The sequence below is a fragment of the Euleptes europaea genome, chromosome 11 (assembly GCF_029931775.1).
Source record: "Euleptes europaea isolate rEulEur1 chromosome 11, rEulEur1.hap1, whole genome shotgun sequence".
Classification (NCBI taxonomy): Eukaryota; Metazoa; Chordata; class Lepidosauria; order Squamata; family Sphaerodactylidae; genus Euleptes; species Euleptes europaea.
Window position 1 is genome coordinate 51,231,372 of NC_079322.1, and position 204,670 is coordinate 51,436,041.

A 204,670-nucleotide genomic window follows, 5' to 3' on the forward strand; every position below is an offset into this window, starting at 1 on the left:
AGAGCAAGGAGAGCATTTATCACAACACTCAAATGCCTTCTAAAAAATTTCCTGTGTGAGCAAAAGCCTTCTTTTGTCACATGTCTCTGCGTTAACTATAACAAATTCGAGCTCCCATGCAAAGCATATTTACTTGGAAATAAATCCTGTTGAAAACAATAGGATGCCTCTGAGTAAGTATGGTTAGGCTATCCTGAAGTATTGAAATATTTTTCTTCTTTTTATCAAAACATGCCGATAATAAGCATAATAATAAGTTATCTATATTCATTTGTATCAGTTATGTTTTTACAATATACAAAATAGACATTTCTTCTTCGTTTGTATCATTTTTGAAATACTAAAGATAAGGTTGCAGATATAAAAAGGAGAAACTAATCCCTGTTGGCCATCTGTGTGGCCTAATACTAAGGGGCAATCTAATTTTCTGTTTCCTCTTTCCTGGATATGACATCCCTAGTGCAGTATTTCTGGTATTATTTCAAATGTGTCTTCCTTTTTTTAAAATTTTCTTTCTCTCCTTCTGCTTTTTAGTGTACACAATTCTTTCTAAGGCGCACTCTGATCGGAATGTGTATCCTTCTGCCGGGGTCCTTTTTGTACACGTTCTGGAGAGAGAACACTTTAAAGGGGAGTTTCCCCCTTATCCAAAGCCTGGTAAGGGGTGCTGATCAGTTTTAAAGGGTGTCATTTGTGTTCAGATGTAGTAACCCAAATATATTTGCGTCAGAATATGCATATATGAAAGTTAAGCTGGTATAGCTGTGGGATTTGCAAAGAAATCTTAAGCAGAGTTGCATCCTTTTGAGCCCACCGACTTCAGTGCACTTAGAGAGGTACAAGTTTGTTTAGCAGCGCACTGTAAAAGACGGAGCTATGAATTAAGATGTTCCTGGTTGAGAACTGTGAGATCCATACAGTGTTGTTTCTATATAGGCCTCAGTGAAATGAATGGGAATTGCTTGTGGGTGATGACTGGTGAATTTTGCCTATAAAGTATTCAGTGTTATGAATTATAGTGCGGAACATGAAACACAGGCCTCTCAAATTGCCCCCTGAAAATAGTAGGGCAACAGACATAACTGCATTGAGCAAGGTGGCCAGCTCTCCTGCTAGAAGTGAAAAATCACTAGGATTAATTTGTTTATTTTATTCTGAAAAGTTTTGTGCCAGCCCTCCTGAGAACCTGCTTGAGGCAGCTGACAAAGTAAAGCATAACGATAACATAAAACGACATAAAATTGTTAGCAGTTAAAAACCCAGCAAAAGCATAAGAACAGCATAAATAAAACATTGGGCTGCTTAAAATGAGCCTCAAAACAGTTGTCAGGGTAGAAGCAGAGTATACAAATGGTAAAAGATTAGCCCTTAATTAAAAGCTTAGGAAAAAAGAAACGTTTTGGCCTGGTGCCTAAAGGAGAGTAAGCTAGGTGCCAGGTGAGCCTTGAGATAGGGTTACCAGGTCCCTCTTCGCAACCGGCAGGAGATTTTGGACTGAGGTTTTTAATGCTGGATTTTACTTAGTGTCTTTTAATATTTTGTTTTTTATAAGCCGCCTCAGGTTGTTTCATGGAGAGGCGGCATAAAGTTTTCCGAATTAAAAAAATAAAAAAGTCACCCCAACTAACTAACTGGAATAATTTTTAGGTATAACCAACTGTAATGTAACCTTTACATACACTGGAGTGTGGAAATGTTTTGCTGTCTTTCAAAATTGTGGCATGTATCTCATAGACCAAATGTCATGCCGAGGACCTGTTTCAGGAGAACACACGTGTTTCTTCATTCTGAACATTTGGATAGTTTCCATAAAGTAAAAATGCTGTCAGATGCATGCTTGAATCCTTTGCGGGTCTCGTAAAAGTCTCAATGTAAAATAAATTCTCATAATATCTTTATTACAGCAACTTTTTAAAAGCCTTCAGTATTGCTTGGGTATATTAACTACTTTATATATGTATATATATATATGTGTGTGTGTGCATACATACATATACATATACATGTGTGTGTGTATGTGTGTGTAAAAGAGCTGTCTCCACATTTGTAGAATAACCAGTTGTCTAGCTTGTAAAGCAACACAGCAAAGACTACCAATTATTGCACAATCCCTTTAATTTTACTGGAGTTTGTACAGGAAAGGTTTATAGTTCAGACCTTTGTAGCTGATGGCTGTGGGGTTTTACCTCTTTAAGGGGAAAGGGTCACATCACCCTTGCTGTTGGCTAAAATTGTCAGTGACTCCTGTCATTTTTACTTACTGAGCATATATTCAGAACGATGATTCTTTTATGAGTATACTGCTGTGCTGAGAATATGAACTGACAGCTTGCACTTCTCTTACTTTACTACTGGCAGTGCCTTAGCAGTAAAAAAAATACTGTCCTGTTGATATTGCAAAAAAGAACAAAAAACCACACAATATTCTAAACTGGATGTCCTGTTTATCCAGGTGAGATAAACAATGATCCTATCACGTTTAACACAAACCTAATGGGTTACCCTGACAGACCTGGTTGGCTACGATATATCCAGAGGACACCATACAGTGATGGAGTGCTGTATGGATCGCCGACTACAGAAAACACAGGCAAACCCACCATTATTGAGGTATGTTCTATGAAATACCAGTTGTTTATCTAGAAATGGCATAAAACATTTGAACACAAACTTGCCATCATGTCAGGATGTATTGTATGATAGCAGTCTTCAATTTTAGGTGTAAGTAGTTGGCGCGATGGTGTTCTGGTGTTTTTAGCAGCCAATTCGTGAAGTGTAGGCATATATTTCTAAGCGCCTGTGCATATACTGTCTTTAATTAATTTCAGTGGAGAAGCCAGTCTGCCAGTATATGCGTTTCTTTTCACATATTGATCAGCATGTAACATTCAAATAAATGGGAGACCCATGTGCATAAAAGTTTCCTACACATAGATTAGGTCATTACAGTGCAATCCTAACGAGAGTTACAACTTTCTGAATCCACTTAGGTAAACTGGTTTAGAAAGGTTTAATAGTGTTTAAGGTTGCGCTGTAAGAAACTTCCTTGTACTGAGTCTTTGGTTCATCTAGCTCAGTATCGTCTGTGCTAACTGGGAATCAAACCTGGTTCTCCAGATCAGAGTTCACTGCTCTGTTAGGTGGTTAGGAGTGATGGTTTGGAGCGGTGGACTCTGATTTGGAGAACCAGGTTTGATTCCCCACACCTCCACATGAACAGCGGACACTAACCTGTTGAACCAGGTTGGTTTCCCCACTCCTACAGATGAAGCCAGCTGGGTGACCTTGGGCTAGTCACACTCTCAGCCCCACCTACCTCACAGGGTGTGTTGTGGGGAGGGGAAGGGAAAGTGATTGTAAGCTGGTTTGATTCTTTCTTAAGTAGTAGAGAAAAACCAACTCTTCTTCTTCTTAAGTTGAACTCAAGAGACTGGATTTAGAGCCTTCTGGAGAGGCTTTTCCTAGCCCTGAGACATAGCTGATTATGAATGTGGGTGTTTATGCCTGCAAATGGTGTGCTCTACCCATTCATAGCTCATCCTGATTGTTCGTTAATACAACCAGTCCTGTTGTTTCATGTCTTGCTCAAGTGTTTTGCATGCATTCGATGAGGATAAACAGCCACTTGTGAAATCTGTTGTCACAATAAGCCAAGTGGGCTCAAAGTGTACTCCGTCTTTTGCCAAGCTGAAGATTGATACCAGAGTCTCCTGACCTGGCTAAGATCTTGTACCATTTCTTAACTGCCTTAGAAACCATTATGGCTCGAAAGATGATTCGTAAATACAATACACAAATAAATACATTATTTTATCCCCTACATTGTTTCCCTTCCCACCTCGTTGGCAGGTAGACTGGGGGACTTACAGGCTGCTTTCTCCATTATGTTTAAACCATAAACATTTTAAAATCCCAGAGGAGCAACCTATTACAATGAAGAAGTCAACAACTAATTTATTACAGCACGAGCTTTCATAAGCAGTAGTTTATTTCAATGGATTACTGAACTGGAGACATATATAACTGAAGGTATATATCCATGTCACTGAAAAATGAGTCCACATGGACCTGAGTTAGTTACTGAGTTAGCAAGGCCTACTACAATAATCTGATAGCATTAGCTTCCAGTGCAGAAACTTTAGATCTACCTGTGCCGACAGTCATCCAGAATTCACATTCTCTCTGGTTCATGGATTTTACTTTCCAGCAGGAAAAAAAAAATGTTGGCTGGAGGTTGCCCAAATTCTTAAAAAATCTACCTAGAGGTTGAAGAATGGGGATGTTAATCCCATTGAAAGCAATGGACATCAGCTGTACTCATATGTGCATTCAGATAAGCAATTGATTTATACATGAGGTTCTTGAAAGTATGGATATCCAAGATGCTCCATAGAGTTGCTGCAGACATCCAAAACCATGGGTTGAAAAAGTGGACATATTTCCAAAAAAATAAAGGAACAGATTTCACATATCCCTAAAGATATCCATCCACTTTCAAAGATATTCTTTGTATGTTTGTGCTAACTGTGACATATAAGGAAAGCTTTCCTGATAGGACCAAAGCTTTATCTAGTTCTATGTTTTCTTCCCTACAATGGGATGCTTAGAAGTAGGGCAAGAAGGCTACAACTCATATGTACCCATTCTTTTTAGAAATGGACGTGTATCTTAAGATGTATGGTAGCAAATGTAATATGGAAGTGATTCTATTCTCAGTTTATTTACAATACTTGTTTAACTTGCTCATTGGGCTTCTGAACTTCTTTATATGTGTTTGCCGACTTTGTACTTAAGGCATTGTTTAATTGGCTCATTGTTGGTTCTTGGTTTCATCCTTTTTCCCCTTCCTCTCCATTGTTCCTCAAAAGGCAAGAGCCTGCCCAAAACCACTGTTACATAGGTCGTCAACACACAAGTGCTGCCCATTGTCAGCATTTTGAAATCATTATGCAGCTAGATTTAGTGCTCACCTGATTTAGTTTTCAAAAATTTAGTAACACGTTACTATTGCATCCTTTTTCTTTAGATCACTGCTTATAACAGGCGTACTTTTGAAACGGCAAGACATAATTTGATTATTAATATAATGTCAGCAGAAGGTATGTCTACAGGAATTTTTGTTAACAGATTATGTGAGTACAAGTGGGGGACCCTCAAGGACTTACGTAGGGCGTCTCAGTTTCCCCTGGATCACCCTCCTCACTATTTCCTCTTTCCCTTCCCTGGCAGCCCCCATAGCCTCTCCCCTTTACTTGATTGCTTCTCTCCTTCCCACTCACCAGTCAATCTACCTTTATCTGACCCCCATTCTTCAGCTTTCCCTCCTTCCCTCCACTGGCAGCCTCTCCCTGGGAAAATCTGGCCAAGTTGAATGGTGGCCACCACCTCCGGGACAGGTTGAGTTGTGTGGGTAGTGAGTCTCTGTGGTTGCTGCTGGGCCGGTCCCCTGGTGTTTGGGCCTCCAAGTTCACCCCTGTTCCCCCCCCCCCAGTTTTGCTTTACAGAAACCAAGGCTTAGAGGGCTGAACAATATTGTTGTGGTTACCAGCAACCTTCAAGACGGGCCTGAGATCTCAGACTGTAGTCTCAGTGGGCATTCTTTTCTTAAAGCTACAGTTGTTGCTTCTATTATTTTCAGTTTTACTCCTCCAGTGTATTTTTTTAGATTCCAGATTTTTTTTGGCAAACCTGGGGGTTCCTTCAGGTTTGTAAAGAAATCTTCCCTGTCCGTCCGTGGTTCCATTTTGCAGATTTTTTGATCCACACTCTGTGTTCTGGTTCAGTATTACATATACAAGAAATAATTTCATCAGATTAAATGCTTATACAGTATTTAAACTATAAAAAGCATTTTGTGTTGGGGAAGAGCTATGCACAACTTTCTTCAGTCTGGTTACTCTCCTTTTATTGGTCAGTTTCTGGCATGATTTTGTTATTTGTTGAAGATAGTTTTTTCCCCCCTTCCTCTTAAATATACTTCTGAAATCCCCATAGTTTGTAAGAACAGCTTGTATTTGAAAAGTGCATCTGGCTCACTGCAGTGGTGGCCAAATGCTGGGTTGGATCCAAAAGTATCCTTCTGTTCACCAAATGAGTCTTCCATTCATAGAAGGGCTTCTGCTATGAGAAGAAGGAAACTTCTGCTCAGAGAAAACTCTTTCAGTGAGTGGAAGATGTCTTCTTGACTGGAAGGGCACCTTTGGTCCCAGTCCAATAGTTAAATTGCTCCTGAGCAATTGAAGTGAGTAGAAATAGAATGAAAAGAAAACCCCTGGCATACTTTCATGTTAAACGGACTTCAGATGTTGGAATAACACAGTTTCTTAGTGCATGTTTAAGAGATCACGAGCTGAGTTTAGCTTTCTCTAGAAACCAATAGTGGTTTCTTAGTAAATCTTATTAAAGGATTGGGGACAGTTTTCACACTCATTCATTTTTGTACATGGACAGTTACTGCATTGGTAAGCCATTATTTGGCTAGAGTGTTAATTAAAAAGAAAATAAGACACAATTCACGTTCTTTTGCCATCAGATTTTCCTTTACCATACCAAGCAGAGTTCTTTATTAAAAACATGAATGTAGAGGAAATGTTGGCAAGTGAGGTTCTTGGAGACTTCCTTGGAGCAGTGAAAAACGTATGGCAACCAGAGCGCCTAAACGCCATAAACATCACCTCAGCTCTTGATAGGGGAGGCCGAGTTCCGCTTCCTATTAATGATATGAAAGAAGGGTAAGTAAAACTTTGTTGCGTTTCTTTTAGCATTCAAATGGCTTATCCCTGAAACATTTTGTGTCCATTAAAATTACACATTGAAAAGATCCCCCCCCCAAAAAAAAACTATGACATGGATTCTTAACAACTTATTTACATATTTCAAAATTTCTTTGCAGTGTCTATGTTATGGTTGGGGCAGATGTAACATTCTCCTCCTGCTTACGGGAAGTTGAAATCCCACAAAATCAACTGAGATGCAGTCAAGAGATGGAACCTATGATAACTTGTGATAAAAAGTTTCGTACTCAGTTTCACATAGACTGGTGTAAAATCTCTTTGGTGAGTTACTTGTTGGGTGATGTCGGACATTCTGATGATAAAGTGCAAGGTAGTATGTGGTGTTTCCAAAACACCAATGGAGGAATCTTCCTCTTATGGAAGGAGGCCTTCCATGAGTGGAAGATATCTCCTTGTGTTGAAGGGCAGCCTTGGATCGAACCATCTGTAAGCTTCCACATACAATTCTCATTGTCTCTTGGTAGGCTCTTTAAAAGCTTTAAACTAGTACAGAGATTCTTTGGGGGTCCACTAGATTTTTGAGATCTGCCAGTGAGTGTGTGTGACTACTATCTCAGGTGGAGAGAAGATCGGACTAGCAGAGGCTGTTTAGTCATTGCCTCAACACTGGCTTCCCCTGGAAATTTGCCTTTTCTCCTCATCTGTCTCTTTTCAGAAGACTTTCCTGTTTCACTAATTGTTCACGTTTAGAGTTGTTTTATGACATTTTAGATGTTTGTAACTGTAGTTATGGTTTTATTGTTTTGTTTGATTTTAATCTGTAGCTCAGACTTTTGACTGAAAGGTGGTATAAAATTTTCTAAATAAATCAGTCTTCAGTTCTGCAATTTTTATTCTTAAATAACAGCTAGATTCGAGTCCAGTAGGACCTTAGAGGCCAACAAGATTTTCAGAGTATATGCTTTTGAGAGTCAGTGTTCCATTTGTCTGGTATCTGATGAAGGGAGCATTAACTCTCAAAAGTTTATACCCTGAAAACCTTGTTGGTCTCTAAGGGTCTAGTGGACTCGGATCTAACTGTTCTATTGTAGACCAACATGGCTACCCTCTGAAACTATACTTAAATAATTATCTTACCACCTGGCTCTGTGTTTTATTATTCGGAGGAGTTTTTAAAGCATTTTAAATGCAACAGTTTAAAATTTAAATCCTGAGCAATTTTCTGAAGTTGGTTAATAACTATTTATTTAAATGAAATGGATCGGTGATGGTCTGCTTCATGATGTTAAAAAAACCCTGTCCTTTTGGGGCACTGAATTAGAGACCCTACATTATATTACATAGTTGTTGTTGTTTTTTTAAAAAAAGAAGTACATAAATTTTTAACTTTGTGAACTGATTTCTGGAAAGAAAGTATGCAGTACAAGAGGTATATTTTTAAAAATAAATTGTGGTTTTGAAAAACTGCCGTCTAGGTTTTGCTGGAATAAATAGATATTGTAAAACTATATTATTTGATTGACTGTGATCAACTTTTTTTTTTAGTATTGTTGTTAAGGTGTTTTTTTTCCTCATTTGTTATCAGGTTGATAAAACACAGCACGTTTCTACCTATCAGGAAGTGATCCGTGGAGAAGGCATCTTGCCTGACGGTGGCGAGTACAAGCCACCTTCTGAATCATTGAAAAGCAGAGATTATTACTCCGATTTCCTCATTACACTGGCAGTCCCCTCTGCAGTAGCACTAGTGCTTTTTCTAATACTTGCTTATATTATGTGCTGCCGAAGGGAAGGAGTGTGAGTACTTTGAAACGTTCATAAGTAATTGTATAATTTTTTCAAAGTCTGCAAGGCACATGAAAAATTCAGCAGATGAGCTTAATTCAGTTCATAAACATACAGTTAACTTAATACTTCCTAAGACACGTAATAAAAATCAAATGACTGCAACCAGTCAACTTTGGAACTAGACATTTACTAAGAAATTGCATAACGGGGGAATCCATTCACAAAATTATTTTTACGTGACAATAATTTGAAGCTAATCACAGATAGCAGAGTCGTTAACGATAAAAGTAAACCTTATTGAGACTGTGAACTGAATTTAGGGTTATAAAAGCCAGCATAAAAGAAAAAGCAGCAAGTAACATAATTTCTTCCATTTTACATTCACATGTTCTAGGAATCTTTTGGTCCAGCATCTGTCCTCCTTAACCTGCATATTCACTTTTCTGTGTTGTGTCTTTCATCTTTTCACTTCTTTACATGTCTTCATCCATGTCTTTTCATCAATCTTGTGGCAAATGCTTCCAGGTTGCATTTAATAGCCATGACCCAAAGAGGTTGTATGTGCAAAGGCAAGAACCTTATGCAAAGCTGAAACTTCCTTTCAGGTTTCACTGTAGGTATTTCTGCTGCTGAAAAGGCAAGCCTTGGTTAAAATGCTGCTTGCCTCTTTGGCTATCAGCGCTGCTGTGGCAAACCTTAAAAGGGAGCTCCAATTGCATATGCTGTTCTCACTTGGACACACATAGAGCTTCTGTGGATCGTGGCTGGTTGTAACGGGCTCAGCATTTCCACCTCATGTACTATTTCCATCATCAGTTATTAATGTTCCAAGTATCAATGCTATTATTTAATTCATAAATTTTGTTTTATTTTTAGGGAAAAGAGAAACATGCAAACACCAGAGTAAGTGTCTTCTTTCCTGTTATTTTCTTTCATCATTTAATTTTCATTTCCCAGTAGCTTGTCACACTTCATACATGTATCCCATTTTCATTCTCCTTAACTTGTTCTTCATCTCTGTGATAGCTGCTTTGAAAAAGGTAGAGTCTTAGGGAAGTGAGCAGGACCAGCATAAAAAGGGTTTAAAAGTCCACAATAAAACAGATTAGAAACCAAATATTAATATTCAGTTTAGGTTTGCGGCTTGTGGTTTTACAGTTTGTCTTTCTGCAACGACGTTAGCAAACAAAAGTCTCCTGAAAAGAGTTCTCAGAGTGCCGTTTCCATGAATAATTGACCAGCTAGCCTGAAGGCAAACTATAAAGCTTACCAAATTAAAAGCAGTGAAATACGATATCCACACTTGGTTGTATAGAGTCTCATCTGTTTTACAGAGTGCTGACATGCGCACCCTCTTGATCATGGGTAGGGTAGTCAAGGCTCGGGGGTTCCATCCAGACTGGCAAGGCTTTAACTGAGCCCACAGGAAGGGCCGTAAGTGGGGGGGGGGGAGGAGGGCCCCTGTGGCATGCAGAGAGGGTGTCAGAACTGCCTCTCCTACCCGGCACAGAGGCCCCTACAGGAGAGGCAGCTCTGCTGCCCTCTCTTTGCCACAGGGGCGGCGGTTACCCTCCTCGCCCCCCCCCCATTTGCGGTCCTGCCCACAGGCTAGCAGAATTCCAGTGAAACTATGAGGTGGAGGGAAGCTTTGCTGAACTGGATGGAGCTCATTAGTATGCCTTATTTCCTCTCTAAAAGGAGTCCCCCCCCTCGTGAGTAATTTAAATGCAGTTTTTGCAGTTCTTGTAGTTTGAAACTATATCGTGGTAATCTGTCAAATGAAATAAAATTGTTTTGTTTTAAACGATCCTTTCCCCCCACCTCACAAGACAAAACACTCTAATAAATACAGGAACAAATCTGTTGTTTCCTTCTGATACAGCATCCAGCTGGTCCACCACAGTGCAATTCAGAAATCCACAAAAGAACTTCGGGAAATGTCCAAAAACAGAGAGATAGCGTGGCCTCTCTCAACCCTTCCCGTGTTTCACCCAGTCACCGGTGAGATTGTACCACCCGTTCACCCGGACAGCTATGACAATACAAGTATGCCGCTGATGCAAACACAGCAGTAAGTATTAATACGCGTAAATAAAGATAAGGTAGATTTTAGCTGCGGACCCACCACCTGCTTTCATTGTAAAGGTGGTATTACCAAATCTGTAATGAAGGACAGTCTAGTTCTTGCATTTAACATAATAAATATCTTGTTATAACTCTACTGATTTATCTTTTAACGTGTTTCTAGTAATAATTTTTGTACATATCACATGTAACTGATAGTTAATGCAAAGGACAAAATATATATATTGTGTGTGTAAAGTACCGTCAAGTCACAGCCAACTTATGGCAACCCCTTTTTGGGGTTTTCATGGCAAGAGACTAACAGAGATGGTTTGCCAGTGCCTTCCTCTGCACAGCAACCCTGGTATTCCTTGGTGGTCTCCCATCCAAATACTAACCAGGGCTGACTCTGCCTAGCTTCTGAGATCTGACAAGATCAGGCTAGCCTGGGCCATCCAGGTCAGGACAAAAAATATTAGATACTACAAAATGCAGACTTCAGGTCTGTTTCCTGAAAGTAACTGCAGCTGGAAGCTCTCCAAGCAGGGAACCCAGTCTCTAGCCTGCAGGTGTTGAGTTATTTGAGATTGATGTGTGAGGACTGGAGGAAAAACCTAGGCCAGAGAACTGTCTGCATGAAAGACACTATTATCCCTGTGTGCTTGGCCAAGAATATTAATGCTATCCTAAGAACACTTTCTTCTGAAGTCTGGATAGACTTCAGTAGGATTCTGATGCAACTTGCTTAGGATTGCAACACACATGTGCAGACTGGTGAGTTTAGATCCTCATTGCCATTGTGATTATTGCGTTGCTGGCTCTGCGTTGCTGGTTCACATGGCAGCCCCCACATGACTGCCTCGGGAGTGCGTAGGCACTGCCAGCGAGCTAGTGACCAGGTAGTCTTCATCACAGGCCACTCTGGATCAGGTCCATCACAGGACGCCTCAAGGAAATCTTGTTCTTAACCCTGCGTGTTGTTTTATTGGTCCACCAATGTCTGTTTTTCCAAAGGGTGAGACCAGTAGATCTCACTATCTCCTGCCTCATACTCTGAATTGCTGAGGTAGCATAAGGACATAAGAAAAGCCACGCTGGATCAGACCAAGGCCCATCAAGTTCAGCAATCTGTTCACACAGTGGCCAACCAGGTACCTCTGGAAAGCTCACAAAGAAGATAACTGCTGCAGCACCATCCTGCCTGTGTTCCATAGCACCTAATATAATAGGCATGGTCCTCTGATCCTGGAGAGAATAGGTATGCATTATGACAAGTATCCATTTTAACTAGTAGCCATGAATACCTCTCTCTTCCATGAACATGTCCACTCCCTTCTTAAAGCCTTCCAAGTTGGCAGCCATCATCACATCCTGGGGCAGGGGGTTCCACAATTTAACTGGGCATTGTGTGAAGAAATACTTCCTTTTGTCTGTTTTGAATCTCTTACCCTCCAGCTTCAGCAAATGACCCCACGTTCTAGTACTGAGAGGGAGAAAAGTTTCTCACTGTCCATTCTTTCCATACCATGCATAATTTTATAGACCTCTATCATGTCTCCCCTTCTTTCCAAGCTAAACAGCTCTAAGTGTTTCAACTACTCTTCATAGGGCATACCACCTCCTCAAACGTTGGCTTAGTTTCCATGGGCTGGAAACTCAGAGAATTGGTTTGAGTAAGGTGTTTATTACCAGAGCCAATCACATGGTCTAGCTGAGGGAACTGCTTTGCTGCCAAACTCTCCAGGAAGTCATGGCTCTTGGTCCAGGTGATCTTGGTTCTTGGAATTGCCCATATGTGAGACACAGCAAGTCGGCTGCTGGCAGTAGCAATGGAGCCTTTGAGCCAGGTTAATTGCCATGAAATTTTGCATACTGGAAGTTGAGATCAATAGGAAGTGTTATGTGATAGATTCAGTAGAAATGTGGGCGATCAGGCAAGTGGGCTCTTCTCACCAAATATTTTAATAGTTCTAACAGTATAACCCCTACTTGGTCCTTAAAGTTTCATTAGTACTGTTACTGACTGATGGGCCATAGATTGAGATAACACTTGGGCCAGATTATAAGAACTATACCACCATTTGAGTAGGTGCTACTTGATTTGTTGAAGAAATGTTGAATTAAAAATTGTTCCATAAGCAACTAAAACCACAACTTCTACCATTTTATGCTCCTATGCTCCCTCTGCTGGCTTTTGAGACACATTTAATCGCCAGTGTGCCAGATACAGTATATTGTTAATGAAAATTATAAATTGATGGCCGCAGATACTTTTTGTCATAAAATGTGCTACTGTCTAAAACTGGAAGTGTGGTAAGGAACATTGGATGTAATTCAAAATCTTTAATAAGCAGGTGTTTTGCCACTCAATATTATGTCACCTGACTTTGTTGGTGTATGCAATGACTTCTTGTTGGCAGAAACAACTTAAAGTCCTGGAGTACTGTCAGGACCCAGATTTTTATTGTGGCAGGAGCTTTCATGAACTAGGTATTACTTTGTCAGATGCGTGAAGTGAAAGCCAGTATGATTTAGTGATTAGAGAGCTGAACTAGAATCTGGGAGGCCTGGGTCCAAATCCCTATGCCAGAATTAGGAAGAATTTTCTAACAGAGTGGTTCCTCAGTGGAACAGGCTTCCTCGGGAGGGGGTAAGCTCTCCTTCCCTGGAGGTTTTTAAGAAGATGTTAGATGGCCATCTGTCAGCAATGCTGATTCTATAACCTTCAGCAGATGATGAGAGGGAACACATCTTGGTCATCTTCTGGGCATGTGGTGGTGGTCACTGGGGGTGTGGTGGGTAGTTGTAAATTTCCTGCATTGTGCAGGAGGTTGGACTAGATGACCCTGGTGGTCCCTTCCAACTCTATGATTCTATGAATGCAGCTCATCAGTTGACTGTCTCAGTGTAACCTACCTCACAGGGTTGTGGGGAGAACCATGTACCCATCTTTGAACTCCTTAGAGAAAGGATTGGATTTAAATGTACTAGTTAGATAGATTAAGCCTCAGATAGCAGATTGCAAAAAGGTGGATACAAAGATGTTTATTATAGGGGGTTACCGCATTATGTATTCCCACCGACGTATTAAGAGTTTGAAAATGTTATAAAAAACATCTCTTTAAAAGGGTTTTTGGATACTATGGCTAAAAAATGGTTGGAAGACGTCTTCACAGCTAAAGGGGCCAAACGGGGTTACCGCACTTGTATTCACACTGATGTATTAAGAGTTTGAAAACGTTATAAAAAATACTGTTCGCACTTTGTTTGGCCTCTTTAGCTGTGAAGACGTTTTCCAACTATTTATAAGCCGTAGTATCCAAAAACCCTTTTAAAGCGATCTTTTTTATATCATTTTCAAACTCTTAATACATCGCTGGGAATACATAATGCAGTAACCCCCTAACTCTGTTTTGCTATAAATACAGGTGAGGAAAACCTGCAACAGTATAATGTCTGGTCTTTTACTGATTATATATTGTTTGGTTTTTATTGGATACATTGGATCCTTGTTTTGAAACTCACGCCTTCCTTTGAGTTCTTTTTCATGCATAGAGCATTTTCTGCCTGTCACCAAACATAGCAAGATGCATCTGAAGACTTAAGATACGATTTAAGATAAATTATACTCTGCACCACAAGAGTATAAACTGGAACACCCTTCTGCTGCACTGGAAATAGAAAATTTAGCTGTTCTTACAGATACGTTTCTTCATGGCTTATCTAGTTATGTTTGCACTTCTATCACTCCATTAGCAATTATAAAAGGTTTGGGAATAATCTTGTTTGTTATCTTTAAGATTTTCCTTTTAAGCGTTTGCTGTTTGGCAGTGATTACATGCATACCTCACAGGACTACATTACATCAAATTAAAATCAAGGAAATGAAAAATTGGATTTAGTGTGAGGGCTCCTTTCAACAGATGGGAGCATATCCAGGTGATGGCTATTCCTCCAATGTGTTCCACAGGCAGAGCTGTGTAAATTAGGCAGGAGTTTAATCTAATCTAAACAGGTCCGTTGATCTTACTTGATCTCCATGGGGGGATATTGAGATGTTTTTACTCATGATGGATGGATCAAATGCAACAAACAGAGCATTGGATTTATGAAATTCTGCTACATGTTTGAGATTTTCTTAGCATTTTCCCAATGTCAAACTTGCTCCATTCCCTTACCTTTGAGGCTCAAGGGAAAAGAAAGGCTTCATTAGGGACTGGGCACTATGGAAAGCGGATTCATGCCAAAAAGACCACCCTATTTTTTTTTTTAACGACGCATAGACTCATATTTCCCTTCCACATACTGACCCTGCTTAGCTTCCGAGATCTGACCAGATTGGGCTATACCATGCACCTTCCCTCCCCCTATATAGAATCTCCTTTTTCTCACGAATCTGTGAGGAAATATATCTCAACAGTTTTGAAAGAGCTACACTGGCTGCCAGTTTGCTTCTGTGCCCAATTCAAGGTGTTGGTCATTACCTTTAAATAACCTAATGACAGACCATTAGGGCTTTAATAAACTACGTATTCCTGTACGAGCCAGCTTACTGTTGTTGTAGAGATCCGAGAAAGGTTGAATCCAGTCAAATTTTTCACTCAATCTCACCCAATTCCACTCCAGGCTATAGCTCCTGTCCCATATGGCTTTTGTACACACAGGTCCCATGATTCTCAGCATAATCTTTTTGGGTAGTCAAAGAGGACCTTTCTTTCCTTTTTCACTAGCAGAAAAGGTGGTTGGATCCAACCCGCAGCCCAATTTAAATGGCCTGCCTATGAAGCAAGTGGGAAGAATAGCCCTTACCACCATACCCTCCTCCACAAATGGAGAAATATGTAGCTTTCCTTTTTAATTGTGTGAGGAATATCAGATTTCTTTGGGGAAATCATTGTAGTACATTGAATAATACGTTGAAATATTTTGCCTTCTGTGTCCGTCATTCTTTTGAGTATTCTACAAATTAGAATTGATGGGGCTTTTAATGTTTAAACTTAACAATAACATATATACATTTTATAGGAACCTGCCACATCAGACTCAAATTCCACAGCAGCAAACAGAAGGTGAGTTTTGTTTTGTTTTTGGAGTCAGAATGTAACCTACTCAGAGTGCTCACGGACTCATTTTTTTTCCATGTAAATATTTCTGGGACCAGAGGAAAAACATTGGGAGGACATTGAGAGGATTATCTACAATAGAGAGAACAGAAGAGACTGTTACAAAATTGAGAAGGCAGTTGTAGGATTCCTTGAAAGTCAAATAGACTTTCAAGAAGAAAGTAGAAGTCAAATAGAACCAAGAGTCCAGTTCACATATATCTCTTAGAAATCAACAGGAAAGCTCTAATCGGCATTGCTCCTGATTTCCTTTCAAGGTTCAGGCAGGTTTTCTCAACATCCTAATTTATACTGGTTGTCCCCCCTTGGTAAGGTATGCTTCTTGCTTCTTTATATGTTATAGATGGTTTATGGCCATGATATAATATGCCAGTGTAGAATAAGGCCTTCCTCAGCTATTTGATATCCACTGGTTTATGCAGCCTAACCCTGTGTGAGATTGCTCCTATCCCTTGTTATGCACACGATAAGGTAATAGGTGGTTTTGATTAAAAAATTTTTTAGCTCAGATTTACAATGGCCTTTGTTATCACAGTGTGCCATGCTTTATAATGGCTAACGGCAGGTTTGTTTCTATGAGCCTGTCCAAAAAATATTTACATGTGAGAAATGTAACAAAAATAGAAGGGGCAAAAAACTCGGTTATTCACAGGTTAAATCAAATGCAAGAAACAAAGAACTTTTACGATCAAGGACAGATCTGATCAGCAATCTCAAGCTGATGTTAATAACATACATGAAATTGCTTTGGAGGGCACTGTATTCAAAACTCTTGTTTTTGCATTACTGCTTTCGGGGATTAAAGGAGAATTTCGTATGACAACATTTCAAAGATTTGAGGCAAGTATTTCAAGTGCCATGTTGCTTTTTCACCACTCATGAAAATGCTAATGTGACTGTGCGTATTAACTCTAGATTCCATCTGTAGGGTCACTCAGGAGGATTAAGTTGTAAATGAGCTCTGAAGGATTCTTATGGAAGGTTGAACCGGTCCCAACCTGCCTATCTAATTGACTTGATTCTTTTGTGAATTGTCATTTACAGATAAATGGTATCCCTGAGGAAAGAAAACTTACAGAAGCAATTAATTTGTAACTACACAATACAGCCAAGATCATCTTTTATTTACTTATTTGATGCATGCCTTTTTCTGATGGAGTGTGCATGCCCACAGTATTAAATATCCAAGTGTCAGACTGTATCATTTCCATATTACTAATGTACGGTATCTTTTTGTACTTTGGACATTTTCAGCAATTTGTAAAAACACTAACTTTTATATTTGTTACATTAAAATATTTAAAATAAAACAAACATCCAAACCATTGGTTATTTCTGATATAGATGCTTTAAGTTGCACTTTTGTATGTGAAGAGGCACAGTTCATAGGAAATAACTGTTAGACCCTCAGTGATTTCCTGAACAATCTTTACCATAAAACAAAACCCTGCTGGCCTACTAATTGTTGCTCTCGCTTTCTTCTTTCGTTGTGCGCAATGCAAGCCTTAGTACATGCGGTGCTGAAATCCCTCGATTTACTATTAACAAATATGCTGGGTAGAAAAAGCACTATCTGATATGCTGCAATTTAATTTGGTAAAGGTGCTTTGGGGAATATCTTGGATATTTGCTAATCTTTTCATGTCTCCTTGGTTATGCAGAAAACTGGACATAACACAGAACATAGGCTTGTTCAGAGTTTGCATGCATTTGTGTCATGGTAATAGCAGTCATGACTGAAGTATAACTATCTAATAGTGGCCAAAATTAGCTAGTCATCCCGTCGTTCAGCCGAAAGCTCAGTTCACCCACTGTGCCAAATCATGCTCAAGGAAGCTTAACTGTGTTTAATGTGATGCTTGAATGGATGTACCATTATCCAAGAGGCTAGCAAACCAGAATCAGAAATCATGGTTTGAACGGGGATTCCAAACCAACTACAGTTTGTCGATGAAGATATTTTCAAACTGTAATTAAAACAATTACTGCATCTCCTGAGGCTGGCACTCTTATGAAGACAGAAAATTAAATCAGACAAGCATCTCTAAGGATCTACAGCTGTGTGTGTAAAGTGCCGTCAAGTCGCAGCCGACTTATGGCGACCCCTTTTGGGGTTTTCATGGCAAGAGACTAACAGAGGTGGTTTGCCAGTGCCTTCCTCTGCACAGCAACCCTGGTATTCCTTGGTGGTCTCCTATCCAAATACTAACCAGGGCTGACCCTGCTTAGCTTCTGAGATCTGACGAGATCAGGCTAGCCTGGGCCATCCCGATCAGGGCGATCTACAACTAAGCCCTGTAAAAAGAACAACATTTTAAAATGGTCAAATATGCAAATGTTTTGCTGTGTAACTCTTAGAACAGTTAAGATAGCATGCCAAACTAGTTTTGTGCAAACTGTAACTTGCGATGATGACTAAACTAAGTTTAAGAACTGCACTGCAAAACTCTTGCAGATGTAGCCATTTAAAAGTGCTTATCTTTGTATAGGCATAGATCAGGGGTCCCCAACCTTTTTTAACCAGCCGGCACCTTTGGAATTCTGATACAGCTTGGGGAGCGCAGCCACAAAATGGCTGCCCATGGGAGGCAGAGCCAGCACAAAATGGCTGCTGCACCTTATTTTCAGTCACACAGTGAAATTCTTGTGATGTGATGGCTGCTGCTGCCAAAGCAACGTTTATAAAAAAAACTGCACAGCCAATCAGAAGCCTTGCTAGGCAAAATCCCCACATGGCTCTACTCCTTTCTAAAAACATTTAGCAAGCACTAGAAAAGGTGCTGGTGGGCATCATGGCACCCATTGGGGACCCCTGTCTTAGATGTAGGTGCATAATCTATTTAGACCTCAGTATTGGAATCCTTACAAAATTTGAATGAATGTAGGAGCAAGTGTTTAGGAAAAACGTGAACAAAGAATGCATAAACTGACTAGTGTTCTGTAGATGACATTATGTGTGTTGAAACCATTGCATGGAAGAGGGAGCAAGAACAAGGATACTAGCTCTGCTTACATGAGATGGTTGACTTAAAATAGCAGACTCTGAGCATGCAGTAGTGTATGTGCATAGGCTTCATTCATGTGATCAGAAGGCTGCTTTTTCAAATGCACCCCATCACAGGAATTGAGCCTATGCATGTAGACTCCACACTCACAAACTGGGGGTTGTGTATAGGCTGAGCTAGCACTCTTGCACCCCTTCTGCCTCCACCTGCGTTGATTTCAACACATGTAAAGTCATCTGTATAGGAACAGTGTGTGAAATATACCCATCTCCATAAGCACTCCGAGGCCTTCATAAAACACATTTTGGTATACATGTCTTTAGAAGATGGTGCACCTATATTCAGGTGGATAGCCATGTTAGTCTGTAGTAGCAGAATAAAATTCGAGTCCAGTAGTACCTTAATGTCATTTAAACGCTAAAATGACTAAACTGAGGCTATCGTATTTTGGTCATGTCATAAGATGACAAAAGTCACTGGAAAAGATGGTCATGCTAGGAAAGGTTGAGGGCAGCAGGAAAAGAGGAAGACCCAACAAGAGATGGATTGACTCAATAAAGGAATTTGCAAGATCTGAGCAAGGCTGTCAAAGATAGGACATTTTGGAGGACTTTCATTCATAGGGTCACCATGAGTCGGAAGCGACCTGACGGCACTTAACACACACACACAGTACCTTAATGACGGACAAACCTTTCTATGACATAAGCTTTCATGAATCAAAAGCTCACTTTGACAGACACCAATCTGACAAGAGTGAGCTTTGGCTCACAAGTTTATACCCTTGAAAATTCTGTTGGTCTTTAAGGTGCTACTGGACTCTACTTTTGTTCATTTAAATAATTTTTCTCTATTCACAACACAGCTTTTTTCCCTTTTATAATGAAATGGCAAATATGCAATGTCAAACTTGACATAAGATTTCAGATTCTGTTCTGCCTAGCGCATTACTGCTAGATTTAACAGTCTGTAACAAACAGGTAATATGACTCCCCTCCATCAAACTAATACTATTGCAAGTTTTTGGACTGGTAATTTTTCTCGTTTGAGCAAAGGGTAATAACTAAAACTAATAAGCACCCAAGTTATTGGAATTTGTTCTTTGTTTTTGCTAAATTAAATTAAACAATATCAGAATTTGTACGGGGGGGAATTTCACTGCTATTCTACAGGGAAGAATCACTCACCACCTATTCATTTGTAACTTTCCACATAGTTCTTGTGCTGGTGGTATCTCAGAATAACCTTACAAATAAAAAAACAGATGTACCTTTAGACAAGGTTTCAAGAAACAGAGCAGTACCTTAGGTTTTAGAACTAAACATACATACTCCTCTGCTTAATTAACGCTCCTTTCAGTACAAAAATAAGCACCCACAGCACATTTATTCAATGTTTAAATTACTTCATATTTTTCACATAACTTTAAAAGAAAATATATTTTATCCCACATACAGTAATAGCAAACAAGTGCAACGTTTCCAACAAAAATAATCTTTAACCAAATCTGTACAACAGATAAATAAAATATCTACAATACTTGGTTTATAAACATAAAAAACCTCTGACACCCAACAATAGTTCTCACCTCTTAAAAAATGTTATGCATGGTATCTATAAATGTAGCCCATGACTTATCAATCATCCATACAGTGGTTAACTAAACTGAACGGAATCAATCAAATGTCCTGATTAGTGGCAAAGTATAATCCATTGGAAAAAGAAAACTGAGAAAACACAGAACTTCTACACTGTGGGTTCCCACCCCCCTTCAACATACCCAGCAAGGCAGATCAGCTCAAGCATTAAATGAAAGAAATCTGGGATTTATTGTGCTTTAGTGGAATTGTCTCCTAGTAATTATAACTCAGTATGCCCATTTATGATGGGATTCCAAAATTCCTACTATTAGAAGGCATATACTTTCTATAAATTGCACATGTGCATAGAAAACACAGCATTGTTCAAAGAACAGTCTAAAGGTTAAACTATATGAAGTACGGGGAGATCCATCATCAACAGGTCTTTCCTGCATTTTTTAAAAGCAATATTGGGGCAGCATAGATAGCATTGGGACTGTCCTAGATAAGCAACAATAGATATTCCCCATTCTTTATACTTGTAAGACGACTGTCCTGGAAGTCTGGATTATCAAGACAGCCTCCCTGCATTATGTGCCCTGGATAGGCTTTCCCCCACATCCAGGACTAAAAGAAGTACTGGGAGGATAGTTTGGGTTAGTAAAACTGTACAGGGTAAACAGATTACTCCCCCATCACACACTATACAGCTCCAATATGAACTGAAGCTGCACACAGCTATAGTTTAACTTTAAAACACTGCCCAGGAAGATCCAATCATGGATCTCACAGGGCCTCATCTAGTTGCCTTACAGTGCTAAAAGCGCAGCTCTTGAAAAGGATTTTTTTAATTGTAACCCATGTATGATTTATCCCAAACACTTCAGGATTCTATGTACGATTATTATTTGTATAAATGTCCTACTGCTCCCAAACCAAAAAAAATTGGAATTATTTCAGCAGAACAAGGAATCCACATTGAATTTTATCTGCAGAATTTAAATTGCCACCTGCCTCCTCCAGTCTGAATTATTATTTTCCCAATCTATAATATCATGCTTAAAACGGTAAAGAGAAAAAGATAATTCTATAGACTCCTTCGATCTACCATAAACAACGTTTCTGCACCACTTACTTGCAGCTGTTTAATGCATCCATTCAGAACAGAAAATCAGTTTCTAATTTTTAAAAACTATATAGGGAATTTTACCATATGGGGGATTTTTACAGCCCTTTTAAAGCAGTGAGGAGTAAAACATATTCAGGTCTCATATTTTAGATATGCATATGTATCCCTCTTTTCAAACAGTCAAATCTGGGTTGCTCTTCATAATTCTGAAAGGACTTGGATTCTAGGCACTGAGATAAATAAATCTTCCTAAATGAAAAGAACAATGGATTGTACTCTAGCAATGTGCTTGCACACAAAAGACTGCAGATCTTCCTTGCTTCCCCCTTACAGTCCTTTCTGACTTAAGGACAGTTGATTCCCAAGGCATCAGGAGGTGAAGGAGAAAAAATCACTCCCTTGTCCCACTGATGGAAGAGGCAGTTTCACCCACCCCTCCTCACTGCACAACACTGACCCATGTGGCTATTACTCCATGTGGGCCCTGCAACCCAGGAGGCAACTTTCCCAGGATCAGAAGGGACTGTTGTAGGAGGAGAAAGCAGGGTAAGCCCTGTGACCATCACTGGTGGATGTTGGAGCCAACCCAGTGTTTACACAAGCGGCATGATAGTCATAGGTAGCAGCTGTCTGATATATTCACTGAAGAGCTTATAATAGATTAATTTACAGTTCCTATGAAGAGACCTACTGGAAATTATTTTCAGCAGCCAAAGAGGAGAAGAGCTGAATTGTACTCATTTTTACCAATACAAGGGAATATACTATGCTGGGAGATAAGAATCCGAAACAAGATGAGAATAGCAAGGGACATTTCATTTTCCCTCAACTTCCGACACTAGTATTTAAGCTGCTTAGAATCAATTACAGAAGCAGGAAACCATGGATGAAAAAGTAAACAATTTTAGAAATATCAGAATAAGATGGTGCAGACATTACAAATGAAAACAGCAAATTATTGAAAGCTACCTTCACTGAAATGCTGACATATAATTTGTAAACATGAATATTAAGATTATATTAATGTGAGCACACACACCCTGCAGCATTAAAAGGGTTTCCTTGATATGTAGTAGCTATACTTCAAATAACTGTCATTATAAATTTTCTTAAGTCAGAACATCCCCTATTACTGTAAGAAAAATCTAATCATGGGTCAATGCTGAATTCTTAAGGATCGGCTGCAGTGTTTAAGCATAGTGCCGTCTTTACATAAGATATGCAATGATTGGAACGTGCAGTATCATCCTAGGCAGAGTGACAACCCTCCTAAGCCCTTTGGCTTCGTCTCAGAAGAATTCAGCTTAGGATGGCACCGTTACTTTCATTTGCAGGTTACTTAACCCCTTTGCAGCAGCTTCTTGAAAACATACAAATACATTAACTACAGTATGCTACTAATTATTTAACAACTTGATAATGCCTCCAGGTAAAATGAACGCAACAGTCACCAAACGGTTTGATTAACCAAACCATCCTCCATCTTTAAGCCATTGTAAACAGAAGTAATGCTCCAGCAGCAATGATGTCTTTTTCACATGCAGTTGTACACCGTGCCTTTCTGTTTCTCCGTATTCCTTAGCAGATGGAGATGACCACGCAAAATAGTGACATTTCCACTCCATACAAGTTCAGTAGACTTCATTTTGACTTTTTTTTTGGGATGCTGTTTAATTCCAGCTAATTTTTCTTTTGGCTTAGGCAGACACGTGGAAAGGCTGAAGTTAAGCTTCAATAATTTCATGGAAGTCAATGCCTTGATTTTTCTTCAACTGCTGATAAAAAGAGAAGTCCTGAAAAAAATCCACCTATGCACAGCAATCTTTTCAGCAGAATTGCATTATCTTTTGGAACTACAATTTGTGCAAGATCATTGGTGATCTGGGAAATTTCATGTGCCACACATACAAATATAAAAGTGCTGATAATAATGTTGAGCATGGGATTTCCTGGGACAAGGACCAAGATCCCCTTGGTATCTGCTGCTAGCCAAATGTGGTATTGGCAGATGAAGAGCTGGAAACAAAATAAGAGATTTTTAAAAAGTGCATACATTATAGCATTCCGTTTTAAATCATAATAGTTATACTATGAAAGTCCCATACTAGTTTGGTAAGTGGCATCATTTGCCATGTTGATGTCACAATACCAATACAGCAGATAAGGACACATCTACTATTGCCCAATGGCTACATATGGGAATACACAAGTTCCTTATCACTTTTATACTTTCTCTAAGACAGCATAGAAAAACCCAATTTTGTTCCTCCAACCATCTGTTGTAATGCCCCAAATTAACAAAGGCTACAGATAAAGTGCAGCAGGAATACTTGAGAAAAATCCTACGTTTATGGCACTGATTTTATAGAACGTGTACATTTCATATGACCCTGGAAACATTATACTTGGGAGCACCATGCAACAGAGTTAGAAAGATAGAAGACTTTCAGCATACATACTTTAACACACAGTCAAAAGTTCTATTATTCGCTGAGGACCTGTTCTGATTATTAAAAGTACTGCTTGCCTGCACAACAATTACAACCTGCTCATTGTACAGTAATGAGGCTGCTTGCCTGCCTGCACAACAATTACAACTTGCTCATTGTACAGTAATGAGGATAACAACAATAATGCATACAGCATATCAGGAGTTCTAAGGGGATCACATGCACTGTCTCAGTAAGCCTTACAAGTAAGACAGGAGACAAGTTTTACATTACATAGCCATGTAAACCTTCAAAAAGTTTTTTCCCAGAATAAGCCATGCCACAGAAGTTGTTGATTTATTTCTTTCCTTACTTATACCTTAGGTACAGTCATAACTATAATAAAGTGACTGATAACACTACCCATTCTGCAATCACTTTCTTTGCCTTTCTTGATCCATAAATAACCATGACTTAAAGGGTAGCAATTTTCTCTCAAGGACAACAATATCAGGGAGAGAGCCTTCTGCGCTTTTGCGAAAGAGAACATCCACCACAATTCATTTCACAAAAAAGTACCAAAGAAAAAGCTGAATTTCAAGTTCTTCCTGTAACAGCCCCCCCCCCATTTTAAAGTGTTCAACTCTACACACACAGCATAATGAAACTAGGTTGCTTGTAGCATACATTTATGCTCCTTATATTGTAAGATTATGCTACCTACCTCAAGAGAAATTCTGCCAAACCAGGCAAAAAACGAACTGTACACAGAACGAGCATAGCCAGGTATATTCCTTATAAGGATAAAAGCTAAAATCTAAAAGACAAAACCAACTTATGTATAAGACCGCCTTCCATATTTTTTCCAGTTTATTTACTACATTTCCCTGAATGCATAACCCATTCGCTTTCACACCGTATTGTACTGAAACCAGAAATTAGGAGGCCTGTATTAGATGGGCTGTTGGTGAAATGTGAATGGATTTCCCATCTCTTTACATTTCTATTAATAGCTACAGTCTGTATGCATGTTTTATTGTACCAGGCGGGGAGGTTTTTTTTTTAACCCTATCTGTTTTCCCAGTGTATGGCTGTTACCGCGCTAGGTATTCCCAGTGATGTTTTTTATAACATTTCCAAACTCTTGATACATCGCTTTAAAATACATCGTTTTTGGATGCCATGGCTAAAAAATGGTTGGAAGACGTCTTCACAGCTAAAGGGGCCAAACAAAATGCGAACAGTATTTTTTATAACAGTTTCAAACTCTTAATACATCGGTGGGAATACATAGAAAGTGTGAACTGTTTTTTTATAACATTTTCAAACTCTTAATACATCGCTGGGAATACCTAGTGCGGTAACAGCCTATATTGCATTCCCTTGAAGCTGCTAATTATCAGTCAGGGGAACATATATATTGGAGGGGGGAGAGCTATTTACATAATGAAAATGGCAATTGGAGAGGATTAAAAAGCCCTATCATGGTCCCAAGCCAATCTGCCTTTCTTCCAACTGCTACATAGAGAAATGTAAAGTGATGGAAGATGTCTCTAACTTCTCATCTAGTTGTGGTTCAAAGGGCATTAGTAACATATCTAACAACAAGATCCCAGTACCACAACTTCACAGTGTAGCATGAGTATTTGACAAACACAGAAAGTAGGCATATAAAAGGGCATGGCTATATAGATAGAAATGAGCTAAACTGTTGAGGGCTGTTATGGTGAGCTCTATGGAACACAATGAACAGGTGCCATCAAGCCAAACCTCTGAGGAATGAGTAAATATCTGCTTCCCTTACAAGAAACCTGAAGTCTCCAGGGACTTTTAGCCATTATCCCCATAATTTACTTACGTATACCCCTTCACTTTCTGTCATCTACATCAGGGACCCCCAACCTTTTTGATCCTATGGGAACCTTTGCAATTATGACAGTGTGGTAGGCGCAACCATAAAAACGACTGCCACAAAATGGCTGCCACAGGAGGTGCAGCCAGCCACACTATCTCTGCTACAGCTCACCTTCTGTCACACTTTGAAGATCACTGTGCTGTGGTAACAGCTAGCGCTGAAGCAACGTTTTAAAAAATGCGCACAGCCAGTCAAATCTCCAGTGGCCAATTAGAAGCCTTGCTGGACAAAAACCCCACCTGGCCCTGCCCACTTTCGAAAAGCACCAGGAAAGGTGACAGTGGGCACCATGTTGCAGACCCCTTGTCCACATGAATGGCTTCTACCCAGTCCTTTGGCACTTGGGTTCTTTGTCAGAGTGCTCTTTAGAGCCACCGTGGTATAGTGGCTAAGAGTGGCGGAGTCAAATATGGAGACCCAGGTTTCGATTCCCCACTCCTCCATGTGCAGCCTGCTGGGTGACCTTGGGCCAGTCAGTTCTCTCAAAACTCTCTCAGCCCCACCTACGTTACAAAGTGCCAGTTGCCAGTTCTTCAACACTGTGGTTGTAACTTTCAACCAAACCTGTAACAGTTTGTGAAACGGACAAATTTGAAATGATATTGAGTACTGGATTGTCAGTAAACATTATGTTATGGTAAATTCTAAGCTTTTCTTTGCTGAGCATGAATGACTTGTTCCGTTACTGGGCACCCTTGTGAGAGAAGGAGTGGATCATGTGGGGCACCTCCCTGGGCAATTTAAACCCTGAGTAGATGGTGGGGGGGGAGCAGGGGTTCAGTCCTAAGCACACAGTTAGGGGCGAAGGAAGTGCAAGGTGGGTCTGCAGGAATAATCGAAGCTCAGCGTGGTGAGAGTCAGCGTGGTGTAATGGTGGAGAGCGGCAGACAGCAATCTGGAGAACCAGGTTTGATTACCTTCTCCTCCACTTGAGTGGCAGCCTCTAATCTGGAGAACCAGATTAGATTCCCCACTCCCCCACATGAAGCCTGCTGGGTGACCTTGGGCTAGTCACAGTTCTCTCAGAACTCTCTCAGCCCCACCTACCTCACAAGGTACCTGTTGTGGGAGAGGAAGGGAAGGAGATTGTAAGCCGCTTTGAGACTCGGCAGAGAAAAGCGGGGTATAAAAACCAACTCTTCTTCTTCAACACTGTGGCACAGGCCTCACCAGGAGGGAGTCAACTGAATGTTTCTACATATGAATGTTGCACTCCGCATGTCCAGTAAATGACTCTCCCCCTAAATCATAGCTGCAGGTCTTCTACTATTACAAAGATGCCACTATGTTCAAAAGTGTTCCATAAATGTGTTTAACTTGCTTTATGAGACTATGTCTATCCATCCCAAGGGGAAAACCCCACACCATAAAAACAATAATTTGGGCTGTTCTGGGCCAAGAAAAACTTTCTGTCACTGCATGTTACTTAACTCTGCTGTCATCTGTGGTCCAGATAGCCAGCTGTTTCATGAGCCTAGCACTTTATGGGCTGTGGGGAATAACCAAAAAATTCTGCCACAGAAGAAAGAGGACATAATTACCTGCACAACTGAAACAGAGGGATGCATTTCATTGCACTCCGTTTTGTTTTTACAGCTGCTTGCCCAGATAGAGTACGTCTAAAACATATAAACACACACATGAGCTAGCAATTATTTTTGAAGGTAATAAATGAAGCCGATCTACTGAATGGATGGTAGGAGAAGTGTTGGTTCCACAGTTTATGCTTAGAGATATTTATCTTCTGCAGAGAAATGTCTTTAACCATTTCTCTCAACATGCCATTTGCTCTATGAAGCTGGCAAAACCCGCTGAAATGGCCCAGGCTTCCTATAACATGTCCCGGGTTTATTTACCGAGCCCCTTCTCCTCATCTCATGAAGATTACCAGCCTCCTGAATGACTGCTAATTAATGTATGAAGACACTTGACAGAGCAAGGGGTTTGGGGAGCTTACCAAAAAAGAGACTACTGAAATAAATAACAACACATTTGAAACTTTGCTGGGAAAGAGTGGCTCTCCCTTTCCTTCTGATAGGGCCTGCCGCTTCTGAAACGTTAGATAAATAAAAGCAAACAACATCCCATGAAAAACGACCTGCAAGAGAAACGAAGAACAAACTCAATTACAGCTTTAGTAAACTTCAGGAGCTTTTAACATCATCCATTTAAGGCCCCCACTCTGCATGTCCACCTGTGCCTAGGGTTGCAAACTCTGGGTTGGGAAATTCCAGGCAATTTGGGGGTGGATCCTGGGGAGGGGTGAGGTTGGGGAGGGACCTTGGCAGGGTATAATATCATGCAGTCCACCTTCCAAAGCAGCTGTTTTCTCCAGGGAAACTGATCTCTGTATAAAATATTGTCAAAGGCTTTCACGGTCAGAGTTCATTGGTTCTTGTAGGTTATCCGGACTGTGTGACCGAAAATACCAAGACCACGGTCACACAGCCCGGATAACCTACAAGAACCAATGATCTCTGTATATCTGGAGATCAGTTGTGATTCTGGGAGATCTCCAGGCCCCAAGTGGAGGCCACCATAACCTACAGTGCCTGAATTTTAAAAACCATTTCTGGTTTTACGAGACATGACCAGGAAAAAACCTGAGCCTTCTTGGCTTGGACACATAGTAATGTGCCCGCCTAATAGCCTGTTCATATTTTAATGAGCACTTATCTATATTAGGCAAAACGACAGGCCAAGATTCTAGAGTCACAAATACGTTTTTCACTAAAGTGCTGTGGCAAATGGCAGCGAGTGAAATAACTTTTTGCAGCTGACTGGAGAAACTTATCATTTAGCTTTTCCTGTTTTCATTTACAAGATGGCAGGCACTGCAGTTTGTTCTCTCTTGCATAAGGCTAGGCTAAGCAAACTTATTTTTTTCAGACAGAAGAGCCAGAAATCTGTAACAGTAAATAAAGCATTACTCACATATCGATCTAGTTTCCACCTAAACCACCATTCATAGACACTCCCATTTAATTCAAAACCTTTGGACAATGGCCAAAGAGAAAAGATTTTCTCAAATGCACCCTGTAAGAAAAAACATGAAAATATAAACAGCTTGGTCATATCATTAAATATAAACATTTCTGAAAGCAAAGATGGGAATATGGAAGTGCCTAATATGGTAACAGAGTACTCCATTATTTTACCATCTAATTAAGTCTCACTAGTTTTAGGGTTAGACATAATCTAAAACATTGTTCTTAAAAGGGCAAAGGTACTTAAATCCAGAGATTGGAGCCATGGACAGACAAGACAGATCTTTCTACAAACCTAAGAAAAGCCCTAGGTTTGCAGAAAAACCTGAGATCTCAACCAAACAAACCAACAACCTTTCCGATGCTAGATAACCACAAAAGTATTGCCAGTCTTGAAGCCTTGGTTTCTGTCAGTAAAAGGAAGGGAAACAGGGCAAGGTCATTTCCAGGGGTATTTTGGCCTTTGAGGGAGGATTCATTGATGCCAGGCCCACCAGCAACCACTGGGCGACTTGGAACCAAACAATCTGCATGACTCACCCAGAACTGGCTGCTTGCTACTGTTCAGCAGCAGCCACCCCACAAAAAGGTAGTGTGGTGTAGTAGTTAGAGATTCGAGCTTCAGATAAGAACCTGGGAGACCCAGGTTTGAATCACCTCTGCCACGGAAGCTCACTTGGTCGCACACACTCAGCCTAACCTGCCTCACAGGGCTGTAGTGAGAATAAAATGGAGGAGAGATGAATGTTTTCAGTTGCTTTGGATCCCCATGGGTGAGGAAGGTGAGGCATAAATGAAGTACACAGATAATAAGCATAGTTAAAGATGGGGGGCAGAAAGGAGGTAGGATGGTGAGCGATTGGGAAGGAGAAAAGGAAGCATGGAAAGGTGAGGATATGGCGGCTGCCTGGAGAAGGGAAAGAGAAAATAGGGTGGGAAAGAGATACAGGGGAACACATAAATACATGAATCTGCCTTATACTGAATCAGACCCTTGGTCCATGAAATCAGGTCCATGAATACATGAAGCGGCCTTATACTGAATCAGACCCTTGGTCAGTATTGTCTACTCAGATCGGCAGCGGCTCTCCAGGGTCTCAGGCAGAGGTCTTTCGCATTACCTACTCGCCTAGTCTCTTTAACTGGAGATGCTGGGGATTGAACCTGGGACTTTCGGCAAGCCAAGCAGATGCTCTACCACTGAGCCACAGCCCCTCCCCATGGTTGTTGGCAACTAATGATCTTAAAATGATGGCCTTGCAGTTTTTTAAAATTTAGAATATGTTTATCCAGTTTCTCCATAATCCTGATCATGGTGTTTCTTTGGGTGATATAAGATTTTCCCCCCTATTGTGGGGCAAGAAACTGATCTAGGGCCTTCCAGTCCCCATGCTGTTTGGTGCTTCTTGGTTTCAACTGAATGTGAATGTGAAAAGAAAGCCATAGTAAGATATCAAGCAAAGTTGCAATTATTATTTAATAAGTAGTTTCTAATTTTCTTCGTCAGTTGAATATATGTAGATGTTAGCTAGACAGTACCTCCTGCAAATCCTTGCAAGTTCCCCATCACACAACTTGGCCTGGCCCAACCAGCACTGTACAACTTAGTTAGGGTTTTCCCAGGGAGAGACTGCCAGGGTGAGGAAAGGAGGGACAACAGAAGACCATGGGATGGATAAAAGTAAGTCACTGTAGAATTTATCTGTCAAGAACCTGGCCTTTTCATGCAGTTTCTTGCTTTATTCAGACAATGGTTCAGGCTGAAGCCTAGCAAAGATGGAAGCTTCTTTTACTGAAACTAAGCAACTTATTGATATTGCAGAGCCTTAGATAAGGGAGATGGGAACCCAGGTGCGTTCACACCACTGAGTGTAATCAGCTCCAAGGTCTATGGGGCTGGGAGGGAACATTCCACCTAATTAACGCCTGAGATCATTCAGAGGGAGAGAGGCCTTGCTGAGGGGGCTGGATACGATTGCAGAGTGCCCAGACACGTTGGAAATTTCCTCTGACCCCTAGGTCACATGGTCAGCAACAGCTTCATTGGTCAAGTGACATCATCGACTATATATCTGACTGGCTAACTAGGATCAAGCCAATGTTGGTCTTTGAGCATATTGCTTAGATCCTTCAATATAGATTGGTCCTTGCTCCACGGTTGGTCCTGAGCTTTGGCCCACATGCATGCCCTGTGCCTTGTGTCTTGTCTGGGCCCTGGAACCCGAAACCTTACTTTGATTCCTGAAAGAACTCAGACTTTTGGGTACCATCTTGATATCTGAATCTATGCTTATTAGTGTGTAGCTAATCTTTTAAAATTAGCTTTGTTATTTTATCCTCACTGTTCACTGCTCTTTTATTCTTATTCTTGCGCAATTTTAATAAATCAATATAATTTTATTTTGTGGTGTCTTTGAATTCAGGAGGCTTCAATCTCAATCTAGTACTTTGGCCTTCAATGGCTACAGCTACCAAATTAATTATTTTCTGAAACTTGCCGTGAAAGCGTCCTACCTCGCAAAGGTGACTTTCTTGGCCTTAGTCTCGAGAGGGTCTAAGGGAGGCTTGTCCCTTGGTCTCTGGCTGACTGGGTAGAGAAAGGGACTGGAGGCAGGCTTCCTACCGAAACGTGAGGAGGTACACCAGCTTTCTGTAATTTCTTTAGTTTAGCTGCCCCATCCCATGGGTGGTCTTGGATTAGACTAACTATTTAAATGCACTGAACAGTTTGAATCAAAGGAAGACAGTAAAAATTCCTTCATTGTACCATCATTTTTTAAAAAAATCAAAAGATTTTCTGTGCACATTTAGTTAAGATAAATGATTAAACTGATGCGGATAAAATTATCGAAAGTCCCATGAGCTTTCAAAGGGAGAAAGCTTTCAGGAAGCTAATTCATACAGTGTCAAAGTGTAAGCAATTATACCCAAAGGGGGAAAAAAATCAGAAACTTATAGTTGCAGGCACTTTGGGTAAAGACTATTCTGTTTAAGTGCCAAATAAACACTGAATAACTCTTGAATAGTTGGCAATACTTCTAACATTAAAACATTTTGTACCAAAATAAAACATTTTAAATATATAGTCCAATCTAGCGCAGGACTGTATCTATAAGTGATTATTATTTGGATATATGCAAATAGTTGCTCTGCAAGCAGTTCCCTAATCTGCACAGCTGGGTATACAAAGCCTGGATGCGGTGTCAGCTCTTTGAAAGGAGAATGTGAATCTAGCTTCTTCTATCAGCATGAACAGACACAGTCCAGCTACTCTGCATGTATTCATGTGGATCAGGAACAACTTTCCATTTCAGAGTGGCTTTCTACGAAGAGGCACAGGTGAGTTTTTCCTGACCCCAGACATTTCTGAGCCACATGTTTCCAATTATTTCCACAACTAAAAGCAGAAAGCAAATACAATTTGCCCTTGATTTATAAAATGCTCATATTTAAATTTCAGTAACAAAAAATGCAGAGGGAAAATCAGGTTGTTCTTAGAGCACCGTATGTTAGAAAGCACAACCATTTTTTTTCTTTTAGTTTTTTTTCTTTTTTTATACAACCATTTTCTGATGTATAGTATGTGTCTGTCCTTCATTTGTCACTGCATATTTTGATACCTGGATTTAACTGTGCAGGTGTACCTGGATAAGCAAGTGATAAACAAACTGAAGAAGCAATCCACTCTTCCAAAAAAAACCCCCAAAACAGCTAGTTTTGGTGCAAGCACAGGGCATTGTGCTTTCTGAAAGCAGATGCTTTGCATTCAGGCATTTGGACGATTCCCTGTATTTCAACGCCTATTTACATGGAACTGGATAACAAATTTGCCATAAAGTTAAATGCATGTCGGTTCTTGTCCAACAAGACAACACATCCTGAGCTTACAGCTACCGCTGACCCATGGATTCAGGTGCTTAAAAAAAAAAAGACCTTAAATATATGATTTCTAAACTGTCTTAGAATATTAATTTGGTTTCTATTAGAATGTAAAGTAAAAAATGTAAGAAAATTCATTACGAACCTGAGAAAACGATAGAAAATATATACAAATGAACAAGGAAGCCAGTTTCAGCAGCAAACCAAAATGCCAGAAGCAATTTCCTGGTGGACAAGAATAACAACAAAAAATGATTCACAGTGGGTAGCCGTGTTAGTCTGTCTGCAGTAGTAGAAAAGAGCAAGAGTCCAGTAGCACCTTAAAGACTAACAAAAATATTTTCTGGCAGGGTATGAGCTTTCGTGAGCCACAGCCCACTTCTTCAGATACAGCTAGAATGTGAATCCATCTGTCTTTAAGTAGAGGAGAGTGAATTCAGACAAGCATTAGTATGTAAATGTTAACAGTATGTAAATGTGAATAGCAGGCGTGATACCCTGCCAGAAAATATTTTTGTTAGTCTTTCAGGTGCTACTGGACTCTTGCTCTTCTCTACTACAACAAAAAATGAGCCTTTGGTTGTTTCTCCACTATGGTAACAGATGAATGAGCACTCTACATTTCCATCCAATACACACACACACACACACACATCATCATCATCATTTCTCCTTTATAACAAATTACCCTATTAAAATTAGTGCCAAGCTAAACATCTTTGAAGAAGAAGAGTTGGCTTTTATATGGCGATTTTCTATATCACTTAAGGAGAATAAATCATCTTACGATCTCTTTCCCTTCCTCTCCCCACAACAGGTAGGCGAGGCTGAGAGAATTCTAAGAGAACTATGACTGGCTCAAGGTCACCCAGAGGACTTCATGTGTAGGAGTGGAGAAACCAACCTGGATCACCAGATTGGAGTCCGCCACTCATGTGGAGGAGTGGGGAATCAAACCCGGTTCTGCAGAGTTCACTGCTCCTTAACCACTACACCATGCTTTGCTCCCTCACTAAACCTGTTGCCTTCATTTCAGTGTTTCTTATCCCATTTTGTGAAACCATGCAGAACTGTCATAAGAGGCAGGTGTTAGAGCAGGGGTGTCAGACAGGCAGCCTGTGGGCTGGATCCGGCCCCTGGGGGGCTGGTCTCCGGCCCACGAAGAGAGGCCCGTGCCCCCCTGCCCCCGCCGTTTCTCGGGCACACTCAGGCCCCCATGGGGGCCAGGCGCACCCTCCCCGCCTCTGGAGGCTACCAATGGGTAGACCTGGCCTCCATGGGGAAAAAGAAGTCTCCATCTGGAGGCCAGGTCTACTGCCATGCAAGCCAATGGGTAGACCTGGCCTCTTTGGGGGGAGACCTCTCTCCCTCCCCCTCTCTCTCCCCTCCCCCCCTCCCCCTCCCCTGTGTCTTCTATAAAGTTTGTATCTCCAGTACCTGGCATTACATTTTATTTTATTTTATTTATTTGTTACGCATCTTCGGCCCGACCAAAAGACATTTATGTTATATCCGGCCCTCCTCACAAATGAGTTTGACACCCCTGTGTTAGAGGGAACAGAGAACAAATTCACACTGCCAGGGCAAATAGGTTAATGATCCCTCACACTGATTCAGTTGCACATAGTTAACTAATTGGAACAGAATGTATTTGAGAGAGTGCATTCTGTCCCAGTGCTCATCCCATTGAAAGTAACAGTGCCAGTGGACCATATCAAGATATGTATCTGAATGTCGCCCATCTACACTGCGTACTATGCATCCTCATTTACATTCTGCCCCAGCCAGTCATGTGCCTTGAGAAATGGACCAGGGCAAAATTCTTGCCATGCAGCGCAGGACAAAAAAACTGCTAGTATGAAGACGCAAAACAGGAAACAACCCAGTTTCCTATGCAACTGAGATGCACTGCCACTCTGGCTGCCCAGATTTAGATTGCGGGGAATGGGAGGGCCTCTACTGCCTTCAGAGCCAAATTTGTTTGGCTAGATACACAGAGCCAAATTTGTTTGGCTAGATGACCCCAAGAATTCATCATGGTCATTAATTGATCTCTGAGTGGTACTGTGGAAGCTCTTCTAAGGTTTCAGGAACTGGCTCTGAAAAAGCAGCAGCAGATCAGGAAAACACTGGCCGCAGAGTTGAAAGAAACTTGAAATTAAATGTAGCTGCATGCCAAACAAAAGTGCTTATCTATTTCAGCATACCAACAGGCTTTTTAAATACAAAAAAAATTAATTACCATTGGCTTTCTTCTGGACTATTTGAGGCCACAGAGCTAATGTAACATATATAATCATAAACCAGACAGTGACGAGAGGAACAAAATAATAGAATTGGTAAGACCGATCCATCACGATGCACAACACCACAACTAGGAAGTTCAGTCGAAATAAGACCTGTTGGGGTAATGAAAGAGAAGAAAAATATTTCATTAAACATGTGCAGTGAACAGTGATTTTACAATATTTACATTTTAGCATAAGAGATTCTGTTGTTTCAGCAGGAAAGACAAGAGCCTGGAGAGAGAGTCTGAGTTATTTAATAATAGTGTGCCTTCTTAATGCTTTTATGGACCAGGTTGTTTGCCTTTGAGAACTTAAATGAAGACAGCTCAGAATGCCAGGCTGGCTGCTATGCATCTATTGGGAAAAAACTTTATATTGTAAAATAAATAAATGGCTTCTTGCATGCAAGACCTTCTGCTGCTATTACTAATGCCACTCCCTAAGAAGCTTTCTTGTTCAACCAAACCTAAGATTTTACCAAAGATCCCTGAGTCTAGGCTGGAGCCTAGAGCCCAGTCAGATTCATTTCAAATAAGTGAACCCTTAGGACAGTGATGGCGAACCTTTTAGAGACCGAGTGCCCAAACTGCAACCCCAAACCCACTTATTTATCGCCGAGTGCCAATGCAGAAATTAAACCTGAATACTACCCCCAGAGGGGGCTCAGAGGGAGAGGCTAGGGTTGCCAAGTTCCTCTTCGCCACGAGTGGGAGGTTTTTGGGGTGGCGCCTGAGGAGGGTGGGGTTTGGGGAAGGACTTCAGTGCCATAGAGTCCAATTGCCAAAGTGGCAATTTTTTCCAGGGGAACTGATCTCTATTGGTTGGAGATCACTTGTAATAGCAGGAGATCTCCAGCTAGTACCTGGATATTGGCAACTAGTTCCTTAGTGTTTTCTCTCAACATATCAAGACAAATGGAAAAGTGTTTGGAGGATGGCTTGTGGGCACTTCAAAGGTGGAATAGGACTGCACGCCCCTCTGCCCGCGCAGACCCAGAGGGTGCCGGAGAAGCCGCTGGAGGGAAAGAAGGAAGGAAGGAAGGGAAGAAGGGAAGGGAGGGGGAAGGGGAAGGGAGGGGGAAGGGGAAGGAAGGGAGGGAGAGAAAGAAAGAAAAAGAGTGCACGCAGAAAAGCCCGCAGCGCACAGGGCGCCGGAAGACCCTTCCCTTCCCGCGGAGGCTCGATGTCCTGCCCCGCTCCTACACACCCATGGAGGGCTGGGGCAGGTCCTGGGTGAGGGAGAAGGAGCTGGGAGAGGAAGGGTGAAGGGGCAGGAGAGGCAGAGCAGCCCAAGGAAGGCCAACAATGCAGCGGTGTGGCTCAGGCCCACCTTCGCGCCCACCGGCCAGCCACGCCCCTCCACCTGCACAGGCCCAGAGGGCGCCGGAGAAGCCGCTGGCCTTGCCGAGTGTGGGCGCTCGGCTTCTGTTCCCCACTCTCCCACCCACCTGGCCGGCCGTGCACGCTCCAGCAGCGGCAATGGTGGCGGCTTCTGTGGGAGAGTCTGGGGGCCACCGCCAATGATGTCGGAGGTTCCCCAGCCCTGGGCTACAGCCTCCCCCATCCGGGGCAGGGCAGATCTGGAAAGGACAGCTGCTTGGAGGAACTGCGCGTGCCGGCAGAGAGGGCTACGCGTGCCGGAAGTGGCACTCGTGCCATAGGTTCGCCAACACGGCCTTAGGACAAATGAGATTCAACAGAGGAGAGAACAGATATCTGGAGCTGCCTTAAACTGAATCAGACTCTTGGCCCATCAAGGCCAGCATTGTCTACTCAGACTGGCAGAGGCTCTCCAGGGTCTCAGGAAGGTCTCTCACATCACCTACAACCTGATCCTTTTAACTGGAGATGCTGGGGATCAACGCTGGGACCTTCTATATGTAATGCAGAGGCTGTTCCACTGAGCCTCAGCAGGGTTGTGTTCCGTTGCCTCAGAAGGTCGGATCAGAACCAACATACGGAAATTAAATCAAAAGAGTTTTCAGCTAAACATTAGGAAGAACTTCCTGACACTTAGAGCTCTTCCTAAGTGGAAAGGTTTCCTAAGGAGGAGGTGGGCTCTCCTTCCTTGGAGGTTTTTAAGCAGAGGCTAGATGGCCATCTGACAGCAAGTCTGACTCTGAATTTAGGCAGATGATGAGAGTGAGGGCAGGAAGGGATGAGTCAGTGTTTGGCTCTCATGGCCCTTTTTTGCATGCCCAAGGAAGTGCCAATTGCCACTTTGGGGTTAGGAAGCAAGTTTCCTCCAGACCAGATTTGCCAGGGACTCTGGAGGATTTGTTGTCTTCCTCTGGGTACAGAGTCCACCGGGGTTGGACTAGATGACTCCTGAGGTCCCTTCCAACTCTATTAGTCAAAGAGGCAAGCGTCTTACCCCACAACATGGGAAAGCTGTAACTCTACCACATATAGAATTTGGACAGAAGAACTACTGCATCCTGAAGTGAAGGAAATAACAGCATTTAATAGATGGGATGCAGGCATGAAATATAATGGTAGCTGAGTTGAAGTTATAGAGCTCTATGAAACTTGATATACAGCCTAGTCTATCTGTTTGGATAAGATTCACTTTTCGCCCTCCTTTTTTCACTTTGTTCTTCATTTTATTTTTTGATTCCCCTTCCCCTTTCTTTCTGAGAGAGACTGCACAACCAGGTGAGCCCAGGAAGAGGCAGCGACCGGGGGGGGGGGGGGAGGAGCAGCAGGAGAGAAGGAAGGAGGGGGAAGGCTCCAACCATTAAAAAACTGCAATATATTCACAATTATCTTGCTGATACGGATTGCCCTGACTGGACAATCACTGAAAAGGGACCCGGTGACGGCATGAATCCGTAAGTTTAGTTTTCATAATTACACGGCCCATCTGATCCAGGATGGCTCAGTGAAAAAGTAAGGAGGTAAATAAAAGAGATGCTGGGCCTTGAGTCATGCCCTCACAAACCCCAGGGCAACCCCTACATATACTTCTAAGATGCCCAGGCTGGTATCTTATTGGAATGCATCATCATATTCCCGCAAAGACATAACCTACTGGTCCACTACTTGGCTTCTCACCATCAGACAGTAAATCACAGGCACTCTGCTGTTCACATCAGTAATACTGCATCATGGAATGATGCAATGATCAGATCTAAAGTATAGTTATGCTGCTGTCTTAAGCATTACAGGATGATTTCTAAGAAGGAAGATCTGGGGCAACAAGTCACTTCTCTATTTCAAGGGACAGGAAGATCTATCGATTACTCCTTAGTGTTGGAGGACTGTGCCAGAGGAAGGTGCCTTTGACTAATTTACCATGAATCTGTCATTGATAGTCTTCCAGACTGTCACAATATCTTACTGGGCTTTTTATGGCAAGGGCATTCTGACAGAGGAAATCGAAGGAGGGATGTGAATTGATCCTAAAAACCAGCACCATATACAGGAAGCCGATGAGAGCCGCAAACGGCAAACACCTATATATTACGAAACTCACCTTGCAAAGAACAAGTGTGCAGCTGAAAAGACAGCTACATGCGAGGAGGCATCCTTGAGATTCTAAGCAAGACATCTCATAGCTCTATCTGTTGAAGCCAGGATCTCTACTTTGGATACCTGCCGGCAGACACAGCCACCGAGATGCTCAAGGACCCTTCCTTCTTTAGAAGGTTTCTCTGAGGTGACATTTCACAGAATTCTTGGATCCTCTCTTTCCCCCCACCCCCCGTTTTAGAACCATAGCAATAATTTCCAGCTATGGGCAAAGGTACCTGAGAGAGCAGTAAAAAGACAACTATGTCTTCCACATGGGGACAGGCATGTACAGTCTCCCTGTTGCTGCTGCGACTGCCAATGCAGCGCAGCAGCAATGGGGCTTCCACGTGGCACGCTGCCATGCAGTTTGGCTGCTCCAGTCCCTTGGCCACAGCCACTCCTCCCGCCCCCCCAGCAATTGAATTATTGTTATATTGATATAACAGAACAATGTGCATAATGAGCTCCCCGAATTCCCAGTTTCCATTTTTAAAAAGCATCTAGCCCCTTTTGTTGTGCAGATATGCTGTGGGGAAAGTGGCTGCCGTGTGGCCGCAACTGTGAAAATCTAAACTTTCTTGCCCACACAGCAGTCATCCAGGCTTTGCTGCAATCTTTCCCAAAGGTTCAGAGTAAAGCAGGTTTGGGAAAGATTGGAAAAAACCTGGGGACATCCTAGGAGGTGCACAAACGTACCCTGATGCTAGGAGGGAAAAGGGGAGGGGGCAAAACTCTGCTTCCCAACAGCACTGAACCTGGGGCAAATAACCTGCGTGGAAATGGCTAGCATCCAGTTTCTTCCAGATCAGTGAGAGGGTCAGGCTAAGCTAAGCCTCTTCGAGGGGAGTAACGAACAATAGGAAGTTTACTCTAGAGGCACACTTCAACCAGAAGCGTAACATCTTTGCTAATGCACAGAGGCAACTGGGTTCTAGAGGGAAACAGGCAATCCTTTGCCTCAACTACACCATGTGTTAAACACCCAGCATCAACAGGCAGAACAGGGTTATATTTTAATAATGTTCACCGATAAAGATTTTTTTTCTAAATAAAAATACATATACTTCTCACCTGACACACTCGATAAATGCCAAAATCTCCTTTAATCCAGAAGTATGAAAAATGTCCATAGCCTGTTTGGAACAGATATGCAGCAACCAACACCCGGACGTGCATGTAAACGGGCAAAAACTGTCGACAAAAATGTAAATTACTTTAGAAACCAAAACGACGAACTAGGTAATTTAACAGATTCAAATCAAACTTCACTCCCCTAGTCGCAGCCACACACCTAACGTGCGTCAACAAGAATTTCTACTCCGGGCATTCAACCCACCAATGTTTTCGGTGGTGGTGAGAGGAAAGCTCCACCTGCATTAGGATCCAATCCCTCCCTCCAATTTTAACCCTCCCTCTTCTTTCTAAAGATTCATTTTTAAAATGCAAATAAAACTTACAGTGCTTGCTCCAGAGATATGATAGATCAAAATGACAAGCTGCATCCAGCCTTTCCATTCGTCTGTCTGCTCCCTATTTAACACTTTAGTCTATGCAACATTAAAAAAAAAAGAGTTTTGCTATTCCGACAAGTACGAGCACATCTCTAGAAAATGAGGAAACATAACATTTGCTATTATGGGGTAAATGGGTATGGAAAATACTGCAGTCATGGAAGAAGTAGCCATTACCCCAGGAAGAGGTTATAGCTACACTGAATTACTAGAAACAGGTGACACTCCAGAGGGATGCCAGGTAAGCCGCATAGCAGCCTGTCATGCTGCTTGAAGAGCTGGTATTAAGAGGGGTGGGGAGACAAGAGAAGCCCTGGCACATGCACTTGGGGTGGCCCTCTGGCTAGGGGCCCTGGACTTTGAGCAACTGCCGTCAATTGAGACCATATCCTCCAAAACTCACCCATTCTCTACGCACTACATTTTTCGGGATGTGCAGATTTTTATTTTATTTTTAATTTGTTTTTAGACTTCTATTGGGTCAGTTCGTTCAGGCCCGGGGCAGGTTACAGCATTTAAAGACTAAAACAAACAGACAAACAAAACATAGACGACTGAAACGGTTTGGGTTTGCATTGTTAGCATTATTCAAAGGACAGTTCAGCAATGCTCTTTAGGTAAAACAACAAAAGCCAAGGAAAGACAGGCTTACCTCTTTAGTGTTTTCCGTATAAAACACCCCTAACACCAATATGTAAATGATTGGTATGAAGAAGGATGAGTGAGTGTAGGACTTGTTTTCTTTCATGAACAGATTTGCTCTGTCGCACAGGTAGAAGTAGGCCATAATCAACCCAAGCTTGCACAAGCACAGCAGAAGCGTCTCTAGAGTGGAAACCACTGAGGTATTCGTAGCAGGTTTCTTCTCTTCTCCACTTTCCATATCAGTGCACGGCTTGTTCTTCCGGTGATTGTTGCGACGAATAAGGACCAAAATTAAATATCCGATTACAGACGCACCAAAAAAGCAAAAAAACAGCTTCTGTATCAAAGTGAGGGGAGGTCGAGGCTGGCAACAGGAACCATCGATGGGCTTCATAACCTTGTTGCAGTAGACGTTCATGAGAATCATGGCACTCTGTCCAGGGGAAAAGATAATCTGGCCATTGGGATTTCAATACTTAAGCACTTCATACTATGATGATCCCAGATGGAATTAAAATAAACATATTAAATACAAGTACCTTTGTCGAAGGCTTTCACGGTCAGAGTTCATTGGTTCTTGTAGGTTATCCGGGCTGTGTAACCGTGGTCTTGGAATTTTCTTTCCTGATGTTTCGCCAGCAACTGTGGCAGGCATCTTCAGAGTAGTAACACTACTCTGTTAGTAACACTACTCTGGTTAGTAGTAACCAGAGACACTGTCCTTCAGTGTTACTACTCTGAAGATGCCTGCCACAGTTGCTGGCGAAACGTCAGGAAAGAAAATTCCAAGACCACGGTTACACAGCCCGGATAACCTACAAGAACCAACAAATACCTTTATTGGCATAATATGTTTAAAAATAAACATAATAACTTCACACACACACAAACCCTAGAAAGAAATGCCTGTGGTTTTTATCAAAAGGTTTAGTTTAAATATCTTACTGAAAGACCAAACTATGGACTGACAGTATAGTATAAATAACTGAACCTGGGAAAGAAGGGCAGCAAGAAACAAATTTTCTCTTCTTAGCTTTCAGGATAATAGCTAATGCGCAGTGTTGAGGAAAACATGTATTTCCTCCAAGAGCTTCATTTGGCCTTCTCTCACCCTCAAAATCCTTTCAGAAACGGAATATAGAGCAAAGCTAAGGAAGTCTAATTAGAAGAAAGCCCCATGGTAGTCAATGGGGCTTACTTAGAATTGCAGCCACAGCGCGCCAACTATGGAATTCTTCCTACTCATAGACAAACATAACATTTCCTCTAAATGATTAAATTTGGATCTATCATCTCAGCGATCCACATAACATTATAAGAATGATTTCCCCCCATATTACCAATGTGGGAGTGGAGACAAAGAGAAAGTCAGGGTCTTTCATTTCATGTTCCTGTCTACTGTGCTGCAGTAGTCCACTCTCACACACATGGAGAATGAGGAATGTTCAAGGAGACAACAGGGAGGATCTAAGACCCATTTCTCCAGAAAAAAAATAATTAAACTGAATAAGCCAAGAAACCCACGCTTTCCTGTATCTCATTAGTTTCTATGCAGCGCAAATTATTTATGTTGGATAAAAATGTTTTGCAGAACATAGCTTGTGAAGAATTTGATACAACACACGTATGATCTTTAAAATACTTTTTAATAGACATTAACATTTGTGTTATTGGTCATTTTGTGTTTTAGATGCTTAATGTCAAGGCTTAATGTCAATCCTCAAGGTTGCGTTTACAAAGTGATTACTCACCATTTCTCTGCTTGATTCAGGAAGATGCAAACCATCTGAGGACTGCATTATGGTTTCTTCTGCTATCAACCTAGAAGCACTGAATACTTTCACTTTGGCCTTTGCATTTTTTGAGCTGCTGTTCAGAATGTTGACTGCTGCTTCATTGTAGGCATCTATTTTCTCATTAGTAATCATTTTCCTGCTTTCACTCAACATATCTTCATAGACTGGATCTGAATTGAAAATAATATTAGGGTTTTTTAAAGCAAAGCAACAAATGAGTACTCAATCTGTAATGTTCTCATTCACAGTAATTCACTGGAATGAGCTCACGAGCCCATATCCTTTACAACCAAGTTCCTTGCTAGAAGTAGAGAAGCTGCCATGTCCAGATCTACTCATGGAGTAGTAGGCCCTCTAGCCTGTTTAGTAATGAGATCTGCTGAGAATAGAATGACTACAGCCTCCTTCTTGAAAATTCGGCATGAAGTCTTTCCCAACCAAAGGTTTGCTTCAGTCCAGCCACAAGTTTGTGGGCAATGTCCCGAGCAGCATCTGTTCACTGATGTCATGGCTAAGCAAATTCCTCTTTAACAAGTAACAAACTTTCCCTGAGATAAATTTCAGAGTGGAACACTGATCAGTTACTCCAGCTAGGATGACGTGCCAACTTCAGCAACTGTCCCCAGAGTAGATTCTAGGAAAAGGCTGACCTGAACATTCAAATCAGATGAAAGATACACGCGTTACAATACAAAATTATCCCCAATGCATAAGTTTTAATTTTCTAGAAAACTTAAAAGGTATGCCATGTTGTTTATTTTACCTTGTAACACCCAGTAGATATCACTGCTTTTTGCCAGTTTCTCCAGAAGAGGTGCAATTGATGTGATATTGATTTTATACTGTGTGAGGGCTTCACTGCTGCCATTATGAATTTTGATGGACCACTGAAAGGGTACAAAAATTAATATTCAGCACATTAATCTATGGAAAATACAATCAGGAGAGCCTAAATAGCTCAAGTTCGTTAGAGCTTGGAAACTAAACAGAGTTGGCCATGATCAGTACTTGGATAGGAAACCACCAAGGAAGGCTGGGACTGCTATGCAGAGGAAGGCAATGGCAAACTACCTCTACTCATCTCTTGCCTTGAGAACCCCGCAGAGGTGGAATTTCACAGGGTTACCATGAATTGGTTGCAGCTTGATGACACATTGTTGTTATTATCATTGGAACAGTATTTAAGAACTTCTCTAGCTTAATGGATGGAATATTTAGTAACTGCCTATAATAGACAAATATATTATCACAGGACCTAAGGATCACCGAATTCTAAAGCAGATTCCTTCAAACACTAGACGGTAACAGGCCATGTCAACGCTCCAACAGATCAGGCTATGTAACTTTCATTCCACAAGAAGGTGGTAGGAAGAAAGAAGATGCCTCAAGCTTGTTGTGCCTGCTCAGATGAATAAAGTCTTGTAGTAGGACCAGGAACAACAGCAGCAATTAAGAAATGAGTCGGGAGGCTCAGGCTGGCAGCATATGGGATATGGCAATCAACACAGAAGAACAGTTCATTAAGAAAGAGTAAGATTATTTATTTAGAAAAAAATTATACCACCTCTGCAGGAACCTGCCCAAGGTGGCTTATAAAGTATAAGCAATAAAACAAAACATTAGAAGATATTAATATTAAAAACCCCAGGCCAGCATAAAAACACTGACCATCAAAACAGCCCACCAACAATTTCCTGGCTACTACAGCGTTAAAAAAAATCACCTTAATTAAAACTACGAGTGAGCAGAAATGTTTTGGCCTGGCACCTAAAAGAAAGAAACACAGGCACCAGGCAAGCCTCAAGGGGAAAGGCATTCCATAAGCGAGGTGCCACTGCTGAAAAAGCCCTGTCTCTATTTGCTACCAGCCTCCCCACAGAAGACAGGGGCACAGAGAACAGACCTTGTGAGGCAGATCTTAACTTGTAGGGTGACCAATATTGGGAGGAGGTAGCTCTTCCAGCAGAAATGGAGGATCATACGTGATACTAACACGCTTGAAGTAGGAAACTGCAATCCTAATTTTCACTTGCAGTAATTTTCATTTTATAGTAAATTACTACTATATCAACAGCTTACCGTAGCAGCTCCTGCTACAATTATGTTAGGCTTTGGAGAGGATCCCTACAACACAGTAAAAAAGATGTTACTCTTCATCAATACTATAAGTTGTTGTAATTAACTATTCAGACAAAATTGTTTACATGCAAATATAATCTCAGATATAGTATAATGTTGCTTTGGAAGTAATCAGAAGTCAAAAAAGGTATGAGTCAACCTTAAAGAATAGCAAGAGCAGCCACTGAAGCACTATAATACTGTCAGAAAAATTTAGCTGGGCAGAAATTCCACTGAAATTAATGTGATTTACATTATTTGATGAGTAGTGAAGTTTTACAGATTTCAGTAGGGCTAATGAACAAATTTCCCTGGATTGTGCCCACTGTCAGAGAACAGAAAACATCTGTTACCTAGAATATTTAGCTTTATAAGATTATAACTTACTGTACAGAGGCTGCTATTGAACTGTTTCCCCACTTAGCAAAATCTAGCATATCAGTTAAGGCTGAATAAATGAACACCAGCTTAATTTCATTGTGCCACTGCTTAGTGTTTCATTTTATGTTTCGATTTTATGCCAGTAAAGGAGATTGTATTGTATTGTTGTGTTTCATTTCACCCACACTGCATCCCAAACATCTGTGACTCAGTTCAGGGCCTCATAAACAGTATACCCCTTTGCAAAGTGAGTCTTCCGCTGCTCTACTATGAAGGAGAGCACTGCATGCAAACACAGGGATTATCCACTGCGCAGATTCCCCATTTAAAACCCACTGCTCAGGAACAGGACAGTCTGCTCCTTATTTATGATACAATTTCTGAAATGCTAGAAGTACACATGAAGCTGCCTTATACTGAATCAGACCTTTGGTCCCTCAAAGTCAATATTGTCTACACAGACCAGCAGCAGCTCTCCAAGGTCTCAGGCAGAGGCCTTTCACATCACCTACTTGCCTAGTCCCTTTAACTGGAGATGCCGGGGATTGAACTTGGAACTTTCTGCCTGCCAAACAGATGCTCTACCATTGAGCCACATCCCTTCCTGGATAAGCTTATCTATGCTGCATAAACCTTGTTCCTGTTATCACTTCAGCTAACCTCGATCCATGACTTGATCCGTTGCTTCATGGAGCCATTGACTTCCGGATACCACAGAAAATCCTGGGGCAGGGGGTGGGAGAAAAGGGGAAGATTCATTAACAAGCATAAGGAATCTAGAAGCCACATCTCATAAGCTGTCAGCTTTCGTCTTATTCCAAATATGTTATGTTGGTCCATGAACCCTGGCTTGCGTTATTTCCTTACTACAGTGAAGAACTCTGACCATAAAGTATCTTCAGGCTGCTTTAGACACAACATTGCTTGGCAGAGATACTCCTGAAATACATTTGACCTTATGCAGCACTGTAACATGTGACTGTTCAGGGAAACAGCGGTGTTAGACTGGTGATCTGTACAACACACACATGAAGTGTGGAAGTAATACAAGCAAACATGCCTGGAGAATCAAGATTAATTAGGGTTCCCAGACACATACATACATGTTATTTCCAAATAAGCTTAGTACAGAAAACACTGGAGTAACGTCAATATTTCTAAGCATAATCATAAAACATACCTGTCCATACATAGAGGAAATGGTGGCAGGAAGTGTGTCTATTTTAAGTTTGTATTATCCACAAGGAATCTGAACTGAAAGATTTGCCCTGACCTGGATAGCCAGCCCAGATCTCATCAGGTCTCAGAAGCTAAGCAGGGCAGGGAGACCACCAAGGAAGTCCAGGGTTGCTACGCAGAGGCAGGCAATGGCAAACTACCTCTGATGGTCTCTCACACTGAAAATTCTATAGGTTGTCATAAATCAGCTGTGACTTGATGGCAAAAGAAAAAAAAATCCACAAGAAATCTGAACTGAACGATTTACTGGAATGTTACTGGTACCAGATATCTTCACTGTTAGAAAATATTATTTTTATTGACCAAAGACTTTTCAATGTTTCCACTGTTAGAAAATATCATTTTTATTGACCACAGCCTATTCATTTCTGAAGCAATTAGCTCTTTTACATTTCAAAGCATTTAGCCACATAATTTTTCTCATACCTAGGAAAATATAACTTGGGGAATATAGCCCAAAGAAATTAAAGACTATGCCTGGGTTTGTACCCATCAACTACTACTACAACTAATATAGCCTCCTTCCTTTTCATTATAGTTTAAAAGACAACCAGATAAGCTTACCACTTTGAGGGATGAAGATTTATCTTCAAAAGGAATGTTTCCATGCTGTAAAAAAAAAGTTATACTTTTCAGAAATCCATGACTGTATACAAATTGCAATTTTTAAAAATGTCACAAAAGCTTTGTATATCAGTGATCAGGATTCCTTTCATTTTTGTTATGTGCTTGATAAGCAGGTCTTGTGAATTATGGATTTTTTATGAGATTCTTATTGAGTTCTACTTGTATTTGCATTATATTATATTGAGCATCATTTCACAAATTTGTATTTTCATTTTTTTGCCTAGTTGATAGCAATTTGTCACTGCTGACATTTTGACACTGCATCTTTAGTGATTTCTTTTGGATGGCCATAGCTGCTGTGATTTCAGGTTGTTACAGTAACTATGCAGTAACTCAAAAGTAAGATCTGCTGTATTCAATGGGTTTTACTTTCTGGTAATCTTGCACAAGACTGCACTACCAGTGGTGGATTCAACCCTAAACTATTTGAGAGTAAATATCAAAGGGCTAACCATGTAACTTTGCTCAGGTGGAAGAACGCTCCCTTACAATTGCGTTGCTCCACCATTAGTGGAATGGATCCTTTGGATTCAACCCAAACAATTCTTGCATACATTTCTAGCCAACAGTTTAATGCACTGATAATACGAATGCAGCCCTAAGACACTTTTGAGTTCCTGTTAGAAAATAATAACTTCTGCCTCCAAAAAAAGAAATTGCGGTTTGTTACAGTTGCAAATGAAAGTCTGGAAGCAAGAAGGAAGTGTGCATATAGGCCTCAGCAACAGTAACATTATTTCTTCAAAGCCTCTCTCAGGTTTTCATTGATAGAGTTGTATATAAAGGGTTCTGATTAAGGTACTGAGGCAGGACATTTTTCTACCACTGGCTTTTTGTCCACCATCACTATGTAAATGATGTACAATTACTTTATAAATTAGGCATGAAATAACAAATTTATGGTCCAGTGAAAAACATGCCTAGTATTTCCAATAAGGTTCAATGGCATTACATTCAGGATTTTTTTTCTACCATAAAAACCCTCTGCTTTTATGTTGTACGTTCACCTGTGAATAGGACCTGTCTACCTTGCACCATAACCTGTTCCAAGATGAGCAACTCAAATTAATTTCATGCAATTCAAGACATTATATTCCAGTTATTCCCAGCTAAATGCACAGCCCTTTCAATTAAATAGCAGCTAGCCAATTCCTATGTTCAAGGTCTTGCTCATGACCAGACGATCCTGTCAGTTTCGCAGGGAGCACGTTCCGTCATTTCCCTGATGACAGAACTGGAACATGCTGTAGGGTTTTTCTCCATGCCCATCTGCAGTACAGGCCATAGTGTCTGCATGCTTCCCCTGATCTGGCTTCATCCTCCTCCATCATTTCAAAGTAGTCTTCCTGATTTATTGGCAGCTGCAGCACGGGGCTGGCAACAGCCTGCCTACCCCTAGGCCCAGAGCTTCTTGTTTCCTTCTCGGCTTCCAGGTTGGCTCAGAACTCAACTATGCCCAAAGATGACTTCACATTCGAGAACTGTAAGCTTTGACTGACAGTACCATCCTAAACGGGATTACAAATCCAATTAAGTCAACGGGCTTAGAAGGGTGTAACTCAATATACGATGACAGTATGAACCAAGTTTGCCACACATGACATCATGGCTGAGGAGCAGGGAGACAGGCTGCACTCAAACCACCAAATTTTAATTATGAGTTCCCAGCTGTTTCCTTTGGGTTTCCACTATCTACCTCTTCAGCTATTTGCTCTTTTCTCTACAACGCCATCTTCATTACTCCACTTTTTAAAATTACCCCACTCCTTACGTCTCCTATGTTATGTCTTTACATCATAGTCTTTAAAGTCAGCTTCCCCATATTGATTATATAAGCAACACTGAAGGTAAAATGTTTGAAATCATACCTTGTTTCCCTCCTCCTTAATTTGAGGATTTACCAGTTTTACAAAGGAGTAAAACAGCTGACGGATTCTGGAATCACCTATAAACGCTATGTGTTTGTCTGCAAGGCAGTCTTTTGCTTCACTGTGAAAGCAAACATCAATATTATTTTGCTTCAGATATGACAAAAGAGTAATTTAGGGAAAAAAACAGTTACGCAGTACAGAATATTCTTAAAACAAATAAAGAATTCAGCCAGAAGGAAGGGTGTAAAATTTTGCACATCCCACTAATATCAGTGTGGCTTACAGAACAGACTCTCCTCAAAGCGTGATCCTAAAATGGTTTACTCTTAAGTACTACTAAATGCCCTGACCTGGATAGCCCAAGCTAGCCTGATCTCAGAAGCTAAGCTAGGTCGAGTCTGGCAAGTATTTGGATGGGAGACCCCCCCCCCCCAAGGAATACCAGGCTTGTTATATGAAGGCAGGCAATGGCAAACCACCTCTGAATGTCTCTTGCCTAGAAAACCCCACCAGGGGTCATCATAAGTCAGATGTGACCTGACAGCAAAAACAAAACAAAACCCCTACTGAAAACAATGGGGTTCATCAGGATTGTACCAGTCACCAAGCAGCTGTGCTAACACAAGTCCCAGTCACATATAAGGGTTTAAGGTGTTTTATGCATGATCGCTTTAACCTCCTTTATTCCCCATTTCACCCAGGATCAAATTTTTCAGTATGCATAATATGTCATTCCTTGGAAGCTCAATGCTGTTTTGACACAAAATGAACCCGGCTTTTCCCATTCCTGTTCTGCTTGAATTAAACTGTTCACACTGGCTCATTCCGGAGTCACAGAGCGTGCATACTCCGTTCTTGGGTTGAGCTTTCCCGCGCCATCACACCCCACCCTTTTCCAACCCCCTCCTCAAAGCAACATGACAATGGTTAAACATGGGAAAACAGAAGATTGGCTTCTCTCACAGCCAATCACAAAGCAGTGTGTAAAGAGGCGGGGATTCAAGTGCTTCCTGCTACCTCGGAGCTCTTTCTGAGCAAAAGAAAGGCTTTTTAAAAATGAGGCTTGGATATCTCCCAGCCCCCCTTCTTTCAGGTAGCTCCGTTCTTTGTTTTTTGTTCTTAAAATGCTTTTTTATGCGGCAGTTGGGTTTGGGGGGAAGGAAATCTTCTCACAGGGAGCACTGAGAAGTAAGCCAATTACAGAGCAGCATTTAAAGGGGTGGGACTTGATTTGAGCTTGGGAGACTTTTTTCTGTATTCATGACTCGATTAGCACACTAGCAGACTTGGAAGTACCATACACAAGAAGCACAAACATGTTCTGCCATTCTGTGCCACTTGAATTTCACAGTAAAAGATTCTAAAGGTATAAATGTGTACATTTACAATGTTTACACCGTGAACACCTTACCCTGGTTTATATTTATGCATCATACAGCTGTGAGGCTGCCATAGCTTCTCCCCAAGAAATCTTCCACTGGAAAGAAGGTATTCACAAGAATCGTCTCCTTTTAAAAAAGGAAAAGAAAGAGGTTTGATACTTGAATTCCTCATTAAAACAAGAACTACAATTCTACTGCTTCTCAGTCAGCACCTGCGTTTGCAACCCAACTGTAACATCTCTCTCTCTCACCCTTTTTTTTTTTTGGCCGTCAAGTCAAAGCTGATTTATGGCAACCCCGTAGGGTTTTCAAGGCAAGAGACGTTCAGAGGTGGTTTGCCATGGCCTGCCTCTACGACATGCCCCTGGTATTCCTTGGAGGTCTCCCATCCAAATAGTTGCCAGGGTCGAGGCTGAGAGTGTGTGACTGGCAGAGGTCAGAAAGTATCCACGGCAGAGTTGGGATTCGAACCTGGGTTTCCCAGATCCTAGTCCAACACTTTAACCACTACACCACGCTGGCTTTCACTAAACAGATAAACATCTCTCACCAGGATTCAATGTGAAAATCCATGCATATTAATCCCAACTTCACTACGATAATTTCTCTAATTAACTCAGAAAGTACTGAAGTATTAATGGACTAAAATAATCATCTTTGTTAAATATACTGTTATAAAGCAGTTAGGGCAGCAAATGTTTTTGCTGAAATGCTTGTGAAAACAGATTCAGTCGAGCTTCTTTGAACTGGTAGGGCTCAATCTCGTTCTACTGCAGGTACAACAATGGAACCCTCACAAGGGGAGGGTTTTCTCTTCATGCTTTATGATTTTCATGCTTTATGATTTAGTACAGCCACTCTGGCATACATATCTAGAATTCTTGTCTTTATATAAACAGGTTGTGTAAGAACGTTTCAAACTCACGCTGATATGCTATACGTTTTATTTACTTATTTACGCCAGATTGGTCAAACACTGTAAATTATATCCCCAAATATTGCATTAAGGCAAGAGGCATCTTGCTTTTTAATTTCACTGTCGTGATATTTGTTAGCAAATATCTGTCGTGATATTTGTGTGGCATGACTGTATCTAAATAAGACAGACAGAATGACTCAATTAATATCACTTTGCAATATTAATACTAAGGTTGGGAATAACGGAAAAAACAATGCCTAAGTAGAAGCTACAACAAAATGAACCTTAAGTAATGTTTCAGCAGAAGTAGCTGTCTGGGAAAAACAAATCTATTAATCCCTTTTCAGATATTTACTTAAAGCAATGTCATAACCATGTAGAAACTTCAGTTAAATTATGTAAGGGACATAAAATTCAGTCCTATCAAGGTGGTTCCCGGTAACACACATCCTGTACCTAGGAGGAAGTGGTTTATTTGTTTAATCAAAACAAGACACACCTGAGACTCATTCTTTGAGACCTGCATATTTTGACGAGTGGTGTATAGAGCAGTGACTTTCTGCCAACGTCTGATTATGGAATGCTTGGAACTGTACCCTGCAGCTCAATTTCTGAGTATGTCCCTATAATCGATACCTTCTTCCTAAGGTGTCAATGCTTTAATAACCTTTCTGATCCTTAAGGACTAGGCACCTACACTTGCAGGTTCCTTGTAGCTGTTTTTGCATGTCTGCTTCTACGAAGGTGGCACCCGAAAGGGCCTGGGCTGGGAGTATCACCTTCCATGCACCTATAAATCTGTCAGGCAGGAGTTATGGCTTCTTCCCTGTTTGCTCAGTAGCAGTCAGGGACAAGCCCAGAAGTATAGCTATGGTTGTATTAGCAGATGCATGATATGGCTACAGGAATATTCACAAAGAAAAAGGGTACGTGTGTGATCACAGGAACTACTCATAACTCCATTTTGGTCACTGCAAGAACTGGTGAAAGCTCTCTCTGTAATAGTTTGTTTTATCAATGGCATTTTTTAAAAAATTTAACTGTAGGCTAGTTGTGTACCAGGATAAAAACCAAATCAGTTCCCTTTTTCATAGTTGTAGAAACCTCATCTAAAGTTAAGATTTTTTTAAAAATTAACTAATGAAATCCTTTTACTATGAAAGAATTTGTTAGCATAACAGTTAAACCTGTTGATGATTTAAGTATATTTCTGTTGTCTTAATAAAATTAATCCTTTAAAAAGAGATGACAATTTTTGATAATCTGTGACCAGCCTGCTGATCGAATCTATTTTTGATAGGTCAACTGCCCAACCCTATGGTCATCATACAGTTTCATCACTAGAATACACCAGCCTGACAAACTGCAAATACAAAATCGCAGTGACAGAGAAATATTTGCACTTTCGTTTGGGTGCAACAATGCCAAGAAGGTGACCTTGCAGGCAATACTAACTGTAACAGACAGCCACATCATCTCTGTTCTGCTGTGTGGTACAAGACCTGAGAAAAGCAAGCTGTACAAAATCAACAAAGGACATTTGCCTAGCAACTATGTGAAACACGAGCACTTCCAATAATTTCAGTATATTTGCCCTGTTCTCAGCTAGCTTGTAACCTAACCGAATAGTACAGGTAAGAGAAAACTTTGGTGTAGGATTCATTTAGGGAACAGCTGTGAGGCAGGAGAGACTTGATAATGATCCACCTCATACAGTCAGGACTGCAAAATGGACAGTTAGGTCTCGGTCCTGACCACAGTGAGGACCTATGTAAAGAGAATCAGCAGAACATACATGGAACTCTCCCATTTATTTATTTTAAACATCTAAATTCCACACTGTCCAGTAAAGTGCCCAAGACAGTTTACAATAACAAATTTAATATAACACAAAATAAAACACAAATATAACATAAATATATTTGTATATTTAACATAAATATATTTTGGATCAGAATACACATACACAGCCTATAGGTCAAAAGGGAGGGGTGGGGAGAATAAGAGAAACTCAGATAAAGACATATGGGGAAAAGCTACTTAAATGCTTGGGAGAATAAAGAAGTTTTGCCTAACTCCTAAAAAGACTGTCACTTCAGTAATAGACAAGTTTCAGTGGAGAGAAAATTCAAGAGTGTTTGTTGGTGGAGCGGTGCCACAACAGAAAAGGCCCACCCTCAGTACTCAACCAGTATTCAGAAAGCATATCAAGGAACACTTCTCACTTAAAACATGACACACTAAACTTTAATTTTAGAACATGCTCGAACCACAGATTGAAAAATGGTAAATGTATGACCCACAACCACTAAACAGTGTTGTCTTTTCAAGTAAAATAATGTTTGACAATACTAGAAAATGCGTAGTTTTGGATCAGAATAATATAGAGACCTACAAGTGGTGGGGGAGGTGGGGGAACATTCAAAGATCCCATGTGTGTGTGTGTGTGTGTGTTAAGTGCTGTCAAGTCGCTTCCGACTCATGGCGACCCTATGAATGAAAGTCCTCCAAAATGTCCTATCTTTGACATTTTGATCCCATCCCACTCCCAAAATCTTTGACATCTTTGATCCCATCCCACGCCCAAAATCTTCCTTGAGTGTGCTAAATCCCACTGCCCCAGCTGGCATGCTTTAACCTCCAATGGGAATAGGTATGTGTGTGTGGGATCTCCCCTCCCCAAAACCAAAGGTAAAGCCAGGTTTGCCTGTAGCAGCAACAGGACAAGCAGCTCCTTCTTGAGTCTGTGCATTAATAGGAAACAACTTCTTACAAGGAAAAGCTGGGCTCAGGGTACTGAGGCCGCACAGTACCTCTGGTGGGAAAATGGAGACTGTGCCAGGCCATCTGCACTGGCACACATTGCAGGAAATCTTCAGTTGCCCTCTTGGTGAAATTCAGTATTGACATGCTACCTTGCCAGGGCAATTCCTGAGAAATAAATAATCCACACTGCCCCTTAGCTTAATTCTTAGCAGGGCTTTCTCCCTGTATGCCCTATTTTACTTATTTAATTAGTTTATTTGTATCATGCCTTTCTTCCCAATGGAGGGCCATAGTAGCTTACATTGCTCTGCTCCCCTCTATTTTAAGCTCTCCTCTCCTCCATTTTTTTCCTCACAACAACCCTGTGAGAGAGGTTAAGCTGAGACAGTATGACTGGCCCAAGGTCACCCAGTGAGCTTCCATGGCACGAGTGGGGATGTGAACCCAGTTCTCCCAGATACTAGTCCAACACTCTTAGGCACCCACACTGGCTGCCTTGTATCAATAGGTCTAGCAGAAGGCCCATGATGGTTGCGAGTCTAGGTAAACTACCAATTTTGACCATTGGATGATGCCGTCCTGCTTCCCAATGTGAGCTTAGAATTGCTTTAGTACTGTTCAATTTACCAGCTTTCCTAGGTAAACATCAAGAGAGACAAACACATGATAAGAGACGTATTATAGACTGGTAAGCGTCAGAATTGCATCTGACTCAAAAGCCTGCTCACATAGATATCCTGAAATAATTAAGCACTGACAGGATGCTGGGATCCCTTAAAAGTTGTGGGCACTGTATTCCACTAAATACTGAAGCAGAGTTACAAAAATCTAAGAAAAAGTTTTTTAAAGTTCTTTAAAACAACATAGCCTTAGGCTGCTTCAGTTTTATCTCAATGCTGTAGTATGTGCCAGTCTCTGCTAACCACATAGCAGGTTCATGCAACTGGAGAATTATGAACTGCAAACAAAAGAAGGCAAAAGTATTTTTCTTGCATTTCCCACATTCCCTGTTTTGCGCCAAACCAAAAACACATGCAAGCTCCTATAAGATTATCATAGTCAAAGCCCCTGTGTCATACAATCCCTATGTTACCTATTTAAGTCAATGTGGCACCATGATTTGAGAGTTGTATATGGATACGGGAAACTAAAGTGCCAATCCCTCCACTCAAGTATAAGAATCCTACAGGGTAACCTGGTCCAAGCTACAAGTTATCCTGTGTCCCTGGAGGAATGGCATTATATAAATGTAGCAAATAAAGGGGAGGGATGAAACAGGCTCCATTTTCAGGGTACAGCCAGGGAGACTGGCTTCCCTGATTGCAGTAGAGTTCTGCTAACTCCTGGTTCTTATCTTTGCCTCCAACAAAGGTCCAAGTTCAGTGATGGGTCAAGTCCAATAATGGTAAAGATAAAAAACAAACAGAAGTAGGGAAAACACAAGGGAGGTGCAACGTTCCCAATTATTAGCCTGTTTTAACTGATCTCCAGCTGAGTGCTTTGAACATAGCTACATGATGTCACTTTTCTTTCCTACCTACCAGATCTACCTTATATCAAAGACTTCCCCTCATGCCTGCCAAACTACACAATGTACTCTACTGCCTCCCACTTAACTTTAAACTGTTTATGTTGCACAGCCTTAATTGGCCGGCACAGGCCTCAGGCAGGAGTCAATTTGAAGGACAACTCGGAATCACTACAAAAACGTTATCACCTCCTGTGATACCAACTCCAGGGCTCAAAGGCTATGGGGATTGTGGGAAAAAGAAAAGAAAAAGCAATCTTTTGTAGAGTAACTGCAGTGCGTCCGTTCCATAGGCTGCTGCTTTCTATCACAAACAGATTTGGACTCACCAAGGCCGTTTATGCATGGGAGGTTTTGCCTTGGATTTGGCGCTCTGTAGATGCACCTTTTCCCCATCCAAATCCTCCAAACTAAAAAATAAGTCTCCCCCGCCCCCCTGCCCCCCTGCAGAGTTTTGAGAATTCAGATGGGGAAAATGTGCATCCAGAGAGCTGCAAATCCAAGGCCAAACCTCCCATGCAAAAGTGGCCTTCTAAAACTGCTAGGAGACAAGCGGATAGGGACTGGGGAGGATGGCAAAGCGGAGCAGGTGTCAGCCTCCCGGGGCACAGCTCAGCCGCGACGGCACCATCCTCTGAGCCAGCCCAGGTTACCCAGGGCCATTTACGCACGGGGGAGGGTTTCGCCTTGGATTTGCCCCTCTCTAGAATCACAGTCATGCTAGGAAAAGTCGAGGGCAGCAGGAAAAGAGGGAGACCCAACGAGAGATGGATGGACTCAATAAAGGAAGCCGCAGCCTTCAGTTTGCAAGATCTGCTGTCAAAGACAGGACATTTTGGAGGACTTTCATTCATAGGGTCGCCATTATGAGTCTTGACGGCACTTAACACACACAGATGCACGTTTTCCCCATCCGAATTCTCAAAACTCTGCACGGGGGGGGGGGGGCTTTATTGTTGAGTTTGGGGGTTTCGGATGGGGAAAACGTGCAGCCAGAGAGGGGCAAATCCAAGGCGGAAACCCTCCCCCCGTGCGTAAACGGCCCTGGAGAGGGAGCGACGGGCGCGCTCCCCTTCCCCGCTCTGCAGAGCCCGGGAAGCCCCCCGCCCAGCACGCTTCTCGGTCCGGGGCGGCATCCGCGGCCCGGCTCCAGCTCGCCCCGGGGCCCGGGGGGGGGGTCCCTCGCGCTCCCTCCTCTCCCCTCCCCCCCCGTCCGGCCCGTCACCTTGGTAGCGGCGGGAGGCGGCGTGGCAGGCGGCGAGCAGCAGGACGGCGCCCAGCGCCAGCGCCTTGGCGCTCCTCACGCTGAAGTAGTGGTTGATCTCCCGCTTGCCCAGGGTGTAGGCCGAGGCCGCCATCTTGGCTCCTCCATGACAACAGTGCGCGAGGGAGCGGGCGGGCGCGCAGGGGCAGCGCCGGGTCCCCGGCGGCGAGGAGGGCCCGGCGGAGAGGAGCCGCCGCAGCGCTCGCCGCCACCCGCTCAGGGGCCAGAAACCCGGCGGCAGCTCCGCGGCTGAGGGGGACGAGACGTCGCCCGGCGCCGCCTCCGCCGCTTCCCCCAGCAGCGCGGCCCCCTCCGCGTCTTCCTCGCTCGGGAGCCGCCGCTTCACCTCCGCGGCTGGCCCAGCGCCCGCCTTTTCTGCTGCCTCCTCAGGCGGCGGCCGTTGCGGCCGTTGCCCGCGCGAGCCCCCCGCGTCCCCCTCCCCCCGCGGCCGTTGGTCCGCGAGCGCCCCCGGCGGCCCCCCGGAGCCCGGCCTCGCCTCGGCCGCAGACATGGGGGAGCGCGCGCGCTGGCTCGCCCTCAGCCCGGCGGCCGGCCGGCTTTATGGCCTGACTCTGGGCGAAGGAGGGAGAGGGAAAGGGCGCGGAGGGGGGCCGCGCCTCGCTCCCCTTCTCGGCCCAGCCCGGTTACATGTTAACCTCGGAGCGGCCTCGCCCCTCCCTCGCCTCACCGGGGCCCGTAGGGCAAGCAGAGCAGGGCGCCGCTGTAGGGCCTAGAAACGCTAGCCAGGCTGTTGTGTGTGTGTGTTAAGTGCCGTCAAGTCGCTTCCGACCCTATGAATTGATGTCCTCCAAAATGTCCTATCTTTGACAGCCTGGCTCAGATCTTGCAAATTGAAGGCTGTGGCTTCCTTTATTGAGTCCATCCATCTCTTGTTGGGTCTTCCTTTTTTCCTGCTGCCCTCGACTTTATTGAGTCCATCCATCTCTGGTTGGGTCTTCCTCTTTTCCTGCTGCCCTCAACTTTATTGAGTCCATCCATCTCTAGTTGGGTCTTCCTCTTTTCCTGCTGCCCTCAACTTTATTGAGTCCATCCATCTCTGGTTTGGTCTTCCTCTTTTCCTGCTGCTCTCGACTTTATTGAGTCCATCCATCTCTGGTTGGGTCTTCCTCTTTTCCTGCTGCCCTCGACTTTATTGAGTCCATCCATCTCTGGTTGGGTCTTCCTCTTTTCCTGCTGCCGTCGACTTTATTGAGTCCATCCATCTCTGGTTGGGTCTTCCTCCTTTCCTGCTGCCCTCGACTTTATTGAGTCCACCCATCTCTGGTTGGGTCTTCCTCTCTTCCTGCTTCCCTCGACTTTATTGAGTCCATCCATCTCTGGTTGGGTCTTCCTCTTTTCCTGCTGCCCTCGACTTTATTGAGTCCATCCATCTCTGGTTGGGTCTTCCTCCTTTCCTGCTGCCCTCGACTTTATTGAGTCCACCCATCTCTGGTTGGGTCTTCCTCTCTTCCTGCTGCCCTCGACTTTATTGAGTCCATCCATCTCTGGTTAGGTCTTCCTCTTTTCCTGCTGCCCTTGACTTTATTGAGTCCATCCATCTCTGGTTGGGTCTTCCTCTTTTCCTGCTGCCCTCAACTTTATTGAGTCCATCCATCTCTGGTTGGGTCTTCCTCTTTTCCTGCTGCCCTCAACTTTATTGAGTCCATCCATCTCTGGTTGGGTCTTCCTCTTTTCCTGCTGCCTTCGACTTTTCCTAGCATGACTGTCTTTTCCAGTGACTATTGCCTTTTCATAATGTGCCCAAAATACGACAGCCTCAGTTTAGTCATTTTAGCTTCTAGGGTCAATTCAGGCTCTATTTGATCTAGAACCCACTGATTTGTGTTTTTTTTTGGCAGTCCACGGAATCCGTAACATCTCCTCCAACATTTCAAAGGAATCTATTTTCTTCCTATCAGCTTTCTTCACTGTCCAGCTTTCACACCCATACATTGTAATAGGGACTACAATGGCATGAATTAATCTAGTCTTGGTGGCCAGTGACACATCCTTACACTTCAAAATCCAGGCTGTTACCACACTTGTATTCCCAGTGATGTATTAAGAGTTTGAAAATGTTATAAAAAAATACTGTTCACACTTTCGATGTATTCCCAGCGATGTGTTAAGAGTTTGAAAACGTTATAAAAAATACTGTTCGCACTTTGTTTGGCCCCTTTAGTTGTGAAGACGTCTTCCGACCATTTATAAGCTGTGGTATCCAAAAACCCTTTTAAAGCAATGTTTTTTTATAACATTTTCAAACTCTTGATACATCGCTGGGAATACAAAGTGCAGTACCAGATAGGTCCGATCGAGGATAACGCGCTGGAGATCAGGAATTATTTTAACAGCTTACTATTTAATGGGATCAAGTTTTAAACAGTGCAAAGCTGGGATCAAATCTCCCCAGCCCAAAAGCAAAAGAAAGAATCACATTTTCATTTAGCATTGATCAACCATTTATACACTTTCTCTTCAATTCCTTCGATAATAATACCTTTCTGCTGTTCTCATACTGTCATTCTTAACAAACAGTCTCTGTAAAGCAAGTGCAAAGCAGTTCTTTTGCGAAGGTCTTTGTAATGAGATAAGCTAGCAAGGCAGAGCAAATCTGGCAGAGGTTGGAATGTTGCAGACTATGGAATGTTTGTGCTTTTATGCAAACAGTGAAGAAGGAAAGCAAGAGAAGACGGGGGGGGGGTCTTGACACACATTTATCTACATGGGTGTCACGTCTAAAAAGGGGGATTCCTGCACCTGTTTATGTACACAGGGGTAGTTAATAGTGCCACAGGTAAAATACCTTTATTTGGGGCACTTCACCACCACTAGAGATGGATCTACTGTGAAACTAATGAAGCTGAAGCTTCAGGGCCCCTAATCCCGGAGGGGTCCCTGGAAGCAACTTTTTTCAATGAGTGAATTTCTCAACAAAATCGATGGAGTTTTTTAGTGATAGAATCATAAGCCAATGGGTTGAAGTACATAATATTGACTTTAGAATATGCTCTAATACCCATTTCATATGGCCTGAAAATGTCCCTGTCATTGGTCAAATTTCTGGGGAGTTGCAGTGCTCTAACCCCCCAGCTGTAAGGGCTCACTGAGCTCGCCGGAATGTATTCACAGCCTACATTTTGGCAGCTGGATCCTCAAATCCTTCGTTGGTGCATGGCTTAATAGTTCTGTGGTTTTATTTCATCACTGTATGGCCCATTTTCAAGGACTCCACCCCACCACCCTGTTCTCCACCATTTCTGCTTCAAGGTCCTTGCAAGGGCAGCAAGGCCCTTTGGACCTCTTTGGATGATGCCCTATTGTTGCTGGTTGCAAAGGGGCCCCATAACAGTTCAAGCTTCAGGCCTCCAAAAATGTTGGTCCGCCACTGGCCACCACTCCTCAGGGAGGGTGGTAAAGAAAGCTCTCCCAAGAGTTGCTCCTTCAGACTCCACCAACGGCGACAGGGTGTTGCTTCTCCCCCTTTCACCTTCATTTACCCTGTTGTGGCCCCTTTCACACAGCCCATATAGTGCACTTTCAATGCACTTTGAAGGTGGATTTTACTGTGTGCACTGGCAAAATCCACTTGCAAACCAGCTTTAAGGTGTACTGAAAGTGGATTGAAAGTGCATTGTTTGGGCTGTGTGAGGGGATTTATGCTCAGGAGGTTTTGCCTTGGATTCGCCACTCTCTAGGTGCACATTTACCCCATCTAAATTCTCAAAGCTCAACAATAAGCCCCCATGCAGAGTTTTGAGAATCCAGATGGGGAAAATGAGCATCTAGAGAGCAGCAGATCCAAGGCAAAGCCTTGCAAAGACTTTTTCATTAATGAAGACAAATAACTAGAATGAATAACAAAAATTGCCTCCTTATTTAGAACTGGCAACAAAATAGGAGTTTATGCTGTTTTCAAAAACAACTGTCAAAACATTGTGATTATTGGGATCTTTCTCTGCCGTTGTTAATGTTTCACCTACGTTGACAAAGCTACTGTAAATATTTTTACAAATTATGCAGCACAGCCTGAACGTATTACTTATTGACATGACTTTGTAGCTAGCTTTTTGTCACCCTGTGGAACAGTGATCTTAGGAAAATATTGTTTTCACTTATTAGATACTTTAACACAACTCAGACAAAGGACTTGCTGTTTTTCTCATTCTGTGTATGCCTGCTGGATAAATGTCAAGGCTTGTTGTCTCAATACAGCAATTGTTTTGTTGCATGGAACAACTGTTCTACACAGTGTCCTCTACCATTTTATAGCTTCTTGGGCTATAAGAAGGCACATCTAAACATTAGCCTTAAATGGGTTGCCAACTTTTAAACTGGTTCCTCTAGCTGTCCCCTTAATAATGGTTTGATTTGCAAGCTATTATTAGATTATATGCTACTTACACTGTTTAACTTATTAAATAACACTTTTTGTATTTGAATATAAAAGTATTTCCCAGATTTTTGGCTAATACTGATGATAATTGAAAGGGTCAGAAGACTGAGGATGATAGTCTTGAAGATGTGAAAGTCAGAGAAAGTGTTTTTATACTAGAAATGGAATGATAATCCACCACCCCCGCTTATATAAGGTATCTTGTATTCTGGCCAAGCATATTAAAACTGAATATGATTCCGCACTGCCAGATTACGATAATCCAAAATAGTTTCCTTTATTATAGATTTTTGTTGTTGCAGAAATTGCTATAACGAGATGTGATTGGTACGACCTGAAATCTATGAAATTGGTTGTGTGGTGTCTTCTTGGGATTGTATTAAAACATAAAACTAGAGCCTTCTGTCATCAGAAGCTTAGCAAAGATCTGCCGCTTGTTAATTTAGGGATGGTTAACTTGATGTGAAATTTGTAGAGACTTGCCTGAAAGGATGTTGATCGGAACCTGAAGATTTGCATTCCAACACTCTTTTTTGAATCACACATTTTCAAATAGTTGCTTCAAGAGACAGTAAGTGCTTTGCCAGAGTGCTTTGTACAGTTAATTGAAACATGTTCTGCGGAAAGCAATAAAGATAGTTGGGGGATTGGAAAACAAGTCCCAAGAGAAAAGACTGAATGAACTAAGCATAGTTTAGCCAGCAAAAGAGACAGGAGGGACACACTTGAAGCATTATCACACAAAGAAGGCACTGACTCGTTCTGTATTGTTCCAGAGGGCAAAACTATATTTAATGGGCTTGCTTTTCAGGAGGGTAGATTTCAATAGAATATTGGGAGAAACTTCCTGATAGCGATAGTTCTAGACAGGAAGCTTTCTGACTCTGCTGCAGAAAAATAAACAGGAGACGAGTGAGTGGTATAGTCCTTGATGGAGGTTTTCAAGCAGAGGCTAAACAGCCATCTGTCAAAGTTCTAGTTTAGATGTCCTGTACTGAGCAGGGTGTGGGCTAGATGTTTTGATCACATTGAATGCGGTTTAATCAGTGGCAACAAAAATACCTCATGATTATGGGTAGAGTCTTAGCCAACAAGATAAGGAGACAATATTGGGAGAACTGACCTCCCTTCCATGATTATTCTGAATAGTACTGTCTAATGACACAGGACAGCTCCCTTTAGTTTCTGTGGAAGTCCCCTGCATACTTTTGCTCTGATTGGGACACCTTTGTCCTTGCTTATACAGCTTTAACCCCAATGTAGCTTTAGTTCTTGTCTTATCCAAGTTGGATAAACTATATTGCAGTGCACTTCCGGGCCCTACGAAACGAGATGCATGTGAATGTGAATATTATCTCCAGCAGCAGTTTCTAGTTGCTACTAGAAGCAGGGACAGCGGTTGTTTGGTAGACATGTTTGGGCATGGAGTTCCACAGTGAAGGATATTCCACTGAAAAGCTCCTGCCGTGTTTTTTTTTCCACCTCAAAAATAACCAAATAGAAACTCTCTAAGCCAAAATTCATGTTAAAACTGCCCCCATGCTCTTGATAATAAGAATTTTTTGATTGGTAAATTTTAAATCACATCTGCAAGGCAGTCGAAGATGCTTCACAAAGATCAGACCAACCCTAATGAGATGCTAGAAGCTTCCTGTGTGGAACTCTCCAGGCTTTTTTGTTTTAAAAAGCATTATTTTCTGGAAACTGGGACTTCCGTCAAACATATAGAGAAATGTCCCTGGACATTTGGCTCCATAGTGTGGATTTTTTTTTTATCCGCACTCTCTCGCCTCATTCAGAATCAGATATTTGATTTGGTTTGAATGTCTATGTTTGTTTGGCTAGCATTCCCATCACAATTTGGAAAACGAGGTAAGGCGTCCTGAATTTATCTTTGTATATTTGTATACCTGAATATGAGAGACAGTGTGGTGTTGGACTAGGACCTGGGAAACCCAGGTTCAATTTCCAACTCACATCATGGAGGCTTGCTGGGTGTCCTTGGGCCAGTCACACTCAGCCCTGTCCCTGACTAGTATTTGGATGGGAGACCTCCAGGAATGTCAGGGTTGTGATGCAGAGGCAGGCAATGGCAAACCATCTCTGAATGTCTCTTGCCTTGAAAACCCTATGGGGTTGCCATAAGTCAGCTATGACTTGATGGCAAAGAAACCAACACAACAACCTGAATATATCTTTGAATGTATCTTTGTTTATCAAATGTGGATCTTCAAAGATATGTGAATCTCAGTGAGAGGAAAGTACATGAAATTTGCAATGTAATCCTAAAACAAAGTGGCAAACAGAAAGGGCAGCATGGTAGTCTTAAACACTCTTGGACCCAGGAACCACCCTTAACCCTAGCCTACAATACAGGACCCAAACTTTCAGGGTTTTTTTACAGTATAAGATGACCATCCAGAAAAGGAAGACCTTGTGCATTGGCAGACATAAAAAAAAAGGCATTCTGGCAGGTTCAGCATGACAGGTAGAGGTAGGTTGCAGTTGCTGAATTTCTGTATTTTTCTTGTTTGTTAACTGTACAAGAACTTTGTCCCCTGTCTGCAATTGTGGCAATAATGTTACTTGAATTCCCACCATTAGGAGTGGTGCCCTACTTTTGTTTGACTACCTGTCTGGTTAGGCAGGTAAAAGAAGAAGCTGCTGCCGGCTTGAGCTGTCTGCTATTCAGGGGTTCAGAAGTCATTCAGCCACTCTGGGTCTCTGCCAACGGACCCCAACAAAACTTTGTCGAAGGCTTTCACGGTCAGAGTTCATTGGTTCTTGTAGGTTATCCGGGCTGTGTGACTGTGGTCTTGGTATTTTCTTCCCTGACGTTTCTCCAGCAGCTGTGGCAGGCATCTTCAGAGGAGTAACACTGAAGGACAGTGTCTCTCAGTGTCAAGTGTGTAGGAAGAGTAATATATAGTCAGAAAGGGGTAGGGTTTGAGCTGAATCATTGTCCTGCAAAAAGTATCAAAGGTAATGTGCTAATCATTGTCCTGTAAGCATCAAGATAATGTGCTAATGAGGGTGTGGTATGTTAATATGGAACCATTGTATCCTGAAGTGATCTGTTAATGTGTTAATCCAAAGCTAATCTGTATGGCTATTGTGGACTGTAGTCTTTGTTAGTCTGGAGGTTTTCAGGACAGGAAGCCAAGCCTTATTCATTCTTAAACTCTCTTCTTTTCTGTTAAAGTTGTGCTGATGTTGATGAATTTCAATGGCTTCTCTGTGTAATCTGTCAGGATAAAGTTGGCTCATTTCATCATGTTTGGTGGCTTTGTGATAAAGCTAAAAACTTTTGGGATATGATATACAATGAGCTAAGGTTAATTCTACAACAAAACATCCCTAAAACTTCAGAGATGATGTTGTTAAGCATTATACCAGACCACATTATAACACAACAGACTTTTTTACTCTATGCCACCACAGCTGCGAGAATGGTATACGCAGCTAAATGGAAAATGTCTGAAATACCGGACAGAACTGATTGGATTCATAAAATGTTTGAACTAGCAGAAATGGCAAAATTGACTGAGTTAATAAATCAAAAAGATAATGATGAATTTGTTAAGGAGTGGGAGGCATGGATTGTTTATTGCAAAAATGAACTTAATGTGCAAAATGTTAAATGTTACAACTTAGACTAGGTTAATTTTCTTGTTTCTATTTTTCTTTTTTAATAACTGTAGAAAGTTTTACAAATTTTTTTTATAAAGAATTAGAAAATAATTGCTAAGAGGATTACGAAGATAAGTTAGAGATAGAAGAAGGAAGAGGGGAAGTCAAAGCAGGGGAAGATAATTGTTATATATATGTTAGTCTTAATTGAGAATTAGAAAAGATTGAAAGGTAATGTTAATTGATTGTATCGAATGTATGAAAAAACAATAACAAATTTTTATATATATAAAAAAAGAATGAATAAGGCTTGGCTTCCTGTCCTGAAAACCTCCAGACTAACAAAGACTACAGTCCATAATAGCCATGCAGATTAGCTTTGGATTCACACATTAACAGATCACTTCAGGATACAATGGTTCCATATTAACATACCTCACCCTCATTAGCACATTATCTTGATACTTACAGGACAATGATTAGCACATTACCTTTGATACTTTTTGCAGGACAATGATTCAGCTCAACCCTACCCCTTTGTGACTATATATTATTCTTCCTACACACCTGACACTGAGAGACACTGTCCTTCAGTGTTACTCCTCTGAAGATGCCTGCCACAGCTGCTGGAGAAACGTCAGGGAAGAAAATACCAAGACCATGGTCACACAGCCCGGATAACCTACAAGAACCCAACAAAACTCTTTTTCCTCCAATCCCTACACTGTCAGCGTTTGATTTAATAAAACCACATTAACAGGACAATCATAACCCATAATATCCCTTCCTATAATCCTATGTAAGACCTGTTGCTTGAGCATACCAACTTCTCTTAGGCTCCTCCACCCACACCATTCCACTGGCACTCTAGCCAATGCGATTGGAGGCCTCTTGTGGTCCTCACATTTGGAAGTTTTTACAGGCACTATATCTGTGAGACCCCTGACCTGGATGGCCCAGGCTAGCCTGACCTTGTCAGATCTCAGAAGCTAAGCAGGGTCGGTCCTGGCTACACTTGGATGGGAGACCACCAAGGAATACCAGGGCCTCTATGCAGAGGAAGGCAATGGCAAACCACCTCTGTTAGTCTCTTGCCTTGAAAACCCTACTGGGTCACCATACATTGGCTGTGACTTGACGGCACTTTACATACATATATCTGTGGGACATGAGATCGCACCTCTACCACCACACCTAGTGCAGAAACAGGCACTGACTGTGCCTGTCTCACCATATAGACTTTGTCCTTTCCTGAAGTGGACTGGGCCCATGAATTCACACAACAGAGGACCAAAGCTTTCCTAATCTGTTGTTAATGGTAAGGAGTAATGATAAGTACACACACCAGATTCTGGTTATGCTGTTACTTACAAGGTGGCCCAAGGCAGGAGGAAGAAACTGAAGCACAGGTTCATCACATAACGAGTCTGCTGATGCCACCTGGCAGCCTATTGGGACCTCAATCTGGTGTGGATTGGCCCTGCCACTCCTGTGAAATCTACAGTTCATGGTACAGTTAGTCCCATTCTTTAAGTAGGGATCCAGGGAGCCAGAAATCTGTGCTTAGCCACTGGGGTATTTGGTTCAGGCCCTGAGATGCTGTCGTCACTGGATATCCTCAGGTTAGAGAAGAAGAAGAGTTGGTTTTTATACGCCAACTTTCTCTACCTTTCAAGGAGCATTATACCGCCTTACAATCTCCTTCCCTTCCTCTCCCCACAACAGACACCTTGTGAAGCAGGTGAGGTTGAGAGAGTTTGGAGAGAACTGTGACTAGCCTAAGGTCACCCAGCAAGCTTCATGTGGAGGAGTAGGGAAACCAACCCGGTTCACCAGGTGAGAGTCCGCCGCTCATGCGGAGGAGTGGGGAATCAAAACCAGTTCTCTGGATTAGAGTCCACTGCTCTTAACCACTACACCTTGCTGGCTTTCTCACAGGACACTGCTGAAATAATTAGTATGGAATTTTAGAATTATATATCTAGAAGGTAGTTTCAGGTAGGTAGCCATGTTGGTCTGCAGTAGAAGAGGAAGATTTGAGTCCAATATCTGATGAAGGGAGCTTTGACTCTCAAAAGCTTCTACCCTGGAAATCTTGTTGATCTTTGAAGGTACTACTGGACTCGAATCTTGCACCTCTAGAAAGTTTTGAGTTATTTTGTAGAATTTGACTTGGAGAAAAGATTCTAGTGGGAGGTCAATATTGTTTCTCAATGTGTTGCCTAATTGTCATATTCGCATACCTAATATCTTTATCTGTATTCTCAGCTGAAAAGAGATTCCCTCCAAGGGGGTGTAACAGACATGATTAATAAAGGAATCCCACAAAATATCAGATAACTTTTACCATAGCAATCCCTCTTCAAAGCAGCAGGTGGCGGTATGTAGTAGCCACATATTTGTAACATTCCATTTCATTGTGCGGGAGTGTTTTTAAATAAACGGTTCATAATTAACACTTGCTTCATTTCGAAGAAAGGGCAAAGAAGAGGGAGAATTAAGCACAGTTAAAGAGAGGATTTGAAGAATGAATTAATATTTGTAGAGATTTGCATTAGAATAATACAATTACCATATTTTTTTTTAAACCGCGAATGCTATGGTGTCTAAAACAAAACAGTTGTGTTTTCTGGCAAATTTAGGAATTGGTAATATCTGTTTTGTGGGACTGTAATGTTCTTCAGTAAAAGATAATCTGTGACATAAACATCTGGCAATTTTAGGAAGTCAATGACCTTAGAAGGGTGTGACTATTGAGGATTGCACTGATAGTTTATTTCTCACTGTATTTGTTGTTGTTTTATCTTTTGAAAAATGGAGACATGACTTTTAGAAAAGTGCAGGAGAGGGACAAAGAGAAATTTAGCAGGCAAAACTTTTCCTACCCCTGCATTATAGTTAGAAGGAGTTTCATTTTATTGATTTCTTACTTGTTGCGAAGTTGTTAAATGTACAGGAGCTTGGCCAGAACAGAGCTTGCTTAGTTATTTAGTACCTTTTTAATGCCACCTTTCCTTCAAAGAGCTCAGGGCAGCATACATGGTTCTCTCCCATTGTATCCTCACAACAACCCTGTGGAGCAGGTTAGGCTGACAAAGACCGTGACTGTCCCACCTTTCTATGTCTCAACCTAACGTACCTCACAAGGCTCCTGTGAAGATAAAGGGCAGGAATGAGAACTTAGTATGCCACCCTGATCTCTTTGGAGGAAAGAAGGGATGAAAACATGAGACGGATTATTCACAATTCAAATAGAATTGTGTTCCTTTTTTGGCAGGCTGCCAGGGTGATAAGCAGCAAGTAGGGTTGCCAACCTCCAGGTAATAGCTGGAGATCTCCTGCTATTACAACAGCTCTCCAGCCGATAGAGATCAGTTCACCTGGAGAAAATGGCCGCTTTGGCAATTGGACTCTATGGCATTGAAGTCCCACCCCGCCCTCCTCAGGCTCCGCCCCAAAAATCTCCCGCCGGTGGTGCAGAGGGACCTGGCAACCCTAGCAGCAAGTCATCACATCAGTTAGTGATGCCCACTCCATCAAAACACAGAAACTCTTCTAAAAACTCTGAGCAGCTCTTATATTTTTTGTAATGGGAGATGTTAGGGCACTTGTCAAGTAGGATGAAAAGGTGTAGTAATCACAAACTCGACTGTGAACTTCCAGTTAAGGCCAATATTGTTTAGATTTCTATTTGAACAAATGCATGTTGTAGAGTTTCACCTATTTAGATGACAGGTCTTGCAGCAAATATGGGATGTGGCCAAGGCTTAAATTAATTTAATTTTCTTACTATGTGGTAAGTAAAAAATATGTTTTGTAATTTGTGAAAAAAGCCTCTCTTTATCTCTCAATCTTTTTTGTTGTTGCATGTAACAATAATGTGAAAAGCACAGAAGCTGATTCCTGTTGCAATTGGTCTCTGTTGTTTGGAACGAGAGACCCCAGATGGGCCACACGTGTCCATCTGCTTCAGATGTATCCATCATGTTAATGGAGAGCAGCAACACAGATGAGCATCAGCTGTACACAGAGTTGCCAGATCCCTCTTCACAACCAGCGGGAGGGTTTTGGGGCGGAACCTGAGGGGGATGGGGTTTGGGGAGGGGAGAGACTTCAATGCCATAGACTCCAATTGCCAAAGTGGCCATTTTCTCTGGGGGAACTGATCTCTATCAGCTGGAGATCAGTTGTAATAGCAGGAGATCTCCAGCTAGTATCTGTAGGTTGGCAACCCTAGCATCATCTGTACATGCAGTTTCAAATTCCCTTTCTGGGTCAGGTTGCTTGCTTTAACAATCAGTCCTTTTTTCCAGCCAGATACCATTTAGTGGATGGTGCATCACCTCATTGTGTTATGCGGATTCTGCAATCCTACACTTGTAAAGGATGAGGCAAAAAACTGTAGCTTGCTGCTGCACTACAGATGGTTTGATGAAAGGGATATTATTGATCTGTTAGTTCTTCAGTTCTGACCCTAATTAATTTCAGATCCCTAAAGTGTGCAAGCCCTGACCTGGATGACCCAGGCTACAGCGATCTTGTTAGATCTCAGAAGCTATGCACTGTTGGCCCTGGTTAGTACTTGGCTGGGAGACCACCAAGGAAGTCCATGGTTGCTACGCTGAGGCAGGCAATGAGGAGCCACCTCTGTTCATCTCTTGCCTTGGAAACCTTAAGCTGGCTGTGACTTGACAGCACTTTCCACCATCAGACTGTGCAAACATAACAAAATGGTTTAGGGAGCAACCCTAAGCAGGTTTATGTGGAATTAAGTTCCCTTTTAATCAGTGGGGCTTACTCCTGGGAAAGTGTTCTTAAGATTGTAGCCAGCCTTGGTTTTCCACAAAGAGAGTTAGTCATAGACCAACAAAGCCAAGCCAGACCAACAGTCGCCACAGTCCTTTTTGTGCATTGCTGTGGTTGCTGTTTCCCTATTCTAAGGTGATCCCAGCAACTATATTTTGCTGCAAGACTCCTGGAGGATGAACTTGGAAACCAGTTCAGCAGGCATATGGCTCTTTCATAACCAATAATAAAGTTTGGGCCTGTAGGATACATTAATGACATATGATGGAGAGTTTGTAGGGTCCCAAAACGAGGGGTTCAAGAAAAACAATTTTGGTAGACTTCAAATCTCCTTTATTTGACTAGAGTCAGAAAAAGTTCCCTGATAACCTACAGAAGGCGGGGAGAGACTTTTTCCAACTTTCTTCTGCATAGTTACACATAGTACCCCAAAAGGACCTAGTCACAAGACAGTCTTCCGGTTAAACCTTAATTGTGAGATGACATTGTTCTCAAGTGTATGAATCCATCCTTTGTTTTGAATCTCGTCTACTGATGCTAGGAAGAGGCAAGCTACATGTTCAGGAGAAGTACATGTTCCTTCTTCTATAAACTCCCTGGGTAAAAAATAATACACACATACACAAATAGCATGTCAGAGAAAAAGATTAGGACCATTTTCTTTGATATGCTGATCTTTAATGGGCAGGGGGCTTCTTCTGTAGCATTCAAAGATCGCATTCTCTAGCTGCATTCTGCAGTACTACTGTCCCAAGAGGACATTGTACCTTTCATTCGTAGGGCTGCAATACTAAACCAGGTGTTGGGGTCTAGTCCAACTTGCCACTTATTAGGGTTATCAACAGTCCTGGAGAAAAATGTTCTATCCCTTTGTGTGTGTGTGTTGTGTCACTAAGTTGCTTCTGACTTATGGCAACCCTATGAATTAATGTCCTCCAAAACATCCTATCGTTAACAGCCTGTCAGTTCTAGCAGACCGGGCAAGGACAGCTGTCGATTCAACACTGAAGTCACATTTTGGGAATGGGTGGGTGGGAGGTAGTTGTGAATTTCCTGCATTGTGCAGGGGATTGGACTAGATGACCCTGGTGGTCCATTCCAACTCTATGATTCTAGGTGTTGCAGACTGAGGGGTTGCAGACTGAGGGGTTGTATCCCTTTAACAAAGGTTAACGTGTGGAACTAGGCAAGCCAAGCTTTTCATGGCATGGTAACATCACCTGCTAAATAACATTCCATTAAGCCTCTATTAAAGGGTCAATACAACCCTATGAAGTCACCTTGCTTGGAAAATAAATTCCACAGAAGTCAATGGAATTAATTTCCTGTTAAACCCATTTTGTTCAGAAGGAAAACAAGAGCAACAAATTTACTCAAACAGAAAAATCAGTATGGGTGCAGAGATGTAATACAAACACTGATGCAGATACAATACGAGGTTTGATTGAGAAAAAGTACTTCCTTAAAAAAAAAAAAACGATTGATGGGTTTTGATTGGGAGATGAGAATTTATGAAAACAAGGCAGACAGACACTGGCTTTGTAGTTACAGTTGTTTGCAAAACTATTAGTTCCTGTTCCATAAATTGCAAATAAAGTATAACCAATTAACTACAAAGAATTAAGACCTTTGCAAATTCAGCCTTCAGATTACTCAGAAAAAGTAAAATACAGGCTTGGCTGTAGTAAGGTGCATTTGAAGCTGTGCTGCATCTTGCCACTTTTTTGTTTCAACGGGTAAGAATCAGAAAGTAAACATTAGGTGCAGAAACACCTTTTGAGGCACTTAAGCAAGGAACTTTACTCATTCAGTGGTTTCTTTTGGAACACTGGACATGCTTTATTTCAATTTTTCACAATTTATTTTAAACATCTCACATATACAAAATAGGTACAATTTTTTTTTGAGAAACGATTCTTTTTCTGCCCATTGTAGAGGATGAAAATGAAATTGAAAAGCACGAACACCTGATGTTGAAGAAGAGGAATGAAGATGGGGTGGGATAGGAATGATCCACGTGCTTAGTCTGGGGGGGGTGAGATGGGACATTCTGACTTTATTTCGAGACAGATTCCAAAGAAACAATACAACTTAATACAGAAAAGTCAGTGGTTTTCAAATGACACTAGCACCATTAAAGTTCAAGTATTGGCAATATACTCTGTAATATTGAAATCAGCACCTTTTGATTATGAATGGGATCAAAAGCACCTCAGTATGCATAAGGATGTGGATCATACTCAGCTTGAAGTGTATGAGGTAGTTCAAACCTTTTTGGAAGTTGTGGTTTTAAACTTCCTCTGTGGAAGATATTCAAAGGCCACAAGTGGTGCAAACTTTCAGGATTTTTTTATTTGGTTTTTGCTTTTTGTTTTTTTGTTTTTTACACAAAGGCTGACATTTTCCACAATATGATGTTAAAAATCTTGAAAAGACTTCCGATTCCTTTGGGGGGGCTGTATTAAATTGCATTGCACAACGTTCCTTAAATCCTGCTCCTTAAATCCTTTCTCTTTCGCCCAGAGTTTAAGCAAGTAGATGAACAGAAGAAATGGAAGGAGTCAGCTTTCAGTATAAAAAAAAGGAAATGGCAAAGAAAGAATATTTTTTTTTCATTTTAAGTTAGTTTGAGTTTGTTCATTTGAAACAGACGGGGCCAATGTCCAAACCGAATTCTTGGTCAGCGCCACCAATGTCCAAAGGTGCAATGTCCAGGATGGGCAAGCGAGAGGGCTTATTTGTTCTGTATTCAATGATTGTTTTGCCCCATTGGTTGGTCTTTGTCTGGAAGATAAGCGCAAGTGGTTAGCATAGCTGTGGAAGTGTACCGCGATGACTGTCGCTGGGACTCTAATAAGTGTCCCACTTCATTTACCGGTCTTGTCACCATCTTGCACCCCTCTCATCACCCAATCTCTGGAAGCTATCACCTTCTTGTATTTCTAATCCCCCTTATTAGCAGCCTCTTTCCACCTGCCCCCTGGCTCTTGCAGCTATCCTCGCATTGACTACACCCAGAGTATGACGCCGTTCCCATTTCAATCTATTTCCTGCATTTTTTCACCTAAGAACTACGGCTCGCTAGTGAGTTCCTACTGAGTGTCCCCAAACATCTGGAGACACAAGTCTCACTTTCACTTTACAAATAGATACAGATAGGAAGCAAACACAGCTGCCCTATAAACGGTGAAACTGATCCGGGTGAAAGGTACATCACCCTGAGTTAACCAATTATTCTGGAATTGCTACAGATTGACTAACAAATAGGAATGCGTATTTCCCAAGTGCTATGAGAATAAATCGGCGGTTGCTCCAAGTTAACTTTTTCTTGTGACTGAAGCTTCTGATGGTTGCAGGGAACGTGCCATTACTGCAGTGAGGGATGTTAATGCCATTCAAAGTGGTTCCTTAGACATTTCCCATACAGTAAAATCAACCTGTGACCCATAAACGTCAGTAATTTAGCTCTGGAGGTGGGCAAGCGATATTCAAAGATGTTTAAAGAGGCAAGGAGGTGGTACTTACAGAGCAGCCGTCTTCGAGAACACTGAAAGTGAATCTGCTGTTGCCTTCAGCTCGGAGTTCGACATCGTTGGATCCCTGCAATATCACTGCCTTCTTAAGGTTTCCTGTTTCTGCATCCATGTAGGCAATGCTGTTCTTGCAGTGGTAAGTGATGTTCTGAGAGGCATGATTAGCCAGCAGCCGCATGAAGGCAAGTTGGGTGGCCATGTCCTTGACAGTCACACCTTCCTCATTGTATTCAAACTGAAAAATAGAGAAAGGGAGAATCCTTCCATTAAATTTACTTGAATATTATCCTATGGATAATGTCTATGGATAAGCCAAATTAATGAGAACTGATATGTGAAAGTGGTGCAGTGGGGAAGAATTTGCGATCATCATTCCATAACAAGAAATAAGAATAGCAGGGTTATTATTTTTTGAATGACTTATATGTGCCAAAAAAAACTGGACTCCAATTAAGCCAACGTGAGTCCAGTTGAAAGATAGTTTCTTTGCATATGAATTGACTAAGTAATCAGGCTCCAAAAAATCTGGCAAAGGGAGCTTTGACTTTTGAAAGCTTATCTCAAAAATCTTTTTGGTTGCTAAGGTGCTATTGTACTTGAATCTAGCTGTTCTACTGCAGACAAAAACTATCTCCAAAAAATCTGTAAAAGGTGTTGATATGTAGGTGTTTTTAATTCATCTCTATGTGATTGGGACATGATAGAGGTTCAGAAATTTATGATTTCAAGACTATTTATAGAGCAAAAATTGTCCCCCACTCTTATAATACTTGATCTCAGAGTCACCTGATCAAGCTGACTGGCAGGAGGTTCAAATCTGACATGATGATTTATACATTGTATAATTCTTAATGGAACTCACTGCCACAAGATGTGGTAGGATTTGCCAGATCCAGTTTTGGAACCTCCTGGAGATTTGGGGATATAGCCTGGGGAGAACAGGGACCTCAGTGGAGTACAATGCCATAGGACGCACCCTCCAAATCATCCATTTTCTCCAGGGGAACTGATCTCTGTAGTCTGGAGATGAGCTGCAATTCTGGGGGATCCCCAGGTCCCATCTGGAGTCTGGCATCCCTAAGATGTGGTGAGGGCCAGTAGCTTAGGCAACTTTTTAAAAGGCCTTAAAACAAGGATTTCGAAGGCAAGCCAACAGAAGATAAGCCTATCAACATCTTATTAGTCATGATTCCAAATGGAACCTCTCTGTCCCCATTCAGTGTAACCCTTCAGTATAGAGTACACAGATCATTGATCAAAGACATCAGGGCAGTTCTGATAAGATGGTTAACAAGTATGTTCTTTGCTGTCTTGAAATGGGGATGTTTGCCCTTGAGGTACCAGGAGGACTGCATCTGTAGACCACACATGCACCAGAACCTATGATGATGTTTGGCCACTCACCTGTGTACCACCATTGATAATTTCTCCAAACCATATGTGCTTCTTTTCTGCTGGATTCCTGCTTGTGTACCAGTTCTTAGTTGGGATGTTTTCTGGATTAGCATGGATGCAGGTCTCACCAGTAGAGAAATCACAGAACACTCTGATGGCATCCATGGTGCAGCCTTGGTTAGGATCAATCCAGTAGAAGCCTACATTTTAAAAAAAGCAATAGGAAGAATGGCTTTAGCTTAATTTATTAATTAAAACATTTGCACCTGCCTTTCCCTTAGAGCTCAACATTGTTTACATTCCAAACATTAAATACATACAAAAATACCATAAAGCCCATTCATCCTTCCCCAAGAAAATGCAAGCTGCTTAAACCCCCGTTTAAAGCCCTTGCAAAGAGAATAGCCTTAGATCACCTGCTAAAAACCATTAAAGACAGTGCTCAGGGAGCCCTTTCCACAAGGTGGGAGCTGCTATAGAAAAGGAAGGGGGGGACACAGAAGGTGGCATATGCTCATATTTCTATACTTATAGGAATGTATGTATTTAATTTAATAAAAACTATGCCCCGCCTTTCTGTCCCCATAAGGGCCACCAAAACAGCTTAACAAATGAAAACATACATAATAAATGATACAGAGCCATTCGACACTCTGTGGCTATCCACAGAATTCATGAAGAAACTTTCACAAATCAACTCTGAACTAGTTTAACCAGCAATTTGAATGTTTGGAAATGGAAAAGAGTTTGTGTATTGGTGAGCAGGCAAAGCGGTGGGATCGTTTCATGTTAGCTTAATAAAACTCCTGGATTTGTTCTGAAGCCAGCACAACACACACATGGAAGAGATTTTGTGATGCAAATGAAGGAACCTGGTCTTCCATCTGTCCATCTCTGTCCGTGAGTGACAGAGGTGATTATGGGGCATCCTCGTGGTAGTCTTAGTAATTCTGGGGTCCAGGGCGGCGCCCCAGAACTACTGCCATCTGCTACGGCCTCCCACCACGTCGACCTTCTGCCACCAGAGTCAAGCAAGGAGTGGCCCTCACCCTCTGTGAGGTGGGTAGGCGCTCCCGAAGTTGGATGCCTGAGCCCCAGATGGGGCAGGTGCAAGGGGTGTGGCTGCTGACCCAGCTGCTCCCTTCGGTCAGGGGGGCAGGGCTGCAGGTGGTAAGAAGCCTCCCCCAGTGTGAGGCCCAGGTCAGCTGTCCCTATTGCCCGTTGGTTAAGACCATCTCTGACCAGCACCGACAGTGCGGTTTATCTTCTTGCTGCTGTGAAAGGGCTTGCCAAGCAAAAGGGACAAAAATAACCATGTGGGTGTGTCCTTATTCACCCCAGCTTGGACTGCCTTAAGTGGCATGTTCAGCTTTCACTGACCATCTGGACTGATGGAATGTTATGGCACTAACACGAATAAACTGCCAGAGCCTATCAGGACCCATACCAAACTGTGTATATAACCAGTGAGTCATCAGCGAAGCATTTAACGCTAACTTACCACTGGTCCATTCTGGATGGCTGAGTCTTAAGTCACGGCAGGTGCGTGCTGGATTTTTTTTAGAGCCTTCAGGGCTAAGGAGAGTCTCAATTTGGTTGTTCAATGTTTTCAGAGTGGCATCAACTTCATAGTCCTTAGGTCTGAGGGAAGGCTGATCAGCCCGGTAATATTCTGCATCGAAGCCAATGTCATATCCGCCACCACTGATACCAGGTGGGCCAGGAAGACCAGGAGAACCTGGTGGACCCTAAAAATACGAGTTGGAAAAAGTTGGAAGAAATGAGTAGGCATTTGTTTAAATCTAGTTCACATTGCTTATGTGGAAGGTCCATAATTCATATATCTGCCCTTAACCAAAGCCAGGGAAATAGCAAATCCCGACTGAAATGCCCAGTGTAGATGTGGTCCATGCTAGCTACGGTTAGGACAAGATGACAGGTGTGAAATATAGAGGTAAATTCAAAAGCACTCACCAGTGAGGCAAGTCTTTATTTTATTGAACATTAACATTAATGCAATTGAAACAAATCACTATATCCAATAGTAAAGCGTCTGTGTGGATGAAAACATCATAACAGCACAACCCACAGACAAAGTAGAGATCTCTGGTATGCAGGAAAATATTATTTTTTTAGCAATTAACCAAAAGAGAAAAAGAACACCCCACCCTAAAAACCATCCTTGTGAGGGCTGAAAATGTTCTAGAAGGGCAGAATGTTGAGGGCAGCTAAAAACAAGTTAAAAGTAAGTCAGTTACAGAAAAAAGGAGGGGAGGGGAAAATCAGAGGCTCAAGGCCCTGAGCGATCACAGAATCCTGGAGCAAGGGGGAAGAGATTTTGTGGGGGTAAAGTGGAATTTCCAAAATCTTGCCCCCTGCAATTCCTCATAGGCCCTCATCTTGTTTGATATGAATACCCAATATAGTCTTTGATTAGCTTGGTTTGCATTCCCCACTCCTTTATCTATTGAAATAGTAGCAAAGGACAGAATCTACAATTTAATGAAAAAATTGCTTTTATGCCATAAACCTAATGGTGCAATCTCACACCAGGGGCGAAAACGCATGGTTGCTTTAGCCTCCTTTATTTCGTTTCAGCCAGGATTCAGCCAGAATAGAATGTATGTGTTTCGTCGAACATGCGTTTGATCCTGGCTGAATCCTGGCTGAAACAGGGAATAAAGGAGGCTAAAGCGACCATGCATTTTCGCCCAAAGTGATACCCTTCCAAACTGGTTGACTTCAATGGACTTAGAAGGTTGTAACTTTTTAGGATTGTACTGGAAATAAGTCCCACTGAAATGAGTGGGACCTGATTTTGCTTAGGACAGTCTGTTGCCTGAAAATATGGACATAATGTATTTTTATTCTGTCTGGATGCCTCACTCTAATGATTCAATTATAGTGGAGAAAACTGGAATGATCTCTGTTTGCTGTGATCTTAAACACCCTTACACCACAAGTTCTGTTGATGTCCTATATGTTTTTAAATTGGGGGAAGGGTGTGACTGAAAATTATGCTCCACTGAAATAAATGGGGGTTACTTCTAATTAAGTTTGTTTTAAACTGGGGTTTGTATGTTATAAACCTGCTACAGATCACCCAACAAAGTGTCTCTGGGTTAATTTTGTGGCTTAGAGGAAAGCTTTGGCAGAATGGACCTTGGATAGTAGGTGAATAGGCAGATATATACAAGGAGTAACCCTTGATTATCCCTGACCTGGATGGCCCAGGCTAGCCTGATCTCGTCAGATCTCAGAAGCTAAGTAGGGTCAGCCCTGGTTAGTATTTGGATGGGAGACCACCAAGGAAGTCCAGGGTTGCTGTGCAGAGGAAGGCACTGGCTAAACCACCTCTGTTAGTCTCTTGCCATGAAAACCCCAAAAGGGGTTGCTATAAGTCAGCTGCGACTTGACGGCACTTTACACACACTCAACCCTTGATTTCCAACATATAATAAAATACACTTCCACCGAATTAAACATACTGAATATTAAAAGTGATAGTTCAGTTTGTAACTTTAGGATCCAAACTCATACTTACGGAAGGTCCTTGGCTGCCCTGAGAACCACGCATGCCGGCAGGCCCAACAGGTCCAGGAAGACCATTGCGGCCATCTTTTCCAGTAGGGCCAGAAGGTCCAGGAGGGCCCTAAAACAGGTGGAAGAAAAACTTAGTACACTAACTATGCTGTTAAAACACACGCACGCGTATCTCCTAGCAAAGTGGCCAATGAGGACTAAATAGGCTCCAGAAGGGATTGGATGTTGAAAGCAGCTGTGTATCAATCAAAGGGCAAAAAGGATGAGGGGAGGAATAAGCCTGCTGAAGCCCCCGAAAGATTGCAGAATCCTGGAAAGGAAATTCTGAGGTGGGGTGGGGGGGATTTCCAGATTGATTGTCCCTCTGATATTTCCTTGTGGGGCCTCAGCCTGTAATCAGCAGGAGAACTAGGTGTGTGTGTGTGGGGCAAACAATTCATTATTGCACCAAAGTGCAACATCATTTCTGGCACAAAACCGAAACTGACATAATTGTATTGGGTTGATGCTCCAGTATTTGCCCAAGCTCTAGAGTTTTGGGTGACTCCTAGAGCATCACCCTGACACAATGATGGCACTTCGTTGTTTGTTGTTGTGATTAATTACTAGCACATGGAATAGTAACAAGTTCCCGGTTGTTTATCCTTGTTTCGCAAAGAAGTTCAACCTGCTTCCTCAGACTGTGCAATTATTTCTGACTGCAATTTTGCAGATCATAAGAATGACCCATAGCTACGGATGCTAGCGTTCGTAACATCGGCTCAACCAGCAGTAACGGGATTTGGATCATTGGATTGGCCAATGTACGATCAGCTGACCGCGACTATGAACGTTGTCTATTAGTACTGCCTGATTCGTGGTGGTTCTCAGTACATCTTTATGAACTTTACGGACCTTACTGCCGGTCATATGAATTATTCCCTGGGGGCTTAATGTTCTGTAACATATGAAGTATTGAGAAGTGAATTGTGAAGCTGTATTGAGTTGTAAAGCCTATTATGGCCAATACATTTAGGCTACTTGTAGTTCAGAACTTTATTGAAAAGAGTGTTACGCATAATGATGTTCATATTGTAATATTACACAACTAAAAATTTCATATTTTGAAACGATTAGTGGCTGTGTGCTGAGATTATCTCCTTAGGGATTCACAACCTCCAGGTACTAGCTGGAGATCTCCCGCTATTACAACGGAACTCCAGCCGACAAAGATCAGTTCCCCTGGAGAAAATGGCAATTGGACTCTGTGGCATTGAAGTACCTCCCCTCTCCAAACCCCACCCTCCTCAGGCTCCGCCCCCAAAACCTCCTGCCGGTTGTGAAGAGGGACCTGGCAACCCTAGTTGAGAAGTGTTGGGGAGTGGCAGGCCTAGCCTCTCTAGTAATCACATACATCTTGATGTTTGGTATCTCACACAAATGGAAAACATTTTGTTCAACTGACATACCCTTGGGCCAGCAGGACCATTTATACCAGGTGAACCTTGTTCGCCATGATGACCCTATAAGATAAAAAAATATATAAGTAATAATAGAAACAGTATGCCCGTCCCCCTGCCCGCCGCTTTCAAAGTAGAATATTTCACCTAGGGCAACTGGTGAATTTTCTCTCTCTTTTTCTAGGGGAGGGGGGGGAGATAATCTTGGTTATAATTTGACCAAGAATTCAGCTTTATAACCTACTTGTACTGTGAAGTTTCGGGCACATGAAATATGAAGTAATAATTAAGAAATACCCCAGAGTATGTATAAAGCAACTTTCCCTTACTGCCATGCCTGTGGCCAGACTTTTTTTTTTTTTGTAAACGGGAGTTTAAGGGGATGAGGGTAGAATCCTTGCAGAAAATCCAGGGCATTGTTACAGGTCTCATATATACTTCTTTAGTTGTTTAAAATTGTAAGAATAAAATAATTTTTTAATAAAATTTAAAAATAAGGACTGGTGCTTGCCACTTATTGTAGTGCCTTTGCACTACTTAAACTAGAAGACAGGGGAGAGTTTAATGAGTGACTGGGTGGTTTATGCCTTCACGCTTTTCCTAATTTCCACAAGTAAATGGATTAGAAACTTTGCGATTTTTAAAAAAAAAGTTCAAAAGATATAAGAACATAAGAAAGGCCCTGCTGGATCAGACTAAGGCCCATCAAGTCCAGCAGTCTGTTCACACAGTGGACAACCAGGTTCCTCCAGGAAGCCAAAAACAAGAAGCCTTCACTCCCCCACACCCCCGCAGTATGTGTTTGGGATCAAATGGTAGAACTTCCAGGCCAAAAGATTCAATTTTCAGGTGGAAAGAATCCACAACACCTCTTTTTTTTTACAAATTAACTATTGGGCTCGACACACTGCTCTACCATCTGATGGGCCCCTGCTGTAAGGGAGGGGCTGTGGCTCAGGGGTAGAACCACTGCTTGGGCATGCAGAAGGTCCCAAGTTCAATCCCCGGCATCTCCAATTAAAGGGACCAGGCAAGTATGTGATGCGAAAGATCTCTGCCTGAGACCCTGGAGAGCTGCTGCCGGTCTGAGTAGGCAATACTGACTTTGATGGACTGAGGGTCTGATTCAGTGTAAGGCAGCTTCATGTGAGCTAATGCACATATTCTACTCAGTTATCATAGTACTAAAAGGCAATTTCATGAAAAAGGAACTTCATAGAGTTAGAATAGGGGCTAAGAGATCCAGATTCAAGTCTCCACTCTGCTATGAAGCTCACTGGATGACCTCAGGGGTGCCATTTTCTCTCAGCCTATTCTGCCTCACAGAGCTGTTGTGAGGCTGAGAAAGGAAAACTATGTATACTACCCTGAACCCTCTGGAGGAAGTTCAGAATAAAATTATGATCAGTATATTCATAAAGATAACCCTTTAGTAGCAATCAAACCAGAAAGACTCTTGGATCCTGTGACAGATTATATGGGAAATGGTTATCTTTTTCTTTATCTGTGAGACGTAATTTCTCAGGTGTATAGCCATGTTGTTCAGAGAACACACTTACAGCGATGCCAGGCAGCCCCTGAAGTCCATTATGTCCTTTAAATCCAGTCATGCCCCTGGGTCCTTTGTCACCAGGAACACCTTTCTCGCCACGTGCACCTTGTGGGCCCTGGGGAATGACAGAACACAGGAAACATTAAAATTAGAGGTTTCAAACATTCCTCAGCTCAGAGTTAATTTTGACCCTCTTTTTAGTGTTTACATGCCCAAAGAGGTCTGTCTTTGTTCAAAAACATGTTCTGTTTCATAAATTTTAGCTGGTACCATTTTCATGTTTAGCCGTTGGTGCCACCCACTTCTATTAATCTACTCAACTTCTACTGGAGCAGACCACATTTAGGTTTTTCTATTTAGTTTGCTTATATCCTTCCACAATCTCAAGTCACAGGGCAGATGACACAATTTTTTGACCTTGCATTTAAAAAATGAATAAGTTTGCCACATGCTCTCCCTTTACCTCTGCCTCTTAAAGGCTCTCAATGCACACAAGCAACTATATGAGCCAAGGGGGTTTAGCTAAGGGCCCCATGAGTCCCCATCCTGTGCCCTCACCACTTCCAAATCGTTCAAGTGAAGGGAAACTACCCTATTCTTCACACCCGACTCAGCCCAATGTTTCCTTAAGAGTCATGTACCCTTCTGACTAATTCTGATACCTCCGCTCCCATTCCTAGCCCCATAAAGTCTACAGTCACAAAATGAGACTCTCCTTCTAAGGCTGCCAACCTGCAGGTGGTGGCTGCAGATCTCCTGGGATTACGACTGATCTCCAGGTGACGTAGATCAGTTCACCTGGAGAAAATGGCCGCTTTGGAAGGTGGACTCTATGGCATTACACCCCATTGAAGTCCCTCCCCAAACCCCACACTCCTCAGGCTCCACCCCCAAAATCTCCAGGTATTTCCCAACCCAGAGCTGGCAACCCTATCTCCCCCCCACCCAGACTTACAGCAGGACCTCTTGCTCCAGCTGGGCCAACAGAACCAACTGGACCGACGGGACCCTGAAACAATAACACAAACACACTCAGACGTGGTTGATTTCTCATTATACTAACAAACCCTCTTTACTCGCTGGGGGGCGGGAATCAGTGAGCAGCTTCTGACTCTGACTAATACAAAGAGAATGGTAAGTACAAGAAAATCACCCTTCCTATTCTCCACATTTTTGTGCTGTCCGAAAGGAAACTTTGGCATGTCCTCCCGTAAAGAGAAGCATGCATATGGGCGAAGCTTGTGAACCTCACCACTGGGGCAGGGAAAGAGATGTGACAGTGTTATGGCAAAGGTACATATTATGTGGAAAGAAAAAGATCTGTTCTGTCACATTATGTAACATCCAAAGCGGTTAATAGCAAATGGTGTTTCCAGAAGGCACTGTTTTCTTGGGTGTGGTTGCAAGTGGACATCTGTTCCAAGGATGCCAAATAGTATAGTGGCTCCAAGCCTGTATCTTATCATATTGTGCACGTACTGTTTATTTTATTCCCATAGGGGACAAAGCAATGCTCATGCAAAGGGCTCTGGGAATTTCAACCTTCCACTTCAATGAGAAGTTACATGGAACAGAACTTTCTGCTCTTTTCAAGACAAAGGAGCAGAGATTAATGTGGACAGGCTGAAGAGGATATACGGGCATTAAGGATGTTTTTGTGCATATCTGCATTTGTCTACCTTTGAACACAAATGTAGAAAGATGAGAAAGCATGGAGAGCCCATGTAGTGTTACAGAGTTGGACTAGGATCTGGGAGACCTAGATTCATATCCTCCCTTTCCATGGAGGCTTGTTGGGTGACCTTGGGCCAGTCTCTCTCTCTCTCTCTCTCTCTCTCTCTCTGCTTTGGGTCCTCATTGGGAAGAAAAGTGGTGTATATATAAATAAATAAATGTGTGGGTCAGACATTGCATGTAGCCCCAGATGATTATAATTACCATGAACATCTCACCCTATCTCAGTGAGTTTTCTGGCCCCAACTCTAACAAAACAACAACCCAGCTCAATAAATAATTACAGTTAATAAATTCAATTAAAGCCCAATAAAAGTTTGTACAAGTTGCAGCCGACTTATGGCAACCCAGCAGTGTTTTCAAGGCAAGAGACTAACGGAGGTGGTTTGCCATTGCCTTCCTCTGATTCTGATATTCCTTGGTGGTCTTCCATCCAAGTACTAACCAGACCCAACCCAGCTTAGCTTCTGAGATCTCATGAGATCAGGCTAGCCTGGGCCATCCAGGTTAGGGCAGCCCAATAAATAATAACAGATAAATATAAATTTGCACCTGTTTCGTATAAGATACACAAAGTGCCAGTCTGGTGCACATATGGCCTTTAAGGCCTTTAGCCCTGATGGTTTATATGGATGCCTTAGGTAAAGATAATTTAATGTTACTTAATGGAAGAAGTTTAGATCACATACAGCTTCACCACGATTTCCAGGTCTGCCGGCAGGACCGACAGCACCATGGGGCCCAGGAGCGCCAAGAGTACCAGAAGGCCCAGGGCTGCCAGGACTACCACGTTCACCCTACAAAGAAGAATGGGGGAATAAAACAGACAGTATAGATAAGTACATAGGGAAATGGCTTTTGATAAACACAGACTGGTTTATGCTTCAAGGGCCTGATTACCTTATAACCAGGAGCACCATCACGACCTGGAGGACCATCGTTACCGGGATTTCCCTGTGAAGAAGAGAGAATTAATGTCACACAGCTATTTTAAACAGTGTTCTTCACTAAATGTGAAATACCACTACAGCCTCCCCTCCCTGCAGACCTTAGAACAGACCTAAATCTGGGCCAGAATAATAATTCCCCATTTCCCATAATTTCCCACTTCCATTGTGACAGCTTGGCCCTAAATTACAAGTATTAAACAACAGACAGCGGCTATGTGCAGAACAACAGTATGTTCATCATCTGACTTTTCAAATATACCAAGTCCTGTGACAGGTATAACTATGAACAAACTGTAAAAAGGTAAAGGTCCCCTGTGCAAGCACGGGGGCTTCCTGACCCATGGGGTGAAGTCACATCCCGACGTTTCCATGGCAGACTTTTGTTTGCGGGGTGGTTTGCCAGTGCCTTCTCCAGTCATCTTCCCTTTACCCCCAGCAAGCTGGGTACTCATTTCACCGACCTCAGAAGGATGGAACCTTGAGCCGGCTACCTGAACCTGACTTCCGTCGGGATCGAACTCAGGTTGTGAGCAGAGCTTTTGACTGCAGTACTGCAGCTTAACACTCTGCGCCACGGGGCTCCTATAGCTGTATAGTAAAATATGTAGCTGTATAGTAAAATATGAAGAAAGTGACAGGAGGGAGTAGCAGTCCATAAGTGAGCAGTGCACAGACCAGTGGACGTTTTGTTGCTCGGGCAATTTCCTTAGACCCTGGTTCTTATTTCAAAAGTAGTTTGCGACATCTTCAAGGGGTCTTTGAGCAAACATGGTTCTGTAAGGGTCATGGAACTGAGGAACTATAGAAACATACCAATGTTTTAAAATGTATTGTGTATAATGATTTTATAATATCAGCTTCTCATCGCAGAGCCGTTTCCAGTGTTCAGCTCTGAAGGGGAACAGGAAGCACAGGTAAGTCATGCTCCCCATTTTCAGGCTTCCAAAAGGAGATGCATGTGATATTTAGGCAGTTACACCTCAGGCATATCTCCACAGATACGATATACAGCACCTCAAGCCAGAAGAGGAGTCACCTTCATTTTAAATGTCTGAAGCCAGTTATACCAATTGCTTCATTAAAAAAAATTGTGATGAAAAAGTGTACAGTGTTTTGATGAATGAACGTACTAAGAGAGGCTTGCAACTGAAGACAAGAGATCTTGTCTTCTCTGCCTGTAATTTTAATGGTAAGTGCTAATGGTTGACAAAAATCTGCAGTAGGAGATAAAGGCAAGACCACTGTTTAATGCACTCTACCTTGTATTACAGCCAAATTTAATTAGCACAAATGTGCTAATCCAACCAAGGACTCTTAGATATACACAAACATTTTTCTCATTGCAAAGTGATTCATTTTAATACGTGTCATGGCAACTTCCATATGAAGAACCAGCAAACATTCATTTTTTGTCACTGACTATCATCAGAGGAAGACAGGGTGCTTAAGTCTGGACTGTGTCCTTTGCACACTAAATAAACCTGATTTTTTAGGCTTTCAGAATTGGTAAAGGTTGCTTGATATGAAATGATTCATGACCTCCCAATATTTCTCAGGATCCAACCAATAATGAAACCCTTCTTCAAGATTCCTCTGATTTCAATGGAAAAGTTAAGCATGTGGCTTAACTCTCATCCACTGAAAGCAACAAGTCCTAAAGTCAATAATTGTCAATAATTTCCTAGTCCTGTTTAAATACACAAAACACTTCACAGCTTTGATCTTATTTATTCATCCCAGTTCCATTGGACTAAATTCCAAATAAATCTCAAACACTATCTCAACATGAAAGAAAACCAGTTTGGTGAAGCAGCTTTTGTGTGTGTGTTTAGTGCTGCCAAGTGACTTCCAAACTATGGCGACCCTATGAATTAATGTCCTCCGAAACATACTATCGTTAATTGCCATGTTCAGGTCTTGCAGACTGAAGGCCATGCCTTCCTTTACAGAGTCAATCCATCTCCCGCTGCATTATACACTGTTGGATATTTTAGTTTTCACTCAAAATATATTCACATTATGTCTCTCCCCCCCCCCAATAATTACCATAACCAAAAAACTAAATGTTGTTTAAAAATATTCCAGTGAACATTTACTTACATCACGTCCAGCTTCACCATGAGCACCATTCAAACCAGGGGAACCGATGGGGCCAGAGGGGCCACGGGCACCTGGAGGACCAGCAATGCCAGCAGGCCCAGGTTCACCCTAGAAAACAACAGTTGGGATACATTTCACTGCTGTTCACATGCTAGGATGGAAAGACACTCTCTTACAGAAGTCCATTTTGCTATTTAAGTGACTGTCTAACTTTAATGACTGTCAATAGTTAGCCCTAGGTGTTGGTACAGAGCATAGAAACGACGGGGCTCCTGCTCAGAATGCTTCCAACTGAAACATGGAAGGTGTGCATCGTTTCCAGTATGCAATAAAGTGAAGGCACCAGGACATGCTATCAATTTGCTTTAGCAGTGATGGTGCAGGCAGAGGATAACACTGCCAGGACAACAGAGCAGCACGTGTCGCTGATCCATGTGTTTCTATTTCACCCAATATCTGACCCAATCACTGCCCTAACTTCAGGGACATGCCCTAGCACATGAACTGCCAAAATGATACAATCACTCTCGTCTGGCAAGGACTGGGGACAACCAACCTGAGAATCCCAGCGGAGCTTGTCCACCAGCACAGTGTTACTTCCTAAAAGGTACAGCCACAATGTACTGACTAGTAGAATCAAGCCCAAAATCAGAAGGTCAGGACTCTAAAATCCTGGACATCCTTTGTTTTCTCTGCACTGCCATTTCAGGCCAAAAGCAAAAACTGACTATGCAACGAAAGTGTCCTACATTTTAAGGTGGATTTATAGTGGGCATTCAGGTATGGACCCACCCACTGAACATACATAAACAACTGCTCTCTAAGCTGCACACAGCTTTGGCTTATGAAAGGGGGAGAGGGTTTTTCAATTGCCTTGCAAGCCTTGTGAATAAACTGACATTACGTCCACCTGTTACAACTGATCTCCAGCCGATAGATAGTTCACCTGGAGAAAATTGCCACTTTGGCAATTGGACTCTATGGCATTGAAGTCCCTCCCCTCCCTCCTCAGGCTCCGCCCCAAAAACCTCCCACCGGTGGCAAAGAGAGACCTGTCAACCCTACATATTTGTCACCTGTATGAAAACTGGGCAAATGTACTCACCAGTGCTCCAGCAACACCTGGGAGACCACGCTCTCCCCTAGAGCCAGGCAAACCAAGGTTACCAACAGATCCGAGAAGACCCTGAGGACCTGGGGAACCAGGAGGACCCTGCATAAGAAGACAACAAAGGACATTTTTCCCCAAATCCTATTTACAGAGTAGTGCATTTCTCAATTATACAGACTTGTGGCTGTGAATACATTCTCATGCCATAACAACTCCATTACTATTTTTTGTGATTATGTTTACTGAAAAAATATTCCCCATAATGATGCTCCTGCTTCCAAAAGAGGATAAAAAACCTTGGGTCGAGGCCTAAAAACTGCAAATGAAGTCGACTTGGTGAGCCACAAGTCTGCGGTATCAAACAGTAAAAGAAGTATGTGAAGAAACCCATATTTGGGACTAAGATTGGGTGGCTAACTAAGCAAACTAACTAAACCTAACAATAGCCACTTGAGCTTGGGAGTTTATACCTGCAGATTAAGTACAAAATACTATTTAAGGCAGGATAAGATCTTCTAAATATCCCTATTTAAATTTCCTCTTTAGCCTGAAGTTTGGTATGTCGGTTCCGTCAGTCACATCAAAAGGTTTTGCTGTTTACTACTTGGCCTGTTTGTAGGTATCTGAACATAGTTGGGATACATGTTTACATTGGATTTATGGTAAAAAACATACTTATGATCCAAAAACCACATGAACAGCTGAACAAATTTATGCTACTAATGTAAACTGAGTGTGAACAGACTAAGAAAATACGTAAACTAATCTAACAGGAACACAAAGTGACCAGTGGCAACTCATGCAGAGATGCTAAATGTTCTACTCATCTATTACCAGTGAGTGAGAATAATTATATATGTAAACACGTGACTCCTAAACAAGGATACCAGCAATGATATCTTAATTGGTCATATATGTTGGGGTTCTTTGAGGTTAGTAAATTCAAAAGGTCAGATTCTGTTACAGCCAGTATTCATGTTGAAATGAACGTGTTGAGCCATTTTTTTTGCATCTTAGATATTGGTTTGAGCTAGAAGTGTAAATAAATAAAACTGCGTTGTATGTTGTGCTCTGAGCGGTCCCATTAAGGCTAGCAGAGATTATGTGCAGAATGATTACTCAGGAGTAAGGCTGTCACAACATAACAGCCCATTCCTGAAAGGAATGCCTGCACCTGGCTTAGGAGGCAACCCAGCAGCGTTGCCTCCTAAGGAGGTTTTGGCACCGCTGAAACCTCCACCCGGCGCAAAAAAACCCCTCATAGGGTTGCATGGGAGATACGCCACCTAAAAGGGAAAAAAAGGGGGCGTTCCCAAGCCAAAACGGTTCAGGAGGCTGACTAACGTCGGCCCTGCCCCCTGGCCAGTGCTGGAATGCCTCCCGGGTCGCTGCTGCAGCCTGTGCCAGCGGCCGGATGCTGGCGGGAGGCTCCGGCAGCATCCAGGCCCAGTGCTGCTGCTGCTGCGGCGGCTGGGGACCGGCGGCCGGGCCTGCACGCCGGCGCTGGGGCCACTAACACCGGCGTGCGCCTTCCGGGTGCTGGCGTTGTGGGCCCTTGTGCCGGCAGAGGCCTTCGTCGGTCTCCAAAGGCCTTTGGGTCGGGCTGCTGGCACAGCTCAGGAATGGGCTGTAAGAGGACTCACAGCATTTTATTTTGCTGCTTGTGTTCCCAATTTTGTTCCCTAAACATTTATGCATTTACTGACTTCCTGTAGAGCGTTTGGTCCGAGCGCCATTGTTTCCTGGGGGCTCCCAGGAGACACCAAGAGTCGTTTAGATTTGGAGTGCAAAAAGCACTCCAACTCGGTCCTAAATAGTGGATCGGGAAGCAGGAAATTCCCTGCAGCCTTCAAGAGCGGTTTGGACTCCCATATTCTCTGAGAGAGCTTTTATTAAGCCTCTCTTAGACTTGGAAGTTGTCCCCGCCTGCACATAGGGGCCACCATTGCCACGGACGACTCTTTGGATTATAGGCTTTGACCTCCTCTATACATTAACATCAAATAATCTATGAAAAGAACAAGAAGCCTCACCTTTGGAAGTCAGAGTGAGTAAAAAGACACTTTTTGCCTTTATCTTGATTGAGAAGACCTGAATGACGATACAAACACCTACGAAAACCGGGGACTCCCTGCCCACCGTAACGAGACTTTTTAAATAAACAAATGCCATTAAATGAACTGACTAAGACCTTATCAACTTGATCAGTGAGTAGACGCAATAAAAGGGACTTTTGAATGACTTTACAACTACCAATTAAATGCTTTGAGGGGAGGGAGGGAGACGAAAACCTTCCCCCCCCCACTTCCGGCTTTCTTTGATTCAATGTCCAGCCACGTCGCCTCTTAAGACCGGAAGATAATAAGAAGGGCTTTGTTACCATCGAAAAGACAGGGCAGATTGGAAGACTTGAAGTGAATCTCCCCGGTGTAACCATCAAATCGTTCCTACCACTTAACCACCGAGAGGAGACGACGCAGGGTCTATGATACTGCAGTTTCCTGTCTACTTTCTTTTCTTTATCTGTGCTGCTTTGAAGCGTAATTGAGGATATCTTGAAAATTACAAAGCCTGCTTCTATATAAGAATACAAGCAGATATGTCAAACAAGAGGATGGAAGAGATGTTACTCAAACAAATGGACATGTTTGCAGTGCAACAAGATTTAGTCTTTGAAAAACAACAAGCGCTCTCACAACAAGTATTTCAACTAGCTGAGGTGATGAATATCCTATTTAAATCAATTAATGGAAAACTGGACACAATTATTGAGGAGATCCACGATATGAAGACCCAAGATATGACAACAATTATGTCAATGGAAAAAAATGACAATGAATTAGAACAATTTATTTTTAAAGAGGTAGCTGCAAGTGACCAGCTGGCAATGAGAGAGAGCAACATGAGAGAACTCAATACCTCTACAATCTACTTGTCTGAGTTACTGCTGACAGGAGGAACATTATTATCCCAAGAAAACACTTCCTGGCAGCCAGCGATGGAGGGAGACATGACGAAGGATTTTACCAAGAAGCTGCTGGAAATTTTAACAAGAAGCCAATGGATACAATCACTGGGATCTTTTTTTACATTTTCAGAGGCCAGAATTGCAGCTACTATATTGAAAAACGGGGGGTGGGGATTGGGAAATAAAGGACTGGCAGATCCCCTCCCAAAACAAGATAATGGCTAAAATGATGCTTATTTTTGGGGTGTAAGGGAGCCACGGTGGATTTACTTTGATGAATTTCTAATGGGAAAATTTGTTTATGTATTGATCTAATCCCTTTATTATAGAATAATAGAATGTTATATAGAGACAATGATGATAATATTATAACTAGGTAGGACTTGAAATTGCTTATAGAAGTAGTATAGATGGCTTAAAGCAAGTCTGTATGAGAGAAAATAAGGATTAGAAATTAATTTGAAATGCAAAAGTGTTAACCAGTAGAATTAGTGACTGAAGAAGATGCGGGGAAGTCACATATAGTAGATAGCATTGAATATTATAGATAACATATTCTCAGTAATAGCAATGAATTTTTTTTGTTACAAGCAGTTACAACTGAATATATTGTTGAGATATGTTTATTTTTGTTGAATTGTTTTAAATAATAAAAATAATTAAAAAAAAAACATTTATGCATTTACTTATGTCTGCTTGTACTTCACAGGAAAGACGTTCTTACATGCTTTGAACACCTACTTCATTCAATGAGTTGACTGCTAGCTAGGCTTATGAAAATGCCTGATAAGTATATTAACAGTACCATTCTAAGCATCGTTTCAGCCGTCTACACCCATTGGATGCAATGTTCATAGAAGGGTGTTAACTCTGCTTAGGGTGGCCCCATAAAAGTGACATTGAGGAATGAGAAATGATTCTGAACAACTTACAGCGGCACCACCTTCTCCACTTGGGCCTTTCTCTCCAGTGAAACCAGGAGGTCCAACGGGGCCGGATTCTCCAGTACGGCCAACCGGTCCAGTGTCACCACGTGGGCCTCTCGTACCTTCCTTGCCAGATGGACCAGGAGGACCAGGTGGGCCAGTGATACCCTAGGAATAAAATATGGATGCCATTACACAGTTACATGTCTGCTTTGCTGCCGCGTGATGAATGAAACATTAAAGCCGAAACAACAGAACTGAGAAAGGTACTTAGTAAAAAGCATTTTAGCCAAGTGTGTGTGTGTGTGTGTGTGATCTCTTCGAACAAGCTTTCTCATGATGACCGCAAAGAATTAGTTGATTTACACTGCAATCCTGTACACGTTTACTTGGAAGTGAGTCCCATTCCGCTCAATGTGACTTGCTCACAAATTTTCAGACAGTACTGCAGTCTATGTCTAGTAAAAAACTATGAAATGTATGTAAGAAAGGGCTGTAGAGAGCTAAAATTATCATTCCATTGATGGTTGTTGCCTATGATCATGCCAATATTTTATAGATCCTTAATAATGTTCATAACATTGCTGTCAGAGTCACGTGAAAACTAAAGGGACAGATTGAGTACAGGCATGTCAGTTGGGGAAAAAATAAAGGAAACATGTTTAATAAGAGTTTACTAGCAAGTCTTTGAAGATGTTCAAAACACATTGTGTGCAAGTTTCAGAATTTAAACTAACTGGGTGTGTGGGTGAGGCTTAGTCAACAATCGTTCTCCTATTTCAAAGGCATCCCAAGAGCTCTGGTTTTGAAAGGTTAGGAAGGACAAATCACATTGAATGCCATTATTCCTTGGAGTCCCTTTTTAATTCATTGCTCTAATGACCTCATTGGATTGATTTCTAGCATTCCTCATAGAGATAACAGGATCCAGGTTTTGGATTGAAAAATGTACAGTCCTTTCTAACTTAATTTCCCCATTGCATTAATCTACAGGAATGATTTTCAAATTTTCTACAAATCAGTTTTCTATATGGTCTTGTCTGTTGAAGAATTCCTGCACGTATTCCTTGGGAATCCCGCATGTGATTCTGGAGCATGTTGTAGGGTTCAAACTTGGGGAAATTACACATTATACACAACAGTCTGCTGCTGCTTTTTTTTTGCAAAGTAGCATCAGGAGGGGGGAAGTTTAATTTACAGTAGCAGCGTTAGGAAGGCAATTCTTAATCTAGCCTTGCTTCTTCCCATCCTCCTGAAGCTCTTCCCTCCTTGGCTATTTTCCATACTTTCTCCCATCGGGGTTTCTAAATGTATGCTTGCAAGATAAAAGCAGCTCGGGGAGGAGTTAAGGGGTAAACATCTCCTCCCATTATCATTACTGTATTCCGAATCAGCCCTTCCCAACACTGCTTGTAGTGAAGAAGAAGGTTGTTGGGGTTTCTCCCGTGTGTTTGTCATAATTTTTTTAATGCAGGTTTCTGGCCAGAAATGTCGATTCCAACAGTTGCCTCACATGAATGAAAATGCGCCCTACACTCCGTGTGGCTAAACAAAGCAGGAAAACAGCAGTAGCCAATAGCAGCTTGCAGAGCTCTCTTTTAGATGAATCTTCCCGCTGAAGAACTACTGATGGAGTTGCGGAGAACCTCCAAGTTTCCCAAAACACCGTTTGAAAGTAATTATCTAGAGTAATTCTTTGGAAAGAGGAATCTAAGATCAGAAGAAGCTTAGCTTTATGCAACCTATCTTGGATTTGGAGGAAGTGCTCAGTAACTACTTACAGAAGGGCCTGGAGGTCCCATTCTACCAGCAGCACCAGGGAAACCAGTAACACCCTGTGGAGGGGGGGGAGAGTAAAACCAAGAGATTAACCAAGATTCACTAGGATCAGAAACACAATACTGTCGGGAAGACAAATATAAGATGCTAAACTTACAGGTGGACCACCATCACCACGACCTCCAGCAGGACCTGAAGGACCGACGGGACCCTATTCGCAAGGAGAGAAAAGGGAAAAGATCAAACCAACAAAATATTCCCAAGCCTCTCAAGTACTCAATTTTACGATTGATTTACGATTGCAATCACTGAAAGTTATGCCACTGACGTATTAGGAAAAGGACCAAGCCCTATATATGCTAACAACAGCCTGATTAAGGTAAGTTCTCCTGTGAAGATTAAAGAACATTCTTCAAAAAAGTGACCTCACCACAACAGTCCCAGCAGTGAAGGAACAGTTTGTTTCTACAGCAAATCTCTATAAACTGGTAGAAAACACAGCAGCAGAAGGGCCGCTGGAACCACTGGGCCGTTCTTTGTTTTCAAAGCATCATATTGCCAGAGGCTCCTCATGTATACCTCCATTTTGTGGTGGGACTTATTGGATCACACTCATTTCGAAGGGAGGCTGCATGGCAAACCACAATTTTTGTTACAAAATTTTTCTTTTAGAAAGGCGCTTCACTCTTATAAGGTGACATATGAATAACCAATAATGTCCAGTTACTACTGTTATACTATATGTCATATCATTACTAATTCCTTGAACTGGGGGCATTTATGACAATTATATCTGACTATCATCAGTGATATATCAACAGAAAGAAGGCTACTACTGTGTATCAGACGGAATTAATGTTGGTCTGGAAATGTATACATAACTAATCAAAAAATAAATATACCACTAGTTCCAATAATGCTTATATATAAACTCTTTGTGAAGGCTGAATACAATCTTTATGGTTTAATTCTAAATATTTCTTCTAATGCCTTTTGGTTTTTTTGCTGATCGATAGTTTGCTTTTGAGAGAGCCAGCGTGGTGTAGTGGTTAAGAGCAGTGGTTTGGAGCGGTGGAGTCTGATCTGGAGAACCGAGTTTGATTCCCCACTCCTCCACATGAGCGGCGGAGGCTAATCTGGTGACCTGAATTCGTTTCCCCACTCCTACACACGAAACCAGCTGGGTGACCTTGGACGAGTCATGCTCTCTCAGCCCCACCTACCTCCCAGGGTGTCTGTTGTGGGAAGGGAAGGTGATTATAAGCCGGTTTGATTCTGCCTTAAGTGGTAGAGAAAGTCGGCATATGAAAACCAACTCTTCTTCTTTGTAGCTGGAGGTGTGTTCCCCACAATTTGGGACAGACTGATACCATGCAGGTGAGTTTAATTTTAATTCCGCATTTAGAGCATTTGATTTGCATAAGATAAAGAGATGTTTGTCATGCTATCATTCCTTGAAATCATAGATGTGAGGTGTGGCTAGCTGAAATCCATATAGACTGATCAAAGATGAGAATCGTTTAATATGAAATTTTATTTACTTACAGCGGGGCCAGCATTACCGACAGCACCAACGGAGCCCTGAGGACCTGCATCACCTTTAGGGCCTCTCTGACCTCGTTCACCTTTAGCACCAGACTGGCCAGCTGCACCCTTTCAAAAGTTAAGAGAAAATGATGCTTAAAATAAAACTTTAACCATAAACCACCACAAAACTAGAAAAAAAACCCCAATATCTTCTTTAATACTTACAGGAGGGCCAGCAAATCCAGGAGGGCCAGCAGGACCGGTCTCACCACGTTCACCCTACAGTGGGGGGGGGGGGAAACCAACCGATTTAGTGCGAAAGGCCAACCACCACTCCATCCCAATGGTTCCCAGAACAGGCTGTTTCACTGTTCAAAAGGAATGACTGCAGTACTCACAGGTATTCCACGAGGGCCAGCAGGGCCAGCAGAGCCAGCGGGACCAGCTTCACCCTAAAACAAACAGTCGATCAGCGTGATTGGCACACAAAAATTATCCATCCTAAAATCAAATCAGGAGGGTCCAAAGACCCTCTACATGAATGCACTCGTCAACTTCTCTGTGTTGGACCAATGAAATTCAGAACAGAACATGCATAAGACAGATCTACAGCCAAAACGTCCATCCAACTGAAGTAAGAGAAACTATCCTCACACTACCAACAAGACAGAAAAATAAGTTAAGTGGATTAAGTAAGAGGGTTGTGGAATTCACTGCCAGTTGATTCAGTAATGGAAACAAGCATGTATGGCTTTAAATTGGGGCTGGACAGATTAACGAAGGAGAGGTCCATCAAGGGCTATTAGCCCTGTTGTCTAAAGGGAACCTCCATATTCAAAGGCAGCAAACCTCTGAATGCCAATAGGCAACATCAGGGGAAGGCCTTGGACTCTGTCCTGTTTGTTGGTCCTCTGGGGGTAACTGTTTGGCCACAGTGTAAAATAAGCTGGTGGAATAGATGGACCGCTGGTCTGATCCAGCAGGGCTCTTCTTATGTTCTTAAGTGGAAAGGTTCTCCCAAGCCTTTCTATCCAGTTTTCTGAGATGGAGAATATTGCAATTGGTCAGGTCCTGAGCAAAACCCAATAAGTATTCCATAAAGTTAGCAAAAGAAGAGTGGGGAATATGACATGATCCAATTACTTTAAAGGCTCGGTGTTCTCTTTCTGTTCTTATGTACTGTAGATATTTGCATCTTCACAAAGTGAGAATGTACATTCTATAGGTACAATCTATAGAAAGCCAAATTATCTCTTTTTTTGTCAACATTCTATGCAGTATGTGCAACTTTAGCAAATATTTCTTTCTTTTTTTTAACCATAAGGGTTAACGGAAATAAAACCAACAAATTCCACTAAGCTGGGTAAAATAAAGCTGTCATAAACATAAATAAGAACAAAATAATAAAAAAATTAAATTATAGTTACTTTCATAGAAATGTCCTTCATGCATTTCCAAAGGCTGATATAATGTTGCCATCACAAAAGCAAATAAAGCCACTTATCCCTGCTGTTACAGGATTACTAGTGGTAAGTAAAAGCGCATTTTTAAAAAAATGAATGGTCCAGTTATTGACACCTACTAACGGCTGAGCCTGATACTTAGAGATGAAACAAGAGAAAGGAATACCCTTTACTACTTCAGACCTACCAATGCAATGATTCTGAATCTCCAGAATGGCAAATGACATTTATTGGAATGATAATTAAATTATCCTATTGGATAACATGCTTAACTTTCTCTGGATAAAACTCATCATTGCTATATTTCTTTCTCGTACTCATCAGAAATATAAGTTTTTAAAACTTAAAAAAACACTCTGCTAATTAAGCATTTTGGAGATTGAGGAGCTAGTTCAGCATACGAAGAAATAATAAAATGAATAAGCTGATTTACTATCCTATCGAGATGTTAAATGGGCATCACTGTAAACACAGCTGTGTCTAGTGGTACCCATTTAGCATTCTAATAGGACTGGTGGCCCTTATGATAAGCCAATACCCAGTCTCTGTTATGACTCTGATATTGTGTTTTATGATGCTGAAAAACTCATTCTGAGTTGACTTCTCTCTCATTTCCTGGCGAGGCAATAGAATGTGTGGAAGTTTTGTTACATATGGTGTAGTGATTAATAGCTGTGGTTTGGAGTGGTGGACTCTAATCTGGAGAACCGGGTTTGATTCCCCACTCCTCCACATGAGCGGTGGACGCTAATCTGATGAACCGGGTTGGTTTCCCCCACTCCTACACATAAGGCCAGCTGGGTGACCCTGGGCTTATCACAGCTCTCTTAAGAGCTCTCTCAGCTCCACCTACCTCACAGGGTGTCTGTTGTAGGGAGGGGAAGGGAAGGTGATTCTTCCTTAAGTGGTAGAGAAAGTCGGAATATAAAAACCAACTCTTCTTCTGGAGGATTTACAAGAGCAATAAGGCTAGCCAGCGTGGTGTAGTGGTTAAGAGTGGCAGACTCTATTCTGGAGAACAGGGTTTGATTCCCCACTCGTCCATATGAATCCTGCTGGTTGACCTTGGGCCAGTCACAGTTCTCTCAGCACCAACTACCTCACAAGGTGCCTGTTTGGCGGGGGGAGATTCCTTTAAGGTAGAGAAAAGCTGGGTATAAAAACCAACTCTTCTTCTAGAAGGTTTGGAGTGGACAAAGGAAAACTGGGTCCTTGGACAAGTCATTCTTTCTTTGCTATCTGTAAAATGGAACTATTAATGGACTGTCTGACAGTTGATGGACAATAAATACTGGACAGCTTTAAGAATCCTAACAAGAGCTGTAGGAACTATCAAATGATGATAATGATGATGATGAAGGGAAGAAAAGATTGGATCCAGGGACTCAATTCCACTAAGTGAGATGTCTTATTAATAGGTTTGAGAAGGTTCATAGTGTACAGCAGGCAGTCATTTTTGCAGAGTAACCAAAGAGGGAGGCCCAGTTGCCCCCCATCCCCAGGGAACATGGACAACAATCTGTGCATGTTGCTTTCTGTGGATACAAGTTTTCTACTTTGTTAGAGGGGATATTACTAGGGCATATCGGAAAAGACGGGCACTTACCCTTTCACCAGAAGCTCCAGCAGGACCAGGGGCGCCAACTGCACCAGGAGCACCCTGGAGATCAAGGAGAATCATATATGGTGATGTGGATTTTCCTCCCAATCATATACAAAGAGCATTTATATATAAAGGCAATTGCACAAATTAATATTGAACAAGTTTTGTCTTGTTTCAGGTTTTCAGTTTCAAAAGCTATCAGGTTTCTAGATGAAATCAAAATAATATTTATTCTAATAAGTAAAGTAGTAGTAGTAGTAATAATAATAATAATTATTTTTTACAGACCATCAAATAAAACAGGATTACTAAATTGCTTGATAAGCACGTACCGGTAGACAAAATATGGCTAAAATTACAATACTTTAAATGACACAAACATTACAAAAATAATCCAGTCATATATATTTGTAAGATTAATATAAAACTAGTCTGAATTGTCCCATTCTTCCTTGGCTATTGCATAGATTTCATCCAGCTCTGCCTTATTTTAATTGCTAGCCAAGCAAATCTGGCAACTATTGGTTAAATTATCTATTGTATCTGATAATAAAAGCTTAAGGAAAAAGTGAGGTAGTTTTGCAGACATGTTAATAAAGTTTAACTTTAGAAATCAGGAAATTAAGTATAATCCTACTGTAAAGGAGGAAAAGCCAATTGGTTTTTAGATTCAGAAAATTAAAATCTAAGTATTCTCATTTATTTTATGTCTTTGAGGGTTAAGAGACTGCACCAGGATAGATGGTTTGTTTGTTGCAGCCTCAGTGTCACTGTATTGCTTTCACATCCTGGTTATTAAAGGAGTATACACTTGGCTCTTTGTATGTGGGCATGGAGCAGGGGTCACTGGGGGTTGGGGGAGGTAGTTTTGAATTTCCTGCATTGTGCAGGGTGTTGGACTAGATGACCCTGGAGGTCCTTACAACTCTATGTTTCTATGATTCTAAGTAATTTAGGAAGCATGCTTACGCGTGCACCATCTCTTCCTGTTGCTCCAGGTTCACCTCTGAATCCTGTTGGGCCCTGAAACCAAGGAGAAAACAGCATGGATTATGATTGTATTTAATTGGAGGAGGCATATTTTATGTTGCAATGGTGTCTAAAGCATCTGAAATGAGAAACACAACTGGGATTTAGAAGGTCATTGTAAAGCACTTGTCTTTGGGTACCACTTCAAGTTGTTTTGTGCTTTTGCAGTGCATTGTCCAGTCTCCTTTTAATAATCCCTGTGTGTCTTGGCACCAGCATACCCAAGGGACCATCTATTACCATACTAACCTATTTGACCACAACAGTCATCTTCCCAGGTCCTGCTTTGGTGCTCCCACCTTTTGAGATTAGGTGGGTAGCAACTCAAGAGAGGATCTTCTCAGTTGTGGCACCAAAACTATGGAACTCTGTCCCCTTTGCAGGTGATTATTTGTCTGTATCACTCTAGTGAGTTAAGATTTTTATTTCATCTGGCATTCCTTCAATGATCCATCCTTCCACAAGAGTCTTATGATTCCTTCCACATCTGGATTATGGCCCAGGATCGAGAATGTGAACTTCATGATCACTCTACACATAAGGTTCTTATCTGTAGGAAAACGTGGCTTTCCCAATGCACGTACACACATTACTGCATGAAGGTACATTCTCCACATACACACAACTTCTGCATCATGCACCATATTTTTAACTGCAATAATCATATGGCATCCTAAACCTATTATAAACAATTATCATGTGCTGAATTATCTGTGAATGATTATGAATCGCTGTATGTTGCGTAGAATGCAGCTGTTTCTGGGCTGAGCTCTGGACACATGGACACATGGATACTGGAATCTTCTAATTCTTCTGCTTGAACTTTCAGAACTAGACCTTTCTGTGTAGGAAAGATATTATGGGAGAAACCCACACCAACAATGTTCTTTTGTGTGCATGGCCTGAGGCTAGCACAATGCCCCGTGTTTGCTCATTATCTGCCGCACAGATGCACGGAACACCAACACAGGCTGGAAACAGGTGCAATGCAAACCACATGCACCTCTCACATGCCCGGCTGGCTTTATGCGGGTCCATTTGCCAGTCTATTTAGGTGCAGTGCTGTTGACTCTGATGGGACTATACTGAGCAGAAAGAGTGCTTGTATTTATTACAGACAAATGCTGTAGTTCCCAAGAACATTAACTTGAAAGGACACGTCAGTGAAATAAACATGCCCTGATTTATTTTTTAACTACAGTACGTTTAAATAATTGATTTTACTTATTGACTTGTTTCATTCCAGGCAATCAGTGTTTGCATTGCCTTCAACTATGGCAGGCTGGATAGAAAGTTGTGTGTGCCTTATTTCTTCTCCTAATGTCAAAACTCCCACCTCCCATGGCTGAATGCTTTGAAAGGGTAGTGCTGTGGAAAAAAAAATTGGCTGAAGAATATATGGCATCTTGAGTTAGAATACCTAGATCAAGATATGTTATTGCTTTGTTTATTGGTTGTCTCAGCCTGTCGATTGTGTTTGACTCACACTCTGTGTAATCTGCCTTGAGTCTCAATCAGAAAGGCGGATTATAAATAATGTAAATAAGTAAGTTGCGTTGTTGAAAATAAGGTTAAATAGCTTGTAAAATATGATCATGAACAGAATGTCAGACCTTTGGATGGAAAAGTAATTGATAGAAAGTAATTCCTGAAGTGGCAAAGCCAACTTCTGCCTTTATCTGGATTGATCTAAAGATTTGGGATAGCTTAAAGGAAAAAAACCCCAGTCATGTAGTGTCTTGATGGATTGAATGGATGCTTCTCCACATAGGAAGCTACTGGTGGGATTATCAAATGAAATTTCCAGTCCTTACTAGTGCAAATTTTGAGCAGTATAGTGAGGAGCAATATAGTACATGTGGAGAGCAGCTACCCAAGAATGGTTCCCTGTGCAGAGCAGTCTCCGCCACACGTAAATCAGTTTTTGACCCCCAACTAGTGGGCATGACGTGTCTGTCTGAACACAGACATATTTACATAATTTGATATATTCTGTCACATTTGCAGTGCTTTACAAGTGACTATTTACCCAAAATATTGATGAACTTGTGTAGAGTTCTGGCCAGAATGCTGCACTTGGCAAGATTTCAGTTCAAATATCTAATCAGCCGTGAAGCTCTCTGGGTGACCAGGAGGATTCATTCAGCCTGAATTCACAAGACCGTTGGGAACACAGGTATGGGGGAAGGAACTTCAAGTCTGCCTCCTTGACTGAACACATAACATTGTCTGGAATATAACAGGATACCATTTTCTCACCTTCACTTTTAATATGTCAATTTTTATTTCCTTCCCTTTACAGCTATGTCTAGGGCAATGGAGGTTACCACTCAGCTGATGATCACTTGGGCTACTTCCCCTCAGGCAGCCCATTTCTGAGGGGAGGGGCTGCACTGGTGGCTGGAGGCCTCCCAAGGAGAATTCAGGCCCCCACCCGGAAGACAGAAAGCTGCCCTTACCTGCAAGACCTGTGGAACCGCTCCATAGTGTTCCACAGGGCTACATCACCTAAAAAGGTGGTGTAAATGCAAGTAGGGGCAAAGGGGGAGTTCCAGGGTTGAAGGGGGGGTTGGGAAGCTGCCTAAAGGTGGCTCAACCCCCGGAACGCCCCCTGAGAGATTGGCACGTGGAGGTGCGCCGTCAGGACGCCAGTGGGAGGCCAAGCCGGCATCCCAGAGCTGCACTGTTGTGGCAGTGCAAGCAGTCTAGCATGCGCGGCACAATGTTGCGGTCCACACCAGTTGTGGTGGCACAAGTGGCCTGGGCGCTGGCGCACATCGCGCGGACGCCGAAGCGGGCCCTTGCGCACCTCCAAATAACTTTAGCCTGCACAGCTCAGGAATGGGCTGTAAAACTCCAAAAGCAGCTTTCTTGTTCTCTCCAAGACATTTTACATATCTGAGAGTTGTTCTACAAATTATGTAGAATAAGGTATTTGAATTTGAGATTATACCACTTCAGACAGGTAGGTGATGATATCTGAAATACTCCTTTCTGTTAAACCCCCCCCCCCCCCCACACACACACACATAATACCTCTGCATGTAATAAACTAGATTGTGGGGATTGTTATGTTAAATATTTCTTTTTCGTGTACTGGTTTACTACATAGAGGTTTTGTTGTTGTTGTTTTTAAGGTGGAGAAATTAAAGAAATAGGGCCTCCCTCAATAGTCTGAATTCTGGTGCAGTCCAAAATTCTGATGCCTCATTCTGTGTTAAGTGTACAGTGACCCTTAAAGAGACCCTCCTGAAATTTTAGCACTCATGGCTCAAGGGCACTGTAGCAACTTTGTATGCAGAAGGTTCCACATTCAATCCTGGCAACTCTAGTTAAAAGGACTAGATAGGAGATGATGTGGGACATTTCTGCCCGAGATCTTGGACAGTCACCGCCAGTCGCAGTACGCAACCCTGACCTTGAGAGAGCAGTATAACTCAGTGTGAGGACACATCACACATTTTCAGTTCTTTCTGTATCTACACCATGGAAGAAAACAATTTAACACAAATTTGAGGCTGCTGATCTCCATTCAGCTCGTAGATGCATTCCACTGATGTAACTTGTACCAAATGCATACAGTGAGTAAAAAGTTGTTTTCAGTTGGCATCCAAAAAACTGGAGACCCTTTTAAAAAGACACTTTTTAATCATTCTTTATCCCCTTGGGAAGATCTGGTGACTGAAATATGTTAGGGTCATCTGTTTCCTTAAACCAGGGGTGGGGAACCCTTTTTCTGCCAAGGGCCATTTGGATATTTATAACATCATTTGCGGGCCACACATTCTGGCCCTGCCCCTTTTAACCCCTCCATTGTCGCCACTTCTGCCCCCAGCCCTCTTGTAATACAGAGGAAATACGTTTCTCTACAGCCCAGGTGGGAAAGAGTTAACATAGTTTCTTGGGTGGTCCTAGCAGCTCCATAGCTAACAACTCTTCTGCAAGGGGGCAAGAAGGTTCCTTTTCTCGGCAAAACAAACTCACATCCACCTTGAATCGAGGCTATTCCTGGCCGCGGGAGGGGGCGGATCACCAGTCTTAGATCCTTCTGAGCTAGAGATCTGCCAGGACCCATGAAGGACCAGACCAAATCATTTCGCGGGCCTTATACGGACCCTGGGCCTGACGTTCCCCACCCCTGCCTTAAACAATGGTTGGATACTTATAGAATCCAGACTTTCCCCCTTTGTTGTCTTACCTTTTCACCTTTGCCTCCTGGACCACCAGCAATGCCTCTTTCTCCTGGGATTCCACTAGGACCGGATGGGCCTGGGGCACCGGCTGCACCGACAGCACCAGGTTCACCCTAGTGGAACAAGTGAGGGGAAAAGAAACAGCAATTCTTTAAGGTGCATAGGGAAAAAAATGAACAATGCATTCTATTGCACTGCCTACCACCTGCTTATTTTATCAGCTTGTTAGTTTTCTTTTCCTGCAGTGTGCAGTGTTTCTCAACACACTGAAGAACTGATGGTAGTGTCTCCTGCAGTTTCTCATCTTGTGTCGTTAGAAAGATCAATTCGTTCATCACTCAGGTGGAAATAGCAGAAGGCATCCTGAACGGACTCAGAATATGTCTAACTACAATAGCTGAATTGGGAGGATGTCTGCTGCCCATTCTAAATTAATCTGGATTATGATGGAATGGAACTACGCATGGTTCCCGACAATCCTAGACACTGCTGCACATGCTGAAAGCAGCACGCAGAACCTAAGATCATACTCACCTTTTTACATTTTGGGAAAGGTGGTTTGACCCAAACTAATCCATTTAAGATTAGCCTGGAATTGCCTTTACCAGATGGCCCCCCCAGAAGGGGAATGAATTTTGGGAGGGGTCATAGCTCAGTGGTACAGCGTTTGTTTGCATATAGAAGGTCCAAACTTCAATACCTGATATCTCCAGTTTAAAGAATCAGGTAGTCAGTGATGTAAAAGACCTCCAACTCAGACCCCAGAGAACTGCTGCCAGTCTGTGTAATCAATACTGACCTTGATGGGCCAAAGGTCTGATTCAGTAAAAGGCAGCTTCCTATGTCCATATATATGTACACTGAGGGCACAGCATGGACGATAGGGTTGCCAACTTGGTCTTGGGATACTTCAGGACATTTGAGTCTGTTGCCTGTACAGGGGGGAATTTGGGGAGGGATTTCACCCCCAAAGCTGCCATTGTATCCAGGAGAACTGATCTCTGGAGTCCAGAGATCAGTTGTAATTCTGGAAGAACTCCAGGCCCCTCCTGGAGGTTGGCAACCCTGACGGGAGGAAAGAGTTACATTGGCTCTATTAGCTCTCTTTCCTTTAAGGCCATTCTTTTGATCCTCCTCCCATAGGGTTGCCAACCTCCAGCTACTAGCTTGAGATCTCCCACTATTACAACTTATCTCCAGCCAATAGAGATCAGTTCATCTGGAGAAAATGGCCGCTTTGGCAATTGGACTCTATGGCATTGGAGTCCCTCCCCTCCCCAAACCCCACCCTCTTCAGGCTCCACCCCAAACACTTCCCGCGGGTGGCGAAGAGGGACCTGGCAACCCTATCCTCCCACATGGCTCCAAATTATCTCACTGCCTTCTCCTAAAAGTGCCAGTCTGGGGTGGGGGTAACTTGCAGGCCTTTCTTTGTAACTTCCTACTTCCTCTCCTGGGATTTTTGAACCATCACTGCATTCTCATCTTAATCCCCCTCTCCCAGTGTGATAAATGCTGCCCTCTTCTTTCTGACTCTAGCTAACCCGTTCTATTTAAACTTTAGTCTCCTTGCTTCCTAAACGCTTGCTCCTGGCTGTCTCCACAGCATATTTGCGCCAGAAGAAAATACATGCTAAGGACTTCCACAATGGCTTCCTCCCAGGATTAAAATTGCAGCCCCCTCCTATAATGTGCCGTCCCAAATGCATCCCTGATGAGCATGTACTGTGCCAACAGGTGGAACCAGAGTAAATCATACAGACCCCGATCCTGAAAGTCACACGACAAGCTGCATATTCCAAGTCTCCTTTGACAAAAAAAAGCAGCCTCCCCAATTACTGAACAACAATTGCCTCTCAAAACCCCAGGGTTCAAAAGCAAACTCTGGAGCAGGACGTGGAGCTGCCATTTTGGGGAAAAGGTGACAGGTGTCTCTTCTTGTGGGTGCCAAGACTGAGCTCTGAGAATCACGGATATAACTTCCAGCAGGTGCACCTCTAACAACCAGTGCTTGCAATAAAAACCCACAAAAACAATCAGCTATGACTGCTATAGAGCTAAGAGCCCCATGGCGCAGAGTGGTAATGCTGCAGTACTGCAGTCAAAAGCTCTGCTCACGACCTGAGTTCGATCCCGACAGAAGTTGGTTTCAGGTAGCCGGCTCAAGGTTGACTCAGCCTGCCATCCTTCCGAGGTCGGTAAAATAAGTACCCAGCTTGCTGGGGGTAAAGGGAAGATGACTGGGGAAGGCACTGGCAAATCATCCCGCAAAACAAAAGTCAGCCTAGTAAATGTTGGGATGTGATGTCACCCCGTGGGTCAGGAATGACCCGGTGCTTGCACAGGGGACCTTTACCTTTACGTTTATGACTGCTATAAGATTTGGCTAATTATATGGGTAATGTCCACATTTATACTTGGAAATGCAAGAATTTACTTTGGAATCACAAATGTATACCATTCACTCCTGCCAAGGTCTTGCCCCAATATTTCAGGATCACATGTGAGATTTTTGTTATCAACATCCCCAAAAGCACTCACGCCAAGAAAAATACATTGCCTTCCCCAGGACTTCAGAAAAACAACTTTTCTGCCTTACCTTGTTACCATCAGTCCCTGGTGGACCAGATGGGCCACGGTTTCCAATGGAACCTGCTGGACCAATAGCACCACTTTCACCTGGAGGGCCACGTTCTCCCTGCAGGAAACAGATTGATGCGCATTTCAGTGGAGTCCAGAAGATTTAATGTGTTAGGGTGTGGAAGCTACGTGTGTCACACTGAAGTTGAAAGGTGCTAGGGGTACAGTTGGCAAGTGCCACCCACTAGTTACTCACATAAAATGCATCGTCATTTGATGTCATTTGGATTTAAGGATATGTCCTAAGACCTCTTCAGATATTATATGCACACAAACTGGAAACCCATCAACTGCACATCAACTCCGGCAGACTGGGAGCCCATCAATGTACCTGATATGTGCGGTTCCCATTTCATGTGAATTGGGCAATGTGTGGACTTCCCACGTATGTTGCCCAGTTCATACAAAACAGTGACTGTGCATTTTAGGTGCTTCATAGGAATCATGTGCTGCTGATATGTGCCGTTCACATGGACCTAACATCTAAAAAGGGCTCTGTTCTTATGCTGAACTGTTCAAACCACTATAGTAACCGAGCAGTTCTTATGCTGTATGAATTTTGTAAACTGGGAATATGGTTAAATTTATTGCATATAAAAGTTTGAAAAGGTCTGGTGATTCTTACAGCGCATTCCTGGGGGCAGGGGGGAGAACCGCGGCAGCTGGGATGGCGCAGCTGAGAAGCCTCCTCAGAGGTTTCCCGGCCAACGTGGAGCGGGAAAAAGCCTTTTTTCCCCTAAATAAAAAAAGGCTTTTCTCCCCCTTAGGGGAAAGTGGGCCACCATCCTGGGAGGCATTTCATGGGTGAAAGGGGTTTGGAAGCTGCCTAACGGCAGCTCCGCCCCCAACAACATCCCAGGAACGCCTCCCAGGACGTCGGTGCAGGGATTTACGCTGGGAGAACACCAGCAGGAGGCCACACTGGGGCTCAAGTCCAGGGGCCTCGGCAAAAGTGCCCCAATGCTGATGTCTGTGCCAGCTTGCACGGTGCAAGTGGCACGGACACCAGCATAGGGATCATGCCGGCTCCTAAGAGCATTCGGCATCCCCTTCAGGAATGCACTGTTAATCTGGATTATAGGTGCATGTTCATCATTTGATGACATCAAGTGATAACCTGTGTGTGAGAATGGGCCACATAAAACCAAGGACAGAAGTCCTTGATCCTCAGTCCCATGGTCCTCAGCTCAACCTTCATAGTGGTCGAGAGACCCTCTCTCCAACCCAGAACTTTCATATTGCCTCAGACATAGGGCGAAAACACACGGTCGCTTTAGCCTCCTTTATTCCCTGTTTCAGCCAGGGTTCAGCCAGGATCGAACGCATGCGTTTTCGCAGAACTGAGTTCGATCCTGGCTGAATCCTGGCTGAAACAGGGAATAAAGGAGGCTAAAGCGACCATGCGTTTTTGCCCATAATGTTTTCCAGTGGAATCGGTTCACACATTCAGCTGTCAGTTATCAGGTGCGCAGTAACTAAGTGTGCAGCCTAATCAAGTGATGAACATGCATGTGGTAAATCAGTCTGCTGAAAATAATCCCACTTGCAGCTTCCCAAACATAGTGAAATCGACTTACTCTCACACCAGCAGGACCAGGGAGCCCAAATTCTCCTTGAAGACCCTATGCACAAAAGGAAAACTGATTAAGTTTAACTTTATACAATCATTCTTGGTTAAGAATTCCTGTCTTGATCAACTAAGGATATTCTCATTCTATGAGGCTGCATTAAAAGACTAGGAACACTTTAAACCACAAACTATGATGCAATAGTAATATGAGGCCCAGATTTCTCCCCAAGGGGATTAAATCTAGTTTTATATTTCCTGCATCAGGACAACGATATCATAAAAACCACATATTACTTATGTTCAAATGTTAACTCTTCTGTGCTCTTACAAGTACTATAATCAATCTTTTCTAATGTAGGAGAGGACACAATATCAAAATAAAAATAACAATCTGGATTCTGTACTGATCTGTGCCATAAGATGATGTCTATGTAGTACAGTGGTTGAAGTGTTGGGCAGGAGAGATTCAGGTTCAAATTCCCATTTAGCCATGAAGCTAATTGGGTGACTTTGGGCCAGTCAATTTTTCTTCGCCTAACTAAACTTCACAGGGTTCTTGTGAAGATAAAAATCAAGGGGGAAGGGAAGCATACATACTGCCCTAAACTCCTTGGAGAACAATGAGATAAATAAAAAAAACAAATAAGACACATATTTAAGGCTGTGTGTATTCAGAGATAACGGCAAAATAAACATCTAGTAGCTTAGGCCTGGCCCAGGCTAGCCTGATCTCATCAGATCTCAGAAGCTAAGCAGGGTCAGCCCTGGTTAGTATTTGGATGGGAGACCACCAAGAAATACCAGGGTTGCTGTGAGAGAAAGGCACTGGCAAACCACCTCTGTTAGTCTCTTGCCATGAAAACCCCAAAAGGGGTCACCATAAGTCGGCTGCGATTTGACGGCACTTTACACACACACAGCTTAGGCAACTAGAAATTTGAAATAGTCACATTTGAAAGGGCCCAGCCTTAAAATTAAGAAGTTTCTTTCTCGCATTGCACACTATCTTTATTGAGAAGCAGTGAAACTGCTGGAACAGTTAGGATTGCCAACTCTGTCTTGGGAAATTCCTGGAGATTTGCTATGGTGTCTGGGGAGGCTGGGGAAGGAAGGGAACACAACAGGATGTGATGCCACAGAGTCCACCTTTCAAACTGCCATTTCCTTCAGGGGAACAGATTTCTGTAGTCTGGAGATTAGTTGTAATTCTGGGAAAACTCCAAGCCTCATTTGGAGGTCGGTAACACTGTCTACAGTTGGCATGAGCAACATAGAGAAGATACATTCCATCATTTTCCCTTCTCCTCTACTGGGTATCATGGGATGGGAAATACCTTTTCTATATCTGTGGCATGCTTCCATCACTGTCCACAGGGTTTTGTGATGACCAAGGATTGTACAAACATGCCTGTTTTTCCTCTTTAAATTTTCAGATGTTGTTCTTATCAGCCCTCATTCCAAGCATTGATTCCTGAATCTTTTTTTCTCTTGTGCCATTTTTATGCTACTGTTCCACCATTTATTGGCAATGGATGCAAAATAATGTTGAAAATGGGTTCGTTTTAATGGGAAAATTCACCACAAGAATACAGAAAAGGGCCAAAAATAAAATCCATAGGTTTGATTCACATAAGGGAAAAGGGGGCTTTCATGAGTCAGAATGGTGGAGTTGCGGTATTTTGCAGCATTCCTAAGGATTATAGTAGGGAAAATGAAGAAGTATGTTACTATTTAGTATTGCTGTTCAGTCTGTCCCTCAACCCCATGAGAAACTATAGAGCTCTAGACTTTACCAGAGAGCCTCTTTAAAAGTGTACTCCCTACCACAACCTGCCATTCTCACTGGCATGCTAACTTCTGCAGTACAGACGGCAAAGTAGAATCTCTCTTACAGCCATGACATACGCACAGGGACAACTATACTTTCTCCCTGTTGCCCAACACAAAACATGGTTGCTAACACCATGACGCTGAGATTCTCTCCTGTGACCAATAAGTGCTGTTATCACTTACTCTGTCTCCTGGTTTGCCAGGTTCACCGGCTGGACCCGAGGGACCTGGAAGACCCTACATGAAAAGGCATGAACAGATGAATAGAATTATATAACATTATTCAATGCATTAAAAAATATCAACAAATGAATCGACATGGCTTGGAATAAAGAAGCAGCTTAATCAGGATGGCCATTTAAAGCAGAGGAATTGTATTATGAATTACATGCTTGACTCAGTGTACACTGAAATGCCCCAACAGAGATCGAAGGGTTTAATACTGTCACTGCTGTTTAGCCAAGCCACCTTATTCTTGCTTTAACTTAAAGGCCAACCCTCTTCACTCCACCTTTAGATCCTTACATCCTGACTTTCCTTTTGTTCCACTTTAATGGTAATATGCTAGATAATCTTCTTTTTTAGCAATTAAAGTATCTCCTTAGATCAAAGAAAGCCCTGTCCCATGTGGAACTGTTCTTCCCCTCTATACAAGAATTCCAAACATCTTCTTAAGAAAGCTTTTACTTAATTAGTTCACTTGCACATTAATTACAACCTTTTCCACACAGACTTAGATATATTTATATTTAATGCATGGTAAATCAATGTGAATACACCCTTCCATCCACTCCCCGGTAAGTCTTCATGTGTTGAATACAATGTGTAGTGGTGCCTATGCTCACAGAATCCAGTGCACACAAGGTCATAAACCTCCTGATGTCACCTGGCAAGGATGTGATTACATGCCATTGGGTGTTATCAGAACTAGACAGAATTGAACTGGGGGTGAGAACAGTTCCATTGTCAAATGCATTTGTGTTCAGATGCCAATAAAAAGGGTTTCAGGTAACTTTGCTAAACTTGACTGGTAAAGTCTTGCTCTAGTCTATATGTCCTTAGCATGAGATCCTTAGCTTTGAAACGCAGGTTTAGCCAATGTTATTAGATTCGCTCATTTGCCAGCCAGATAATTAAAGGGACACATAGTAGAATGTACAGAGCAGAAGATAATTTCTCTTTACTGGTCCATACAGTATAAAGCATCTTGCCATTGTTCCAAACAAAGATTTTCAACCACAGAGTCTTCAAATTGCATCTTAATACTAGATTCTAATAAGAATCACCATATTTACTTAGTTAAGGTGGTCTGTCACTTACTTGGAAACCAGGAGCACCAGCAGGACCAGTTTCACCTTTGGCACCAGCATTACCCTAGAGGAAATAAAACAAAGGTATGTATCTGCTAAATCTGAAGTGGGAACAAGTTAGAATTTTTTAAATTAATGCAGGAAGTTCTAGAGTACATAGTTAAAAAGGCAATTACTCCCATGCAGAACTACTCAAATAAATGTATATGCTATTCACACCATCCAAAGAAATGAATGGGCAACTATTCCAGGTGGTGAAACTCTAGGGCCATTTATGCAAGGTCAATTTTGACGCTCGCACAAAGCTCTTTTTACAAATGCGACCTTTAAAATGCCTATTCACGGTACCGAAGCAAAAGGATAAATTCTACCCCCCCACTCGCCTGCTCCTTCTCTCCTTCATTTGCATAACCATTGGCAATGGTTGTTTGCATAGCTAAGCCACGTTTGTGATTTTTCATGGTTCCTTCAGTAAATGCTTCGGTGTGGGGGCGGAGCAAATACAAAAGGTCATGTTAAAGGGGCTCTTAAGAAAAGCGAAGCAGGCATGCGCCGACGACGGTTCAGCGTGAAAAACTAAAAAAAAAAAATTTGTGGGGCACTTCAGCCTGGAACGCACTACTAATTGCCAAGCATAAATGGCCTAGGTTTACTTTAAAGGTTAACAGATCTTGCAAGAAATGTACTTACCATAACACCAGGTGGTCCTTGAGCTCCGTTGTTTCCATCAGAACCAGGAGCACCCTAGAATAAAAGAGATTCAATTACAAAAGGAAATGCACACAGTGCTTTCCCCTCTTCCAAAGATCAAACAGCCAGAAATTGCTGAAGACATCTATAGCTAGGTATCTGAGTACGAGCAGAAAGCACTTCCATTTGTACAAGTGGAGTTTCCAGTGATCCACCCCAACTGCAGCCATATTGAATGCCATTCTGGACAGACTCTTCAGGGGAGTCTACAGGGCTACGGTAGGAAGGCAGAAAAGCCTATATTTCAAATGCCATCCCACTCACTTGAGACATTAGTACTGTGACAAAAAATGATGCTAGCACGTTTACATACACTTTCCTCTACGAAAAAGGGTTCTTCTCATGGAATTGCTCTTCAGAGATAGTTTGGCTTTGATACTGAAACACGACTTAACTAGAAAGTCTCACAATCGCTTTATTCTTAGAAAGCCTGTTCTCTGGGGGAATCTGGCTGTTTCTGTTAGAGAAAAGTTGTTACATCAAAGACAGTGCAAGATATTAACTTCTGGCCATTGAGCGGGATGCGTGTGTGTGTGTAAAGAATGTGTGTATGTGTAAAGTACTGTCAAGTTGTAGCTGACATGGTGATCCTGTAGGGCAGGGGTCCCCAACATGGTGTCGGTAGGCACCGTGGCACCCACTGACACCTTCCTTGGTGCCCGCAGAGTGTTTTCAGGAAGTGGGTGGGGCCGGGTAGGGCTTTTGCCCAGCAAGGCTTCTGATTGACTATTGGAGACTTGATTGGCAGTGCAGATTTTTTAAAATGTTGCTTTGGCAGCAGCTGCCACCACAGGACAAGAATCTACACTGTGTAACTGAAGTTAAGCCGTGGCAATCGTTTTGTGGCTGGCTCCACCTTCTGTGGCAGCCATTTTGTTGCTGAGCCCACCATGCCGAGTCAGAATTCCAAATGTTCCCACAGGCTCAAAAAGGTTGGGGGGACCCTGCCATAGTGGTTTCAAGGTAAGGGATTAAGCAGAGGTGGTTTGCCAGTGCCTTCCTCTGCAAAGTCTCCCTTGGCGGTCTCCCATCTAAGTACAAACCCTGCTCAGCTTCCAAGATCTGATGAGACCTGGCTATACTATACCATTCCACATCCCCACTTAGGAATATACCTGGAAGTCTTCATGCAACTTGCATTTCCTTCTCTTAGATACCTGACTATACCTTTCTAAATCTCATCCTCCTAATAAAGGGGCATCATACAGGATATAAAGTAGCACATACCCGAGGGCCAGCAAGACCAAGGTGGCCTCTATCACCAGGCTTGCCAGGTTCACCCTAGGATAGAACAAGGGGAAAATTAGTGGAAGTCACCAGATCAAAGCAAACAGTAGATACTTCCCATGCATTTTTTTTCCTGCCTACCTATCTCCATTCTTCTACATGTCTAAGATTCCATTCACACTCCTTACAACCACAAACCCATAGAAATGTAGAAATGGAAGGGAACTAGTGAAGTGTAATTCATTACCCCACTATCTAATTTACTCCAAGGAGATGCTTGAACAACCTTGCTCTGAAGAACTCCAGGGGAGTAGATTCCACAACCTCCCTGGGCAAACCCTTCCACTGTGGTCCTGACCAGATAATTAGGATGTTTTTGTAGTATGATTTGAACCAACATTAATAGCCAGTGCAACATAAACACACCCTTTATGTCAGTGGTACTGGGTGCAGTTATTTACATTTATCAGGCTTTCAAATGGCCTGACACACACACACACAAAGTGTCATGGAAAAAGAAATGTTCAGAGCAAAAGTAGTGCTTTATTCAGCTAATTATTGTCTTCGATCTGAATCACATGGTCAGGACTATCGTGATATAGCCTTCTTAAGAATGTACCACCTTAGACTGCATATGGGAGCCCACATGTCTGAATGTTCCCAATGTTTCAGAAAACTGAAACCTCTTGAGTATATGAAGCTAGCATATCATGGAGAGAACTAGGCTCACTCACATGCTAGATTTCCATAGAAAGTGAGCTTTTGCCAGACAGGAGCCTTCAATCATACAACACTCCTCTTGTGGTCTACAGTGGTACTGTCCAGGAAGCTGGTACCAGTAATATACCTGAATATGTTTTTTAGCCATTAGAATTTTTTGCCACAGATCTTTTTCTTCTTCTTTTTTGCTTTTGGTTCAACAACACCTCTACCTTTACACACATTTCTCCTCCCAACTTTAAAAGCAGAGTGTAGTTAAATAAGATGCTATGTTGAAAACGAATCCAAACCCTTCATGAGCACATGTGCATGCATCAGAGATTCTGCCACATGGCAGCCATTCTCTTTATTATGCATGAAATGACCACACATGTGGGACTGGCAGCTAGGTCCCAAAGCTTCTTGGGCCAACAAAGGACTGGATAAACTGGCTCTTGCATCAAGCAAATGTCATAGGCTGTGGCGTTACACTATTGTAGTGATATCATTCTCATGTGTATTATTGGGATACTGAAGAGACGCAGGCACTATTAAGTTGCCACATAATTCAGAAGAAGAAGAGTTGGTTTTTATATGCCGAGTTTCTCTTACCACTTAAGGAAGAATCAAACCGGCTTACAATCACCTTCCCTTCCCCTGCCCACAACAGACAACCTGTGAGGTAGGTAGGGCTGAGAGAGTTCGGAGAGAACTATGACTAGCCCAAGGTCACCCAGCTGGCTTCATGTGTAGGAGTAGGGAAACCAACCCGATTCATCAGATTAGTGTCCGCCGCTCATGTGGAGGAGTGGGGAATCGAACCCGGTTCTCCAGATTAGAGTCCACCGCTCCAAACCACCACTCTTAACCACCACACCATGCTGGCACTCAAATAAATAGTGACACTGCAAAGCTCCATTGTACTTACATTTGGTCCTTTTGGTCCTGGGAATCCTATGATGCCGGGTTCACCTCTTGGACCTGCTGGACCAACTGGGCCAGGTCGACCATCAGAACCAGGCAGACCCTAGAGGAAAAGAGCACTCCCTTTATTCTAGGTACATAGGCAATGAAACTATCTTGTGTTACCAGATAGTTGAAGTTTCAGTCTAGCTTTGGTTCATCAGTTTACTCAAGTGGAATGGATAATTGGCAATGAGCTGGGCTATATTTATTTATCTGCCTATTTGTATCTCACATTCTCCAATGTCTGAAGCAGCTTACCACATAAACCAAACTATAACCACAATGCATAATAACAACCACAATTAAAACATACCATAATTGAACATGAAAACAAATCAAAACCACACCGTCACACTGTTAGCATTTCCAGCAAGTTGATCAACAGACTCAAGAATTGCCTTTGCAAAATTTAAGTGAAGAGATGGGCTCTACAGATTTTCTCTGGTAGACCATTCCAGTGAGGGAAGCAAGCACAAAAAATGTGAGATCTCACCACTTTGGCCTGAATATGCAGGTGAGCTAGACCTCAACAGGGTTCCTACAAAAAGACCAGTCTTTCATGTGTATGGGTCCCAAATTATAATGGGTTTTATAGGTAATAACTCTTTAACTGAGCCTGGAGACAAATAGGTGTTCAATAAAGAAGAAGAGTTGGTTTTTATATGCCAACTTTCGCTACCTTTTAAGGAGAATCAAACCGGCTTACAATCTCCTTCCCTTCCCCTCCCCACAACAGACACCTTGTGAGGTAGGTGGGGCTGAGAGAGTTCAGAGAACTGTGACTAGCCCAAGGCCATCTAGATGGCTTCATGTGGAGGAGTGGGGAATCGAACCCGGTTCTCCAGATTAGAGTCCACCACTCTTAACCACTACACCATGCTGGCTGTCCAGGTGTCGCAGCACAGGTGTAATAGGTGACTAACACCCATCAATAAGTATGTCACAGCGTTTGGTTCCAACCAAGATTGTCAAGAGCAGCTCCATATAAATTATGTTACAGTAATCCAGCTTTAAGTTTACAAAAGCTAATCTCTGTGGCTATATCTGCTCAAACTAGAAGGAAGGATACATTATAAACCAGGTGGAGATGATACAAGGTATTCTTAGCAACTACACCAACCTGGTCCTTTAACCTCAAAGCTGGGTTGACAACTTTTAGTCACTTCTGTTTAGCCACCATTTTCTAAACAGGCCTGCGTTTGGTACCCACAATGGTATATTGGCCAGGGAGGGACAAAAAAATTCAGCTCTGGGTCAGTAACGGCTCCCTGTGGGCAAATGACATTATCTTGGTCTAAACTAAGTCACGGGATGATTGCCAGGATCAACGTGATGCAAATAATCAGTTGCTTAGTACACTGAATGCTACTGTGGAAATGATTTATAAAAATTGAAAACCTAGCTAAAAAGATATGTTTTTAAAAGATATTTGCAGAATAAGGTGTAGAATACTTACAACAGGACCTTCTTTGCCAGCAGGGCCTGGGCTTCCAGACTGACCAGGGAGACCCTGAAAAGCACGGAAGTTTAATCTTAATGTGATTTGGGGTTTATGTAAGAATTTAACACAAACCTAATCATCTGCCTCTGCCTGTCTCATAGAAGCATCTGCGCAAAGTTCAAGTAAGAAAGTGTGCTTCTTTCTATTAATTCTGAACAAGTTTACTGGGAAAGTAAATTCCCCAATTGAATTCAATGGAATGTAAACACAAGCAAGCATACATTAGTTTGAGCCTCAGTTTCACTTCTGCAAAATGGAAAGAGGCATAAGATGTATAATTTACCTCAGAGTGAACAAAAGCTGTTCTGATCACATTAAGTGCCACTGGAATATGGTTAACAATAGTATAATGTATTTTAACATATAGCCACTTGTAAAGTGGGCCACTTTTTTAAAAGCCACCCAATTTCAGCAAACAAGCATTCTCTAACGTTTTTATATATATATTTCACCCATTTATCTGGATGTTGCTCTCTTGCAAGGCCACATCCCCATCCATACTTACTCTTGCACCCATGAGACCAGGTTCACCAGGGCGACCTGTATCACCACTGGGACCTCTAGCACCAGCAGAGCCAGTAGCGCCACGATTACCAGCAGCACCCTACAAAGAAACGAATCAAGCTCAGTTTGGAGGGAACAAAACTAGAAATAAGGTCAACATTTCTCCGGCTTCTGTTTAAACCTTCCCCCCTCAAACAAACTCAACTATTCATTATAAAATTCAAAAAGTCATCTTACTATGACACCAGCTCTGCCATCAGGTCCAGGGAGACCACGAGATCCAGGAACACCCTATATAAAGGGGAGAAAGAAACATAAAAATCAGGTCAGAAATCAAATGTTCTTCAGATCAAAGGCAAAGATTGGGCTTGCTACAACTAAGGATTTGAAAGAGCAAATGCCTGACTAATGCCTGACATTAGTCATACCCCTGATAGTGAACATCCTTTAATGTAGATAAATAAGACTTGGATTCTAAAATTTCATTTCATCTTCCCTTTTAAAACAGAATTTGAACTCAGAGCCCCCTCAGATAACTGAAGAGAAGTTGAATTAACATCTGTCCTGTGGTTTTAACTGGGTACTATATAGACCATGATGGAGAGAACAGGAAGCCCCCTGTGGAATAGCAGATATGGTTTCCTCAAGAAGTTTGCAAAGTTTGCAAAGCAAACCATTTGCATACTGGCCTTGCGTTGTTATCTGTTGGCTAGATTGAAGCATCCTGAAGAACTTGACTGATCAGAAGGATGACATGTGTGCACTAAATCTCTGGATATTGCCTCATCTGGAAACATCCTCAATCTTGAGCCAATTTGGTCACAAACCATTCTTAATTCAGCACTGCCACTTAATTTTTTTATGCCAATAAAGGCGTTGTTGAATTCAGCACTGCATCTAAATCTTAATTTTGTATTATCAATTCTAGTGGAGGCTCCAAGCAATTGACAATTTATCAAAGGAATCAAGTGATATAACTTATGGCAGCTATGAAACTATTAAGGCCACATTCCCAGATTGTCACACAAGTGTCTTTTGACTGTAGTATTATGGACGGGGCATTGTGCCATAGTTGTGACTAAGGAAGCTATAGGGCAACCCTAGACCAACAGGTCAAAAGCAAGATTTGTCCTAATGATGATAACAGAGCCAATTCACATATCATATTTTTCCACTAATGAAAGCATTCCTGCAGTTGACCTTTGTACCTGGACAACCTAGGGAAAATGGTTGACTGTGTTGTGCATGTGAATTGCTTCTCCTTTCCACCAGATCTGGAGATGCAGTTCATGGGTCTGGACGCAAGCAATTCACATACGTAACACATTACATCTCTGCAACTACTCTAGCAAGGAATGCACATATACTATTGATACACTGGCCAGAAACACTTTGGCTAAAGAGATTTTTTAAAAAAAGAATTAAATTAATTAAATTGACAATATTTCAGGATGTTGGATCTACAGTCGTTTTTATAACTAGATTCCAGTCCAGTAGCATCGTGTTAGTCTTGAAGTTGCTGCTGGACTGGAATCTAGGGGTGAAAACGCATGGTCGCTTTAGCCTCCCTTATTCCCTGTTTCAGCCAGGATTCAGCCAGGATCGAACGCACGTTTGGCAAAAACGCATGCGTTCGATCTTGGGTGAATCCTGGCTGAAACAGGGAATAAAGAAGGCTAAACCAACCATGCGTTTTCGCCCTAGCTGTTTTACTGTAGTTCAACATGGCTGCTACCCAAAATTATCTTCATGAAAGTTATTTTTATGGAAGTGGCACTCTGTTTGTTGTATGTCCATCTGGGCATTCCTTGGAGTAGAAAGGTGGAATAGTTCAAACTAATTAATCAGGAGATTGAGACTGAGATCAAGTTAATTCATGCCATAGTATTCTCTATTACTATGTATGGGTCTGAAAGCTGGACAATGAAGTAAGCTGGCAGGAAGAAGATTCCTTTGAAATGTGGGGTTGGAAGTAGGGCTATCGATTCAGTTCGCCCCGAACCGAAAAACAGCTGAATTCCCCCCGATTCGGCGGTTTCCAGTTTGGGACGAACCGAATTCCCAAAAAAGGCGGGAAACGTGGGAGCCGAATTCCCCGACTTCAGGGTGTTCGGCAAATAAATTCGGCAAGTTCGGGGTTTGGCACAGCAACATAACCGTCAGCCCCCCCCCCAGTGCGCCTTCACGGGGCTTCCCTGAAGGCACGTGGGGGGGGGGAACAGATCTGCACCTAACAGCTGTTAGGAGCAGATCTGTTTAAAGGGCCCCCTGCGCGCCTTCAGGGAAGCCCCGTGAAGGTGCACGGGGGGGGGGGTGAATTCCCCGCCGAACTCCGGATCTCGTGCCGAATTTCACGGATCCGAAGCAGGGGAGTTCGGACTTTGGCACAGCCCGAATTTAAAAGGGCCGAATTTTGCCGAAGCCGAACTGTACCAATTTTTTTTTTCAACAGCCTTAGTTGGAAGACAGTGTTATGGATACCATGGACTGCCAAAAAACAAATAAGCGGGTTCTAGATCAAATCAAACCTGAATTATCCCTAGAAGCTAAAATGACTAAACTGAGGGCATCGTATTCTGGTCACATTACGAGAAGACAAGACTCACTGGAAAAAACAATAATGCTAGGAAAAGTTGAAGGCAGCAGGAAAAGAGGAAGACCCAAGACAAGATGGATTTACTCTATAAAGGAAGCCACGGCCCTCAGTTTGCAAAACCTAAGCAGGCGGTTAACGATAGCACGTTTTGGAGGACATTGATTCATAGGATCGCCATGAGTTGGAAATGACTTGACGGCACTTAACACACATACAACTGACCAGCTAACTATTTAGATGAGATGGGACAGACTAGCTTTTCTAGACAAAGTTAAAAGCTTGCCTTATATTAAATCAGTCCAATGATTTATTTATCCCAGTGCTGGATACCATAGCTGACAGTGATCTCCAGCGTTTTCAGGCATTGGTTTTCGCTCGCCCTGTTAACCAGGATGCTTTCACAGGAGCTCCAGGACCTATGTCTATAAAAAGCATGGTTTCCCTCCATTAAGCCCTGGCCTGTTGTAGGGCTGTCAAAAAAAAAAAATTCGGTACAGTTCGGATTCGGCCGAATTTGACCCTTGTGGGTTCGGTACGTGCCGAAGTCCGAACTCCCCCGCTTCGGATCCCCGGTAATTCGGGGGGATCCGGAGTTCGGGGGAAAATTCGGCCCCAGCGCGCCTTCAGAGGGATTCCCTGAAGGCGCGCGGGGGCCCTTTAAACTGATCTGAGCCTCCCAGCTGGGAGGCACAGATCAGTTTAAAGGACAGCCCGCCCCCCTTCAGCGGGCTCCGCTGGAGAGGGGCGGGCTGCCCTTTAAACTGACCTGCGCCTCCCAGCTGGGAGGCTCAGATCAGTTTAAAGGGCAGCCCACGCCTTTCAGCGGGCTCCCCTGAAGGGGGGCTGAATTTGCCGGATTTATTCGCGAACTCCCAAACTCGCTGAATTCGGCCCCCCCGGTTGCCCGCCAGTTTTGAGTTCGGATCCGTCCGAACAGAAAATCACCGAATCAGGGGAAATTCGGTTGATTTTCAGTTCGGACCGAACCGAATTGACAGCCCTAGTTTCATACATTTAATTAACATTGTCATTTAATCCCTTCTAGACCTATATTTTTATCTACAATATATAATACTACATAAATCTTCTCTGACTTTCCCTCTTCTATCACTAACTTATCTCAGTAATCCTCTTTGCAGTTATCTTTAATTCATTATAAAATATTCTACACTTATTTTAAACTACTTAATTTCCTCTTTCATTTAATAATACAATATAACTATTGTTAACAATTGAATTAGACTAAAACATAACCTTTGACATTCTTCATATTAAGTTCATTGTCACAATATAAAATCCATGCCTCCCACTCCCTCACAAATTCATCATTTTCTTTTTGATTTACTAACGCAGTCAGTTTCGCCATTTCTGCTAGTTCAAACATTTTATTTATCCAGTCAATTTTGTCCGGTGTCTCAGACATTTTCCATTTAGCTGCATAGACTAAAGGGACTCACTCTTAAACCTGCTGGGCCAGATGCTCCGGTAGATCCAGGTTCACCATTGGGACCCCTCTTGCCTTCCTCACCACTTGGACCGCTTGGGCCTGATGGGCCAGCAGCACCCTGCGTAAAAAGAGCCAAACAGTCACTCCCTTGAGTAAGGGTTACAAGAGGGGGGAAATGCTTTAACACCAGTCTACTGTTAATTAAGTGCTATGGTACTTACAGGTTCACCCTTGTTACCAGTTTCTCCCTTGGGTCCAGGAGTTCCAGGTTCACCCTAAAGCAAAAATAAGAACATAAGAAAGATTCCCTTGTATTTTATCTTCCAAATAGTCATGTTCGCCAAGCAATGAAGAACACTTAACAGCAAACAACCTAGCTAAAAGCTAGCATTATCAGGCCAACAGAATCCTATTGCCCTTTGCCTGGATGACGTTCTTGGGGAGGAGGGCAGTCCTGCAGATCGTACACGCAATTAAAAAAAACAAACAAATGTGCTATGATGGGTAGGACAACAAGCATAGAATCATAGAGTTGGAAGGGATCACCAGGGTCATCTAGTCCAACCCCCTGCACAATGCAGGAAATTCACAACTACTTCCCCCCCACAGCCCCAGTGACCCATACTCCATGCACAGAAGATGGCCAAGGTGCCCTTCCTCACATGAATAATAGAATCATAGAGTTGGAAGGTACCACCAGGGTCATCTAGTCCAACCCCCTGCACAATGCAGGAAATTCACAACTACCTCCCCCCCACACACACACCAGTGACCCCCACTACATGCCCAGAAGATGGCCAAGATGCCCTCCCTCTCATGATCTGCCTAATATCATAGAATCAGCATTGCTGACAGATGGCCATCTAGCCTCTTCTTAAAAAGAGTAAAGATCATAAAACAGGACTATCTCACAAGTCTGCTTTTTAGCATTGAAGGATAGTGTTAAATAATAATGACTATATGTGAGACAATGGCTATCCCCGGTAGATATTAAAGATGGATGTCATAAGCGTTACTCAGTCTGAACGTACAATCCTAAACCCTGTCATTATTAGTCGCTGTTTCTTCCTTGGCCAAATATTAACAATGGGGCAAAGATGCCAATGTACGGAAGGGGAAGAGCAAGCAATCAGGAAGTCTTATGCCAGAGCACGCCAAGGTGCGGTAATGCACAGAAGCAGCAAGTGCTCGTTTAGATATTGCATGAGAGCAGGTTTCTGTCTGCTGTTAGACCAAGCATACCATGTTGCCCCTACGCATGTGGAAGCCACTATAAAGTCTGGCATACTACAGATAACATCACTTACAGCGAGTCCTCTAGAACCAGGAGAACCAGCTGCACCGGAAGGGCCAGGGATCCCACGGCCACCTGGCAGGCCAGGAGCACCAGCTACGCCGGGAAGACCCTATGCAGGAAGAAAAACAAAAGAGAAGAACACACTGAAGCCTCCTCTGTGGCATGAATGGAAACCATGATGTACAAAGTGATTCAGTTCAATGCATGCATACTTACAGCTGCACCTTTAGCACCATTAATGCCGTTGGCACCAGGGTTACCCTAAAAATGAAATCAAAAGATTTTTTTTTTTAATATACATATCCCCTTTTTACTTTTCCTGGTCACTAGAATTCATCTTTGGAAATGGCAACGGTTCTGTTTAACTTACTGGGGGGCCAACAGGACCAGAAGCACCGGGCAAACCAACTTCACCACGTGGACCAGCAGGACCACTTGGGCCAGGGCTACCAGCAGATCCAATTTCACCCTGTTTGAGAAAGAGAGTTCAGTCATAAATCTTCAAGCACAAGGCAACAGTTGTCGTCCCCCACCCCCACCCCGCACCCACAACTCACCTAAATTTTTCATACCACTCTAGTCTAATGTTATAGGATACTTCTTGGCAGCAAAACTTGGCTCATGAGACACATTGCATGCTGTGGGGCAGGAACAGTCCCTAAGATCACTTTCCTGGGCGTAAACATGACTGAATAGACCTGAATGGGATTCTGAATATATATGCTCAGCAGGGGGCCATAAGTCTTTAAAAAAAACACCTTGCAAACATTTGAAGATACCAGTATCAAACTATATATAGCTCCCCCTCCCAAAAAAGTGCAGAAATGGAAAAAGTGCAGGAGAGGATATCCAAAAGGATTAAGTAGTCGGAGCACCTTTCCTGAGAGGAAAGGCTGAAGCATCTGGGAATTTTCAGTTTAGAAAACAGATTACTACGGTGGAGACAAGATTTATTTATTTAAAATAGGCATACCCTATCTTAACTTTTACAGACTCAAGGAAGCTAACAAAACAAGTAAAAGCTGCCAGGTCATTAAAACATCACCAATGTCCAGCAACAAGTTAAAACTAATACACAGTCAATACACACAGTTAAAAACCAATACATACAGGTTAAATGAAGTTAAATATTCTAAAACAGTTTACTATTTTCTCAATGACTCTTGGAATAAAAAAATGCCTCCTTAAATGCAGCAAGTGAAGATGGTCTCCACATGCACTCTGGTAGGTAGGGTTGCCAACCTCCAGGTAATAGCAGAAGATCTCCTGCTATTACGACTGATCTCCAGCCGACAGAGATCAGTTCACCTGGAGAAAATGGCCGCTTTGGCCATTGGACTCTCTGGCATTGAAGTCCCTCCCCTCCCTAAACCCCACCCTCCTCAGGATCCGCCCCAAAAACCTCCCGCCGGTGGCGAAGAGGGACCTGGCAACCCTACTGGTAGGTCATTCCAGAGGAATGGAAATACCACGCAGAAAGATTGTGACCAAGCTGTCACCAAATCCTAAGTGAGTATACCACCAGGAGAAGGTTGTTTGAGGAGCTTAACTGGTGCACAGGACAATACTGGAAGATGTGGTCCAAGAGGCATGAGGGCCCCAGACCATGAAGGGGTTTGAAGGTGATAAACAGCACTTGGAATTTGGCCTGGAATCAGATTAGGTAACCGCTATAGTTGACTCAGCACTGGAATTATACGTTCCAAGCAGCTGATCCTAGGCAGGAACCTTCCTGCTTCATTTTGTACCAAATGAAGCTTCAGAGTGATCTTCAAAGTAGATCCCCCGCTTTGGGGGCCCTCCCCCCCGGTGGCATGCAGCTAGCCGGCGGGGGTCTTACCAGCGGCAAATTGAGGCCTAGCCCCCACATTGTCAACGATGCATCAACCCTCTCCGGCGCTCACCGGAAGTGACATCATCACGTCGCCGCCAACGTGGGGATGCTCTGGCATTTTGGAAAAATGCAATGGTAAAAATGGCTTCTACCACAAAATGTTTTGCCCAAATACCAGAGCATACCCACGTCGTCATCAATGTGATGTCATCACTTCAGGTGAGCGCCATAATTGATGCCGATGCATTGCTGATAATGGGGGCTAGGCCTCAGTTTGCTTCTGGAAAGCTCCTCCCTACCTCCCCCCACCAGTTGGTGGGGGAGCAACTTCAAAGGCAGCTCCATGTACAACACATTACAATAGTCCAATCTGGAAGTTATGGCAGCATGGATCAGCGTGACCAGTCAGCCAAGTCTAAATAGGGGGCCAGCTTATGAGCCAGCTGTAAATGAAAGAGGGTGCTCCTAGCAAAAGAACCAACCTAGTAATCCATCAACAAGGCCAGGCAATAGGGAACCTCTGGATCTTAGCTTGAGCTATTCAAGAAAATGTAACCCCATCTGAGGCTGGAATAGTGACACCGAGCTAGGCACTCTGTATTCCCAACTAGCACCACCTTCTTCTTGGCTAGATTGAGCTTCAGATACTATCCTCAACCACTTGATCTCAGTATCAACATCCTATCTCAGAACAGTTGCTTCTGGGAGTTCAAGCAGCAACATATAAAGCTGGGTATCAACAGCATATTGGTGACAACTCACTCCAAAGCTCCTGATGTTCTCAGCGAAAGATTGTTAAATACAGATTAAAGAGCATTGGGGATAAAACAGATATTTTGGGCACCACACACATCAGGTCCCAACTAGCTGATTCTGCCTCTATTATGCAAATGCTTTCCTTCCCGCCAGCAAGGAAAACACAATACCAACGGAGGACTGTCCCTTTTACCCCGAACGTTGATTGCAGCATCATGGTTGACCATGTCATATGCTGCTGATAGGTCTAGCAATATCAGTAGCAATGGACTGCCCTTAACCAACTGTATCTGGATATCATCCACCAAGGCCAGTAATTCTGATTCAGTCCCAAATCCAGGTCTTGAGCCAGACTGCAATAGGTCAGGGACAAATCATTTACCTAGAAATGGCTGCTGTTGCTCTGCCACAAACTTCTCAGTCACCTTGTCCAGAATAGTAAGACTGGACATAGGTCAATAACTGCCAACACTCCTCTTATCCAAAGATGACTTCTTAATAACTGGTCTTTGATGATGCTGACAAAGATTTCTAAAATTATGCATGGAGAAAGTGAAGAGGGAGAATACTGTCTTCCTCTCCAGTACTAGAATATGGGGGTTCCAATGAAGTTGTGGATGCGGAAGAGACTCAAGATGAAGAAAAGGAAGTAGTCCTTTACTCAGTGAGTAATTGAATTGTGGAATTTAGACAAGTAAAGGATGGGTTCATCAGGGGCTCCACATATAGAACTTCCATGACTAGAGGCAGTAAACTTCAGAATACCAGTGCTAGCAGGCAACATCCGGGTAAGGCCTTGGTCCATATGGCCATCTGTTGGCCTTCCAGAGTGGTTGGTTGGCCATAATCTGAAACAGGATGCTAGACTAGATGAACCACCATTCTAATCCAATAGAGGACCTCTTACGTTCTAATTTTTTTGTGCTGTCAAATCACAGCTGACTTATGGCAACCCCGTAGTGGTTTCAAGACAAGAGACTCTGAGAGCTGGCTTGCCATTGCCTGCCTCCATGTCATGGCCCTGGTGTTCCTTGGAAGTCGCCCATACAAATACTAACCAGGACCAACCCTGCTTAGCTTCTGAGATCTGACAAGATCAGGCTAGCCAGAGGCTCTCCCGATCAGGATATATAGAGTATATATAATATATGTTCTAATATATTGTATATATAACAACATTTGTTATTCTGGTTAGATCTACGCACACAATGGGGTTTTAAGACCTTGCTTTTAAACCACTTAATATCTCAACTAATTTCAGAATCGTCATTACCATACAGTTTTTTCTTCTAAATGATAGACTGTCACTGAGACATGGCCCCTCCTCAGAGCATTATTATGTATGGTAGTAGGAAGCAATCTTCAAACAGCCCAATCCTAGCAGAGTTACAGTCTTCTAAATCCATTGAAGTAAATGGGTTCAGAAGGATGTAATTTAGGATTGTTCTGAAAGTGTATAACCAACAAGCTGCTGTGTTTGAAAGTATTCTATTTTAACATTTTGTAAACACTTTGCTGAACATTCTCAGTTTGATGATACCTTTCAGGTTACTGCCCTAAGGTTAAAGATGTCTATACCTTGGGACCAGGAGCACCTGGGAATCCAGAAGGTCCAGCACCACCAATAGGACCCTGCAAGATGAAAAAAGGGAAAAAAAAGAGATCTCCAGTTACAGATATTCTGGTGGGATAAACAGAGACAATAGAACAAGCTTATTTGAATCTAATGAACAATCACACTTTTAATGCATCTTTTTGAATAATGAAATGACAAGGCCCAGTTTCTTCAAGCCACGATGGATAAAATATTTGCAGAAGCTTATATGAGTGTGCGATTATGAGTGCAGAATGTTCCTTCAAAAGAAAATGTGGATCACATACTATCCTACAGAACAACAAACTGATGGAGACAGGAAGGGCTGGATTACACACGAGAAGTCCCACTTGCACAAATGAGGAGACCTCACTGTTCACTACATAGAAAGGATATGGAGGGGGCCTTCATATGTTCCCTGTTTAGTCTAGATTTTTTAAAAAGTTGCAATCTAAACCCAGGAGCCATTCAGAAAGGCCTCCTTAATCTAAATACTTTTACTCCATCTTCCATCTGTTACTAGATATGCAGGTCAGTCGTAAATTGTCTAATGGCAGCAGCTACGGACCTATTTCTTATGTTATGATTCCTGTACGGTAGGGTTGCCAGATCCCTCTTCACCACTGGTGGGAGGTTTTGGGGGTGGAGCCTGAGGAAGGCAGGGTTTGGGGAGGGGAGATACTTCAATGTCATAGAGTCCAATTGCCAAAGTGGCCATTTTCTCCAGGGGAACTGATCTCTATTGGCTGGAGATTCAGTTGCAATAGCAGGAGATCTCCAGCTACTACCTGGCGGTTGGCAACCCTGGTGTATGGTGGAAGTTCCAAGTGGAGTCCATAAGTGGAGTGCCTGCACAATTTGTGACACACCTAGCTAAAAGAAGCCCACTAACCACATACTGAAGCTCATAACCCCCCCCCCCATTGCAGCCTGGGCAGACAGCCAAGAATGAGAGTTCACTGAACTCTCATAGGCTACATTTACCTCAGCGACTCTCAAGTTATCGGGCCTGACCACAAGTGGGAGAAAGTGCTGCACAAGGAAGACCAAGCTTGACGTTCCTACGGGCTTAACTCATTCCAGTGTTGCACAAGGTCTTAGGATAGAACGGAAGGACTCACCAGATGCCAGCATTTGATTTGGTCAGTTTTCTATATCAATGATTCAAGAAAGAGTACGCACTGAAACCGTTTTGTCAGCTCTGTAGAGTTCCTGTGAAACCCTTTTTGTGTGTGCCGTCAAGTCATAGTTGACTTATGGTGGCCCTGTAGGGTTTTCCAAGGCAAGAGACATTCAGATGTGGTTTTCCATTGCCTGCCTCCGAGACACAACTCTATTGTTCCTTGGAGGTTGCCCATCCAAATACTAATCAGGGCCGACCCTGCTTAGCTTCTGAGATCTGATGAGATCAGGCTAGCCTGGGGCTAGCCAGGTAAGGGCTGTGAAACTCTATGTGGAGTGAAACAGGGAGTAGCTTTCTTATGTGGGATGTCTCTACATCTCTGAAACAGAGGAATTCTTTTCAAAGAATGAGTATTTGATGATAATGTTGGCTACAACTGTATCATTCAATTTTCCCCCTCTTTAATTCCTAATGCCAGACTCTATGGGTAGAAAAAAAGGACTCCAGCATTTTTGAAATGTTCATGGGTTTATATTAGAGCCCCGCTAGAATCAGATGTTTGTGGGGCCGTGTGAAAGGTCAACCTACACAAAGATCTGTTGTGCTATTGCCCCCTGCACCCTTGCTCCAACTTGCGGGACTGGCAGCTCCAGTGTAACTGGCATGCTGAGAGGCAATCACAAAATCGGGGGATTTGAATACATGCTTTGAATATAACATGAGAATTAGTCAATGCATGTATTAAAAACAATAACATGTATACTGCAGATGAATTAAACCTGCATTCACTGTAAGTTTAAACAGCACTTACTGAACTGTAATCTGGGGCACAATGCCTCAGGCTTTTGAAAAGTCTTGTACTATGGATGTATATGGAAGGAATGTCCTTGACCATCAGGTCAGACCTGCATTCTGTGCACCTGCTTTTATTTGTACACATAAGAGCACTTTACATCTAAGGCATATTATCTTTGCAACATTATTGCTATTGAAAAGCTATAGCTGCCTCTCAAGCCACACTGTTAAACTATGGATGTTTATATCATATGAGTAGGCTAACCTAGGACCTCCCATGCAAGCATCGGTAACTCTCACGGAGAGAGCAGGGCTTAGCATGGGGAGTATCAATGTGATTAGGAGATTCCAAATAATACTACCAACCATATACCAGTTCAAAGACACAAAAGGTACTGCTTGGCTTGGGTGAAGATGCTCTCAGTGGCAAATTTGCAATGAACTCAGCAACAAGGTCTGATATAATTTTCACCATTAGATGTGTAAATCAAACATAATTTATTATTTACTTCTGAAAGATGCAGCCAGGATCACGTTTCCTGGATGAGCCAGAACTGGGCACAGGTTAGCTGCAGCTAGGGTGTCCAGGCCTCTGTCATCAACCACCAAGAGCTTTTTGGGGCAGGGCGAGCATCAATCGATGTCACTTCCGGGTTTTATCCAGTAAAACCATAGAGTAATTGGGACTTCCTAGAGTGTCATGACATCACTTTTTGGTGTCACCCCCAAAAGGACATTGCGATGTTGATTGATATCCCTTCCTACCCCCTTTTCCTTTCCCCCATTTGAGCATTGGTGGAGACAGAGCAGCACATTTACTCCGCTTTACTCCGCTCTGGTTAGACCTCAACTAGAGTACTGTGTTCAGTTTTGGGCACTGCAATTTAAGAAGGATGTAGACAAGCTGGAACGTGTCCAGAGGAGGGCAACAAAGATGGTGAGGGCTCTGGAGACCAAGTCCTATGAGGAAAGGTTGAAGGAGCTGGGTATGTTTAGCCTGAAGAGAAGAAGACTGAGAGGGAATATGATAATCTTCAAGTACTTGAGGGGCTGTCATATAGAGGATGGTGGTGAGTTATTTTCTGTTGCCCAAGAAGGTCGAACCAGAACCAATGGGTTGAAATTAAATCAAAAGAGTTTCCGTCTAGACATTAAGAATAATTTTCTAACAGAGTGGTTCCTCAGTGGAACAGGCTTCCTCGGGAGGTGGTAAGCTCTCCTTCCCTGGAGGTTTTTAAGAAGAGGTTAGATGGCCATCTGTCAGCAATGCTGATTCTGTGACCTTAGTCAGATAATGAGAGGGAGGGCATCTTAGCCATCTTCTGGTCACTAGGGGTGTGTGTGTGGGGGGGAGGTAGTTGTGAGTTTCCTGCATTGTGCAGGGGGTTGGACTTGATGACCCTGGTGGTCCCTTCCAACTCTATGATTCTATGATATGGGAGTTTGCCTGGCAGAACTGGGCAAACCGTGAGCTAAGCAGCAGCCCTAGACATAAAATGTTGTTGCACAGGGGAGTAGTGTATCTCACAATGCTTAACATGTCAGTTGTATCTAGCTGCCATTGGAACCATGGGCCACTGGTTTCTGACGACATGATATATCTCAAAATTACCAAATAGGTTTACAACTGAGTGGTCATTTGTCAGAGAACATAACCAATCCTGGCTTTCTGATAAGTATACCTGTTTGACAAATATTTTCAAGTGTGTCTGGTGTTTTGTTTGCACTTTACGTTTTTAGGTGTACACCTAAGAAATGTGATGAATAGTCTGCAGAGCTCTCTAAGAATGTTACCTGTATTGTTTTGGCACTTGAACACATACCTGCAAGGGACAGGTTGTATTTTAAACATCCCCTGTTGTGCAATAGATCAAGGGCAGTGGGGAAGGCAAGATGGAGCAGACACAACTGTTCCCCCATCACTTGGGATGAATTCCAGACAGACTGAAAAATTATATAACATTGAAATTTTGACTTACAGCAGGGCCAGCGGGACCAACGCTTCCATCACTGCCACGAGCACCCTAAAGAAAACAAATGCCATTTTGAATTCCTGGTATGGAGTTAAAGAATCCAGAACAGAAACAAAAGCTAAATTCAAATAAAAAGTTTGTCCAGGTTGGTTATCACTTACAACTGATCCAGGAGCACCGACTCTTCCCCTTTCACCAGGGAGACCACGAGCACCCTAAAAGCAAAGCACATGGAAATGGTTTCTTAATATACCACAGGGCACACATGGAGTAATATTTTGGAATCTATCTTTTCTTACTTTTTTTAACAGCAGGCTGTAACCCTGAGCCAAGTTATTCATGCATAACTCTGACTGAACTCAACAGGATTTACATGCACATTTGTGAATGTACGACTGCAACCTTGTTGAACCCTGATCACTGGTCACAAGCAGAGAGAGCTGATTGTTTGGCAAGTGTGCCCCTGCCTGCATTATTATGAATGCTTTCATGTATAATTTAGACTTTCGCAGCACTGCCCTGCCACAGCTGCCACCTATCATTTTAAAAAGGGCAACAGTAATTTTAAAAAATAAGTTTGAGATTTTCGAGTTGAGACTTATTACTTAGTGTCTCTATGGGCCTTCAGCATCTGCCCATGAAGTCAGTTACTCTTGTGATTAGTTCATATCTTGAATAGATACCACTGACTGCCAGGCACAAAAAACAGGACATGTAATCTAGCCAATGTCAGTCATTTTCAGGATGCATTTGACTGCATCCTTTACAAAAGTCAGTTTGATGACTGGAATGGCCATGACAACTGAGGGAGTTCAAATGAGGTACGTTCATCTGGCTGAGGTCCTCTATGTGACTAGTCACAGCAACTAGTAGACTTTTAAGAAATGGCAATTCACCAGTATAATTTTTATTTTGTATTCTGCACATTACAAATCTGGTATTTTGCACATTACTTACAGCTTGTCCTGGGGTACCATTTTCTCCAGAGGCACCAGGTTCACCCTGTGAACAACAAATATTACAAATTTAACATACTTTTAAAATTGTTCTTCCATTGCAATGCTTGTTACTGACTTCAGCAAAAGACCCAACAAATGGTTCAGTTCAGTTTTACAGATAACAGACACATAAAATTTTACTTTGAATAAAGCAACTCATCAGATTAGTGATGAGTAATGGTAAAGCACTCTTTGTTATTAGAAGAGTGATAGAATGAATTTTGGCTTCAGTCTAGAGCCAAAATTATCACACATAAATCCCATTGAAAAGCAAACTATGGGCAACTATTAATGATTAACTTAAAACCCATTTAATTCTAAATGAGACATTTAGATTGGGAACAAAATATGCTAGTTGAAGGTATCTAGGATGTAACAATATTTGGGCAAACCAAGCCATAAACAGTTAAGCAAATATACAAAGATTTTATCCAAAGCAATCCTACTAATTTAGATGATCTATATATGGAAAGCACCACTTATTCTTGAAATGCAAGATGGGCCTCTTTCAAAATGTTTAGAAAATATCCTGAAGAAGCATAAATTTCTTCCTGAACTTTCTTCTGATGTGTATCTAGATTGGGCCAAGGACTGTTCCACTTCCTGACATTTGTGGCAATACAGGAAGGTTTGAACCCAAACTTTCGGTTGACTATCAGTACTATCAGTTTGGTTTTAAAACAAATGGGTGTGCCACAAGATTTGACTGATGCGCAATCTATCCTTTAGACAAGAGGCTACTGTTAGGAAAGAATATGGTTTCCAATTGGCAAAGGTATCAAACAAGGATGTATTTTATTTCCCTGTCTCTTCCATCTATATGAGGAACATATCATTAAAAAAGCTGGATTAGATTTAGAAGATGAGAGTGAAAATTGGTGGAAGAAACATTAATAATTTGAGATATGCAGATGACACCACATTACTGGCTGAAAATAGTGAAGACTTTAAATGACTACTGATGAAGGCTGAAGCAGAAAGCGCCAAGACAGGATCATAGCTGAACATCAAGAAGACAAGAGTAATGACCACTGAAAAAGTACACAACTTTAAGGATGACAATGAAGAAATTGAAATTGTTCAAGATTTTCTATTCCTTGGCTCAATCATCAACCAAAAGAGAGACTGCAACCAAGAAATCAGAAGGAGACTGAGACTGGGAAGGGCAGCCATGAAGGAGCTAGAAAAGATCCTTAAGTATAAGGATGTGTTGCTGGCAATCAAGATCAATATAATTCATATGATAGTATTCCCCATTGCTATGTATGGGTATGAAAGTAGGGCAATGAAGAAAGCTGACAGGAAGAAAGTTGATTCATTTGAGATGTGGTGTTGGAGGAGAGTTTTTCAGATATCATGGACTGCCAAAAAGACAAATCAGTTGGTTCTCGATCAAATCAAGCCTGAACTCTCCCTAGACGCTAAAATGACCAAACTGAGGCTATCGTACTTTGGTCACATTATGAGAAGACAAGAGTCACTGGAAATGGCAATAGTGCTAGGAAAGGTTGAAGGCAGGAGGAAAAAAAGAAGACATGATATGGATTGACTCAAACAAGGAAGTCACAGCTTTCAGTTTGCAAGACCTGAGCAAGGCTATTAATGCGAGGATGTTTTGGAGGTCATTAATTCATAGGGTAGCCATGAGTCGGAAGCGACTTGACAACAATTAGCACATACACACCAGTACTTTGGGTTAATGGAACAATATTTTTACAAGCTTATTGGCCCCATGGGGTCTTTTTGTATGACTGATCTATCAATGCAAAATGTTCCTCTAGTTGAACAAGATTATTTTGCAGGCTCGGGAATGTAAAATTGCTGCCCTGTTACAAAGGCTAGCCCATCCATTTCAATGAAGGAAGAAAATTAACATGAATTTTGTGGGTATGCAGGACTATTCCATCCATTGAAACAAATGGTATGGCCTGCTTAAACAAGAGCTCTGAATGCACTTAAGAAAGTACATGGAGCACTGGCTAGTCCCACACATATACAGCCCCACACCAACCTATTGCTTTCAATCTGGTGCATCTTAGTTTACAGCGGGGATAAGATCTTCCAATCAAATCAGCCTTCATTTTGTCTTGAGAATGCATAGCCAGTATTTTTCTTGACTTATGAAGATCCATTTTTATATAGTTGGAAAACACTTTTGATATGCTATACTCTAGTGTCTCTTAGATAGGAATTATATACTATATAACCAGATGTCAACTGCAGCAGTAACTGAGGGTGGAACCAATATAATCCAAGCTGCAATCCCTGGTGTCATTTCTTTGGTTTACCTCCCTAGTTCCTGAACCTGGCAAAGAAGTAGAGGATTCTTTGTCACAATTTAAAATTAAGAGCGCTTCCTTCCTACAACTCCTTTTCAACACTTTCTCATGTAAACTCAAGAGCAACTGCTTGCTTCAGTTCACTACAGCAACTAAAGAAAAGTCCTGATAATCTTTTTCCTAGTGTGCAATATATATATTTGCCTGTGTGCCATGGCACAACCAGAAGAGTGAAAGATAACAGTATTTAATATTTATATAGTCTTTGGTGGTAAGCCAACAGTGGAGACCGGGATTTGGCAACTGAAATGTTGGCCTCTATCCAACCAGTCCACTGAGCAAATTTGGAAGTCTTCAAAATATTGTCGAAGGCTTTCACAGTCAGAGTTCATTGGTTCTTGTAGGTTATCCGGGCTGTGTAACCGTGGTCTTGGACTTTTCTTTCCTGACGTTTCGCCAGCAACTGTGGCAGGCATCTTCAGAGGAGTAATACTGAAGGACAGTGTCTCTCAGTGTCAAGTGTGTAGGAAGATATAGTCAGAAAGGGGTTGGGTTTGAGCTGAGTCATTGTCCTGCAAAGTAATGTGCTAATCATTGTACTGTAAGTATCAAGATAATGTGCTAATGACGGTGTGGTATGTTTAGAACAGGAAGCTTGGCTTCCTGTCCTAAAAACCTCCAGACTAACAAAGACTATAGTCAACAATAGCCATGGAGATTAGCTTTGGACTTCACACATTAACAGATCACTTCAGGATACAATGGTTCCATATTAACATACCACACCGTCATTAGCACATTATCTTGATACTTACAGGACAATGATTAGCACATTACTTTGCAGGACAATGATTCAGCTCAAACCCAACCCCTTTCTGACTATATCTTCCTACACACTTGACACTGAGAGACACTGTCCTTCAGTGTTACTCCTCTGAAGATGCCTGCCACAGTTGCCTGCGAAACATCAGGAAAGAAAAGTCCAAGACCACCGTTACACAGCCCGGATAACCTACAAGAACCATTGGAAGTCTTCCTCCAGCATAAAGAGCCTTTCTCCAACTTAGGTGGCTCTTCCTTCAACTAGGGTTGCTAGGTCTCCTGCTGGCAACCCCTGCTGCCCACTGCCGATCCATCAGCTGACAGAAGAAAAATAAATTTAAAAACTGCTGTTGGCATGACAGTGTTACATCACTTCCAGGGAAAACTCAGAAGTGATGTCACTCCATTCAAGGAAGCACCTGAAACTCTATGGTTTCATGATTTTTAGAGCAGTGAGAAATCACTTCCAGGTTCCCCCCAGAAGTGACTAATGCCATAGTACTGATGGCGCCCCATGGCTCCTTCTGTCTGCCAGCCATTGGCTGGCAACCCTACCTCCAAACACAAGAGCCACTTAAGTTGGAGGAAGTGTCCTTAAGCGTTTCTCCAGCACAAAGTAAGATACTTATTGTTTCATTTTCTGTAGCTTTATTTTAAAGGCACTTGTTATAAATTATTGTTGCTTAGTACAGTGAATCAGAAGAGTAGATTTACACATGGCTCCATGCTGAAGGATGCACAGGGCATCTGAGGAAGGAAGGAAGGGGAAGGAAGGAAGGAAGGAAGGAAGGAAGGAAGGAAGGAAGGAAGGAAGGAAGGTTAGTTTGGGGGATTAGTGAAACCAAAGATTCCATGAGTGAGGCCTCTTTTGTATTAGCAGATGTGTGTGCTGACATTGGAATCAGAAGTTGAGAACATTCTGTTTGGCTTGTTTACTGAACACTGATTCAATGCTAGAATTTGGACCTGCATGTGTCACTATTTTTTTAAAATCATCTTGAAGTTTTATGATTGAATCCCCACCATGGTTCACTCTTGGCACAAGTTGACTTTAATTACAGAACTTGTTGTTAATTATGGTAAACGGTATTTTAAAACACATGAGCATAGCACTAGGAATGGAGATGTGGCTATGTGGCGTATGCTCTCTCCAATAAAAAATGACATGTATAGCTTGTATTGTCAGTAAATTTTACCTTGTTACCAGGAGCACCAGGTTCTCCTTTGCGGCCGTCCAAACCATTATGTCCCTGTAATGAATGAAGAAATATTTATTGTGAAAATCTTCCTATAAACCAACAACGTTTTAATGCACACAGAAATTCTAGCATATTAAACGGAAATGATGGCTTGTAGCCTAGGGATGCCAACTCTGGATTCAAAATACCAAGAGATTTGAGGATGGAGTCTGGGAGAGTGGAATTTGAGGAGGGGAGGGACCTCAATAGGGCATAATGCCATGCAGCCCACCTTCCAAAGCACCCATTTTCTCCAGGAGAAGGAATACATGGTTTGAATGAATGAATGAGTGAATGAAGTAGTCTGGAGATCAGCTGTAATTCCAGGAGATCTCCAGCCCCCATCTGGAGATTGGTGACCCTTTAGTAGCCAGAACATGGATTTTTCGTGGGGAGAGGGGAACGGTCTGTGTGTTTTACAGTGCAATCCTAAATAATAGATGAAGAAGGGCATAACTCTGTTTAGGATTGCACTGCTATACTGCCAGGGATTTTAAGAGCACCAGACAAACAGAAGTCCAAGGGCAAACGGGGGAAAATATTTTCTGCAATTGAAGGGTTATTCACAATGGTGCATGTAGGCAAGGAAAGGGCATATGAGGCACCCAGCAACAATGCCTAATGTCACAGGAACCCCATGCAAAGTGTTCCCATGACGTTAGCACAACTTCCACAACAAAATGGAGGCAACAGTCACATTTGGTGGTGGAAAGAACTGCTTTCCAGCCACAACATGTTGCAGTTTTGCATTCCAGGAAATCAATATCCATCTCGAATGAAAGCATTCAGAAAATGTCTTTTGGGTGGACGGGGGATAGCTGAAACCCAGCACTAGTTTATCTCTGTACAGACACTTTGCTGGTTCGGCATTCACATACAGCACAGACATCCAGGGACGATTATGGATAGGGCTGCCAACTGCCAGGTAGTAGCAGGAGATCTCCTGCTAATTCAACTGATCTCCAGCCGATAGAGATCAGATCACCTGGAAAAAATGGCCGCTTTGGCAATTGAACTCTATGGCATTGAAGTCCCTCCCCAAACCCCACCCTCCTCAGGCTCCGCCCCAAAAATCTCCCGCAGGTGGCGAAGAGGGACCTGGCAACCCTAATTATGGATAAGGACCGACACTGTTTCCATCATGGTAATCCACTCAGTCTCTCCACTCCAGCTCCCCAAAGAGCTGGTGAAGGCATGCCCTACAATGTGGTTCATGTCTAATTCATGTGAAACCCAAATTCTGAAAGCCTTGTGCAGCCTATGCTCACGGAAGGAAAAATGGCATGGCCCAAGTGAATTAACAGTTAAATGCCTTTGAAGTTTAATCATGGAGGGCCACAGTAAACTGGGTGGAGGTACTGGGTGGAGGTAAAGGCTAATGACCTCCAACTGATTTGATACATGGTTTTTCCACTTTGTGCAGAAAAGCTGTATAGATGATAGTTTTCTGCCTACAATTAGAACTGCAATTTGCTATACTAATTGTGGATTTGCACTGATGTATTGTAGACACATCCAGGATTTAGGGTAAGATCCCTTTTCCTTAAAACATTCCACTCTTATACAGTTTAGGGTGAATCCATTTTGACCACTGGTGGCAAATGGTTACTTTGCTTTGTCTAAGATAAACAGCTGTACAAAATAGTGACATCATGGTGTGTATGGGCTATGCTACTGAAAACTCCAGACTTTTACAGTGCCAATTGTAAACAGTCGCACCCTTCTAAATACACAGAAGTCAATGGATTTAGAAGTCAATAGATTTAGAAGGGAATAACTTGGCCTAGGATGGCACAGTCAGTCTCCTTAACTATCATAATCCTTAGTTGTATTCCTCTCCCAATCAAATGCTCACCCTTATTCCTTTGAAACCAGGGAGGCCAGGAGTTCCGGGAAAGCCACGAGCACCCTTAAAAGGGGGGGAAAAATAAACACCTCATGTGATACAAAGTAAGAGCTGTTACTTTCATACATCAGGATAAGCAGACGACGTCTTCAAAGGCGCTGAAATCTGGAGGCCAATCTTCCCAAATGCAACTCGTTGACAATTTTTGCATCTCATGAGCCACAGCTTACGTTGGCTATTTTCATACGTTACCCTTCATACTTCTAATACCCTTCATACTTTCTAATGCAGTTGATTTTACAGAATGTTCATTTGCATTATAAATATCTTTCTGTCCCACAAGATCAGCCAGCATGCAATTTAAACTTCAATGCTAAGCTTCCCAATGCTTCCCAATGTGATGCCCATAGATGCCATGGTGCCCACCAGTACTTCTCTTGGTGCCTGCTGAACGGAACTTTTCAAAAAGTGGGTGGGGTGATTGTAAAGCGGGGCTTGTTATTGGCTGCTCTCATCAATGAAAGGGCTTTCCAATGGAGGATTAGGACTGCTAAGCACCTGGGGCTTCCTTTGTCAGTATGTGGTTCCATTCCCCCTTCAGGCTTTCTGTCTTCGTAGGAGGAGGGATGTATTCCATTTGGCTCCACCACCTGTGGCAGCCATTTTGGGCTGGGCTCTGCTTCCTGTGGAAAGCAGTTTTAGGCTCCAAAAGGTTGGGGACCTCTGGCTAAGCTCATTCCCCCAAAAGTAACTTCTGCTGAAATCAACAACACTTTCTTCTAAAAAAATGCATTTAGGAACAGAGTGCATGTAGAATGAGTGATTGCAGAAAACTAGTTTCTAAGCATACAGATTCTGAATGCAAACACACACCATACAGTAAGGAATATATATTTGATTTATATCCTGCACTTCACCTATAAGGTTCTCAAGGTGACTTAAAACAGTCTATGCATATGAAATACCATAAAGTAGGCAGGCTTGCACTGATGCTACAGCTCGCTTACCCATAATTCTGATTTTCTTAAAGGGCCACTCTGAAGAAGGGCCACGAGGCAGTGGGCCTGGCTACTGCCACCATGTTAATCCCATTGCGGCAGCCACTGCTTCTTGCCTTTGGTTTGGGTCAGCGACTGGAGTTACCAGTAGGATCTCCTCAGGGGACCCTATTTCCTCTTGGCGTAACCTGAAGAACCCTACCATAAATGACTGAAATATCTGGAGACAATAGCACAACACCCCAAAATTTCTGTACACTAAATCTATCCCTAAAGAACAGCAGAGGAGATCATTTCCCTTTTCTGGCAGTTGTAGCCAGATTTAACCAGCAGATTCTGAAGGCTACAGAAAAGATGGCACTCACCTGAGGGCCAGCAACACCCCTCTCACCAGGTCTGCCAGGTCTACCAGGATGGCCCTTAAAGTCAGGAAATAAAGGGGAAACAAATTTACTCTCTTTCTCATGGAACACCAAATATATCAAACATATTCATGTCCCTTCTTTAAGAGGAGACTGCAGACACGTTTTAAAGCTGTTTTATGTTAAAGGTTAAAGCTTATATTGGAGATACTTAATCTGCATCCTACCTAGAGGTAAATCCTGTGGAACTCAGTGTGATTTGATTTTATGATACTTCTCAGGTTCCCAAGTGGGAAGGGCCACAGCTCAGAGTCGGCCTGCTTTCCAAGCATAAGACCCCCTAGTTCAGTCCCAGCATTGCCAGCTATAACCAGGGTCAGGAAAACCTTTGAAACCATGGATAACTGCTGTCCATCCAAGTAGACAATGCTGAGCTACAGAGGCCAGTGGGCTCAGTATAAGACACACTGCTTATTGAATAAATAATCATGTTTTACACATTACAGTAACTGTCACTGCGACATCCAGCTATTAATACAATGCCCGCGGGGCATAAGAAACATCCCAACAGTTGGACAATTAGAAGTCTGAATACACAGAAATGCAGCGGTTGTATGGGCTGGGATGGAGAGGAGGAATACAATAAATGCTGGTAGCTGATGCTTGGGTTAGAGAATGGCTCCTACTGAAATTTCCCAGGAATACTTACATCGTCACCGGCCTTCCCAGGAGGACCAGCTGGACCACGACCACCTTGTGGACCCTAGTAATGAAGAGTAAGAATTTAATTTGAAATAAAACAATGGATGCAAGAAGTACCAGTTCTTTGGATGAAATATTACTAGTGACCTTGTTCAAATCAGGATCCTAGCCTGAGTCCAGTGATTCCAAGCTTTGGAACCTGTCTGTTGGACTTCAGAAAAGCAAGATAAAATGTAATGGTAGTCCCCTGTGCAAGCACTGGGTCATTACTGACCCAAGGGGTGATGTCACATCATGACGTTTACTAGGCAGACTATGTTTATGGGATGGTTTGCCACTGCCTTCTCTAGTCATCTACACTTTACCCCCAGCAAGCTGCCTACTTATTTTAGCAACCTTGGAAGGCTGGAAGGCTGAGTCAATCTTGAGCTGGCTACCTGAAGCCAACTTCTGTCAGGATCGAACTCAGGTCATGAGCAGAGCTTGGACTACAGTACTACAGCTTACCACTCTGCACAAAGGTCTTGTTTAGTCACTGAAAACATTTTGTGCCATTTGCAGATATATTAGTAAACAAAAACAAAAAAATCAGCGCTTAGCCCGCCAAACCCAACTGAAGAGGTTTCCTCACAACCCTTGCTGAAAGCAAGAGGTAGAATATCGCATTACAAGGGGAAGATCATTCCACTCTAAAACCTTGTGGCAACTGTGTTAATGGCTGTGTTTCTAGCAGCCTCTTATGGTTATTATGCAGTCCCTAAGGTCACAGAAATTCTCTCAAGACTATCACCCCCTGTCCGCTAAATGGCAGGGTCCTGTCCCCATCACAAAAAGAGTCAGCCCAGCCGTCTATCAGGTTGCCATCCCCAGGAAAAAGGGAGTGGAAAGGCAAACTGCCACCAGACGTCCATTCACAAGCTCCGCCTATTGCGTAGCCATCCTCAATGCCCCCAACCTCAGAAGTCTCCATTAGGCAGATCTCAATAGGAAGCATCGCCCACCTTCCAACCATCTCTCTGGAAGGAACCTTCATGGAGCTATAAAGCAAACCCTCTACCGACTGGACCTCTTTTTTCCAGTCATGCTTTTTCAGTGCTACATATCACAGAACAAGCAAGGGGGGGAAAGAGTCAGTCAAAGAAAAGAGACCCCCCCAATTTTCTTTTTCAATTTCTTCTGGGTTATAGAAAGCACTCCCCTGACACTGCAAAATCTCTGTATTGCAGGGACCCAGAATGCCCCCAGGAAATTTCAGTCATTATCATGACTCAAAAATTTTTTACTTACTGTTTGACCGGGTTCACCAGGTTCACCACTATGTCCTGCTGGGCCTGGAGAACCCTACAGAGGACAAAAAAAAAAATCAATATTAACACGGTGAGCATTCTTCCAGAGATGGAAGTATCTGGAGAAAAAAACTTGGATTTGAACCCAGAATGGTACCAAGAAGCCAGTTTCATGATCAAGGGTTCAGATAGCCAACTAGCAAAGCTCTGGAGTACTAGGCTACATATAGTATACTTCCATACAGTAAAAGGCCAAAACAAATGACCAGTGGAAACATGGAGAGATACCCGGCAGATGGCCTGTGTACTCTGCCCCCTCTTAGCATGATTATTAAGGTAAGAGTTTCGAAAAGGGTATGACAGAAGGACTGGGGGAAAGGGGAGGAGTACGCTTTACTTTCCCACTATGCTAAGAGAATCAAAGGTATGGTGTCCCAGGTCCGGTGCTTGGGGTAGGACTGCCAGTTGGGAAATATCTGGAGATTTTGGGGGTGGAGCCTGAGGAAGGCAGGGTTAATTGAGGGGAGGGACTTCAGTTTGGTATAATGCTATAGAATGCACGTTTCAAAGCGGCCATTTTCTCCAGGTGAACCGATCTCTGTCGTCTGGAGATCAGTTGTAATCCCAGAAGATCTCCAGCCACCACCTGGCAGTTGGCAATCATACAGCCTGGTGGGCTGCTAGCAGTAGTACTGGATCTGCTGGCTGTGAATATCTCCTCTACAGGTGGAGGTGTTGGTTCAGGCTTGATTTATAAGCGATAATGTATATAACTAAATGACCACCAATGGCTTTGGTCAGAATATACTTACAGGGGGTCCAGCTGCTCCAGGAGGGCCTCTGGGTCCCATAAGTCCCTGGAAAAAGATATACGGCAAAGTCCATTTAGAACACTAGGTAATAACCCAGTACTGTTGCCAGCATCACTTAATTCAGGCAAATGGTGGCACTGAGGCATAGAGATTAATATAACAATAGTAATAATGTTGTTGTTGTTTTTAACATAAGTTTAGTTAATTGCCCGTATTTCTAAAGCCAACAAGCAGTAAACACAGAAGCAAAATACCAGAGTTTGGACCTGCCTTTCCCTAGTCTAGACCAATAGCATAATACAAGTTGTAATGTATCTATAATCCTTACAGCAGCCAATGGGTTGGATCCAACAAGCTATTGCACTGGTGAAAAAGGAAGGGGAGGGTCTGCTTTGACCAACCAAAAAGGCTATGCTGGAAATCACGGGACCTGCATGGACAAAAGCCACGTGGAGTGGGATGGCAGAGGAACCGGGTAAAATTCCACATAGAAGCTGATTGGATTCAACCCAATGTAATTTAGTAGAATATATTATACTACAGTATCGGTTTGAAATATTTCTATCCTAGCTGCTCATCAAGGTTTTTGAGGTGGCTTACAACATAGTTCAAAACCATGCCACTCACAACAATAATCAATATTCTAAAAAACAATATTTAAAACAATAATCAATATTAAATGAAAAAGAAACCCCACAACCACTGGCAGGTTAAAAAAAAACTGCAACAAAACCATGGTCCATCTAAGCTCCATCAAATGCCTGGATAAACAGCAAATCTGGTGCCTAAAAGTCATCACAGTAAGCACCGGCTGACTGGGCTCAGAGAAGGCCTACTATAATGATGCCCCTTCACAGAGGAGGCCCTAACCAAGTCAGTCACCTCACCTCAGGTGGAGCTGATCCCCAAGGATGATTTTAATGCCCACATGAGTTCATATGGGAACAGGTGGTCTTTCAGATACCCTGCTCTCAAGCCTTTCATAGTATATGAGGATTTGATTTCAAAAGTCTTACTAAAACAAGGACAGCTATTTATAATTTGCGGGTTGTTTTTCTTTGTGACTTTTCAGATAACCCAGAACACACATGAACACATGAAGCTGCCATATACTGAATCAAACCATTGGTCCATCAAAGTCAGTATTGTCTACTCAAACCGGCAGTGGCTCTCCAGGGTCTTAGGCAGAGATCTTTCACATCACCTACTTGCCTAGTCCGTTTAACTGGAGATGCCGGGGATTGAACCTGGGGACTTTCTGCATGCCAGGCAGATGCTCTGCCACTGAGCCACAGCCCCTCCCCAAAACTCAAGCAGTGTATCTGTCAGTGGCCTTTCTTTTGAAGCCATTCTAGATCACAGCATATTAAGAGTTAAGGTAATACCAAAAGATTCCTGTTTACCAAAGTGGCGTGGGGGCACAGGTGTGATAGGCTGAACTCTTCTTGCATGACAATCATTGCCAGGGCATATAAAATCTTTTGAGAGTTTGGGAAGCCCTACAGGTTTGCCAGGCTAGTTTTAGAATGACTTGGGGCAGTGAAGAAGTGAGCAAAATTAGCTTCTCTGGCCCTCTGGGCAAGCCAGGAGCAGTAGCAGTGATGGAGATGGGTGGTGGAGGCAGACTGAGGTGGCAAAATGCCTTGCGCATCAACTCTATCCTTTAGCTCCAGCTGAAGAACCTCTATGGAGGGATGATGAACGCGTGCACTGCAGTGTAACATGCAGAAAAACGTGAAATAGCACAGGAAGGCTAGACAAGGACTAGGCAAAGATATTGCTGCCGATTTACAGGCAAATTTTGGGTTCTGACACAAAACTTCAGGCAACTTGCCCATAACATGTCACTTTTATAGCCAGATGACAACCTTACTGATTTTATGAACTGGATGGAGGAAAGAATGGCTGGTGCCCTAAATAAGTAAGAAGATCTGTATATCCTCAGAAGATCAATAACTGCAACCCAAATAATTTAACACTCATTCTACTGTAGTTTCAACTAGATACTTTGGTTGGAGAATAGCTATATTTTGTAGTTTTCATATTCTCAGTTCCACCTTTTGGCCCCACAAGAGCAAGCTTCTGTTACTAGCTTTTTTATTTATCATTTATTTATTTAAATATTTTTACGTGACATTCCTTTGGGTCAAGGCAGCTTTACATGGAGGGCGAGGATGGGGTGAAGGTAATAGCCCCAGGTTCCCCAGTGGGGGAGTGATTGATGCACAAAGGTTGGCAAAGGTTGCACAGAGCCTCTGTCTCCAGACAGGCCCTACTTTTTACCTTAAACTCCTTGGGTGGGGGGTGGAAGCAAGTGGATAGGAAATCCAACATTGTGCCTCTCTCACTCTTTTCCCCTATTGCTCTGCTCCAGAGCTAAAACATCTCTGCGCTAGTGTAAAAATGAATGAATGAGCAGCAGACGGCTAGACTTCATAAAACCAAAATACATCAGTATATTCAACCATGTTAGCCCCACCAAAATAAACGGACATGAGAGCTCTTGTTTAGCTGAGTCCCATTTATTTAAATAATACTGCTGCCAGTGAACTTATTAGTGAAAGGTAGACCACGATTCTGCAGAAGGAACACCACTGGCTTCCTCCCTGGCCTGCAGTCTTCAGACCACGTATGACAAAAACAGTTCCACAGATATTAGTGGGATAGCTCTGGCATTAGGGTTGCCAGCACGTTGGGAAATACATGGAGATTTTGGGGGCGGAGCCTGAGGAGGCAGGGTTTGGGGAGGGGACTTCAATGCCATAGAGTTCAGTTGCCAAAGCGGCCATTTTCTCTAGGTGAACTGATCTCTATCAGCTGGAGATCAATTGTAATAGCAGGAGATTTCCAGCCACCACCTGGAGGTTGGTAACCAACTGGCATAGACTGTCAAGATTCACTGTCAAATGGCTAACACATGGAAAATATGTATTCAGTACAAAACTACAGCATTTCAGCCTGACTGAAAGGTTTCTTGTGACCCTGAGAACTCCAGCACACACACATAAGTCCTTTTTCTGCAATGTCTTCACTTAAATGTGAAGCAGAGGTTCCTCATCCATTGAAGTGGATGGAACTGTGGTTCAGGAATATCACTGTAACAGGTTATTGGATCAGTTACCAGTATTTTGATCATGGTTAACAGCCAATATTATATTACTGCTGACTTTAATAGCAAATAACTTCACATTGTTGCCAGCTTTAGGATTAAATTTTGCATGTTTTCTTTTCTTTAGGGCAATAGGCACATAGTTTAAAAACAATCTCTCTCTCTTTTTGCCTAGTATCTTTAGAAACATCATTCTTTGAATATGTTTCTATCACCCTGAATACACAACTACCTTTGATTCAAGAGGCTGTTTAAAATAGTCTCTCTGCAAGACTAGTCATTATCAAATGACGTGGTAGCATTATCTAGTCATTATCAAATGACGTGGTAGCATTATCAAATGATGTGGCTCTAAGTCATTTGATAATGCAACCCTGAGGCATGCATCTTGGAATCTCTTCTCCAGTTCATTCATTCCACAGCCAGGTCTAACCTTTCTGACAAAAAGGTAATGCAATTTTCCCTGCCATTTCCTGACTCCTAGTCTGCGTGCCATTTTGTAACACAAGAAAGATAATTCAGCATTACAAAAAAAACTCTGAGAGAACCAGTTCGGCATTGTCTAGAACAGTGCTCCCCAGTGTTTTTGGTATGGTGAAACCACACGCTCAAATTTACTTGGTGTGGTAACCCACTTACAAAAGCTGGGCATGCACAAATCAATAAAAACTCGGGATCACTTTCGCAGGCTTTGTGACTAGGGTTGCCAGGTTCCTCTTAACCACCGGCAGGAGGTTTTTGGAGTGGAGCCTGAGGAGGGCGGGGTTTGGAGAGGGACTTCAATGCCATAGAGTCCAATTGCCAAAGCGGCCATTTTCTCCAGGTGAACTGATCTCTATTGGCTGGAGATCAGTTGTAATAGTGGGAGATCTCCAGCTACTACCAGGAGGTTGGCAACCCTATTTGTGACCCACTTTTGGATTAGCATTCACTGGTTGACGCACGAGTCAGTCATGCTTCTTCACCCTACTTCTGAATCATGTCTGAAGCAGGAGAGGTTTTTGACACCCATCCCCTTAAGAGATTGGAGGATAACCAATGTTAAAAGGGGTGGGGAGAAAATGGCTGTGAAGCCGGACCAACAGAGATGCAAGGTTAGAGGGCTCTTTAAAGCCATCTCACCTTGCCAGCCGTGCTTTTGGTGTTGAGCTTCCAGTTATAGGCTGCTTAGGTCTGCAGACTAGAAGGAAGACTCCAGGCCTTCCATGTTATGAACAGACAATATGGATGCAGAAATACGCGATCAGTACTTGCTGCAGCCGAACACATTTGGTAGTCCATGTTAGAAGTGGGTTTTATGACTTCCAGTTTATGATCATAAGCAGTGGGGGTAGGCCAGCCATGCATGTTATACTATGAGGACTAAAGGGAACTTCCACTTTCAGAGATGGTAAACCTCTGAATACCAGGACTAGGAGGCAACATCAGGGAGAAGGCCTTGGCCTCTATGCCTTGTTTGTTGGCTCTTCAGGTCAACTGGTTAGCCACTGTGTGAACAGGATACTGGACAAAATTAACTACTAGTTTAATCTAGCAGGGCTTTTATTACCTTTTTGTGCAGAGGCCTCCTGACTCTAGCAATATGGGGAATGTGCCAGCTGCAGGAAGTCCTGAGTGGCTTGTCCCCTGGCTGTTTATACATACGACCCTCTCATCTAGGGTTGCTAGCTCTGGGGTGGGAAATACCTGGAGATTTTGGGAGTGAAGTCTGAGGAGGGAAGGGTTTGGGGAGGGGAGGTATGTTAATGGGGTATAATGCCATAGAGTCCAGCTTCCAAAGCAGCCATTTTCTTCAAGTGAACTGAAGAGATCACCTGGAAATCAGTTGTAATAGCAAGAGATCTCCAACCATCACCTGGAGGTTGGCAATCCTACTCTCAGCTACTGAGGTACAGCCTGCAAGTGAACCTTGGTACACACCTATTCTCTGCATGGAATATTCTCACCTGTACCACAACAGGAGAGGAACAGTTCCAGCTCTGCCCGTATGTGGTATGCAGGAGAGGATGAGTCTAGCCTGGACTGAGAGACACAGGGGGACTGATCTTTAGGGTTGCCAGGTCCCTCTTCACCACTGGGGGGAGGTTTTTGGGCAGAGCCTGAGGAGGGCAGGGTTTGGGGAGGGGAGGGATTACAGTACCATAGAGTCCAATGATCAAAGCAGCCATTTTCTCCAGGTGAACTGATTATCGGCTGGAGATCAGTTGTAATAGCAGGAGATCTCCAGCTAGTACCTAAAGGTTGGCAACCCTACTGATCTTGCCAATCTATAGAGGCAGCAGCACATAACACACAACTCTTGGAGGGGGTGGGCAGTTGCCACTGGGGGTACTACACACTGGTTCTCCCAATTTCTTTGTGTGTGTGTGTGTATACGCACACGCAACAGGTACCCATATCTTCATCTCTGTGTACCACTGACAGGGACAGGATCGTGCTCTGTATCAATGTGCAGTTCTTCAGTGAGTGATATGCTTAAGAGATCAAGTAAAGGATTCCCCATGTAATCTGCATGAGTACTGAAAGAAAACACTTCCTTACCATTGGTCCTTGGCCTACGTCAGCTGATTTAGATTGGTCATATTGAGCAGCAAAGTTCTGTAGGAAACAGAAAGGAATCATTCTTATAATACAAAAGAACTTATTTAGCATTTAAGTAATGTATGCCCATGACACAATTATTGTTTCTGGGTGGCTAATTTTAATTATCCCCAAATGCCTGTCATTGTAATACATTGAAATCTTTTGGTTCCAAAAAAAGAATGGAATTTCATCTTTATTGATGGTGAAAGCTTGGAATGAAACTAAGAGAAAAAGAGGTTAGCGACTCAAGCTGATTCAAGGAAAATAAATACCTTAGTACCAAAATATTTTCACTATATCGAGTATATGTAATTAGTATTCTAGACTTTTCCAGGTGTGCTTTATAACTACACAGACATTAAAGCAGAGCTTTACAGATGTCTAAGAGGTGCTTTTGAAAGATCTGTTAGCTGTTTACTGTTCAACTCTTTCATCATAGATGATCAGAAAATAACTTTAAAGCATGACTACTTTACTTATCACCTGGTTTTATATTTCCACTGTAGGCTTGCTAAAACACAGAGTAGTGATCCTTCTGGAAAGGTGATCAGTCTTTCTAGTTCAGGTTGTCCATGTTTAGCAGTACCATCCTAGTTATACCCTTCTAAGCCTATTGATTTCAATGGACTCAGACCAGTGGAATAGGACGGCACTGTAAATCACATGCTGATCATTTTGATTAAACACAGCATGATCTGTAAAAAGGGACACTAGGATTTATACTAAATTAACTTTTCTGAGTCATACTGACTTACATTTGAGCGTTTCTGCTTGCTGCCTCATTTCAAACACGTTTACTAATCAGGATAGATTCCATTGATTTCTACAAGGCCTTATTTCCTAGTCTAGTAAGTATATTTAGGATTCAAGAATTGTGGAGTGACCTGATATCCTTTTCAAGAAAGTGTTAGTAACATGGCTCAGTGCTTTGCATAATATTAACTTAGCTTCTTTTATGGAATATTATCCATTTATTGCTTATAATTGATGTTCCTTTTCTTGTATGAACTGAACCATCTTGGGTCAATCTGAAGAAAAGTGGGCTAGAAATGTCTCCCATGAAAATGAATAGGGGAATGCAGAATCAGCACTGTCTCTCAAGACCTTTTGTCTGCAAGTAAGAATTTTGCACAGAGAAGCCTAGCCATGTAAGGATGCATTAGGTGTATAGCCAATTTTCATATTTAGAAGACATTGTACGTCAGCAGCAAAACAGTGTGAGTGACTTTTTGGCCAGTTTTGTTCTTATGAACTCAATCAATTAACTCCTGAATACGAGAACAGATCTTGAGTGTACAGGATGAAGGAACAGAATTAAAATAGAAGACGATAGATAAAACATTCATCCCTTGACTGTACATAATTCTGGAGATGTTCCCATAGACCACAATGGAATCTGGAGAATACATCTGAGATGATATGTTCATGGAATATGAAGTTTATCCTTTTTTAAAAGAGTGCTAAGCTACTTATGCTATAATGCACCACAAAGCAATTTCAAGAAATAAAACTTTAGATGCCTTACTCCGCCAAGACCGGGAGGACCAGGGGGACCTGGGGGACCTGGTGGTCCATCTTCACCATCTCTACCTGGTGAGCCTGGTGGACCCTATGGGGAAAAATTTACAATATTAAGTAAAAAATGGAAATATCCAGGAGATTTTAAGTAGTCAAGTTATTAAGAAATGAAAGCTGGTTTTGCCCAATCCCAGATATCTTTACAATGCTTGAATGCTAGAACCATTTAATATACATTGGAATCACAGGATTTGGAGAAGGAGGAGGACCACATTACAATTTTGTGAGCATATTAATTCTAGTTTTAAGCATTTTAAAATATTCAATACAGAACTGATGTGTGGAGGAGAATAAGGACCCAGAAGTCTTCTACAAATGGCTAGAACAGATGCCTCTAGAGGGGGAAGCAACTAGGGTTTGCCAACCTCCAGGTGGGGCCTAGAGTTCTCCCAGAATTTCAACTGATCTCCAGACTACTGAGATCAGTGTTCCTGGAGAAAATGGCTGCTTTGGAGGGTAGGCTGTAAGGCAGTCTACCCCGCTGAGGTCCCTCTCTTCCCCAAATGCCCGCCTTCCCCAAACTCCACCCCCAAATCTCCAGGAAATTCCCAACCCAAATTTGGCAAACCCTAGCTGTAATACAAAGAAAGGTTCCCAGAACCTTGGGGAACTCTTGTCTGTCTGGCCCCAACATTTGCAGGGATGGTCCCAGATTTTGCTATGACCCCAACATTTCTGTAAAAAGGTTTATGAGTCATTCATGTAACTCATATCAACATTTGTCACTTAAGATGATACAATGGCAAATTGGGTGTTGTCTTTTAGACAGTGTATATTTATAACAAATATTGTGCAATGATAACAACTATAATGTAAGAACCAGGAAGAGGAGGACTAATATGGCTGTACAGAACTGGCCTATGGAAATAAACTATTTCATAAAACTGGTGTATCTCCATTAATCCCAAAGCAGACATGCTCATTTCCAGTAATATACATTTGTAAATTAGATAATAAATTTAACAATTCAAGCATCATGCAAAGAATCTATGCACTCTCTTTCGCAAGATTTCTAGTAGCCTCCCTTTGCTACAACTGTTAAAGACTTCGTATATATCAATAGAATGCAAGTCAATTTAGCTCTCAAACCAATTGCAAGCTATTGGATAGTTCATTCTGTGCTTAACACTATAATCATCAAAATTACTTAACTAGGTGCATACCCATATTTTCAGAAATCACAATGATTAAAAATTCTTTAGTTGTTAACAGATGCCCATGTGTTAGGCACAAAATCTATTCTGATATGGGCAAAATCCTGAATTGCTTTCACATCATCAGATTTTTATGGTCTATGTCAGGGAGTCATATATTAATTGTTCACTCACGGCCTGGTGGAATTAAAGTAGCATTCTAGGTGATGCTATAGATATAACTTGGTAACTTTAATTTCATATATCTGTGTTGGGAGACTGGGGATGGGTCTCTTCCAGCAGCCCTCCCACCAATGCTTTTGATTGCTAATCCCAATGATGAGATACATTCCAGGCTGGTCACAAGCATGGCTCCTTCTGGCTGGCCCAGAATGCACCTGGATCTGCACTGACTATTCCAGTGAGCATACTTGCTGGGGGAAAGGGTCCCAACACATTTTATACAACATAGACCACTTCAGGTAAAAGCTTTAGCTCTTTAACTCTAAATCAGGCCTACACACAACTTGTGTGTTAAAGGCAATATGGCGGCCATATTTGGCCATTTATCAAGAGCTCAACAAACTGTTTATACCACTTGCCTGGACCTCAGACAACAGGTGGTGTGTATGTGTTGAACACCTGGATTACAAATGGTGCTAGATTTCACTAAATATCAAACAAATTTCAATCCAGGTTACCAAATGGAGGGGCAGGGAGGGAGTCTTAACGGTTGTCTTAAAACCACAACTTTCAGTAACATACTTTTAAATATGTAAGGGCCTCTTTACGTGTTTTGTGGTGATAAATGTACTACTTCTACCACTACACATAGTTGCTGTGGGCAGCAATGGCCACTCCTGGCTCCCTGACATATGTGCTGATATTATAAAGTAGCAGAAAACATACATTCTGTAATGCATTCACCTTCATTTTCTTCATAACACGTGTTGAAAATATTTGGGAAGTAGTATGGCACTGTCAACAACTGCATCTCTAAGGCCTGACTTATGACTTGTATTCTTACACCTCTTTGTTAGAAACCCCATACAAAGTAACTGATCCCGTCAAATCAAAATCCAAGCCTTGCTTGCTTCCCTATTCCATCTGAAACAGGCAAGAGACAGCCCTATAGAATATCACATGCAGGGAAGGAAAGTAGTATCACATTGCCTCTCTGCCAAACCAGTGAGATTGTAAATATGGCCAGCTGGCCAGACAGAATATCTGAAGAAATCACTGCAGGGGAGATTTGTGAAGCAAACTAATAGGGAGCCTAAGATCAGTGCAGAAAAAGCACTGGATTTAGGTGAATGCAGCAGGCAATAGATTTGGGGAGCAGTAGAAAGAAAGCATTGGAAACCATTTGCAATCACCATTCCTGAATTCATAAAATCATGCCACAGTGAACTTGTAAACTGCATCTGCCACACAGTTGTGGCAAATCTATCAAATCTTGCATTGATAGAGCCGGATGGCTACATCAACGAATTGTCAGTAAAGCAAGCCAGTCAAACTAAGCGACATAAGAGAATGCATTTTATTTAACTGAGCTTTTCCTTGCCACATCAAGAAGCTGCAAGCCTCAACTGATCACACTATAATGAATAGGACAATCCTTCCAGTAAATATGTTTCATGACTGAGCTATATTGATGCTTACTGGATTCCCCCTTTTTTTGCGTGCTGTCAAGTCACAGCTGACTTACAGCGACTCTGTAGGGTTTTCAAGGTAAGAGACTTTCAATGGTTTGCTATTGCCTGCCTCCACATCATGACACTGGTATTCCTTGGAGGTCGCCCATCTGAATACTAACCAGGGCCAACCCTCCTGAGCTTCTGAGATCTGATGAAATCAGGCAAGCATGGGGCTATCCAGGTCAGGGCGGATGCCCATTAGCTGTAATCAAATCCAATCACTTTAGCAGGACTTGGGAAGGCAGATATCCTCCCATTTCAAAACGGATAAATGATTAGACTTTTGGTCCAAATTCTGACCTCTTTTATAGATACATATATTCTCTGTCTTCACTGACCTTCCCCAAACCATGCACACATCAGTATCACAAGTAAATCTGTTCAGTCAAAGATAGCATTACCTAATTAATCTGAATTATCTCAGGAAATATGAGAGAAACAGACACAGAGAGAAAACGTGGAACAAGCAGCCATGCCCTTTCCCACAAGTGTAGGCACATGATGATTTGAAGTAATGAGGAGTATTGAGGTTCTGATATTCTTCCCTCTGTACTGTACACATGACTAACAGGATTTTCCCAGTTATCTAGCAACGGTTCAACTGGAGCGGTTAAAAGTCAGTATTATAATCCTGATTCTTTACCCTTTCTCCCTGCGGCCCTTTGTCTCCTCTGGGGCCCTAAAACAAAAAGAAAAGAATCACTTGTGGATTAATCTTTCAAGCAAACAGTTTAAGCATATGTCATTAACACTGTCTGTTAATGAAAATGTGACAAAAATACTCTAATTATAGGTATAAGTGAAAGGCAAAAATAAAGTCCTTATAGAATAGTGCAGTGAGAAAGAAGAGCAAATGGTTCCTATGCTACTGAATCAATCAATAAATTTTAATCAATCAATCAATTTACAACAATTTAATGATGATCAGCTCATCATTAAGTATCTAGCATTAATCTATTACATGATTATGCTCTAAAGCAAGCATGTACATGCTTTAGAAAATTCTTCTGTATTCAGGTAGTTTGCACAACTATTTGATACTATTTGATCTCAGAGAGACTTTTAAGAAGAATGTTTAGGTCTTATTCCTATTCTGTAAATGATGGTTTCACGTTTCATGTATTTCAAGAAAGTTTAATCAATATATCACATGCCTGAACACAAGAGAAACTCAGTAAACCATATTTTCAACTAATTTTACAATATCTTTTCACAGTCTCTTTAGAGTCGCCCCATTGAAATTAGCAGAAATTGCTTCTTGAATGAACAGGCATAGAATTGAATTTAGTAGAAGTTATTCTTCAACAAACACGAAAAGAATCGGGCTTCGCACGTGCTTAGCTGTGAGCCTAAGAAAGTTCACAAAAAAGTAATGGGATTTACTTCCAATAGGACTTAAACTATTTCTTCATTTTAAAAATTAATGTATCCCATTATAGTTGGCTCTTCTTTAGGATGCTAGCTGTTCCCTAGGAAACTACATTTGCAGTCCTAAAATCGGTTTCCTGGGATGAAGCCCCATTGACTAAAATGAGACTTCTGAGTACACTTGGTTAGAATGGCCCCCAAGAGCTCCCAAATCCTTAGGTAAGAATCTTTGAATAATTTCTTACCTTCCGTCCTTCCGTTCCCTAGAAAGGAACAAATATAAAGTTAGAGGGGAAAATCTCAAGTTATCAATGTTGTAGTCTATATGCCAGCATTAACCAAATTTGTTATTAGGCAAATTAGTCAAAAGAAACATATATTTAGCACAGAAAACCAAATTAAGTTAGTATTTGCTACATCTTGCAATTGAAACAGAATAAAATTGCCATACCAGAATGCATTCATGCTTCTTCTGATGCAATGATAGTACTTTGATTCCTGGTTTTAAAGGGCAGTTATCCACATCCCAAACTATTAAGCATGCTGTGTGGCTCCTGCCGCTATGCCAGACGCTCTTAATCTTGCATTCACCTATGAAGGTAGCTTTTGTATGAGAAGGACTGCCCATTAGGAAACTAGGGGAGGGTACATTTTCAGGCTGGCCCCATGATACTTAATAATCATCAGTTTGCCCATGCAATGCTTGGTTAGTAACTGGCCGTTTAGTCTATTCTGTCCATTAGGCTTTATTTTTTAAATTATTGTACTGACCTCATTTACATCTGGAAAAAAATACAAAAGAAAGAAAATACACAATTAATTTGGAAATTACAAAGCTTTTTACATGAACAAACGTTGTAATTATCATTATCGAAATGCCAAAAGCAGGAAGAACTGCAATGAAACTGCATCGAAAGCTAATTAAAAATTGGATCACTGTAATACTCCGTTCATGGATGACTCATTCAGGTTCAAAAGGCACCTCAGAGGAAAACAGCACCTCAATGTTCTGATTTTAAATGATACATTAATCAAAGGCTACATTTAATGGCGTGAAAATCGGAACCAGAATCTAAAGGGCCATACATAGAACACCTGAAGCAAACTGGGGCTTTTTACCCCCCCCCTCTTCCCTGTAATCTTTGTACCCCCTCCAGCACTCCTGAAGATCAGGGGACCCCCCCAGTGGCATAGGGTTGCCAGGTCCCTCTTCGCCACCAGCGGGAGGTTTTTGGGGTGGAGCCTCAGGAAGGCGGGGTTTGGGGAGGGGAGGGACTTCAATGCCATAGAGTCCAATTGCCAAAGCAGCCATTTCCCCCAGATTAACTGATCTCTATCAGCTGGAGATCACCTGTAATAGCAGGAGATCTCCAGCTAGTACCTGGAGTTTGGCAACCCTACAGTGGCAGAATGGAGATATTCCCAGAAATATAATTAGGTAATGCTCTCCCAGCACACACAGATGTTGTTACTGCTGTTTTGTGGATTTTTAAAATTGTAAGCCATCTTGCGTCCTCTGCTTAGGAAAAAGGCGGGATTGAAGTAGTTTAATTGTAAATAGATAACGCTTATGCAACGGTCCTTCGAATCCTAGCCCTGGTGTACTCTCTGAAGCTGAACCACATTCCTTCTAGGAAATGTGAGATCGGCCTCTTGGAAACAGGAAAAACATCTGTGTGTCACAGAAAGGGCAAAATCTTTCCGTGGAGCATTTAAAACTGAGATGAGTTTATTAATCTTCATATTTTTGTATTGCTAAGGAGGTCTGGATATTCTTTCAGGTAATTCTTGCTCATGATATTTGCTTAGATATGAATATTCCTTGACTATGATTACTTTTGGAATTCAAAATTCATCAGCAAAGGCATTCCCTTACTTTCTGTATATTTTATTTTGCTAAACGTTAAACTTTAAACTGGTAAAAGATTGCATACTGAATTGCTCTAGGTGATAAGTACAAATCCCATAAACCCATATCCAGAGAATGGTGAAATTATTTCTGTATGCCTACACCTGGATGGCCCAGGCTAGCCTGATCTCATCAGATCTCAGAAACTAAGCAGGATAGGCCCTGGCTAGTATTTGGATAGGAGACCTCAAGGAACAGCAGGGTGTTATGCAGAGGAAGTCCATGGCAAACTACCTCTGTTGGTGTCTTGCCTTTAAAACCCTAGTGGGTTGCCATAAGTCGGCTGCGGAGTGACAGAACTTTACACACACATACAGAGAGATTCTGGAGTTGTGTTTCTCAAATATCAGTCTCCTGCAGAGCATGGTAAACCACTATAAAAACTAAACAGCATTTCAGTATTAATTTGTGATATGGCAAGGAAGGCCTCGTCTCAAGAAAAAGGTCAGGTGGACACTGGGGAAGGTCCACGTGTCACCGATAACGTGCCACGTCTATTGTACCACCAGTTTGAAAGTTGTCCGTTCTGATTTTAAAATGACCATGTTAAAATATGGACACCAGCCTTACAAATGTGAGATAGCCTGCAGTTCCTTTCCCCCTCACTTTTCTGTAAGTTGCACAAAGCAGGAGAGAAGGATAAGTAAAGTTTCCACTGGAGAAGCAGAGCAAAAAAAATGACACCGTGTTTCGTATTCCCTCTCTACCAAGTGCAACCTCCAGTTTGGGAACAGGGTAAACCTACACTGAACCGTTCCAAAAAAATTACTGGTTAGTCTGCCCACAGACATGATTATGCCACAGAGACCTCTGAGTTGTGAATCTGAAAAAGGCTTCTCCTGAAAGAATTGCTACTTGCCGTGAGTTCTTATGCAAAAGTTTTCTAAAACTATCCTTTAGTCAGACTGTTTGACACGAACTCTAGGATCCCCTTGTTAATTACCAAAATACATTTATTATGATAAAAATTAATACTAGGGCTCATGCTATGCATAAAGGAGAATCCTGATTCAGAAGAATACCAATGGGGAAATAAGTTATGGTAGACGTGATTAGTTTAGCACATTCTCAGTTATTTGATGCACCATATGAAGAAATATGCCAAAACTGTATTTTTGTAAGATGGCTGAATAATTAGGTATTCTTTTTGAATGATGTAATGTATTGTAAATGGCACTTGCTAGGAATGGGGTTTATTAATGATTTGGGAAGTACCAATTGGTATTGGTGCTACAGTAGCTCTGCATTACTGGGTTGGGAAAACTGTCATTCTTTCTTCTTGTCACCAGAGGGAGAAGTAAATCTATTTACAAGGTGTATCAGGTAGGATCAAGTCAATGATGCAAGAATATAATTACAAAGAAGAAAATGCTCTAAATTATTTTTGGCTAGTGTTCAATTACTAACCCTCACAGAATTCCTGCTCCACCTAACCCAATAGCCTGTTCCACACACAAAAGTGTACTGTAAATGTTCCTTTTACAGTATGGATAGAATTTGCCTCATTCAAAGAACCAACTATTTTAGGCATTATTGTTATATGGAAGTGCTGGTTTGAAAGCGAAAAACTGCTTTAAAATACTTAAAGACACCAAATAGGTATGGTGATAGCATTTTGCTGGACCAACTTCCGACTGCGTATCATGGAACGTACTGAGACACACAGGGCTTTTCCTCTCAGTCAGTTGTTACAACATTAAAGCTACTCTGAGACTGAAAGAAAAGTATCACCATAGCCACTGTGGTTAGAGATATGTACTTGCAGATAAGCTGAAATCCATTCTCAGTTAAGAAGCTCAGGAGGTGGCCTTAGCAAAGCTCTCTTTCAGAGTAATTCACCTCACAACATACTTGTGAAGTTAAAATCCTGTTCCGACCTTACATTAGGGTATGAACAAGTGTCCATACCAAGTTTCATATTCAATAATTCACTCACTATCGTTTAAAAAAACCTCTCCCACGTGGACTAAGGATAATGAGTATTTCAAAGAATGTTATCGAGTTGAGTAACATGCTCATTATTAGAGTGTTGCTGTGGTATTTTCACACTGCATATGTATATTGATTTTTGATGACTTTTTTGTCTTCCCCACCACAAGGGGCCACCATGAATTAATAGCTTCCAAGCTTCTTGCAATATCCATTAGATTTATCAGTTTGTTTTTCTTCCCCCAGCCCACCCCCTCAAATCAGGGGAAAGTCTATTTTCTTTCCCTTTTTCTCAAAAGGGTCTTCTTTTTTTATCCGATACATCAAAGCAAACTTTTTGAACAACTTATCCCAAGAGATCTGCTGGTTAGGAATCTCTTCTCTCTCTCTCTCCTTGAGGGTGGCGCGACGAATAACTAAACATCCTTACAAATAACATTTTCATCAGAGTTGGTCCCTCCAGACTCCAAACGCTGGACATCAGATCCCCAGTGTTACGCCTGCTTCCCGCTAGAGGGCGCACGGCGAGCATCCACAACACTACAGCCTCACACAAAAAGACCAGGTACAACGCCCTAAAATGCGTTGTCTGCTCTCAAAGCAGCTGGTTCTCTGCTGTTTCCTGAATTCCTTCCAGCAAACGGGCCAAAAAAAGCATTTTAAAACTTTTCTGTAGTTCTCCAAGCAGACGATGCTCATGCATTTCAGATTTCTATGTTTACTCAATGCCAGCGCCATCATCCCCATCCTCGTTATAGTCCTTCTCTTGAGTTTTTCTTAAGAGTGGTGGATTCAGTTTTAAAACGCCCCCTTCTCTTTAAAATAGGGGGGGGGGAGTACGTGGGAGTAGGAGACTGCTTGGCTTCGAGCCAGGATGACTGCATCTGAGCGGGGGTGGGTGGGTTGGGGGTTAGGAAGTTTTGAACAAGCCTAAACTTTTCACTTTGTAAGCGCGCACGAGGTGGAAACGAGATCTTTCTCGCGTCGTCCGCTCCACCAGATGCCTCGAGGGGCTCTGACTCCCAAACCCCTAACATCCCGGAGCAGCCCCACTGCAACCCGTGCGGTGGATTGTCTTAAGCCTGGAAACACGCCCAGCTGGGGCGGATCTGGAATTTCCCCAGTCTCTCCCCCCATCCAAGGCAACCTAGGAGGGAAAGCCGACGGCGGGCAACATCCTTGAGCAGGCTCCCCCCCCTCCCCGCCCGGCTGCGAACCACCCGAAGGCACTTACATTGACTGGTTGCTAGGCATGAAGTTACTGCGAGCAGCAACACAATCCGCGTATCCACAAAGCTGAGCATGTCTACTGGCTAGACATGCAGACTCCTTGTGTTTCGGAGTCCCCCGGGTCGGTGGAGAGCTAGCACCGAAGGGACGCGGGCATACAGTCGCGGCGGCAGTAACTCCAAACGTAGCAGCAACCTGCTTGCCCGGGATGCTAAAACCATCCGGCCCCCGTCGGCCCTATTTATACGGCAAGGGGGGGTTCCCCGCGCCGACGGGGGCCGTGGAACGCGCCGCGGCCAATGGGAGCGCGTCTTTTGGGCAGCCGCTGGGTGGGATGGAGGCGGAGGAGGAGGGGGAGAGGCGAGGGGGGCAAGGGACGGGGGGGGGCGGGAGGCGGGACCCCCGAGGGCAGGGGGCGGGGATGCCAAATTGGTTCCATTCTTGCTGAGGACGTGGACACTTTGGAGGGGGGGGAATGACTGGCTGTCTGGAGCCCCCCCCCTGCCTCTCTTTCCTGGGGTAACCGCTTGGGAGGCGCTGGGACTTGCAGGCAGGGCTTTCAAAGCGGGAGCTGTCCAGGGCCTGCCACCGAGGGGAAGGAGGGCAGCGCAGGGCGGACGCCGGAGGGGAAGCCCTGCAGCCACCTGGAGCTCCGGATCTTCTCCTTTGCCATTTGTGCCTGGGAGGGTTGGCCTTGGATTTGCCGCTCTTTAGATGCGCTTTTCTCCCTATCCGTATCCTCAACACTCAACAATAAGCCCCCATGCAGAGTTTTGAGGATTCGGATGGGGGGGGGAATGCATCTATGGAGGGGCAAATCCAATGCAAGACCTCCCATGTATAAATGGCCAAGGCATGGGGGCTTATTGTTGAGTTTTGAGAATATGGATAGGGAGAGGGACCCAGGGCAATCCAAGCCAACCCCGATGCCTCCCAGAGGCCGCCCCACCTAATAGCCACTTGCTGGTGACTACTCTGTAGCAAGTGCTTTGGGGGGTCGCAGTTGGAAGTGAGGGGAAGGGGGCTCCCTCGGTTGGTGCCTAGGGAACCGTTCTCTCTCCCTCTCTTTTTTTTTATTAAAGATTTTTAATAAATTTTCAAACAGAAAGAAAAAAAACTACAAAATACAAACGGCAAAGGAAATAAAAAAGAGAAAGAAAAATGTAACCGTATAGATAGCTACATAATAAGAAAGATCTCTATAAAGAAGTTCACAAAAACTAACCAAACATACAGCTCCTTTGGGCTCCCGAGTACGCACCCTGGGCTACCGTGGGGCGGGCACGCCACTGTGCCGCCTCCGGCCTTTCCCACGCCAGGAGGAGGCCGGAGCCACTGGGCAAAAACGCACGAGAGGTTTTGTCTAGGGTCTGCCACTCTCTAGATGCGCGCTTTCCCCATCCGAATTCTCCAAACTCTGCAAGGGCCGGGGCGGGGGCTTATTGTTGAGTTCTGAGAATTTGGATGGGGAAAATGTGCAGTTAGAGAGGGGCAAATCCAAGGCAACCCCCTATGCGTTTTTGCCCACCAGGCGAACGAGGGACTCCAAAGTGCACTGACAATTTTGTGCACACCCATGCACACACGACACACTCTCACACAGAGGGACACTCCATTTCCCTCTCTCCCAACATCCCTCTCAGTGCAACTGTGGTTGGCATCCCTGCCCCTTCTTTCTCCTCTGGCTTGGCTTTCTTCGCGTCTATACCACCACCCTTTCCACTCCATTGAGCCAGGGAACTCGGACCGCACCGCTTCAGGGCTGAGCGCCCTCAACCCGCACCTATTCAATGAGCCCTTCTCCCAAGCCCCCTCCCTTCACAACAGAGGAGCCAGCGGGAGTTTTCATTGGACAGCAGGGGGGGATTGAGGCTGGGCAACAGCTCCCTTTCCCATCCAGGAAAGGATGGGACTAAGGATCCTGGTCCAGGCAACTTGGCCTCAGGGGCTGCCTCCCTCCCCTCCCACTTCCAGCCAGGAGAGGGACTGTAACTCCTGCAAGAACCCCAGGCCGGGACTGGCTAAACTCCAGCCAGGCCTCTGCATGCTTGGAGAACTCCAATCCTTGGAATTCAGCTCCACTGATTTCTAGGGAACTTTGGTCCAAGAAAGTGAGCTGAGGATTTCATCTCTGACTCCACATCGCTCCTCTTCCCCCCACCCCCATCCCGGAATTCCTGGGCATTGGGAGAATGGCTGGGCGTCATCCATCTCTCTCTCTCTCTGCCCTGGCCCTCCCAGCTTCCCCACTGGTCACCCCCTCCTTCCCCCCTTCTTCTGCAGTGGCTGACGTGGTCACTCCTCCTCGCCAAGCCGCCTTCCATCCCACAGGGCGTCTCTTCCTTCTCGTCCCTCCTTGGGCATCTCAAGGGAGGTGTCTTGGCTGATGCTTCACCTCGAGCAGAGATGCTCCGTTCCTTCAGCGGCTTCCCTTCCCCAAGACAATGCAGCAAAAAGATCTCTTCCCCTCCCACTTTTCCCTCGAAGACTGTGTGTGTGTGTGGGGGGGGGAGAAGCCTACCGGCTGCTGCTTTTCCGCTCCTCCCCCATCCCCCTCCTCTTTTTTTGTTACCAGGCAAAGAAATTCTTGCCCCGTCACATCAACTAGCAGCAACAAGTTCGACTAAGAGCAGCAACTTCTGAGCTCCCTACGGAATCTGTTCCCTCTGCCTTCAGATTTGGAACCTGAGAAGCAGAGAGTACACATGAACACACGAAGCTGCCTTATACTGAACCCGACCCTGGGTCCATCAAAGTCAGTACTGTCTACTCAGACTAGCAGCGGCTCTCCAGGGTCTCAGGTATTTCTGAGCATGTGCAGTGTCCCTTTCAGTAACCGCTGAATACCGAAGCTAGTCAGAATATTTGTTTATTTAAGCTATTTATACCCTGCTTTTTCTCCCAAATGGGGACCTAAAGAGGCTTACAACATTCTCCCCTCCTCTGTTTGATCCTCACAACAACCCTGTGAGGTAGGTTAGGCTCGGATAGAGTGAATGGCTCAAGGTCACCTTATCTGAAGGGAGAAATCCTTAAAAAACACCCTGCAAAGTGCTCAGGACACCAACCAAGACTGACACTGATACAACAGGCAGTTTGCTAGAGTAACTGGAGATGCACAAGGGCCAAAGCATGCTGGAACATGCCAGTAGTATAACCCCAGAGAGCAGCATAGAAATGGATAGCATGAGGGGGTAGAAAAGGCCTTACTTGCCATCTTAAGCTACTCTAGCCTGGAGTAAGTCTTTTCACTTCTACTGAGTTCATTGGGAATGAAGAACGGGCTGTCTCCTGCTATATTTCAAAGCCTCTGCTTGGCCTGGAATACCAGCAAACCCTGCAGCCAAGCACAGCTCTCTCGAGGAGGAGGAGGAAGAAGAAGAAGAAGAGTTGGTTTTTATATGCTGACTTTCTCTACCACTTAAGGAAGAATCAAACTGGCTTTCAATCACCTTCCCTTCCCCTCCCCACAACAGACACGCTGTGGGGTAGGTGGGGCTGAGAGTTAGGAATTTTTGTTCCAACATGCATCACCTTCCACTTACCTAAAATGAGCTTCATTTGCCTCAGTTACATTTCCTCAGTTTTATGTTACATCCTACATCCAACACATATAAACCTGGTGATCCCATGTTTATATGTGTTGGATGTGGAGTGGATAATAACAAGGTGCCACTGTACATATTTTGCCTAGAATATAATTAAGGTCAATCTTTTTACTTAAAATTGAGGAGTTAGTCACAAGTTCATTAAAGAAAGAAACACCTCTATAGGTGTGCATGGATACCTGATTTTCCACAAAAGCTACATCTTTATCTGCACATCTGGATTTGTTCAATTTGTCCTTGAATTCATGGTGGCCTGACCCTGCACAAGATCAGGCTGAGAACAGCTGTCGGAATCTGTCCTCAGAGAAATAAGTAGAGAAATGCAGCAAAGCATGCGTGTGGCAGCATGCAAGGGAGTTTACTTTTTTCTTCTTTTTGAGCATGGGAAAATTACATTTTCCGCAGCTGCTTCCAGGTCTATAACTTACACTGGAAAGTACTTTAAGTCGTCACATTCCAGATGTTTTCTAAGATGACGGTGGCCGAGCTGAACTGTTTTTGGCTACATTTCTAGACACTCAGATTTCCCTGCTCCTTTGGTGCGGCTGCATGCAACAAGCAGACAGCTAGTAAGAGCTCTGTATGAGGCACACTGACTTGTGCATGCAATACAAGATTGAACTGCAACTCACTGAGCTGTACTTTCAGACAGACCTGCAACCGTGGGATTGTGCTGCACTGAAGTGATACCTCCCTATGTTCAACTAAATCTTGGGTAAATCTAATATTGGTTCAACTGAAGGATTGTAAGGAGAAATTGAACCAGCTTTCTTATCAGAGGAAGAGACCATTCACATTGGTTGTTGTTACAACAGACTGACATGGTCACCCTTCCATGTTCCCCCCTGCCTTCCCATTCACACACTCTGCTGGCTGCTGTGTGCCGCTCACATGGGAAGGTGGTCTGGGTGGTCTGGAGTCTCTGGGTGGACGAGAATCTGCGGTTAAAGGGGGTTGATATTGATTATTCGTTGGTGAGTAAAAGGTACTTTCAACATGCTCAGAGGTGTACGTTCCTTCACACATGTAAGTTATAGCCAGGTGGTTTGCAGTTAAGAATTAAAAGCAGATACTAGGCTCAGTTAAATTGGATATTCATTTTTCTACTTCTGTCCCTTCTACCACTGGCCCACCTACACCTGAGGCAGATTCCCCACTGCAAACAGATGACCCCCCCACCAAAGAATACATTTCATTATAATTTTCTGCCAAGTATTCTAACTGTGGACATGGACATTGAAGAGGTACTAAGCTCTATTAAGCTTCTTGTCTGTCTTTATGCTACTAACTGGCACCAAATAATTGTATAGCTAACATAAGAAGCATCATTGACTACTATTAAAATTGGACCAGTCTGTTGCCTTTTGTGTGTGTCTCTCTTCCAGAGCTCTCTATCATTAAAACCCATTAAAAAATTTCATAGGGCAGTTGGAGTCATGTGGTCACTATGGTGGGTGGTGAGGTCAGTCAGAGCTGACCTAATGGTTTAATCCTTTAATTAAGTGTTAAAATGACCCCTCAGGAAGAGGCATTACTAGGTCCATAGATGCTACCATTAGCCAAGTCAGTAGTATGAAGGGCGAAGAGTGTTGTTTATGGTAGCGTGAAATGCACATTAGCTTGCAAAATGCTCTGCACAAAACCCTTAGCAAGCAAACTGCCAATTCATTTTCCAGTAGCATCTGCGATTATGAAGGCTAGGAGGACAATTACCCTGGCCATCATGCATAATACTTCTTTGCATAAACCGTGAATAAGTGTCTCTCCATGGTCCATAAAACTGCTCAGCTGGAGAAGGTTGCTACGGGTCCATGCACGAGGGGGTAGATGCAAAGCTGACACCAATGCGGGTACTGAGATGCATCATGCGAAATGCTGTGTACAAATCTTTCCCTGCCTGGAATTTTTAACCCCTCCCCTTTACATCTTGGCAGTGATTAATCATTAAGGAATAAGAGCAACACATGTTAAACAAGCCAAAGGAAAAAGATAAAAAAGACTTGAGGAGGAAAGCTCAGCAACATCCTCCACATTCAGCAGTACAAAGTTCTTAAAGAGGCAGGCATAAACAGGACTGCCCACCCCCACCCACCACTGTCCTGGCAGGGTTTCTTTGCCTTCAAGCTTGTTGCCAAGAAAGGGCAACAAAGGACAAAGCCCCCTCACCACCACCATCTTGTCTTTCCTTCTTCCAGCTATATTGTTTAGATAAATAGAAAGATTTTATGATGGGGTCTATCTGTAGACATACCTAGGAAGAGACAGCATGGTATATTGGTTATTGACGTATCCTCTGAGGTGTGGTAGATAGGGGGTAAGCTTATTTATCAGATCGCTCTTCAGTCCTGCTCCGTAGTCAGTCCAGCAGCGACTCTGGTGACTTTGATAACCAATCTGTTTATTGCTTCCAACTGGGAGAGAACAGTTAAAGGTGGAGAATACTAAGACCCACACTGGTATACTGCAACCAAGGCACACACAGAGAACAAGACCTAAGCGAGGCCCTTCCCCATACAGGCTTTGAGGAGGGGAAACAGAAACTGGCTATTGCACAGAAAGATACATACAAACATATATACATCACAGAGTGTTGGACTAGATTCTGGGGAAACCCACTTTACCATCGAAACTTGCTGGATGACCTTGGGCCAGTCACATACTGTCAGCCTAACCTACCTCAAAGGGTTGTCGTGACAAAAAATGGAGAAGGGGAGAACATTGTAAGCCACTTTAGGTCCCCATTGGGGAGGAAAGTGGGGTATAACAAACAAACAAACAAATAAATAAATGACTCTGAGTTTTGCCCTTGGAGCCCATAAAGCCACTAGCCTCCACCAAAGCTTGGACTGTCTCCTTAACTCATATTTAAACATTGCAATAAGCTGTCTCCATTCTTTGACACTATTTCTAGTCCCTCCACAATATCTTAGTAGAGAACTTCTCTCATCCTGACATGTGAACAAGCCACTGAGCTGTCCATATGTGAGTATTATATTACATATATATGTATTTATAGTTAATGCTGGATAAAATTATTATATTTATAAAAATGTGCATAAAATATGTTTAAAATGACTAAAATGTATATTATTTAACAATGTTTTTGCTACAAATTTACTAAAATTAAATATTGTAGTAGTTCTTATGATATGTTCCCTTAATATATAGCCTTACCTGAGGAAGATTAACCATCAAAACAGGAAGGTTACCGGATCCCTGTTTGCCTACACTCTTGATACAGGTCAAGGGAACCCAAAACAACATCATATGTTCAAGGACGCATGCTACATAGCAAGCTGGTAGATTGCCCTGAAGGCATACCTATACAAAACTAATTATTACCTAAAAGGACTGCTTACCTTGGACATTTTTATACTTTGCATATAAGCTGTACAACTTTTGTACTTTGTATATAAGCTGTACTTTGTTTTTATATTCCTGCACTTTATTGTTGATACACTTGTTGATAAGTTTGATAACAAAGCTCACTTTTGGCATACTTCTTGTGGCTTTGCCCTTCTGTTGTTTATTTTCCATAACCTCCATGTGGGGCCTGGAGTTCTCCCAGAATTGCAACTGATCTATTATATATTTATTTACTTGCTGATTTGTTGTTGGTTTATTTATTTGCATTATTTATAGTTTGCCTTTCTCCCTGAAACTCAAGGCAGATTACTCAGTGTAAGTCAATACGATCAACAGGATGGGACATCCAGTAAGCAATGCAATAGGGTTTGGATTGCAGAAATTTGAACACAAGCAGAAATCTGAAATAGGGCTGAAACAAAGCAGAAGCATTTAAAGATGGCACATTAAATGATACAAAAATTAAACAGTAGAAGCGGATTTATAGCAAATGACAGTACACAGTAGTATAGTCCACCGTTCCTATCGCTTTACCAGAACATCTTTCTGAACCATTTCATTATGGTACAGCCCTGTATAAAAAAGTCCTCTTGAATAATTCAGTTTTGCACAGTTTGTGGAAAGCCAGGAGAGTGGAAACCTTCTTAACCTCATCACTGGCTGGAGATATCGGAAGATAGGTATGGGGGTGGTGATCGGCATTGTGCATAAAGACATAACTTCTGGCATGATGCAGAAGTGACAGCATCACACTGGGGAGATGCGCTAACATTTGCCCCCCCCCCCAAACTCTATGGTTTCCATCTTCGTGAACCCTACTCATCAGGGAGGTCATTTTATAAAGCTCTAATGATAAAAATCAAACAAAAAATATAATAGCTGCTATTCCGGTTACTTGCAGACACTCATTTTCTATATATACCTTATATTCACTGTACTCCGGCATACCTCATTTTATTCATCTTGCAGGCTAGAATGAGTTGGAAGCAATGCTGGGCCCAGTATAATGCCCACACTCTTATCCATCAGCAAGGATCAACTGAAACCCATCGAAGGTGGGAAGCACAATGTCCTTTGAGACCTTCACCTTTTCCACCAGCATCACTTCCATCTTGTCTGGGTTCAGTTTCAATTTGTTCTCTTTTAGCCATTTGATCACACCAGTCAGACAATGGCTCAAGACCTCTACCATATCAGCAGTGGGGCCGGATAGAGTATTATAGAGCTGGATGGCATCTGCATACTGACGACATTCTAAAGGCTTTACATAGTGGTTGAATAACATGGGGATTGCACCCTGTGGAAACCCACAAGAGACCTCCTATACTGAAGATAGCTGGTCTCCAATGGCGACACTTTGAGTACAATCCATAAGGAATTATTTAAATCAGACCACCTGGAGAAAATTCCAATTTTGGATGGTGGACTCCATTGCACCACATCCCTGCTGTGCTCCCTCCCCTCCCCAAACTCCACCTTCTCTAGGCTCCCAACCTGGAGTTGACAACCCTACAACAAGACCTATTTGCAAGGCAGAGAGACTTTTCAGGCTCTTTGTCCAAATTCAAAGGGTAACCAGTGTCTTTTCTGCCATACTGGCAGCGTAGTCTGTAGATTGTCCATTAAGGAAACGCCCTCCCTGTCTTACCATTCCAGTGATGAAGAGTTCAATCAATGATTCTTGTCCTCTTGCAAGCCATCAAATTAACACAGGCAGTCTCAGAACAGTCATTGAAACATGAAACTGTGCATGTGCATCTCTATAGATAGGCCTCCATATAGAGAGAAATATAGAATACTTTTTGTGATATGGCTGTTTTCTCCTTTGCTTCCTGTTACCAAACATAATTCAAGTCTGCCTGAGCTCTGGAAACTGCCACTTTGTGGGCTGCCTTGATGCATTGCAGCTGCGCTTGGATGCACATTTCTTTTTTAAAGCATCCACAAATGATTTCCTGCTGTTGTGCTTTCCCCCTTCTCTCTGTCCCTCCTCTGCCTGGTTTGCAACTTCTTCCTGATTTCAGACCCCAAGCGACAAAAGGTTTCTTTACACTGCCTGAGTTTTAGAACAAAAAAGCGGATAAAAGGTTGAAACAGAAAGCAAGACAGAACCCAGCAGTTTAAAGTAAGATAATGGTTACTAACTGTAATTCAGTATACTTCTATTAATTATTTTACTGAATTTTGATTTTTTTTTTTAAATTAACATTAAGACACTGGCTAACAAGATGGTGAGAAGGAGCCACTAGGCTAGATTTTTTAAATTAAGTTTTATCCTTCCCTTCCTCCAAAGTAGGGTTGCCAACTGCCAGGTAGTAGCAGGAGATCTCCTGCTAATTCAACTGATCTCCAGCCGATAGAGATCAGATCACCTGGAGAAAAATGGCCGCTTTGGCAATTGAACTCTATGGCATTGAAGTCCCTCCCCTCCCCAAACCCTGCCCTCTTCAGGCTCCACCCCCAAAATCTCCCGCCGGTTGAGAAGAGGGACCTGGCAACCCTACTCCAAAGAGTTCAGGACAGCACAGCACATATTGGCCTTGTCCTATTATTATGGTTGCCAACTCTGGCTTGGGAAATTCCTGGAAATTTGGGTGTAGATTCTGGGGAGGGCAGGGTTGGGAGAGGGGAGGGACCTCAGCTGGGTATATTTTGAACCCTATTATAATCTGATAACCTAAACTGTAGTTTACCTTGCTTCTGCATAAATCCAGCTTTGATGACTGGCCTAAACTCATCAGGAATCTTTGTAGGTAAGCAGATAGGGTTGTCATCCCTGTGCCTGCGACCTCTGGGAGCTTGTGGGGACAGACCATCAGGAGTGGGGACTGTCACAAATGCCGGGTTATGACTCAGAAGTAATGTCACTGCATCCGTGACACTCTAGGAATCTCCCAATCTCTATGGTGGGCAATGTGGGACATCTTCCTTAAGTGGTAGAGAAAGTTGACATATAAAAACCAACTCTTCTTATTCTTCCTGTTCTTTCTCCTCCTCCACGTTAGCACCTCGAGATGAAAGTTAAGCCCCACTTCTGGAACTACTGAAGAGTACTGGTTTAGGAGACTGTGAAGTGTCCTACAATATTCTGTATGGAGGAGAAATGTAAAGAAGCTATTGTAAAAGTAGCTTCTCTGAACCTGCCATACAAGATAATTTCCCATTTTCTCTTTTCAGCATTCCACTAAGGGTAAATTAACTTTATATAAATGAAAGTCTCCAAAATGAGAACACCACAGAAAGACACACCCTTAGGCCAATATAATAGCTAGTTAGATTGCAACAAAATCCATCTGACTCATGTTTTTTTTAACCAAACATATTTGAAAACTCTAAATATATCAGAGTTATTTCCAAGGCTAGAAGATGATTGGTTGGAACTATGGTCTTAAGTTTGAGGGACATTCATCTAGAGGTAGTCTTTTATTTAAAGCAAAATCTCAACAAAGCCTTCATTTTCAACTCCTATACTAGTATGAGAGCTAGTGTGGTGTAATGGTTAAGAGTGGCAGACTCTAATCTGGAGAACAGGGTTCAATTCTCCACTCTTCCACATGAAGCCTGATGGGTGACCTTGGGCCAGTCACAGTTCAGCCCATGCAGAGGCAGGAATTGGCAAACCACCTCAAAACGTCTCTTGCCTTGAAAACTCTACGGGGTTGCCATAAGTCATCTGTGACTCGACAGCACTTTCCACCACCACACCAGTATGTTTGCGGCAGCTGACTTTAATGAAAATGTCTGTAAATATGGAGCTGGATTAACTATTGTATTTCTGCAGAGGGGTTGTTTACATGATCAGTTTAAACAACCTCTGAAAGCACTTCAGTTTAGAATCATAGAGCTGGAAGGGACCACCAGGGTCATCTAGTCCAGCCCCCTGCACAATGCAGGAATTTCACAACTACATTCCCCACACACTCCCAGTGACCCCTACGCCATGCCCAGAAGATGGCCAAGATGCCCTCCCTCTCATGATCTGCCTAAGGCAGTGGTGGTGAACCTATGGCATGCATGCCAGAGGTGGCACTCAGAGCCCTCTCTGTGGGCACACGTGCTGTCGCCCCAGCACAGAGTTCGCCTGAGTTTGTTCCCCCGGCTGAGGAGGCTGGGGACCAGCGGTGCCTTCCTGGCTCCTCCCGCCTGGCGTTTGTGCTGGAGCCGAGCCCTTCACTTAGCTCGGGTTTCCACTTTGCGCGTTCATGCAACCGAAGGTGCCTCTGAGCGCGTGCAGAGGGCTGTCCCCACCATCACCCCCCCGCATAACAGTCTTTTTTAATTCGTATGAAGATAACAGTTGGAAAAAGAACCAAACTGAAGGGGTGGGGGCTATGCTCCAGATGCTTTCCTTCCCCCACTCGGCCACTCATGCAGGGTTGCCAACCTCCAGGTAGTAGCAGGAGATCTGCTATTGCAATTTAACTTGAAGAAAATGGCTGCTTTGGCAATTGGACTCTATGGCATTGAAGTCCCTACCCAAAACCCCACCCTCCTCAGGCTCCGCCCCAAAAACCTCCCGCAGGTGGCAAAGAGGGACCTGGCAACCCCTAGCCCCATGTGGACTTCTAGCTGTGTTGGCACTTTGCGATAAATAAGTGGGTTTGGGGTTGCAGTTTGGGCACTCGGTCTCTAGAAGGTTCGCCATCACTGGCCTAAGGTCATAGAATCAGCATTGCTGACAGACGGCCATCTAGCCTCTGCGTAAAAACCTCCAGGAAAGGAGAGCTTGCTACCTCCCGAGGAAGCCTGTTCCACTGAGGAATTGCTCTGTTAGAAAATTATTGATTTAATTTCAACCCGTTGGTTCTAGTCCGACCTTCTGGGGCAACAGAAAACAACTCGGCACCATCCTTTGTATGACAGCCCTTCAAGTACTTGAAGATGGTTATCATATTCCCTCTCAGTCTTCTCCTCTTCAGGCTAAACATACAGAGCTCCTTCAACCTTTCCTCATAGGACTTGGTCTCCAGACCCCTCACCATCTTTGTTGCCCTCCTCTGGACACTTTCCAGCTTGTCTACATCTTTCTTAAATCGAGATGCTCAAAACTGAACACAATACTCTAGGTGAGGTCTAACCAGGGCAGAGTAAAGCTATATCATCACTTCACATGATCTGGACACTATGCTTCTGTTTAGATGTCCAGTCTTTTTTGCAACACAAAAAGATCTTTTAATTACTTCATGATAGACATACCCTCATCAGGTGGAAACATTCCCAGGATGCCTTGATGGGGAAAGCTCAAAACATATTGCTGCCAAAGATAAGGTTTGCACTTGGCAAGATGCCCTGCCACATGCATGGAATGATGCACGGAATTGCATATGGGGCTCTTCGGAACCATGGCTGCTTTTATACCAGGAAAACAGGCCACCGAGAAACAATGAAAACATGAAAAAGCCTAACAACTTTCTGGAGCCATGCAATACCTTTCATAATATTAATAACAGCTGGATCTTTGCAAGCTCTCTATGTCCAGTAAAGTGAAGGTTTCCAACCTCCAGATGGTAGAGATCTCCCGCTATTACAACTGACCTCCAGGCGACAGAGATCAGTTCTCTTAGAGAAAATGGCCACTTTGGCAATTGGACTCTATGGCATTGAAGTCCCTTCCGTCTCCAAACCCCACCCTCCTTAGGCCCCACCCCCAAAATCTCCAGATATTTCCCAACCTGAAGCTGGCAACCCTAAGTAAAGTGGTCTTGATCTAATAGTTGATATAACAGAGGAAGATCTCTGAAGCCTTGATTTTAAATGAAATGGGACTTAATGGGGTCATCTTTTAGAGGGGCTTCCAAATTTTATTTTGCCATTGACTTAAGTGAGAGGTGGGTTTTGCTCTGGGTTGTGCTTACAGATGATTTTGAGTTGGAATAATGAAATGAAGCAAATAAAAGACAGGAAAGGCAGTTCGAAACGCACGGCAGGCCAGGAGCTAAAGGGTGCACGACACAGCCCTTTGTGGCTTCCTTTTCGATGTGATCTCCTCCTGTGAACTGACTGCTCAGCTGAGCCACGTCTACACAGAGTTCAGGACAGGCTTTGCAGAGCTGTGGTCTGGCTCCATCCCAGCTACTCAGCTATGTGGCACTCTTGCTACCATTGCAAAAAAGGGGGGGGAGAAAAAGAGGGGGAGAAACATTCTTTTATCATTACTTTTTCCTCTTAGCTTCCACATTCAGTGCTGCTCTCAAGATTCATCATTTGCATTTTTGAGCTCAAAAGGAAAGAAGTTTGAAGACTGAGTTTGGAAAAAAAAAAGTACAGTACTCCCACAACGTTTATTACAAAATTTGGAGATTGGCAGATGAGTTTGTATTGCAGAAGCAAAATGATGTAGAGGGATATAGAGCTTTAACCACCCACTACCTGCTGCTGTATAGCTTGAGCACTGCTTCCAACTTCTCCAACTGACTTTTGTTCCTTAAAAAGAATGTGGGATTTTATACACATGAAGCAAATGGGGGAGGGTCTGTCCCCATAAAAGTTCATTTGAATGGTGTTACTCAAATTTGATCTTCTGACTATTGGGAAATGCCATTCCCGGCCGGCACATGTGGTTGGTTGAGAGTGTCTGAACGAGAATAGTTGTAGAGAGCGATGATGCCACAGATACCATTTTTACCAGCATGATGCTACATCTTGTTTGGGAAATGGTCCTGGATGTTTCTCAATAATTCATCAAATGGAACCCTGTAGCTGATAAATGAAGCTGACCTTAGTTTGCAATATGATATTGCATTAGGTTTCAATGAACTCATGATGCACTTCCTGTACATATGTATATGCATGTAGGCAATAGCATGAAGTCACTAAAGGTGTCCAGATCTTATGAGATTTTCTAGAGCCCAAAGAAACAGTATTAGAATGGAAACATCTATAATAATAAAAGAATATATATGTCTAGCTATCTGTCCATTTGTGGTATGCATAACTGACCAGAAAATAAAACTAGGAGTCTCAAAATTGGCCACCAGCTTAAGGATGATCATGGGAGCTAAGCACCAGAAATGAAGGGAATTGGGACATCTTGCCCAGATTATCTCCAGAATGTTTCACTGCTGCTTGCAATGGAAGTGATGGTTTACTCGCTAGAAGCCAGGAACTGGGAGGCAGCACAGACAGAGATGTGGGAGAAAGTCCCATCCTTTATAAAACAAAGGCAGTTTACTTAACTCTTCTGAGCTATGCTTTAAAAGCAATTCCTTTTCTGTGACTGTGTACTTCCTTAATTAATAGTCGTCCGGGCAACCACTGAAACTTTTTTGTTTTTACAGACATTTCATAGTTTGTACAGACTTCTACTGAGATCGAAGTCTTCCAGCAAGCTGAACTGAATGGGGTTGCCAGGTCCCTCTTCACCACCAGTGGGAGGTTTTGGGCACAGAGCCTGAGGAGGGTGGGGTTTGGGGAGGGGAGGGACTTCAATGCCATAGAGCCCAATTGGAAAAGCAGCCATTTTCCTCCAGGTGATCTGATCTCTATCTGCTGGAGATCAGTTATAACAGCAGGAGATCTTCTGCTATTACCTAGAGATGACGCAGATTCGCCATCCGTCTGTATAGAAAGGCTATGAGCCTGGGATCTGGAACATAAGTTCTGAAGAATTATTACGTGGAACGCCAATGATGAAAAAACGAATGCGAAATAAGAACTGACCGGAGACCTATTTTGGCTTTCAACATTCAGCTTCAAGGACCTTTTGAGTCTTGCAGCTTTCTTCATTCAGCTTCAAGGACCTTTGAGTCCCACGGAACTTTGTTGTAACATACTTAGAATTGTATGAGGTTTCACCTTTTGAGAATTGTGATATTTGTGCCTTTGCATTTAATACTGTTTGTACTTTTGCATGCATTACAGTTTGGATAAGTGCTTATGTACACAATTCAGTTTGGATAATTGCACCATTGTGTTGCTTTTTGCCATAAGTGCCTGTGATTTTCCAGTAATTACCTAGAAGTTGGCAACCCTATTTATTATATGGATGGTGTGCTTAACCCCTTTTGGTGGGGAGGGGATGTGGCTCAGTGGTAGAGCATCTGCTTGGCATGCAGAAGGTCCCAGGTTCAATCCCCAGCATCTCCAGTTAAAGGGACTAGGCAAGTAGGTGATGTGAAAGACCTCTGTCTGAGACCCTGGAGAGCCACTGTTAGCTTGCACATCTCACTGTGTGGAGAAAGGCTGGAATCAAAAGGTTCCAGTGATCCCTGTAGCTGCCCCTGAACTGCCACATTAGGATGGTGGCCCCACACCAGCTAATTCCCCAGCAAGTCCATCATTACAAACCCAGCTGTAGAGTGCTATGCCCTTGACATCAGTGGGTGCCGCAGATACACATCTGGATGAGGATCTTATCCCCACCACTGCCCAAGCTTCAGGATCAAACTGCAGCAAGCTCAGAGGGTATCTCTGAGATAGGTGTCTTTAAGGCATCTGTCTCAGTTCCCAAGTGGCAGGGTGGACGTAGGATGGCCATGGCTGGAGGCTAGACAACAGGGGGTTGAAAGCCTATAGGAACAGTGGACACAGGTGAAGGAGATGGAGAGGGATGGGTATACCCACAAAGCTGCCCAATATTAGACCCTGAGATGGGGGTGGAGGTCCACCCCCAGGAAGGACCTGTTTCAGTAAAGGAGAATGTTACTCTGTCCTCTGTGATCTCCCTGGTAATTTACAATGATTCTCTCTCTCTGGAAGATAATATATTCTATTCAAGACATTATGAACTATATGAGAAACAGGAAATGCAAGCAGAAAGGCTCAGTAATGGAGTACATGTTATGTATGCAGAAGCTTCTTGGCATGTCTAGTTAAGAGATCTCAGTCAGCAGGAATTGGATAAACTTTTCTTTACTTGAGCGCTTGGAAAGCCACTATCAACCAGAGTAGGCAATATTCAGCTAAGATGAAACTTTGGTCTGACTTGGTACAAGGTAGGTTCCTCCCTGTGTGTATCTAACACACATATATACACATATGAAGATGGTTGCATTTCTGGTTTCTCTTCCCACCCTCCCAGTATGCATGAGCTGAAGTCACTGGATTGAAGCACCTCCTTTCTACTCCCTCCAGTTGAAGATGATTCCTTCCACTGGAAGACAGACTCCTTCCTCCAATGGAAGATTCCTTATTTTCTGGAAGGGAAACATTGAATCCAATCAATAGATGGAATGGCCCACAGTTGTAAATGTTCAACTACCAATACATCTGGAAAGATGCTAAGTTGCTCATGCTATTTACAGTTCTCACAGGTAATGCAGTTTCAGTCTCTCAGTCACTTAAAATGTATGTAATTACTTCAAATTTATATTTGGTAAACCAACAATGAGATCTGGCCCTTTAAAAATAGAGCGCATTGTAGGCAAAGGCTGCTTTTTGAATGGACGCCAATGTGAGCAATAGTTTAAGTAGAAACAGATGTTAATGACTGCTGTTTGATTGCAAGAGCAGTTACGTTTTATTCAAGACTATGCTATAATCATAGGTAGAGGACCATTTCTAAATATGTGAATCATGTACAATCAGGCTCCAAAATAACAGAAAATGATTTTCTTGCTTTTCTCTGTATGCGTTATTGTGCATTTTTGTCTTTGCAATGTTTTCAGGGTTTTTCCCCCCTACTAAGCATTGTGGGAATGCGCTCTTAAGTGATTGCAAATGTTTCTGCAGTAACCTTTCCCACTAAATATGCCAAATTGATTCTTCTTTTCAATCTAATTAATAATTCAGTAATGAGGATCAACATCGGAAGAAATACTAGCAAAAAAAAAAAATCACTCCTCCCTACAGGTAAAGCAGAGAAAGTCTGAAGAACCGAGAAGCTAGAGAGTTAGGAAACCTGAAAAAGCTGATGGAGCGGAGCAGGAACTTATTTTCAGTGTGCTGCGGTTTTGGAATGCTGACCAAGAGCAAAATGACGTTTCCAGAAAAAACAGAGTCTCGGGCCAATCTAAGCAAGATACTTAAACCGAGCAAAGCAGAGCAAGAGCCCGTTAACAGTTCATAGCAAGAGACCATGTTTTCTTTTCCAGCAGGAAACTTTGTCTGGAGGATACAAAAGGGGGAAAAATCAGAATAAACACTTTGTCGAACGTTGGACATATTGAGAATGTGTCGTCCCAAAGCAGATGTGCTGATTGGTCTTTGTATGGGCACCTATCAAGAATGTATGCCACTTCAGAACCTCGTCTCTCCTTATCTCCTCCCCTTGGAGCCGAACTTTGTTTATAGAAATGTTTTTAAGGCTGCATCGAATTTTTTGCAGGTACATAATAAGCAATTTTTTGGTGCGAAAAGAAGGTTTGGAGACCTGAAGCATTCATTAAAAGACTCACAAAACCTTGCTTTTGTCATTCCTGTTCACCAGCTGCTCAATGTCCTTCTGAGCAGCAGCTTTGGTGCCATTTCCTTGCCTTCTAAAAGAACAGATTCTTCTTCGCAACATCACAACCAAACAGGGATCCCACTGTGTAAGTAATGATGTCATAATGCCAAAGGACCAACCAATTAGATTTGGTATGAACCCTACCTTTCTAAAGGTCATCTAGGAAGTAGCTAGTAGAGCCTGGCAGGGGAGGAAATTCCATAATCTTAATATTGGCACACCCAATGAAATTTGACACTGCAGAGAATGGTCCTAAAAAAATGGTGAGCTATTTTCAGATCAAAATTTCAGGTGTTTTCTCACTGCACTTTCTAAGTAGGCTGGATTGAGCCAGGCTGTAACCTAGTGTGAACTCATCAAAGTCCATTCATACAGATAGTAACTGGTCATCTTATTGTTTCTGATAGCTGTGATTGAGCTGTGTTTCTTCCTGGTCATTCAGGCCTCCTTTATAGTCACATGGGACCTCATAATGCCAGCATAGGGTTGCCAGCCTCCAGGTATTAGATGGAGAGATCTCCTGCTATTACATCTGATCTCCAGCCGATAGAGATCAGTTCACCTTACCTGGAGAAAATAGTCGGTTTGGCAATTGGACTCTATGGCATTAAGTCCCTCCCTTCCCCAAACCCCTCCCTCCTCAGGATCCACCCCAAAAACCTCCCGGCGGTGGCAAAGAGGGACCTAGCAATCCTATGCCAGCAAGTAAAAAAAACAAACCTCATGCCAGCAAGTAAAAAATTTCTATCTCAGACTTCTATGTACTGTGTACTGTGTCTGAAGTGATGGCTAATCAAAAATATGGGGAACACCCCACCCCAACTAGTCATGTTCCCCTCCCAGATGCTACTCAACCTTATAAGTTTTTGTCATGTGGCAGAGCTGGAATTTGAGCAAGTCCTTTTTTCATTAAGCTAGAAACAGCCTGCCAGCTGAAATCTGTGGTTTGAAAAAAGAAAAAAGGAAAAAAAATGCTTTAACTTCTAAACAAAACCATATGGAAAGAATGACCACATCCCAATCAAGTCTCGGTTCTCCCCCTCTTTCAAAGTAAAAGTGTGCTTTATCTTCCAGCCATGGAAGTCTGAATCACTGTTTCTTAGGTAGACAAAGTATGCCTGGCCTGATTCTTTGGGAGTGGGATTTAGTACAAAAAGAAAACAACACTGAGATGCCTTTAAGGTGGAGGTAGCGCTTGGGGTACATTTTCATCCTGTTCCATATCAGCCTATGTTTTGCTCTTGCTAGAGAAAAAGGGGGGACTACAAGCAGACTTTTAAAAGGCAGCCCTTTTTAACACATTGTGCTCTATGTTTTGTCAGGAGGTGGGAGGTCCCAAGGAAATGTCAGAAGGCAGATGATGCAATTCCCCCGCGGAAGTGAAGCAGGCCTGTGTGGATGGCAAACTGCTGGAGAACTGTGTATAAGCTGCTCTGAGCTCCTCAAAGGAAGAGCAGGGTCAGGTGATACCAGGGGACCCAGAGCTCCACCAAAGAAGATTTCGACTTGCACAGAGGTGCAATATTGGGTTTTATATGCCAATTTTCTCTACCTTTTAAGGAGAATCAAATCAGCTTACAATCTTCTTCCTTTCCTCTCCCCACAACAGACCGCTTGTGAGGTACGTGAGGCTGAGAGAGTTCTGAGAGAACTGTGACGGGCCCAAGGTCACCCAGTAGGCATCATGTGGAGGAGTGGGGAAACCAACCTATTTCACCAGATTAGAGTCCACTGCTCTTAACCACTACACTACACTTTCGAATATGTGTGAGGTCACCAGTGCATGACTAGACTTGCAGTCAGACATACATCAGGGAGACTCACCTTAAACAGTTTTTGTTTGCTCAGGGCTGTGAGGGAGCACTGCAAGGGGGAGAAGGAGCTTCCAGTTTCCATTCCCCCTGCTTTTGTCAGCAGAAACAGAAGGGTTTTTTTTGCCCCTTTTCTTTGCCTCCATGTGCCCTAGGAAGGATATGTAGAGTCAGAGAAAGTTGAGGGGGAAGCTCCCCTGCCACTATTTCCGCTGTTGGAAACCAGAAGTTCCTTCTCCCCACCCCCTAGCAGCTCTCCCTCACAGCGCTGAGTGAACAAGCACTGTTTAAGGTGAGTTTCCCCCAGTGTACATCTGACTGAATCTGGTCACTTACTAGGGTTGCCAACTGCCAGGTAGTAGCAGGAGATCTCCTGCTAATTCAACTGATCTCCAGCCGATAGAGATCAGATCACCTGGAGAAAAATGGCCGCTTTGGCAATTGAACTCTATGGCATTAAAGTCCCTCCCCTCCCCAAACCCCACCTTCTGCAGGCTCCGCCCCCAAAATCTCCCACCAGTTGCAAAGAGGGACCTGGCAACCCTATCACTTACCCATGACTTGTTGGTTGTCTCAAGTATTTGAATAGAAACAACAATCCCCTTTTGAATAGAAACAACATAAGGAACAGGTTCAGGATGGGAGATAGTTGGCTTGACAACAGTACATGTGAAAGAGATCTGGGAGACTTAGTGGACCACAAACTGAACATGAGTCAACAGTGTGATATGGCGGCTAAGAAGGCCAATGCAATTCTGGCTGCATCAATAGGAGTATTGTGTCTAGATCAAGGGAAGTAATACTACCACTGTATTCTGCATTGGTCAGACCTCACTTGGAATACTGTGTCCAGTTTTGGGCTCCACAATTTAAGAAGGATGTTGACAAGTTGGAGCGTGTCCAGAGGAGGGCGACCAGAATGGCCAAAAGTCTGGAATCCATGCCCTATGAGGAGAGACTTAGGGAGTTGTTTAGTTTGAAGAAGAGAAGGTTGAGGGGAGACATGATAGCCATGTTTAAATATTTGAAGGGATGTCATGTTGATGAGGGAACTAGCTTGTTCTCTGTTGCTCCAGAGACTAGGACACAGAGTAATGGATTTAAACTAATAGAAAAGTGATTCCACCTAAACATTAGGAAGAACTTTCTGACGGTGAGGGCTGTTCAACAGTGGAATGTGCTGCCTCGGAGGGTGGTGGAGTCCCCGTCTTTGGAGGTCTTTAAGCAGAGGCTAGATGGCCATCTGTCGGGAGTGCTTTGATTGTGGGATCCTGCATGGCGGGAGGAGGGTTGGGGTCACTGGGGTTGTGGGGGGGAGGTAGTTGTTAATTTCCTGCATTGTGCAGGGGGTTGGACTAGGTGACCCTGGTGGTCCCTTCCAACTCTATGATTCTATGATTCTATGAATATCTCTCACAGCTTGTGACCTTGTGAGGTTATTTATATGCAGAGATACAGTTCTTGTGCTTCCACTTTTACATATCCCCTGTGTCTAGCCTGTCTGCCCTTTCTTCCCATCTTGTAAATCCTTCAGCTTTGACATTGGTGGCATAATAGTGCCTGTGCTCGTAGGAATAGTGCCTTCCTTCTAAAGGTCCCATCCTGAGCAGAGTTACCCTCTTGCAAGTCCACTGAAGCCAATGAGCACAGAAGGGTATAATTCTGCTTAGGATGGCACTGTTAGTTACATAGATCCACTAGGTCATAATGGAGAATGGTCATTTTTATATGCATATTCCAGGGCATTTGGGGCTTTATTTATCAACATCAGCACCTTGAATTGCACTGGAAGCTAACAGGCAGAAGCTGCAGTTGCCACCGGAGGATGGAAATGCTGCATCAGCTGAGCCACATTTTCCAGGCCACATAAGATACTCAAAGAAACACACAGTAGACTAAGAAAAATCCAAACCAATTGGTGTATCCCATTGTCAGTTAGCTTGGAGGAGGTCAGACCATCAACCATTATCAGAAGAAAAGAGTCTTGAATGAAACATGCTCTCCTCAGAGATGCAACAACTTTCTCCTGGTGTTGAAACTTATTTCCTGAAAGAAATAAGCTCTGGGTTGGGAAATGCCTGGAGATTTTGGAGGTGGAGCCTGAGGAAGGTGGGGTTTGGGGAGGGAGGGACCTCAGCAGAGTATAATGCCATAGAGTCCATCCTCCAAAGCAGCCGTTTTTTCTAGGGGAACTGATCGTATTCATCTGGAATTCAGTTGTAATTAGGGTTACCAACCTCCAGATGGTGGCTGGAGATCTCCCACTATTACAACTAATCTCCTGGTGACAGAAATCACTTCCCCTGAAGAAAGTGGCCACTCTAGAAGGTGGGCTATATCGCATTGTACCCCATTGAGGTCCTTCCCATCCCCCAACCCCACCCTTCTCAGGATTCACTCCTAAAATCTCCAGGTATGACCCTACCCAGAGCTGGCAACTATAGTTGTAATGGGAAACAATGCATGGAAGAGATGGCATGTCAAAGTGCCACATAAGGCACCTGAGTCACTGAGTAAGTATCAATGATTCAGATATTTAAGCCAAATTTATTTATTTAAACATTTATGTATTTAGATGTTTATACCCCTATGGGGACATAAAGCATCTTACAACATTCTTCTTCCTTCAATTTTATCATTACAACAACCTTATGAAGTTGACTAGGGATGTGGAATGGTAAAGTATAGCCTGATCTTGGAAGCTAAGCTGGGTCAGTACTTGGAAGGGAGACCTCCAAGGAAGACTCTGAAGAGGAAGGCAAGGGTAAACCACCTCTGCTTAATCACTTTTGAAAACCCCACTAGGAGTCACGTTAAGTTGGCAGACTTGACGGCACTCACAAACACACACACGAAGTTGACTAGATTGAGAGTGACTAGCTCAAGGTCGTCCTGGGAGCTTCCATGGCAGAGAAGAGATTTGAATCTGGTTCTCCCAAATACTAGTCTGACATTCTAACCACTATGCTATGCGAGCTTTCAAAGTAGGGCAAATTATACACGCTATTAGAAAAACATTTTAAGGAAAACTCAACACATAAAATTCAAAATATTTTTGGTGGGCTTATATCAGATAAAATTGGGAAATTTCTGGGGAAAAGGGAGCAGAATTTTAGTAAATAAATGAGAAAGACAATCCTGATAAGAATCTATCAATTTCTCACCGCTTGGCCATAGACAGTTTAAGTATATATTAAGTATATATATTCATATATTTAAGTATATATTCATTTGATGTTTGATGGAGTTCTGAAATACCAGGAGATAAATAAACACCACACAGGCTAGGTCTTTCCAAAGTAAACAGTACCAGCCGAATTAAGTTGTTTACACGACAGCCTTTTCAAAGCAGCTACTTATTTAAAGAGAAACCTTGGCCACAGGCTCTTGGGATATTCATTAAACAGCCAAATATTAATGTAACATATATGATATTTCCTCAGAGCATCTAGGCCCAGTTATTCCTCTCTGCAAATGAAGACTGGCATCCATATATTTCTATTAAGGTAGTTACCATAACCCAGACTGTTATACATGTTTTATGGGTCATCTTGGGGCAAATTCTTGCCATTCAGGCCTATCAAGGAATTTCTCAACCTGGAGTTGCATTAGACTGTTAAAATAAAACAATTCCATTACGACCAACTCAATTAGAATGTTTCTGGGCCCAGGACTGGAAAATGATTATGTGATAAAATACATGCATTTTCTATAAACAGGGCTAGAAATCATAAATTTTTAATACTGAAAGTCAATATTCTGGCAGTTCTGAGGAACGGTGCTGATGCCTTCTTAAAAGCCAAACTGCAGTTCCGTTCAATGGTGCTCTTTATGTAGGGTTGCCAGCTCCAGGATGGGAAATACCTGGAGATTTTGGGGGTGGAGTCTGAGAAGGGTGGGTTTGGAGAGGGGAGGGACTTCAATGCCATAGAGTCCAATTGTACAAAACGGTCATTTTCTTCAGGGGAACTGATTTCTATCACCTGCAGATCAGTTGTAATAGCAAGAGATCTCCAGCCACCACCTGGAAATTGGCGATCCTATCTTTATGGTATCTATTTATGAACCTTCTGCTTGGCCCCAAGGTATAGGCGGCATCCTTCGCTGTGCAGTCCTAAACAGAGTTGACTTCAATGTACTTAGAAGGGTATAACTGTGCTTAGGTTAGTACTGTAAAGGATGTCACTTACGTGTGTCTGTATATTAGCCCTGACCTGGATGGCCAGGCTAGCCTGATCTTGTCAGATCTCAGAAGCTAAGCAGGGTCAGCCCTGGGAGACCACCAAGGAAGTCCAGGGTTGCTGTGCAGAGGAAGGCACTGGCAAACCACCTCTGTTAGTCTCTTGCCATGAAAACCCCAAAAAGGGGTCGCCATAAGTTGGCTGCGACTTGACGGCACTTTACACACACACACACACACACACACACACACACACACACACACACACACACACACACACACACAGGTTATGGGAGGATATGTATAGCCTGAATATGCAAGATATTATATCTTATACAGAAATGGTTAAAAAAAGATGGTATTTCTATGTTGAGAAGGGTTCTTTTGTCTGTATATTCATCCGCATTGTTGCAAAATCTTGTCATTGCAAGAATTCCAGTTCTGCTGATGTGGCATTAGGAATTCCAAGCCCTGGTTTCTTCTTTTCTAGCTTGTCAAATTAAAGGTATTCCTTCCTGCTCACTCCGCCTCCCCTTTTTCTGAACTGGATATCTACTCTACACACGTGGCAGCTGACTGCATCAAGGCTCTTGAGCACTTTTTAGTTTTGGAAGACCTCCAGCTGCTTCAGTGTTCCTGTACTGGGAAAGGCCACAGAAGATATGTGGGGTTTGGGTTCCCGGTCCTAAAGAGGTTTTTAGTTAACAGGCAGCAGAGTTTACAGTTTGGGAGCTTTAATATAACGCTGTCTTATCTATGAGTCTAATGCATACACAACATTCTTTCTTCTGTCTTAAAGAATGACTGTGATAGGTCATATCCGATAACGTGAAAGCTTTGTCCCCCTTCTGTACTTCATTTGTTTCTTAAAAAAAAAAAAAAAGAGTTGGTTTATTCCCTGGGACTTTTAATTCTAAATGTCTTTCCTTGCTTTGAATACATCCATCTAGCCTGTGGAAAAAATGCTCCCCTCCACAAGAATTTTCTTCCACATCATCCTGAGGAGCTCAGATCCTAAGAAGTGAATTGTGGAGAGACAGATTTTTTTTTTTGTCTAACTAGTTTTCATACCAGGTTTTCTTGCCTTTGCAACTTATACATACTTGATTTTTCCAAAGTATCTCTTTCTCTGGTGAGAAAAGCATGTCTGTATGTGTGAATTTTCACTAATTAAAAACCATGCTGTTTAGACTTACTTTTTCAAGTTCTAGATTTAGAGAAAAATAGGATTTTTGACATCTAAAATGTAACTTTTTGAATTTCAATTGATAACATAGTACAGTTGCCAGTTAGCTGAATTAGTGAGGAGAAATTTGAGCCTTGTGAAGGGAAGAAACGTGTAAATCCTAAAACAGCATGCACAGATCCCAGTGTTTAGAACGTCTGTTTTGAAACTAGGATCTATTTCAATCAATTGCCCTTACTTCCAAGTAAAAGTGTTTCACACCCGGGATGTAAGTGATCTTTGAGTGCAGGACAGGAAAACCAGCCCCATATCTCACCACCCAAAAGCAGGAGCAAAAAAAAAAAGTTCCAACGGAGAAGACGAGCTGCAAATGTATACATTATTTTTTAAAAGGTCTGGCCTCTTCTTCGCCATAATACAAGCACAGTATGTGGCAGACTTCTAATTGAAAATGCTTCTGCTCACGACTGTGCAGTTTGACTTCGCATCTGGAAAGCATATGCAGATTCAGACCAGGGAGAGTCAAGGGCTTGGAAGTGCTTGCTCACACTAAGATGAAAGGCATCTCAGGGAAGAACTCCGCCAGCCTGGAAGGGTTTCTTTCCCCTCGTGACGTGTCAGGGAGATGGAACTCAGGCTGTATATTAAGAGTCCTGTGTGTGTGTGTGAAGTGCCGTCAAGTCGTAGCCGACTTATGGCGACCCCCTTTTGGGGGTTTTCATGGCAAGAGACTAACAGAGGTGGTTTGCCAGTGCCTTCCTCTGCATTGCAACCCTGGTCTTCCTTGGTGGTCTCCCATCCAAATACTAACCAGGGCCAACCCTGCTTAGCATCTGAGATCTGATGAGATCAGGCTAGCCTGGGCCATCCAGGTCAGGCAAATGCATACATGGAACTCACAGAACAGCTTTCTTAAACTCCTTTTCAGTCGTGCTATTTAGAACAACTCAGAGGGGCTTTTTTTGGGAGGAGGGGGATGTTAATAAATTTGGCATGTGGAGAATTCGTCATAATAGAGAACATGTTTTGTGACACTTGATTTACTTTATCTATAGCCCACTTTCTCGCTGAGACATAAGGTGGATTACAAAATACAAAAAAAAAAAATCAGTCAGACATCATAAAATATCCAATAAACGACGCGACAGGACTAGGATTACAGAATTAGTGAACAATGTGGACATAAATCAATATGAGATATGAGATACCATAAAAGTGCAGAGAATGGATCACAAAAGTAGAACACAATGTTGCAGAAAGTAGATTATACCTATGATGCATAGTGCAATAGACTACAGCCTCATTACCTTTAATTTTTTTTAGAAATTGCAATCTCTGAAAGGGATGTAATTTTATAGACACATCAAAGCGACAGTACCTAAGACATTTCTGAAAATATTTTTTACTTCATATATTTACACAAACATAAAATAACTGGATGTAAAAGACTTTTCAAAAGGAATAGCCTGACAACATTGCCTTTCTTAAAGGGCTGTTCTATTTTACTGCAAAGCTCTCTTTGTGGAATTTTTGTTGTTGGTAGAAATCAGAGAATAGCAACCAGTCCCAAAGGTCTAGAAATGAAAATGCTCTGAATTCATATTTCACAGTGAGGGCAATGCCAGCCACACGCTGCCCAGCCAGAGTTTTCTTGATACTCGTTTGGGCTGAGAGAGAATACTTGAGACTCTATGAACAATAAATTATTGGGATTCCAATTCCAAAAAGACTGGGATCCAAAACTGTGCCTGTCATTGAAGAGGTGGAGTTGTGGGAGGAGCAAATGGTTGCTTAGACCACCACAGGAACAGTCCTGCCCATTCGCAGGCTGACATTGTCCTAACGGAAGCTTATAACTGGAAAGAGAGGGCCCTCTATAGAGGAAACAAAATATATTAAGTGCCTGTGACCCATCTCTACTACAGCTATACTAGTAATATCCAGAAGCATCTCTGGAGTTAACGTTCTCCAATTCGTCCAGAAATTCCACTGGAAGTATAAAAGTGATGACGCTGGTGTTTGTTAAAAAGCTCCTCCTGTAGCGATGTTTGCCTTTTGTCAGGGTTTTGGGCTAAAGATTCAGTGGTTTATAATGCGATCCTAAGAACACTTTTCCTGGGAGTAAGCCCTATTGAATAGATCTCAGGATTCTGAGTAGACCTGCTTAAGATTGCTTGCTGTTTTAGTCTCCTTCTTAGGTTTGGCCGAGGAAGGAGTTAAATCTCAGTGAGAACAGCCGGAAGGAAGGGGGGAGGCTCTTTTACACAGGGATCATTCCTAGCCTTCTCCCTTACTCTAAAATAGAAATCAAACCTCTTTTCCAGTCTCGATATCTCTTTCTCGTTTCCTCTGAGAGAGATACAGGCTGGGAACCCACAAGGAATCACAGCAGGGGGAACACTTTGGAAATCCCACCACATCCCTGAGATCTCCCCCTCCAGGATTGTCTAAACTTTCAAGGGACAGAGCAGACTCATTTTACCTTCCTCTACCTTTTCCTGTTTAGTGAAACTCACCAGCTTTTATCAGCGGTCTCTCCTTTTGGAAGCATTTTCTGGCCTTGATGGGCTATTTCTAGTTTTCTTTCTCTTGGGGTTAAAGACATTTTTTCAGCATACTTGAGGAATTCACTAAGTAAGCAGAGATTTCTGCTTTGATGGTGGTTTTTTTCATCCTCCAATGAGCCTGAAGGTTTTCTATTAAATATCATGGTAATTATATATGTATTACCAATAGCCAATAACACACGTGGAGTTCCCTTCATGGAATGTCAGCGTCATGTCATTTGGTCCTGAGTCTCAGGTTTTTTTCTTCAGGTAAGACCCCAATATTCACAGATGGTTTCACCAACTCCAACAATAGAAGCCGGGAATCAAATTTGTGGTTAGCAAGAACCCAACTCTAATTCTTCCAACAACCCCCCAACCTAATTTAACCTAAGTTCCCCCTCCTTCAGAAACACAAGGAGCGAAAACGCATGGTCGCTTTAGCCTCCTGTATTCCCTGTTTCAGCCAGGATTCAGCCACGATCGAACGCATGCGTTTTCGCCAAACGTGCGTTCAATCCTGGCTGAAACAGGGAATAAAGGAGGCTAAAGGGACCGTGCATTTTCGCCCAAGGAGAGACAAGGCCATCTCCCATCTTGCCCACTCTAGAGCCGTTAATCTAAGCTACCTTTACTGGGTTGCAAGGTTCCTGTGTGCCTTGAGGAAATCGTGGTGGTTGGAGGCTGAGAAAATGCATCTCCCACCCTTGCAGGCTGCTATGATTTAAAACATACTCATGCTCTACCTGCACGCACACTCAGTCCATTTTAGTTGCCAAGAGAATGGGAAGATGGTTCAGCAACAGGATAGAGCTTGTGGAATCCTAGAAGGTGGGGAATCCAATGAAATTGTGCCCTCTCCCACCACTGTAAATCAATGGCTCGAGGGCAGAAGGAGGCAGAAGGGTATGGGAGAACAGTGATGGGGAATGAGGCTGTGATCAAGCCTAGAAGAGCGAGTAGACTCTGCAGTGGCAAGTTTTTCATTCTCTCAGACCCTGTTCTCAAATAGCTGGATCCCACGTACGAACGTAATAACCGCCTCACTCGCAAACCTCCCCTGTGCAGAAGAACCAAATAAGATTAAAAACTAATAATGTTTTTGAAACCACCCTTTAAAATTTGAAGCCACACCAGGAAAGGCTGTAGCTTTTAAATTCAGATTCAGCTGTGCTTTTATTTTAGAGGCGTTCTGCGTGCTGTTCTTGTGACCGAAAAAATAAATCTTCACAAACTGCAAGGAAAAAGATGGTGGCCATTTTATTCCTCCAACTCATCACATGCTTATATAACCAAAGTGAAATCTGTTTTCTGTTAGAAGAGAGAGGAGGGCATGAAGTTTTTTTTTTTTTTAATGTGAAGAGATCCAAAATTTGTCTGGAACCTTAGCCAAAACAACAGCATAAAAGGAACGCAGCTGGCAATCGTTGAGGAAGACTAGCACTAGACAGTGATTAAAGCAAGATGGAATTTCTCTTTTTAAGAACAGCACCAATATTTGACCCAATCAAATGCTGCTTCCTTGCAAAGAAGATTCAGCATATGAATATGCAAGTAAGAAAATAATTCCTCTGAGTTACAGCCTCGCACACCAATCCCAGCGATTTGTGCATCTCCTTCCTTCCCGCTGCTTTAGAAAGAACTCCCGTCCCCTCTCACCCCTTCACCATTTGAATTCTGTCTTTCCTCTGTGGTTACTACTGGGTAATGTTATCCCTTTGGTAACAGATAAAGCATTTGCTGCTATTTAGTTGTTAACAGAAAGATAACAGGCTAGTGGAGTAACATTAAAAAGAGAATGTATGTTAAAAAAAAATAGTCGAGTGGCTTTCTTGCAAGCCACTAATTCCTGAGAGCAAACCCGTTAATTAGCAAACAGGATGCCGTTGAAAACAAGCTAAATTATGAGGTGGTTCTCCTGCTAGCTTCACTTTCAGTGTCCCTACTTAGGGTTGCGAACTTCAGGTTGGGAAATTCCTGGAGATTTGGGGTAGAGCCTGGGGAGGGCAGGGTTTGGTGAGAGGAAGGACCTCAGTGGGGTAGAATGCCATAGAGTTCACCCTACAACATAGCCATTTGTTGCCTGAAGAGCAATTATAATTCCCGAAGCACTCTGGACCCCAACCAGAGGCTGGCAACCCTGCTTCTCTTACAACCAGTTTGCTTGAAATGCTGATGGTCATACAGAGGAATATCCAGATTCTATGTAGCACTCACATATAAACCATGAAGTATTTTAGGCAGTTACCCCTTTTTCCATACGATAGGTTTCTGTACCACTTTTTAAAAACATGACACACGTTGCTACTTTTTAAAAAACATGACACACATTGCTAAAAGACTCCAAGGATGCTAGAACATGATGTATGAGTTACTCCATAGACTTTATTCCACCCGAATTTTTGAAGAACAAAGACTGGTGGGTCTCTTTCCTGGCTTCGTTTTTCACCTATATAGAGAGGACCGGACATCTACCAAAGGACTGGGGTAGGGCGATTGTGGTGCCGTTCTATAAGAAGGGAAAGAGGGATAATCCAGCCAACTACAGGCCTTATTCTACATAGAATTATTAGCAAATTGTCTGTTTGGATAGGAGACCACCAAGGAATACCAAGTTTAAACAGACGTTCTGTGCTGCTGCTATTAAAATACGCAGAGCTTTGCTAGAGAAAGACTGTTAAAATACTCTACAATTTTATAATCTTAATGTGGTAATTTCAACTATGGGTTGTTTTTATTATGGCAAAATCACACACACACACACACACACATGTTCATGAAACTCTTCATATGGGATAAATCTAGGGTTGCCATCATTCAGGTAGTGGCTGGAGATCTCCCACTATTACAACTGATCTCCAGGCAACAGAGATCATTTTCCCTGGAGAGTGGCCGCTTAGGAAGGTGGACTCTTTGGCATTATACCCCACTGAAGTCCCTCCCCTCCCCAAACCCCACCCTCTTCAGGGTCCACCCCCAAAATCTCCAGGTATTTCCCAACCCAGAGCTGGCAACCCTAGATAAATCCCATTGCTTGATTAAATGTCCTGAGAAAAGCTAGCAAACTCTTGCCTAAATCCTGCTCCCATAAATGCGATCACCAACATCTCACATTTTGTGGGTCTGCAATTCCTGGAACTCAAACAGCAGCAACTTCCTATACTAAATATACATCAATGTGTGGCATTCTATTTAAATGCACTATAATTTCTGGCATTCAGTATAAATGCATATTTAATTTCTGGCATTCACTCCACTATCTGCCGTTGAACTTTAGCGCCCATAACTTTCCTTCCATCCCTGTCAATTAAAACTTTTGTTTGACCTTTTATTCCATGCACTTTAAAATCCCATGCAAAGCATATTTAATTTCTTGGGGGCACAGCACAAAGGTATCTTCAGAATACGCTTTCTAACTGCCACAACTTGCCAGTTTGGGCTCTTTGACTTCCTTTTCCAATTTCCACCCTACCATTTGTTTTAACGAAGCTTCCATTTTCAGAGTTCCAAAGACTGTTCCAAAGTTTTTGCAGTTCCTTTAATTATGGTTTGAAGTTTAAGTACACACACATTCCAAGGAACCAACCATTACCTTAGAACATGTTATTAGAGACTGAAATGCAGAGGCCTGCTTCATTTGTCCAGAACCACAGAAAGTAAGTTGACAAGGTAACAATGATCAATATAGCTCAATGAAAGTGAAGCTCCTTGTCTTTCTCATCAGGACAAATCAATATTACTTATGAAGAAGGAGAAGAAGAAGAAGAAGAAGAGTTGGTTTTTATATGCCGATTTTCTCAACCTTTTTTAAGGAGAATCAAACCAGTTTATAACCTCCTTCTCTTCCCCTCCGCACAACGGACACCTTGTGAGGTAGGTGGGGCGGAGAGAGTTCTGAGAGAACTGTGACTAGCCCAAGGTTACCCAGCTGGCTGCATGCGGAGGAGTGGAGAAACCAACCCAGTTTACCAGATTAGAGTCTGCCGCTCATGTGAAGGAGTGGAGAATCAAACCCGGATCTCCAGTTTAGAGTCCGCCACTCTTAACCACTGCACCACGCTGGCTCTCAAAAGGGCTGAGACACATTTAATTAAAATCAACAACAGTTTCCTTCTTGTTTTTCACCTGCACTCCCCTTCCCCAGTTACAATCAGTGTCACTGAGCAAGAGTTGAAGGGTTAAAACGCCTTATCGTCTCAATTTATTTGTTTGTTTATATCCCAGCTTTTCTCATGTCTCAAAGCTTGGTTTTGTTAGGAGAGGGGAGCTGTATCAAAGGCTTCACAGAAAAAAAAGGGTTATGAGGGCGGAAAGGTGTTGATGGGCAAAGGTGTTCTGGGAGTCAGTTCCAGGTGTAATATTTAGAAGTCCCATTCATTTTCTATTATGGTTCCAGGGTACCAGAATCTGGAACAGTTCCAGATAAGGTTTTACTTAAGGTTAAGGGTAAACTGGCTAGGAAAACTATTAGGAAGGACTCTATTAGGCCTTGTGTTCCTTTCTTAATTCAATAATGAATACAAATATACCATGTTGACTTAAGGAAGACCATCTGCATCTTCTGGAGTGATTGTAGCATCTTACACCAGGCATAAGAGTCAGTGAGAGAGAAATGGTAAAGCCCTTAGCAGTTGCAGGAGGTAGGGTGGTCAGATCTGGGTATGGAAATTCCTGGAGATTTTGGGGGTGGAGTCTGGGGAGGGCTGGGTTTGGGAAGGGGAGGGACTTCAGTGGGGACCTCCAGAAGCTGAGAATGATGGAATTATAGGATAAAAAGTCACAAGCAAACATTTGTTAGGATATAGGTAAAGCTATATTGGTGGTTGCAGGCCATGGGGGGGGGGGGCTTTGAAAGTGAGCATTCAAAGTTTGTGTAGATCTCAGTAGGTAGGAAGCCAGTACAGAGATTTCACAAGAGGCTTAATGCCAACAGATTCTATGAAAAATCTGCTTTCCAAGCTTAAAATTTTTTATTTTATGCCCAAATATACATAGCCCTGTTTCTAGGCCAAGACTACCACTTTGAATTGGGAGCAAATGGGAAATTAGCAAATACAATGAAACATAGATAGTGAACATCTGAATTATTATTTTCCATATGGAATGAGGGAAACCAACCGTATATAAACAAATTTTAACCACCTCCAGAAATCTAAAATTCCCATGAGCAATAGTGAGTTGTAAAGAATATATTTTATCAGATTACACACTCAATTCCTAGTTAGCCAATTAGTGAAGAATGAAAAGAAATGATCCCTAATGGGCAGGTGGACCTAGCAGAACTTCCTTGGGGAACAGCTGCTTTGAGAAATGCCCTGAGGCATATTTTCAAACCTTCCCGGCTGATGCCCCTTGAAGAGAAATCCAGATGGGCTCTGCTTTGCTGACATGTCTTTACAGACTTTGATTTGCAGTGGATGCCTGCTGCTGTGCAGATTTTTGAGAGAGAAAATCCTATTTCTGTCTCATTATCTGAAAAGACCTTTAAAATTATGAGCCTATGGGCAGAAGGGTGCTCTTTTCCCACCTGAAATTTTTTTAATGTATATTCTTCCTTTTTCTCTCCTCATACATTCCTGTCTAGAGACTTCATGTACTTTTTTAATAGTATAAATGCACAATTGACTAACTCACAACATCCCTGTAATATAGAATGGGCAAGTTCAGTTTCAGTTTTTAGTTGATAGATTTTTTAAAAAGTAAGGAAAAGCCTAGGAGGCTAGGAACTCTTGTATGTTTAAAACAGTCTCCCAGCAATACATATATATTCCTGTATGTGAATGGATACAACTGTGTGCTTTGTATACCAAGAGACATTCATCATAATCTAATGACCTTTCATAGAAAGCTCTCCTATCACAAGAACAGCCACATTCCCTTCAGTGGGGAGATGGAAGGACAGCTTTATGGATGCAAAGGACTGAACCAATGGAGTTCCCATTAGGGATGCTTGAACACCTACTGGTTTGGCTTGTGTCCTGTTCTCTATTTGCAAACAGAGACCTGATTTTTCCAATAATTGGTTTGATAGTTGATTGATGTGTATGTGGGACAGACAAAAGGAGGCATGGCTTCACACAAGACCTAATTATCTTATGGAATTCGGTACCAAACGACATACTGATGCCCACTAATTTGCATGGCTCTAAAAGGAGATTATACAGATCCATGGAGGATGAGCTATGGTGGCTAAATGGAACCTCCATAGTCAGAGGCAGAATAGCACTTGTTGAGAGGCAACAACAAGGAATAGGTTTTGGTCTCCATGCTGTGCTTATTGGCTTGAAGGGGCGTCTGGTCAGTCTCTATGAGATACAGGATGCTGGACTAGATGGACCATTGATCCAACCCAGCAGGGCTGTTTTAATGTTCTTAGGGTTCTGGGTCAAGTCAATCATGTCCAATGAATAATGTGCAGACCTAGTTAACACTATAAGGAATACTATACACAACTGCTTTGTCCATATTCATTTTTATTAGTTTATTTAAAATATTTATTAGTCACCTTTTTTACTTATGGAGCTCAAGGCAGCTTACAACATAGAGTGGTGGTGGAAAGTGCCTTAATGTCAAAACTAGGGTTGCCAACTCCAGGTTGAGAAATACCTGGAGATTTTGAGGGTGGAGCCTGAGGAGGGTGAGGTTTGGAGGGGGAAGGACTTCAGTGCCATAGAGTCCAATTGCCAAAGTGGTCATTTTCTCCTGGGGAACTGATCTCTGTCGCCCGGAGATGAGTTGTAATAGCAGGAGATTCCCAGCCACCACCTGGAGGTTTGCAACCCTAGTCCCAGCTGACTTATGGTGACTCTGTAGGGTTTTCAAGGCAAGAGACATTCTGAGGTGGTTTGCCATTGCCTGCCTCCGTGTGGGCTGAGAGAGTTCTGAGAGAACTGTGACAGGCTCAAGGTCATCCAGCAGGCTTCATGTAGAGGAGTGGGGAATCGAACCCAGTTCTCCAGATTAGAGTCCACTGCACTTAACCAGTGTACAACACTGGCTCTCTACAATGCAGAGAAAACATATAAAATAAAATGCATTAAAAACATAAAAAACAAAATGTAATATCACAACTCAGGACTGCTAGTAAACTTAACCAAATTCAGTCAAGTAAATAGACTGTAGCAAATAGACTGGCTTCTTATTCTTGTTGCTTAGTAAAGATTTCCTTCCATGGCTTACCTGCTGTGTGCTGCTCTGCTTCTAGAGTTGTAGGTAAGAGAATAAACAAAAATGTTTAACATTCAAATTCTGCAGAGCGATTACCTTTAATTATAATGCAAGAGCGGCTTATTACATCTTCGCTTTCATACCATAAGCTAGCCTCAGAATGTTTAGACTCTAAAGAGGGCTGTTCCAAAATACTCAACTATTTAAAGCAAATTTAGAAGCATTTACTCAAATAGGTGGTGCTGAGTCAAGAAACATTTAGAGTTCCTGGACTGGCCACTGGTTATATTGCATGCAGAAGATGGGGTTTCAGAGGCTTGAGTGGCACAACAGAGCTACCATTGCTCACAAAACACATTGGCTCATCTTAGTAGGATCTCTGATCATGTAAACCTCTGTTATATAGACTTAGAAACCTTTCCTTTATTCCTTTATTTCTGTTCTGGGAGCCAGTGTGGTGTAGTGGTTAAGAGCGGTGGTTTGGAGTGGTGGACTCTGATCTGGAGAACCAGGTTTGATTCTCCACTCCTCCACATGAGCAGTGGAGGCTAATCTGGTGAACCGAGTTGGTCTCCCCACTCCTCCACATGAAGCCAGCTGGGTGACCTTGGGTTAGTAACACTCTCTCAGCCCCACCTACCTCACAGGGTGTCTGTTGTGGGGAGGGGAAGGGAAGGTGATTGATTCTTTCTTAATTGGTAGAGATAAAAAACAACAACTCTTATTCTTCCTCCTCTTCCTCCTCTTCCTCCTCACGGACCAAAAGGTAACAAGCAAAAATAAATAAATACAATAAATACAGAAATTCAGAAATAACCAAATATACAGAAATCTAAGTTAAAAGGAAGGATCATTAAAAGCCATAGGTAAAAATTTTCCCTTGGTGAGGGATACATTTGGATCAGTATAAGCCAATAGCATTATTTGGAAACTTTTTCCACTACGTGCCATGATAAGAAAGAGGAGGGGAAAGATCAGGTACACTATATGCTAGTTCACTTACATGTGAGGCAATCTCTTGATCAGATTATCGCAGTCTTTTCTATCCAAATTTATCTTGAACTCCGTGTTGAGCAGCTTTGCATTTGTGCAGGGACCAGTTTAGCTTTGGTCACAAGCAACAAACAAGCAGCAGTTTGCAGCCACTATAACACTTGCATGGCCTATGAATAGGGTTGCCAACCTCCAGGTGGTAGCTGGAGATTCCCTGCTGTTACAACTGATCTCCAGGCAGCAGAGATCAGTTCACCTGGTGAACATGGCCACTTTGGAAGATGGACTCTATGGCATTATACCCCATTGAAATCCCTCTTCTCCTCAAACCTTGCCCTTCTCAGGCTCCACCCCCCAAATCTCCAGGTATTTCCCAACTTGGAGCTGGCAGCCCTGGACTATGTATGTGACTGAGGAATGCAATCTTCTTATTTGTCAAGAATCATTTGTACTTTCTCCTCTCTTTGCAGTAGATGCATATTTTAGATGACTGACACGGTATACTTTATTTATTTTGGAAACTTGTGCCCTGCATTTCTCCGCTGAGTGGGGACTCAAAGCAGCTTACAGTATAAAAAGGCAACAGGCCATAAAGACATACAAAAATATGTTCACACCCCCCAAAAATACAACAAATCTATCTGGCAGCAACACAATAATCTACAGGGGAAGAAAAGGGAACAGAGCAAGTGGTAAAGCTTTGCCCTCGATGGCACCTTTGCCTGCTCTTTGCTCCTGCAGTACCTGTTTGGCAGCAGACAGGTGGTGGCGGGGTAGGAGCTGCAAGAAAGCAATTTTGTCATGCAAGCACCCATGCTGGATCAGATCAAGCGTTTGGACACATCCAGGCAGTGTGACGAACTCTTGGCTCCTTGATAGAGACTGTTGAACAGGATGCAAACTGAACCAGCCAGGTGTGTGATGGAGCATGCCTGTTCCTAAGACTACTTTTTTTTTTTTTTTGCATTAGCCCTTATTTAGATCTTCTTGGTGAAAGAAGAAGAGGCATCTGTCCTCTCAGGTTATGGATGAGTGATGAACTTGACTGTTGGACTAAGTTCAGCAAGTAAGTTCTTAAACTGCTTTTAAGTAGCTGCAGGTCTACATTTGGTGTGGGGGGTCTACAATGGGAAGAGGTACAAAAGCCAGTAAGCCTTTTGTGGTACAACTTCCCGTCTTTCTGGTGACATATTAACTCATAGAAAAGCAATGTTTTGAGGACACTGAGATGCACTCTAAAACAGACCCATCACAATGAGTTTCTGGTGGATTTTCTTTCAGTGTAACTTTTAAATTCTAGTTCAAGATATTGACGCACACATATTCATACAAGGAAAAAGTTTATAATGGGCTACAGTAAAGTTCTGATCGGTTGTCAGAAGGGCTCAATAACGTTTGGTAAAAGCATAAAGTTGGGTGGGGTAGATAATATGGCTAACAGTACCAGTCATTTGCACTGAACAACTCTAAGGTCATTTCTGCATTCTAAATAAAGGTCTACTAAATGATACTGTCAGAGTCCTAAGGGAGACTGTCAGACCACTTACACCAGGCCCACAATGCTATGAATAGCAATTACCATAACCATAACGTTACAGTTTGTTAAATTGTAGTGTACACCATACTATATGCACAGTACGTGTTTAGGTAAAGAGGCTGTCATTTTGCCTCTTCGTTTTAACTCATTCACTAAATGGGGAAGGGTTCAGCTCACTTTCAGCCTTTGGTCTTATGGGTGGTTTCTCATGTTCATCAAGAAAGTGCTGAGCGTGAAATGGAGCATAGGAAAAGCAGCACCTTTAACTACTTTGGGAAAACTCTGATTCTGCTGTAGATCAGAAGTTTCTTAATGAACTTGGTGGGGGTGAAGAGAAAAATGGATAGGTGGGGAGGAGTGATAAATAGGGTTGCCAACTGCCAGGTGGTAGCAGGAGATCTCCTGCTAATTCAACTGATCTCCAGCCGATAGAAATCAGATCACCTGGAGAAAAATGGCTGCTTTGGCAATTGGACTCTATGGCATTGAAGTCCCTCCCCTCTCTAAACCCTGCCCTCTTCAGGCTCCGCCCCAAAATCTCCCTCTAGTTGCGAAGAGGGACCTGGCAACCCTAGTGATAAAGAATGGTGTGGACGGAATGTTTCAGCCACTTTTTGATAATAATTCGAACAGTGCTTTCGAGTGTTCAAAGCACATGGCATACATTATCTTGGTGTTATCTTTACAACAACCCTATGGAATAAGCCACTGTTATTATCCTGATCTTGCAGATGAGGAACTGAGTGCTTGCCTGTCACCATCACATGATGAGTTCACGGCAGAGGGGAGATCTGAACTGGGGACTTTCTCATTTGTAGCTCCGTTTCTTAGACACTGTGCTCCACCAATCTATTGGCACATGAGGATGGTCTGTGGATGGCCCTCCTGAACTAGCTAGCTAGAGAAGCATGAAATGAATAGAGAACCACTGCCACAACTAAACCCCTTTCAGATGTTGCAGTCACGTGTACTAGGAGCCCATAAGGGGAGTGTGCACTGCCTATGTATTTTCCCGATATGCACAGTTGCCAAGTGCATACAGCCTCAGTATACATGAACCCACTTCATGCATACTGAAATTCCACACATGTGGTTAATAATATGCATTGCCCCAGTTTACACAATCAGGAGGCTCCTGGTTCACTTGACTACAGCATCTGAAAATAGCTCTATAAATTTTTAAAATGTGCTTTGGTTGCTGCTTGAAGTTACAAAAGAGCCCCCCCCAGAATTGATCAAAGATATAAACATTTTAAGTAAACAAGCAAATAAACAAATATATTGTCACTAATGGATATTATTATATGCGGATAATCCTCCAGAATAGTATTTGCTGCTGCTGTAGTCCATCTACAGTTTCCTTAGCAAACTATAACAAAGATCTGTGTATGTGTGTGTGTGAGAGAGAGAGAGAGAGAGAAAGAGAGAGCTAGACAGAGACAGAGGCAGAGAGAGACAGAGAGATTTATTGGGCAAACTAAAAAGAAAACCAAAGAAGGGGGGAAAAAACCACATGGTCCATACAACATGGTCTATGCCACATGGACTCATTCTGAGTCATACCAGACTCATATCTACAAAGAGTTTTTCCTCTGGGTATTCTTACAATTTGGGAATAGCAGCTGTACCGTGATCCCTGTAAAATGCATTAAGGTCCTTCTGCATTTGAAGGAAAGGTGTATTATCATAGTATGAGAAAAAAGATGTGAGCATGTAGTGAACACCTCAGACCCTTTAGTACTGAACTCCATTCACTACATGATCATTAAATAAATGTTTTCAGAAAATACTGAGAAGCAATATATCTAGAGTAGCCTTGTGGCGCAGAGTGGTAAGCTGCAGTACTGCAGTCCAAGCTCTGCTCACGACCTGAGTTCGATCCCGACGGAAGTTGATTTTAGGTAGCTAGCTCTAGGTTGACTCAGCCTTCCATCCTTCCGAGGTCGGCCAAATGAGTACCCAGCTTGCTGGGGGTAAAGGGAAGATGTCTGGGGAAGGCACTGGCAAACCACCCCGTAAACAAAGTCTGCCTAGGAAACGTCGGGATGTGAGGTCACCCCATGGGTCAGTAATGACCCAGTGTTTGCACAGGGGACCTTTACCTTTAGCTGAGGTAAAGTAATACAAGTATAATAAAACTGTCATGAATTAGTAATCAATATATAATCCTTTTGCTGAATAAAAACATGTGGCAATCAAGTGGTTAATAGTAAAACTGATGTAGTGATATCAGCACTTTTTTTTTTTACTAACCAGAGCAGGAAGGAGGAAAAATCTGGCTCTAAACAAAATGACAGCAGAAGCCATTCCCAAACTCTTTAGTGATATTCCTTCTTCCATACCATTCATAGGTGAGAGGTAGCAGTTCTGCACCTGGCCATAACAGAGGCATTCGTTTTCCATTGCCTATCAATGAGAGAGAACAAAGTCTCTCCCATATCCCCTGTCATCCAGCAACTATTATAGTGTGATGTCAGGAGTATTCCCTTTGGATGAATTCACATAAGTCACCCAAAATGCTTTTCAGCCCTTCTCCTGATGTTCTTTGCCACCCAAGAGGAACACAAGGGCAATTCTAAATGTGCGTGTAATTGGTTTCTGACTTGTGAAAAACACAAAGACGGTTATATTAAATATTAGTCCAGCAGCATCAAAATTTACTCCAGAATAAGCCTTCTCAAATTAGAGCTCTCTTCATCAGATGCATGAAATATAAATCAATTAGTCTGATCCATGGGAGGGCTGGGAGGCTGGATTAAAACAAGATCCAATCCTAAAAGCAATCAATCCACTCTCAGTTGGTGTTGATGACACCCAGCTGTTGATGGGATTAGCATAAAATCCGATTGAATCAAGAAAAGTACAGGGTGACACAAGATAAGCAGATCTGCTTAGAAAATTGTGGAGACCATAGAACGTTATAGAGGAGGGCAGTTTTGAATATGCTTTGTACTAGACTTCTGAACTGATGAATAACCTTGCATGAAAGTTGATTTACAGTTGCAATGTTGACCTTACTGCACTTTGCAATGTGTATGTGATTTCAGTGTTAGGGCTCAACCCATGACAAACTGGGTTCAGATCTTTACTTGTCCATGAAGCTCTTGAGCCCACGAAGCTGTGGCTCAGTGGTATGGCTCATGTGATATATGCAGGGCCAGTCTAAGCCACAGGGCATCCAGGACAGCTGCCATGGGCCCTGGGCAGGTGCCTGACCACCCACAGCCCCACCCCCTCAGAGCATAAGTAGAATTACTTGGGGAGATAACAATGTATTGAGAGCAAGATAACATATACAGCAAACGTTAAATATGCTATAGCCCACTCTGTTCGATTTGGTACAGGTTTTCCAACAGTGCCACTCTAGATATCTTCCATGTCACTTCCCATTTAAACCGGGCCCCACCCCCCAAATTGCTCTCCGGAGTTGCCGGCACAGCGTGGCAACTCTACGGACACACCATGTCATTTCCATCCAGCCAGGGCTCAGTCACACAAGCCAGATCAATATTTTCCCTCAGTAACTATGTAGTGCCCTGACCTGGATGGCCCAGGCTAGCCTGACCTCATCATGCCTCAGAAGCTAAGAAGGGTTGGCCCTGGTTAGTATTTGGATGGGAGACCACCAAGAAAGGCCAGAGTCATGATGCAGAGCCTGGCAATGGCAAACCACTGCTGAACATTGAACAACTCTTGCCTTCAGAACCCTAACCGGTTGCCATAAGTTGGCTGTGACTTGTTAGCACTTTATACCACCAACAATTTACTACTGCCTCTGCTGCCCCTTCCCTATATCCTGAAGTTTCCTTAACAACTGTGTAAGATTGTTTTCTCTGTGCCAATTTGGTGCTTCCTTCAGGGCCCCAAGCGGACTCCCCTATCAAATTGACAGCAACTACTTGCCTGAGAAAGATGTGGATGAGGAGAAGAGGAAAAGCTATGGGAGGCGGCAGATTCAAGGTTGTCATTCAACCCATCTCTATATTTCACGTGGAAAAAGATAATATAGCTATTGCTTCATATGGTAATTAGATGCAATGTTTAAAGGAGACTGTAGAAGAGAGAGAAGGCTATTAACAGAGGAATGAGGGAAATAACTCAGAGGATGAAATGCAGAGGAGGGGAAAAAACCAAGAAAGTGAGAAACAGCAAGTAATAGAGAAAACAGACACACTGTGAGGGCGGGAGGAAAGAAAAGGAAGGGATAAAGTTGAGAGGCCTATATTGGGGGAGGAGAGCTCCTCTGTATACTGGTAGAGTTTCACCTCAGTCTTAAGGCCTTTCAGCAAATCATTGCCAGAGCACCACAAATGTATTATGACCATCGTCAATTACTTTTTGGCAACAAGTGGGCACTGTGAAGTATCTGAGAAAGTGAGACCTCTGCTCAGGAAGGGGCAGCCTTGCTGCCTTTTAACAGTCTGACTGGATGATATTGGCACTCAGGCAAAAGTTCTGTATAGTCTCCTAAGTCTCCTAAGGATTTTTTTAAAATCCAGGGTAGACCTTTGGAATGGATCACACAACCCTTAGCACTGGAATGTATTTAGTCTTCATCAGCATCTGAATATGTCATTTTCAAGTGTTGTAAGCTATCCCTCAAGTTGTGAGAACCTGAATTGTGTAGTATGTAAATGAGGCAATAAGATTTTGGAACAGATTGGCTCCGTTATTATTCCTTTGGCTCCATTTTTTGGGGGGGGGCGTCTTAGAGGAAGAGATAATGTATGCTTTTTGATCCATGCAAGCTAAGAGGTGTTGATTTGCCCAAGGACGGTAAGTAGGGGCTTGAGGCTTGACCTCCTGGTGTAGAGCAGTATGAATCTTCTTCAGTGGGAACCAAGTAGTCAGCCTGCAAGCCCCGATGTGGAGTAACCATTTTTATCAGACTTTTCTTTTCAAAGCGAGGCTGTGAACGTTGCACACACATAGACTTTCTTCCTAGGGAAAGATTTCATTGCCATTTGGACACTGAAAAAGACTCAGCCACGTAGACTGCATTGAAGGGGGGGGGGAGAATATTTACAGCCAGATACGTTGGCTGGAGTACAGTTCACATCCCTTTTAAGGAAAGGAAACACTGGCGAGTTGGAGGATGTGGGGGAGCTGGTGTCATTTTTCAGCTTTTGCAAAGAAAGCGGGCGTAGGCCTGGATGACAGAGACTGCGAGCAGATTTACTGGATCTTAAGGCAGCGGCAATAGGATTTGTATATTTTTAAAAATTACCTTCACACCCCATCCCCCTGACCATGTCTTCTTCCCATGCTCATGGACCTGTTGCTGCCAGATTCCTCTTACTGTCTCAACACCTTCACCACTAGCATTTCCTTTGCATCTGAAAAAGCAAAGCGTTCCCTTTCTTACCAGTTTTTCACTCCTCCCATTCCAGCCCCCCCTTACCATTGACCCACATAGCTTTAACAGACCACAGTTCTGGTTTTGCCAGTCAGAATCCAGCAGCCAAGGAACTGCCATGAGGTTTTCATTAAGACCTACATTTTTTTAATGTAATGGGCGAAACATTTTTAAAGTGACAGGAACAACGATAGTAACAAGCCCGTGCTAAAAGGCCGGTGATGATATGGCAACGAAAAGAAGCACCTGCAATTCTATGTAAATTATGTGTTAGGGTATTTGTCATCATGTTTTACAGAAGGCTAATGAGAGGAACTGGTACACACCTGATACCTCCTACCCAACCCCTAAGTTCTAAGCCTTCAGCGTATACTGATCTCCCATCTGTCGGCATAGCACACCAGGGCATCCTTGCATGATTAAAATCCAGTCAGGCCATGCAGTTTATGGTCAACGTTGTGTTCCCCCCATGTTACATCATCCTTCCTTTTAAGGGAATAGATTCCTCCATGTCTGCTTGTTGTGCTAAAAGCTCACATGGGAATCCAGGTATCACTGTATATAAATACTCAAAATGGGCTCTACAAAAAATGTTCCGTTATTAGTTGTTTCAACATTGTTTCCTAAATTTCTTACTAATGTCTTGAATGGGAAATTGTGTGCTGAGTACAACACAGGAACAGATGTGGACCAAAACTAGAGTTGCCAGCTCCAGGCTGGGAAATACCTGGAGATTTTGGGGGAGGAGCCTAAGCAGGGCGGAGTTTGGAGAGGGGAGGGACTTCAGTGCCATAGAGTCCAGTTGCCAAAGCGACCATTTTCTCCAGGAGAACTGATTTCTATTGTGGAGATCAATTGTAATAGCAAGAGATCTCCAGCTGTGCTGTGAAAGGGAATTCGTACTGGGAGAGGCCATCGCTAAAATTGGAGACAGGCCTAAGAAAATGCCAGACTCACCTTAGTCCTGAAACTTGTTTCCACTATCAGTAATAAAGAGTGCCTCTGAGCATATAAAGAGTGTACTCTCTTGACAAAAGAAGAAAAGGGAAATCACGTAACCCAAAATGAATTGAATTAAGAACCTAAAAAGGTCAAGACAGTATAAATGTTTGGGCTGAACATGTATAAGTTAAAAGTATAAATCTAAACAAATACAGGAAAATATATATTTATTACAATATTCCTTAAAAACACACGTGTGTGTGTGTAAAGTGCCTTCAAGTCACAGCTGACTTATGGCGACCCCTTTTTGGGGTTTTCATGGCAAGAGACTAACAGAGGTGGTTTGCCAGTGCCTTCCTCTGCACAGCAACCCTGGTATTCCTTGGTGGTCTCCCATCCAAATACTAACCAGGGCTGACCCTGCTTAGCTTCCGAGATCTGACGAGATCAAGCTAGCCTGGGCCATCCAGGTCAGGGATGAAAACACATATACTGGCCCAAATGATAGCCTCACAAGTGTGCATAAGTACAAAGGACCATTATTGACCCTGACCAAATGCATTTTGGCCCATTGGTCTTCTTCAGTGGTCAAATAATGTAGATATTAAACATTCAGAAAAGCTCCAGGCATTAAAATGATACACACATAATCTCTAAATTAGATGAAATGTATTAGTAATAATATTCTGACCAAAGGCAGAGATATAAAAAGAGGCCTCTTGCTTTGTATTTTGCTGCCATGGTCGGGTACCCGTATCCTAGATGGTGACTCAATCGTGTGCCTTTCTCTCCTGGTCAAAGAATGAAATAATGTCTGGCTATCATTTGGCCAGGATATGTGCTTTTAAGTAGGGTTGCCAACCTCCAGGTACTGTAACAAGCTCTTGCAATATATGCAAAATAGTGATGTTATTCAAAAAGGAAGCTCCCGATCCATTTCAGCCTCCACAGCACTTCAACATTTCTAACAGCGAAAAGAACAAATGTTAAGAGAAATAAGTTTTTGTACTTACCTTGTAAAGCTTGTGCCTATCAAGATTGACTTCCTTTTGGAAGACTTATGTATATAAGTGGGGGTTCGTCATATCATTGTAACTTTGCATGTTTTTGCACTTTTTGAATAACATCACTATTTTGCATATATTGCAAGAGCTTGTTACTATTCTTTTGCACAACGTGGCTAGTTAGTGTAGGTGCTTCCTTCTATTAACCTCCAGGTACTAGCTGGAGATCTTCCGCTATTACAACTGATCTCCAGCCGACATAGATCAGTTCCCCTGGAGAAAATGGCCACTTTGGCAATTGGAATCTATGGCATTGAAGCCCTTCCCCTCCTCAAACCCTGCCCTCCTCAGGCTCCGCCCCAAAAATCAATGGCAAAGAGGGACCTGGAAACCCTACTTTTAAGGAATATTGTAATAAATATATATATTTTCCTATATTTGTTTAGATTTATGCTTTTAACTTATATTTATTCAGCCCATACATTTATACGGTCTTAACCTTTTTGGTTCTTAATTGAGTGCATTCTCTTGACCTCGCTCACGTGGGGACCAGGTACATTGGCTTTCAGGGCTGGAGGCATGAGTTGAACTCTGGAGCCTCACTTTGTAGCCTTGCAGGTAGGGAAGATCAAGTAGTCAAGAGGGCTGCTTGTGCACTGAAGCCTGGGATGACTTCGGGATAGCATGCATTCTCTTACAGCTGACTCTTTGCTCCCTGGGGGGCTGCGGTGCCCACAGAAGCTAATCTGGCTGGGCGTTCCATTTGTGAAAATCTGTCTGCCTTGACTCCTGAAAAGCCATCAAATCCTAACCTTCTATTCTATTTGTAACTCTCTTTTTGATCTCCTAGCTTCAGTTTGGTCATTCACCTCTCAGTATTACAGGGTGTATCCAGCTTCGGCAGAACCCATAAGCCAATTGTTTTTAAAGCAATTTTCCAAAGGACTACATTGCTCTACTTCAGAGGCTGCAAGTGCCACGTCAATCTCTGGTTTGAAAGGCGGAGAAAGTCTCTCTCCCTCATTGCTTTTGCAGCTCTTGATGTGGTTCTGGGTGGTGACTTCCTACTGGAATTTTTTCTTTCTGTTCTTGTGGAAGCCTTCATAATTGTGCTTGGAGGAAAACGCTTCTAAAAAGCAAAAACTGAATCACAGGGACCACCTAGTGTTCTTTGTACTGTACTTTCCAGACCAAAAAAAAAAAAAATGCATGAGAGTTGGAAAACGAATCCCCAATCCTTAGCTCAGAAGAAACTCAGGGGGAAAAAATGGGGCCAGAGCACAGGGGTGTGGGTGTTCTGTCACAGTTCTGCATGAAAAGAGAACTTTGATACTGGGCTTAAAACCTGAACAAATCAGAAAGCCAATAATGTGTACATTCTCACGCCACAAACAAATCTATTGGTTTATGTCAGACACAACCGAGGAAGTTGCTGCCCCCATATGTGACCTCTGGCATCCCCGCTCACACACGCAGCATGATTGAAGCCTTCCGAGTTGCGGAAACCTAGAATCAAACGCCAAATTGCTGTAATGTCCAAGTTGAATGGAGGTACCTGAACAAATTAGAGGTTTTTTTCCCTCCTCCCCGCAAATTGGAATTTCCAATTTGGAATCCCCGTTAGTTGCTGAGTAGGAAACAAATGCCAGTTTGCCCAGGTGCCGGCATTCAGACTATGGCAAATTGGAGATTTCTAAAACCAGAAAGCCTTGAGTCACACTTCATGAGCAAAGGGAAGAGGGAAGAGGCACATGAGCATAGCACAACATCATGTTTATGCCCATTGCTCACAGAGGTTTATTGTGGTGTCAGAATAGAAGAAAAGTTGTTTTTTTATACCCCGCTTTCTCTACCTTTAAGGAGTCTCAAAGCAGTTTATAATCACCTTCCCTTCCTCTCCCAACAACAGACACCTTGTGAGGTGAGAGTTCTGAGAGAACTGTGACTAGCCAAAATCACCCAGCAGGCTTCGTATGAAGGAGTGGGGAGTCAAACCTAGTTCTCCAGATTAGAGTCTGCCGCTCTTAACCATTATGCCAGTTCCTATAGCTCAATAGGTTTCAATATGTGAAGACTATACCTGATAGAATCTCAGGAATCATCTGGGAGGGCCTGTGGCTCAGGCAGAGCATATGTTTAGTGTATAGAAGGTCCCAGTTTTCTGCCTGAAACTCCAGAGAGCTGAAGTAGCCACTGCCAATTTTGAGGTAGATTGTCCAACTATGGACAGGATTCCCAATGGTCTGGAAGCAGGGCTTCAATATTCTGAAGAATTCCTTACATCTCATTGTGTCTATCAGGAGAATGCTGGAAACTGAGGACATTCAAAAGTAGCCTTAGAAGTGCAGGCCTGAGCTTTCTATTGTTCTGTCAAAAACTGGCAACAGATATAGCTGACAGCCACATCTCTTTCTTAAAAGGAGCTCAGGGTAGCCTACATGGGGGTTACCTTTTAACCCTCCCAGCAGCCCAAAATACAACCGATGAATCTTTTTGAACCTTTACCATGCAGGAACTTGCTCACAGTGTGAAGAAAGGAAAATTAAATCAACCTCACTCAAATTATAAGCGGCAGATAAGTAAACCTCCAGGGCATATTACTTCTGCATGCAGAAGAAACCAGCCACTCAGCAGTATGGTGCATGATACCCCTGATATCAGCCTGAGTACCATTCATTTCAATGGGAGAGACGAGCATGGGAAATCAATGTGCTTAGCTGTGCCTTAAAAGTAGCTGTTCTTTAAAAACTGAAATGAGCTGACTCAGCTGTATATCACATTGAAAAGGGAACATGGATCTACTTCAGTGGGTGGTCATTTTATTTTTCCTGTGTGACCAAATCAGTGGTCAAGATTCATAGCCCGTTAAGAATGCTTCAGTCCACTGAGATGGGCAGTGCAATCCTATGCCCAAAGATACTATGTGGAAGCTGATCTGTTTTCATTTACAGTGTGGAAATGAGTTGCTCAGAGACAGTTCTGTGGGAATGGAATCAGGCCTCCAGGAAAATGCTCAACAGCTCACTCTTACTGTGGCTGACCATCTGTAAGAGCACACGGCCAGTGAGGATACTACAGCCATTCTTTCCTGATGCCAAGAGAAAAGTGACCTGGCTTGGACAGACATTATATGTCATGCAGTGCAGTTCCAGGCAGAATTATTCCAATGATTTCAATTGGTTTAGACTGCAGGGTTAATGAAGCAGGGCTGCTCCCATTGCCCCAGGTAGTAAAAGATGCTGAACACAATTTCATGAGTATTCTGAGTTGCAACTCAGAGTGCTGAATGTTCTCCAGGGTCTTGACAAAACAAAGACAACGTTGCTGCTTTCCGTATCTATCGGTATTTCAACTTTAAGGGCATTGGCTCATTGTGGTATTTGCATTATGCATTGCACAGTCCTACAGCCCTGTGTTTGCACTGGCAAAAGTGTAGGGAATGTTGCAGTTGCCTTATGGACCACATGGTGTCTATATTGTCAAAGAAAAGAAAGAGGGGAAATCTTAACCAGGCCTTAGCAAAAGAGGATTTTTATGTCCCTCTGTGCCATTACTGGGGTGGGTATTTGTGGCGAATCCACAGGAACAGTGGCACAGAAGGAGGGGGAGGAGAACTCACTTGGGCTGTGTGAGAATGCACGAGTGATAAGCCACTTGCAATATACCCCACCATTAGGAAGGAATATGCTGAAGTGGGAATTTGAGCTGACTCATCGTAATAACTGACCCGTTAGAGGTGTTGGATAGGGAGGTCTCTACTCCATCAAGCCAGGATTCCCAGATCCATGTACAAAGGTGCGTAAAGGTATATGAACGTATATATGTTATGTCCAGACTTTACATGCTTGGTGAAGAAAATTCCTGCAATAATTGTAGCACGCAGGGTTGCTCCTATCCAATCTTCTTCATATCGTGTCCCACTGACTATGTCATCCCCACATTGTTGGGGATTAATTACATCGATTCTTGGAACAATGTTAATGACCCTTCTTCAGGCTAATGCACAAATATTGCATCTTGCGGTGCAAAAAGGTAGGAGAGAAGTTTGGCTTTCACATTCATGAATATTTTAAAAGAAAGTTTTCCTCCTCCTTGCATTGTTCTGTCTCCAGGGGCACTCTTCTTTTGTGCGAGATGCCAAG

General features: G+C 42.7%; 3 protein-coding genes across 4 annotated transcripts; 1 reads left to right on the forward strand and 2 right to left on the reverse strand.

The window, feature by feature from the left end:
* Positions 1 to 547: 547 nt before the first annotated feature.
* Positions 548 to 16,976, forward strand: SGCE (sarcoglycan epsilon). The gene is made up of 10 exons (XM_056857215.1): positions 548 to 657; positions 2,453 to 2,610; positions 5,027 to 5,099; positions 6,533 to 6,731; positions 6,893 to 7,055; positions 8,320 to 8,531; positions 9,399 to 9,425; positions 10,405 to 10,593; positions 15,612 to 15,655; positions 16,754 to 16,976. The coding sequence occupies exons 2-10, from the start codon at positions 2,494 to 2,496 to the stop codon at positions 16,768 to 16,770; spliced, it is 1,041 nt and encodes a 346-aa protein (XP_056713193.1). The 5' UTR covers positions 548 to 657; positions 2,453 to 2,493; the 3' UTR covers positions 16,771 to 16,976.
* A 6,189-nt stretch (positions 16,977 to 23,165) lies between these two features.
* On the reverse strand, positions 23,166 to 56,642 carry CASD1 (CAS1 domain containing 1). 2 transcript variants are annotated; one of them, XM_056857329.1, is made up of 18 exons: positions 56,442 to 56,642; positions 50,033 to 50,126; positions 48,619 to 48,739; positions 46,688 to 46,732; positions 45,545 to 45,607; positions 44,465 to 44,509; positions 43,149 to 43,272; positions 42,341 to 42,555; positions 40,597 to 41,022; positions 39,891 to 39,980; positions 39,505 to 39,624; positions 34,876 to 35,032; positions 32,779 to 32,858; positions 28,702 to 28,803; positions 27,725 to 27,865; positions 27,309 to 27,386; positions 24,577 to 24,669; positions 23,166 to 23,439 (listed from the first exon to the last, which is right to left on the reverse strand). In XM_056857329.1, the coding sequence occupies exons 1-18, from the start codon at positions 56,572 to 56,574 to the stop codon at positions 23,173 to 23,175; spliced, it is 2,394 nt and encodes a 797-aa protein (XP_056713307.1). In that variant the 5' UTR covers positions 56,575 to 56,642; the 3' UTR covers positions 23,166 to 23,172. The 2 variants fall into 2 exon arrangements, with proteins under 2 accessions (XP_056713307.1, XP_056713306.1); XM_056857328.1 differs by having other exon boundaries at positions 50,033 to 50,129.
* Positions 56,643 to 71,677: 15,035 nt separating this feature from the next.
* Positions 71,678 to 156,613, reverse strand: COL1A2 (collagen type I alpha 2 chain). Its single transcript, XM_056857216.1, has 52 exons — positions 156,453 to 156,613; positions 152,152 to 152,162; positions 151,626 to 151,643; positions 150,656 to 150,691; positions 147,130 to 147,213; positions 145,563 to 145,619; positions 139,913 to 139,957; positions 139,102 to 139,155; positions 137,822 to 137,875; positions 137,116 to 137,169; positions 135,762 to 135,815; positions 133,865 to 133,918; positions 129,527 to 129,571; positions 128,731 to 128,784; positions 128,576 to 128,620; positions 124,663 to 124,716; positions 120,865 to 120,963; positions 120,711 to 120,755; positions 120,505 to 120,603; positions 119,419 to 119,472; positions 119,208 to 119,315; positions 115,392 to 115,445; positions 115,156 to 115,254; positions 114,606 to 114,659; positions 113,112 to 113,210; positions 111,485 to 111,538; positions 110,198 to 110,251; positions 109,518 to 109,571; positions 108,381 to 108,434; positions 106,375 to 106,419; positions 104,757 to 104,855; positions 102,163 to 102,270; positions 97,905 to 97,958; positions 96,939 to 96,992; positions 94,268 to 94,321; positions 94,095 to 94,148; positions 93,888 to 93,995; positions 92,500 to 92,553; positions 92,345 to 92,398; positions 90,570 to 90,731; positions 86,664 to 86,771; positions 85,559 to 85,666; positions 83,409 to 83,462; positions 83,198 to 83,305; positions 81,730 to 81,783; positions 80,782 to 80,889; positions 79,232 to 79,285; positions 77,785 to 77,892; positions 75,742 to 75,988; positions 74,250 to 74,440; positions 72,838 to 73,080; positions 71,678 to 72,096 (listed from the first exon to the last, which is right to left on the reverse strand). Exons 1-52 carry the CDS (start codon positions 156,520 to 156,522, stop codon positions 71,950 to 71,952), a joined length of 4,092 nt encoding a protein of 1,363 aa, XP_056713194.1. The 5' UTR covers positions 156,523 to 156,613; the 3' UTR covers positions 71,678 to 71,949.
* Between the last annotated feature and the right edge of the window lie 48,057 nt (positions 156,614 to 204,670).

Excerpts from the sequence above, each read along its gene's own strand:
- SGCE (XM_056857215.1), top strand. The coding sequence starts at position 2,494 with ATGGGTTACCCTGACAGACCTGGTTGGCTACGATATATCCAGAGGACA. Across the intron at positions 6,732-6,892 it reads ATTAATGATATGAAAGAAGG|TGTCTATGTTATGGTTGGGG; the intron begins GTAAGTAAAACT and ends ATTTCTTTGCAG. Across the intron at positions 8,532-9,398 it reads TGCTGCCGAAGGGAAGGAGT|GGAAAAGAGAAACATGCAAA; the intron begins GTGAGTACTTTG and ends TTTTATTTTTAG.
- CASD1 (XM_056857328.1), bottom strand. The coding sequence starts at position 56,574 with ATGGCGGCCTCGGCCTACACCCTGGGCAAGCGGGAGATCAACCACTAC. Across the intron at positions 45,608-46,687 it reads AATCTTCATCCCTCAAAGTG|GATTTTCTGTGGTATCCGGA; the intron begins GTAAGCTTATCT and ends CCCCTGCCCCAG. Across the intron at positions 35,033-39,504 it reads GCATTTATCGAGTGTGTCAG|GTCTTATTTCGACTGAACTT; the intron begins GTGAGAAGTATA and ends TTACCCCAACAG.
- COL1A2 (XM_056857216.1), bottom strand. The coding sequence starts at position 156,522 with ATGCTCAGCTTTGTGGATACGCGGATTGTGTTGCTGCTCGCAGTAACT. Across the intron at positions 137,170-137,821 it reads CTGGGAAGGCCGGTGACGAT|GGCCATCCTGGTAGACCTGG; the intron begins GTAAGTATTCCT and ends CCTGACTTTAAG. Across the intron at positions 115,255-115,391 it reads ATGGCAGAGCTGGTGTCATA|GGTGCTGCTGGTAATCGTGG; the intron begins GTAAGATGACTT and ends GTTTCTTTGTAG.